The 239,230-nt window shown below is 44.2% G+C and overlaps 3 protein-coding genes across 5 annotated transcripts; 1 reads left to right on the forward strand and 2 right to left on the reverse strand.

Annotated features, from left to right (window-relative positions):
* Nucleotides 1-29,912: 29,912 nt before the first annotated feature.
* On the reverse strand, nucleotides 29,913-152,635 carry RPS6KC1 (ribosomal protein S6 kinase C1). Its single transcript, XM_056852992.1, has 16 exons — nucleotides 152,526-152,635; nucleotides 137,681-137,716; nucleotides 122,675-122,795; nucleotides 114,502-114,617; nucleotides 113,817-113,910; nucleotides 112,745-112,801; nucleotides 110,794-111,156; nucleotides 92,943-93,064; nucleotides 89,431-89,523; nucleotides 74,171-74,218; nucleotides 71,687-71,819; nucleotides 55,002-56,534; nucleotides 54,641-54,730; nucleotides 40,756-40,838; nucleotides 38,611-38,706; nucleotides 29,913-30,047 (listed from the first exon to the last, which is right to left on the reverse strand). The coding sequence occupies exons 1-16, from the start codon at nucleotides 152,631-152,633 to the stop codon at nucleotides 29,937-29,939; spliced, it is 3,204 nt and encodes a 1,067-aa protein (XP_056708970.1). The 5' UTR covers nucleotides 152,634-152,635; the 3' UTR covers nucleotides 29,913-29,936.
* A 4,821-nt stretch (nucleotides 152,636-157,456) lies between these two features.
* Nucleotides 157,457-173,421, forward strand: ANGEL2 (angel homolog 2). 2 transcript variants are annotated; one of them, XM_056852706.1, is made up of 9 exons: nucleotides 157,457-157,487; nucleotides 161,247-161,662; nucleotides 163,572-163,828; nucleotides 164,158-164,227; nucleotides 165,835-166,256; nucleotides 168,165-168,291; nucleotides 169,023-169,086; nucleotides 170,331-170,494; nucleotides 173,269-173,421. In XM_056852706.1, the coding sequence occupies exons 2-9, from the start codon at nucleotides 161,254-161,256 to the stop codon at nucleotides 173,418-173,420; spliced, it is 1,665 nt and encodes a 554-aa protein (XP_056708684.1). In that variant the 5' UTR covers nucleotides 157,457-157,487; nucleotides 161,247-161,253; the 3' UTR covers nucleotide 173,421. The 2 variants fall into 2 exon arrangements, with proteins under 2 accessions (XP_056708684.1, XP_056708686.1); XM_056852708.1 differs by lacking the exon at nucleotides 157,457-157,487 and adding an exon at nucleotides 157,507-157,521.
* Nucleotides 173,422-178,830: 5,409 nt separating this feature from the next.
* VASH2 (vasohibin 2) lies at nucleotides 178,831-230,277 on the reverse strand. Of its 2 annotated transcripts, XM_056852449.1 has the most exons (7): nucleotides 229,959-230,275; nucleotides 219,227-219,315; nucleotides 215,215-215,271; nucleotides 207,809-207,883; nucleotides 202,977-203,358; nucleotides 197,642-197,757; nucleotides 178,831-179,808 (listed from the first exon to the last, which is right to left on the reverse strand). In XM_056852449.1, exons 1-7 carry the CDS (start codon nucleotides 230,232-230,234, stop codon nucleotides 179,736-179,738), a joined length of 1,068 nt encoding a protein of 355 aa, XP_056708427.1. In that variant the 5' UTR covers nucleotides 230,235-230,275; the 3' UTR covers nucleotides 178,831-179,735. The 2 variants fall into 2 exon arrangements, with proteins under 2 accessions (XP_056708427.1, XP_056708428.1); XM_056852450.1 differs by lacking the exon at nucleotides 178,831-179,808 and having other exon boundaries at nucleotides 197,638-197,757; nucleotides 229,959-230,277.
* Nucleotides 230,278-239,230: the final 8,953 nt, after the last annotated feature.

The raw sequence follows: 239,230 nt of genomic DNA on the forward strand, positions 1-239,230 counted from the left end.
CCTAACCAAGTCAGGGTGTGTTTTCTGCTTCTATAGCCTTTCTTGAAGTGATAGCAATACGGAGTGGGGGGAAGCGGTTTCCAATGTTTGTCATTATTATAGGTTATATATACAGAAAGAAAAGTTAATTAAGCTTTAAAAAAATCCATCACACATCAATGGCTGCATTTTAATGAGTACAAAAAGTTGAGGTGTTTACTGCCAATTAAAGTGGCTTTAAATAAGCATTAATTAACACAGAAATTCAGAAGAAAGTTATGCCTTGTCAAAGAAAGGCCAGAGCAGGCTGTGCCCACTACTGCACCCATTCAAATTCAGATAGTAATTACCACCAAACCTGTATTTTCCATAATAATGAGGATGGGCTGTCAAGTCTGTCAAACAAACAAAAAAGTGGTAGGTTCAAAAATACCTCAACCTGAAGCAAACTTTTAAAACATGCCTTTCGAAGAGTTCCGCTCTTAACCATACAAACCACTATTTGGGAAGAACATCCAGTCCTAAGCAGAGTTACACCCCCTTCTTAGTCCACTGAAGCCAATGAGCTCAGAAGGGTGTCGCTCTACTCGGGATGGGACTGTTTGTCACTGAGTCAACTCAGGGTCTACTCACCTCAGTAATGCGGACTCTGACTAGCAAGGTCTTGAGTAGGGGTGTGCACTGATTTTTTGGTATTTTTGGGGTTCAGGTTTATTAAACCTGAAAATTTTCAAAAAAAATCCAGAAAACCCAGATTTGTTAAAAAAAAATCACATGTAATAAACTCGAACCTGAAAAATGCTGGAAAAAATTCAGTGGGGGGCATTCTTAGCACCACTGCCTGTGGGCTTCGACTTCATTAAGTCTGCAGACTGTGGGTCTAGGAATGCTCACGCTTCCCTCTCCAAGCTACATGCCGGATCGGGCTTCCATGTGGAAGCCCAGTCCAGCATGTAGCCTAGAGAACTTTGCAATGTTTTCCTATGGGGAATGGGGTTGACCCCTTTGGGACCCCATAAAATTGGACCCCCTGACCTAATCTTCACCAAACTTTGAGGTTCATGCAAGGACAGACCCTTCAAGCTACGCTGCAAATTTGAGGGCTCTACCTCCAAAACCGCCCCCACAGGAGCTTCGAAAATATCCCCATAGACTACAGTGGCCCTATTTCCCATGAGAATTGCCAGGCCAACTTTCCCATGATTGGTTTCAATTGGCCCATGCAAAGCAATGGGAGGACAGGTCTAAGTTCCAGTGGAAAAACAGAGAGCACAGGCCAATGCCTCTCTCCCCAAGAACTCACACAAGCCCTACACAATCAGACACCAACCAAATCAAGCAGCACAGCAAACCACATGGAGAATTCTAACAGAGCTGACTCTTTACAAGAACCCTGAAACACAACACACCACAACAAAATCAAAAGTGGGGGCACTTTTGCCATCCCATACGAAACCACAATCCGACACTATGCAGACCAGAGAACACAGACACCAAGTTGCCATCAAAAAAACCTGTCTCTTAAGGCAACAATGAGAATGATGACAACAACAACAAAGCAGGTCCTTCTCCCAAACAGTGAATCAAATCACCCCCTCCTTTCAGGTGAAAGCCAGCAAGATCTAAAGCGGAGGAAACCCCAAAATCCAAACAGTGCAACTTTGAAACTGCAGTGGAGAAATGGAAGCAGGGCCTCCCCGCCCCCACCAAAAAAAAATCAAATCACCCCCTCAAAATAGCAACACACACACCCGACCAACAGGCCAAGGCTTCTAGCAAAATTTAGAAGCCTGTTGGCTTCTAGCAAAATTTAGAAAATAAGCCCCAAATACAACAACTTGTTTAAAAGGAAAACAATGATATCTCAAACCCTTTGATGTCTTCTCCTCCAGGCAGCAGGCAGGAAGGAATCCAATCCAAGGAGCAGGTAGTAATCCAGCAGGTCAGGATGAGGCACCAGGATCCAGGAATGCAGAGGGAGAGTTGGGCAGAAGGAGCTTTGCCACCAAACTTTCTCAGACCTCTGAGGAATGGCCTGGTCTGGGAACCAGACCTGCTTTCATAGTCTTTGGCCAAGCACAGAAATGTTTGAAAATAATTCCAGCCAAAAAACACCTGTGATTGGCCAAAGAACGCTGTTCTTCCTTACCTGGGTGCCTATTAGCCACTGAGAATTCCTGCCCCTCCTCCCTGCCCCTCCTCCCTGCCCCTCCTCCCTGCCCCTCCTCCCTGCCCCTCCTCCCTGCCCCTCTCTAGGTTGTCCTCTGTTGCAAAAATCAAGGCAGACTGCACCAGGTGGCTTTGCAGCCATGCAAAATGCATGGCTGCCATTGGCCACGTAGGAAGCTCCAGTGTGCCTTCCTATTGGCCACTCCAAGATGCCTACTCCCTCCCTCTTGCTGCTCTGGAAACCAGCCAGGGGGCAGGAATATGAAGAAAGGATATAGCTCTCCTTTAAATATAACAAGGGCCACAAAAGTCTCTGCAGGAGGCGACTAGCCGAAATCCGAAAAGCTGAATATCTATTTGGCTTTTTTCGGGAAGGGCCTATTCGGCTTCAGGCTGCTTCCCAGGTTTTGGCGTTCGGTAAGCCCAAAACCCGAATGAAGCCAAAATGGCTAATTTCAGGTTTATTTTCTGTTTATCGATATGCACAACCTTAGTGGCAATTGTTGTGCCAGTGTGAATTTAACCCTAGACTGGAAGTTCACATATCATCAGTCCCTGGAAAGGTTGCAAATGACCCAACTGTTAGTGGAGTATACCTCTCAGAAATGGCAAAAAGCAGGAATACCCCGCTCACCTTGCAGGTGTCCCATCCACCACACCTTTCGATTAGCAGAGCAAAGAGAACACTAAACTTTTTAAATGCACAATTAACTGCAACTAAACCTTGATCTCCATGTAAATTTGCCAACATCTAGCCTGGAGATCATCCAGAATTACAACTGATTTCCAGACTACAGAGATCAGTTTCCCTGAAGAAAATGCCTACTTTGGAGGGTGGACTCTATGACATTGTACCCCACAAAGGACCCTCCCCAAATCCCGCCCTCCCCAGGCTCCACCCCCAAATCTCCAGGAATTTTCCCAACATGGAGTTAGCAACTCTATCTTGATGCTATATATTCAGGGATCACCCTGTCCCCTTTTATCATTTCTTTCTGAGCACTGATAAAGAAATCTTCATCAAAGCCAGCGTGGTATAGTGGTTAAGAGCGGTGTTTTGAAGTGGTGGACTCTAATCTGGAAAACCAGGTTTGATTCCCCACTCCTCCACATGAGTGGTGGATGCTAATCTGGTGAACCGAGTTGGTTTCCCCACTCCCCACGAAGCCAGCTGGGTGACCTTGGGCTAGTCACAGTTCTCCTAGAGCTCTCTCAGCCCCACCTACCTCACAGGAGAGGGGAAGGGAAGGTGATTGTAAGCCAGTTTGCTTCTTCCTTAACTGGTAGAGAAAGTCGTCATATAAAAATCAACTCTTCTTCTTTATAAGTGGGGGGCGGGGTGTGCCATCAAGTTGCAATTGAGTTATGGTGACCCAATTCTGGGGTTTACAAGGCAAGAGAGGAGCAGAGGTGGTTAACCATTACCTTCTTCTGCGCAGCCCTCATCTTTGTCAGTGGTCTCCCATCCAAGTACTAACCATGGCTGGCCCTGCTTAGCTTCTGAGCTCTGACGAGTCTGGGCTAGGCTGCATGGGCTGTAGGGGGTAAACCCAATGAAGACACATAAAGTGAAAATATGAATTGGACCTAGGGCTACCAGGCCATGCCTGGCAACTGGTAGGAGTCCAGGGGGAGGCACGGGGGCTCCCAGCGTGTTGTAGAGCAGGGGTGGGGAATCTTTTTTCCGCCAAGGGCCATTTGGATATTTATAACATCATTCACTGGCCATAAAAAATTATCAATTTAAAAATTAGCCAACCAAGCCCCAAGCAGGCAGCTGCCCCAGATGACCCCTCCCCCCCCGCACGGGCAAGCAGGCAGGCATCCAAACAGTGGCACACTCACCCACCTGGTGGCACAGAAGGGACTGTTGCACCAGCTGGGCATAGCCATCCAGCCGCACGCCGGAGTTGCTCCTGCTCTGTATGGTCGGGGCCGGATTCTACAGCCGGCTCCTGCTACATCTGTCTGCAGGGTTGAAATGAGGACACAATGGCTAAGAACTCTCACACACACGTGCATTCTGGCCCTGCCCCCTTTAACCCCTCTATTGACGCCACTTCTGCCCCAATCCCTCTTGTAGTACAGAGGGAATACGTTTCTCCATGGTCTGGGTGGGAAAGGGTTAACACAGTTTCTTGGGCGGTCCTAGCAGCTCCATAGCTAATGACTCTTCTGCAAGGGGGGGAGGTTCCTTTTCTCAGCAAAACAAACTCACATCCGCCTTGAATAGAGGCTATTCTTGTCCGCGGGAGGGGGGCGGATCACCATTTTTAGATCCTTCTGAGCTAGAGATCTGCCAGGACCCACAAAGGGCCAGACCAAATGATTTCGCAGGCCTTAAATGTCCCCTGGGCCTGACATTTCCCACCCCTGTTGTAGAGGTTAATAGCGGTGGTTTGGAGCGGTGGACTCTGATCTAGAGAACCGGGTTTGATTCCCCACTCCTCCACTTGAGCGGTGAATGCTAATCTGGTGAACTGGATTTGTTTCCCTACTCCTCCACATGAAGCCAGCTGGGTGACCTTGGGCCAGTCACGCTCTCTCAGCCCCACCTACCTCACAGGGTGTCTGTTGTGGGGAGGGGAAGGGAAGGTGATTGTAAGCAGGTTTGATTCTGCCTTAAGTGGTAGAGAAAGTTGGCATGTAAAAACCAACTCTTCTTCAAACTATAGAGTTGCTGGTGATTCCTAGATAGGACTGACATAGCTTCCTGGTTGTCCCTGGATGTGCTGTCATGTCCCCACTGGAGTGTTGGCAGGTAACAGCAACTAAAGGTATGGCTCTCCTGCCCCCTGCCTTGGTCTCTAAATTGTGCAGGGTGCTCAGATTATCTTTCTGCAGTGAGATATCTCTTCAAGTCAGCTAGCATATTAGGGTTCTGATCCTGGGTAGATCCAAAAATAAAAATGTTCATCAGCTCCATGTTGAATGTGCCAGATACATCTGTGGGGAGTCACAGCAGCTGTGCCTACAAATCCATGTTTGTGGGCCTAGTATAAATCTGTGTAGTCCTGAGACAAGGGGCTAATTGATATGAGTGTAACTAGTTGCATGTGACTACAACTGGATCAGTTGGCAATGTGGCAGTTTTCCAGTTTTGGGCTTGTGTGCTATAACAGGATTGAAAACTGCAAAAGCAAGAATCTGTGTGTGTGGGAGGAGCCATATCACACCTCATACCGGAGATACTATGTAGCTTTTACTGGGCCCACAGCTGCTGTAGTCTATAGGTGTAGATTTGCAGATGCAGCAGAGGATAAAGCTACAGCTGCATATGGATGGTGGCTCTGGTATACGGCTTTTCACTGAAGCTGCACCAGTCCGTGTAGTGCAGCAGTTAGAATACTGAACTTGGACTTGAGCTGTGACTCCGCTTCACGAAGGTGGCCCTTTTGTGTTCACAAAAACCTCCATTCGCAAAGCATCTGCTGCCTTCTCCAAACTGTATTTTTCCTAATGGCCTGGGTAGCGCCAAGTTCTTCTCTGTAACCACCCTCTCCTCATTTGAGGGACAAAGGTCAGCTCAGATTTTCCAAAACGGAGGCAAATCTTTAATTTTAGATACTACATTTCCAGGGGCTGTGCCAACAATGTGATTGAGCGTGTATGTATCTGTGTGTGTGTGCTGGCACTGTGGCTGACGGTGTTGTGAAATGACAGAGAGGTCAGAAAGCCTTCCCCGGAATTATGGCCACGAGGCAGTCCAGAGATTCCGTGCGCAGTGCCAAAAGACTAAACCAAAAACATACAAAAGGCTCACGTGAGCCCATGCGATGTAATGGGTGGAACTCCTAAAGGGGCCATTCACTACTCCTGTTAGCTTATCTCAAACAGACAGCATGGAGGCTGCCAGATATCAAAGCTGATCTCGGTTTCACAAACAAAAAATAAAGTTGGCTAACTGTTTGATTTACAGACATACACAGAGGAGAATGCAGTCAGAACATCACACAGACAGTGGTAACTAACTGGTTAGGCAAAGGGCTTCTTATAGCTTTACTCATTAACTGAAGGAACTGCATTATACTGCCAGGCCACTGAGGAAAGGGTAAAAAGTTGGGGGAGGGGGTCCCCTCTTTGAAAAAAGGTGGCATAAGACTATACATCATGTTGAAAAAATGTATCGAAACCTTTTTTTCCCTCCTTCTCCCATACTACTAAGGGCACCCAATGAAGCTGATAGATGGAAAAGAAGGATTTCTTCATGCAGCAGATAATCAACTTGTGGAATGCATTACCACAAGATGCTACCTTAGATGGGAATCAGGCAAATTCATGGAGGACAACTCATTGTTTAGCGATTTCAGATGACTAAATGGAATCTCCATGTTCAGATGAAGTATTCCTCTGAATATCAGTTGTTGTTGGTCAACAACTAAAAGAGGCTTTGGCCTCTTAACCCCTATTGTGGGTCTGGGACATCTGATTGACTGCTGTGAGAAACACGATGCTGGGCTTAATGGAACATTGATCTGGTCCAGCAGGGCTCTTCTTATCATCTACAAGCCCTGTACTGTCCATTCTGACTAACAGTGGCTCTCCAAAATCTTAGGCAGAGGTTTCCTGTCCTCCTCCCAGATATCCTTATTCCAAAAATGACAGCTGGTGGCTTCAACTCTACACTTTTTGGTTTTGTTTTGTTTTTTCCTTCAGCTTTATTATGTAGGTCTTAAACAGTGGTGGTTCTCAGTAAAGTAACTTTAAACAGTTGTGCCAGCAAGCTAAGGAAGGGCAGGGATTAGCTCCCCTCAGAGGCACATTGATTTTTGTAAATATATAGACCTAGTCCATCCCCTGTTTTGCATGTAAACAAGCAGACATACATATTGGGCACTTTCACACATGCCAAATAATGCACTTTCAATCCAGTTTCAATGCATTTTGCAGCTAGATTTTACTGTGTGAAATGGCAAAATTTACTTACAAATGATCATTAAAGTGCATTGAAAGTGGATTGAAAGTACATTATTCAGCATGTGTGAAAGCGCCCATTGAGTCCCGTCATATTTGCTCCTAAATCACACTAAAAACTTTGGGGCCATTTATGCTTGGTGAATGAATGAATGAATGAAAAACCTTTAATGGCATAAGTAATATTACAATTGTTACAGAAGGTGCATAAAATATGCAGTCATTAAGATAAAAATATAGGCCAGTAAATTCCAAAAATAGAAATTACAAACTTTGGGCTTTTTGAACTTTCATCACATCCACTAGAAAATTGGCAACATCTACAGTAACCTCCAGATCGGAATCATTTAATAAAAATTGACGTTTTGCTTGGGTAGATAGGTGATATTTGGAAAGAAGCCATTTTTTTAACCATTTCCCACGGGGTGTTTCATATAGAGGGCAGACCAACAGAATATGATCAATTGAGTCCAGGGAATTGGTATCACAGGGACAAGTCATTTCCTGGATTGGTATTTGTTGATACCTTCCATATAGCATCCTTGAAGGAAAGGCATTAACCCTAGCGAGAGAGAAGGCTCTGCGGAGGGGTGGGATGTCCAGAGTCTGAAAATAATGGGGAATACTGTTGGTTAAATTCTTGAGACGCAACATTGCTGGGGAGCAGACCAAGGGTTGAGTGGGGAGTAATGTCTGATGCTCCATATCCAAGAAACGCTGTTTAACAATTTTAAAAATATGGGCCTCAGTAGTTAAAGCCAGGTCTTCCACAGAGACTCCAGATGATCTTATTTTAGACAGAATTAGACAATCCTAGGAGGTATTATGAAGTTCTTTTAGCAGCAGAGACATCAGAGAACCACGCTCTGTTCTAAAAAACAATTTAAGCCAATAACGAATGGTTAGCAGCCATGCCTTGGTTTCACACAAGCTTTGACCAAGTTCAGAGGTAATAGCATAATAAGAGACACAGAGAGGGAGACCAAGAATTTTTCTAAAGAAGTTATCTTGAATGGATTCTAAGTCCCAATTGAACGCATTGGCCCAAATAGGTACACCATACAGTATCTGGGGTAAGATTTTGGAGTTGAATACCTTAACTGCGGCAGGGACATACTGGTTACCGTAATAAAGAAAGAAGGACATCAGTGTCAGGCCTGTATCTCAGTTACTTTGTTTTCCTTTTGTTTCTATGGCTGACCTGACTACTGACTAAGCTCAAGGACAAGCCTGCATACCGAAGCTTGTTTGAAGTCCTGGGAACAGCAGCTATGTTTGTGTTCTGTAATCTCTTGCAAATATCATAGCCTTTATAATGCTGAGTGTTAGACAGCGAGCTCATTGCTGTCAGCTTTTCTTCATGCTCTGTACTCCTATTTAGACCAAGTAAAAACCAGCTTCTTTTGGACCTGGCTGTCTCGATGTGGTTTGTTTTGGTTCTGATTTAGGCCAAGGGCTCACATTCTGACAGCAATCATTCATCACCCTTTTTATCAATCAGGCTGGAGCCCAGGAGGGTTCGCCTGCCACTCGGATGGGAGCTAAGACAGAGCTCTCCGAGTGAGTTTACCGTGGCTGAAGCCCAGTGTGGTTCACCCCCGGTCCCGGTGGATCTGTTCCCCGGGTAGCGGGTTCCTCGCCGGAGCCCTGGAAGGGTCTCATCCCTGATACCTTCCTTTTAGGACGCCCTAGACAACGTTCAACGGGCAGAAGTGGAACGTAGCCACCTGACTGGACTTGTATGGGCGCAGCACGGAGGCCAGCGCCCGCCACGACCTCCTGGCGTCAAATTGTCCAGTGGAGGATGCTCGACTGGCCCGGGTGTGCGGAGCCGGGCCAAAAACACTGGCGTAACGGATGGTTGCACTCTTCCACGGAATGACCTCGACCACCACTTCAATGGCCGGGATTGATAAGCTGTCAACTCCTGCCTCTGGTGTCAGCGCAGCAACCTTAGCGATTCGGATCCACCCGCGACTGGATCTTCCGGATCAAACCGGACCTATTCCGGCATGGGAGCAGGAGGCTCTGCCACTAGTTACCATGGCCCTGACCACCAAACTCGAAGCAGACCAAGTTTTGGCGGATCGTAAGGGGGTCAAAGAGGACTTGCACTATGAGGACACTCTCTGGGCTGCAAACCTCCGAATCAGCCAGCCCCATCGCTTAGGTGATGCGGGCGAGGATATGTTTTTGCTCCAAAAGCACAAGTGGGTACACGTAGACCGAGTGGCCCGCTTGCAGGATCAGATGAACTTTTGGCTTCACGACAACGACTGCTTGCAGCAGATACAAGCCGAACCGGATGACTCGGCCCCAGCTCCACAACCAGGGTCTCCTGATCAGGCTCAACCGCAGCAACCTGCGGCACCTCTGGGCGGAGCGCCCATGTTGCCAGTAATTCCAGCAGTGCCTGTGGCGCCAGGAGACTCCGGAGCTCCCATCCTGTCACCGCCAGGAAGGCCAGGGGCCCCGTTCCTTGGATCTATACCCGTAATACTTCAACGCAGAGGCACCGCGGCCACCCGCAGTACAGCACCGGGACGGCCCACACCCTCTGCACTTCCTACTTCTGCAGACCCCTCTGGGTCCTGGATTACAAGTGCCCCAGTGAGGGACAATTCTCCATCTTCGGACGGAGATCACCTCCGGGATACCCCAGCGCTAAACCTGGACTCGCCTCTTGACCTGTCAAATAACCGGTCACAACCTGCGGTGAATGGAACGTCCCCGCAGACCCCCGCAGTTTCTCCTGTAAAACCTACGAAACTGACGAAGGTGAAAGAAGTAGAAAATACGATGTATGTGGACGCAGTGTTACAATGCTATAAAGGGGGTCCCCAACTGCCTGTCAGGGCACTTATTGACTCCGGCTGCGGTCGCACTTTAATTAGTGAAACCACATTCGCAGCTCTCAAAGTCAAGTCCGAGGTGCTACCAGCTCCCGTCCAATTTGCCCAGATGGATGGAAGCCATTTCAAGGGGGGCCCAGTTGATCATCGCACTAAAGGGGTGGCGATGGGTATTGGCTCTCATTGGGAGCAAATAGACTTTACCATAGCCCCTATCCGATTCGAGGTGGTCCTAGGAATTAATTGGATTAAGGGTCATAATCCCTATATAGATTGGGAGACGGACACTATCTCCTTTACCAGTTCCAAATGTGAACAGCACCGGCAGCACGTCGCGCTGCTGGCTCCACCCGCTCCGGCATTGACCTCTGATATCCCATCGCCACCGTCCCTGCCCGATGTATACCAAGACCTTGCCGATGTCTTTGATATTAAAGAATGCGATGCTTTACCACCCCACCGTGCCACAGACTGTGCAATTGAAGTAGTAAAGGACTGCACACTGACCAAAAGCAAGATTTACCCTATGAGCGCTTCCGAGCGCACTGTGCTTCGGGACTTTTTGGATAAAAATCTTGCTCGAGGGTTCATCCGACCATCGAACGCTCCTAACTCTGCTCCTGCGTTCTTTGTCCGAAAAAAGGAGGGCGACCTGCGTCTATGCATTGACTTTCGAAAGCTCAATGCAGTCACCCAAGCCAACGCCTACCCCATACCATTGATTTCGGATATTTTGGGACAGTTACAAGAGGGATGTATATTCTCCAAATTGGACCTAGTAGAAGCTTACTACCGCGTCCGTATCCGCGAGGGGGACGAACCCCTCACTGCCTTCTCCAGCTGTTTTGGAATGTTTGAATTCCTCATGATGTCCTTCGGGCTAAAAGGGGCCCCGGGGGTCTTCATGCAGCTCATCAACGAAATACTACATGATTTGCTGTACCGCGGGGTGGTGGTTTATTTGGATGACATCCTTATTTATTCGAAAACCATGGAGGAACATGTTGCTCTGGTCAGAGAAGTTTTACAACGACTCCGTAACCACCAGCTCTATGCAAAACTGTCCAAGTGCGAATTTCACCGAAAGCAGATAACTTTCTTGGGATACATAATCTCTCATCATGGCCTTAGCATAGACCCCGCTAAAGTCCAATCGGTACTTGACTGGACTCCGCCCTCCACCCGCAAGCAAGTGCAGCAATTTCTGGGCTTTGCTAATTTCTACCGCGGTTTCATTCCCAACTTCGCTCAAGTGGCGTTGCCAATCACTGACCTCCTGAAAACAAAGGGTAAAGGGGTTTCTGCAATGTTGCCCTCTGCCAAAATACTATGGACTGATCAATGCCAATCCGCCTTTGTAGACCTCAAATGGCTTTTCACTTCTGAACCAGTCCTACAGCACCCAAATCCGAACCAAATGTTTATTGTACAGGTCGATGTGTCTGACGTAGCCATGGGGGGGCCCTACTCCAGAGAGGACCGGACGGTCTCCTTCACCCCTGTGCCTACTTCTCGAAGAAGTTTACACCTTCCCAATTAAACTGGCCCATTTGGGAAAAGGAAGCTTCAGCCGTCCACCGTGCCCTTATGCTGTGGAGGCAATTCCTGGAGGGGTCCGGGATCCCCTTTGAAGTTTGGACCGATCACAAAAATCTAGCTGCCCTCACGGGGACCCATAAATTGTCCGCAAAACAACAGTGTTGGGCGGACTTCTTTGCTCAATTCCGTTTTGTTCTCAAACATGTACCTGGGAAACAGAACGTGCTTGCAGATGCCCTATCCCGGTTGCCTCAATACCCAGTAAAACGGGATCGGCCGACAGACTCGTTGTTTACTCCGGCGCAAAGGGAAGCCCTACCCCTACTGGTCGTGCAAACCCGGGCCCAAACCCGGCTCCAGCAGGGGAACCATACCGTAGCTGACAAGGTATCCAGCCCTAACCAGCAGGCTCCCTCGCCTGTCCCCCTTGCACCAACTGTATCCAGCGCTCCACAGCAACCAGCCTCTCCTCCCCCTCCACCACCATCAACTCCTGCTTCTCCCTCTCCCACAAACGGAGAGGGGGTGATCATCTCCAATACCTTCCTGGACTCCCTTCGGGCTCAGTGCCTAGCCGAACGCACTGCCCAAACCTTGCCCCAAGGTGTACTCGAGCAAGGTGGTTGTTGGTACAAAGACTCAAAATTATACGTGCCTAAAATACTTCGAAGAGAAGTTCTACAGTTAGCCCATGGAGCTAAGACAGCAGGGCACTTTGGGTTCCTGAAAACTCTTCACCTATTGCGTAGACAGTTTTGGTGGGGGGGATGCGTTCTGATGTGGACTCCTTCGTTCGCAGCTGCCCTATCTGTGCCACAGTCAAACGTTCTCAAGGCAAACCCCCAGGACTACTGCAGCCGCTGGAAATCCCCAGTAAACCCTGGGAAGTGATTGCCATGGATTTCATGACGGATCTCCCCCTTAGCGGGGGCAAAACTGTACTATGGGTTGTTACTGACTTATTTTCCAAGCAGGTACATTTGGTTCCCTTAGCGGGTATTCCCTCCGCCCCCAAGTTGGCCCGTCTCTTCCTGTCACATGTCTTCCGGCTACATTCGTTTCTGCGCAAGATAATCTGCGACCGCGGAAGTAGTTTTATTGCTAAATTTTGGAAAGCTTTCCTCAAATTAGTGGGGGTGTTGCAAGGGTTGTCTAGTGCTTACCATCCTCAAACGGATGGGCAAACTGAACGTGTCAATGCTGTACTGGAATGCTATTTGCGTTGTTATGTCAATTATCACCAAGATGACTGGGTAGAACTGTTGCCTTTTGCAGAATATGCTTACAATAATGCTGTGCATCAATCTACTGGCTTCAGCCCTTTCTATGCTGTGTATGGTCAGGACTTCGGTCCTATTGCCCCTGTAGAAGGGTCTGAGGGGGAGGGGGATCCTGATGTCGCCTCATGGGCGCATGCCCTCCGTACTACTTGGCCCTGGCTGATTAGCAACCTGGACCGAGCCAAACGCAAGTACAAAACGCAAGCTGATAAGCATCGCTCTCCCAGTAAGGACTTTCAAGTTGGGGACTTAGTATATCTTTCCACCAGAAATCTGCGCTCCACCCGTCCTTGTCACAAACTCAGTGCCAAGTACATTGGCCCATTTCCTATCGCCCGAATCATTAACCCTGTCGTCGTGGAATTGACTCTCCCCAAAACCTTAAGGCGTATCCACCCCGTCTTCCATGTCAGTCTCCTGAAACCCCATGTCGCCTCCTCGGACTGGCATCCAGAGCCGCCTCCCGAACAACCAGTGATGGTGGGAGGGGAGGAACATTTCGAGGTGTCCAAGATCCTGGATTCACGTATACACCATGGATTTCTGCAATACCTAATTCGCTGGAAACACTTCCCCCCTGCCTATGACGAATGGGTGCGTGCACAAAATGTCTCCGCCCCCCGCTTAGTAAACGCCTTTCACACCACCTACCCGGACAAGCCATCCCCCTTGCCAGGAGGAAGGGGGCCTTAAGGGGGGCAGAATGTCAGGCCTGTATCTCAGTTACTTTGTTTTCCTTTCGTTTCTATCGCTGACCTGACTACTGACTAAGCTCAAGGACAAGCCTGCATACCGAAGCCTGTTTGAAGTCCTGGGAACAGCAGCTATGTTTGTGTTCTGTAATCTCTTGCAAATATCATAGCCTTTATACTGCTGAGTGTTAGACAGCGAGCTCATTGCTGTCAGCTTTTCTTCATGCTCTGTACTCCTATTTAGACCAAGTAAAAACCAGCTTCTTTTGGACCTGGCTGTCTCGATGTGGTTTGTTTTGGTTCTGATTTAGGCCAAGGGCTCACATTAATCAGTTGGTTTGAAGAGATTCTCCCTAGTTTGATAATCCTGGATCTATGAACTGCCCATTTAAGGTTATAAATAAAAGTAATGCCGAGATATTTAAAACTCTTCACCTGTTGGATTTTGGCCTGACCAATACACCAGCTGGTGGGCGACCATTTTTTTGAAAAAACCACAACATTAGTCTTAGAGTAATTAATTTAAAGAAGATTTAGATGACAGTATTCCTCAAACGCACTTAAGTAGTGTTTGAGTCCGATTTTAGAGTAGGATAAAATAGCGGTGTCATCGGCATATAAAAGAATAGGAACGGCTTTGCCTCCCAATTTAGGAGGGTGTCCGTTAATAGGCTCTAATTTATGCTTAATAATTAACAGAGTGTTCCAGGCTGAAGTGCCCCGCATATTTTTTTTAGTTTTTCATGCTGAACCGTCATTCAGAAAGCGACTGTGAAGCCGGCACATACCTGCTTCGCATTTCTTAAGAGCCCCTTTAACGCGACCTGTTTTGTTTGCTCCGCCCCCGCACTGAAGCATTTACTGAAAGAACCATGAAAAATCATAAACACAGCTTAGCTATGCAAACTACCATTACCAATGGCTATGCAAACAAAGGAGTGAAGGAGCAGGTGAGTGGGGGATGGAATTTCTCCTTTTGCATCGGGACCATGAATAGACATTTTAAAGGTTGCATTTTTAAAAAGAGCTTTGAGCGAGCATCAAAATTGACCATGCATAAATGGCCTGGGAGATCACATATCCTCAATAATCAGATCTCTCATGATTTCACATCTTTCTTTATCATAGATCTCTTGTATCTTCTAAATGTGCATATATTTATCATGGGGATAATCCTAAAAAGTTACTCCAGGGGAAGCCCATAGATTTCAGTGGTTTTAAGAGGAAGTAACTCTGCATAGGATTGTACTGTTAAGCCTCTATCTCTGTCCCCCCCCCTTCTGCAAAACAGGTATACTACTGGTGGAGGAGGAAGGCAGAGCCTCTGCCTATATTTCTGCCAACAGTCTGCAGATCTGCCTGCCTTCCAGTTAGCACAAGCAATGCATTTGCCTTTCCCATGAAGGAAAGACACACTCTGAATCACTGGGCCTCCACCTCTATTCACCCTACCCAATGGTCTGGCCCTGCCTGTTTATCCCAGTGTGTGAGAATAGCTCACAGAATTATAAACCCCACCTCCCATCACAAGCCATTGACCTACTAATGTGATTGGTGGAAGCACTGAGCACATGAAAACCTATTGAGATAATCCTGCTTTGTAGAAAGATCTGCAGCGTCCTCTGGTTGTATAATATTTATGCTTGGTACATACCTGCTCAATCACTATTTCTCCTTGCTTCCTCCCTGATGTCCATGGAACTGAAACTAGACAGTGAAATGCTAGAATAATGGTCACATCCAATTATTACTGAATTATTAAGTTTTGAATTATTTTATTATATTCACTAAATTAAAGAATGAAGGCAGATTTTGAATAGTTTTTATTCTACTGCACATGTCCAGATCTGGACATTTTGTCAGCATCTTCTAGCCATCAAGTTAGAAATTACCTGCTTCTCTGACTTTCTCAACCCTCCCTTATCTACTTTTAGCATGTCGTAGTTATTCCACAGAACTTGCCTTGCCTTTAGATGTGGCCTGACAAATCCAACCCCACTGCCCTTTTCTGGATGCCAGTGGTTAAATCTCTGCCAGCTGGCTGGCTCCTACTGGTAGATAAGATAGGAGTGCCTAATTATATGATGCTGTTCTACAAGTCAGACACTTGAGGGGTCCCTAAGGGGGTGTCATCTTGTGCATTAAAATCGAGAAATAGCTCACAAACCAGTATATTGACCGGCTAAATAAGCTCACAGTTGGTGGATTGAGTTCAGTTTGGCAGATGACAAGCTGTGTGGACTTGGAATATTCCACATTAATAAATTTCTGCTGGATATAGTCTGCGATGATAGCTGGGGTCATCTGTCTGTGGGATGACATTCCACACACGGCAGTGTCAAAGCAAGCCCTTGTCTCGTGAATCTTATCAAACAAACTGGTGTTCCATTCACAGTCCTGCAAACAACTATTAAAATATACCTCAGAGGAATCCTTGCTATTTTATTGTTAAGAGAAACTCTTCAGAAATGACTTAAAACAAAATCACTCCCCCCCTCAAAAAACCCAGTCCTGAACGAATAGCATTTCTGATTTGTGTCATGAAAATGGGTGACATTTCTCTACTGTTATATACACACACATACCTTGTATAGATCCAGCTGGGTCACAGAAATTTAAATGCCCGCAGTTCAAGGGAAAAGTTTGTTTCATCCAACAAAGAGGTTGTCTTCATCACAAAAGTCTCGTCTCTATCTGAAGACACGGACGAGCTGCGTTTATAGCTGCATTCTTTTTATTATTATCATTATTCAGCTTTTCAGTAGAAATGTCACCTTTCTAAAGCAAGCTGTTATCATGTGTTTCCCATGCCAAACACATGGCCTCTAAGGAGAGGATTTTATCTCTACATTTTGAGCTATTTGTGTTTCTCTTTCAAGGAGCTCCATGCCTTTAAGGCACCTAAAAACAGTAACTGCACAAGAAGGTGCAGTTAACAAAAGAAGCATCAGGACAGGACATTCAGTGGAGCAAGAACAGGCAGCGCATCCGACAACAGTCACCTTACCTTGTAACTTGCATCTTTAATTCATATAATTCCCACCCACCCCCTTCTTTGTTCCCTCGGTTGGGACCACATTCGCAAAGAATCAGTGCGCCTAACAGCAAAATAAGCCACATGACAGGCTCAAGAGCAGCCAGCACAACTGTCTGCGATGCCTGCCAATGAGCCAGATGCCGCCACATATTGGCATCTGGGGTCTGGAACAGCCACCGCACACTCGCCGTTTTGGCTGGGGATTCTGATCCTGACTGCTGAAGGAGACAATGAAAGGGGAGAAGGGAGGGGAAAGGGAAGACACCTAAAGATAGCTTCACTGGGGAGAAGTTTGCATTCGTACAGCCCCTTTCCTTCTCCCCTCCACATTGTTCTATGTTTGTATGTGTGCATGGAAAAACAGTGCTTTCAAAGAGGGCTTTCTTTGGAGTTCAGAAGCACTCATTCATTGCACATGTACTTCAAAGCACATGTTAGCTTAGAAGGGAGAAGCCTAAGCCACAATGTCCACATTGGGGAGGGGCTGTGGCTCAGTGATAGAGCCTCTGCTTGGCATGCAGAAGGTCCCAGATTCAATCCCCGGCATCTCCAGTTAAAGGCACAAGGCAAGTAGGTGATATGAATGGACCTGAGACCCTGGAGAGCCGCTGCCGGTCTGAGTAGACAATACTGACCTTGATGGACCAAGGGTCTGATTCAGTATAAGGCAGCTTCATTTGTTCATGGAAAGAGGTTGGCATGAAATTCTCTAGTGCAACAGGGTACCTTTAAAAAAAAAATAGGGATCTTCTTCCAGATTTCCACTTTAGTCTTACTATCCTGTTTTATATACACCTTATACACTTAGCCTGAAGATAATTTTATACAATATCTTTAATAATTTTGTGCATGAAACAAAGTTTGTGTACACTGAATCCTCAAAAAGCATAAATGTCACTATCTCAACCACCCATGTGGACGATTTGTGGTTGTTTGGCTTAGAATCAGAGTTGGAAGGGACCACCAGGGTCATCTAGTCCAACCCTCTGCCCAATGCAGGAAATTCACAACTACCTCCTCCCCATACCCCCAGTGACCCCTACTCCATGCCCAGAAGTTGGCCAAGATGCCCTCCCTCTCATGATCTGCTGCATCACCAGCATATCTGAATTTATATGCTACCGATAAGCAATTGTCCCTTGGGGATGCTGAATAAGCTGTCTGTTGTGTGCCTGCGTTTTGACTACAATCCATCACATGATGTCAGGTGGCGTCATGTTGGCACCATGTCGGCACTCAAAAAGTTTCAAATTTTGAATCATTTTGGATTTTGGATTTTCAGATAAGGGATACTCAACCTGTACTGTGTAGTTAGGCCCCAAGAAACAATATGGAATGATTGGAGGTGAGGTGGTATGTTTGAATAGAGAATGCAAGCTACGATGAGGAAATTGGTGTTTTACCTGTTCTGTTTTCACATTGACAAACAATTTACGTGTCACGCATTGTATTGAGATAGGAATTGCTAGTTTTATTTAGATGTCAACTTCCGAATCATCCATGAGGTAGGTTGTGGTTTACCCATGTGGGTATTGGGGGAGGGGGGAGACCTAGATGAATAATCTCTGTCAATCCCTTGTGATGATGCAGGATTTAACCTATTTAAAGCATTTGCTGGGTATTCTTACCCAGCCTCTTAACCTTTCAAAACAAGCAGGTCTGGAGTTTTCAGGTCAGAAGTCTTGTCATCCACTCAGGATGGACTTTCCAGCTCCTTGGATTTAAGGAATCTGTATTCCACAGATTCCTTTTGATTAGATTGCTTGTCACCTTGCCACGCTGTTTCTCTAAAAACGTCCTTTCTACAATGAAAAGAAATCTTTTGTTTTACTTGACAGTAGAAAACAATTTGTATTTGAAAAATGGCTTGCCTTTTCTTCTCCTTATTTTCTTTGTTTTCTGTTCAGTGTTTAGGAGGTCAACAGGCATCACTCAGTTGGGGTGTGATGTGGGTGTCCTTCATGTCTCTCAAGCACCTAAGGCCACATGACACAGGTGCTGCAGGTAGAACCCTGTATGTGAGGTGAATCTATTTGCATGTTCTTTTCCTCTGGAGTGCACACATTGTAAGTTATTTTAGGTGAGTGGTGGAAGAGAGGTGCATTCACATGGTTCCTCCACCATGAAATGTCTATCACTGCCTGAGAAACATGTGAATTGAGACAGGAGGGATAATATAGTTGTCCTTCAAACTTCGCCATCCTCTTTATTATTTTCTTCTACAGTTTGACTGCGGGTTGGATCCCATAGATCCATTCCAGTAGTAGAGGAACTTTCCTCTGGTGGAAGGAGCCTTCCCCTGATGCTTGCAAGACTGTCTCACAACAGGGGAAGACTCCTGCTGGAGGAAAGCACCTCTGCAAGTGAAACAGATCAACACAATCCAATCCTGTGTTTTGCAGAAGATGCCACGAACCAAATTTGGGAAAACATTCCAAACCTAGACCTATTTACTAGGCTATCAGCCAATTTAATAAGGTGACGATCATATTCTTAATTGAACACATTTAAATATATTTGCATATTATCAAAACATCGATAGCTGTACTTCTGAAGTCCTAACTCAACACTTCACAAAGTTTCCACAGATTTTTTAAGTTGAATTTTTTCTCTGATTAATAAACACAACAAGCCAAAAGGGTCTGAAAAGAACCGAGACAAATATGCCCTTATTATGCGGCCTCACCAATTAGATTTTGGACCACATAGATTAATCAACTAAGAGAATTAATCAATGGTTCTTTCTGATTGTATACACTAGTCCACAGAGAGCTGCTTTCCCAAAACGTCTGCCAAATTTAGAGTAGTTTCGTTAGCCTCATTCTGCTAACTGAGAATACGGTGTCATGTAACTCTCAATGTCACCTTTCCTATAAACTAGTTTAGGGCCCGCCGAAGGTGGCATCTTTGTGATCCCCTTCATGAGCACCCATTCCAAATGGTGAAAGTACAAATGGTGAATTATACTTCCCCAGGATTTCTGCGAGAACAAACCCACAAAGATCATAAAGCACTTTGCCAAATAAAAAGTGTTATATAAATGATGAAAAGAACAATCCACATACAGAATGGTTGGTTTCTGCCTTTGCCGTATGAAACCTTGCTGGACAAAATGATAAACTAAACAGCTTCCTGCATATTAGTGCCTATAATTCAATTAATTTGCCTTTCCATCATATTTGGGGGAAGAGAATTGCTCAGAAGTTCACATGGTGCCAAGGCAGGACTATCCAGAAATACGCCACTTATTAACCCCCAGTCAAATTAGAAAGAGGTTTGCTTTGCCGTTTTTTGAAAGAGCCTCTGACCATCACGACATCTGTTGTTTTCTTGGCTGGCCCTCCCCTAATTCAGTTTTAGGCTTCCCTAGCCAGATCATTTGCCAGCTGGCCAGTGTGGTTTACTTCCCCCAGAAGGGCTTTTCCCAGATCAGCCAAACCTAGGATCTTGGGTTTACAGCTGCAGAAGAATAGGGGTGACTGCCCTTCCTTTCTATCTTTGTCATTTCACCAGTGCCCAGTACAAGGCCAGATCAACCCTCCAGCAGAAGAGCTTTGATCGCGTTGGGCACTTTGCTGGGCAAGAAGATGGAGGTAGAACAGCCTTTGGAGGTTTATCGCCCTTGGTCCCAACATCTGGAGCACTGCCTTAAGCCATCACCCATCCACAGAAGCTTTGGAGCATTATCCCTTCTGTTCTCATATTCATCCTTGTTGGCGCAACTGCAAGGACACTCAGAATTTAGTTCATCCTGCTTCCACCATTGAATTATTTTTTCTCATTCTTGGGAAAGTGTGGTTCCTGTCCTCTATGTTATGTGCTTTCAGCTTATTACATCTGCAAAACCTTGTGCTACACGGAACCTTGTTGGGTTGCATCCAAATCAACCAATTGCAGCAGCAGTGTCCCCAAACCAATTCTGTGGTGAAACATACATTGAAGTGGGACATATAAGGACATGTCAGCAAAGGTTTCTTTGCATGCCTCATTCTCACCAAAGATGCACATGTCTAGAACTAAGCATCGGTTGAACTCTTAGTCTATCTGCATTGTAGACAGTGATAATGTTGTAAGGCCACATCCACCAGCCATACAACCATATATATGCCCAAACCGGACATGAAATCTTGTTGATAGTTACTTTTCAAAAGAACTTCGCCTATGTTTTCAATTTGGTACTAAACAAAGAGTGAACAGGGAGAAACATCTTCCCTATAATACATCTTTATATCATAATGCAGATAAGAACATAAGAAGAGCCCTGCTGGATCAGACCAGTGGTCCATCTAGTCCAGCACCTTGTCTCCCACAGCTTCTCACGTACCTTCTTTCATATATATAATCATCCTTGTCAGGCATGTAGAAAGTCCCAGGGTCAACCCATGGGATCGCCAGTCGAGGATCAGATAGTAGGTGATGTGAAAGACCTCTGCCTGAGACCCTGGAGAACCGTTTCCAGTATGAGTAGACAATACTGACATGGATGGACCAAGGGTCTAATTCAGTATAAGGCCATTTCACCATGTATAAACCCCCTCACAATAACTGCAATCATCATCTAACAAGTCGTCTTCTGTACTGTAGTGGCTCTTTATCAAGTTCATAACTTTTCCTACTGATGACTGGCACTTGCTTGCATGCACAGTCTTCTTTTCCATTGGCTTGACTTGTTTTCATTTGTTCCACCTTTGTAATCAGGACTGTAAAGGGCGATGGGAGGGGTGTGGGACAAAAATCTTATGACAGCAATGGGTTTTTCCCCCCTGTATGGCTACAGGGAATTTTGCCTTGTACTTTTATCAAGGCCAAGCCCCAAAAGTTAAAATACATACAAAATATTAAAAATATCAATTAAAACATTGGTTAGGAAGGAGGGAAATCAGTCCAACTGGTTATGACTGCAATCTACTCTCAAGTAAATGTACAAAGCATTTGTGCCAGAATTAAGTTGCCAAAGCACCTTGGGAACAGCTAGCGATAAAGAATGTTTGGGGCAAGTGGCTAGAAGACAAGTAGCTGTGGGATCTGTAAACAACATGCAAGGTATTCATCTTTCAAATCCTTAGAACTCTGAGAAGGTTGAATTTTATCTTGGAGCTCACTTGATTTATTCAGTGTTGGATGTGCTTAGGAATTGTGAGAAAACAAGCATTAAACACTTCTCATTTCGATTAGACGCATTTCCTGATTAAATACTCCTGTGGTAGAGATTACACTCCCCACCACCGTCTTTTAAACAGCAGGATTCGACTGATATTGTAATCTTTTTTTTTCCAAAGTATAGATGGCTACGAAAGCAAATAAACTCTCGTTTTATTACTTAAATCACTATCATAAATCTTGCCAAATAGGAAGTTGCTGTTTCTTCAGCTTCCCATTTGGTGTCCTTGAGAAAACAAATGACACAACCGTCAGGAGACCTCCCCATCCTTTTACCTCCCACTCCCTTGTGGCATGTTTAGTCTGGATCATTGCTGAGGGGAGGAGAGGGAACCTGTAGGCCCTGCTGTCTGCCAGCAGGGGCCTCTCTGAAGGGACATTTGAAAGGATGTTTAATTTTACAAACCAACTGAAGAGTTGTTTAATCAGAGCGACATGAAATTTTTTAATCCAAATTATTGTCCTGATCCAGCTAGGAGCCAAGGCTTGCACACTCATATTTGAGACTGGATGAGGAATCGTTACAGCCAACCAGGTCAAACTGCATCACCGAACATGGCCATTTAAAGAAAGCTGCAGGCCCACCGTTGCCAGTCCATCTCCATTTTGGTTCACGTTTCCCACTTTCCCCTCCCCCATCTAGAGGCCAGGACCAGTTCCTCTCTGTATGTCTCTCCAGGCCAGTAAGCAGGATTTCTGGCACAATTGTGCATGCCCTTTGCAAGGATTCATGGGAAACTGTGTTTTCAAGCAGGTGGCCATTAGACTGTGAAAAGCAAGTAATTTTAAAATTCTCCCGGGGGGGGGGGCATTTTTTGAGGTAGAGTCACCAAATTCGCAGTGTAGCTTCAAGGGACTCTCCTTGCATGAACTCCCAAATAAAGTTTGGGTCAGGGGGTCCAATTTTATGGGGTCCGAAAGCGGTGGACCCCCTCCTTCGTAGTAGAGAAGTATGGTAAAGTTTACAATGCTTCTCTGTGGAGGAGGGGGTGACCCCTTCTGGACCCCCCTGACCCCCAAGACCCAATCTTCACCAAACTTCAGGGTTCATGCAAGGAGAGTCCCTTGAAGCTACCTTGAAAATTTGGGAATTCTACCTCCAAAAATGCCTTCCCCAGAGCTCATTAAAAAATTCCCATAGGGAAAAGCCTGGGGAAAACCAACGCCGAAAAAAGCTGAATACCTATTCAGGTGATTCAGCGATCAGCTATTCAGTTTTAGCTTTATTCCCAGGTTTTGGTATCTGATAAAACTGAAACCCAAATATTGCCAAAACGGCTAATTTTGGGTTTATTTTCAATTCGGGTTTATCAATATGCATAATCCTAGTGCTGAGTTGTTTTCTGTTGCCCCAGAAGGTCGGACCAGAACCAGTGGGTTGAAATTAAATCTAAAGAGTTTCTGGCTAAACATCAGGAAGAAGTTTCTGACAGAGCTGTTCCTCAGTGGAACAGCCTTCCTTGGGAGGTGGTGGGCTCTCCTTCCTTGGAGGTTTTTAAGAAGAGGCTAGATGGCCATCTGTCAGCAATGTTGACTCTGTGAATTTAGGCAGATCATGAGAGGGAGAGCAGAAAGGTTTGCATCAATGTTTGGCTCTCGTGGCCCTTCCTTGCATGCCCAGGGTAGTGCTGATTGCCACTTTGGGGTCAGGAAGCAATTTTCCTCTAGGCCAGATTGACCAGGGATCCTGGAGGGTTGTTTTTTCCCCATCTACTGGGCATGGAGTAGGGGGTCACTGGGGTTGTGGGGGGGGGGTAATTGTGAATTTCCTGCATTGTGCAGGGAGTTGGACTAGATGACCCTGGTGGTCCCTACCAACTCTATGATTCTATTATTCTAGTTGCCACCCATCTAGCTCCTTTTATACAGTCACATGCACAGAGCAGTAGCTATTGCAGTTACACATTGTTGAGTTAGGATTCATTTTAGCCTCATCAATCTGATCTCAGAACTGTTGGGGTTATGACTGGTTTTAGCCTCATCAAGGTGTTTTCAGTGCTGGATATGCTGCTTTTAACTGTACCTTTTAAAGTTGATGGCAGTGGCAAACAAGTGGCAGGCAGTGTTGCTGTGGAAAAAGCACTGTAATCATATGAGAAAGCAGCAGCAAACTAACACATCAAAAATTGTTTGGATACAAACAGTTCACCAGCAACAATCAAGTCCCAGCTCATGAGAGACAAGTAGGATGTGAGCCAAACTGGCTGGTCCTCGAATATTCCTAATTTTGGTGTGATTTGCTGTCACTAAACCACCTTCCAGGATATGTTGCTCCGTGATAGGTCACATGTCTTGCATGCGGAAGGTCTCAAATGCAATATCCATAGTGGGAGACTGAATTTGGCTCCTTTAAGCATGCAAGGCATGGCTAGGAAAAAACCTTGAACGGAGAGCCACTACCAGTCAGAATAGATGGGATGGGTTAATTCAGCCATGGGCTTAGGTATAAGGTGACTTCATAATTTCAGCGTGTGGAGTAAACTGATGGATTGTGGAACTCAACGATGTTCAATATTCTGAGTCCCCAGCCTTTTCGAGCCTAAAGGCACCTTGGGAATTTTGACACAGGGTGGTGGGCGTAACTACAAAATGGCTGCCACAGGAGGCAGAGCCAATTACAAAATGGCTGCCACTGAACGTGGAGTCAACCACAAAATGTCCAGGAGTGAGGTTATGCATAACTCTCATAGTAACTCTTCAACATTTCAGGCAGAAGCTTTGTTTAACAGGATGCCTTTTAAAATGAACATATTGTGTTTTGTTTGTTGTTTAAATTGCAAACACACAGCTTCCCTGCAGGCATACAGTGCAGATCCTTGTACCAGAGTGACAGCTGCAGTTGAAGCAACTTTTTAAAAATCTGCATAGCTAATCATATTTCCAGTGGCCAATCAGAAGCCCCGCGGGGCAAAAGTCCCACCTGGCCCTGCCCACCTTTTAAAAGCATAGTGGCCACATTGGGGACCCTTGTTCCAAATTGATAGTTCCTTAACCAATAGTACCAATTATGTATTTTAAGACTATAAATGACTTGAAAAGAACAACTGCTTCTAACAATCCAGAAACAATAAGCCTTTGCATTGGGCAACATGCTCCTGCGCCAACTTATCAGACACTAAGATTACATTGCATCTTAAAGGTAAAGGTCCCCTGTGCAAGCACTGGGTCATTCCTGACCCATGGGGTGATATCACAACCCGACGTTTACTAGGCAGACTTTGTTTACGGGGTGGTTTGCCAGGGCCTTCCCCAGTCATCTTCCCTTTACCTCAGCAAGCTGGGTACTAATTTGACCGACCTTGGAAGGATGGAAGGCTGAGTCAACCTTGAGTCGGCTACCTGAAACCAGCTTCCGTTGGGATCGAACTCAGGTTGCGAGCAGAGCTTGGACTGCAGTACTGCAGCTTACCACTCTGTGCCACGGGGCTCTTACACTGCATCTTACCTAAAGAAAAAACATCATTCAGAGTCTTCAAGGACAGCAAGCTTTTGTGTTTTACACATCTAATTCTATAGGAACAAATTATTTCAGAAATCTACTTTCAGTTCAAAGTCTTGCTATGCAGAGGTGGTGACCTGCCTGCCCTATCTCTCTGTGACATTTGAGTAGCTCCGCCAATCACTGCCAAAGGCCATTACATAATGATGGGGGGTAGTGCACATACAACCCAGAAAAAACAGCTAAAAACCTCTAACCAGAGATTTGTTTGGTTATTTCCAAGCAATATGTGAACGTCTCTTTTTCCAACTCTTAAGCACGCCTAATGTTTCTCTTCCCAAAGTTCTCTTCACTTTCCTCCCCCCCCCACCTGTCCCCCTCTTCCATCCTATCCAGCCTCCCCTCCCTGTTCCTCCTGCCTTCTCAGGGCCATTTTGTCACCCTCCCTCTCTAGGCTATCTGCTCCCATGGCAGCTCAAACAATGGCAGCAGGAAGCCCTTATGCCTACCCAACCCGCTTCATCCCTTCTACCACCTCCAAAGCGTGGTACATTAAAATATAGATAGCAATTATATCACTAGCTGCAAATGAGAGATGAAGTGTGTCATCAAAATACTCACCATTTACAGTGTTAAGTCCCATCAGAGCCAACAGGAACAGATTAGTACAGTGAAGTCCTTTCATAGAGTAATCTGAATTTACTACCTTGAAAGAGAGGTGCTAGGACTCACAGCTGCCAGGGTTCGTGCCCTTTTACCGTCCTCCTAACCCAAGAGACGTGAGCTGCTTGTGGTTACCTAGGGAGGTGAGCACTCTGCACATACTCAAGGCACTATCTTTTACTACCCTATCATTATAATTAATAATAATTATCTTCATGTATTCCAGAAACAGGTTGCAGGGGTTAAGCACTGGCTCTCATTAGGATCTGAGGTGCAATTCACAAAACCACTTAAATTGGTCTAGCGACAGTTTTGGCAAGTTGTTTATGAATAGGGGGAATGATCACAGTCTAGAATTCCCCAGAGACTGTAACCCAGGATAGTCAAGCTTCAGGCCAATTATTCAACAGTTGCAATGTAGATGGTTACAGCTGAAAGTTTATGGGAACAATCCATGTGAAGTGTTTGCTACGGCAATCACTTATCATGCTGAATGAGGACTGCAGAAGGGTATAACTATATTTTAAATAAGCCGATAGTGATCTTCTATGAAGAGCCAGATTTACAAAACATCAGCAACAGTGAGCTAACATTAACGTCCCCGTGACACGCAACCCCACCCCCATGGATAGAGTTGCTCTTCAAAATGAGATCCTCTTCCACAGCCACAGTAAAGGCATGACTGGAAGGAAGTTCTGCATCTGTCTCAGTTTCAGAGATTTCCTCGCCTCTCAGCACAGGAAGTTGTTGCTGTGGCTCACCTGAGAGAGTTCCTGTTATGTAGCTATTGAACGGCTTTGTTCAAATGCAGTTTTAAAGAATGAGGTAATCTTGGACACCCCTTCACAGTAGTAATTCTACTGGTGACCTGGTAGCACCTTATGGTGTTATTACAGTCCCCTGGTTTGCATTTTTTATCACAAGGATGAGGGGAAAAAGAAAGAGGGGAGTAGAATAATTTCAAAAGGAAGGAAAAAAGCTTCCAGATTTCCTTTGGTTAAATGAAGTCTTTTCCTTTTCCATTTTACGTTAATACACAGTTCTGGTATCTAACAGACGCAGTCTGTTTGGATGCACACAGGAGGGTGGCCCCCCCAAAAAAATATAAGGTTAAAGTATGAACTAGGATGCCTAAAAGCCCAAAGGTTCCCTTACCAAAGGAATTTGGCCTTTTGTCCTCCGGATAAAGCTGGGGAGAAGAAAGACAAAACAAGAGGTGGTGGTGGAAAGTGCCGTCAAGCTGCGGCTGACTTATGGTGCCCCTGGAGGGTTTTGAAGGCAAGAGATGTTCAACTTCAGAGGTGGTTTGCCATTGCCTGTCCCTGTGTATCAATCCTGGACTTCCTTGGTGGTCTCTCATCCAAGAACTAAAAAGGGCTAACTCTGCTTAGCTTCTGAGATCCAATGAGATCAAACTACCCTGGGCCATTCACATCAGGACAAAACAAAACCCCTCAGTGCATTCAGCAGACTGGCTATCTTTGGCATTGGCAACAACAGATTACCAGCCATTTTCTTTTTTAACAGTCAACTGAATTTGTACCAAATATAAATAAGGCAGCATGTACAAAAATGTGTTGTGATAGCTCCTTAGCTCCTGGTCTCCTTTCTTTGGTTTCACTTCAAAACCAGAACGTACGAACATAAGAAAAGCCCTGCTAGATCAGACCAAGGCCCATCAAGTCCAGCAGTCTGTTCACACAGTGGCCAACCAGGTGCCTCTAGGAAGCCCACAAACAAGACGACTGCAGCAGCATTATCCTGCCTGTGATCCACAGCACCTAGCATATTAGGCATGCTCCTTTGATCCTGGAGAGAACAGGTACGCATCATGACTAGTATTCATTTTGACTAGTAGCCAATGATAGCCCTCTCCTCCATGAACATGTCCACTCCTCTCTTAAAGCCTTCCAAGTTGGCAGCCATCACCACATCCTGGGGCAGGGAATTGCACAATTTAACTATGCCTAACATCCCTCAGAAATTATTAGAATATCTGTATTTGGACAGGAATGTAGCAGTCAGGGAAGGAATATATGAAGCTACCTTAAATCAGACCACTGGGTCATCTAGCTCATTATTGTCTACGGTTGCTGGCAGTGGCTCTCCAGATTCTCAGCATAGAAAAGTCTTTCTCCAAACTTGCCACCTGAGATCATTTAACTGGCAACACCAGAGTCTGAATCTGGGACCTCTGCAGGTGGTCTACCACGGTGCCCCAGTGCAGAGATATTTTAGCAGAGGTTTTTATATCTGAATTATTACCTTTAACACATATTCATAGCGAGTTATAAACAAAGCAGAAAACATTTTTAAAGAAAATCTCTTTATTTTAACGTAAATATCAACTTTGGGATCCTGTTTTTTTCAACACCTGGAGCCAGCTGTGCTAAGTTTTCTTTATTTCTCTATCTGGCAAAATTCCCAACACATTAAGAACCAATTCCACAACTACCACTTAGCAGAGTAGGACGCCGGCAGTTGAGGTGGTCTATGTGTGTGGATGGGGGAGGATCCATCTGAAACGCCTCCATGGCGAGCCTCTTTCAAAAGGCATTTTCAAGAAAAGTACATCCATCCTCTTGCAGACATCCCATTCGTTACAGTTGGGACTTGCTCACGAGAAGCACATTGGAATTCAAATAATGTAGCAACTTGTCCTACTTGTCCAAGGTTCCTCTGTGCCTCTCCCCCTAATAAGCCTTACGAAAATATTTATTGGGAGGCCCACTCCTCCTTAGGAGGGATTCACATTATTAATACAGACACACACACACAAACACCATTTCTGAAAGAAGACATAGGCGGCTGTGAAATCTGGGAGCATTCAAACGAACATTTTCAGAACTAAAAATCTGCCTACGCATGCAACCAAGTCCCTGAACCAGTACCATTTCAGACTGCATGTGAAGTATTTCATGGATGAATGTTTCCCCACATTTTAAAAAAAAATGCAGCTCTCAGCAAGTAGAAAACTACGGTAGCAGATAGAAAGTTGGGCTAGAACCTCTGCTTGATTTGTTAGTTTTTCATGAGCGGGGAGGTTTTGACATGGGAAAACTGTCAAACATGCAAGTCTCTCACTTGCAATCTGCAATGGTCCAGGGTTTATCTGCCTGTGTAACCCACGCTAAAATTCCCTACACAGAAATATGGCAACTTTAAAAAAAATGGCATTATTGATATTCATACATTTAACTTTGCATTCTGTTTACATGGTCCATATTAAATTTCTAAAGCAATTATTAATTAGTTGAGGGAAGAGACTTCTTTCCTTGTAGTGGAAAAAAAAATCACTTGAGTTAGTGCTTTAAAACAGACATTGCTAACCAACAAGGGCAAGATAACAGTATCTGGATGCCCTCTTTCATCTTTTGATAGATGATATGCAGCCATTTCAAAGTCACATGACACAATATTATAAGAACGCTTTCATTTTTTTTCCACAAGAATATATATGCATTACATGTCAAGTTTTGCAGAAGCACCATAGTATTTTATTTAGCAATATGTTATTAATAAGTTATTTTTCTTCCCATTCCCCGCCCTATCTCCACTCCCTATTCAGTTTTGTATAGCTTAGGATATAAATGTATTCCCCCACTATAACAAGGGGCTATTTGCAGCTGGAATGTATGGTAGGAACTGGTATGTACAACAAGATGTTACACTTCTGTCATCGCTTTCAAAAAAAGAGCATTGCTGTGCACATATTTCCCAGATCACAGATACAAGGCGATGTTTGCCACCAAAAAGTCATGTTGCATTTTGCTTGGCAGTACATTCCCTCACCCCAAATGGCTGCCAGTAATATGGGACAGGAGTGTGAGGAAATACGACACCATGATGGGTTGTCATGCATTCACTAGAAAGATGACAGGCATTTGACACTAGATTGCTGTTTTTACTGGTAACTCTGTGAACACCACTATGTCTAGTCTGGCCTAGCAAATAATAAAATCAGTGCCCCATAAAGTTCAATCTGGATCACGCTTTAGTTTACACCTAGCAGCCTCTTGCCACAGAAAGTCAACCAGTATCTTGTCTAGTCATCAGTTCTGATCAAAACTGGTTTTTTTCCGATACCGTCTTTCCAGTTTTCATCTTTACGCATCGTTGCCTGAGGACTCGGCCACTGTTTAAAATGGTAGCAAGCCAGGAACGGTGTCTGTCCAAAGGCCCGAACACGGGTAGATGACTTGCCGGGACCACTCACTTTATTAGCTCGGCCCAATCGACGGAGATAAAAAAAGGATGAGATTTTATGTCTTCGACTCCAGCGACTCCAGCACCAAGACGCTCCACTGCATTAAACTGCAAAAGCTTAAGACAAAAACACAGTTAGTAAGGAGGACCGTTTAGGGAACAATGGAATGCACCAAACATGCTAGGCAGCCAGAGGATTGCACTCTCAATAGCTAAGCACCAATGCTGCAGAGAGTAGCAGAACTTGCACATGAGCTTGTAGAACACACAAGTTAGGAAAGGGTTGGAAAATCTTTTGCTTCTGGCCTGATCCTCTTTATATAGGTTGACCATCTCTTCTTGACATGCTCTAAAAATCTTTGAAGACTGCAAGCATATATATCCCAGCTTTAATCCTCTCCCTGCCCCAAAAAAGTTAAATATACTCAGTTCCTTACTTTTTAGGTCTTATTAATTGTCTCCATTTCATTTATTTCCCATTGTTCTTATTTAAACTCTTTTTTCAGCCTGACAACACCACTTTGTGTGTTAAGGGGTTTAGAATGCATTCATACCATACAGACCCCTGAACTTTTCTCTACCTGGTTTTCTACCAGACCTCATTTAGTGGTGTATACTTCTGCTACTTTTTCTAAAGCGTGACATTTTACATATGTCACTGTTGCCGGTATGTGGTCTCGCTCTTCAGTTCACCAAAGGCCATTTCACCCACTCTGTGGTTTGCCATCAAGGGTCTACTCGACCAACAGCCACTGCCAATCCCAGCTCTCCAATGAGTGTGGTGTCTAAGGTTAACACGTTAGCAAAGACATCTGTCACACTCGCACTTTACATCTTTAGGCAAACATTTAAAGCACCTTTGAGGCACACCTAAAAATATAACACAGGACGAGTCCCTGAGAACCTTTAGAAAACCTGGGACTCTCAAAACACTGGAACAGCTGGTTGCCACTTATTAAAACTAAGTAGCTTGTTCACACTGGAAAAAAAATCTACAATCTCTCTTCAAAAAAGAGGGCTGGATACACGCAGAAAGCAAAAGCAGGCTCTTCACATCTGTGGATTCGGATGGAGGATGATTACTTGAAAGGGGGTAACCAGCAAAGAGGTATGAAAATATTTACCAAGGATAAAGAGCCCAAGTTTACATTCTGCCGTCTTATGAGACTGTCACATTCTAAATATACAGTTCAAAAGAATAATTCCATTTCTAGGTTTCCTCTACTGACTACAGCATAATGCTGCTCCCGACATCCAATTGTCATTTAGGAGTACTCTATATTCTCCTTTGGCACATGTGTTCAAATGCCTACACCCAATAATCAAAGTGAGAAATTCCCCATAAAATGTATTCATTTGCACATCTTAAGTTGGCTCCTCCACTTAAAATCTCACTTGGTAACGATAACTCAAATAGCAAAGCAAACTTGTTGTGAATATACATGAGCTGGCAGATAAGCAGTCAGAGAGACTGTCGCTCTGCAGTCCTCTGGAAATATAACAAGTGACAGCAGGTGGGGAAGTTAAGTGCAAAGAAATTTATGTTCTGAAGGTTTCCCCCCCTTTGCAAGAAAAAGAACTTTAATCTCCAAAAGCAAATGCAGAATAAATTGCAGTAGATCTACATTGTTAGAAAACATGCTGGATTATTATGCTAGCTGGGACAACCTTTGAAAAAGAGAGTGTAGACACAATGGCAGTGAAGGAAGCCTTAAGAACTTCATCTAATCCTTCAGCAATCAAAAATAAATAATATAAATCTCTGAATTATGGAAGACTTAGTCAGTTAGGTGTTTCGAGGGGGTGGGGGGGGAGATTTAAAGTGAGGTCACTAGTTTGGAAGCCGTGTCACAAGACACATTTGGCACAAATCTGCACACTGTTCCTCTCCTAAGGCCTTTAGCGATGGGCTGACCCAAGCAACCGAGGTGGAAGAGGAAAACCATAATGACAAATGACTAGCCATGCCAAGAGCCCCCTTTTCCTTTTCCTGTCAAAGCTTCCTCAGCAATGAATGGTAGTTTCCTTGGCCAGAGACACAACAGAAGGTTGATTTACTAGCCGGGGGGGCAGGCCCTTCAACCTGAAAGTGGCCCACGTGCGGCCCAGGAGTGAACGCTTCCTTTTGGGCACGGGTGCCTTTGAACTTGGAACGAGGGAAACAGCGAATGGCTGGCTTTGAGCTCTCAGGGGAGCGAAGAGGGCTCAAGTGTCACTGTACTAAAATTCTCTGAGGTGTCAGTGGTAAAATTCCATTCATTTTCAATCCCTTTGGAAAAAAACACACACACATACCCTGCCTTCCTTCTGTGAGATTAAATACCAGACAAAGTTTGCCTCGTGATCCTGATAGCACATGACTACAAGTTATTATGCTCTGGTACAACAGGCAGGCCTTTGGACTTGCATCACCTGCAATGGGTACCCAGCTTGCTGGGGGTAAAGTGTAGATGACTGGGTAAGGGAATGGCAAACCACCCCATAGTCTGCCCTGTTAACGTCAGGATGTGACATCACCCCATGGGTTAGTAATGACTCGGTGCTTGCAAAGGGAACTACCTTTACCTTTTAACCTGGGGGCTAGGTTGAAGATCTTACTTTGATGCAAAGTAGAACCATTCTTCTATCTGCAAGACCTTTAGATTCCATTCACTACTCTTACTGGTCTGGCAGTTCGATCTAAAGAAGTTTTCTCACATTATGTCCTCAATAACTGGCTCCCTCTTTCCAGGAACAATACAAGGATCTGGTATTTAACTTTTCAAGTCCTAAATGGTCTGTAACCAGGCTATATGAACCAGGCTTCTTCCATATGAACATGCCTGTCAATTGAAGTAATCACAGGAAGCCCTTCTCTAAGGACATAAGCAGTTGAGAAGCTAGGTGCGTAATGGAGTCAGGACCTTTTCTGGGGACATTTGCCAAGCGCTTTGCCATCTTTTAGGTGCCAGGAGATGCCTGTCTTGTTAACCAGCTTTTAGCACCTCAGTTTGTTTGCTTTTCTCTCTCTGGCACTATAGACATTGGTTTTACTGCTGCTTTTAGTGCTGTTCCCTTCTGTGCTGCTTAAAATGTTCCTATCTCTTTTTATAGACTGTAGGCCAACTTTAATGTCCCCATAGTGGCATGCGTGTGTGTATTAAGTGTTGTCAAGTTGCTTCCGACTTATGGCGACCCTATGAATTGATGTCCTCCAAAACAGCCTACCATTAACTGCCTTGCTATGAGCTCCAGGCTGAGAGCGCAGCTGGAGTCAAGGTCGAGTAGCTCAGAGGTTTGTTATGACGGCCTGCGCCCCGGCGCGATAACTGTAATCTATCATGGGAACCAGGCTCAGCCTGGTATCCAACGGTGCCTTTCTGATGTATATGTTTCAACCTGTCCGCTTCCCCCCACTTGAGTTCTCGTACCTTTTCCTATAAGTTGCTGGTATACACCTTATGCTTCCCAAATAAACTGCTTTTTAGACGACTCTGTCTGGATGTTCTGTTGTTTGGGATTTGACAGGTGGACTCAGACCTTACAATAGGACTCAAGTCCTTTTCACTTTCTTTTTTATTTTAGTTTCTTTTTTTTTTATTCCAAGGAATGTGGTTCTTGCCTCATCCCTAAAGTGCATGGCAACAGCACCTGGGTTCACTGGTTCCTCGTCGGGAGAGGACCACCGGGGGGGGGGGTCAACCGAAGGCCTCCACCACTCGAGAAATCCTCCGACAGCTCCTGCAAGAGGAGACTGAGGATAGAATCCGGAGTGCCCAAAGGGAGGTCGACCATGAGGAAAGGAGGAAGGCCACCAGGTCCTACCTTTTAAACCAATTCCGTAACTTGAATAACGGTACCGCTGGGGGTGCGCCGGAGAAGCAGACCCTGCTCACCCAAGAAGGGGCTTCCTTACTAACGCAGTGGGTCACACGCACCGCGGCTCTTGAGGATTTATTGGACAGTCCTTTTTTACGGGCCACTATGGCTGAAGGCTCCGGAGGCAACCGCTTTCTGTTTGAGGCAAGTAACGCCGCCGCCAAAATTGTGTTATGCATCATGGAACTACCACCGTCGGCTTCGGAAGCCCAAATCCAAGAACTGATGTTGTCAGATTTTGGGTCCGCTGCAACAGACGTGGCGCGGCAAATAATGCCGCTGCTCACCAACCTGGAAGAGGTGAAACTGTTTCTAACTCCCCTGTTGGAGCAACTTCTCCGAGACATCGCCGCGGCTCAGGCGGCGGAATTGGGAGCGGCTGTGGCCAAAGCCGAGGCCTGGACGGCGGAGTTGGTCGCGGCCCGGGCATCCGAAACCGCCACAACCACAGCAGAAGCCCTCAGAGCACGATCCAAGGCTACTGGATGGCTGGGCTCGGGACCAGGATCGGGAGAGGAGAACTTCACGCTTTCGCTCTCTTCCGATCGGTTTTTTATGGCTCTCCCAAGACACCTAGCTCGTCGCCAATGACCTACCGTACACTATGCCCTGACCCAGGATATCTGTGAATACCCGGGGGAGGGGGATTCGGACAGAGAGGATGCTGAAGACTGGAATGCTCCTTTCGATGTCTCTCAGGGGTGGTACAGTGGAGAAGCAGCCGAAGATTGGAATGCCCAGTTTGGCGTTTCCCAGAGCCGGTGCGGAGGCGGACCGGCAGATGAAGTTTCTCTTTTGCACTTCCAGAACCGAGAACTACAGCAACAGATGGCCCAAACGCAAAAGCGAATGGATGCTCTATGCCACGAATGGAGATGGAGACAACAATCCCCGGTGAGATTGCCGCTGCTGCTGCTGCAGCCCGCCGTTCCTCCTCAAGTCCCGCCACAAGCGCCGCCACAAGTCCCACCAGGGTGGCCGGGGAGATTCCCTCCGCATTGGCAGTACCCGCCGCCCCGTCCGCATGCATCCTTAAAAGACTAACAAGTTACTTTTAACAGCTCTGCCTTCAGGTCTTGAGCAGCGGGGAGAAATATGGGTCAAAGACTCTAAATTGTACGTGCCTAAAACTTTGCTAGCAGAGGTGTTAGAACTAGCTCATGGAGCAAAAACCTCTGGACGCTTTGGGTTTGTAAAGACACTACATTTGCTCCGTCGTCAATTCTGGTGGGCGGGTATGCGTTCTGATCTGGACTCCTTCATCCACAGCTGTCCAGTATGCGCCACTGCAAAACGTCTGACAAGCAAGCCCACCGGGCTACTAAAACCGTTAGAAGTGCCTCAAGGGCCATGGGAGGTAATTGCCATGGATTTCATGACTGATTTACCATTAAGTTGAGGGGAAACTGTCCTGTGGGTGGTTACGGACCTTTTTTCCAAACAGGTGCATTTAATCCCTTGTGCAGGCATGCCCTCCGCTCAAAGACTGGCTCACTTATTTGTGACACACATATTCAAATATCATTCCTTCCCGCGCAAGATAATCTCAGACCATGGCTCTATATTTATAGCCAAGTTCTGGAAAGCTTTCCTCAAACTGGTAGGAGTTGAACAAGGTCTGTCAAGTGCCTTCCACCCCCAAACAGATGGACAGACGGAAAGAGTGAATGCTGTACTAGAATGTTATCTCCGATGTCATGTGAATTATCATCAAGATGACTGGGTTGATCTATTGCCTTTTGCAGAGTATGCATATAATAATTCTAGTCAAAAAGGGCAAGAGTCCAGTAGCACCTTAGAGACTAACAAAAATATTTTCTGGTAGGGTATGAGCTTTTGTGAGCCACAGCTCACTTCTTCAGATATCTGAAGAAGTGAGCTGTGGCTCACGAAAGCTCATACCCTACCAGAAAATATTTTTGTTAGTCTCTAAGGTGCTACTGGACTCTTGCCCTTTTTGACTACTGCAAACAGACTAACACGGCTACCCACTGTGAATTATATAATAATTCTGTTCATCAATCCACAGGCTTCAGCCCCTTCCGCATTGTGTATGGCAAGGAGTTTGGCCCCGTCGGGCAGGTGGATGTGTCAGGGGAGGGGGGGTGCGGAGATGTCAGACTGGATTCAAACCATCTAGTCTACTTAGCCTTGGTTAACTGAAAACTTAGAATGGGCCAAAAGAAAATATAAAGCTCAAGCAGACAAGCATCAGTCCCCCGGCTGGACGCTCAGGGTGGGTGATCTGGTATATCTCTCCACCAAAAATCTACGGTCTCTGCGACCCTCCAAAAAACTGAGTGAAAAATACATTGGTCCTTTTCCTATCACCCGAGTTATTAATGAAGTCACAGTGGAGCTGCAACTCCCCAAGAAGTTGAAAAGGGTCCATCCAGTTTTTCATGTCAGTTTATTAAAACAGTATGTGCCCGTGTCTCAGTAGCATCCAGAAGAGCCTCCAGAGGTTCCCGAAATGGTGGGGGGGGGAGTACTGTGTTGTTTCCAAGATCCTTGATTCCCACATTCATAGGGGGGGCTTGGAATACCTAGTTCGTTGGAAACATTTCAGTCCCGCCCATGACGAATGGGTTAAACATCGTCACATCTCCGCCCCTCGCCTGCTGCGTCAATTCCATGCTACGTATCCAGATAAACCCGCCCCATCGGCTGAGGTGGGGAGGGGGGAGCCCTAGGGGGGCCAGAATGTGAGCTCCAAGCTGAGAGCGCAGCTGGAGTCAAGGTCGAGTAGCTCAGAGGTTTGTTATGATGGCCTGCGCCCCGGCGCGATAACTGTAATCTATCATGGGAACCAGGCTCAGCCTGGTATCCAACGGTGCCTTTCTGATGTATATGTTTCAACCTGCCCGCTTCCCCCCACTTGAGTTCTCGTACCTTTTCCTGTAAGTTGCTGCTATACACCTTATGCTTCCCAAATAAACTGCTTTTTAGACGACTCTGTCTGGATGTTCTGTTGTTTGGGATTTGACAGGTGGACTCAGACCTTACACTTGCTCAGGTCTTGCAAACTGAGGGCCCCGGCTTCTTTGATTGAGTCAATTCACCTCATGCCAGGTCTTCCTCTTTTCCTGCTGCGTTCAACTTTTCCTAGCATTATTGTCTTTTCCACTGTGTCTTGTCTTCTCATAAAGGTGACCAAAGTACAATAGCCTCAGTCTGGTCATTTTAGCTTCTAGGAAAGTTCAGGCTTGATTTGATCTAGAACCCACTTATTAGTGTTTTTGGTCATCACTGTGGCATATACATGTTTTTGTGAAAATAATAAAAAATAAATAATTCCCCCTTTTCACATTTGGATGAATAATCTTAAAAAATAACAATAAAAAGCGAGTAGTCTCGTGCCTGTCCACTTTTATTTGCTTGCAGAACATATCCCTCAACGAGTTGCAATTACAGGTTTCTCTGGCAGTGAGTTTTGTAGACCACTCCGTTAATCATTCCTAGAAGAGCTTCCTTTAAAGAGTATGTGTAGTTTTAATGCTTTGTTTCCATCTCTTTGTTTGCTGGGATACTAAACAAAGAATGGAGAGTTTTTGTGACGAGAAGACCGGGTCCACTAGTAACCCTGCCAAGACAATCCAGAGTACATTTCCAGGTCTGAATCCAAGACAGCCTCACCAGTACATTTCAAATACTTCAAAGACTGGTCCTAATGATCACTCCAACACACACACACACACACTCCCTCCCTCTACTATAAACCTCACATACTTTTCCCCAAGTTGACACAAAAGAAAAGGACCCCTTAGCATATCCACCACAAAAGAGGCTTTGGCAGAACATTTCCCTGATTATACACCTTAACTGCTCAGCACCATGTATTGTAATGGAGAATTCCTCCAGGTTCCCTGAAGAACTGACCCCAGCCTCTTATGAAGGAACCCAAATTGTTTATTTTATGTATTCGACAACCTAGGCCCTAACTGTAACTACTCCAGCAGCCATCTTACAAACCCTCCTGCTTGTTCTTCCTCCTAGACTGCACCAGGAGGCAGATGACCACCCCGCTCCTCCACACATTTATAAAATCCCTTGTGTTCCTTTACCACAAGCAAAGACACTGGGAAACTGCAGCTCAAGTGCAAAAAATCTGTTCACATTAGGGAGGAAAGCTTCAAGATATCGTCCCAAGTCTTGAGTCATATGGGAGTGAGTCAGGGGATGCACCATCTGTCACCAGCCTTTGTGTGTGTGTGTGTGTGTGTGTGTGTGTGTGTGTTAAGTGCCGTCAAGTCACTTAAGACTTATGGGGACCCTGTGAACTAATAACCTCCAAAATGCCCTATCATTAACAGCCTTGCTTAGGCCTTGCAAGCTGAGGGCCATGGCTTGCTGCCTTTGTAGAGTCAATCCATCTCCTGTTGGGTCTTCCTCTTTTCCTGCTGCCTTCCACTTTTCCTAGCATGACTGTCTTTTCCCGTTACTCTTGTCTTCTTTTATAATGTGACCAAAGCATGATAGCCTCTGTTTAGTAATTTTAGCTTCTAGGGAGAACTCAGGTTTGATTTGATCTAGAACCCACTATTTTGTCAGCACACCACCTGTGGCTCTCCGGAGCACTATCCCCCAATACGGCACCTGCCCAGCATGTCAGGAAAGTAGTCAAGACCCTTGCCTGGTGGGGCCTGTGACTGGCAGATAGCTCCCAGCCAAAAACAGTTCCCACCAGAGGAACAGGTAAGCTGCGAGCCTCCATGAAGTGCAACTGAAAATACAGCTCTCCACAAACTACGCAGTGAGTACCTCTGGTCTAGAGCCAGGCCTGCATGTACAAGTCATAAATACACATTCTCCAGGGACATACCTGCTGAAGGAGTGATCTTGCCTCTTCTGATATGTGATCTGGCACGTTCAAGGTGGTGTGGGTATTGATTCCTGCTGGATGGCACTCCATCAGAGTCTACAGCAACCGGATCAGAAACAGTGTATGTTGTTAAGACATGTAGAGGCATAGAAGAAGGCTGTGCGCATTGCTGTATTCATATGGCACATTTTTCAGGTTAATGGTAACCGTTTACAGTTTGTTTAAGAATACTATGAAATGGTGCACCCTCATTTCTGTCTAGCTAATCTATGCATTTTTACCCTGCCCTTCTTCCAAGGCAATACAACTCTGTTTCTAATACAGCAGCTATTATTACATTATGCTGAATACAAATTGGCACTGTTTGTAGCAATTGGATTGCCCTGATCTCAGGCCCTAAATAGAAATAGCCACGTGTGCAACTTCCTACTAGCCATTCAACCAGCTGTAAAGCTCTAAGGTGCCACAGGCCTCCCTCTTGGGTTTCCTTTTGCACTGGGCGTATTATAGGTATCATCTCACTCTTTTGCACAAGGCGGAGGGGCCTCCCAGAGCCTTCTATGGCTCTTTGTTACAGGTATGGCCTTTGCATGTGCAATTATTTGAAAGACTGTCTCCTTCCTAGGGGCTTCCCAGAGGCACCTGGTTGGCCACTGTGTGAACAGACTGGTGGACTTGATGGGCCTTGGTCTGATCCAGCATGGCTTTTCTTATGTTCCATATATCCCTGTGCACCAACTGTGGTCAACAGGAAGCCATCTGTCAGCTATCCCACCATTTAGGGTGGCCCGTCTGGCATTGACCAGAGCCTGGGCCTTTCCCATTCCAGCTCTGGCTCTATGGAATGGGCTCCCTGAAGGAGTGAGAGCCCCCCCTCTTCAAAATCTTCTGGAGCTGCTGCAAGGCCTGCCTGTTTGCCCCAACTTTCAAGGAGTTTTTAATGGCAGGCATCACTTAACAGGGGTTGGGGGGGGGAGATTTGGGGTTGGTTATTTTCTTTGTGGCTTTAACAGCGAATGTTCTTTACTGTTACTGCAAGCCACCAAACCACGTGGAAAGGCGAGAATATAAATGTTTTAATAAAACGCATAAACCAACAAGAACCAACAGGATATAAACAGGAGATCTGCTGGCTTAGAGGGCTCCAATCTCTTCCCCTCCCTAATGGACAGATCCGTTGCAGCCCTTGCTAATCTACTGCTATGGGGGAGAGGATGCTCTGCTTCAAGCGGCAGACTTACTGTGTCACTGGAAACACACCTCTCTGCCTAGTTATCTTGCTATTCCTCCAAGGATCTCAGGGTAGTGCACATGGTTCCCCACTGTATCCTCACAACAATCCTGTGAGGCAGGCTAGGCTTCAGTAAGTTTCATGGCTGAGTGTGCATTTGGACTCCAGTCTCCCTGACCCAACTCCAACTGCTGTACCCCAATGGCTCCTTCTCAGCAAGCCGGATTTGCAAAGGCCACAGCAGATGTGCCAGCTAGGAAGGACTCCGTTTATAATGAGAAGACAGAACGTCAGCTAGCAGATCTGATGTTCCAAACAGGCCCTCCAAGTGACTTTCAAAATGAATCCATTTTTGCTACTGCATGCTTTGATTTACCTGTTCTCTACTTTCCTGGAATTCCGTTGAACCCAAAAGGAGAAGTTAAGAATGCAAAAAACGAGCAGCCCTTCTGGGCCAGACCAGCCGTTCACCTGGTCCACCATTCTGTCTCCAACCACAGCTAGCCAGAGGCCTTTAGAAATCCCACAAGCAGGACATGAAGGTGAAAGCCTTTTCCCCAAAGTGGCACATAGCAAAGACTTAAATATGTCTTGATGCTATATGTTGCATTTTCAAAGGGAACGGACCTTATCCATTCATTGCCCTGAGCAATACGTTTTGTAGATTGAACCTTAACAATTAACATTGTCTGCATTAACCAAGTCCTGCTTCTTTGCCATATGAGATAACTGGTGAAGGATGCAACACCAGCTGCTCTGAATGCCTTCAACTGCTGAAGAGTTCAGGACGGCACAGAGGTTTGCACCCTGCATCTTGAAATACAACTAATCTAAATAAAAAGTCACTGAGAGTTTCTCCCTATGTTCGGTTCTCTCCCCACCTCTCTCGCTAAAAAACTACCAGCAATACCTACCTTCCCAGTAAGGAGTTCAAAGAGAAGGGCGCCCAGACTCCACCAATCGCAGGCTTCAGATTCTTCAAAGACAGCTCCCACTTCTGAATGAAAGACATTTGCAATTAAAATTCAAAGGTCAGAGACTCCTTCAAACCTGCCTTTGCAAGGAGACTCTTCAGTGCTGATCGAGCATATCTGGAGCTATTATGCCCTTTAGCCCACCCTAGTGCAGGCTGCTTTTTTTCAGTAAAGCCGCACATCGCCACATTCAAAATCTGGAATGACAACAGGCGCTCTCTCAGTGCTTAGTATTTGCTCCCCTCTGCCCCAGTCCTGCCCCGTTCCTGCGCTACACTCCTGCTTTGAAATTTGGGCAGAAACCACTTGCGGAATCTCACTGAGTCAATCATTTTTGCAGAGAAACCATCCCCCCACCCCCGCAAAAAAATTACGATTTCCTCCGCATCTTGGAGGCGGAACCATGCCCGGCGGCCTCGCTCAATGTCTTGGAGATGAAGGGAGAGGAGGAAAAACAAGCAAAATTTGAGTTTGTTGGGTGGTCATGAGGAAGTCCTCTCTCAGGAACAAGGCTGCCAAGCAGGGGTTCTGCTGTAACTGTTAGAAGTTATATAAAAGGGCAATTTGGGGGATGGGGCAGCCCAAGTCAAAAGTGAATTCTGGGGGGAGGGGGCCTTTCTAAGCACGGGGCAAGGCAGTGGCCTAACTGCAAAGGCCGCAACCTGAGTAGCCAGAATCTGTGATTCCCAGCCTGCTGCTGAGAAATCATCCAGAGAGCACAGCAGGCAAGGCTCTGGATGCTTCTGCAGTTCAATGATGCATGCAATACAGAGCACTGGTAGGAGCCCTGTCGGACCCGTGACTATTTTAATGGGGTTTCGGCAATACATCTGACTTTCACTCTGCAAGACAGAGCACTGGAACACCAATACACCTTACCCCTGGTTACTATATTCCCAAGTACAAATGTAAGCCCTATTACTACTTGTGATCTGATTAATCTACTGGCATAGTTAAGAATCCAAAGCTCTATAAGAGTTCAGAAGTACACATTGTGCCCACTTAACCAGGGTGAGCATTTATCCTCATTAAGATCCCAGCCCCCCAGCAAAACCATGGAGTAGCTTGTTCTGCCAAGCCATATGCCCCCCCCCCAAAAAAACTTTTTGTCATCTTCCAGGCAGAGGCAGGGAAACTCTCTTAACCATGGTTTGCTCAGTAGAGACATAGGATATAATCATGGTTAGTAAAACTCATTGCAGTCCATCTTTAACCCTAGTTCAAGCATTAGATGTAGCACTTGACCAAGCTTACATAAGGCCAATATGGGGAACAACACTGTGCCTGCCATGGAGACGCCTAAGCAAACTGGTTTTCAACGTCAAGGCTTTTCATGTGTGAGTTGGACCAGAGCTAATGTCACTTGCAACTTCCTGCTCTTTCCTTCTAAATAGCCACAGGCCTAATGAGGGAAAGCATTGGGAAAAGCCAAGAGTTCTGCACCATTCAGAAGTTTCCTCCCGTGCATTTTAAAGCACAGCTGGTCCCATCAAACAACCACATGGTCCAGTTCATGTTGTGTGGCTCTGTTGTCCTTTGTGAGCAGGGAAAGCTGTATTCCAATGCAAGTTTCTCTGTACAAACAGCTACTTAATTCAGAGCTTCAATTTCTAAAGAGCCAAAAGCCACTGTTCACCAAAACATAAGTTCTGCTAACAGCCTGATCCAATGCTTGTTTACTTAGAAACAAATCCCACTGTTCAACGGGGCTTACTTTCAAACGGGCATGCATAGGATTGCAGCCTAGAAATTGCTTTGGCCAAATGACTTTTCATTTTCCTCTCCCACTCTCCAATATCCCCTCCTCCTCCTGCTTTGCCTTTCAAAGAGGTTTTCCTTAATGAAGGGGAAAGCTGCATGTAAATATTTTGCTGTCTATTCTGCCTTCCCTTGGAACAGGTCTCTCTGCTACCTATTGAGAGAAATAAGGCTCAAGATGTCACATCAATAAGGCTACCTCCATTCTCCACAATACATTCCAGGGGGCAAAACATTTTTTAAGAACTATACATTGTGAAGTGCTTTCAAGTGGCACACAGTCCAGCCAGCTAATGTAATGCCACGTGGTGGAAAAATGCTCTCTTCCCTCCAACCTTCCCTCCAAAGACATTAATATTGCACTCAATCTTAACCCAAATACCTGCTCTCAATAATGAAGCCATTTCATTCGTATCCATCAGCCAAGTCATTTACACAATACAACGGCAGTGACCTCCAAGCCTAAGCAACTAGTTGCTTTTCGATCATGGCGATTCTGCGTTATGTAGTGGGAAATAGTTGGGCTCTGGATCAGTTCTTTGCACTGTGTCTGCTGAGAGCCAGAGTGGTGTAGTGGTTAAGAGTGGTGGTTAGGAGCAGTGGACTCTAATCTGGAGAACCAGGTTTGATTCCCGACTCCTCCACATGAGCAGCGGACACTAATCTGGTGATCCGGGTTGGTTTCCCCACTCCTACACATGACGCCAGCTGGGTGAACTTGGGCTAGTCACAGCTCTCTTAGAACTCTCTCAGCCCCACCTGCCTCACAGGGTGTCTGTTGGGTAGAGGGGAAGGGAAGGTGATTGATTGTAAGCTGGTTTGATTCTTCCTTAAGTGGTAGAGAAAGTCAGCATATAAAAACCAACTTATTCGTGCTGCATCTGGTTGGCATATTTTCAACTAAGTTCTGGTTGGCATATTTTCAAGGTGAAAAATATCACCACTAGTTGCTCATTCACCCTTTGCAAGAGTTCTGCACTGGCAAAAAACCACCCCTGTATGTGTGCATGTGTACACATGCCCACACCCAAGCAGGTATATAAATTCAGATCAATGCTCCATCTAGCCTAGCATTGTCTAATCTGATAGCAGCTCTCTGTGGTGTAAAGTTCAGGCATTCCCCAGCTCTGCTTCTGGGACCAGTCGATGACTGGACTGGTGACCTTTTATTTCTATGACTAGTTGGATCTTTCCCTATTTTTGTGTCACTATCTAATGTATGTATACATGTGTGTTTCTAAATATATATATTTGCTTTGCAGGGAAGTAGTGTTTTTCCAGTGGGGCAAATAGCAGCTTCAAGGGAAGGAGAAAACATGATTGAGATTGTGACTGTTGCATGGGCAGAAAAATTTGCTCATGTATGTTTGACCTGATCCGAATAGCCATTTGCAGTGTAACCAAGAGTGAAAGACCCATTTAAAGATCTTGTTATGACCAGCATTGTCCTAGTCCTTTCTTGTGGCTTCTCTCGGTTATTGAATGAGTTTGGAAGTCCCCTATTAAAGTCTTTCTCATCTCATTCGGTTTCATCTCTCCTCCTGTTTTCAGATCCAGAGCAGTGATGGATCTTTCCTTTCCATTGTCAACGCCTCCGCAAGGCCCCCACCCCCACCCACTGAGACATCAGAAACATTTCCTCGCCTCCAAATAACCACTTTCTCTCCACCCCACCCTCAATTCTGCTCACAAGGCCAAGATGGGCGTAAACCTTCCTCCTCCGTCAGACCTTATTCTCTGCAATTGGCCTTTGCATATCCTCCCACTCTGACCACTTGAACACAAATCTGGTGTTCTGTTCCTTGCTGGCCTTGACCGGTGGACTGCCAACTTGGAGTTCTTCGCTGGCCTTGGGTCTGGACTGAATTTCACTCTGCCCACCCTGACATATCCGTATCCTGGAAGTGAGGCTAGGCCACTGTGCCAGGCATTCTCCTGATCTCAAACCCTCCTTGGACTTTGTCTCCCAACTAGCTGCAGTTTTGCCGAGCTCCTCCTTTATCCTGCGTCAGTCAAACAACGCTGGGCCTTTTCAGTTCACAACAAGGAACTCCTGACAGAATCAATTACAGTCCAAAATACAAGTAACCTATGAAAGTTATTCATAGCCTGATCTGGTCAGATCTCAGAAGCTAAGCAGGGTCAGCCCTGGTTAGTATTTGGATGGGAGACCACCAAGGAATACCAGGGTTGCTGTGCAGAGGAAGGCACTGGCAAACTACTTCTGTTAGTCTCTTGCCATGAAAACCCCAAAAAGGGGTCACCATAAGTCGGCTGCGACTTGACGGCACTTTACACACACATGAAAGTTATATTTAAAGTATCTTATGTTCTGGTTTGTGAAAAAGAAAAATCCCCTCGTCCTTTAAGATAGAGATTATCAGCAAATGGAAGGGATTCTTCTTTTTCTTCCCATCAGCTGCCCTAGGATGGATTTAAAACTTCCTCTAACACCATCTGGCAGTATGAAAGGACAAAGTTGTTTAGTTCTGTGTTATCAAAGATGGCAAACAGTCACTCCCAGCCTGCCCTTTAACTACTTCCAATTATGTTGGAGAGCAAATTATTATTTTTTTTCCACGCATATAGAACTAAGCTCACATCTTGTCACCAATCTAATGCAAATGACTCTGCTGAGAATTATGGCTTCACTGGTCAATTCCGACTGGACTTTGTTCCTGGTAACTTGAGAGAACTCTATGGAGCTGTTGATGGGCGGGTGGGGGGGAGGCACTGTCAACAACACTCAGAAACAAAGTGCTGAGATGCGTTTGCTCTTTCAAGGAAACCACAATATGGAATGGGTACAAAGGACACTCCAAGCCAATCTGCTAGCCAATCAGGGCTTCCCCGTTCATTTCAACTAGTCTGGAACCCATAAAGAGGTGCTGGGGCAGGGGAGAAACTATTGGGAAATCCACTCCCCAGATCTTCTGCTGCAAGATACAGTGAACTGACATGCAACTGACTACAACATTCTGTGCCCCCAATAGGAAAATAAACTTGCTGAGCTTTATTATGTTTTATTTAATTGTTTAAAATAGTTTATACATGTTCACATTTTAAATGCTTTTTAATGTTGGAAGTGTTTTAATGTTTGCAACATTTGGGACCCTGAATTGGGTGGATAGGCAGCACAGAAATGTTTTCACTAAATACATCTATAGGCTTCAGTTAGCTGTTTGGACTACTTTTCCTCATTTACATTGAATAACTAGTATTTTTCTGCATGCTCTGTGGAGTCCATACAGCATGCAGAAATGTTTTCCATTCTGTAGGTGAGCTACCCATTTCAGCAGCAACATTCGTATCAAAAGAAACAGGCAGGCAATTGCAAAATCTCCCCCTACAGCTACTTCTCTGGTTTTAATCAGCATGGTGCAGGGAAGAAAACTGTGGGGGGGGGGGGTCAGGAATGGGTACCACCCTGTGAGGCCTCAACCCCTTATTTCCACCCCTCCCCATTATGTTCCTTTAAGCTGTTAGGAAAGATGCTACCCCCCTCCTTCACAACTTCAATATTGGTTTGGAAGCTATTAATTAGGACAGGAGAAAACAACGCCAGTCTTAGTCCTTCACAAACAAGTATTATACTGCAAAAAAAAAAAAGCAGTTTCTTCCCCCCACCCCAGCATCTTGAAGGAACTTAGTCAAGTAGGATTCACCTGTGATGGCTCTTGGTATTCCCCACCTTCCACCCCTCAATGGGATGTAGATTGGAATTCCCTTCATCCCAACAGCTGCTGAGGACTCAGGCCTGTACACTGCCAGGGTTCCATGGTAGCATGGAAAATTTGTTCTTTCGAGGGGACCCCCCTCCCTTTTACGGTGAATTGGAAATCTTACATTTTTCTGCATAACTGGGGTTTCTCCTAGATCCGCAGAAAACCTCTCTCTTGCTTATAGGCAGCACTATTTCGGTGCTTTAGCAATCACCACAGGCCAACCAGCTTTGCTACTATGGAAGGAAGGTCAATACCCAATGCATAGAAGGCCATATGCACAGAAACCCCCCTCCTTCATTGAAGCTCCATGTGTGCAAGGGGCTCTGCATTCAGGCTCAAACCAAACACGCATTTCTGAAACTCGTGTTGCAAATAATACTCCTTTCTACAATACTCTCCTTCCTCTGAAATGCCAACAGCCAAAATTACCAGCAGAACGTGAGGCACAATGGAGACAGTTAGAGTGGTTTCTCAGTGGAACAGGCTTCCTCGTGAGGTGGTGAGCTCTCCTTCCCTGGAGGTTTTTAAGCAGAGGCTAGATGGCCATCTGTCAGCAATGCTGATTCTATGACCTCATGAGAGGGAGGGCATCTTGGCCACCTTCTGGGCATGGAGTAGGGGGTCACTGGTGGTGTGGGTGGGAGGAAGTTGTGAATTTCCTGCATTGTGCAGGGGGTTGGACTAGATGACCCTGGTGGTACCTTCCAACTCTATGAGTCTATGATTCTATGACTTACTGAGCAGCAAGAGTCCTTAACCAGTTTAGCATACGGCGTCCCTTCCCTGGCTTTCAAAAGGCATCTAAAGGTAAGAACCAAAAAGAGTTAACCTGACCCAATGGGCTGCTTTGTAACACAAGAGATGCCCTCTGATCAGGAAAGCCCGAGCCCATCATTCCAGCTGTAGGGGTACCGCAGTCCTTGTTAATCACATGATGTTAGTTAAATGTGTGGCCAGGTAATGAACAGCAGCAGGATTCTGCCCTGGATCGAATTCATCTCTGCTGGTTCTGATGCTCTTTATTCATCGAATAGTCATTTGGGTACACCCACAGCAAGTGTTTAAAAGTTACAAGATTTAATACAAAAAACTTTAGGGTTTCCTGTGAGCGAGAAGCAGCTCCTTATGCTTTCTCTTATCTTTCCGACAACAGTTCTTTAAAACCCAAGATCATAAAGTTAGCAAAGAAAAAAAAAGTATGTCAATAACAGAAGGTGATCATTTGCATTTCAAAATTTATCTTTCTTGCTTTCCCCTCAATTAGACCAAAACATGTTGATGCAAAAGGTTTGTGTGTGTGTGTTTGTTTCTTTTTCAAACTTATTTATAGAACAAAATAATGGCCCCCCTGCTAGCTTGGCATTTGCTCAAATTTTCTGTCCCTGTAAATCGAATCTGTTACTGGAATTTTTCCCTCTGCTCTCCTTTTCCCTCCCCCCCCCACCGCCCACCTCCCCCCTTTCAAAATACCAAGGCACATTAACCAAGAGATAAAAAGATCCGTTGCTGATACTACAAAGCACAGGGCAGGTGGTTAATGTTTTTTTAGCACAAATATGTGATAAGGATTCCCAGGGGGACAGTGGGAGCAAAGGGATGTTTAAACAGAAGTGAAACGTTCGCATCATGAATTCGGGACAACTTTGTCCTTTTATCCAAATACCACCCACTCAGATATGCTTAAAAAAAATTTTTTTTTAACCCAGAATTTGTGTGTGTGTATGTATGTTTTTAAATGAATGAAAGTCAAGCACTTCAGAGCTACTGATGTACTTTACACTCTCACATTTCAGGCTAATAAACTGCTATTAAAAATGCTATGATGTTATTATTAACCAAGAACGTAGTCCAGGGGGTGTCAAACATAAGGCCCGCTGGCCGGACCTGGCTCCTTGAGAGCTATTATCTGTCCACTGAGCCAGCCGAGGCAGCCACCCCCACCCACCGCTCTCGATATGAACTGGTGAGGCATGGCCCGGCCCAACCAAGTGACATTTATGTCATCTCCAGCCCCCATAACAGTTGAGTTCGACATCCCAGCGTAACCCATCACTTCAGCTTCTCTCCAGTCATTGACACTAATCGGCCTGGAAAGTCCTTTCTGCTTTTTCTTATGATCCTCATTCTCTCTCCTACCTTGTACACTTGAGCACTTAGGGAAGAACTACAAGTGCTAAGAAACACAGGGCTGCTGCTGAAAATGGCAGCCTTATGTCGAGTCCCGTCACCAGCACCCTCTGCTGCATATTACTGGCTGCCACTGAAAGGGCAGAGAAACACTCAGTATAATAATGTCAGGATACTGAAGAAGCTGCACTACATATTACAGAGGAGGAGAGCTTGGCAGAAGGCAGCTTTTTTGCCAGCAGCCTTGTGTTTCTTACAATGTGCACTTCTGTTCTTAGACGATAATTCTGAGAACACGGCCAGATTTTTATTTTATTTTATTGCACGCCACAATTTTTTTTAAAGTATATAATTATTATTATGGGAAGATTTTTTTTTAATCAATCCCTTCTGCTGTGGTTTTATGAAGTCAAAAGTTCCATGTGTGGGAAACAAGCATTTCTGGTTTGGCTAGCACTAAACTTGAGGACCTTCTACAAATTTGTGCCACTGTTGGTTAAAAACTTTAAACTTTATTAAGTAACAAGTCGAAGGAATGAAGGGAACGGCCAGATATGTGATAATACTAGAAAACAGCTCTAGTTTCCTAAACAGCAGATGAACGTGAATAATTACGGCAAAGCCCTTCCACATTTAAAATGGTCCATGTAATAAAGGAAACCAACCTGGTCTGATTAACACAGATCAGTTAATGGTAGGTTGCCACCTACTGGCCAATTTTGAGAAGCAACTGCCCTGGAAAAGTCACCCTTCCAAAAGTTGTTTTAGGGCCACACTCGATGTTACAAATAATTGTACAACCCATGAAACTGCCATTATATACAGCTTCAGGAGACAGATTAACATTTACTTGCCCATCATTTTTCCCTTTCAGATTGCACCCACTCTCAGCTACTGCAATGGTATTATGGGATTCTATTAAACAAGAAGGGAAAATATATTGCTCCACAGAGAGCTTGGGTAACTTTTCAGTTTTAGGACCCCTATCTTGCATAGCCGATGCAAAAGGAAATAATTTCCCCGACTGTAAAAGATGCCCTATATTCTGTAACCCCAGCGTGAACTTTCCTTTGTGACGGGTCACCGATCTACCTATCAACAAGACAAATGCTGAAGTAGTGAGCTGTTCCTTACACCAAGAAGGCACATCAGCCCACTCTGTTGCTCTGTTCCTCATTCACCAATTGGGCTGTCAGCCCTTTTCTAAAACAGCGGCGCATGTTTATTTACGCACGGATCCTTCACCTTACCTCCCATCTCTCTTAGACTACCCTCTTCACCCACGGAACACAGACATACACCATGTTGAGCTACATACAGCTTGATTTCCAGGTGGAAAATCTCTTTGTCCCATTTCTGTCTGAGGAGGAGTTCTCTGAACCTAAAATATTTATGAGTGATTTTTAAATCAGTTGGACTAACAAAGAGGTGGTCCATTTGCTTCCCAGGGGCAAGAAAAGCCATCCCTCTTTCTGAGAAAATTGTGCCTAAGAACAGGCAAATGAACTTCAGAGACATAATCTGTACAGAACATTTAATCTCTGCAGGATACACATGGTGGGGCTTCAACTACAACATTCCTCCAGGGGACAACTGCAGAACCAGTGGGAACTGCGCAATCTGCAAAGCTGTCCCTGCTTGCATCAGGGACACTTTCCCTGGCTTTTTAGATTGTAAGAATAAGTCTTGCTGGACCAGGCCAAAGTCCAACATTTTGTTTCTGACAGTGGAATACCAGATGCCTTTGAATGCTCACAAGAAGGACTAGAAGGTGATAGTTTTTCCCTACTGTTTTTCCCAGGACCTGCTATTTAGAGGAAGACTACTTCTGTACATTGTGCCTCCATTTTTAACTGTCATGTCTACTAGCCATTGGCAGACTAATCCTTTAGGAATGTGTCTAATTCTTTTTTTCAAACAAAGTCAGCTGTCATCACATCTGGTGATATTCAGTAGGACTCTTTCTGCAATTCTGGTTCTGTGCTTTAATATACAATCAGGAACTTGAGCAGCCATCATGAGAATATGCCCTAGCTGCACCCTGCTCTGTAGGGTCAAAATTAAGGAGTCTTACATATCTTAAATAAAATTGTATTCCCAACACACACAAAAGGACAGAATTTGAAGTGATCTTTCATAACATCGTCCTACATAGTACTTCCAGCAAGTGAGAAACTGCCTGTCCCCAATAGGCAGATTGCTTCTCCCTCCCTTGCCGAAACATTTCTGGTTATTTTTGTTGCTTTGTTTGTTGATTGGTCTATTTATATATTACATTCTTTATTGTTGGGGACTGTTTTGGATCCCTTCAGGAAAAAAACTGGGGTGGAGATATTTAAATAAATGTAAGACCCATCATAACACAGCAAATGAAAGGATAATCTGGCCCCAACCACTGAAGAACAAGATATTCAGAGATCATCCAAGAATGAAGGCAAAGGAAGGCCAGCCTGGTTCTACTAGATTTAAACCCCATTACACTTCTTTGTTCCAGCCACTGACTTCTTTCCTCCTCTACCTTGCTCAACCACTCTCTATCCCTTGAATATGTAGATTCTGAGAGTAGGACCTGGGGGTCTATATTTGATTTATATATGTCACCTAGTTAATGCATGTACTCTAGCAATATCCATGAAAACAAAAGTGTTTGGACACAAGGGACTGTCATAATTATATTACAGCTGACTGTTGTCTGTATACCATCTACCTCAAAGCCCTGAAGCAGTTCTCTTTTGGCAATCTGGAACTTTCCCCTCAGAAAACTGTGAAGGATTACCATTGGATTGCACAGACCAATTAAGCACCAATGCAGATCCTTCTCAATATTTCTACCTACTCGTTTCTCATCAGCATCTTTGCTTAACTTGAAGAATCTCCCAAGGATGAAATCAAAGAGTCTTTTAGTAAACAGTCAGCCTACATATCTGCTGAGTCACTGTCTGCTATTGTTCCACACCTTTAGTCATCTTGGTACATATGAATCCACATGGTTAAAAACCAGCCACACTGTCTAAATCATTTTGGCCAGCAATCTGAAGGTGGAACTATCATGCAAAGAACATGAGGCTGCTGCCAAAACATGGTAGCCCCGTGTCAACTTCCTTTTCCTCCTCCCTATTACTCTGCCACAGCACCATATCACTGGCTTCCTTTAGGTGATGCAGGCAAATGAATGACACAACAAGACGTAAGGAACATGAGCTTGTTGGTTTGGGCAGCAGGCCCCTGTTCTCCATTACATCTAGTCCACCTTCAGATGATAAATGTAGTAATCGCAGATTGTCCTCTTCGTTTTACTAAGAACATAAGTACATAATAAAAGCCCTGCTGGATCAGCCCAAGGCCCATCAAGTCCAGCAGTCTGTTCACACAGACTGCTCAAAGCCCATCACCTGGAAAACTAGTGACTTCCAAAGCAATGCCTAAGACAGCAACAAATCACAACTGAAGAACACCCTGCTTCATACATCCTGATTCCACCACAATGTTTAGAGGATCCAAGAATACAGCTTTTTAAAAAATAGTCTGTTCAGTAGTGTAACAGGAGTTGCTGCCAAACCCCAGGTTAAGAAACAGAATTCATGATTTAGAAATGCCCTCTGAAAAGTTCTCTCCTTTCTTCATACACATACACGCACTCCCTCCTCTCTCACCATAGGCAATTTCATCTTGATGAGCCAATAACCTTCAGAAGGATTATGGTGTTCAACTTCCACACAAGGGACCACCTACATTATTAGAAAGCCAGTACAGACACCCAGAGATGGGGAAAGGGTCTACTTTAGCTGAAAACAGCAGGAATGAAACAGTATGACTTTGCAGCTAGAGCTTTAGCAAGCGTCATTCAAATCCAATCATTCAGGGAAAAATTACTCAAAAGCAACATCCGTGTATACAACTTCAAGCACTGAACGTATGTAAACGTCAACTGCGCATTAGCAGTTAGAATGAACGCTACAGAAGTATGCAAGTTAGGACTCGGTGCAGTGACATTTAATTGTGTTACATTTACTACAGAGAAGATGCAGTGAAGGACATTTAACTCTGTACATCAGGTTTGCAGTAGAACCTCATAAACACAAGCTAACTTTTCTGTCATTCCTGAAAATATTTTGACACCTATTTCCAATATTCCAGTGGCCTTGGGCAACATGATACCGCTGCAACATCATACAAGCAAACCTGCGATTCACAGAGCTTTTCGGTTTAGGGTGACCAATGCGCTGCCTGTTTCCTGCTGGTGCAAGACTCTTAACGATGCTAAATACAACCCTCCCTCTGAATTGCAGCTATGCCAGGTAGTTTCAGAGGGCAATCGGGTTGGTCTGCAGTAGAACAACTAGATTAGAGTCCAGTAGCCCCTTAGAGACCAACAAGAGTTTCAGGGTGTAAGCTTTCGAGAGTCACATAAACACACAAAGGTGCCATATACTGAATCAGACCCTTAGTCCATCAAAGTCAGTATTGTCTACTCAGACCGGCAGCGGCTCTCCAGGGTCTCAGGCAGGGGTCTTTCACATCACCTACTTGCCTAGTCTCTTTAACTGGAGATGCCAGGGATTGAACCTGGGACCTTCTGCATGCCAAGCAGATGCTCTACTACTGAGCCACAGCTTCCTCTGTCAGGCACTCTTGTAAGCTTACACACTGAAACACTTCTTGGTCTCTAAGGGGCTACTGGACTTGAATCTAGTTATCCCAGGGAAGTTATTAGGCTTCACTTCATTTAAATATCCCCAGCCAGCTGCTGAGGCACTGTTGCCAGCCTTTAAGAGCAGCTCTGGGTCTGATGTTGAGGAAGGGGCTAGCTAAAACACCCCCACCTTCTAGACACATATTGCCTCACTGCTGGGAACCTGCATATTGCCCAGGTGGGAAATTGTATTTCAAGAGAGACTTGAACCTCACTCCCATGTCACCTGATAAAACATCTGTCTGGGCTGTTCCACGCAATATAACAAGGAAGAGTTAACAGGACTGAATGCTCCTCCATATGGTCAGGGAGAAGAGTTTCAGCCCAGGCTTTTCCCTGACACAAAAGTTTTCTATGGGTAAGGAACTTTTCCATATGGAAGGCTTCGTATCATATGAGCTACCACCCACAAGCTGAAATGCTACAGCTTGGAATACTTGGGGAAATACACAAACTGATCTCTGCAGCAGTTTTTATAGGGATGTAGTGGCCATGCAGAGCTCCAACCCGCATCAGGGCTGCTGAGCAGGGTGGGGGAAGGTTTAACATTCTCTCCACTTGCAGTTTCACAGATAAAATGGTCCTTGTGGGCTGGGCCTAGGTACCCTCTCTTCGCCTGCTGGGACTAGAAACCCAAAGCACTTTCTATTCCTTCCGTAACTGTATCATGCCTGAAAGGGCTAAAAATCATTCTTTAAGCCTTATCCTTCTCAAGCAGTAGAAAAGAGCAAGAGTCCAGCAGCACCTGAAAAGACTAACAAAAGTTCTGGCAGGGTATGAGCTTTCGTGAGCCACAGTTCACTTCTTCAGAAGACGCTGAAGCTGAGTTCACGAAAGCTGATCCCTGCCAGAAATTTTGTTAGTCTTTCAGGTGCTACTGGACTCTTGCTCTTTTCTACTGCTACAGACAGACTGGCGCAGCTACCCATCGTGATTCTTCTCAAGCTTAATTCATACACCCCTGAAAAACTGACATGCAATTTTTCCCCCACGTCCTGCATTCCCGTATTACCTTCAGCACTTCCAAGCTCAGGAAAGCATGCCACTGGTGATTGCTACTACTTCCCGTTCACCCAAAGTTACCTGCCCTGTGGTTTCCACAATACATTAAAAGAGCCACGGACACAACTTACTGTCTACCATCCAAACACACCAGGAAAATCCAGAGATGCCCCAGAAGTTCTCACCACCATTAATTTCAATGGTGTTTACAGATAAGTTGCCAGTGGTCTGTGCTCTCTCTAATGTGTCCAGCTTGCAGTATCCTTTTTTTTTAGTGTTCAATTTTCCTGTTTAACAGCATGATTCACCAGCTACATAATGTTGAGTTGTTAGCATCCTCAGATTCCAAAAGTAATCAATTTTTTTTTTTTACAAAATTTTTAAAAAAGTCTTAGCGGATAGTGAACAGCTTGTATTCCCAAGGGACGGAGGCTAGGATGGGGATGAGAGCTCCACGAGAAAAAATGAAAGCTGCCAATCTGTTTTTCCAAAGTGAAACATTTGAGGCGATTGCTCTAACCTGGGGCACAGTACATTCTCTCTATGGCATCGTTGTCACAGGAATCTTCAACCTCACTCCACCTGCTAAAATACGTTAGCTGAATGTGTCCTAAAAACAAAACGACAGGAGAAATCAAAACATTTTTCCCTTCCATTTTCTGCAGAAGTGAACTGTAATTACTCCTTTTGTAGCTAAAAACAGTATCATTAAGAATAATGGCATCATTAAGTACTAGAAGCTATTACTGGGGGTGAATTTGCTGCACTGATAATGAAGCTCTAGACAGGAAATGAAGATACTAATTACAAGATAAAACGCCTACTCAGTTAATTGGAAGCAACAGCGAATAAAAAGAAATGCATTTGCAGAAGTTCCTGACCTCGATCATTCAATAAGATGTTGTTTGGGTTCAAATCGCGGCACACAATTCCTTCTTGATGCAAAGCATCGAGGGCTACCACCATTTCAGCTGCCCATCTCTGAACACAGCCCTCGGGGAGGTAAAACCGGGAGGTTAGCACTAATCTCTCATCGAGCTCCTGAAAAATTTGGTGGATCTCATTCTCGCCTCTGCCCCTTGGACAGAATTCTTTGCTTTCTGTTCTAGTCAACAAAGCAGGGGCTGTTCCCTCATTGCTCAAGTCTTCGGTTTGATCGGAAAAGAGCAGAGCGGCTTCCTTGTCCACACCGAAGCTCTGCTCCTCAGCACCAGCTTGCTTGTTCGAAATCAATAAACCTTCTCTCGTCCTGCACACATCTAGTGATGAAGATGCTGCTCCGAGCCCTTCAAAAGGCACCCTTTCCCCAGAGCCAACTGGGTTACTCTCAGACATATGGAATGCCCTGATAACTTCCCGAGTATCACTGCACTGTCCTTCTGGGTCTTCTGCCACCAAACAGTTTACCTTTTGCTCAAGTGCTCTGCATGGATCTGTACTATTATGTAATTGCAAGACGTCAGGGGTTTCCAAAAGTTTACTTTCCAAAACATCTCCGTTTGGCTTGGTAAGGTTCACTGGCCCATCAGCTGTTGCTGCTGTCATTTGCTCAGTGATGCCCGGCAAGTTTACCAAAAGGTCAGGCCTTCCTTCATCGACACTACTTACATCATCGAATGCAACGTCCTTAAAAGAGATCACTGGCACAGAGTCATTGGAGCCTCTGCTGACATTGTCCTGAGATACAAGGCCCAGTTTGTTTTCTATGGCATCAAGACTCCTATCCCAACTAGGCATGGGGAAAAACTGTTTCAAAGATTCTGATTTTAAGCTGTAAAGTTTATCTCCAAAGTCAAGGCCCAGAAGGTCACTGGTGCTGTCTTTGCTGTCAATTCGGAACAATTCCATGGGGCTGTTCTTGGATTTACTCAGTGATTCGGAGATCCTAGTAGGACTGGTCATTTCAGGCTCGGCATCATCAGCAAAAACCTTTACTTCCTGAGACGTGAATGGGGATCCCAAGTCCCCACTGGCAACCACATCGTGTTCCTGAAAGCCTCCTTGCTCTTTGGTCAGGAGATCGTCATCTGCTTTCATAGGTTCCTCATTTAACGAACCAGGATCAACCTTTTCTTGACCATACTCGTTGCACAACGTTAGATAACTTGTAGTACATTCTTCGTCTGAACTGGACCCAGAATCAATCCATTTGGGAGAACTTTCCTGGCCATCTTCCAGGTTACCACTACCGTCTTGAGAACTTGGAGTGAGACTGGTCTTCAGCGGCACAACTTGAAGCATATTCCTTCCACTGCTTCCTCTGGAATCAATGCTACTATCATGCTCTTGAGGACTAGGAGTTGCCTGATGCAAATGTATTTTGGTAGAACTGGATCGTCTGGATTTAGCAGTTTCAAAGCTTTCTTCGGAGCTTCTGTTCAAGAACTTACTGATGTAAGACCAGAGTTTTCCACCTACAACACAGAAAGGAAACTAATCAAAATGAATTCTGTTTTGTTTCGAGACCTCTTTCAAATATCCATGCATTCCGGGTTCTAAAAGTTAAGCTCAGAGCATCTTTGAGTTTGTTGTTATCATGCTTAAGGATGGCAAAATGGAATGCCTAACAATGGTGAGGGATGAGGGGATAAACTTGCATGTGAGGGAATTGACCTCAGAGACCCAATCTACATTGTGACTCTCACCCCGGTTGCTTTTTGATGTTAAGGAAAACATCAAAATGTTTTTGATGTTGGGAATTCTGACCATGGACGTCCCATGTAATGTGCAGTCTGGCCCAAAGCCTATTCATCACTTCTTTTCCCTTTCCTTTCTCTCCTCCCTCTGCTTCTTTGCTACTCCCCCATCTTAATTAAAATCCCAGGAGCCATTATTTTGCTCTTCTCTGATGATCTTACATTAATAAATTGTCATCATCCAAAATAAATTTTGATCTCTTGATTTCAGAGGCTTTCCAATGTGGTGCTGCTTAATCACTGCTCTCCCAGTTTGACAAACATTACACAAAAGCTTGCAGAAGTAAACAAGAAGAAGGGAGGAAAATTCTTTGTTTAGTTTTGAAACACACATTTTGATGAAACCAATGGAAAACATTTGATTATGCCCTAATTTATGTATAAATATGTTGAGAATGGCATATAAGGGTAAATATTTCAAGAAATGCTTTTTAATAATTGTGCGCATTTAAAGAGAATCAACAATTTTATGTCTTTTTTTAAAACTATGCCCAAACTAGGGTCATATAGGAGCAATATTTCTTTCTGGGTATATAATTATGTCTTTATGAATGACACACTAATAATCTTTCCCCATCTTGCAGTGTGATGGATAAGATCAAGTAAATGCATTAGCAAATGAAGCAAATACACTATATTGGCCGTCCATAACATGTAAAATTATAGAAAAAAATCAATGGATGTAAGTTTGCCTCCTATTGACTGAAGCAATAACGAACTGTATTAACATTGCATTAAGATAAGTCTGGTACTTTTATGAGAGACTGATCAGTTCATCTAAATTTTAATTCGTTCTGGGACTCTTAATTTTGATGTTTTTCTGTGTATTTAAGACTGAGCTGGGGAAGCTGAAGGGACAGCACGTAGCAAGCATCAACTTGATGACTCATTATGGGTCTGTGGTGGTCAGATGGAACTCCTGACTCTCTTTCCAAGGGCTCCTTTGCCTTACATATTACGGATTTCCACAACTGAAAAGGATTTGGTATGGAATTGTGAAGGTTGCCTGGTTTTGCTTTCCACTAACAGATGCTTCTGCATATCCCAATTTTATCCAGTACTCAGCACAAACTTGTGTTGTGCACCTGCTAAAACTTATTATCGCCTTTTCCAAATGGGATGCCCCATACACATGGGTGCCAAATTCGGCCTAGGGTCAAGGCATGTAAGGGCCCCTTGGGGTTGTGGTGGGGGTGCTGAGTTAGGTAGCATCGGTACAAATCAGGTTGGAGGAGGAGAGATGCTAAGCAGAATGTGGGTGAAGCTTTCTGTGAGCCAGGACATTATTTCATATAACCTAACAGGAATTATATATTTATTATTATATAACCTAAACAGGAAAAAAAATACAGCCATTATCAAAACATTGGTAGCAAGCTGGGCCACATTTTCTAAACATATGCAAAGGAATATATAAATTGAATGTGAAATACAGTGGAATTGAATATGAGGATATATGCAGAAAGAAAAATGATAGTAAAAAATAAACTGGGTTAGATGTTTGTCTATCAAAGGCAGTCCTTCCCCATCAAACTAAGATGCAGCAGAAGACAGCCAGAAAGAGTAGCGGTTAAAGAGCTGGATTAGGATGGGGGAGACCCAGATTAAAATCTCCACTCAACCACAAAGTTCACTGGGTGACCTTAGCTCTCAAACTAACCTCATAAGGTTGTTGTGAAGATAAAACGAAGGCAAACCATGAAATCGATAGGTAAGGAGTCATTGGCTACAACCCACTAGGATTTGAAGTTTACCAGTTGTCGACAGTTAAATGTTAAAGGACGTTTAAAAACATAAAGATAATGGGAATGGGAAGAAATAAAAAAGGGAGTTGCTTTTGTGCCTAATTGTTTAATATTTATATGGGGGGAGTGTTTCAGTGATCCAGGTTTTTCACATACACCATCTCAATTATCCTTACATTAGACCTGTAACGTAGGCCAGTATTATCATCCCAACTTCAGTTTGGGAGCCAAGGCTGAACCTTGGAAAAAGGCACCTACTGAGTGTGCAGCTAAAGTAAAATTGACCCAGGAACCTGTTTTTTCACAGCTCTGGACAACACTATTCAAATGCATCAAATGCCTCAAATGCACTGTTGCGTCATCAAAATATATACTGGCAAAAGAAAACAAATAAAAAGTGATTGGTGTATTAGCATCATTGCCTTGATTGGTTGAAAATATATAGGTAATAGTACAGGTGTACATACTGAAAGCTTCTTCTTTTTAGAAAACTACAATGACCTTCGCAGTTTTAAATGTTTACTACTGATGGGAAAAGTGATGGATGATTCACATTTTAGTTTTTAAAGGATCTACATAGCAATTATTATGCATTTTATTTGATAAAAATGTATTTGCTATGCTGATGGTTTTTATACATACCCGTTAATATTTTACAGTTGCCCCAATGACTATTTTTATCAAAACGCACTAAGCTGTTAATGGCTTTCATTCTGCAAGAATATACCTTATAAATGAGCTTGAGCCACACCTCACCTTTTTGTGGTTTGCAGGTTGTACCACTAATGCCCCACCCCAATATCACACTTCCCTTTATTTTTATTTAGCCACACAATCAACCCGTGAGGAATGCAATTTTTATTACCATTTCGGAGATAGGTAACTGAGGTTTGCACACCCTGGTTACACACATGAAATTGCCTTATACAGAATCAGACCATTGGTTAATCAAGGTCAATATTGTCTACTCAGACTGACAGAGGCTCTCCAGGGTCTCAGGTTGAAGTCTTTCACGTCATCTGCTACCTGATCCTTTTAACTGGAGATGCCAGGTATTGAGCCTGGGACCTTCTGCATGCCAAGCAGATACTTTACCACTGAGCCACGGCTCCCCACCCAAATCAGGTGTCTATAACCCAAGCAAAGATTTGAGCCCAGTGATATCATGACCTGCATTTTAGACATGTGTCATTAGGAACATTCCCGGGCCCTTGCTAAGGTTCACTTCAGACATCTAGAGGCTTCTGGCATGACAAGGGGACACTGATGTCATCACTGAATCACATGTCAGAATCTCTGGAGCACAAACCACATACGGGTTAACATACCTTCACCTCAACAAACCTCCATTTGTAGAACAGGATGGGTTTATGCATGGAACAATGTTTGTATTGGGGTGGGGGCTCTTGGCTTAAATCCCACAGTAAATTTCTAAGAGAAGGAGTTGATTTTCACTGATTCTCTCTTCCATTGCAGACCTCCAATTCTTTCCTCATGCTGTTCCGGGAGGTCCCCTGTCCCTCAAATACATTTTGGAGAGCAGCTGGGTTACAGTGGGAGGGGAGAGGTAAGGAAGGCCCATTCTGACTATGGAAATGCCAGCTTTACCACATGATCCATGCCCTTGTCTTCAATCAGTTCATCTGACTCTAAAGATCTTTGCCTGGAAAGAAATGAAGCTTCTACAGCACTGTCCTGTTACAGCATGAGTCTGTTAACAGGAGACCTATCTTCATTTTGAAGATTCTTGAGCACTTTCCAAATTGATATGAACTCCAGATTGTTTACGCTTAAAAAAGATTTGACACTCTCCAACAGCCACTTAAACTTTGGTAGATGTCAAAGCCCTCCCCTCTCCATTTCCTACCCTGACTGTTTTAGAAGCATCTGTTTCTAAAATTTCTGGCACTGACACGGCTAAGGAGTAGTGAGGCCTCAGACTGGCTTTCCATCATATTACATCTTGCCAAGTGCTTTGTGACAAAGCTAACAGATACTTTATGGATGCTCTTGCTTTTAACAAGACATTTAATATATTGTGACCAAGAGGGAAAGGGCTCTGCTAGATTGATATATGAGGTCCATACATGACTGAGACTTTTCTCAAGGCAACTCAAAATTCTCATTTAAAAGGATGCTTTGAATTCACTTTCCACAATCTAACACAAGATTTAAAAACCTGATTAGATGAATTTTATTATATCCCAAATGTAATATACATGAGGAAGCTAAACAAAATATATACATTACAGTGCTAAACTACAACAAAACAATAGCACCTCAAGGCCACATACAATGTCTAAACCCAAGCCAAAGCAGCCCATCAAAAATCTGCTTGCTCAGTACAAGAGAGACAATTATGATTCGTATCAACAAAGAGACAAATCAGCCTGCAGGCCTGTTCAAAAAATGGATGGCCTTATAGCATCTCCAAAATTGCACTGGAGAAGATGTCCTTTGCACCTCCTCTGGAAAGTTATTCTATAAAGTGGGTGCCATCACCCCAATGCCCATGAATTGTATTGAACTCATATTTACCCTCAAAAAGGAAGGCATGTTTAGTAGAAGGTACTGGGCCAACCCAAGGCAGGATGGTATTGGGTTGGCCTAAGGTGGGGAGTGGGGATCCTTCAAATATGTAGGTCCCAGGTGAATGGAAAGAAAAACAGTATTGCTTACCTGTAACTGTTGTTCATCTAGAGGTCTTCTGTGCAGGCACACATGGGTACTGCGCATGTGCAGGCCAGCCGCGGAGAACTTATGCTGGAAAGCTCTAGAATGTTCAGGCCGCTCGCGCCCCCTCCCCGTCCGAGGCTCTTCGCGCCCAAGCAGTCATGTGATAGGGGAGGGGCGAGTGGCCGTCCCTCCAATTCTCTACTTCGCCGCCGCGGAATTGACATAGAAGAAAGGAGCAACCCACAGCGGGGATGGAGGGAGGGATGTGTGCCTGCACAGAAGACCACTAGATGAACAACAGTTACAGGTAAGCAACACTGTTTTTCATCGGCGTGGCTTCTGTACAGCCCCACATGGGAGAATAGCACGCTAATGAAACACAGGAGGCGGGAGTAAGGTTGCAACTAATAATTTATTAACTCCCTACAGAACTGTATTCAACACTGCCACACCCACGGAGGAGTCACAGCGAACGCCCACATCCATGGAATAATGGCGAACAAAGGTAGCTGGACTAGACCAAGTCGCAGCCTGACATATATCCACCAGGCTAGCAGAACCCAAGAATGCAGCCGAGGCTGCCACTGCCCTGCTGGAGTGCGCTTTCAGATGCAGAAGGCAGTCCTTGCCCGCCACCTGATATACTATGGAGATGGCCTTGGTCACCCACCGGGAGATGGTCTGTGACGAAACTTTACGGCCCTTCTTTGGCCCAAAAAAACACACAAACAGATTATCCTCTTTCCGATACTGCTTGGATCTGTGTAAATAAAATAAAAGTGCCCTCCTTACATCCAGCGTGTGCAAGCGATTTTCCTCATCCGTTTTTAGGGTTTGGAAAGAAAGTAGGCAGCACTATGTCCTGGGAAGTATGGAACGTGGAAACTACCTTGGGAAGGAAATCCACACTAGTACAGAGGACCACCCTATCAGTATACACCTTAAGAAAGGGCGGGTCATGACGCAGGGCAGTCAAGTCACTGACCCTCCTGGCCGACGTAATGGCCACCAGAAATGCTACCTTGTAGCTGAGGTAGTACAACGCACAGGAGGATAGCGGCTCAAACGGCTTGGTCATTAGTTGAGACAGTACCCTGGTAAGGTTCCACTGTGGTAGAGGTGCCCTAACCGGAGGGAAAATGTTATTAAGACCTTTTAGGAACCGTTTACACAAGGGGTGGGAGAACAGAGACCGACCCCCCCACTCCCTCATGTAGCGATGAAATAGCCGCTAAATAAACTTTCTCTGATGAATTCGCCAGCCCCTTTCCCTTCAGGGATAAAAGACACTCGAGCACCCTAGCTAGAGGGCAGGAACTTGGATTAAGACCTTTGTCTACTGCCCACCTCTCAAATCCCTTCCACTTGCTACTATAGGAACGTCTGGTGGAGAGTTTTCTAGCAGCTACCAGTACCTCAGTGACTGCACTGGGGATGTCCCCCACTACCAGATGAGCCACGCCGTGAGGTGGAGCGAAGCAGGATTGTGATGCCACACGTTGCCAATCGATATCATGTCCGGGGCTACCGGGAGTTCCCAAAACCGCCCCTGAGCCAGCTTCCACAGCAGGGGAAACCATGGCCTCTTTGGCCAGAACGGGGCTATCAGGATCACCCGGGCCTTTTCTGTTGCCAGTCTGTGGACGAGAGGGACTGGGGGAAAGGCGTACATCAACTGCCCTGTCCACGGGATCTGAAACGAATCCCCTATCGATCGTGGATCCCGTGCAGTCCTTGAACAGAAGATGGGGCACTTTGTGTTTGCCTCCGTCACAAATAAGTCCACGGAGGGGGCACCCCAACCAGCCACTACCTGATCCTGAATGTGATCGTTTAATGACCACTCGTGTAACCTGTCCGACTCTACTGAGAGCATCGGCCACAACATTTGATTGTCCTGCAATATGAATGGCTGTAAGAGAGGCATGGTGTTGAACCGCCCACTCCCAAATGAAAATGGCCTCTTTGCAGAGCCACCTTGATTCTGTACCACCCTGTTTGTTTATGTAGTACTTTGCGACGACATTGTCTGTCGCGATCAGGATCCATTTTCCTTGCAGCGTCCCTGTGAAAGAAACCAGAGCGTACCTTATAGCCCTGAGCTCCAAAAGGTTAATATGCAGCTGGGCATCCTCCATGGACCACCTCCCCTTGGTTTGTAGGTGGCCACAATGCGCCCCCAATCCATCAGGGAGGCATCTGTGAACAGCTGAACATCGTGGAATGGCACTCCGAATTGCATCCCTGTAAGCAGGTTGCAGTCCCCACCCCACCAATTCAGGGACCGTATTACCACCCTAGGGATAGAGAGCATCTTGACCTGTTTATCCACATTTGGCCGGAAATGCTGCAAAAACCACAATTGCAGAGGCCTCATCATAAGCCTGGCCAGGGGTACCACTGCCATGGTGGAAGCCATAAGTCCCAAAAGCATCTGGACGCGAATAGCTCGCTGAAAGCAATTCCTTTGAAAGGTTTCTACCATAGATTGAATTGCCCTTACTCTCTGAAGGAGTGGAAATAATTTGGCCTGTTGGGAATCCAGTACTGCCCCAATGAATTCAACGGTCTGTGTGGGTTCCAGGTTAGACTTAGTCACATTAACAATTAGCCCCAATTTGTCCATGTGACGTAAGATGATATCGACACTCTGTCTGACCTCGCTGGGGGAAGAGCCAACCACCAACCAGTCGTCCAGATAGGGGAATATAACAACCCCTTGCTGAGCCAGGTAACTGATTACCTCCCCTACACATTTAGTGAACACTTGGGGAGCGGTAGCCAACCCGAAGGGCAAAACATTGTATTGAAACCGGGCACCTTCACAGGAAAAGCGGAGAAATTTCCTGCATGATTCATGAATGGTGATGTGAAGGCATCCTTGAGGTCCATCACCACAAAGAATGCCCCAGGGCTCAACAGGGTCCCAATCTCGTGGACTGACACCATTCGGAAGGGTCTGAGACGAATAAACTTGTTCAATTGTTTGAGATCCAAAATGGGCCTCTTACCACCCCCTTTCTTGTCTATTAGAAAGTAGTGGGAGTAAAATCCTCTGTCACACTGGTCCACTGGCACTTGGCTGATTGCCCCCTTTTGGAGCAACTCTGCTATTTCATCTTTCAACACCTGAGGAGCCTGTGCATCCCTTGGCGGAGGGCGCAAAGAAGGAGGGCAATGAAGCCATTCCAAGAAATAACCTTTCTTTATTATGGGCAACACCCATTGATCGGCCGAAATAAGGCACCATTCTGAATAGTATGCAAACAGTCTATTCAGGAACCGTAAGGAAGGTAACTCCGAAAGTAGGGTGGTTAGTCATTGTGCCCCCTTTTTGGGGTTTGGTCTGCCCTGTGGGGATCTATCACCCCGTTTCCCCCTATTCTTGGAAGGGAACCGCTTTTGATCCGATGTATTAAAGGATTGGCGGTTTTGGCCCGAAAACTGGTAGGGTGTAAATCGGTATCCCCTGTTATAGAAAGAGGGATTTTGTCTGGGCTTGTATCTGGGCCGAAATGCTGGGGCTGAAGATGTGGGTGCTGTGATACCCAAAGACTTCGCGACGGCCAGGTCCTTTTTGTATTTATCCAGGTACTCATCCGAGGCCTGATTAAAAAGAGCCCGTTCGTCAAATGGCATGTCCTCTAACCTGTTCTTGGCTTCTTGTGGTAAGTTAGAGGAGCGAAGCCAAGAGAAGCGTCTGAGTGCCACACCAGACGCTAAAGTTTTGCTGGCAACATCGGCAGCGTGTCTTGCTGCATAAAGTTGATGGCAGCCCAGCCTATAGCCTTCTGACTGCATAGCCTTAGCCACCTTACTCTTTTCCTCGGTAACTTCAGGGAAGAGATCAGTAACATGCTCCCATAGCAACATTTGGTAGCGACCCATCAAGGCGCTATGGTTGGCTACCCTTAGGCCTAAGGAGCCTGCCGAATAAAGTCTCCGACCCATATGATCAAGTTTTCTGCCCTCCTTATCGGAGGGAGAAGAATGGGACCCCGCTTTCCCTCTGGCTGGGAGAGTATCAGCTACTAGAGAGCTACTGGGGGGATGTTGATACAGACACGGGAATTCCCCTTCTTGAACTTTATACAAATTATCCACCTTCCGAGGGATGGGGGGGTAGGAAGCTGGCTTGGCCCAGTTGGTAAGGGTGACACCTCGTATACCCTTCACCATGGGAATGGCGACAGGCTCTGTCTCAGGGGAGTAGAGGACGTCCATTATAGGGTCCTCTTCTCTAGACTGCGTCGGATCAACTTTAAGTCCCAGGGCCTTGGCCATTCTGGCCAATTGCTCATTGTAACCCCTAATGTCCTCTGAAGGAGAAACCGGGAAGGGGTCTCCGACAACATCATCAGGGGAAGGCCAGGAAGAGGTCTCAGAACCCCCCTCCTCAGAGTCCGAAGGATTGGGGGGAAAGACCTGCCTTGACTGACGCCCCGTCTTTCTCGGTACCGAGGCTCTCGACGTCGAAGCTTTCGGTCCCCTGTCTCTTGGAGAAATGGAACGGCTTCTTGACGTCGAAGCGCAATGTCGCGAATGAGACGGACTCATTCGGCGTCGATCCTCTCGGCTCCTTTCGGAGGAATGTGAATACCGGTGCCGCTCGGTACTCCGACGTGGCGATGCTTCTCGGCGCCGTGATGACTCTTTGGGCGAGTCACGGTGTTGCAGCGAGTCTCGACGCCGGTTATCCCTCTGAAGCGGAGGGGGGGAATGGCAGCATGAGCAGTTGCCTCTCCGGTCCCAGTACCGACAGGCTCGGTAGCAATCACTACGGTGAGACTCCGCTGAATGTCAGGAGCGTAACTTGGAGTCGTACTGGAGATCTGGAATCACTATAACATCATGGTCAGAAGGAGAAAAGTACATCAGGTCCTCTCGAGGGGACCATTTTCTCTTAGGGGAGATAGAGAGTCCCCCATACCTGGGATCCTTGCTCCTAGAAGGGGCGCAACTGCGGCGTCCCTTGGACGAAGCGGGCGAAGGGAGACAAGTCTCACCCGAGTTAGAAGAGCGGCAGTGCCGGTCACCTGGGCTCCGTTCCATCGGCAGGAGGGGAGATAGCTGTAAGTCACCCCTTAGCGAGGACGGTTGGGAAAAGGATGTCAAGGGATTCTTTGACACCGATCCTTCCTTAGTTGCTGACCCCTCCTTAGGCAATGACGCGCTCTTCGGCACCGAGTCCTTCTTCGGTGCCGAACCATCCTTCAACGCTGACTTCTTCTTCTTCGACGTCGAGGGTGAAGAGTGAGGCGCATCCCCGTCGTGACGAGGAGGTGTATCAGGCGCTCCCTTACTCTTCGAAGAGGACGTTGCTTGTTTGGAAGAGTTCGATTTTTTTGCCTTCTTTTTTGACTAAGAAGGGGACTTTTTTGAAGGGGCTCCGAGGACCGGAGCGAGGGATTGCTCATATAAATAAGCCTTGAGCTTAAGGGCTCTGTACTGGCGGGAGCGATGAGTGAGCGCCCTGCAATGCCTGCAGGACGCCGCGATATGAGCTTCCCCCAAACAATAAATGAATTCCTCGTGCTCATCTAACTGTGACATCTTGTAGCCAAACGAAGAACACTTTTTAAATAAAGCCATCATATCATCCATATGACGACGCAAAATCAAGAGCTTACCAAAAAATCGTTCTTACTCACGCTGCGGCGAAGAAAGAACTGGAGGGACGGCTGCTCGCCCCTCCCCTATCACATGACCGCTTGGGCGCGAAGAGCCTCGGACGGGGAGGGGGCGCGAGCGGCCCGAACATTCTAGAGCTTTCCAGCATAAGTTCTTTGTGGCTGGCCTGCGCATGTGCAGTACCCATGTGTGGCTGCACAGAAGCCACGCCGATGAACAAGAAACCAGTACAACTATTGTAAGATTGCTGTTATTTATGAGCCAGTACTGGATAAAACACCAGGCTGCTGCGTTCTGCATTAGTTTAAGTTTATGGGTTACCTTCAAAGTCAGCTCCATCTACAGTGTGTTAAAGATATCCAGTCAGGTGGTAACAGAAGCACGGATCAGCGTAGGTGGCTCAGCAGTGTCCAAGAGGGTAAAAAGTTTTTTAATTAAATACAGATGGGCTGAAGGCATTCTTAGCAATGACTTCAAACTTTTTCCTCAAAAAATAAGGATAAGGTCCAGTAGCAATCTGTGCCTCTCAACTTAATCTGATAAGGTCAGTGTGATCCCTTCATTACTGAATGGGTCCAATCTCTCAGTCACTTCAGCTTTCTCATCTAGCATCACTTCCATCTTGTCTGGATTTAATTTCAGCTTCTTTCCTCTCATCCACTCAACCATGGCCTGGTCTATTCCCCACCAATTCCAGAGGAACTGATAATGGTATTAATGCGCTTCACAATGAGTAGAATGACCTTCCTTAGATTGGTATGAGAAACATCAGGTCATTTCCTCTGTTCCAAGCATTTTCCCAGGCAACTCGCAATACAGAACAAAAGCCAAGGTCAAATGAGAAAGGAGTTCCTGCTCTCTGCTACCTTTCCACTCTCCATGACACAAGAAGTCACATAATACAACATCAGGACACATCTGCACAAAGGAACAGGAAGCACACTAATAATATGGTGGACAGCCAGAAATCCTAATCCTATACCCATCTGCATTCACAGGAGGTGCAATCAAGAGCCACCATGAATGGTTATGCTGTCCCATAATCAGAAGAGGACTATCCCACCCTTCCACCGTTTAGGTCTCCAAGGCCATTTAGAAGTATAATCTAACCATGGCATAAGATACTTAAAGACAAAAAATTTAAAAATAAAAACAACCCATCAAATTAAACTATACAGCAAATAAATGACGAAGTGGATGACAGTGAATAGCAAATCTGTATTAACTGCCACTAAAGTGAATGGGGCTGATTTAGTCTGACATCTGAAAGGTAACAACAGCAGTACTAGGTGATTAGGTTTAGGGAAGACACCTCTGGTAGCTTCAAGTGTCTGGCAGTATCATACGAAGAAGATGGCCCTTCAGATACATGGGCCCCAAATTGTTCAGGGAATCATGCCTTGTTCTTATTGACCTGTTGCCTGGCATGACATCTCAGTCAGGCGCTAAGAAAAGGGTACAAAGCAAGTTCTGTAGCGTTCTCACACGCTGAGCTCCACAAGTGCAAATATATTAGAAAAGCCCTGTCATTGATGATCTATATTCTGTTCTAAACAAAAGGGGTAATTAAATGTTGGGCTACTTAAATCCTGACGTTACTGGGGTGGGGGGAAGTCAAAAAGTAATTATTCTTTGGCCACCTGTTCTCTGAACATGCTGGCAATTTCCTAAAGACATTAAGAGGCACAACTCTGCAGTTCCACTTTGAACTCCTGTGTAATGCCACTGGCTATGTTCTTAAAACACCCAGATCAGAACATTGTAATTGTAGAAACTCAGCGAAAACTCTTTTTTAAGCTTTCAAAGAGGTTGTGATTATTCTTGTGGGGATACTGGGCATGCTACACAACAGAAAGCACCTCCCCACCCCCCAAGATTACCTTTCTTCCTCCTTAAAACACACTTTCAATTTCATTATTCTATTTAATCCGCCCCTGTCCTAGTTGGCAAATAAATCTCTTCACAATGGCTGTAGAACACAGAGAATGTAAAATATGTTTTTATTTGTACCAACCATTGTTCCAATGAAAGTATGCAACCTTTTGAGTTACACAGAGCAGTCTCTAGGGCTTGTTAATCAAAAAAGAAAAGGGGGCGAGAGAACAGAGGCAGATTCCATGTTCAAAGATAATGTGCCATTGAGTTCTGGTCGATGCTGGGGACACAACAGAGGGCTCCATAGACTTACTTGTGGGATTTCAGGAGCTCTAACCCAGCAGAGCTCTTCTTACAATTTAACTGACTGCCCAGTATAAAAACCAGCCAAAGGAAGACTCCGAAGCTTTTGTGTACCTTGAACCCTCATCAAATGTGCTCTTTAACACGATTCAAGGCTGGTTCTTATAAGGAATTTGCAGTTAGCATTTCACTGATCAAGATGCCACACAAACCATGACCATTCATAGAGTCAGTGCTCAGAATTCAAGCAGAATTAATTTTCACATCTGGAAGCAATTAGAAACCTTTCAAACTAACAGTTATTCTGGTGCTTCACTGTCTGGTTTCATTTGCCTGGACAGCAGGAGGAACAGGAGAGGGAGCGAGTGAGACATGAACCTGACAGGGACATTGCCTAACCAAAACAGTTAACATTTCTGTGCATTCTGTTGCCAGTCATTGAACTGCCTCGCTGAATTAGCAAGACTTTCTGACACACAGGCCATGCAGTTGTGTGAGCTGTTCGGTTCCCTGGGGATGTCATAAGAACATAAGAAAAGCCCTGCTGGATCAGACCTAGGCCCATCAAGTCCAGCAGTCTGTTCACACAGTGGCCAACCAGGGGCCTCTAGGAAGCCCACAAACAAGGCAAATGCAGCAGCACCATCCTGCCTGTGTTCCACAACACCTAATATATTCGGCATGCTCCTCTGATCCAGGAGCTAGGATTGTCCTTGCTAGGCAGGGTCAAACTTCCTTGACACATGTAAGGAGGCAGGCAAGGCAGACTGGAGGGCTGAGGAAATAGCGGAATGGGCTATGGCTGCCCACCCCCACAACAGGCAGCCCTCCTGCCTTGCAGACTGGAAAGAGGGGGTAGAGGTGGAGGCTTAAAGCTCCCCCCTCCCCCGCACCACCATCAATAGTAAAGAGCAAAAACGCAAATATATTTGTGAGATGCAAAACTGATCAGCTATGCCAAAGGAACAGATCATGGTTCTATGCAAGAGGGAAAATTCAGGGGCTGGGGCCTCCCTGACATTTTTATTGTATTTTAAAATAGTCATGGCGGGACCCAAAGTGTTTGCCTGTTCACAACCTAAGCAGAATTGTTAAACGAAAGGAGTGTTTGACAAAGGGGAGCTTATCCCGTCTCCCTCCCACCTACCTTGCTGAGCTTCACTGTTTGAAACATAATTTTCTCCTGGTCAGGTTACAATGCTGGAAAAAAGCCTGGATAGGAATTCATCCGGGATGAAACGAACAGAATACCGCAGGGCAGTATGGGAAGCAGCAGGATTTAGCTCTCCCTCCAGCACACACACAAACCTACAAAGCAATTTACATCTCCCTGTGTCCACTCGAACAAGAATATTAATCGCCGATACCAGTGGTTCCCAACCTTTATGGTATGGTGACCTACAAGTCCAAATGTCCTTTGTACAATGACCCATCCAGGGCTGGACCAAAGTTTTTTGGTTCCCTAGGTAAACTATGAGAAGCCCCGTGGCGCAGAATGGTAAGCTGCAGTACTGCAGTCCAAGCTCTGCTCACGACCTGAGTTCGAGCCCGACGGAAGTCGGTTTCAGGTGGCCAGCTCCAGGTTGACTCTGGGGAAGGCACTGGCAAAGCACCCCGTAAAACAAAGTCTGCCTAGTAAACGTCAGGATGTGACGTCACCCCATGGGTCAGGAATGACCCGGTGCTTGCTCCTTTACCTTTAGGTAAACTACGACCTTGGAACTAACCTGTTCCAGTATTCCATTTTTATAGTGCCCAACCAGATGTTTTTGAGAAACCAACAAATATCACACAAAGGGTGCAGCTACCCCCACTATGAACCCCAAGCAAGTAGGGGTTCATCTCCTCCTCCTCTGCCAGCTAGGCCACAGCCAGAGTTTAAAGAGGTGCACTTGGAGGGCACTAGGTTGAGGAGATACATGGACAGTGAAATCCTAAGGGAGGAGGAGTAGAGGTGCCCCCCGAGGATGGCACAGCCGTGCCACCTCCTGACTGGTTTGCTGCAAGGCAAAAATGTTATTTTACTGAAAAACCCGTGAAACTGCTCCATACAGTTTCACAAGGCTGCACCTCCCTTTTTGCAGGCACAAGTTCACAGTGGCAAAAGGGGGCTTTCCCGGGGTTAAAGGGTTTAGGGAGCTGCCTCCTGAGGCCATTTGGGGGCCCCCTTTGGGATTGCTCTGCCAGATGGCAAATAGAGGTGAAGAGGTGAACTGCTTGCATGCAGGGTAAAAAGGAGGGGGTGATCCAGTCTTAAGCTTTACTCCAACTTCCTCCCTTCACTGGCAAAAACCATCAGGTTCAGTAAGAGTTTTGTGTAAAACAAAAAATGTTTTAACAGTCCAGCAAAAAGGCACATTATCCCTCGTTCTTGGCCTTTCTTTCTCTGTGGTGTCAACCCCATTAGAAACATTTTAATAACTTTTCAAAATGCAAAGTGGAAACTGTACACAGCAAAGAAAGGATCTGAGACAGGGAAATGCTTCAAAACAGGACCGTGTGTTTATGTGCTTTGCAGTTGTGCTCTAATGAGCTACAATAACACTGGCTTTAAAGACAGTCCATGTAACATCTGGATGTCACTGACTGGGGGGGAAATGACACCCTCCCTTCGCAATGTATCTGAATTCACAGACCAACCTTCTGCATGGTGTAGCACAAGGAATACCGATTCCTCTGAGATGATGTACTTGTGCAGAGCCACCATGTTGGGCACGCAGCGGGGGACGATGGTCTTTCTCTTCCTGCTGCACTCGCTACTTTTCCTTAGACCCTGACAGAGAACAAAAAGGTCAGTTGTACCCTCAGTTGCCTTTGGAGCCTGCTGTGCTCTGTGCTTATCAACCAAACTAATCTATCCCAGTTACTCTAGGCTTCAGAGAAACCACTCATCTGCTGCTCTATGCCCCTCAGTCCCCCGAGGCCCTGCTGATGGCATCTGGCGCATATCCAGAGAACAGAAGATGGCACAAAGCTGCCATTAAAATCAATTACATGGGTCAATGTTTTCATTAGAATCTCTCGCAAACCAAGTCATCAGGATGACACTCCGTTTTGTTTTCCTTGTGACCTTTTTTCTTTTTTTTAAAGAAAAAATCTTTTTCGGGGTGCTATGCGTTAGTTTTAAAGTGAATTGCCATTGTTAAACCCATTCAAATTCCAGAGGCAAACCCAAAATATTCCCATTTTTATGGGGTTGTGTTATGCATACGTTTCCAACCAAATGAAGAGAACGAAGTGGGGAACATGGATCGTTTCTTGAAGAGGTTAGGATTTCTAAAGGTGGGACACACATCAAGTATGAGGGGAGTACTGCTGTGGTAAACACACCAATTAAATGTGTTTCAATTCTTTAAGGCTGTAGATGTTAAGAGTCTCATGGCTGCTGCCAAAATCAGCAGCCCTGCATCTCCTCCTCCCTCCTAATAGCATCTAGTAAAACTAAACACGCAGTACAATGTCTTGGCTCTGCATGTTTCCCTACCCTCCCTCCATATCCATAGTGCAGACAGGGAAATTTACAACATGGTGAATTTGTATTGTGTATTCTGCTTTACTAGATGTTATCAGGAGAGAAAGGAGAAGGAGCAGTGGGGCTGCTGTTTTCAGTGGCAGCTGTGTTTTTCTCTTAATATCTAGCCCCAGCAAAGCGCAATATTAAGGCTACCAATATAAAACACAATTCTGTTAAAAGAGAAGTTTTTATGGGTGGATGAGTTTCAAAAGGGGAAAGGAGACTCATATTGCAAAGTGTCACTACTCTATAGTTATAAATGGTCTCTATCAGGCATAGCAGCAGTATGTGGAAAAAAGGATCTAGGGATCTTAGTAGATCATACACTGAACATGAACACACACCAATGTGATGAAGTAGCTAAAAAGGCAAATGTATCAACATTTTGGGCTGCATCAACAGAACTATAGTGTCCAGATCACATGAAGTGATGCTATCACTTTACTGTGAGCTGGAGTAGAGCAGAGTACTTGGAGTATTGTGTTCAGTTTTGGGCACCACAGTTTAAGAAGGATGTTGACAAACTGGAACGGGTTCAGAGGAAGTCAACAAAGATGGTGAGGAGTCTGGAGACCAAGTCCTATGAGACAAGGTAGAAGGAGCTCAATATGTTTAGCCTGGAGAGGAGATGACTGAGAGATGATATGATAGTCATTTTCAAGTATTTGAAGGACTGTCATATAGAGGATGGAGTAGAACCAGAACCAATTGGCTGAAATTAAATCAAAAGAGTTTTTGGATAAACATTAGGGAGAACATCCTGACAGAGTGGTTCCTCAGTGGAACAGGCTTCCTCGGGAGGTGGTGGGCTCTCCTTCTTTGGAGGTTTTTAAGCAGAATTCTGCACCAACTAAAGTTTCTGGACCATCTTAAAAGGCAGCCCCACGTAGAGCACATGACAATAATCTTACCTAGATGTTACCGAAGCATGCACCACAGAGCCAAGATCTTTCCTGCCAAGGAAGGGCCCCCACCAGCTAAAACTGGTGAAAGGTGCCCTGGCCACTGCTGGTACATATCTATACCATAGGAGACTCAGGTCCAACAGCACTCCCAAGCTACAAACCTGCTCATTTAGGGGTAGTCCAACCCCATCCAGAACAGGAGGCATCCCAGTTCCTGGGTCAGATCTCCCCCCCACCCCCCACACACACACTAGTTAGCACCTCTATTTTGTTGGAACTGGGGATCCCTCCATCAGAAAGATTTCAAAGATGCTGAAAAATGTTGATTGCAATTGACCCCGTTTTCTATCTAATAGTGAAGGGTAGGGGGAAATGTCAGCAATACTACTTCATGGGTAGACACAGAAAAGAGTAAAAAGTGGGAATTGATGGCCAAATGTGCTGATTAAAATTCAGGGTAAGCAACGTTATCACTTACATTTCCATAAACTCTTGCCTGTTAACGCATTGTGGTAGAGTGAAGAGGGTTGAACTATGGAGGACAGTTGATAGTTTTGTTTTAGGGCAATGGATTAGACAGAATGAATGGCTTGCCTCTCCAATGTATGTGCTGCTTCTGCCTTCTTTGGACAAACACAGCAATAACTTAAAATATTACTGCATCAGCATGCCGAGTGATTTGAGGAAAATAATGATTTCACTTACCTTTAGTATAAATGTCTGCTGTGTTCTAGTGTCCATTACTAGCAATACCTAAATGAAACACATTTTTTAAAAAAGGCATCCAATATATATGAAGAGCTTGAACTGATCACCCATTATGACTTCCCCACTACAGACTAGTGTCTCTCAAGAAACCCTGCTAACATACACAAATAGTTTATTACATTTTTATGGAGATACTAGGGCTGCAGCCTTTGGTTGATTAGCCAGACAGTAATATAACTCCAATTAACAAAGAAACAGGAGTCACCTTAGAAGGCACCTTCTAGCCATCAGAGGTAATGCCACTTCTAAGATGTTGTTTGTTCTGACATGTTTATTTCTTAGAACCATTGTTTTATTCATATGCAACTTTATGCAGGCTGCACATTTATCAAACCACATATTATTAATCAACTAATATATTTGGTTAGGTGACCATCTTAAGAGAGATGTTGTGGGTTAAGTGCCATCAAGTCGCTTCTGACTCATGGTGACCCGATGAATCAGTGTCCTCCAAAATGTCCTATCTTTGACAGCCTTGCTCAGATCTTGCAAATTGAAGGCTGTGGCTTCCTTTATTGAGTCAATCCATCTCTTGCTGGGTCTTCCTTTTTTCCTGCTGCCCTCAACTTTTTCTATCACGACTGTTCTCCAGTGACTTAAGAGAGATACCTTAAGAGGGGCAAGAAGGGGGAAGACAATCTGGGCAACAGGATGAGACCCTACACCCCGAGCTGTTGTAGCCCAGGTGTGCGCAATCCCAAGCAGGCAAGGCGCTGCCTGCCGCCACTCTGCAAGCTGGGTTGGTTTGTAGATTGGTAGTAGCAGCAGAGGAGGAGTTGGCGGTCACCTGCCCTTCCCTCCCTCAATCCTTCACAGGGTAGGGTGAAAGCCAGGGTAAGTGTAGTGGTTAAGAGCGGTAGTTTGGGGCGGTGGAGTCTGATCTGGAGAACGGGGTTTGATTCCCCTCTCCTCCACATGAGCAGCGGAGGTTAATCCGGTAACCCAGATTTGTTTCCCCACTCCTACACATGAAGCCAGCTGGGTGACCTTGGGCTAGTCACAACTGTCTCTTAGAGCTCTCTCAGCCCCACCTACCTCACAGGGGGTGACTGTTGTGGGGAGGGGAATGGAAGGTGATTGTAAGCCAGTTTGATTCTTCCTTAAGTGGTAGAGAAAAGTCGGCATATAAAAACTAACTCTTCTTCAGGATGGGGAGCAGGGATGGGGAAGTTAGGCTGGGCAAGCAAACCCTGGAAACCAGCACTACTGCCTCTGCCTATCATATACACAGTGCACTGGTTTGGGGGACTGGAAAAAAATGTACCTGAGGAGAGTGCTGTGGCTCAGTAGTAGAGCCTCTGCTTGGCATGCAGAAGGTCCCAGTTCAATCCTCAGCATCTCCAGTTAAAGGGGCTAGGCAAGTAGGTGATGTGAAAGACCTCTGCCTGAGACCCTGGAGAGCTGCTGCCGGTCTAAGTAGACAATGCTGATTTTGATGAACCAAGGGTCTGATTCAGTAGAAGGCAGCTTCATGTGTTCATGTGTTCAAGTGCTGATTTTATGCTGCTAGGTTGGTGAATTTTCTATCAAAATTTTACCAGACTACAAATCAGGGCTATTTAAAAACAGAGTAGGAACTGATGGGATAAATCATGGCAGGAAAATTGAGTTTTGCTCTCCCTGTATAGCTGGGGAGTGGGACAGACACACCAAATTAAGAGAGATAAAAACAGTTAGAAAGTGATGCATCAATTTTCCAGGGACTTTGTCTTTTCAACCAAGTTTGTTTGCAGTTAGCTAACATTCACATTGAGGCAGTAAATACAAGAACATATGCGACTTTTTTTTAATGTGCCCTTTGACTGTCAATTTCTCCCAAACAGGTGTTGGTTAAATGATTATAAATTGGCCCCTGGATACACCTCTTCAACAGAGCCGTACAGGACTGGAGATAATATAATTAGAGTAAAAACATCAGGCTGGTGAATGCTTTCCATCTGTTTGGCAATAATGTTTAGTTAACAATAGTCTTTAAAAAGAAGCACCTTCAACTTCCCTTCTTCAAGTTATTTATAGGGCCATTCTTAACACTCGAGCACTCTTGCTAACAAGAGCTTTAGCCACTTGGAAATTATTAGCCATACGGCTAATTCAAAAAAAAGAAACGTCTGCCCGCAACATCTGCAGCTCTCCAAATTTACATGCAGCAAACTCATTTTAGAGTCATTTCTTAATGAATGAGCCTACAACTCTATATTAATATTATCATAGCATGCAGGAAGATCATAAGGAGTAAAGCATTTTTTTAAAAAAAAAATACCAACACTAGGGCTAATCGGCAGTGAAGCTCTCAGCATAAAGGACAGAGTAAATAGCTTCTTTAACCCTCATGAGGGCTGGTTCATTTGTAGACAAGAAGACACCAATTTAACAACACTGCTCATGGCTCCGCTCACCTTTCTAAAGACAAAAATCTAATTTGGACTAATTTGGTATGATTGTCTTCCCAATCAAAAGCACCCCAAACAGACTTTCATTTCAGGATAAAACAACTGCTGTAACCAAGCCCCCATGAAATAATTACCTTTGATAGTATATCATTACTGAACGAATACAATTAACAATACCGTTCCTTCGTCTCCTCATATTTGCTTATCTACATCTAGGCAGTGTGCAACTAACATATGCTCACACCGACAAATCAGGAGCAGCTAAAATATTGCCTACAGGTAACCACCAGGCCCCTGTTCCTCAGCTCTACAGATCAACATGAATGACCTTCAGTGCAGGCCACACATCCAATTCTTGTCATCTGCAGGGAACCTTTTTTTTTTTTTTAAGGTTTGACAATTTGTGGCTACAGCCTGTTTCTCTGTGATACCACAGTCACACAAAATGGGATGTCCTGGCCACAAAATAGTGAATAGTAGAATGGTAGAATCACACATGTACCTAACAACCAAGGACATTGCTCATCCTAGCCTTGTTCTATTAGCTTGAGGCTCAGTCAGACAACAAATGAAATAAATAAATGCAATATAATTAATGAGCAAACTGCAAAAAGTCCATACAATTTCCCTAAGAACTCTTTAGTCCAAGATTCTGTTTTCCACAGCGGCCACCCAGATGCCCCTGGGAAACCTGCAACCAGGGCATGAATGCAGCTGCCCTCCTAGCAGCCAGTATTCAATGGCATGTAGCTTCTTAACATGGAAGATCCATTTACCTATCACAGCTAATATATGGCAACAGACCTATCCTCCATGACTATACCTAATCTAATCTAATGGCTATCGTCACTCCAATGAATTCCCCATTCGTTGGGTTAAATACTTTTTTTTGTCCATCTTGAATTTACTGCTGCTCAATTTCACAGGTGACTCTTCATTCTAGTGTTATGATAGGGAGAAACACATAAGAACATAAGAAAAGCCCTGCTGGATCAGACCAAGGCCCATCAAGTCCAGCAATCTGTTCACACAGTGGCCAGCCAGGTGGCATCGGAAGCCCACAATCAAGACAACTGCAGCAGCATCCTGCCTGTGTTCCACAGCACCTAATATAATAGGCATGCTCCTCTGATACTGTAGAGAATAGGCATGCATCATGACTTGCACTCATTTTGACTCACATCCCTCCATTGTGAGAACTTTTTGTTCACTTTCTCTACCCAACTGCATTTTTTTTTCCTAACTCGAAAAGCCCCAAATACTGCAGCCTTTCCTCAAAGGGAAGGCATTCCCTGGATCACTGTAGCTACCTTTTCTGTGCCTTTTCCAGCACCAGACTATGTTTGCAATGGGTGGCCAGACCTGAACGCAGTATTCACTGTGGTCCATAATATACATTTATATAAAGGAACTATGTTGTCGGCCATTTTATTTCAATCTCTTTCCTAACGATTTCTAATGTGGATTTTGCCTAGTCATTGTCCCCAAACTCTAGCCATGCTCATTGAGCTATCCGCAGAACACAGACTTTCCTGCTTAATCAAGGTCATTTAGTCACACTGCCAATATATATATTTAAGTATGGGCTTTTATTGCCCAATTGTGCATCACTTCACAATTTCTTATACTGATCCTCATTCTCCATTTTTGCCCAGTTTTGAGAAATCGTTTTGGAGCATTGCATAGACATTTTGGGATTTTACTATCCTGAATAATCTGGAGTAATCCACAAGTTTGAGCACTTCAGTGTTCGTGCCCGACTTGAGAAAATTTATGAAGATAAACACCTACATATCAGGGGTGCTAAGAGCCCGCCCCCCTCCAAAACCACAATCAACATGTTTAAACAGCCTTTTTTTTAATTCAAACGTGACTTCTGATTTGCTCACAAGCAATACTGTGAAGAGTTCTGCATCTCCATCATGGCAGAATTCTGACTGGCAACCAGGAAACTGCTGATCACAGATGCTTGCATACTATGTCCCAGGTAATTGTAGGACAGCTCTTTCAAACACAACAAAAGCTAACTGAAGATGGGGAAGGTGATGGCAGCAGCGGATGGGGGGAAGCCACAAGAAAGCAGTGGGAGAATGCACACAGGCAACCGAGAATATATGTGAACTGCTCAAATACAGACCAAAAGTACGTCAGACATTCCACTATGTTGATTACAAATTGTGGACAGCTTGTGAACTGATTTGCTTGAAGGATCAACTTTCCCTGCTATCCACAGGCTTGCTGAATTCTCAGAAAAATCCAAAAGGTTGGTTTGACAAAGCCTTTTGTTGTTGTTGCAGAAGTCATGCTGAATCTCCCTTGGCAAGGCTTATTCTTCTATCTTTAATAATGTTTCCCACCAGTATACCTAGAGGCTAATCTCTCTGTAATTTTCTGGCTCCCTTATTAAAAATTGGTGTTACGTTGGTTATTTTCTAACACTCTGATCAGGAGGTCAATTTAAGTGACATGCAAATGTTGTCATGAAATTCGCATATTTTATTAGGAAAGCGGCATCTTCTCGTTATACTATACACACACGTGTAGGTACAGTCAGTTCCACATCTAATACAACCTTTCAACCATTTCAACAGTCCATTTCAGTCCTTCGTGAAAGCACAAGCAAACACAAGTTTTTTTTCCCATTGCTGGATACAGTGGCCAAAAGAAGAAAACCAGTTCCCCTGCTTCAATTCTATTTAGCAGAGGTATTTCTTTTCTTTATGAATTCATTCAGTATGTAAAGTGAATGCAAAATGAACAGCCCAAGGATAAAGCCACTGCACGGAGACCAATCGTATGGATGCTGGGCTACATGACTCCTGTGTGTGGTGAGAGGACAGCTCACCACTTCCTGACGTACGCTATCAAATTTCCAGGTGGTGATGAACCACCGTCTTGGCACAGGCAAGCAGCTGTGATGCGTCGCAGCCTTTCAACAAATGGTTACTCTGCCCAAGCAGCCCACACCATCTCAAATGTTTGCAAGAATCCAGAACTAACAAAATTAGGGTGTGTCTTGACCCAGGGTTACTCACGTTGTGTTAATTCCCACAGCTTTTGAAAGACACGCAGCTTTTCTAAACCAACGCTGAGGCCTTGTATAACTCCAACCACTACCAATATAGATACAGTGTGACTGAAGAAAGTGAGGGGGGACGTGAGGGAGGAGCAAAGAGTAGCCTGAGTTGGGCCAGCTAAGAAACAGCAGTGAACCACACAAATTAGGAAGGTTTCTTACAGAAAATGGAGCATTGGCAAAATATCACCTTATAAAAAGAAATTCAAGGGAAACAACTCTGATTCTGGAAAGGAGAAAACAGGACAATGACCACGAAGGGAGATATCAGGAGACATGAGTCCAATCTAATCACAAGGATATTTTTACCTTGCGAGTGCTTGAAGTAATCATTAAGCCACTGATAGTTAAGGTTGCCAGCCTCCAAGTGGGGGCTGCAGGTCCCCCGGAGAAAATGACAGTTTTGGAGGGTGGCATCAAATCCCTACTGATCTCCCTCCCCTCCCCAAGCTCTACCCGTCCCAGGCTCCGTCCCCAAATCTCCAGGAATCTGGAGTTAACAACCAGACTGATAGTGCTGTAAATCTGAATGTATTGATACTTGTATGTATTGTTATTTGTATGATCACATGATTATGAACCAATTTTTAAAAACAATCCCCTTTTCCAAACGAACATTAGTTAAGATGTTAGGGTTATGTTCTTTAATTATGGCAAACTGATTTAGGGTGATTGTTCAAAGCAACCTGCCAAAATAAACCCTTAAAAAAGCAAGTTATTGGTTATTTATGGGCCTAGTAGTTAGATAATGGAAGAGAAACAACATCACCCATGACTGCCCTGTATGTGGGTGTATGTGTGTGTAGAGAGCCATCAAGTCGCAGCCGACTTATGGCCACCCCAGCAAGCAGCTTTCAAGGTAAGTGAGAAGCAGAGGTGGTTTGCCATTACCTTCCTCTGCAGAGTCTTCCTTGGTGGTCTCCCTTACAAATACTGACCCTGCTTAGCTTCCAAGATCTCATGAGATTGGGCCATATCATGCCCCCTTCCCTCCCCTGCCTTGTATAGCCCACTTTTTTACTTTTACCACCTAAATAATACTTCATATTTTTATGGCTTCAAGGTCTTTTAAATTGTCTGATCAGCTGTTCTCTCACCACAGAACCTCATTTTAAAAGCAAGCTAACCTTGCAGCTTTTCTTAAACAATGTTACGCTACATGCATATCCATGCTAGTCTGCAGCCGAAGTATCAAAGTAACATCTGAGTGAGCCACCTAGGGGGGCAGGGCAGCACACCAGACCCACCACCCAATCCTCCCAAGCAGACTGCGGGCAAGATTTACGGCCTCAAAGACCATCTTATACCTCAACTCTGGTCTCTGTAGTTGGGGCTGGATTTAGCCCCAGGACCTACAGTTGCTGCCCCTTACTCAGCACATCTCCACCAACTTCTTTTCTTCTAGGGGAGGGGCCGTGGCTCAGTGGTAGAGCATCTGCTTGGCATGCAGAAGGTTCCAGGTTTAATCCCCAGCATCTCGAGTTAAAGGGACTAGGCAGGTAGTTGATGTGAAAGACCTCTCCTTAGACCCTGGAGAGCCGCTGCCAGTCTGAGTAGACAATACTGACTTCGATGGACCAAGGGTCTGATTCAGTAGAAGACAGCTTCATGTGTTCTTCAAAAATAAAAAAGACTACTGCAAAGCATTCAAAATGCTTTAAAGTACGCAGATCACATTGAAAAGTACAGCCAGAAAAACCAAGTCAGGGACTTCAAGTGAGCGTGCTTTTGACTATAACTTTACTCACCAAATTGGCAATCTAAAGCGGCCAAATGCATGTTATTCTGCACAAATGATTATAAACTGTACTGCAATAACATGTGAATAATATCTAATACAGTAACATGCTTATTTTGGAGAAAGGCTGCAAAAAAATTACTTTAAAAAATCTAAAGTGCCACTTACATTACCTTACTAAATTTGTGGTACAAAGAAATGCCTGAAAGAAATTAAGAGATGTGTAGCCCTTATGGATGTTTACTACCATGTACAATTATATACAACTGCAGTCTTGGTTCCATATAACAGGTTTAGGTGAGGATGGGTGCTAATGAAGTCAAAACTCCTTCTCTCCCCTGAACCCAACCCAGGGCAAAAAAAATTCTAAGGCATTATTTTAAACAGGCGCCTACAATTCCATTTACCAAAAGAGAAAAGAATGGGCTGGGTTGTACACAGTAAACAAAACTGGTTGGTGGATAACCACAATACAGCCTAAAGAAAAAGAGTTGTTTTCAGAAACCTTTAAAACACACAGAAATTAGCAACCGATTCAGTATGCTAATTTTTTTAATTAAAAGATACTTCTGCGGCAAGAGCTCTTTCATATGCACTGCTGACTCTTCATCAAACGCAAAGTTTCCAACTTAACACCAGAATAGCTGGTGGCAGCCTGAAGGTTTACCATCTGCCGCCACCCCAAGTCACGGTGGCCACCTTCAGAACATATGCATCAAAGCGCCAAGATAAGAGACGGAAGGAATACTGCAGAAGTCAGCAGAAGGGGATTCACAGGCCCAGAGGCGGGCAACAGGCAAGCCACCAGAAAGAGCGAATATGGCGAGCCATTAGTCACCTTATGCAACTCCCTGCCAAGGTCACAAGGGACGCGACTGGATGGAGCTACGAGTGAAGGAAAAATGAACCCATCTCGGATTATTTTTAAAGTAGACAAAGTAGACCTAACAACTTCAATAAACGCTACCCACTGTATTTTAAGGACACTGTTTTTATTTGACCTGCTCTAACAATGTAAGCAGCTCTCTTCTTTATACTCACAACCCCTCCTTTGCTTCAGCAGCAAGTCTCTCTTGCCTGGGTAAAGCAATCATTGCCAGAGCAAGCAAGGAATAGATATTTTAAAGAGATCGTTTTGCTGTGCCATTCTAAGCAGAGCGACACCTTTCTAAATCCATTGGATTCAATGGGCGTAGAAGAAGAAGAGTTGGTTTTTATATGCCGACTTTCTCTACCACTTAAGGCAGAATCAAACCGGCTTACAATCACCCTCCCTTTCTCTCCCCACAAGGGGTGTCACTCTGTTAAGGATGGTCCTGATAGCCACTTAGAACAGACTGGTGTAACAGAATAACTCCTCCTCCTTCCTTGAGATCCCAGGATGAGCAAAGGGTATGGCCGGCCCAGCAGCGCTGACAGATGGTGGGAAGAATCCAGCTCCCTTCCTCAGGGTTCCAAAGTGACAGGGGAGGGCCTCTCATCCCCACATTCACAAGTGACCCACATGCATGTATGAACCAGCCTGCAATGTCAGCTGATAAAGTTACATTTCACGGAGCTTCTTTTCTGCTTAAGGGAGCTTCCCTCGCCCTGTCATTGAAATTCATATTGGCATGATCTAAAACAGAATGTCATTCTCACCTCAGGCAACAATAGTTCCAAGTAACCATTGCCCTTCACATCTCATTTAAAGGGTTGTAGGCCTCTCCCCCCCTTTCTCTGCTCTCTTCTCTTCCTCCCACAAATCTTACTTTTTAATTCACACACACACCCCGCCTTACTCCACAAAGCTCAGGACAGTGTGCACAGTTCACCTCTCTACCATGTTATCTTCACAACAACCCAGCCGAGCTGAGACAAAGCGACCAGCCCAAGGCCAGCCTGTGAGCTTCCTGGAAGAAATAGGCCCTGGTCAGCTATAAATTAATCTGGCAACCCCTGTGGTAAACAGAGATTGTGCAATTCTGATCTGTCTCATTTCAGACTGCTGGAAAAGAGAAGGAAATTTGGGAATATCTGAACAAGACCTGGGCTGAGTACCTGCCCTTTGCTTTCTTGCAGGTTCTTCAAGCCTGGGCCAGACTAGAGGTGCAAGCCAATGGGCCAGAACAAAAGGAATCTGGGCCCTTGGATCTTAACCTGTGGCCCTGTGAGAGCCATGGCATTAGAACCAGCACCAGCCTGGGAAATTCTCTGTGACTCATCACCCGCTGTAGAATTCTGCTAGGGGCATGTTATATATTTTTTGTTCAAGTTGTATTTTTCATATTCTAAGCCGCTTAGACTCCCCAGTGTGGGAGAAAAGGCAGTTTCAGCATAGGTTTTTCCTCCCCTTCCTGCTACCCAAGAACATTTCAAGGCTCTGGAGTACAGATGCCAAACTCATGAGTGTCAACACCAGTGATACATAGAACTAGTTTAAGAAATGTCGTTTTAGTTTAGTTCCTGCATTGGTTTCTTAGCACCACCTTGCTGGAAATGCATCATCATACTGAAAGATTCCACAGAGTACTCAGGAAGCAGGGTAATTAACTTGCAGTTTCGAAAGGTTAAATGTGTTCTTTTTCAAAGGCAGATTAATAGTTGCATTTACCATAATACACAAGAGTATACTATAATTAAATAATAATAGTGCCATCCAGCTCTTGTTAAAGTTAGTGGCAACAATCATACCGATTTTTGACAGAACTAGACAACACCTCTAATTTATTTTAAAAAATGGAAAATGTTGGAGCTAACATAGGAAGAAACTTTGATCTCTAAGAAGTAGAAAAGCATATTTTAAAAGAATTTTTAAAGCAAATACAAAAAATAATACATAGCAAGTATCCAACTGGATCCTTTCTATGTATTATTTTAAACTGGATATCAGTTCTTTTACAAATGGTATTTCAGAATTCTAAAAGCAGGATAATGCAAATTAAGGTCATATATATTATAATCTTTGGAATAACCCTTGTGAATTACAACCCTGCACGTTTTATGCAGGGGTATCAAACTTTTTCACTTTAATTTTACATCTTAAATTGCACTGGAGAGGGAACATAAAGTGATATGGCACATGTTTTGATGTTCACAGATTCAAATCCCAGCATACCCAGCTATAAGATCTCAAGCTATAAGATCCCAGCCCCAGGATGAGGTGATGGCTGCCAACATGGAAGGGTTTAAGAGGGGAGTGGACATGTTCATGGAGGAGAGGGTTATCTATGGCTACTAGTCAAAATGAATACTAGTCATGATGCATACCTATTCTCTCCAGTATCAGAGGAGAGCATATTATATTAGGTGCTTTGGAACACAGGCAGGATGCTGCTGCTGCAGTCGTCTTGTTTGTGGACTTCCTAGAGGCACCTGGTTGGCCACTGTGTGAACAGACTGCTGGACTTGATGGGCCTTGGTCTGATCCAGCATGGCTTTTCTTATGTTCTTAAAAATCAGGACTGGAACAGACCTCCACCTGAAACCTTGGAAAACTACTACTAGCCATAGATGGTGCTGGTCTAAAGGTACCTCAATATGGTTCAGTATAATGCAGTTCTCTGTGTTCATATGCCAGGCTGCACATGGAAGCCTCTTAGCAAGAGACGTCAAGGTTTTAAGAGATACAAAACATAATCCTATGCAGAGTTACTCCAGTCAAAGCCCATTGATTTCAGTGGATTTAGAATGGAGCAATTCTGCACAGGATTGAACTGATAGCTACTTAACACCGGAGGTACTGAGGAGACAAAAGGAGAGTAATTGGAGGGGAAGATCGTACATGGGCTGGCAGCATACCAGTGTGTAAAGGGAAGGTTATTTGCAAGAACAATCAATATTTGAAATGCACAATTAAGTTTACATCAACGAGAGACATTAATAATCCCAGCTCAACAACTTATGCTTCATTCATAGGTTTCCCTTTACCCTCACCCCCGTTTTATCTCTTGAACTCCCAAGTTGCTTTTTATACATAGACCTATTTACCAAGTTTTAAAAAAAAGAATTTGGGAGCTGATGCAGAAAACCCTGGAAACACACAGCTCAACAACTGCCAGGGTCACTAATGAGAAACAGCTCACCAGAACTGCAGTCACTATCTTTTGCTGAGTTATACCCAGTGATGAATGTTAAGAGTTCAACTACATTAAACAGTTGTTCTGTGAGGGAGATGAGGCAGCAGCAGAGAATTTTCAACATCTTCACCAAATTTCAGCTCCTGATAATGATGTTCATAAGCGCACTTTGCCACATAAACCTGTCATCTCATGGACATTATGCCAGGACATTGTATGGCAAATCCAAAGAAAGAGTATTCAATGTGGACTGACTCTCACATACAATTTGGAACTCATTTCCCCTTCCCCTAGCCATCATTTTCACTGCAAATGAAACCATGGTAAACTTTTTACCACTTATTGTTTAAATTTCAGTAGGACCATAATGGACCAAATGAAACAATTACAGACTGTGGCCACCAGTTGCCATCTGCAGCCTAGAGACTACCTGCCTGGTCCCCAGAGGCAAGAATCGCTTCCGGGGCAACAACCAGTGTCCTTCCACACTGGTTGCCTTGTCTTCCTTTGCTCTCTGCTTGCCAACAAGAAAGAGATTGGAAGGAAAAGGGGGAACAGCCTAGAAAACTCCTCTTTGTTTGCCCAACCATGAATTTGCCAATCAGGGAGGGGGTATTTATGGACTAGAAGGCTGTGAATGTTGCCTTTGGTTTGCTAACGGACAGCATCTCAAACTCATCAGCAGATGCAGCCAAGCTCTGTTTTATGCTCCAGCAATGGATGAACCCCAAGACCTAGAGCTGTCTGCTCCACTCCTCCTGGTGACAGATCAGGAGGTTAAGTAGCTCCTGGACCGTCCCATAGTCTTACAGATTTATATAGTATACACAGCTGAAAGCTATCATCAGCCAATCAAGTTGCTCTTTCCATCTAGGCTTTTTCATAAATATACAAAGAAAGAAACACCAGACCAAATGAGAGACCCTTAGTAGCAGATTCTGACAGATGCTGACATACAAGCCTGACCTAGTGCCACTGAAGAAAATGGACCTAAATTGACTCAAATCTAAGTGCTCAGGCTCAAGAAGTTTGTCATTCAGGCAGCCAGATATTACTGAAAGGTCTCTTGGTACTGCAAATTTAGTTCATGCATCATGACAGAAAAAAGAGATTTTACTAGTTATTCTCAAAATCACAAATTCATGGCATGAAAGCTATCATATACGTTAACCCAGATGTGTCCCTATGTTCGCAGGGGAGCCCTGGATATACTTCAGCTTCCTGACAAAGAACACTCCTTCCTAGCATAGAGATTTATTGTGGGGCACTGATCTGACAAGCCTCCAGACTGAGGGGCTACAGTTAGGAGGAACAAACAAGTAGCCACCTGTTCCTTCCATCCTTCTCAGCCTAGCATACACAACCCCTTCCTTGGAACGGCCTATCCCAATAGTAATAAATGTGAACCATCCACAGCAGCCACGAGACTCTCAGTGGCTGAAACTAGAGACGATGCATTAGGAACAGGGAACTCTTCAGAAGGAGAATCATAGAATCACAGAGTTGGAAGGGACCACCAGGGTCATCTAGTCCAGGAGAAAGAGAAGTCTAGTCTACTCTAGTCTAGGAGAATGAGAAGGAGAACGAGAGTTGGTTTTTATACCCCAATTTTCTCTACCTTTAAGGAGTCTCAACCAGCTTACAATCACTTTCTCTTCCTCTCCCCACAACAGACACCTTGTGAGGTAGGTGGAGCTGAGAGAGTTGGGAGAGAACTGTGACTAGCCCAAGGTCACCCGGCAGGTTTCACGTGGAGGAGTGGGGAAGCCAACCCGGTTCACCAGATTAGAGTCTGCAGCTCTTAAACACTATAGTAAAACATGAAAGGATGTTCACTTTTCAAGGGCTTTCTTCTGAACTGGGCTCTCTTACACTGAAGAACCATTAGCACTCTTTGAAAATGGTATACCTTGGAAATGGTGCATTCTCTCATTTTGGGGAGTGGGAGGAGGGCAGGGTCTTAGGCATTTGTTAGCCTTGTTTATGGATTTATGTAAGTGATATTCCCATATATAGTGTAGTATGTTGCAGGATGGGAGCATGTAAATTACATATATTTTATTGCATGTTGCATTTCTTTGGAAGCAACTTTAAACAAGTGAAAGGGAGGATACATTTACTAATGAATAAATCTATCACAAATATTTAAATACTATTTTTCACGCACGGTCAAAGTGCTTAACGTATGCAACATACATAATCTGAACCATTTTTACAACCCTGTAAAGGAAGGCAATATTGTTATTGTAAGAGTAGTTTGCCTGAGGCTGCCCTGTAAGGTAAACCAACATGTGAACCAGGTACATCTCCTTCAGAGCCCCAGTTCCCCATTATGGTCTTAAGGAAGATCAATCCCAGACTTTAAAGCAGATATTAACATGACATCACCTCACCAGGAGAAACACACGGGGTGCTCCAAAAATTTGGGGAATTAAATGCCAAATTAATACATGGGCTTTACAATTTCCACTGCCATTGTCTCATTAGCATGCCTCCCAAATTTTACTTAATGGTTAATAACTAATTGACAATATTAAGTCAGAACACTCACTTTAACGGGTGCATTTCTTTTGGTCTCTCAATTAGGCTTACAAGAGCCACATCTGGTTCATTATTGTTTACTTACAGCAAACAGAAATTATCTTGGGATCTGCAAGCGTTTTATATAAGCTTGCAACAACAAAAAAAGGAGCGGGAGGAGTGGATATCTTGTTCCCTCCCGAGTTCTTAATTTCTTGGGGTGGGGGTTGAAAGGAAAACACTCCTCCCCACCCCCCGTATCTCTTCGTTTCTCAAATATTCTCCTTACCCTACCAACACCACAAAACTTGTATATATGTTTCCCCATTATGTTGCCTTTTTGCTTAGGGTTGAAAGAGCAAAACCACAAGCTGTCCTCAAGCACATGATAAAACTCTATCCATTGCATTTGTCAAGCGTAATGTTTTTTGCAGCCACTGGTACTTACCCGCATAGATGCAAAGTGAATTAGGATACTAAAGGATATGCAGTCACTTGGGACTTCTGTTGGTGTAACACACTCTCCATATGAACCCTTACAGAATTATTTGTTTTGGGATCTCACACATGAAAAATGACATAAGTGGTCATGAATATGAATTGGGGGGAATAAGTGAGAGGTTATCAAACTAATGGTCATACTTTTTTCTTGACTACTCTTAGCCCTTATACCTGAGCACCTACCCACCTGTTTCAATAGTTTGGCATTGACCTGACAGGAAAATTACACTGTAGATGCCCTTGATAAATAGATATAAAATGTCTGCACAGCTCTAATGTAGATACACTGGGGTAAAAGGTGTGTGTGTGAAAGGAATCCATGGTTCAATATTATGAACAATCTCTCAAACCACAGACAAATCCAAGGTCCAAAGATCACGTAACATGTACACTTACAGTGTGATCCGAAGCAAAGTTACACCCTTGTAAACCCAATTACTTCAGAGGACCTAGAAGAGTGTAACTCTGTTCAGGATGGTTCACTGTTAAGAACTTACCATTATTTGCAATAACCCTCGAAAAGGACCCCCTCTTCCTGAGGGACATACTGCATCATTTCCTATCTTGCATTATTTTGAAATGGTCATCCGTCTGAATACCTTGGAAACTTATTGACACACTCTAGCGACAGTGCTGTAATCAGGACATTTCTTTTTAAAAACCAGGCCCTTTCTCACAGAATGGCACCAAACAAGTGCCTTATTTCCTTAGCTCCAATATATTTTGCATGACCTTACTTGAATTGCTTAGATAAAAGCCTTTTTTCCCTTCTACTTTTGTTATTTTAAAGTGCAGATGCATTTGAGTCATTTTCCCCCTTTGTTTCATATCCTTAAGATCCGCAGCTTCAAAGACAGAATGTCAGCATGCAGTCGATTTATGACTGAACTCTTGAAGAGACACTGAAGAATTACCTTGTCAATCACCCCAAGGACTCTAAAGGCCTTCAGTTCCTCGGCAGGGCTCCTTAGGTTCCAAGAGGGCCTTGAACTTAGTGATCCTGGAGGCTAATGGAAGATATCAAAGATTACAACATCAATCAGGGTGGTACTTGAAGGAAGACTGCCTGCTGAAGCAAATGCCAGGCTGAAGGAAACTAAATTTATCATAAATCAGAGAGAGAAGATGAAAGAAGTTTGCTGTTTGTCCTTAATGCAAAAAAATGAAAAATAAAAGAGAAAAAGTTGATAGTAAATAAATCGCAGGGACACTGAAAGCAGAAATATAGCAAAAGAAATATTAATATTTAAGATATATTTAGACAATTTCTCAACTCTTTGTGCAGGAAGAAAACTTGGGACCATTCCCAAACACCCCATCCATACCCAGTGCTCAGGTTTTGAAGGAAGAAAAACAAAAAAATAGAATTACAAAAAGTTTAAGGCTATAGCATGCAGTGTTCTGTGCAATTCCTTGTTACATGTACCATAAATCCTTATGCAATAGGGGAAAAGAACACTGTGATCTTCAGAGTTACCAGGCTTAAAACTATGAATTATAAAAATCAAAAATAAATGGCACTGTAGGTCTCTGACTATAACTACATTTACAAGGAAGTATATTCCATCTTTAAAATGGAACTCGATTCCAAGGGGGTGTGCTTGGGTCACAAGTCACTTTAACAGTGGGCAGAAGAAAACATTAATCCACTCTCCACATATGATAGGCATGCCCATAGGGGGAGGGGGATGATCACTAAATTCAAGAGCAGATATCCATAGCTTATTAGACTCTGTTACTTGTTACCAGTTAAAGATCCATGGAGTATACTTTTAAATTATTTACTGGAACACAACAATGTATGCGGAAGCAGAAAGAAAGCATAGTAGCGCTATGACAAAAACCTTCAATACTAAGTATGGCTTCCACTCCTTGAAAATGCAAAAAAAAATAAACAAATTACCTTGCAACACATGTTATAAAAAGAGATGTGTCCAAAAATAAAAAGCCATCTTGTGGCACCTTAAATACTAACAGCAACAAAAAAAAAATCTGTGCTATTTTAGTCTGCAAGATACCACAAAAGCCCTGCTTATTTTTGCTGTAACAAACCAAAACAGCTAGCCCTCTAGGTTAAAAAATAGCACAGGACGATATGCAAGACTCAAAACATGTTAGGATACAACCTTCTAAGTTAATTTTTTCTCTATCAGTTTTTCTATTGGCAAAAGTAGGAGAGAAGGTCCCGTTTGATCACTGAAAAGGGTATGCTTGGGATTATGGGACCCATGTGAAATAAAAGCTATGTGAGCTGTAGTGAATAAGGGACTTAGGCAAGATCAAGCAGAAAAGCTGGCAAAATGCAGCCCAGCACATGTCACATGATTAGTGGTCTAATGTAAAGGTGAGCTAAATATTTTTACATTTTAATTTGCAAGACAGAAGGGCAGAGCAATCCTGGGGGCAGATAGTAGACGCATGCCTGGGGACGGTGCAGCTGGGCCACCTCCTGATTGGTTTGTTGCCCTGCGACAAGCAAACCTATTTTTGTTAGCATAAATCCCCAGCACTGGCATAAGTCGCCCTGCACCAGCGTAAATACCCATTTAGGCGACATAAGTGATACTTACGCCAGGGCAGGGATCACACCATATCCAGACCCCTTTCACCCCCACCCTTCAGGATTGCACTGGTAGTCAGAAGGGGAGAAAATAATTCAAAAGAAATTATTCAGTTTAGAGAATATTCACATGTTTCAGGCCTGTTTGCCATTGTTTCCTCTAGCTGCTGCACCATTTCTTTTCCTATGCAGGGCTTCTTTCGCCAACCCCAAATGATGCTATGTAGCCAAATTTGATTATATGCTGTCATCACTGACTGTAAAGGAAGCCAACTGAAAGTGAGAACAATGTTTCCAAGAAAAGGTAAACACTCTATGCAATCAGCAAAGAATTATAAAAAAGGTAACAATGTAAAAAAAAATTTTTAATGAAATGGAAACTTTTGACTTCAGATTCTTTAGTGTGTACTTTCACTTTTCTTTTTTGCCATCAAGTCACAGCTGACTAACAGTGACCCCGTAGGGTTTTCAAGGCAAGAGATGTTGACAGGTGATTTGCCATTGCCTCCCTCCGAGTCATAATCCTGGTGTTCCTTGGAGGTCTCCCATCCAAATACTAGCCAGGGTCAGGGCTAAGAGTGTGTGACTGGCCCAAGGTCAGCCACCAAGTTTCCATGGCATGAGGGGATCTGAACCTGGATCTCCCAGGTCCTAGTCTGACATCTTAACCACCACACTGGCTCTCTTTCACTTGGCAACACGTAAAAGCCCCTAACCATGAGCCCCATTCATATAGTATTGAACTCTTTGCTAGACTGTACAATCACCCAAATGCCTTTGCGCTCCTGAAGTCCAAGGAGTTTGCCTAAAACAAATTATCTGAAAGTGTGGGATTCACATAACGTGGGTATTGGAAGGAAAGTTGAGAGGTTCTCCTCTAGAAAGTTCTCCTCTAGAGCCAATGGATCAGATCTGAGCATTCGAAGGGTATTTTACTTCTCCAAAAACTATGGGGGACAATGGGGCAAGCATTTCCCAATCCTATTTTCATACCCTTCCCCCATTCCAAGATAGGGCTGTGCCACCTGCAAAACTTAAGGAGCCGGGGTGGGATTATTAGGATTGCGGTAAATGCTCCCACATAAGTACACTATATTGTCCAGACACAGCAAACAGCCACCTTAGGGAAAATAGTTTCATCTCAAAATCCTATCTGAAGACTATTGGAGAAGACATTTCTTTTTTTTTCTTTTTTTCCCACCTGAAAACTGAGGGGGGGGGAAGTAATTGCTATCCAGTTATGAGGATTAATTTTCCCCTTTCCCAATTCACAGCAACTAGCTGCCTTCAACTATTCTTAGGGTTGTTCAAAGTAAGATGAAAGACTCATTTGCCCTTTTGTGTCCTTCTGTGATACAAATGTAGACAGACAGGAAATTTGGAACTTTTAATGTTTGCTACATGAGAGCAGTCATCGACAATCACACACAGTTTCGTGTGACTGCAGCAAAAGACATCTAAGCTAAGAACAGAAAGGTCCTCAGGGAATTTTTTGTTGGGGAAGGGCAACGGCAAGATTTGTTAAAGGCTATCTTCAGTCTGAATTCCAAACACAAAAAAATCCAGTTTCATAAATGATTAACTATGGGCGAAGCTAGACAGACACAAGGTGGTCTGTGATCTGATATTCATACTTTTTATAGAAAAAGTATCCATGATCCTTTTATCATGCTCGTGTCCATGAGGTTGGGGCATGAGTCCAAATGGAAGTGTAGTGCTCCAGAGACCTTTGATCCATATTTGTACATATTTGCTTAATTTGCAAAATTCATTCTGCTAATCCTCAACTGCTTGAATTTCCTATTGGGGGAACACACAGAGTTACAAAGACAACCCCAGAAAGCTCTAATTATTTTGGGAACCTACCCCACAAATTGATCCATCTTCTGATGAGGGTCTACAATAAAGGCTGGAAATTTTTTCTGCTCTCATCAGATATTCCGAGGTCTTTCTCTTCACCGCTTCACGACGGGTTGGACTTGACTCCCCTAAGTGGCATAAGAGAATATATTGTTAATGAGTAATATTCAACCTTTTCCCTTCTAAGCATACTTTAGTTTAAGTCAGCGGCTTAGAAAACGTGTTCCAGAGAATGCTGGGGTACACTGGAAGCTTATTAGGGATTCCTCAGTGGCAAATGTTCCTTGAGTTTGCCCATCTAGCTATAGATCATCCCTTTCAATATGTACTTATAGGAACTGTGCAGACACACTCACAATTCACATGGCGCGATGATGAGCCCCAACCAGCCTGACAGATGCCCTATGCAAACTAATCCCATACCCCTACACACACTAATCACATATCCCTAGATATGCCCCAGAATACCACAGAATACACAATGGTCCATTGGCAGACAAGACTACAGGGGAAATGTTCCCTCAAACTAGACTGTGTGTAAATAAATGAATGAGTCAAGCCAGTGCTGTCAAAATATTTTCACCCCACTTTTCCTAACCTTCAAGACAATTGACAACAAATTAAACAACCATCACAAACTTTATTATTAACCATTCAATCAAATTCAAACTTTGGCCATTAAAATAGAATGCATCTCAGCAATTTTAATGTTATAGACAAAATATTTTCAGTCTTATATCCCACCCTCCCCAACACAATAGGGTTGCCAACTCTGGCTTGGGGAAATTCCTGGAGATTTGGAGGGGGCACCTTGGGGAGAATTGCATTTGGGGAGGTCAGTAATTAGGCCGGGTGATGTAATTAGGCGTACTATTACTGCTTGCACACTACTGTCTTTTTAGTGCCATCTATGTTATACTGCTTTAAATTTTAGTTTTTAAGTTACGTATTTATTCAGGGTATTTTAATTTGTTGTTGCCTGCCCTGAGTACTGCTGTGCAGGGGAAGGGCGGGTTATGAATATAACTATAGCTAGCCTGATCTCGTCAGATCTCAGAAGCTAAGCAGGGTCAGCCCTGGTTAGTATTTGGATGGGAGACCACTAAGGAAGTCCAGGGTTGCTATACAGAGGAAGGCACTGGCAAACCACCTCTGTTAGTTTCTTGCCTTGAAAACCCCAAAAAGGGTCGCCATAAGTCGGCTGCGACTTGACGGCACTTTACACACACACACACACACACATAAATAAATAAATTTTAAAATACAGTCCATCCTCCAAAGCTGCCATGTCCTCCACGGGAACTTATCACTATAGTCTGGAGATCTGTTGTAACTCTGGGAGAACTCCAGGCCCCACCTTAAGGTTGGTAACCCTAATGAAGTGACCATTTTCAATGGGAAGAAAAACAACATAAAGGAACTAACCAACCCAGAGAACAACACAACGAAGTTGTGATCAGGAAAAAACACAACTACAACTCAAACCAAAACAGAACCAAACAACAGATTCTTCATCTGGTACCCAGCCATTAACCTGGAGGACAAAGAAAACAGAGATCTATTCCCTACATTTTTATGCACCTCAGAAGGCAGAGGCACCTAGAGAATGGCCTCTAGGAAAGATCTTGATGAACAACAACTCAATACCAGAAGACAGTCAAAGGGGTACATCAACATCCACACTTTGAAATGTGGCTACTGCCCAGAGACAAAGTGGCAATCAATATAAGTCATCACCAATGAACCCATTTTTATAAATGGGTTCTCACATTTTTATAAAGCTAATGCCATTTTATCGTAACAGTAAAGTCCTCTCTATGGGTTGGATCCAATCTAAATTTTTCAGTGGTGGAACGGAACCTTCCAGCCTACCTCCTCCCACTGATCTCTGCAAACATGTTGACCCTGGGGGATTGTGGGTCCTGAGGAAAATAGGTATCTATGGCCAACCATTCAGATGTTAATAAGTATCACTCTTCCAGCATTCAAGGCAGTCTTAAGCAAAAGACAGACAGAGAGCCTGGCTACTGATAACTATGGCTTGTAATATCATTGGCACAAAGAAATGTCTCTCATTCTCTAACTACATAAATATCAACCACCACAAAGAGACACAGCCGTTTTTAATTATTCCTAAATTTTGAAATACATATATGAAGGGAGGGGCTGTGGAAGTAGAGCATCTGCTTCGCATGCAGAAGATCTGATCCTTGGCAGCTTCAGTTGAAAAGATCAGGAAGTAGGGAAAGTAGAAGGTGTCTGCCTGAAACCCTGGGAAGCTTCTGCCAGTCAAAATAGCTATCTCAGTATAAGACAGCTTCATGTGTTCATGTATGCTTTTATTTTCAGGCATTCACAAACTTCATCCAGGATTATCAGAATTCATCTCTCACCAAATTTTGGACATTCCCTTTTGACATTTCTATCACTATACATATACACCTCACACTGTAATAGCTTATTTAATAACATTTTCTAATTGTATATTTGAATATTACATAAAATATATATAAAACATTTGCATTAAGAAGCCAAGGTTTATAATTCCTAAATAAATATCCCTTTTCCTATGCTCAAGGCATTCTGAATTGAAAAGGAGGGGAGAAGTATAGATAACTACTGCTTGTAATATAATTGGGACAAAGAAAGTGCTCTATCTCTGCATAAATATCAATCACCACAGACACAGAAATTAACAATTCCCAAATTTTAAAATCCATACATCCAACACATGAGATCTTCAATAGGACATGTAAGTCCTTGCAATATCTCTAAATACACATCTTAAGTTTTTCAAACTTGGAGAATTAAAAAAAAAGAAATAGCTGTGTTAACCACATTAAAGTACTTAAATATTCTTCATAGTTTATAATGCAAGGTCATTCTACTTCAAGAAAAATATTCATTTTCTATTTAGATGTTTTCCTAGATAGCAGAAGATATTTGTGCTTCATTTGATAAAAACCAAAGCTTTGCACCCAAATCAGATTTTTTTTTAAAGAGCAATGTTGTTTTAAATGATTAAAAACTACCCTCCCCTGAAGAAAGATATAAAAAGTGTGGTAATGTTGATGACAGACCTCCAAATAAAAACCCTTCGAGATTCCTCCTCTCTCCCTTTCTCTCTTTCTCTCTCTCCCCATTTGCTATACAGCAGCTGCGCCTCGCACAAATTCACATGAATGAAAATATTTAGGCGAGAATCCACCCCCTTAGCTTGTTTTCCATATGACTTTCCTGTAATTATTTTGTAAACTGTTCGCACAACAATATATAAAAACATCTGCAAAAACAGGTAATTAATGTGTCAAGCTAAACTAATGCATTTTTATGGTGGCCATGCTTCGTCAACTGTAATTATAACTCTTTTTAAGCAAATGATGATGTGTTTGTTGCAATGTGAAAGTGGTTATTTTAGATGCTCTGTTCACCGTTACTGCAAACAGAATATTAAAAAAGGGGGGAGGAACAACAACTCTACAGCTACTACACCATAGGCTTCTATCCACATGGAAGTGTTTGCCTCCTCTGTTGCAAACAAACCTTATTCTATTAAAGAAATAACATTTCTATTTGCGTCACCATCTGAATTGATCAGGATAAAATGAACTCTTCTTGACCACTGAAGAAGGAGCACAGTTAAGCCGATCACTGCAGACCTCTGTTTCCAAAAGCTGCCTCACAATGTTGTGTTTGTTACTGTTGCAGTGGACACACGCCAAGGTCACACAGCCCACCATAGCCTCACAGCGCAGGTCCCGGGAGTGTTAAGGAACCAGCGTGTGTGTCCTTCGTAATCTAGGGGTTACTGCAACGACAAATCCTAGTTGCCCCATAAAGGGTAAAAAGGCTAGAACACAGAACCTTCGTAATCTCCTCAAGGACCTGATAAAAACCGCCAAGATGAACAGTGGCCTGTTTTCTTCTGATGAGAAGACGTGATTTAGTGCAACTCCTTTCTGCCATTTAGACACCCCCCTTTCCCCCATCTTAGGGAAAGATGCACCGTCAATACTGCTCTCACAGTTCAAAGCTCGGGCCTGCAAGCCCACGTGCGTTAACTCATCACTAAATCCCATAACAAATGGTAGGATGATACACAAAATACTTAACCACCCCCACATGGAAACCTAAGAAGGCATTCAGATCTCCATACACCACTACACAGTGTTGTATAGTTCAAAACCTAGTGGTTATTTCTTACACTGATAGTTGACCTTTCAACTGAAGCACTACTAAAAGCTAACTCCAAACTACTAAAAGCTAGCTCCAAACAATCTTATGACCAAAACAAATGTGAGAGATCTGTGATAAGAATCTCTCGTGGTTTTTCGAACAGCTAATTAGCAGCCCTGTGCTGCTGCTCCGAAGATGGGGAAAGGGACTGTACGGGGCTGCTGACTGTTTAAAAAATGGAGAGAACCCACAGAATCTCTCTTGTCCATTTGGTTTGGCCCTTAGGGGTGTTAAACTAATGGGAAATCTATCCATAGATAGGTATAGTCAGTGTGGTGCAGTGGTTAAGAGAGGCGGACTCTAATCTGGTGAACCAGGTTGGTTTCCCCACTCCTCCACATGTAGCCAGCTGGGTGACCTTGGGCTACTTGCAGTTCTCTCAGAACTCCCTCAGCCCCACCTACCTCACAAGGTGTCTGTTGCGGGAAGAGGAAGGGAAGCCAGTTTGAGACTCCTTAAAGGTAGAAAAAAAATCGGGGTATAGAAACCAACTCTTCTTCTATATTTATATTTACAGGGCTCTCGCTCTGGTTTGGATCTTATAACTTAGCTCTGTGCACCCTTCTCTGTGAGTACTGCTGAGGCCTCCCCTGCTGCGGAGCTCCCTTCCTCTCCTCTGGCAGCAGGCATTTCTGCTAGCGCCCTTCCAATGTTTTTCAAAGAGACCCAAAGCATCTAGCATGAGAGGAAGCAAACTCCAGTTCCCACTGCACATGGAGCGAAGGTATAGGCTTCAAGCCTGTGTGTACAAGTAGAGAAACATACACTTCTGAAACTGTGAAATGATCTGTACATATACAGGTTATACACTGAATTCTACAGAGATTTTTGCATATGAGTCATGATGCATATCTATGCTCTCCAGGATCAGATGAGCATGCCTATTATATTAAAGGTAAAGGTCCCCTGTGTAAGCACCGGGTCATTCCTGACCCATGGAGTGATGTCACATCCCGATGTTTTCTAGGCAGACTTTGTATACGGGGTGGTTTGCCAGTGCCTTCCCCAGTCATCTTCCCTTTACCCCCAGCAAGCTGGGTCCTCATTTGACCAACCTCGGAAGGATGGAAGGCTGTGTCAATCTTGAGCCAGCTACCTGAAACCAACTTCCGTTGGGATCAAACTCAGGTCGTAAGCAAAGCTTTGGACTGCATTACTGCAGCTTACCACTCTGCGCCACGGGGCTCCTGCCTATTATATTAGGTGCTGTGAAACACAGGCAGGACAATGCTGCTGTAGTCATCTTGTTTGTGGGCTTCCTAGAGGCACCTGGTTGGCCACTGTGTGAACAGATTGCTGGACTTGATGGACCTTGGTCTGATCCAGAATGGCCTTTCTTATGTTCTTATGAATTTGCAGTTATTGTATGTAAAATGAACACTTATTTTAGGTATTTTATCACACACTCCAACTTGAAGCTGTCAAGGACAGAGCATATGTCCCTGATACACTCCTGCTATGTGTACCTATTTGATCATCTCATTTGTAGTAAGTAGTATGGGATAAGTACAAAATTAAAAGTTGTATGTAAACACTGCCTGAAGATAAAACATTTCCTTATGGTTCCACACACATGCACACATTTTCTTTAACAACGTCTGTAAAAATTAATACTTTGCCACCCCTTAGTCTCTGTGGAAGTATTAATCTATGGGATGGTAATTTTTTTTAAACTGCTCCACAGCTAGCAAAAAGCAATAAAGCACAATAATTGAAACCAAGATGAGAATTGTATTTTAGTACATGTCAACTACTTTCCTTAGTATGCTTCAAAAGCAACTGAAGTAATCAATTTGTTTTATCAATAAAGAGCTCAGCTTGTTAATTGCACAGCAAGGCTTTAGGGCTCGACAATGGCAAAGAACGGGACAGGGCACCCTCAGTGTGGAAATCATTTATGCAGGAGAGGCCATTTGAGGAAAGTGGGATTGCCTGTGAATCAATAAATGCCAATCCTGTAATAAAGGCTGGCCACCTCGACTGTATTATAGGTCCCTCCCCTCAAAATTGCTCCGATCACTTGATATAAATTACAGCTCAGATGCATCTTCGCACTGATGGCAGGTGCCATTTCCCACTTTTCCGTGTTTCCCACAGAGCGTTTCCTTTGTGGTACAGTGAATCAGGCTATAGTTTGGCACGATCTCCCAAAACAGAAAGTTTTGGAATCTAAAATAAAATGGCAGCAGGAAAAAAACACCAGTGGTTAGGTCATATTACCACATATCAACAGCAAATTCCTGCTGGCCACATTCATAACAAAATCAGCCTGGCAAAATCAAACTCTCCTCTAGTAGCTGCTATTAGCTCAGAACACCATCATGATTTTTTAAGGCATAATAAAGTTTGACCAGAGCCTTCTTCAGCGGCTTTAACCGTTAATACTCCATAGCTTCCAGCAGCCTTAACAGTGAATATTCCACACTTTCCACAGTACTCGGAGCAAAGCAAGTATCTAGCTTTCTGGTATCAGGCAAGGACTCCCCATCTATCGAGGCTTAGATAAATGTCCTACTGATTCATCTATATGGTGTTACAAGTACCTTTTAATACCAAAGCATTGTGGTAATAATTAATGTTCTTCCTGAGATGTGAGGTGGACATGGGCCATGGCTCTAGACCAGTGGTTCTCAACCTTTTTTGCTCCATTCCCCCCTTTCACCATTGTTCAGAATATAATTCCCCCCTTCCCAAGATAGTCTAACTAAAAAAAACCTACAATTTTACAGATTGTATATAATCTACAGGACAACACGCTTTGCTGAATAGTGGTCCCAATTCCCCCTCTGGACCCCTAAAATTTCCCCCTGGGGGAAAATTCCCCCCTTGTTGAGAACTCCTGCTCTAGACTATACTCCTGGTAGGAAAGAATCAGTCAACAGTTTGATAGGCATACCTTCAACAGGTTCTGTCTTGTGAAGAGAACGTCCACATCCACATGTGCATATTGTTAAGTTTTTCAAAACGGAAGAGCTGCAAAGATTTCATTTGCTGGCAAGCCCTAGCATAAGAAGTGGGAATATGGCACTACCTTCCCCGTAAATACCTCAGCCACTGACACATCTCCGTTCTCCCTTCCCAAAATAAAACTTCTTTTATTAATGACTAATGTGTTCAGGGCCTTTTTACTGCGGCAGGATTAAAAACCACCATTGCCTTTTTAAAATCTGGGATTTTGATCAACAAAAAGCCTCCCGGTTCCGTCAAGAAATCAAAACAGCGCCAGCAGCACTGTGTCTTCCAGAACAGGCACCACAGAAACAGGAGGGGACTTGCTTTATATCCATGTTCTGAGGTTGTTCAGAGACAACCTCAGAACAGCGGGGGAGAAGGAGTAAGAAATGCATGAGGGATTCTAGTCCTGGCTGCATTCTGTTCTGGAAGAGCTTTCCAGTTAGCTACGACAGAGATGGCAAAGAATCAGAGTAGCACGAGAGGAACTTGTTAGACAACAAAGAAGAACCTAGCAGACGCCTGATCCTGGGAAACCTATGACAACAGCTTGAGTTGCAAACACAAGTTAGATATAGGGGCTGTAGGAAAAATATTTGTATTGCACATCTCCTGGAAGATAACAAAGTGTCTGATCTTTCTATATTTTTGCAAACTGCTTTTAATTACAAAAAAACCCCTAAGAATTAAGAGAACAGAGTGTTTTGCGTCTGACTTCAGACTCAGGGCTTCCTCACATCTTATTAATCTCTATGTGCAAGGTGCTACCATGTAGGAAACAACATGCAATGAGCACAGAAGTTGGCACATGGGACAATCTTGCGCTTGATGTTTTTAGTTTTGTGTATATATACTGGCCCAGGCTAGCCTGATCTCGTCAGATCTCAGAAGCTAAGAAGGGTCAGCCCTGGTTAGTATTTGGATGGGAGACCACCAAGGAATGCCAGGGTTGCTGTGCAGAGGAAGGCACTGGCAAACCACCTGTTAGTCTCTTGCCATGAAGACCCCAAAAGGGGTCGCCATAAGTTGGCTGCGACTTGAAGGCACTTTACACACACACACACACTCACATATATACTGGGAAGTGTGACATTGGCATGTACACCATGTATGCATACATATATATATATATATTTTGCATGTAGATTATGAGTACACATGACAGGAAACAAAGACTGGTGTGGAGTTTAAGTGGGGAAAATACATGCTTTTCACTGCATATGTTAAGTGGCCCTATAAAAGACAGAGAAAGGAATTCACATCCTGGACCTTTGCCCAGAATCACTAAGACCATTCTGATCCCATATAAGTGAGAAGAAAAGAGAAGGGGGGAAAGTCTGTAAGCACAGGGCTAATTCATGTAGCACCAGCCACAATTTGGTGTTATGCATGAACCATGACACAGAGTCACACTCTAAGATAACGAGTAACTGTAGCACTTTGGGCCTTCACTACAATTACTGAAACTTACTTAATGCCATATATTCTTGGATTCAGAGGGGACAGGCCATGGCCCAGTGGTACAGCACCTGGTTTGCATGCAGTTCAGTCTTTGGCCTCTCCAGCGAAAAAAAGTGGGTAGTAGGTAATGCTTACCTCTGCTTGAGTCACTGGAGAGCTGCTGCCAATCCAAGTAGACAATATGGACAATACTTGATAGACAAATGGTCTGACTCAGGATAGGCAGCATTATGTGTTCATGAGAGTCCCACTTAAGTTGAGAAAAGTACATCCTAAGCATGCTCACTTAGAAGTAAGTACTACTGAAATTAATCAAATTGTCCACAGGGCATTCTCAGAACACTTTCAGACACAATGCTGATTCTATGACCTTGGGCAGATCATGAGAGAGAGGGCAGGAAGGTTTGCATCAGCGTTTGGCTCTCGTGGCCCTTTCTTGCATGCCCAGGGTAGTGCTGATCGCCACTTTGGGGTCAGGAAGCACTTTTTCTCCAGGCCAGATTGGCTAGGGATCCTGGAGGGTTGTTGTTGTTGTTTTGTCATCTTCTGGGCATGGAGTAGGGGTCACTGGGGGTGTGGGGTAGGAAGGCAGTTGTGAATTTCCTGCATTGTGCAGGGGGTTGGACTAGATAACACTGGCGGTCCCTTCCAACTCTATGTTTCTATGTCTCTATGAGGAGATTGGTCTCCATCATATAAAAATAATAACCCCAACCAAGAAGAAGAGTTGGTTTTTATACGCTGACTTTCTCTACCACTTAAGGAAGACTCCAACTGGCTTACAATCACCTTCTCTTCCCCTCCCCACAACAGACACCCTGTGAGGTAGGTGGGGCTGAGAGAGTGTGACTCACCCAAGGTCACCCAGCTGGCTTCGTGCGAACTAATGAACAAACATATAAAAATAAATGCTAAACAAACACTAATTCTTTTAGTACAGTGGTTTTAATCTGAATTCCAGGAAACCCTCAAACGTATTAGGCATTCCTTACTCAGAATGGCCTCTAATGGCTTCCATGAAACACAGCTTCCATGCTCGTACTTTTCTTCCCCCACAATGTGTAGCGATAGGAGAGAGAACATTGCATGTATCAGGAATCACCATGCAACTGTTCAACCAGAGCCCTGCGTGAGCCGAGTACCTGCCCTGAAACATCCCCCTGGAATCCTCTGCAAGAAACACATTCTATGGCAGATAAAACAAGGCAGAAAGCTCCCTAAAAGATGGGATATTTGAAAATCACCGATTTAGTTATAAACGAAGGATTCTTAAACCTCTCTCTTGGTTCATTTTCAACTCAACACAGGGAAGAACAATGCATTTGTGTGGGGGACAGTTCATCCAAGGACTGCCATAAGGGTCAATTAAGAAGGAGACTGCTCAGTAAAACAGAGGGCAATCAATGGGCCTGGAGGGGGTGTACTGACCTCAGACTGCTCTGATGGCTGATTAAAGACAGGAGTGACAGGATCAGCTTTGCCCAAAGTTCACAGCATGCCCAACTACTACTGCTGAAAGCACAGCTGAGTCAATCCGGTTCTACAGCATCAAGTGGAAGGAAGTATGAGGTAAGACAGAAGTCAGTGATATACAAGAGCAGGGGCTAAACTGGACTCCATTCATACAACATGCTTACCTACACTACTGTCTTCACAAGTGGCTCCTTTAAAGTATTCAAGAGTTTTAACCTGCTGCTGAGAGCCTGTCCAATAAAGCCCTAAAAGAGGGGCAAGCAGCTAAGAGTATTAAGGAAACCTGTCAAAAACAGAGGTTCAGGCTCTTGATCGGCTAAGACAACTTCTGAGTGACAAAATCACTCAGCCTAATCCAGATCACAAGGACAATGGAGGCAGAAGGCCAACCCATACATTACAATAAGAAGCATTGGTAATATTCTGACTCACATCCCACTGGTCACACACAGCTAATACACTGTCTGGTGTAAGGTGAACAAAATGAGTTTAGCTAGCTTTTTCATTCAATCTCACCTAATTTCCCTCCTTACTACAGCTCCCGTCCACACAGGTTCCATGAATCTCAGCATAGGATTTTTGGTGTTCAAAGGAGACTTCTTCACCTTTTTTTCCTTTATCACCAGTCGAAAAGCTAGCTGGATCCAACCCACTGTGTTAACATTTCCTTACCCCTGCCCCCACTGATTTATTGGCTACGGGGGGGAGGGCAGGAAAGCCAACACAACAACATACCGTAATTTGGATCTAAAGGGCCTCTCTTTAATTTCTTGGAGGACGTGGGATGAAAGCTTCACTAATAAATCAATCAGATGTTGTAAAAAGCCGCTACTTACCTGGTTGCCTTGGATGATTAAAAATCACCTCCACATGACAAAGACAAAACAAGAAATGCTTTATGGAAGTTGGTTGTCCCCCATATCTTTGCAGGTCCCAAATACTTAACCAAAGTATGCATGACCAAGCAAGCGAATAAAAAATTGTAGGCTAGTAACTTTTGCAGCTTTGTCCACAGTGCTGAAGTAACAAGTTTAGCCCCAGAAAAACTGTTCTAATCCTGCTGTGTCTCCTGTACAAGCCGGCAGCGTGGTGTAGTGGTTGAGAGCGGTGGACTCTAATCTGGAGAACCGGGTTTGATTCCCCACTCCTCCACATGAAGCCAGCTGGGTGACCTTGGGCTAGTCACAGCTCTCTTAGAGCTCTCTCAGCCGCACCTACCTCACAAGGTGTCTGTCGTGGGAAGAGGAAGGGAAGGAGATTGTAAACCGGTCTGATTCTCCTTAAAAGGTAAAGAAAATTGACATATAAAAACCAACTCTTCTTCTTCTATCTCAAGATGGTATTGGTGTGGATCCTGCTAACACTTACACTGGATTGTCAAGAAGAGTGGTAGGAGGAAGAGGAGGAAGACGAGGAAGACAAGGAAGACGAGGAAGAGTTGGTTTTTATATGCTGACTTTCTCTTACCACTTAAGGAAGAATCAAACCGGCTTACAATCACCTTCCCTTCCCCTCCCCACAACAGACACCTTTTGAAGTAGGTGGGGCTGAGAGAGTTCGGAGAGAACTGTGACCAGCCCAAGGTCACCCAGCGACCTTCATGCGTAGGACTGGGGAACTAAAGTCAGCAGAACAATCCACATATCTGACATCCTTAAGCAAGGGAAAGGCATCCAAGGGTAACACAAGTTCCTTTTGCACAAGACAAGCACATGGGTCTTCCCAAAGGCATCACTCTGGATACAATGCCACACAGGTCTTGGTCTGAGCAAGTATGTTCTGATACTCTTATGCATGGCTCTGTGGTACAGAACAAGGAGGAGTCCGTCTGTGTAGGTCCTTAGTAAACACTTTTAAGCTATCATGCTTTAGACTTGCATCTTTAAAAGTTATGAAGACCTGTCCTGTGCCTTGGAGTTGGAGCAGGTTTAAAATATTTTTAGCCTTCTACCAGGTCATTTTCACATTGAAGCAGAGTTTCATTTGTCTGGCCCTGCTTTCCACTTACACCACTGGACGCTATTCTTTTACTTGGACTCTACACAAAGAAGACAATCTGGGCCAAGATGTTTCTTGTTCCGATGCCCTGGGCAGCCATCAGACGGCAGATTTTGAGCCTCCAAATCAGAAGCTGGCATATGACCCCTTTCTCCCTGTAGTGACAGGCAGATCAGTTTTCTTGGAAAGACTTGTGAGAAGGAAACATGCTATTCGAAGAGCAACAAGGATCCATCAAAACAAAGTCTTATGAAGGACTTAACATTCTCCAATAACCCTGAGTAATTTTCCGTGAGCCACAAGAGACTGTTCTATGCCTTGGAATATCAAGCAATCTTCAGTAATTTGGCATAAGGATCAATTTTGGCTGGCACCACTAAGTGTTGGACAAAACAGTAAATCAAAAGAAATAGGCATGGTTGTTGTTTTTAAAGTTTGTTTCTTTTGTTTGGAAGTTGTGCAAAAGCTAAAAGATAAAGTTCAACAGAAAGCTCCATCATAAGTTTGTTTTCAATAACAGGCACTGTGTCCGTATGATGAAGACACTTTGACAACAATGGGCTTCTTCCAGTCAGCGCGCATTCATTTTATGGCACACAGACAATGCATTTTTGCCCAGATGGTTCTACTGTTAATGAAGAATACCGCATTTTCCACTCAAAGCAATTTCTACCTGGGAAAAACTGTCACACATCCTGGGCAATGTGTTTTCATGGCCTTCATGAATACCATGAGGATTGTGGCTATGGAGAGCCTTGCTTTGTTCAATGGGGCATTTCCCCCTTTTGTTTTTTTTAATGCTCTTTTTGCCTCCACGGCAGCCAGGAAGCCTCTGAGGCGGCGGCGCGGCTGTGCCACTTCTGGCCGCCGTCGGTCGGCTCCCCCCTTCAGGAATGGGCTGCCCCAATACAAGAAAATCAAGTTTGCCCAGGAAGCTCATCAACAGCCATAATGTTAAAATTACTACAGGCTTCCTTGACAGACATTTTGCTCACCGATGCCAATCTTTTCCTGCAACATGCAGCCATATTAAACTGTTCAGTATATTCCTGGGAGTGCTTGCAGTTCGCACAACACTGAACAGTGAGGCCAACCAAGCCTGGCCAGTGCTTCATTGTAATCTGAGGTTCTGTTGGGAGATGAGTCTCTGTGGGAAAAGACCCCAAAGGCAGAAATTGAAAAACTACAGCCGTGGCATCCTGCACTGAACCAAAGAATTTGCAGTGCAATCCTAAGCAACTACACCTATTAAGCTCTACTCAGGTTTGCAGCATTAGAGGTTGTTGCCTTAGAATTTGGTATTCTACACAGAAGGATAGACATAGTCACATCCTATCAAAGATGTATTCACATTCCAAACATGGGGGGGGGGAGTTCCCACCGCTTCACATGGCAGAATTGTTTTATTTTAAAAATGATAATAGTTATACACAAGAATATGCTTATGCAACACACACAATACTAGCTATATGATGGAAGCTTTGACTCTCAAAAGCTAACACACCGAAAATCTTGTTGTTCTCTAAGGCCTTTTATGCAGGAACGTTTCCCCACGGTCACCCTCACTGACTACTTTGGGGCTTCCTTTTTGATTATGCATGCCTTTTCTACCGGTAAGAGGTCGCCTCGCTCTCCCTGCGCATTTTCCCCATGTTTTCCAGATGCTGTTTTAGCCAGAATCTGGAAAACGTGGGTAAAAAGCGCAAGGAGAGTGAGGCGACCTCTGACTCGCGGAAAAGGCATGCATAATCAAAAGGAAGCCCCAAAGCAGTAGGTGGGGGTGTCCGCAGGGAAACCTCCCTGTATAAAAGGCCTAAGGTGCTACTGGACTCAAATCTAGCTGTTCTATTACAAACCCTCTGAAACTAGTACTACCTATGTTTCTCAAAATTAATTGATAATAAAACACTAATGCTCCTTCAAGTATTTTTTATATCCAATAAATAGATCACTGACACAAGTGCTGACAGGATCCAAAAAAGAACAGGGCTACAAAATGATCTCAAGTTTGTTTCTCTCGTTTTGAATTTTTATTCTTTCAAGATAGAGGAGCTGACAGCACATATCCTGCAACAACTAATGGGGGGGAAGCCGGCTCCCAGCGTGCTCGAACTGTCCTTTCAACAACCTACAACTGCCCTAAGAGTAAGACGCTCTTTGAGCCATCGAGAAATGACCAGATGCTGGGATATATAATTTAAAAACTAAAATTACATAGTGTCAGTATAACAAAAAATATAATACCAAATGAACCACATGTATGCCCTACTGAAAGAGGTGGCTCCAACAGGAGATAGTCACTGAGAATGTGCCCTTTCTAAAGCCACGTCTACCCCCATGCTTCATCGCACACATCACCATCAGGAGGTTCTTCCAAGAGAACACAAAAAATGGCCCTCTTGAGTGACCGGCTTTAAAACCTGTGAGGCGTTTTCCCTGAGGATACTACTACCGGGTCAATCAGCATTCAGAGGTTACGGTAATGAAACAGGAGGATACTAATGGAGGGAAAGGGGAAAGAGTTTTACACGGGAAACCTAGAAAGCAAAGCACATTATGGGGAAGTATCGATACATTTAGAGCAAAGACACAAATCGGGAAATGCTTTTGCTTCTTGCTCCCTAGATCACAACTGCTGTGGAAGCTCCTCAAAAGCTACTTCCTTGGTGCCACCAAGTGGTAATAATTTGTATCAGCACTTTATATTAATCGCAAACTGTTAACACACACTCACCCCTCCCCATTTCAGAGTTATTGATACTTGAACAATTATTCCACTCTTTCTCAAGTCAAAGCTGTAAAGTAGAAGTATAAGGAGAAAGAGGGGATTCTTACCTATTTTTAGAGAGGAAGGGGTGCGGGGGGAACAAGAATATAGAAGAACGCTGGAATACATTTTTCTTCTGAAACAAGCACACTAAAAATGTTATGGATGAATACATTTGAAGACTCATAGGATAGGTCTACAACACAAGGGGGAATCCTAATTATTTTTAATACAAGTTGCAGCTTCATATTATTAATACAAGATGTCCAGTGCAATTTCCCTTGCACCGATATTGCCTTTAATATACTTCAACTCTACTGTTCCAGACTGCTCATTCACAAAGTCTTCAGTCCAGATTTTTACGCACACATGTTGCACCTACTTCCTTCCATGGGACTCCTCAAGTCCCCTAGATTTAGTTATACATAAAACAGGTTTGAGCAGGGTCCCAGCAACTGAGAGGGTAATTGTAAGATTCCGTGAATGTGATGGGAATGGGATTCACCAAACTGTGAAGCCTCCACCTTGAAGAATCTTCCTGTGGGCTTAGAGCAACATCAAGAGGGCGATTACGATGAGAGATGGAAGAGGAAGCTCTCTTAGGCGTGTGGGCAACAAAGCTACTGAAGCAGCATCCAGACAGACATTCTCAGGCAAGCCTGCTGTGGGAAAGCACCCACCCTCTTTTGATCAGCTGTACATACTTCTCCTATGGATTCGAACTCAGGAGGAACCTGCTCTGGCTCTTTGTAGCAAAACCCACGATGCACCGTTTTAATTGGCGGGAACCATGCGAGGGCAGCAATCCAATCTCACCTGCCTCCACCCCAAATCTCCCCAAACCAGTTTTCCAACAGTATAAAAAGAAAAGCACTTAAAAAAAAAAAAGAGGGGGGATGCATATTTATTCCAATAAATATATTACAGAACTGTAGACATTTGTAAAAATAAGAATGCTTGCTTGAAATGCAGAGGAGGGGCAAAACAGGCTGCTGATCGAGCGCTGGATTCACAGGCCAGTATACCTGCCCAATGGAGAGGAAGCCAGGAGGCGCTACAGGAACTCCGGATCTATGTGTATGTCAGTATCCACCCTTGGGGATCACGTTGCCATAGTAACTTCATGACAATGTCAATAATTAGTTCTATCAACAGCTATTGGCTATGGCAGCTAAACAGAACCTCCATGTAGAGAGTCAGGACACCTCTGAACACCTGATGTTCGGGACAAACCCAGCAGGGCATGTCCCATATTTTGTGAACTATTTGTGAGCCCCAGCAGCATCTCACTGGCTACTGCAGGAGACAGAATGAGATGACTCCTTGGTTCAGTCCAGCAAGGCTTCTTTAATGTACTTAAGTGGTGTTTCCTGCCCTGTGTCAAACCAAATCACCTGTGTGTGCTCTTAAGCTATAATTACATTGAAATAGTAGAAACTATAGAAAGAGGCAGAACATGGGTCAACATAAATAAAAATGGAAACAAGGTGTTAACCTGATAAGGCTTATGTATTAATCAAAGAATGAATGAAAAAATGAAAAACCAACAAAAACATAAGTGTTAAATTCACACTAAATGCCTCGCAGGGCTTAAGACAAATTAAACACAGTCAACCGGCTTACAACCAAAAATTCAATTCAACGTAGCCGACAAGGGCTTATATATCATATAATAAAGTCAATAACAAATTAATCATGAAGAATGAACAACGAAAGAGGTCCGTGGCTGGGTCTGACGCAAGGACGCGTTTCGAAATCTTCTTCAGCTTGCCGACCCCAATACGTTAAAGGGACCACCAATAATAACATTCAAAGGTATTCAAAAGTAACGCAGCAAAATTCTATGAAAAATAAACAGAAGCCTAAATGGCTAAATGCTAAAGAATGAGAATATATGTAAGAGCTATGTTATAATTTTGGTGCATAACAACACAAAGTAGCTTACCCACTTTGTGTTGTTATGCACCAAAATTATAACATAGCTCTTACATATATTATAACATAGCTCTTACAATCCGTTGTTCATTCTTCATGATTAATTTGTTATTGACTTTATTATATGATATATAAGCCCTTGTCGGCTACGTTGAATTGAATTTTTGGCTGTAAGCCGGTTGACTGTGTTTAATTTGCCTTAAGCCCTGCGAGGCATTTAGTGTGAATTTAACACTTATGTTTTTGTTGGTTTTTCATTTTTTCATTCATTCTTTGATTAATACATAAGTCTTATCAGGTTAACACCTTGTTTCCATTTTTATTTATGTTGACCCATGTGCTGCCTCTTTCTATAGTTTCTAATAATTACATTGAAGGCATACATAAACTTATGGGAAGCCACTTAAGCAAAATAACTGAGGAGGCTAAGTTGGACTTCATGTGATGGAAAGGACCAAGAAATACATTCTATAATACCTGAATACCTGAAATACCAAGCTCACTTACCACCGCACAGGAGTCGTTATGGGGAATTAGCTATGCAGTCAGAGGTGTCTTAGCAACGGGGGATCCAAGGCAGCTGCCCTAGCATGGGTGAGGGAGCAGGCAGCTGGCACATGCACCCACTCACGCCTCAGAGGCTCGGGTAGCAGCCGGTCGCCTCGGCAGCCACCTCACATATGTGAGGGGGATGGGCAGCGGCGACTTCTTGCATATGCCTGCCCACCCCCCCTTAGGGACTCAGGGAGCAGGTGCCTGTCTGCCCACCCGCTCACTTTGCTTGAGCCTGGGGTGACCCAGGAAGGGAGGAGGCGTGGTAGTGATTCTGGTGCCCTGTCCTGGTCTTCTGCTCAGGGCCGAGGAATCACTAAGGACATCCCTGCATGCAGTACAAAGGGTAATTTCAGTAGAAGAATGGGCACGTATTTGCAAGGGGAGGAATACTGAATGCTCCCCTAAATTGCTTCCAGTTCTCAAAATAAACCTTTGAGATAATTAAGAACAAATTTTGGATTCAACCATAATCAAGCCTACCTTGAACTCCTTCCAAGAGCAGATCAACCCCTTTCCTGTAAAAGCCATAAGCAGCCTCATAATCTTCCTCTTCTTCCTTCTTCAAAGCCAACTTGATCAGCTCCCCAGCTTTCTCCAGGTAGTCCCGCCTGCCAAGTTTGGCCTTTAAGCTCCCAGTAAACAGACCCCGGCTCTCCCTCTCCCCGTCGGGTTTGCTCCACTCATGATCTGAAGCAGCAGAGGCTTGTGCTGAAGATTCAGCGGCAAAGTTGAGAGCAAAAGATCTACTGGGAGAATTCTGATTAGATGCCATTCCATCATCTAAGTCAGCAAGAGAGTCCACATCAACAGTCAAAGAGATCAGGTCGCTGTCGCTGGAGAAACCTGCGGTGCAACAGAAAGACGGCCTCAGAAGGGACCCGGTTGATCAGTGGGTCCAACCTGATCCTCCAAAACAGTGTAAATTATAACTAAAGCATCCCAGCAGCAGTGCTTATGTGACATACAGGCCAATTAAGAAGGCAGCCTTTAATTACGAGAACTAATGTACCATATGGCTAACATGTGAACCACTTCAGATCTTGCCTCTACCATGAACGAATCGCGGGGTCTTAAGCAAGCCACTCTCTTTCCAATCCCACTTCTGAAACACAGGAGTGACTCACTTATGGAATGCCCTCCTTGAGGATGTGAAGGAGGCTCCTTTGTTAGCCTTCTTCCAGAAAAGATACAAAGCAGTTGTTTTTAGACAAGCGTCTGGCAGATAATTCATCTGGTTTATATATGGTGAGCCATGATCTAGATGATCCAGGCTAGCCTGATCTCTCAGATCTCTGAAGTTAAGCAGGGTCAGCCCTGGTTAGCATTATGACGGAAGACCACCAAGGAACTCCAGGGTCACTACGCAGAGGAAGGCAATGACAAACCACCTCCGAACGTCTCTTGCCTAGAAAACCCTACAGTCACCATAAGTCGACTACGACTTGACGCACTTTACACACATGTATATAGTGAAGGTAAGAGGTTCACTGGCTTTAATTGTTCATGTTTTGTTAAGCTACCTTCAAGAAGCATGGTTGGTGGGAAAGGCAGCATGCGTGTGCATTAAGTGCCGTCACGTCACTTCTTATGGCGACTGTATGAATCAACGACCTCCAAAATGGCCTATTGTTAACAGCCTTGCTCAAGTCTTGCACACTGAGGGTTGTGGCTTCCTTTACTGAGTATAAGGCAGCACGGAAATGTTCCAATAAATAAAATAAATACATTTTTAAATGCCCCAATCCCGTGTTTCCATTATTAAAAAAAGGCTTATGCTATTTTTTATTAAATTTTATTCCATTATTATTTTTTATTTTATTCCACTATTTTATTCCATTATTAAAAAAAGGCTTATGCTATTTTTTAATCATAAAATCACCTCAAGATCACTGAGATGATGTGCCTGCTTTGAAAACTCTACATGGATGCCCCATATTATTTTGGTTCAAGAAATGCAAGGGAAAAGACCACTGGTCAGAGTATTCAAACTACAAAGCAACAGCTCAAAAAACTAGCTTTTATGTACCCAACTGCACAGGAGACACCTCACGTTAAAAAAAAAAAGGAATCCTGTATTATTGTTATTAAATTAAGACAACATCAAGATTAGCAACATGCCACACCAGTTTGGTCAAGATCTACAGCCTCACTTTCCTCAAAAGGCTGCTTACTCACACTGACAGCCTAATTGACTAAGATTTCAAGGACTGATGCTTGCCTGCAACTAACACTCCTTCCATTAAAGCTCTTGTCGTTTAAGGGGCTGGCGCTCTATATGTGCTTAAAGCCAATAGAAACTCTTCGGTATGGTGATCTCAAGACTTCAGCTTGCTCTAGACACAGCACATGCAGGAATTGTTGGGCTTGAGATTCGAGTTGGGAGGAAAGAAATATTGAAACATTGGCAAATTAAATGAGAACTCATTCTTACCTCCACATTCTGATTGGCTAAGCGTTATGTCGTCAATGCCACTGACATCTTTGCGAGCTTTATTTTTTAAAAAAAAGAATACATAGAAGGACAGTTGGTGATCTTTTTGAAAGCACAGTACAAATAACTATCAAGTAAAATAAAAACAAGGACAGTTCTATTATATAAGTATTAAATAAATAAATTTTATTTGTGGCTAGTATGCCAGATAAAACAGATGAAACAGAAACTGACCATACAGAGTAGATGTTTACAACCAAGGCCAACAAAATTAGGAATCACCCAATTTTACATTTCCACAGATTAAGGACGTACATTAAGACGACGTAGCTTCATTGCTACTGCACAATATATAAGTATTATATTTTCCTGTATTATCAATTAAATAAATGTCATAGGTAGGACAGGTTCCTATAAGCCTTATAGAAATCAAGGGCTTGAAAAAGGTATTAATTTAAAGGAATGCATGCTTTGTAAGACAACCAAACTTTCAGTTCATACACCAAGCAGTCTCCTCCGTTAGAGTGGATGGGGAAGCCTCAGAAGGCAGAGATCGCCACAAGGTGTATTGGAACACAAGATATTTACTGGATCAGAGCATCACAAAGATAGTCCCCATCCTGCAACATCTAGCTGAACCTCCTCTACCAGTATCATCAAACAGACTTTCCTCTGACTCTAAGCCTTGTTGTGACAGAGAATTTTCAAACCTAGGAGCATCAAGTAAAGCCAATCTTGCACTATAAGCTTAAGAAAAAAACATTTAGCTAAAGAAAGAACATCCATCTTTACAAACAAGTGTGCACTCCTGTGTGTGTCAAACTACAGACTTAAAACAAAGAGCTATAAAATAAGTCGAAAACATTCACATAACAGGTTTTCTCCCATACGCAACGGTAATACCAGATTGGGGGAAAGTTTATGTGCTTGCCATAGACAGCCGAAATGCTAATGCTGCCATCTAGAGGAGATAAAAATACAAACTGTTTGGAATTTCTTAAGCACCCCATACATCATTCAACTACATCCCGCAATGAGGCAAATCACAAAAAGTAACAAGGCAGAAACCAACCTTCAGAACTGCAAACAGACACACTGTCAGTCAAGGAATCCCACAGAGGTTCTGCAGGTCCAATCAATTCAGACCCATCATGCACCTCTCCATCCTTCAGAAAGAGAAATTAATTAGTACATATCTCACATTTACTGTGATGTATTGCAATTTTTTATCTCAGTGACCAAAAAAAAGCCACATAATGTGACCAAGTGACTGAAACTCAGCCAACATGATTTGAGGCTTTATAATATCTCAATTCAAAGCTGAATGAAGTAATACAATGCTGCACTTTTTAATATTAGATGCTTTGCATCTACATATGGTAAATTGTTCAGATTGTGAGCCAAGACCCACCTCTGTAAGTCTGCAGGGTGTCATGATTTTACTCAAGGTGCAGTATGTATAAATAAGGTCCCAAAGGCAGTAGCAAAAGAAACCAAACATCCAGCGGCACCTTAAAGACTAACAAGATTTATTTCAATGTCAGCGTTCACAAGGCATAACTCACTTCTTCAGATATGGATTGATAGCCAAGGGCAAGCCTTAATAGTTCACAGATGAACAGGAAAAATACTTAATTTTCTCAAAGTTTTCGCCAACGGTCTGCACGCTCCTTGAGTAGCGAAATTAAAAACAAGCAAACTCTGCCTGCCGCGTGGGATCATGTAAGAGATGAAGAAATCAGCTCAGAAGTATTAACCTTAAAGAAATCTTCAAGCTGCTTGCTATTATAGAGTGCAGGGATATTGGCAGAAAACTGCAGCAAATCTTCTGCACACTGCCTCCTCTCTTCAATCACACTTTCATCAAATCGCCCTGAAAGAAAAAAAGACAAACGTTTTGAGAAACAAGCCTTTTTTTCTTAAAAATTAAAAAAATACCCTACTGAGGAGAAATCCCTGCATATGTTAATTCAAGCAACTGCTTCAGGAGACAGCAACAAGCTTCACACTTCCCACTCACAACTGTCCCCAGAGTCCCCTCTCTGCAATCATCTCAGACAATGCAATCTGGCAGCTGCAAGAAGAATCCAAGATTCCATCACGTCTTGAAGGACACGAGAGGCGATGCTCCTGATTAGCCAAGGGACACAAGCATATGTCCATCAATGCAAAAAGAAAAATTAAATAAGGCTTGCTGTCACATTCATGATGCCCATGTTGTGTTCAGCTAACCCTGTAGAGAACTGAGCACCAGCCACTCTGTTAACACTAAAGTCAGACTCTCATTTGTGATACAAAAAAGTCCCCCGTGCACACAAGGAGACATTTGCCCAGTCCGTATAACAACCATGCTTCCTGGATGCACTACCATTCATTCAAGGATGAAAAGGGAAGTCTGAGCACCAATTTACGCAATCAGATCAATCCAGTTCCTGTGAGACTGTACCACTTCAGTTGTCCTAGATGACTACATCCTGAATATTTCCTAGCCAAAAAAGAGGGAGAACTCCCTGCACATAGAAAACTACTGCTGATATTATATGTGCCAGTATTTTATTTTAGGAGGGAGAAGTACTCAGAATACAATCACTTCCCTCCAAATAATCTGAAGGGGTGAAGTCCAGCAACATCTATATGTACAGCTCAAGTCCAGCAGCATGGACAGTAGCAATTACCTGAAGAAGTCACAAATGCTTACCATGGTATCCCCCTAAAGTTCTACCAACCAACCGAATTTCAAAGACTCCCTATCTTGTGGGAAATGATGCCTAGCCTGCTAATTACTCGTATACACTTCAGTCATTTAAACAGCCACACAGGGGCCAGGAATCTCCCCACCCCAGCCTCCATGTTATAGAAAGTTCAAGATCAGTTTTCCAATTCCAACATCTTCTGTTCCATGAAAAAGTCTAATCTAAGCCTCTATGCCCAAACTTTGACTTGGGGAACAAACTTAGCAGAAAAGAATCTGAACAAAATGTTTTATCTAGTCTAACAAGAGTCAGATTCTCACATGGCATAAAAGCAACAAGAGCAGAAAACCATAGCAATCGCTATAGGAAATTAACAATATAGTATCTTACCATAGCTAATCCCTCACCCAAGGGGAGCAACTGCTCCTTGACCTGGCAAACAGATTACTAGCCTCACCTCTCATGCCAACTCGTACCACATCAGCTTTCTTTCATACATAGAGTGCTGTGCTCACAGGTTCACAATATGAAGAAAGCCTGTGAATACATACACATGGAAACATTTATTATATTTATATTGGACCCTTCCTCCCAGAGTTCATGACAGCATACATGACTCTATCCTGCATGTGATCCTTTCAAGAACCCTATGAGGTAGGTAATGCTGAGTGAGAGAGAGAGAGAGAGAGAGAGAGAGAGAGAGAGAGAGAGAGAGAGAGAGAGAGAGAGAGAGAGAGAGAGAGAGAGACCGACCATCCCAGGGTCACATAAATGAGTTTCATGACTTAATAGAACAGCTATAACTGAGTCAAAAGCTTATACCCTGAAAATCTTGTTGGTCTCTAAGGTGCTACTGGACTCAATTCTAGCTATTCTACTGCAGACCAACATGGCTATCCTCTGAAAATGACTTAAAAGAATTAGAACCTGGGTCTCCTCAGTCCCCACTCTAACCATTGCATCGCACTGGCTCTCAACTTGTCATCCGTTTTGTGACAGGGAAGACAAACTTCTGATGAGCCATATAATCAAATTGTTGACAAGAGCTGTCTATAGAGGCTATATTACACTGGTGTTGAACCAACTACACTGGCTACCAATGAATTTCCAGTCACAACTGAAGCACTAACACTCATCTTTCATCTTTGAACAGGCTGCTTCCTCACCAACTTTCTCCTCACCCCATTCTCTTTGAAGCTTCAAAGAAGACCTTAGTTTTTGCCCCTATCTGAGGTTCAGTGGGTACCAACAAGATGTAAGGCCTTCTCTGTTGCGATACTGAAACTCTGGAGTTCTGTGCCTTGGGAAGTTCATATGGCTACCTCACCTGCTATTTAGGAAAGCAGCCAAGACGAGGAAATAAATTAATTGTTCTCTAATGCATAAACTAAAATTCTTGGCTGCCATTTTGTATTGACTTGCTGTTTAGGGTTTATTTTATAAATCGGTTTAGGATTATTTTATAATCAAGAGTTTTGCTGGAAAGAGGGATATCATCATAGTATATAAAGTACGTTTTCAGGTGTCTGGCTAGTAAGCAGGACCCAGATCAAAGACATTTCAACAGCTTTGCTCTATTATCTTTGACTTTAAATTCCCATGTTCCATGCCAACATATTATTTTCCAATGGGAAAATCCAAACTAAGTGCAGGAAAGCAGCATGACATTTTCCTGTCAGAGGGCCTCACTTTTTAACGTACGGGTCTCTATTGAAACTGCAGTGAAAGGAGAAAAAAAACAGACTTTCAAATGTTAAACACTGTGGGAACAGAAATATAAAACAGTAACAAAACAAAAGAAGAATTCTTAGCATTCTGTCCATCTGTGTGGAAATCACACAGATCTTTCTAAACCTCATTCAGTGGCTCTAGGTAGTAAAGAGGTGAGCAGAAGGACAAACAGATCTCCTCATTACCCAAATATCCTACGCTTCCCAAACCATAAGAGCAGCCCTCAAAGGTCCTTCTAGTCTGTTTCCTACAGTGACCAGCCAAAAATGTAGAACATGAAGGAAGTGGCAGCACAGCCTCCATCATTGGCCCCGAGCAACTGGTATCCAGGGCCATGCCTCCCTGGAAAAAGGAAACTGCCTTTATCCATAACGGCCAACATTTGTGGGCAGACCTATCTTCCACAGCTGATCTCCTTCTAAAACCATCAATTTACAGGCCATGAATTCCATAAATTAATTATACATTCTGGGATGATGTGCTTTGTTTCACCTCTCACTGGGTGACCCCAAGTTCCAATATAATGGGAGCATTTCCAGGAAGAAGTCCAGCACAGGAAGATCAGCCAACAAGTAAACAAAAGTTTGGGTTCCTATGATGCTAACAGCCCAAGGACAGGATAAATGTTAACAGCAGCATGGAAAAAGTAATAGCCTGACCTCCTCTCCCCCCATTCAGCTTTGGGGTCATTTCGTATGCTTTTCTGACACAGAGACTAATCACCATGTCCAGAAGCCCTATGAACCTCAATGCACAAATGACAGAACAAATGTCCTTGTTGTTCCAAGTACACATATCAGGGCGTTACTGTGTATATGTCGATATGTGAAGCCATGTACAAGGTTCAAAATGTGGCAAGTCTTATAACCCTCATGATGGTCCTTGTCAACAAAAAAAGATCAGATATAACTACTGGAGATACAGAAAAGTTTGGTTCCCCCAATTGACAGTGACAGATCTGCAACACATATGGAAAAGATGTCCTTGGATGGAGAATCCCAGGACGCCAGAGGTTGGGCTAATGTTGATGTGGGCAGTCCCTTGAAGCTAAAAGTGAGTTAATAAAAACAAATACCGCTATCTGCCAAGAAGTACAAATGGTGCAGCAGTAATTGTGAACAGTATGCCCACCCAACCCAGATACTATTTAAAGGGGCCAAGGTTTGTACAACAGGTAAATAAATAGGGCAGGTAGGAAACCACAGTGAAGGAGGTGAAGATGAAATCATGAATATAAACACTACAATTTCAGACCAGGGATAACAAGGCAACGCATTACATGACCACCCACCATTTTTACACTACATAATTTGGTATCTATTCAGTAGTCTCACTATGGACATTTATGCATGGGTAATTGAACTCACGTTCACCATCTGTCTGACTCGATTGTTCTTTGGAGTTCTGCAAGTGTTTTCTGTCCATTAGAAATGACCTCGCTACCAGCACTCGCAATGTCCAGGTCTTTCCATTCCTCTGTTAACCCTCTCCCCTGAGCTCAGCCCGGCTCAAAACTCCGTGCAGAAGGCAAAGCTCGGGACACAGGAAGATTGGAATCTCTCTCAGCCAATCACAAAGCAGCATGTAAAGAGATTCAAATTCTTCCTGCTTCCTCTGGGCTCTTTCTGAGCAAAAGAAAGGCTTTTAAAAACTGAGGCTTGGATTTCTCCCCCCACCTTTCTTTCAGATTGCTCCGTTTTTTGTTCTTAAAATGCTGTTTTATGCGGCAATTGGGTTTTGGGGTGGGGAATCTTATCTCACACTGGGAAGTAAGCCAATTACAAAGCAGCATTTAAAGGGGCAGGACTTGATTTGAGCTTGGTGCAGAGATTCCCAACTGGAAAGTGTGGGTCTAGCCAGCAACGAACCTCAGGTAAAACTCGCATGCATAAATGACCTATATTGCCTAGTGTGAAACACAAAGACATCCTAAAAACATCTGTATTCTGAAAATATCCACTGATGTTATCTCTGTGCAGTGATATTTTTGGAGTACAATACAATAAAGGCATATCTCAGAGATGTTGCATGTTTGGTTCCAGACCACAGCAATAAAGCTAATACTGCAATAAAGCGAGTCACATGAAGTTTTTGTTTTGCAGTGCATATAAAAGTTATGTTTACACTATACTGTAGTCTATTAAGTGTGCAATAGCATTATGTCTAAAAAATGTACATACCTTAATTAAGAAAATACTTTATTGCTAAAAATGCTAACCATCATCTGAGCCTGCAGCGAATCATAATCTTTTTTCTGACAGAGGGTCTTGCTTCGATGTTGATGGCTGCCAACTGCAAAAAAAACCCATATCTGCGAAGCGCAACAAAACAAGGTGTGCCTATACTATGGTTTGGGTGATATTCACAACTGCCGCCAAGGTCCAAGTGAATAGGGCTGACCTACCAGATGCAATTTACTTGAGCTTAGTGCTGAACCAAACTCAGAAAAGACTGAAAACAGCATCCCTGTGTCCAGTTCTCTCCCTCGTCTCCATAACATGCAGCAATATCCTACATCGTATCGTCAACATGTCACGAATGTCTCCGCAGAGGCAAGAGTCTTTTCGCTAGCTACAGTTGCCCAGAAAACCTGGGGTGCCCAATCATGCCATGAACGTGGAAATGACAGCTAGGCTCCAAAGGGCTGAAGCTGCAGCTTCCAAACATGCAGGAAATGTTGGAACCAGGTCCCTATTTCAAATCAAGCCCCTGCTCTTCCCACATGCCACCCAACAAGCCCCTCCTGAAATTCAGGGGATCTTCAAGAGCAGCCTTTGATAACAGTACAAAGAGCTGAAATCAGAACAGGAAATCAGGGAAGCCTGAGCAAAGGGAAATCAGCTTTGCAGAGAGCAATTCGCTAAAACAGCAGAGCTCCTGCACAGCATGTGAGCAATAACAGGATCAATGCCCACGTTTTCCAGAGGATTTAGAAGAGGGCCTGCCGCTCAGTGGTACAGCACCTCCCCTGCATACACAATGTCCCAGGTTCAACCCCTGGCATCTCCAGTAAAAGGATATCAGGTAGCAGAGGATGGGAAAGACTTTTCTGTGTCAGAGATCCTGAAGATCTGCTATCAGTCTGAATAGACCAGGGGTCCCCAAGGTGGTGTCCACCGGCACCATGGCACCTGCTGACACCTTCCTTGGTGCTAACCGAGTGTTTAGAAAGTAGTGTGGGTCAGGCAGGGTTCTTGCCCAGAAAGGCTTCTAATTGGTCACTGTAGATTTGATCAGCTGTGCAGATTAAACTAACATTGTTTCAGCAGCAGCTACCACTGCATTCCTCTTTTCCGATACATTTTTAAATAACTCCCTCCTCTCCTCTGCACTTGGGGTTCTTGTGGGAGCCATATTCAAAAATATCTACACCCACCTTTTCCCATGGTAATTCTAGAATTTCACGTGGTATAAGTGGCTCCTTATGATTTTTAGGTGTAAGACATGCACATACAAAACAGTTTCCAACCACTGTTTCAATATCATTACTCATACCAGGCCAATACATTAACCCTCTTGCCCTAGCCTTAGTTCTCTGCATACCCTGATGCGAGTCATGAAGTTGAGAAAGCATATTTCGCCTTTGGGACAAAGGAATAACTACCCTTTCACCCACATAAAGAATACCATCTTCACAACATAATCCTTCACAGACCAAAATGGCTTTGCTACAGGAGGGACATCTATCAAATACTGGGGCCACCCTTGCTTTATAAGGGCTAGTACCACTTGAAGTTGACAATCTTGACTTGTGGCTTCCTATATAGTAGTTACTCCTTCTAACAAGATATTTAAATATACTTTATTTTACTTATACTCACTAAGCCTTTTGTACACATTGGCCTCAGTTTCTCAAGCTTTTCTTCACAGGAAGGACCCTGAAGCTTTCTTAAGTATTAAATCTACTCATAACTATGACTGCAAATGGTGGGTTGGATTCCATGACCTGCCAGAGCTTATGTGTCTTCTCAGCTCTCCCCACCCCCAGCAGCCATTTCCAACCCTGAAAAGGTTTATTCCCGGGATCACAGGATCCGCACATAGAAACAGTCATGTCAATCAGGAGACTAGAGGGGGAAAGGGTGTAGTCACTCCCGCCTGATTCTTCCATGAGTGGAGCTCTGCTCAATGAAGAGACAGAAGGCAGCTATTTCACCCCTTTTCCTCTCCCCACTGCAGCCTCTATCCTATGGGTTCTCAACAAGGGGGGAATCCCCCCCTGGGGGGGATTTTAGGGTTCCAGGGAGGGAATTGGGACCACTATTCAGCAAAGCGTGATGTCTTGTAGATTATGTACAATCTGTAAAATTGTAGTTTGTTTTTAATTTAATCTGAGACAATAAAGTTTATGACTATCTTGGGAAGGGGGGAATTATATTCTGAACAATGGTGAAAGGGGGGAATGGAGCAAAAAAGGTTAAGAACCACTGCTCTATCCTGACCCACATGACTATTATCCTACACAGGATATATGACCAACATAAACTTTCCCAGGGTCAGGATTGGCTGCTGTGGGGAGGGGAAAGCCAGGAAGATCAGGGATTCTCACACAGACTTCGCAAGGTCCATACACCAGATCCAATCTTGTGATTCTGAGCTAGCCATTGTTAGGGGGAAAAATTCTGCTACAAGTTTTAATATTAACTATGGTTAGCTCTAAAAATTAGGAGGGGATGAACATGCATGTTTGTGAAGTCCCCTTATTTACCGGCCTATGTTTAGGAGATCACAGAACATTAGGTTTGCTACAATCTATGAAAGTGTTAGTGTACATTTACAAACGTTGCAGTTAGATTCGAGTTCAGTAGCACCTTAGAAACCAACAAGATTTTGGGGGGACAGGTTAAGTATTCCATATCCAGACATCCGATATCCAGACTGACCCAAAAACCAGACTTTTTGAGCCGAAATACAGGAGTTACTCACAGGCCCTCAGCAGCATGCCAATTTGCTTTCTGGTGGTTCAATGTACACTAAATTATTAAAAATATTGTTTGAAATTACATTCAGGCTACATGTTTAAAGTTTATATAAAATACATATATATATAACATGAATGAATTTTGTGTTTAGACTTTGGTCCCATCCCCAAGACAAATATGCAAATATTCCAAAATAAGGCAGATCCGAAATACGGACCACTTCTGGTCCCAAGCAGTCCGGATAAGGGATACTCAACCTGTATAAGCTTTTGAGATTCAAAGCTCCCTTTGTCAGATACAAACTTTGAGGGGACTGGTTATGTCCATAAACATCTACAGTAATCACAAAATTTTACCACATATTCTCTGCAGGGGGAAAAAACCTGCCCCATCCACCCCAGAAGCCTGGCTTTAACAATGAACATACACATAAGTTATTCACCAAGATGTTTTTGGCAAAAGCAAAGTCCGGTTAGCACAACATCAAACTCTGAATCTCCACAAATTTGTTCATCAGTAGTTGGCCATTCCCAAAAGATTACAGCAATTTAAAAAAATATATATATACATATATTTATGCTTACCAAATACTATTGCTTTAGCAAAAGGAGGAAACAATTCTGTATGCCTGAATAAGTGTTTATGAATCTGCCAGAGTTCTTTGTGCAATTTCTTAAAGTCACTGTATCTCTTCCAAACGACTATCTGAAGTGAAAACAGAAAACAAAAACACCCATGAGGCAATTAAGTTCTTCCGGCTAAGTGAGTATTTACAAAAGTGTAGCAGAAACCAACACAGTAGGATATTAAAACTGCCCAATGAGACTTTTAAGAAACCCTAAGAATCTTTAGCTATTTTTAAAAAACCTAAATGTTGGTGTTAACCACTTTCTTTTCCAAACTTTGAAGTTCACCCAAAGGATAACCAATGTACTAAGCAAAGTTGTTATCTAATAACAGTCCCCAAACTACTTGAGCCACCAATTCTGCAACTTAGCCAGAATTTTTTCTACGAATTGTTCTGTTTCACGTACAACCTTAGTGTGGTAATTGACACGTGTTTGGTTTCTGTGGAGGTATTGTATTAGCTTTGCGACATCATTTGTGTATTAGATTATTAGACATTTATATTTCATTATTGTGTATGGCCTTTCTGTGTCGTTTTTGGCTCATCTTTGTACACAGAGGGTGCTTTTTTGTATACTGTTTAGCCAATGTAGCCATTGCCCTAGTTTCAAGCACATGAACCAGGATAAATTCTTCATTTCTGGCTCATACATCCAGTATGTACATAAAGGGGCCTGTAGAACAACATTTAACTTACAATTATAAAAGATATAACAAAAGCTAGCTTTCAGCATGGTGTAGTGGTTAAGAGCAGCGGACTCTAATCTGGAGAACCTGGTTCGATTCCCCACTCCTCCACATGAGCAGCAGACTCTAATCTGGTGAACAGGGTTGGTTTCCCCACTCCTACACATGAAGCCAGCTGGGCAACCTTGGGCTAGTCCAGGGGTCTCAAAACTGCGGCTCCAGAACCGCATGCGGCTCTTTGGCCCGCTGAGTGCGGCTCTCCGAACTTGGTTCGGAGCCCCTGCTCTTGCGCCCGCTCGTCCTGGCAGCCGGGCTGCGGAGCTGGTGCGCCCGAGAGCGAGAGAGCGAGAGAGCGGGCGCACTGTTTCTCCCCGCCCCCGCCATGGAGAATGGCCGGGTCCCCCTTTCCCTTGCCCTCAATGGTTGGGAGGCTAAAGCCTCCCCTCCCCTCTAGCCGCGTGATTGCTGGGCGGGCGGCTCGGCGGTTCCTGCCCCACCCCCCGCCTATCAGCTGTTGGGCGGGGCGGGCTTCCTTTGGTAGACCTGGCCTCCGGCTGAGTCCCATTGGGAGGCCATGTCTACCCACTGGCTTTCTTGGCGGTAGACCTGGACTCCGAGGAGGGGAAAAAGTCCCCCTTCAGAGGCCAGGTCTATCCATTGGCTTCTAAGGGCCTCCGGAGGCCAGGTCTACTGCCAAGAAAGCCAATGGGTAGACCTGGCCTCCCAATGGGACTGAGCCGGAGGCCAAATCTACCCATAGGCTTTTATGGCGGTAGACCAGGCCTCCAGACGAAGACTACGGACGGGGAGGGGGAAATGGCAGGGACTTACAATTTAATTTTTATCAATAAATAAGATCACTATTAAGTATGATATCAAGTTTTATTCAGTGTACCTATAGTTTAATTAAGACTTAAAATTTTAATTAAAGTTTATTAAGTTAATAAACAGTGTACCTACCTATATAGTTTAAGTTTAAGAAATTTGGCTCTCAAAAGAAATCTCAATCGTTGTATTGTTGATATTTGGCTCTTTTGACTAATGAGTTTGCCGATCCCTGGGCTAGTCAGTTCTCTTAGAGCTCTCTAAGCCTCACCTACCTCCCAAGGTGTCTGTTGTGGGGAGAGGAAGGGAAGGAGATTGTAAATCGGTTTGATTCTCCTTTAAAAAGATAGAGAAATCTGGCATATAAAAACCAACTCTTCTTTTTTCTTAATTTTCAAAGAATTCCCATTTTTTACAGCCAAGAGAAAAGCGGAATATAGTGAGCACAGCACAGGAAAAAAATCTAAGGGCCACTTCATGCAATTGGCAAGTGGAAATCCTGTACATATAGTATACCATCTTCATCTTAGTTCACATGCGTGAGTAGGACTTACGCAAACATGAGAAGATTTCTGGCTGGCAATTGTGTGAACCAGGCCTATAGCAATATCCACACAAGTCCTCTGTGTCACATTTTACCCTTTTCAACCACTGGCCTGCAAAGAATACTTTCAAGCATTTCACATTTATTTGGATTTCCTCCCCATGGATTTGTAAGCTTCAATTTCTTTCCCAAAAAGAAGCATCACATAATTACACCCAAACACTCCACAATCAATTTAGATACAGCTGCATTTTGTGATTGTTAAGTGATTGGCTTTAACTTTTTTTAAAGTAGATATAATTAACAAACTGCAGCTGTAAAAAGAGTTATACCCTTTTTAAGCCCATTGACTTCAACTCTGATTAAGATTATACAAGTGAAAAAGGTATCCATAAACACAGGTACTGAAGGCTTCTTCTGCTCAGAGGGACGAAGGGCATCTTCAAGATGGGTGTTTCCTTTTCCTCTTAGCTCGGGAGGCAGGATTAAATATTTAAATTTTTCTTGGCTTCTGAGGGTAAACGCCCCCTATAGCCAGGTAAATACTTTCCAAGCCTTATAAGATTAGTAGATAAATGCTGACAGAAAAGTTAAACAACATTCTATTGACCCCAGAATCTCTCTGGTGTGTTACTAACAGTAATTAAAAAACATCTATCTTAATGAACTATCAGTTTGTGTAGCTGAATGTGGAACTGTATTGAACTGTTAGAAAACTGAAAACTCAAACATGAGATGGACGTCTGGGAGGGCAAGATGCCCTTCGTCCCTCTGAGCAGAAGAAGCCTTCACGGTAAGTAGCCAAGGCTCTTTCTCGGCTCAGAGGGACAAAGGGCATCTTCAAGATGGGACATACCAGAGCAGTCCCCGCCCAGGGAGGGTTAGACGTCCTCTAATACACTTTGCAGGACTCGTCTGCCGAAAGCTGCTTCAGCGGACGAGTAAATATTCAATTTGTAGTGTCTTACGAATGTAGACACGGACGACCATGTGGCCGCCTTGCAGATTTCATCTATGGACGCCTGTCTGTCGAAAGCCATCGAGGTGGCCATGCTTCTAACGGAATGAGCAGTTATGCTCCCAGGTATAGGCAGTTTACTTTCCGTGTAAGCCGTTTTAATGCATTGTGAGATAGTGCGGCTGATAGAAGCTCTGGACATTGGTTTACCCTTTTTTGGTTGTGAAATGTTTATAAATAGTGACTCTGAAGATCTAATGGATTCTGTTCTGGATATGTAGACATGTAATGCTCTATGCAGGTCTAATGAATGCCACGACTTCTCTATAGGTGTCTTTGGATCGGGACAAAAAAATGGAAGAACTATGTCCTGCCCTCTATGAAATTTGGTGTTACACTTGGGTATAAAGGAATGGTCATGTCTCAAAATCACCTTGTCCTTGTGGAAATTTATAAGACCCAGACGAGTTGACAGTGCTCCTAACTCCGAGACTCTGCGAGCTGATGTTATGGCTGTGAGAAAGAGAAGTTTCATTCTCAGCCATTTTAAGCTCACCTGTGTCAGAGGCTCAAAGGGTGGCTTTGTGAGTGCTGTTAGCACGGTATGCAGGCTCCATGTGGGAAATCTATGTTTAACCGGTGGAGAGATTTGAGATATCCCTTTAAGGAATGATGCTATGTGAGGATGCTTTGTAACCCTGTAGCCTGCTACTCGTGGTACAATAGTGGCTATTGCTGCCAACTGTCTTTTTAGGGTGGAGACAGCCAAACCCATTTTGTGACCCTCCTGAAGAAATGAAAGGATACCTATTGTGTGAGGTTTGATCGGATTGAATTTCTTGCGCCTACACCATCTAGTGAATGCTTTCCAAGTTGAATTATAGATCCTCTGTGTTGAGGGTCTCCGTGCCGCCAGAATGGTGTTAATAATGTCTTCAGTGTAACCTAGCTTGGACAATCTCCTGCGTTCAATTCCCAAACGGTCATTTTGTACCATCCTGGATCGGGATGGCAAACTGGATCCTGAATGAGAAGGTCTTGTCTTACTGGTAATCTCCAGGTCCTGTTGTTCGAGAGCTGTATCAGTGTAGGGAACCATGGCCGCCTGGGCCAATGTAGCGCTATTAGGAGTACATGCGCCTTCAGTGACTGTATTCTTCTCAGTACTCTCGGAATGAGTGGTAATGGCGGGAATGCATATAACAGGCCCTTGGGCCAGGGTGCCGTCAGTGCATCCGTCTGCTCGGCTCCTACCTGTGTGTATCTGGAGTAGTATCTCGGAATCTGGTGGTTCGCTTAGGTGGCAAACAGATCCACTAATGGTGTCCCAAACCTTAGTGTGATGCTGCGGAAAACATCTGGGTGAAGTGCCCATTCCGCCTCGTGTATTGTCTCCCTGCTGAGCCAATCTGCTTGTGTATTTGTGATTCCCTGTATGTGCTCCGCAGAGAGAGACATTAGATTGACCTCTGCCCACTGTAGAATCGATAGTGCTTCCTTGTGTAGCATTGAGGATCTGGATCCCCCCTGTTTGTTTAAATGTGCCTTTGCGGCCACATTGTCTGTTCTGATTAAGATGTCTTTTCCCTTGACCAGATGTTTGAAACTCTGTAGAGCTTTGAATATTGCTCTGATTTCTAGAGCGTTTATGTGTAATTTTTGTTCCTGGGGGGACCAGGTGCCCTGCGCTATGTGTTTGTGAAAGGTCACCCCCCACCCCGTCGTGCAAGCATCTGTGTATAGTTGCTCTGGAACGGGGAATATGAATCTGAGGCCCTTTGACAGGTTGTGTTGGTTTGACCACCATATCAGGCTGTTTTTGGCCACTCTGGAAAGAAGGACATTTTTGTCTCTTTTCTTTTGTATGTCTCCTTGGTACGGTCTGAGTAGCCACTGTAGAGGCCTCGCATGTAGGCGCGCCCACTGAACAGTTGGTATGCATGCTACCATGTGTCCCTGTAATTTGGCGAGGGACATTAGCTTGCACGACCGGGAAGAGTATGCCTTCCTTGCTAGTGTGGAGATGAGTAGGATTTTTTCTTTTGTGAGAAAGAGTTTGTTTTGTTGCGTATCTATTTCCACCCCTAGGTGTGTCAATCTCTGAGAGGGGTTCAGTTTGCTCTTTTTGTAATTTATTACAAATCCGTGTGTTGTCAGTGTGTCTAAGACCATGTTTGTATGAAGTATGCTTTGTTGGATTGAGTCCGCACAAATCAGTATGTCGTCGAGATAAGGATATATCCTTATCCCTTTTTTGCGCAAGCTTGCCACCAGGGTGATTAGAACTTTGGTAAATACTCTCAGTGCTGATGTTAATCCGAAAGTGAGGGCTCTGAACTGGTAGCGTATGTCCCGGTATAAGAACCTCAGAAAGCGTCGATGATGCGGGTGCATGAGTATATGTAAATATGCCTGTTAGATCTATGGAGGTTAGGAAGTCCATAGGTCGTAGTGCCTCCGCGACTGACTTTAGTGTCTCCATCCTGAATCGCCTCAAGGGGATAAATCTGTTCGGGAACTTTAAGTCTAGGATGGCTCTCCATCCTCCATCTCTCTTGGGAACTGTAAAGAACACTGAATAGACTCCCAATGAGCGTTCCAATAGAGGCACTATCTCTATCGCATTGATGTCTAACAAGTGTTGGATTGCTGTTGAGGTTCTGAGCAGCTTGTCCTTGTTTTTGGATGCTGGCGAGATCATTAATCTGTTTGGAGGTATGCGGGAAAACTATCTTGTAGCCGTGTGTTATTGTGTCCATCACCCACTGGTCCGGTTGGAAGACCATTGTGGATGAAACAGTGTTAGCCTTCCTCCCACAGGCAGCGTGTTGGCGTCACTGTTTTGGTTGTCTGTTGGGTTTATTCCCTTTGTCTCCTTGGAAGGTTGGGAATTTTGACCCTCTGCTGAATCTTCCCCCTCTCCGAAAGGAACCACGGCTCTGAGTCCATTGGTTCCGACGGTGATCTGTTCTATATCTTTGCAATGTATGATAGGATCGAAAGGTGGATGTATTGGAAGAACCTTTGTTATCTTTGTTCAAGTACTTAGGCAAGGCTTTTTTCTTGTCTTTGGTTTCCACTAATATGGAGTCCAGTTTATCACCAAATAGGTGTTTCCCTTGATAGGGATAACCCATTAACACTGATTTACAGCGGTGCTCTACCTGCCAAGGGCGGAGCCAAAGTGCTCTCCTAGCCGCTGTTGTGGTACCTAAGGCTCTAGCCGCATATGTCATTGTGTCTAATGTAGAATCGGCCAGGAAGGATACCGCCCTTAAGAGACGAGAGACCCCTTCACATGCCTGTTTTTCCTCTTGGGGAATGAGTTGTGTTAATTTTCTGGCCCAGATAATTGCTGCTCTGGAAACCCGTGCTGAGGTCACTGAGGCTTTGATTGCCAAGGCGGAGGCCTCGTGAGATTTCTTGCAGGCCAGCTCTGCCTTTCTGTCAGCCTGATCTCTGATCAAGGCCTGCCCCTCTTCTGTAACAATGTCTGATGTGTGTAGTGCAGTGACTGGTGTTTCCACCAGAGGGACTTTGAGTATTTCTGAGGCGGTTTGATCTAGATTATAAAACTTCTTTGAGTGTATAGGCCATTGCTTGGAGGCCATGGGCTTCTCCCATTCTGATTTCATAAGAGACAAAAAATACTCAGGCACTGGAACTACTTTGTCTGGTGTCTCATGCATATGAAAAAACTCTCTTGACCCTTTTTTGGTTTGAGAGTCTGGTGTTTCAGAATTATCTGAGAGATCAAGAGCAGCCAAGGTTTTTGTAAGTAATCGAGGAAATTCCTCTGCATTAAAAACTCTGGATTGTTTAGGCTGCTCCACAATATCTTCCCCATCGGAGCTGAACTCCCCTTCCTCTCTCTCATATTTGTCCCCTGTAGAAGACATAGAATCATCCCCCTCCTCTCCCTGTGCAGTCTGTTGCCCAGAACTGTCCTTTAGTGCCGCCTTGGTTGGCCATCTACCGTCCCCAAAGGTACTGGGCTCATTATTAATAGGCGCCCGGTTGACCTGGTCTCCCATATGGGAATAGGTTTGGGACTGTTGTAATCCTTGCATTTGCTGGGAGTACAAAGGAGGCGGGAGGGGGAGGCTGAACAGCTCTTAAAACCTCTGCAAAGGAGTCCTTTATAATTGAGGAGAGCTCTGCCCTCAAAAGAGCTAGCCCGCCATCCTGCAAGGGGGGGGAGAAGGTCCTACTGGTAGCCGGTGTCTCCGTTGAGGCTTCAGGTCCGTGAAAAAGGGGCGAGACGCCCACGGACGAAGCTCCATGAGGCAAATGCGAGCCGCTAGCCTCTTGTGTTTGTTTTTGTATAAGTTGCACAGGAGGAGCGGACGCCGCCGCTGTAATCCCTGCGTCAGACTCTGGGGTAGTATGGGCTAATGGCGAGCCGCCAGCCTCCTTAGTGCGCCCCAGGAGAATTTTGCCGGAGGGAGCGACCGATGCCTCTGTGTTCCCCGGGCCGCTTGCCGTCGCGAGCATTTGTCCGCCTTGCGACGGCGCGGCTGAAGAGCGAGCGGTGGCGATGAGGCGTTTTACACGCTTGTTACTGGCCGAGACGGCCCTCTTTCGCTTGCCTCCGCTGCTGGAACTCCCTTTTCTTTTAGGTTTAGCCCCCAAGTCAGCAAGTTGACTGGTGGAGGGCATATTAGCCTCGGATGGCTGTGGTAAAGCCGTTAAGAGGCTTGGATCCGAATCTGTTGAGGCGATAAAGTTATCGTCCTGCCGGTCCGCCATTTTGTTTTGGCGGGAAGGATCCTAATAACTATGAATTGATCCCTCCTATTCCCTCACAAAAGGATAGGAGAGAGAATAATAAGAGACAGAATAGTAGAAGAAATAGAGTTTGTTAGGTAAGAAAGTTATTAGTAAAGCTTGGAATTTCTAATCCTAATAGCTGAGAGCTGCAAAGGGCTGCTCTCCCGATCAAGGCAGGAAATAGAACTGGCTATAGGGGGCGTTTACCCTCAGAAGTCAAGAAAAATTTAAATATTTAATCCTGCCTCCCGAGCTAAGAGGAAAAGGAAACACCCATCTTGAAGATGCCCTTTGTCCCTCTGAGCCGAGAAAAATAATAATTCTTAAGCTAAAGGAAGAAAAGCAAGCCAATTACAGCACAGAGTACCAGAGAAAGCCTTCCATCCAAACCAACCATTTTAAAGCTTGTGAAATTTTAAAGTTGGTTTCTTTACCTGTAGTGAAGAATTGCCTCCAGGGCAATCAGACAGGGAAGCTTCCTAGAAGGCGGTTCTTTTAGGCTAACACAGATAAGTGTGGGCAGATAGGCTAGTAAATGCTTTGTAGGCTAGTAACTTTTACAGACCTACTGGTAAGACTGCATTAATAAAAATATCAGCTTTTTGGTGAGGGAAAAAAAGAAATAAATTGGCTAATCTAGCTTAAAAATTGACAGATAGTTTGGGCTGAGCCTGCAATCAGGAGAAGACCGCATAGGACAAACACGGGGGGGGGGGGAGGATGTGAGGAGGAACAAGCAAGACCGCCAGCAGCCACAGTGGGAGGAATTCAGCGGCCTGCCCATCTCCTTGCCTTTCTCTAATGGTTACTACCCCTCCACCCATTTCCGTCTTTCCTTTCTTAAAGTCACAAAAAAGACTGGGTTTCGAAAAATGAAACAAAATATGCCACCTAAGCTAAGATAAACAGAACCCCTCCACTGGCACAATTTATTCCTGTTGCCCAGAGAGTTTGACTGACCTTGGAGCATAATTTGAATTGCTTTCTTAACCTACTACATACTAGCAGGAAAGGCGACTGCAGCACAGGGTACACTGCAGCGCCACATGTTCACTGAACGCATGGGGATGGAGAGCAGAATCAAAAAGGCTGGCCCCACCCACCCACCCTGCCTCTGCACAATCACCTGGTCATCTTCAGTGAATGTGTGAGGCTCTCATGTGCACCAAGCTTGTATGACAAGCCAAATTATTTCAACTCAACTATACTAGTAATGTCTTTCATCTCCACAATTTCAACATCAGATATTCCATACGAGCAAACAGCAGATTCTTTTCTGGCAGCGAACATTCTTCAAATTGCACTTTGCATCTGGCCCAAAAGTGTATTTTTATTTATGCACTTTGTTCACAGTGTGGCCCCTTTTTAAAAACGAATAATATCTAATTTGAGCAACTGTTTGTGAACAAGAAACATGAATAACAATGATGTGATTTTTTTAAAACCAAAACCACAGTGCGTTTGGTTTCTGTTTCCAATTACCTTTGAGGGAAGGAGAATCCCAACGGCATGGTGTAAAATCTTTCTGCTTAAAATTAATCAGATCTGCACAATTTGTGACCCTACCATCCAGCACTCAGCTATTCAGTGGCATTTGGGAAGGAATAACGGAGATGAAGGGGGAAAGATGAAAACACAGAGACAAAATTAATGAGAAAGGCATGCCTAGACTTTCAGCATGTTTATGAGATGAGTGAACAACAACTGTGCCCTTAAGACATGGGTTTAAAATGAAATGTTTTTACCTGTACTAAGATTTAGATTTAGATTTTCAAATAGAAGTATCAACAATTAGAGGTGTCCAGTGTATAGAAGCCTGCAAAATAAATCTGCTTCTGAAAACATTATTCCTAGTTATTTGCAGCCTAGTTCATAAAAAATTATGACAATGATCTTCAGCCACAAAGAAGTAAACTACTTCCAGCTAGTCAACTACAAGACTCCTGCCACTAAGAAGGAAATTCTGTTTCTTGCTTTCTTTTTGCTAGAACTGTGGAAGAACAGAGTCCTAAAATCTTATCAGAAAGAGCATGGGAATGCTCTTATCAGAACATATGAGCATGGGAACACTCTGATCAGAGAAGCATGTGAATGCCCTGATTTCTTCCATTAGTTAATAGAGTGTTATTTTCTGCTTTCAGTGGACTTCTGTGCTATCCTAAACAAAAACATGCCCCAAACAGCGTGTTCAGACACTACTTCACTCTTATAAGTGAATAAAGGAGATCCCACACTATTTGAACATGGGACTCCCTGACTCTGTGAAACAGAACCTACTAGCCAAACCAAACACACATGCACTCTCACTGGCTCTCCCATTGCTTTCTACCTGTGAGAGAAATGGTGGCGGAAGGGGTGTAGAAGCTCAATACCCACTCTTGATCTCCCTGTAATCCTGGAAACAAAGTAAGATTTCAACAACTGACAGCCAGAGTGATGTACTGGTTAGTGGGTCGGACTTAGATGCGGGGAGACCCAGGTTCAAATCCCCACTCTGGCACAGAAGGTCGCTGGATAACCTTGGCCAGTTACTCTCTCAGCCCAACCTGCCTCACAGGGAAGAGGGGAGAATGATGTTGTAAGCCTCTTTGGGATCTCCATTATACCCGGGGTGTAAATATCTAAATAAATAAACAGGCCCAAAGCTTCAGCTCGAGATATTTTAAAATTGCCTTACCAACTAAGGAATTATATGTGAGTGGCTACTTTGCTTATGATGAACAGATAATTCTCAAGAGGGGACAAAAGCAGCCAGTTATGAGTAATATCCATGTTAAGCTACTGCTAAAATACCAGCATCCAAAACAGTGAAGCCGTACAGCTCAGAATTCTGTGTCCCACATGCTCAAACTGAGCCCTGCTTGAGAAGTGTTTGTCTTTTTAGAGAAAAATTTAGAAACCAGCCTGATGTAATAAACCTTTATTTCAGCTATCTTTCCAGCTGCAACAAGGTTTCCTACATGGCACAATTATTTAACAATGCCTTTATGAATTAAAAGTTTCCAAGTTGTCTTCCAAAGTACGGCATTTCGGCATTCAGGAGAGGACAGAATCTTTAGAAAACACCTAAAGGCACAGCGGAAATTCACAGTCCACATAACATTACGCTTTGTTGAATAAATTTTGTTTTGCTATGATGACAACTGTTGAATGGGGGAAGCGGGGGGCTTTCTACTATGAATGAGTATGTTTAACACAGGACCATGCAATACTCTGGCTGAAAACTTATAAAGTTTGCCTTATGAATGAAGCAGCTGTTTCCACAAAATGAAGATTGTAACACCTAAGTTTTTTCATGGATACATACAGGTCAAGATACTGGGGAAAAATGGAACATCAAACTAAAACAAAACACATATAGACAGAGTCCAAAATTAATTTAGTAGCCTAAATGTGTAAGTCCAGCTGTTAATGATAGGACCTTTTTGAGGTCATTAGGTAAAGGAAAAGGTCCCCTGTGCAAGCACCGGGTCATTCCTGACCCATGGGGTGATGTCACATTCCGACATTTTCAAGGCAGATTTTTGTTTTACGGGGTGGTTTGCCAGTGCCTTCCCCAGTCATCTTCCCTTTACCCCCAGCAAGCTGGGTACTCATTTTACCAACCTCGGAAGGATGGAAGGCTGAGTCAACCTTGAGCCGGCTACCTGAAACCAACTTCCGTCGGGATCGAACTCAGGTTGTGAGCAGTTTGAACTGCAGTACTGCAGCTTTACCACTCTGCGCCACGGGGCTCTTTGGAGGTCATCAATTCGCCATAAATCAGATGCAGTTTGACAGCACGTAACACACCCACACACAGAGATGAGTCTAATAGTCTCAAAGTGATGTTGAAAGAGAAGATGTAAAAGATTTTTTAATGGTCCGAATGAATGAGTAGGAGAAAGATTTGATAGCCCAGTTTTCTCCCTGAACACAGGCAGCAGAAACAGATGTTTGCCATTATTAAGATAACGTTTTGATCCTGCTGAATGATACAGATCCAGCAACCATCCAAAAATCCATCGTAATACCCCAAGGTGATTTTTGATTGTTTTCTTAGAGAAAGCTCTACTAGATCTACCATAAATATGTGATTCAGCCAGATCCAAAAAGTACAAAATTCTATCTTGCTGGGGAGATAGGGAGACTGTTGAATGCACAGCGCATTGTTCATTACATTAAAGATGGTATTTCAGTCATTTCTGCAATACAATACAGCACACATTAAATCTTTTTAAAGGCACTCATGTCAGGTCACAAAATAACACTGCAATCTTATGCAAAGTTATTCCTGTCTAAACTCAGTTAAATCAACAGGCTTAGAATGGAGCAACACTGTATAGAACTGCACTACAAGTGACTTTACAATTCATACCTGACCACTTTCCAACATCACCTGCTCCTCATCTTTCCCTTCTGTCCTCTTCAATGTGAAATGCCTCCCATCTCTTGGTAAGCATATCTGCCTTAATCTGTCTCTATACTTGCTGACTGCTCCTCTCTGCATTGACTACAAACTTTCAAACTATTACATGCAATGCTCTCAGCCCCAGCTCTCCCTCCTAGTCACTTATCCACATTTTTATTCCATCCACTGACATCTGTTATTGTGGTGTAGTGGTTAAGAGCGGTGGACTCTGATCTGGAGAACCGGGTTTGATTCCCCACTCTTCCACATAAGCAGCGGAGACTAATCTAGTGAACTGGATTTGCTTCTCCACTCCTACACTTGAAGCCAGCTGGGTGACCTTGGGCTAGTCACGCACTCTCAGCCCCACCTACCTCACAGGGTGTCTGTTGTGGGGAGGGGAAGGGAAAGGTGATTGTAAGCCGCTTTTATTCTTCCTTTAGCGGTAGAGAAAGTCAGCATATAAACTCTTCTGCTTCTTCTTTTGTCTGCTTTTCCTACTCCCACATTCCTTTTCGAGCTTTCTGCTTAATGATCTTGAAGAAGGTAGAGTTTGGGGAAGGGAAGGAGCTCAGCAGGAAAGTGATGCCATATGCCATAGAGTCCACCCTCTGGAGCTGTCATTTGTCCAGGGGAACTAATCTCTGTTGTCTGGAAATCAGTTGTAATTCCAGGAGAATTCCAGGTCCTACTTGGAGATTGGCAACCCTAGCTGTACTGTTTGCTACCAGTTTTCCCTGGTGTACCTCCTCCCCTAAAACAGAAATTAGTTCTCCTTTACCAAACTCTGTTTTGTACCCTTCACTTGATCCCATTCATCCTACTGGGCAGGAGGTGCATCACTTTTAATTCCTATAGTGCCTGGAACACTTCCAGCATTTCATTCCTGTCCCTCAGCTAGCCATGACAGTCCCCCCAGGAATCTCTCTGACCCATCTAGCAAGCCTAAGAAACATAACATAAGAAAAGCCCTGCTGGATCAGACCAAGGTCCATCAAGTCCAGCAGTCTGTTCACACAGTGGCCAACCAGGTGCCTCTAGGAAGCCCACAGACAAGACAACTGCAGTATTATCCTGCCTGTGATCCACTGCACCTAGTATAATAGGCATGCTCCTCTGATCCTGGAGAGAAAAGGCATGCTACACCAACAACAAAAAGGAAAAAAGCTTAACCCTAAAAACAAAAGAATTAAGTACCCAAAGGTCAAGAAAAAATCGAATCCAAGGCCAAAGGTTATACAATATAAACTGTATTCATATAATTGATGTATGTAGGATAACTGTCTAATTAATATTTAATATATTTATTTTTTTCAGAACACAAGTCATAAAGATTTTTAGAAAGTTACGTACATTGGTAGTCTGGAATTTGACCACTGTTTTGACCATTTGGCCAGAGCGCGTTTGGTCAAAGTCTAATTTTGTGATTTTATGTCTATTTGTGTTGCATGTGTACAAACCAAATTGGTTTGGTAGGCTACTGCAGGGCCTTATATGTGTTATTGATTTGAGCCTGTAATAAATATATACATGTTTTGTATTGACATAACGTTAATATTGTATAACCTTTGGCCTTGGATTTTAATTTTTCTTGATCTTTGGGTACTTAATTCTGTTGTTTTTCAAGAATAGGTACCGGTATGTGTCATGACTAGTATCCATTTTTACTACCGTGTTCCCCCGAAAATAAGACACTGTCTTATATTTATTTTTCCTCAAGAAGACACACTATGGCTTATTTTCAGGGGATGTCTTATTCCGAGGGAATCAGAACTGTCCTCCCTCTCGGCTCCCGTTCTCCCCTTACCACCCACTTCCGGTCCCGCCCCCAGAGGCCCAGGCGCACTGGTTGCCGGGCCTTTGAAGTGGCCACGGGAGACTGCATCTGCTCAGCTGGGCTCCTCCTGGTCTTCTCCACACCAGCCCCGGGGTGCCTTATTTTCGGGGTATGGCTTATATTAAGCAAATGCTTAGAAATGCTGCTACGGCTTATTTTATGGGTATGTCTTATTTTCAGGGAAACACGGTAGTAGCCTGTTTTTCTTCTTTGTCTGCTGCTCAGTCCCAGCCACAACTGCCATATTGTTACAACCTTTCATACACATACACAGCATGTGTGTGGGGGGGGGGGGGAGGAAATAGCCATCACACATGAAAACATAGAAACCATCAGTAGAAGCAGGTATATAGGGAGGATGACATTCCCAGTTGTCAAATAGACAAACTGTGGTACCTGCCCTATTATTAGCAGTGGCATTAAGAAAACATTAAGCAAAATGTTCTTTACAAGCTTCCCCACCCCTCAAGCTTTCTGCTTAAGGATACGAAATTACCAATTTATAAGAGAAACTGCGCCCCCCGCCCAACCTCTCCAATTTTCTCTCTTCCTGAAAAACAATTATTACTATTTATTAAGCATGAGGGGGGAAAAGAAAGAAAGAACATCTACAGGAAAGATTTGGTTTGTGATACATTTGGCTTGTGTGAAATTGAGCCATTAGGGATATTAGCCTTCAATAGCCAAACCATTTCCAACAGCACAAAGAGCAAATTTAACAAAAGATAGTTTTGGTCTCTTGAAATTTTGATTAGAGTAATGATTCCTGACTATCCTCTCTTATTATTACAGACCTATTTATTCTCCTTTGCAATATGCAGGTGACACAGGTGAACGTATACTTTTGTGCCATATCTATGTTAAAAATTACTAGATGAAGTTAGTGATGCTACTTCTTTTTAAAAAGTAACAAGAATGTGAAAAAGCATCTGCAAAAATATAATTAAGGTACCTCCTGGACATCCTCCGGATTTCTTCGGGAAACAATCTGAAAAACAAAAGCAGAGAACTTGTCAATGCTTAATGCATTTTTAAAGAGCAAGACTACCTGGTGTTTTAATGCACATAAAATTTATGTGTAGGAATTCAGTCTTGATGGGATCAAGATTGTAGTTGCCAGCCCCCACTCCTAACATTCATGTGGTGGCTCATCACATTTGCATAGGGCCTATGCATTAACATGCCAACCGATCTTAGTTACCCCTTCACAACTGAGGGGCTCTATGCATGAAAATCACTCAGCAACATGCCCTGACCTGGATGCCCAGGGTAGCCCAATCTTATCAGATCTCAGAAACTAAGCAGGGTTGGTCCCAGGAAGTATTTGTATGGGAAACTACTAAGGAAGTCCAGGGTCCCTAGGCAGAAACAGGTAACGGCAAACCACCAGCATGGCGTTGTGGTTAAGAGTGGTGGACTCTCATCTGGAGAACCAGGTTTGATTCCCCACTCTTCCACATGAGCAGTGGATGCTAATCTGGTGAACTGGATTTGTTTCCCCACTCCTACACATGAAGCCAGCTGGATGACCTTGGGTTAGTCACAGCTCTCTCGGAGCTCTTTCGACCCCACCTACCTCACAGGATGTCTGTTGTGGGGAGGGGAAGGGAAGGTGATTGTAAGCCAGTGTGATTCTTCCTTAAGTGGTAGAGAAAGTCAGCATATAAAAACCCAACTCTTCTTCTTCACCTCTGAATGTCTCTTGCCTTGAAAACCTTACAGGGTTGCCATAACTTGGCTGCGACTTGATGGCACTTGCCACCGTCATCATGCAACATAAAATTCCAATGTGTGAGCACTGGGGACCAAGAAGGAACAAGTAATCCCTATCTCCTCATCACAAGCAGTCTCAAATCTCTATAAAACTGTGTGTGCATTACAATTATTCTTTCTTTGGGTTTGGATCTGCTATTTGCAAGAACACAGAAATGATACAGAACTGAAAGGAAAATCAGTAACGGGATTAAGTTGTTCTTTTGGGGGAAGAAGCTTTCTATCTTCTTCAGAAAACTTCCACACAGCCCTGTCTCTGGTGTAAGGCTTGTGTGTGGTAAGAGATTCTGGGGTATATTTTAGGATATGAAGTAGGTTCATGAGATATTTTGACCAGATCAACTGGTCTTCCGCAGGCAAATCTCCCTGTTCCTAAAGCAGGTGCCATGAGGCAGTCCCTGGAGAATGGGTCCTCCTCAGAGGAGGAACTCTACCAGGAGAATTCAGCCCCAATGGAGCTGCCTCTGACCTCGCAGCCTGAAGTGGGGCCTGATTCAGCACAGCCTGGCAAGAAGGCTGACAGCCCTGCAGCTGGTGACTCTCCAGAGCAGGCACAAGACTTACAGTCAGAAGTCATGGCAGAACCAACCCCGTCCTGCTCAGAGCCTGGACCCAGTGGCCCAGCTGTGAGCCCTCAAGCTACTAAGGCAGCAACGGCTGACAGGTGGAGGCAGCAGCAGAGAAAAGCACTGGTGGCTAAAAGACATAGTGCCCGGCTGGAAGCCTACTGGCATGTACTGGAACAGCAGCAGAACAGTGAGTCCTCGTAGGACGAGGACTGACAGAAAAGCCAGATGCCAGAAAAGCCTCAGCTGAACAGCCCAGGGTTGAGGAAGCAATGCAGTGCATACCTGAGTAGCTTGCTGCCTCCCATGCCTGAACAACTTTCTGTGCCTTTAGATCTTGGACTGGCTGTTTGGACCTCTGAGTCTCTGTGACCCTCGACCCTGGACCGGCTACCTGGACTACAAACTGTAACTCTCATTTGGCAAGTACTGGACTCTGATTTCTGGTTTTGACAAACGGACTTGTTCTTTGGACTCTGCTTTACCCTCTCCCTGCTGTTGCCAACTGCCTGGAGAAGTATCTCAGAGACACTGCAAGTGGAAACCTGAGCATTAGCAGCTAGCCAGCACAGCAACCCTCTAGCCACTTCACCACACCTGGTTCTTTTTGATCACCACTAACATTCCATTTCATGGATCAGATGTAGAATTGGCAGCTTCTGGGGGGGAGTTCATCCTCTCCACTGTCTGCCACCAGACAAGAGGAGCAAAGGAGGCAGAAGACTTGGGTAAGCAAAGCTCCACACTCCAGGCCAATGTGGCCTCCTGAGAAAACTGTTTCTTGGCCCCTAACAGACCTGAAAATGAAGAAAAAACCCTTTAGTTATTCTTTCCTCACCAACTGGGATGTAACCCTACTCCTACTCTTTAATGTTTACTTCAATGTCTAACACCGTAGGAATCCAAAATGCTTTGGCAAAAAGTTCTACACTCCCTAAATCAATATATAGTCCATTCGGCTGCAGGAACTAGCTCTATAATCATTCTGTGTACCTCCAATTCTCAATACCCCTTTCTTAGGCAGTATGAATGGAAGGGACGTACTCAGTACATAGTGACAATCAATCATTCTCCATCCCCTTCCTGATAGCTGTGGATCACCTTTACAGTATGAGAGATAATTTAAACAAGACTCTATGCACATGCAGTGCTGCACTGCTTTCTTCTTATACACCAACGTCATGTTTCAATAAGGCCTGACCTGTAACTCCTGAAACAGATTACTGGATGCTCCTTCATTTAAAAAAAAAAAATCAACTCACATAGAAAATTAGCCTGGAAGGAAGAAAGGTAGGCTAGAATTCTTCTCGACATCTAGTTTTCTATATGGATAGATTTTTTTAATGGAGTAACATTCTGACATGTGAGCTCCCACCTGCAGTCCAGACAAGGTTTAGCACCTCAATGGAATGAGGTCTTACTCTGCTTACATATACTGTAAAAAAAAAAAAGCCTCCTCAACTTGTACGATTCACCTAGCTGAACTTAGCCCACTAGTCCCCAAGATGGGTCTTGCAATCTCAGTCAGGAAACAAAATAGATTGAATCAAGCCCTTGGTGGATCGCAAATTGGGCAAACCTATTCTAGAATAAGTACATTGGGAAGGCAGTGCCTAGCAGCTTAATAGAAGCATACTGCAGAGGTGTCCAATTACAGCTTATGAAGCCAAACAAGGACATTTCTTAGTGCACAAAAGACAGGGTAGGCATAGCCTTGCCCCACTACCCACCAGAACCTCCACATGAAACCTTATTTCTCTGGAATTATAGTTCCAAACTCCAAAAATGAAAAGTGGCAGCCACTGGGGGCAGATAGGATCGTGTGGGGAAGAAGCCACTTGGCGGAATAGCAGCGCAAGAACTAGGGGAATTGTGGTTCATGGTTCTTACGTGAAGGAACTCGAGCCCTACTTAGTAACAACTCTGTGTGATTAATCATCTGTAGTCTTCCTGAAGGAGAAGAACTAGTTTCATGGTCATATAGAAGGCTCTAAAGTCATTCGGCAAATCACTATGTGGAGATAACATCAAGTCTCACTCTTCTCTACCTTCCAGGAAAGTTTTAAATAAAGATTTCTAAAACTATATAAAATACTTCAAACTATCTGCATAACTACTAACCAAACATAATGTATAATAATGGTGGTTACCAGACTAGGATCTGGGAGACTGATGTTCGATTCCCCACTTTGCCATGGAAACTTGCAGGGCAACCTTGGACTTTCAGCCTACCCTACCTCATAGGGTTGTTGTGAGGATAAAATGGAAAAGGGGATATTTTTTTAAATAAAAAAAATTAAAGCTGCTTTGGGTCCCCAATGGAGAAAAAGTGGGGTATAAATGAAGAAATAAATAAATTTAGGAGCAAGACAGAAACAAAGCATTTGATTGCCAGACTTTTGGGCAGCTAACAGTGCAATCCTATGCAAAGTTACTCCAGTCTAAGCCTATTCATTTCATTGGGCTTACACTGGAGTAACTGCATAGGACTGCACTGCAAGCAACTCTTTTCTAGACAGTCCATCCACTTATTCACTAAGCCTTCCTGCCAGCCGCAGCAACAGCACGGGGATTTTGCAACACGGGCTGACACACAAGGATTTTAGGAGGTCCTCTCCACAATAAGTCAGGCTGAGAAATCAACATGGCCCCTGGTCACCCCATGGGCTTCATGGCCGAGTGAGGATTTGAATGCTGGTTCTCCTTAGATAGTCTAAGCCAGGGGTGTTGAACTGAATTGTTATGAGGGCTGGATATGACATAAGTGCCACTTAGTCAGGCCGGGCCATGCCTCGCCAGCCCAAATCGAGAGTGGGGGGCGGTGGCTGCCTCAGCTGGCTTGCAGGCCGGATAAGAACTCTCAGGGGGGCGGATCCGGCCCCCGGGCCTTATGCTTGACACCCCTGGACTAAGCACTATACCCCACAGCTTCTCTCATAATACTTCTTACATACTGAGGAGCCATAACAGAGGAGGCCAGCAAACAGTCCCTTTTGGCCAACAGCCTAATTAAATGATGCAATTTTACTGCTGTCGCTTTAGTGGGTTGGGTCCTCTAAGCTGCTTGAGTGGAAGCTAGCACAAAGTTTTAGTGGTTTGCTTTGATTGTGAGAGATCTCCTGGGAACCATACGTAAGATGCTTTGGAATATGAGCAGGTTGTGCGTAATTAATAACGCTGCCACAGCAGGCTTTTATCAGCCAGTTGGTTAAAGGCTGTCTGGCCACAAGAAGGAAGAAGAGGAGCTGGTTTTTATATGCCAACTTTCTCTACCACTTAAGGAAGAATCAAACTGCCTTACAATCACCTTCCCTTCCCCTCCCCCCAACAGACACCCTGTGAGGTAGGTGGGACTGAGAGAGATCTAAGAGAGCTGTGACTAGCCCAAGGTCACCCAGCTGGCTTCATGTGGAAGAGTGAAGAATCAAACCCGGTTCTCCAGATTAAAGTCCACTGCTCCAAACCACTGCTCTTAACCATTACACCACACTGGCTCTCACTGTTTTTACCTCCTGCCGTAAACTGTGCACCAGGCTTTGAAGATGTTGAAGCTGCAGGATGAGAATGACCTCATTTGGGGATTAATTGTACAGTCTTTATTCAGCATGTCATCATCAGTATCTTGCTTAGCAGTATGGAAGAAGAGAAACTTCCTTTAAACCACCACTACGCCAAAGTTCTTGTGATGAACAATACGAGGGACACGCCACGAAGAAGTAATGGATTTTCACAGACTGACCCAAAAGGCAAAACAAGCTGGGTGCTTCATATACATCCAAGAACAAAGGTGTCATTCTACAGCATGTTTTATCAATATTAAAAATCAAAACCCCCAACGATTCACAATCAAAGCTAGAAAAAAAAGTGGAAGCTCCTGGAAGCCCAAGGGATTGCCCAAGAAACATACAAAGGTGGTTTGTAAAGGGAGCGTGGAAACTGCTATTAAACTTTCACATGTCTGCAGGGTGACATCACAAACATAACAAACATTCATGTGAGACGCTGAGAAACTTTTGCTGTGCTGCTGTATTCCATTTAACTGCTGGAATATGACCTGAGGGCAAAGGATGCTACTAGATCAAAACAGGCTGTCTTTCTGACAGGTGGATGGCAGTAAGTTGCCAGCAAACCCCAGGTGAGCCGGTCTGAATTTCCTGAAGCTCAACTAGGGTGGAGAGTCCATGTCTGCTTATTTATTTATCGTGCCTGTTCAAAATTCTGCAATTACACACAGTAGATTACACACATTCATCTTGCAATCTACTGATTCTTCACACCAGAATTTCTTGCTGCTAAGACAAATAAATCCATTGGGCGTTAACATGGATGAAACAGGACAAGTGGGAGGGGATGCAAAACTCACAGAGGGAAATCCCACCCACCCCTGTTGCCAAGCCCAGTGAGGCTCCATGCCCCACTACCCACCTTTGAGCCCGGCTTTGGCAGCGTCTTCTGCCATAGCAGCCCGGCTTCCCAGCGTCTTCTGCCATAGCAGCCAGGCCCAGAGGCTCTCCCAGCATCCACCTCCTCTACACATAAGGGCATTGTCTGCATGTGCAGACAATGCTGTTTTCTTTTGGGTAGACTTCAAACCCCTCTATGTATTTTTTTGTGATTTCAGATTTTTCTGCAAACCTGGGGAGGTCACCCAAATTTGCAAGAAAATCTGTTTAGCGACGGTGTGGCCCCGATCTGCAGATGGGGGGGGAGCACACGTTGCTGTTAGATATATAGATGTATTCCATGGCTGATGACTGTATTCAACTTGGTAGGTAACTACGGTTGTCAGCTACCTGGAGAAAAAATGTCCTGTCCTTTAATACAGGCTTAATAGGATGTTATTTACCTCCATGCCATGAAAAGCTTCATTTGCTCATTTCCACATATTAAGCCTCTATTAAATGGACAGAGCATTTTTCTCCAAGTTTCTTGGCACCCTATAGGTAACAAAAGTATGCAGACATGGCCTAAAGCCAGCTTGGATATTTTGTACTGTAATTTGCATATGGTTCTTTTAAAAAGAAAATGAAATATTTAAGTGAAGGTATAATGGAAAGGTAAGTAGGATGCTAGAATACTCAGTATGGGAAGGGAATGGCAGGCAAAAAAAATTTTTATGGGACTAAAGGGCTTCTGAGGGATGCTTTGGTGGTGGAAAGTGCCAGTGTTTGGGCTGCAGCAGAACTTTTATGGATTATGAATCAACATGTCAATTATCAGTAATGTTAAGCATTATATTTTCATTTATGCAAACAGGCTTTTTTATACTGGCTCAAGTCAAGTCAAGTAGCCTTTATTGGCATAAGATTAAGTGTATAAAAACAAATACATAAAATCCGTACAGTACAAGAAACTCCATAGTTTTTACAGTAAAATCAATTAAGGTGCAGTTTAACAGTACTAGGCCAGCATTATTTGGTGCACAAGCGCTCACGTTCTTGAATCGCGAACTGTAAGAATCTTGCCACCAATTCAATTTTTATGGGGTCCTGGGTGGTCATGAGGAAAGACACCTTAATTTTGGCGGGTAACCATCCCGTCCACAAATAATGGGTCAATAAATTGGGAACGGCCCCTAGAATAAAATGAGGAGTTAAGGAGGACATGGGAAACTGATTCTAATTTGCCCTCCCCGCAAGGACAGGCCCTATCTGTATATGAGACCTTATTGAATCTTCTGTAGAGCAAGGCGGAAGGAAGGGCATTAAATCTAGCAAGCATGTAAGCCCTTCTCTGTTGGGGTTCAGTTAAGCATGAGAGGTAGTATGTTGATTGTATGTAGACTGATTAGACTAATTAGTAGACTAATGTAGACTAATGTAGACTAATAGTAGACTGATTGTATGTCCTGGGCTTCCAGTGTATAGGGGAGCATCTACTGCAGGCCACTCCTCTGAGCTCCTGCAGATCTATATCCAAAAGCCTGTACTTAATCAGCTCAAAAGCTGATTTCTCTGTGATGCAGAGCAAAGAGTCCAAGGGGATTCCAATTGATCTAATTTTGCTTTCAATATAAATTGTCCAACTAGCACGTTCAAATTCTGATAGCATATGATGGGCAAAGCTGTTGAACTCTGGTTTGAAATGCCAGTGTAACCAGAATTTGGTTGTCATGAGCCAGGCTCTGGTTTCCAAACGCATTTGGTTTGTTTCTAGACAGAGCGATGCATAGGGGATGCAGGATGGTAATCCTAGAATTTTCCTTAGGAATTTGGATTGTATTTTTTCTACATCCTGGTTTAGAGCTTGGATCCAGACTGGAGCTCCATATAAGAGCTGAGAAGTTTTTACTGGCTGTTTTGTTGATCTTTTGCTCTGAACCTTGGCGTAGTTTGGCTCTTCCATTTAAAAAAGGCTGCTGACCCCTGTTCTGTGCTTTCCTTCATAGGTGAGAACTATGCTAGAAGTTACTTTCCATGACTGTGACAAGGGTCTTTTATGAATGGAATTTAACCTGGAGCTCGATGCTTTCTTGACCCATACTTTTCTGATCTAATTTCCCAAAATCCTATGGATGGTGGTTGTTTGCCCCCAAAGAAATTCCTGGAGTATCAGTACTGCAGAATCACCAGAGGAAATCCAGAAGCGTCTGAGTCCCTGCCCCTTGAAGACGCTGCTTTGTAATTGGCTGTAGTGTTTATTGTTAGAAAAACATCACCAACATCCTACCAGCTCCCCTCTTCCCCTGGCAAGTGGCCATTTTACAACCCAAGTGCCACCAGAAAAAAAAATAACCAATGCTGCAGCCCAGGGCTCAGCTACCCGTCCCCTGTGATCACGGAGCACGCAGGGGAGATAAAGCTAAGCTAAGCCCTGGACGGCAGCCCGGCAGTTGGCTTCCCCTCCCCTGTGATCGGAGATCGTGGGGAAGTGCCGGGCTCAACTACCTGTCCCTTGCGATGAACATGGACTGGAGAGGTAAACAGCCATGTGGCTGCTTACTTCTCCGGGCACCCTCCGCCATTTCCCCCCCTTTTGATAAGATGATTTATCATTAATTTTATTAAAATATAATTAAAAATGGAGAGAGGCAGCTTCCTCTCCACCCCCACATTTGGGTGATGGGTTACCCAAGGGGGAGGGAGAGCTGAATCTTAGTCTCGGCTGCCTCTCTCTCCATTTTTAATTATATTTTCATTGAATTAATGATAAATCATCATATCAAAAGAAAAAAACAGGTGGAGGGCGCCCGGAAAAGTAAACAGCCACATGGCTGCTTACCTCACTGGTATCAATGGCTTCCTGGGGCTTTGTGGAGGGGATGGCTGAAAGAGGAGGGGGAGGAGAAAACACAAGAACGGGGGCATGGGTAGAGAGAGACCCACACTTTGGCTTATGCACAGTAATGGTGGCAATTTGACCCAGTTTAATCTTGGAGAAGAACTAAGATTCGCATTAAAAGAGCATCGGGAAGACATGGAGAGAGTGCAGGGTAGGTGCGAGGTCGGCTCTGAGGGACAGAAAACTGATGCATAACTCCAAGGAACAACTGAGTCAGTCCGGGGGTGAACCTGAGTCAAAGTACCCACGCATAAAAGACGAAGGGGTTACTAAACCAGGGAAATCCAATGAAAGAGGGTTAAGCCATAAAGAACATCTTGCAAGCTTTGAGATAGCTTTATTGAAAACAAACAGTGCATTGATGTGTGTGATTTTGCCATCAAGTCACAGCTGACTTATGGCAATCCTGTAGGGTTTTCAAGGAAAGAGAAGTTCAGAGGCACTTTGCCATTGCCAGCCTCTGTGTGGGCTGAGAGAGTTCAGAGAGAACTGTGACGGGCCCAAGGTCACCCAACATGCTTCATGTGGAGTGGGGAATCGAACCCAGTTCTCCAGACTAGAGTCCACCACTCTTAACCACTAAACCACGCACAGAACAGGAAGGGAAGAGGACATGTAATTATCTGGTGGGAAAATCCTGTGGTTCTTGAGGAGCCCAGAGAAACCAAATACCTGAAAAAAACATGGACAGTATTTTATCTTCACCATCACCAAACCTTTATGGTTCATGTGTCTGGGGAAAAACTGTGTGCCCTGTAGCCTGAAAGTCTGTGAGAGTCAGATGCCAGTACCTGTGAATTAGAATTTTTAGTTAGCCCAAGTGAATCTTCACCTGTAAAAGAACAGGAAATTTATCTTTTTTAAGTCCCAACTTTAACTTGGAGCCCACAGTTGTTTCTTTAAGAGCAACTGTAGGAATTCATCATTTTCTAAAATAAAGCATAGGAACTGATGCCCTGGTCCAGAAACATATGGAACCGACAGGATGCTACAAGCACCTTGCTGTGTTCGGTGATATGGTGCCTAGCACAGAATGGTGCATACATTCTGCTATGTGGGAATGTGTACCAAACCAGCCATGTATTACCTCATTGCTGGGTAGGAGCTATTGTGCCCCCAGTTAGCAGGTTTGTGTGCACCCAGTATAGATCTACATAAAGAAACCCATTACCGCCTGCAGTAGTCTTTGTACTTATGAAACTGTTTGACAGCGTTTGTGGTAACCGAGAAGAAACGTGCTTATGAGCACCAAGTGTTTGTTTAGTTTGAGCATTTCTCTGCTGCCTTTCCAGAACAAGGCTGCCATCATTAGGAGGCTCTGTCACCACTCTACTGATTTGCACTCAAAATTTTAAAGTCGTCATCTGCGGCAGTAACTTTACACAGTTTAACAGAAGTTCTTATAGAATTTGGAACTCAGATTCCTTCAGCCACCCCTTTGTACCTAACTACATGTCCTATGGCCTCTCAGTGACATCAGAGCATGCAGACCAATTGCAGCCAAAACATTCTCCTGACTACAAAGACCCACGTCACAGGATTAAAAGCTGAATGACACAGCCTATGAGTTGCTGGGAACAAAGTTGATAGGGAAACTGTCTTCCGCTCACTGAATGGAAAGGCAGTGTGTTACTTGTGAAATAAACAAAGGTCCTTGTTAAAAGCTTTAAATTTAATTAGTAAGTGTTGAAACTGGAACTAAAATCAATGCCAGCAGCACCAAGAGATCAATCCATGAGCACCAAGCTCCGTACAACCGTTTAGCTCTGTTCTATGCCAAGAGAAGGAGGGGGAGAGGACTTTTTCCCTGCAGTATTCAAAGCTTAAGATACATGAGCCCTGGTTACTGTGGAGGCAGATAAAACCAAGGGAGCATGATGCAATATGCCTGAGACAGTACAGGTGGAGAAACAAAAAAGAAAGAAAAGCAAGCTCTTTTCAATGCTGGTGTTGTTATTTACTTGTGAGGGAAGAATATATAAAATGCAGCTGGGTCAAACACAAATGTGAGCAGTTTTCTCCATGGTGGAACAATCCTGGCTTTCACTATGTGCAGAACAAGGCCTTGCACAAGTTGTCTGCCAAGTCTGCCCTACATTATCTTTTTTCTTTCCCCCTTCCTCTATTCTCAATTATGCTTAAAGGACTCAACTGACTTCAGAATACATGAGCGTGGGCTTGGTTATCTACCATCCTCTTGGGTCAGCCAGCTTACTTTATTATCTCTTGGGAGGAAGGCACCACAGAGCATTCCCGCAACTGTGGTGACTGCTGGAGGCAAGTTTGCACAACTGCACCAAGGCAAGGAACTGAGAGAAGGATATAATGAATCAGGTTAGAAAAAAAAGGATCAACGGGACTAGGGTCTCACCTTTTTGCCACATGGAACAGACAAGAACAGGCTGGGGGGGAAAGCAGGGAAAATAAAAGGACAATCCTTCCCATCCCACACACTGTAACTGCAATGGTCAAGCTAAAGATTAAGATGCTCTGTCTGTGCCACATTCTGTGTACACTCTTTGTATTGTAGAAAATTACAGAAGAGAGAACTTGCTCTTTTTCAAATTGGTAACAGTCAAATCACTTCATCTCTACACTCCACGTAAACAACAACCAAAACCAATTATATAGCGCCATCCAGTGTCATGCCAGTTAGAGTACTGCGAAGAGCTGCACAAGGCCCTGCCTTTGAAGACTGTTTGGAAACATCAAATCATTCAGAAAAAGGCAACGAAGTTACTGGGACCAGGGAATTTTTATCCCACCCTTCTTCCAGGAATTCAGGGCAACATGGTTCTTCCTTTTCACTTTAGCCTTACAACAACCCTGTGAGTTAGTCTGGGCTGAGAGAGAATGGCAGATCCCAGGTCACCTAGCAAGTTTCATGGCAGAGTGGGGATTTGAACTCATTTATCCTAGATCCTAATCCAACACTTTAAACTCTTTCCCACACTCGTTCTCAACCAGGTATTTGGAACATATGTGGCCCATATTAAAATCTCTCCACAGACTCCTGGTTTTTTTCCAGGCACAATTCATAGTGCTAAATTTGACTATAAAGGTAGAGTTGCCAACTGTCTGGAGAAAAACTGAGCTGTCCATTTAACAGAGGCACAATGGGATGTTATTTTGAAAGTGATATGATTTATCTCTATGCCATGAATACTTTCAGCAGCCCATTTCCACACATTAAAGGACAGGACTTTTTCTCCAGGCCTGTTGGCAACCACACCTAAAGATCCTGAGGCCTGCGCAGTCTTCCGCCCCATAGCAACCAAGACATAAATGGCTCACTTCTTTCTAGCAGAGGATCTTCACTGTTTCACTCTGGGTTTGTAGAAGTAATTGCTTGTGGACTTGTCCCATTCTCCCATCTTCATTTCAAAACAGTGACCACATGGTTCTAACAGTGTTTCCCTATCTCTGATATGAGGAGGGATTACAGAGGTCTTGTTCTAGTTCTCTCTCTAATGCTAATATTGAATAAGTGCCTCAGTCCACAGTTCTTTGCACACAGCAGCAGACTGTATGCACATTACTGCGTGCCAGGATCTCTGCATGCATTGCTGTGGAACAGATGGTTGGTGCTGGGTTAGGGGGGCGAAATAAGCTAAGAAAGAAAGACATGAAGTTTAGAACCATTCTCTTTTGAGAAAGCCATTCTCTCTCAGTCCCAGCCCTCTAACAAACCTCACAAGATTGGTGTAAAAAATAACCAAGAATGCAAGCGAAGCAGCTTGAACATTCCAAAGCTCTGTATAAAATGTCATGTTTTTGCTGTCAGCATTCACAGAGCGATTTCAGGCAGCACATTCATTTAAGCTTTAAGTGTTAAATGTCTTGTTTGAAAAACAGTGCAGCTGTTTCATGTGCAGTTCTTCACAGAGCGCGCACGCATTATGTAAAGGTAGTTCCCCCCCTCCCATGCTCACTCAAGCAGCAACTCCCCAGAGCTCCAGCTAGGCATGACACAGAAAAGCTGGTGACAAAAGACAGCACGGCAGCTTCCGAACCAAATAAGATTACTTTCCCTTCATGGGACATGATGCTCTCCCCTCAATCTCAAATTAAACAGAGAGGATGAGTAGAAACTTGCTATTTTTGACTTGTTTATCCTTTACTTACTAGGGAGAAATCCCAAGCTGATAACAATAAGTGTGTGTGCGTGCGCCACTTCCCCTCACCACATGGAGAAAGTAACATCTGAATGGAGTATCTGCCTGACATTTATTTCCAAAATGGATGGGGGCATCAGTTTGGCCATGGCACATGCTGTAAACGTGGTGGTGCAAAGGCACTACTTTGCTAAGCCTATGAACTTAGGGACAAGACATGGGAGGGATGTTATCAGTGGTTTGTATACAATGCAGATGGTTCCTCCTTTTCAGGGGCTCTTAGTAGAGAACACAGCATTGTGTTCAACGACCAGGTCTACAAAACTATGAGCTATTCAGCCATAACCTCTGTGTGCCCTTTGCAGACAAGATCCACTCATCATTTGGGCAGCGATGCGCATGCTAGGATGGTGGCTGTCCCTTTTGATCTAACCACTGTGCAAAGCAAACACGGGATGGTCTTTCTAAAGGTTTCTAAATGACAGCCCTGATCTTTTGCTTGTTTTCTCAGGGGGGGAATCCCTCCTACTGTGCTCAGTGAAGCAAAGGACTGCAGTGTTACTGCTGTCAGAATTCCTCCCTCTCCTCCCATGACAGCTAAAAATATGCTTCTCTTCCCCCACTCATGCACACAGAAAATCAGGAACTAATAAGAGTGAGAGCACTATTTTCCTCTTTTTCAGAGGGGCAGCTGTGTTGGGGGGGGGTACCACTTTCACTATCTAGAGAAGTAGATCAACAATGGGGTCAGGATGGGAAAAAAGATCCCTCCATCCTACATAATGGGGCAGAGCTGCACTGGAAAGAAGAGGGGAAGTGAGGCAAGAGGATCCTAGCTGTTCGCTGGCTACCCACTATGGGCAGATCTAGAGCAGTATGTGTGTGGGGGGGGGGAGAGAGCAGATTTAAGATTGGGGTGGGGGGTATGCAGGGCCGGATTTAGGTTTGATGAGGCTCTAAGCTATTGAAGGTAATGGGGCCCTTTATTTGTCCAGCTGTCCTTTGTCAACAACAATATTTACGCAGGCTAGCAGGCGGGGCCCATTACTTACATCATAGGAGCCTACACAACACAAAACACTGTTGCTGTATGTAGGTTTTATTTTATTTGTTTTTTAGCTTATATTTTGGAACTGTACATCCAGTTTTTTTTTCCTTTAAATTTTTTTTTGGGGGGGGGGCAAGACAGTGGGGCCCTAAGCTAGAGCTTGTTTAGCTTATACGTAAATAGCACAACACACGTTAGGTCCAACCACAAATAGGGCAGGAGGCACAGACGAAAGGGAGAGCACACGCTTGGCTCCATCCATCTCTGCTTTAAAAGATCTCGGGTCCCAGGATGGGGCCAAACCTCCGCCCCGGAGCACGGCAAGGTGCTGCCAGCCAGACAAGCCAGCGCTGGGCTTAGACGACCGAAGGCCAGCGTCTAAGCGTCGGCGAGCGACCGCCATGCACCGAGACCCGTTCCAGAAGGAGAGGCCATGCCTTCCAGTGCGGGAAATCACCCTCCTCCCCACTGATCGGCGACAAGGATCGGGAAAGTCCTCCTTCACACACACACACACATTTTGGCCGAACATGGGCTGCAAGAGATACTCCCATGTTAACACATTAACACATGAAGCTGCCTTATACTGAATCAGACCCTTTGTCCATCAAAGTCAGTATTGTCTACTCAGACCAGCAGTGGCTCTCCAGGGTCTCAGGCAGGGGTCTTTCACATCACCTACTTGCCTAGTCCCTTTAACTGGAGATGCCAGGGGTTGAACCTGGGACCTTCTGCATGCCAAGCAGATGCTCTACCGCTGAGCCACGGCCCCTCCTCAGGGAAGGATGGCTTTTAATTGTGAACTGATAGCAGAAAGGCATTTACTTAAACCTTGCCCAAGCTAGCCCAATCTTGTCAGAGCTCGGAAGCCCCGGTACGTATTTGGAGGGGAGGCCCCAAGGAAGTCTGCTTTGGGGGGGGGGGTGTCTCCCGTCGGTGTCTGCCTCTCTCCGGGCTTCCCTTCCTTCCGTCTTTCCCCGGGAGGGGCGGGGGAGAAACCCCCTCAACACTCACCCGCGCGGTGACCTTATAGAGGGTGTATCCCCGAGGATGGCGCTTGGGCTCGGTGACCGTGTAGAACCGGGCCACCTGGTCCCCGCCTCGATCCCGCGGGGAGATCATCCTTGTAGTCGCTGGGCCGGTGACCGCGGCGGCAGCGGCGGCGGCTTCCCCGGCGCCGCCAGTCAGCCAGCAGCAGATCCACACCCGGGTCAGGCAGAAGCCGGCGGCGGAAGCAGCTGCGTCGAAGCCGTTCCCGTCCCCTGGCAAGTCGGCGCGCGTCAGCTCCCGGCAAGCAGCCGACCGCCCGCGCGCGCGCGAGGGAACTGCGCTGGAGAGGCACCCCGGTAGCTCAGCAGCAAAGGAAAGGGGCTGGGTTTTCCTCCAGAGTGCCAAGATATATATATTTTTTATATATATAACATTTTTTATTGTTTTTTATATTACAGTAGTTTCCATCATTCATTAAAATAATTACATGATATAAACAATATTTCTCTATTCTATATAACTTGTTAATTCATATATTTACTGGTTCTTGTAGGTTATCCGGGCTGTGTGACTGTGGTCTTGGTATTTTCTTTCCTGACGTTTCGCCAGCAGCTGTGGCAGGCATCTTCAGAGGAGCAACACTGAAGGCGAAACATCAGGAAAGAAAATACCAAGACCACGGTTACACAACCCGGATAACCTACAAGAACCAATGAACTCTGACCGTGAAAGCCTTCGACGATATCATATATTTACGTTGACTTCCCCTCTCTCCTCCTCTATCTTTTTGATAACTTTTATTGTCACCTTTGCATTTAATTTCTAATTCAATACAATACTTGGTATATAAATTGGATTACAATTCTTAAAATCTCAATCGTTAATCTTTAGAGTGCCAAGATCGAGCAAGACGACTGTCGTGAATGTACTGGAAGGGGGTCTTTGCGTGAACTTCTCCAATTCAAGACAGATGTGCCTCCCTACACAGCTTAATTTCTAGAGAAAAGAGCTGCCGGGGCCCAACTCTCTCTGGAAGCACCAACACGTCTCTGAGAAGGAAGCCCTTCCCGCTAATATCTAATAATAATAATTTGCGTTTATATGGTTCAGAGCACTGCACGTGCGTTATCTTCCTGTAACCCTGTAAGGTAGGCCGTCTAATCTCCATACTTCATATGGAGGGTTGCGGCTCACATGAACACACATGAAGCTGCCTTATACTGAATCAGACCCTTGGTCCATCAAAGTCAGTATTGCCTACTCAGACCGGCAGCGGCTCTCCAGGGTCTCTAGGAAGATAATTCACAGTTAGATAATTCACAGTTATATAATTATATAATTCATACCCTACCAGAAAATATTTTTGTTAGTCTTTAAGGTGCTACTGGACTCTTGCCCTTTTCTACTACAGGGTCTCTAGGCTGAGAGAACATGCCTAAGGCAGTTCATGGCAGAGATGAGATTCAAACCAGGTAGTGTATGATCTGTAACTCAACAGTGCCATCCTAAGAACTGCTCAGAATCCTACTCAGGATTTTAATGGACTTATTCCCAGGACAGTGTTTTTAAGATTGTACTGTGAAGCTCTTAACCAGTCTAAAATGGACTTTGCACCCACTCAAGGGACTTTCCTCACACTTCTCATAGCATTGCAAAAATATGCAGACTAAATCACAGCCCAAAATAAAATGGTACCTATCTGTATTTATCTTTTATGCATAGCTACACTACATTTACAAAATTGCATTATTTATTCGTTATAAAATGTCTACATGAAATAAGGTGCTTGGTAACATCATGTAAAAATAAATCAGATGTGAGCTCCACAAAATGCTCAGAATCCACTGTAATGCATAAGGATTCCATAGCGGACCAGTGTGGAAAGTGTCCCCTGAAGATCCCCCATTTGAAAATCGCTGTACTAGTCCAAAAATCATTGTGTCATTTACACTGATTATGCTGAAGCAATAATCACCTAAGTGTGGTTCACATTATAGCTGTTATGATCTAAGTCAGTAGGTCTGGATGCATTAATATCTACATTTTGAATGATATTTTGAACAATAGTTCACTTGACAGAGTTTACTCTGCCACTTCAGTTGGCATTAAACTATCAATTTTCTTCACATCATAAGCACTTGTCAGGTTTGTTTGGGGTTTAATTATTTATTTTACAAAATTGATATGCTGCTTTTCTACTCTCATAAGGGCTCCCAAGGCAGCTAACAAATTAAAACATATATAATCAAACCACATATTAAAAACAATTAAAACCACCAAAAATCATTAAAACAATTAGAGCAGAGCTAAAAACATACAAAAACATAAAAACAACAATTAAAACCATTGGGCACTATCGCACAAAATCATGTACATATGTAGAGCTCCTCTCATTTTGGACTAGGGTTGCCAGCTCCACATTGGGAAACACTTGGAGATTTTGTAGGTGGAGCCGGAGGACGGCAGGGTTTGGGTAGGGGAGGGACTTCAATGCAGTATAATGCCATAGATTCCACCTTCCAAAGCAGCCACTTTCTCCAGATGAACAGATGTATGTTGCCTGGAGATCAGTTGTAATAGTGAGGGATCTCCAGCCACCACCTGGAGGCTGGCAACCCTAATTTGGACTGTGATTTATCCAGTCTTCTGCTTAGTGTGTGTTCAGAACAATGGAACAACAATGGTTTCAGAGTTCTAGGTTTAGCAGCCAGTATTGTCACGACAACCACACTAAACATTTCCATGACAATTCCAAATTCATTTCAAGAGGCCATATTCTGCTTTCATTGTTTATGACGCTTGTTTCATTGATGGTTAGAAGTTCATACAGAGGGTGTCATAGCTATAAGGTAGCTCACGTGTGAGTTTGTTAGCTATCTCATTTAATTGTTGCCTAGCCTGGTTTTATGCATGTTTACACAAAAGTAAGTTCTAGTTCAATAGGATGTACTCCATAGTAAGGGTATAGTAAACGGCAGCCTTCATCACCCCCTCATACTACAGTTTGTATTTATGATGCCCACTTAATTTTGCATTTAATTTCTGAAGTATTATATATGTATGTGTGTATACTTATTTAGTTTGCTAATACCATGACATTGCCATTTTGGGCCTTTGGTACATCTCTGGAGTATTAGCAAGCAGTTGACATGTGGTCATTTTAGATGTTTTCACAACACAAATAGTAATTTATTTAGTGCTGGAAGTTCATGTATTTTACTCATGAACTATGGGGCTCTTCCCAGGATGTTCGCCTGTGCACTTCCAGCTCATTTTAACAAGAATCTCCTAACACACTGGTATTCATGTTAATTAGCAGGAGAGGATCTTCTCCCACAGACACCAAAATGCCCTTGGCCAACCTAAATATTTTTTCTATTTGTGACTATCAGAAGAGAATAGAGATGTATTTACACGAAAAATCTGTGGGTCTATGACCACACTATCACTCAGTCCAGAGTTGGCATTCTGGATTACTGGTGTGACCAGGATAAAGCAACTCAGATGCCCTCTTTCCCAAAGAAAGTCTGTGCTGCTGAAGCAGGAAAAATCTGAACCTATGCAGCAAACGGCATGTCCAGCACACACATGAATGAGTCTTGTCACCAAGTACAATAAAAAGTATGCACATAGGTATTTAGCACTGGATCATCAGAAACTGTGCTCTGGTAGAAAATAAGTGCCCAGACACTTATACAATTTATTCACCTTAACTTGCTGAAAAGCTAAGCAGTCTGAAAAATTAAGAGTAACTAGAAGCAGTTGAGAGCAGGAATTCTGAGAAGTACCTTTTTCTGTCACAATAGCAGAACCTGTCAAAATTCCCACCGCAACTTTTTCGTTGCGTTGGGGGGGTGCGTGCATGCCTTGAACACGTAAGAAGCTGCCTTATATTGGGTGACACTATCCTATCAAGGTCAGTGCTGTCTGCTCTCACTGGCAGTGTTCTCCACAGGTTATTTACATCATCTGCTAGCTCATCCTTTTAGCTGAAGATGCCGGGTAGGCCGCATTGAACCTGGGAGTGGGACCCTTTCTGTACAAAGCAGAAGCTCTGCCCCTGAGCCATGGGACTTCTTCGAGCCTGTTAATCTGCTTCCTGTTGAGGACCAGAAACTTGAGAGATATCAAAGTTGAGAGCAATCAGATTCCAGCAGTGGTTACAGCTTTCAAATCTTTACAAAAATTTCTCAGCCTCGTGGGAAAATATTCACCACAGCTAGGTAGGGTTGCCAACCTCCAGGTAATAACAGAAGATCTGCTGTTACAACTGATCTCCAGCCGACAGAGATCAGTTTCCCTGGAGAAAAATGGCCGCATTGGGCTCTATGGCCTTGAAGTCCCTTCCCAAACCCCGCCCTCCTCAGGCTCCGCCCCCAAAACCTCCCTCCGGCTGCGAAGAGGGACCTGGCAACCCTACAGCTAGACTCTAGAGAGCTGAGGCGGGAAGGACTCTTGTGGCTCCCTTGTTTTTAGGTTTATTGTGGCAGAAGCTTTTCTAGACTACAGCCCGGTTTGTCGGATGCGCGTTAATGCTCAGCGGGCACGTGTGTGAGCGTGCGGACAACAACATTTCAGCAACGGAGCGCGAAGGTTAAGACTTTTCAATTGTGACCCTACAAGAAAATGGCGGCGGCGGCGGCGGCGTGCCTCGTGAAGCGCCCTTAACCAACATGGCTCCCGTTCTAGGCTCTTCCGAAGTCTTCTTTCCTGTAACGGCAAAACGGCGGCGGCCATAACAAAACTACAAGTCCCATCCGCCCACGCGGTAGCCGGGGAGGGAAGTGTGTCTGAGGAAGGGAGGAGCTGTGTCGGGCGGGAGGAGTCGCCGCCTCCGCCGCCGCCTGCGCGGGTCCATGTAGGTATGCGGAGGGAAAGCCGGATCCTGAGCGTATGCGGGGGAGGAACCGGCGACCCTCTGAGATGACCCCGCTTGGGACTCGGTGTGGGGAGCGAAGAACCTGCCGGGAGATCCCGCGCTTGCAGGTAAAAAGCGCGGGAAGGCTCGTTGGCCTAACAGGTGGGGGTGAGGCGAGCGGCTCCTCCAGGTCGAGTAACGGAAAGTGACAGGGACCGTTTCACAGCCTGGTTGCTAGGAGGGGGGCGGCAGGCGCTACGGCCTCTGTGCCCCTGCTTGCGGGTCTCCCAGAAGCATCTAGCTGGCCACTGGTGATTTAATAGAGGTGTGACAGGACCCCAGAGATCTCCCGGTAATAATTGGCTTCCAGACTGCCAGGGAAGGAATTTCTGCCTAGCTCCAAGCCTGCTCTGTGCACTGGGTCACTGGGCTAAGAGTCACGGAGTGTCAGAGTGGACCATAAAACAATGATAGGAGAAATTTGGATGAAACTGCAACTGTCCTGAGTCGCCTTTCTGTCTGGAATACAATCAGATATGCACAACTTGTTGATGTATCGTCCTAACTTGAATTTGGATAAATACCTCTTCCCCAGTGTAATCGGGACTCAGAGATCTCTGCCCATTAGGGCCTCTGAGTCAGCAGCTGCAAATAAACTGTTTTCTTGATCACGATCTTGGGTCTCCCTCTCCCCCACGAACCCCTGTTTTACTGCAACAGAGGACTTCCTGATCTAAACCAGCAGCGCTGTTGTTATGCTTTATTTGTTACCCTCTGAGTTCGGTGGTACTCGCTTCTAAGCGAGGCTGTTTAGAAATTCACCTGTACGGATATTACTTGGATGCAATACTTGAGACAGAAATAAATGCTCTCTTGAAGAAAGGAAGACCAGTGTTTCCCAAACTTGATAGCTGAGGCCTATTTTTCCCCCCGGAGCTAATACAGGAAATGTATTTCCTTCTTGCACTGAGAAGGATTTATGTTTAGCATGTACGTAAATTATACAAGTAGCAGTTTAATCTAGTGCCTGGGGTACCTACCAAATTCTGACCTTGATGTAGTGAAAGGTTTGTCCACAGTTTCACTCATAAGTAAAAGAAGAAGAGTTGGTTTTTAATAATAATTTATTATTATTAGGTCTATGACCGCAGTCTTGGACCAAGGGAGGAAGAAAGGAAGGGAGGGGAAGACGAGGGAGGCTGGGAAGCATAATACATAGTATAATACAATCTTAAGTTAACAATGCTAAAAATTAGGCGTCAGCCCAATAGGTAAAATTACTAACTAAAATAAACTGGGGGCAGAGCAAACTGACTAAAAGTTGCCAGACGTAGGCATTGAGAGTTCTTTCTTCTAAAGAGCAGCCACTCTGGCCAAAAAGTGGGCAACATTCGATGTGGCTGCACCATTAGTAGAGTCGCCAAGCAATAAAGGCAACACCCAGGCATGTAGAGGGAGGTTCAAGATGGTGAGGATCGGAGCAATAAGAGCATCTCTATCTTGAGACCAGCGAAAACAGTGGAGCATCAGATGGTCCAACGTTTCAATTTCGCCCGTGTAACATGGGCAGAGACGGTCCAGAAAAGGTATCCCAGTATATCTGCCCAACATGACCATGGATGGAAAGGCATTTAAACGAGCTAAAAGGAGAGCCCGACGATGTGAGAAGATTGAAACCATAGAGTGGAACTCTGGAAGCTTCTCTGGTGGGGGGAGTCCCAAGACCAGACCCCGGAGCAAGTACGTCTGCCCCTCCCAACCGTACTGGCCCAGTCTAACTCCTTCAATCTCTTCAAGATTGCTGCTAAATGAGATGGAACCAGGTTGTCAGAGGGAGTAGAGATTGGGAGTCCCAGTAGAGTTGGTTTTTATATGGCACCTTTCTCTACCACTTAAGGAAGAATCAAACCATTGTAGAATCACCTTCCCTTCCCCACAACAGACACCCTGTGAGTGTGACTAGCCCAAGGTCACCCAGCTGGCTTCATGTGTAGGAGTGGGGAAACAAATCCAGTTCACCAGATTAACCTCTGCCGCTCTTGTGGAGGAGCGGGGAATCAAACCTGGTTCTCCAGATCAGAGTCCACTTCTCCAAACCACCATTCTTAACCACTACACCACGCTGGTGAAATACTATTCTTTTGGATTTTGTAGTCCTGGATGTGCCTCAGTATGATGGAGCTTGACTGCTTTTGATTAAGATCATAAGGTCAGTTTGCATAGAAAAATATAAACTTTCAAGTTTAAAAGAATATATATAGCGTATTTAGTGTTCAACAGCTAGATTCGAGTTTAGTAGCACCTTCGGGACCAACAAGATTGGGGGGGGGGATGAATGACCTTTCACTCTCAAAAGCTCATACCCACCCACCCCCAAATAAGTCAAAGCTCATTTCCCACAAAAATCTTGTAGATCTCTCAGGTGCTACTGGACTTGAATCTAGCTGTTCTACTGCAGACCAACATGGCTACCGTATGAAACTATCTTCAGTGTTCAAGGCACTGCATGTATGCTGTGCCAATAAATCTTGCACTGGCCCCTCAGGTTGGCTGTTTATCCCCATATTGTAAAAAGTAAAGGACAGTGGCTTACTTAAAGCCACCAAGAGAATTTGTGACAGATATGAGATTTAAATTGGGGACCTCCTAGATCACAGCTCATTCTCTTAACCCCTGTGCTAAATTAGCCTACTGTCAGGAACATAGAGTGCCCACTGAAAGTACAGAAATTGGTGTTGTATCATGTAAACAATGTTAATGCTCTGATTGGGCTACTGTAGTACTCTGATCATTTCTTTTTAAGCATATGCTGCCCAGTGCCCATTCTGAGATGTGGCAGATTTGCCTGATCGCAGAAGAGAGTACCTGCTTATTCTCTGAATGAATTGCTAGTCTGTGCATTACTTGTGCATGAGGCCTAAACAGTGACTCCCGTAGAGTTGTTGAGGGATAATTATCCTCTGCAGGTGGATAATTTTGAACTGATTCATTCTAGTTAACCTGCTCAAAGAACTCCAAGAGGTTGGTGAGACAGGACTTCTCTTTGTAGAAGCCGTGTTGATTTTACCTCAGAAGAATTTGTTCCTTGTCATATTTAATAATTCTCTCTTTAATAACAGTTTCTTCTAATGTACTTGGAGAATATGTTAGGCTAACTGGCCTGTAATTTCCTGCATCCCTTCAAGACCTTTTTTAAAAAATTGGGGTAACATTTGCTATTTTTCAGTCATCTGGCACAGAGGCCAGTTTTGGCAATGTTACATATACTGGTTAGTAGATCAACAGTTTCGTATTTCAGTTCTTTAAGAACCCTTGGTTGTATGCCACCTGGACCTGTGAATGTACAGGTTTTCAGTTTTCCTAGTAGTCAATTTCTCATCACCTCAGTTTAACTCAGTTCTTCGGACACCCTCCCAAATACAGTGGCTGTAGCATGGGTATGTGCCCCACATTTTTCACAGTGAAAATGGATGCAAAGAATTATACAATTTCTGTGCTATCTCCTTGTCATCTTTAAGCAATCCTTTTATTCCTTTGTCATTCAAAGGCCCAATTACTGGTTTCCTGCTCCTTGATATATTTGCTGTGTAGAAATGGTGTGCAGACTGTAGACAAAAAATACAGGATGTGTAAGTTTCTTACACAAAATCTCTTCTCAAGTGTTACAGAGAAGCACTGCCAACTAACTATAAATAAGGCTGTATGGTTAGCTAATGATGATTGTATGTGATGTCCAAAACTGCTCCATTATGGAAGCAATGGGTGGACATGTAAAAACTATATTATATGTTTTCTGACTACTATGAACTATACCTTCAGAGGCTTTGTCCAAAATTCTTATTATATCTCACAAGCAAGAAGTATTACTAATCTTTCTTTGTCTCTAGATATCCCATGCTGTCTCATTCCATACAGAGGCTGGGCAGAGATTGGGTTGCCCGTTGGAATCTGGCTCAAAGACTCTTCCAGAATGGTCAAACATATAAGTGTACAAAGGGGACTGAGTACTGTTCTTGGGTTTGGTACTCACACTTGAACCCTCAGGATTGCCCAGTAAGCTGGAAACATCCTTTGTTCAGGAACGGACAGCTTCACAATCAGATACAAAACTGTTCCATACATCTCTGTCCTGCTAACATGAAATCTGAAGGTGATGAGCCAACTTCAAAGCGAAGGAGATTTAGTGATGATCGGGACATTAGCTGCAGTCCTAATGAACAACTGAGTACCTCTTTTCCAAGTGAAACGTTGCTGCTTCATAATGAACCTCAACAGGAAGAAGAAGGCCTTCCAAAACCAAGAGGTAATGTGACATTTTTACTGTCTCATTAAATTCTTCATAATGTTGAAAGAAGTGTGTGTTATCCACCAGGCTATAAAGAGCCAGTGTGGGGAGTAATGCAGCCAAAGTAGAGTTGTAGGCGCGCAACCTCCCAATGGATGGGTTCTCCCAACCCATGTGATTTGACTAGCGGGGAAATTGCGGGAAACGACATAATCTTTTTCAGCCGAAAACTCTTTTACCTATTTTTTTTACCAGTTTTACCATGGTGTTTTGGGGGAAGTCCAGAGCATCACCTGTCGTGCTGATGTCACTTCTGGGTTTTCAGCCAGTTCATTTCATGGAACTTTTACTTATTTGTTTCCTTTATTTATAGTTTGCCTTTCTCAATGAGGCTTAAGACAGATTACACAAAGAAATGTTGAACCCAGGACTCCTCCATTCAAGTCCCCATGCTAACATGAAGTTCATTCTGTTATCGTACAGCTCTCTTCATCTCTTAGTTTTACCAATCTCACAGGATTGTCGTCAGAATAAAATGGGGGTTAACATGCATCTCAGCTCAAACTACTCTGAGGAAGGTGCAGCACAAATAAGATTCTCATTATTCCCTGATTTTATTACCTGTGGCAGTGATACTCAGTGGTTCAGGAGACACATGTGGCTCTTTGACATGCTGCCTGTGGCTCCTCTGAGCCTCTGAGAACTGTTCTCCATTGTGGTACCTAACCCATTTTTCAGGAAAGTGGGCAAGGCCCTTGCCCAGTGGGGCTTGTGGTTAGCAGGTGGTTTCTGCCTTGAAACAGCTGCCATCAGAAGAAGGGATAAATTGTGCACCTGGCCTCATGCCAGGCATGGAATTAGATGTTGCTCTTTTGGTTGATGGTAATTACAGCCATGTTTTTGAGTGTATACCACTAGTCTACGGTGAATTCAGTTTAGTCAGGCACACACACTGAAATCCATACCAGATGTGATATAGGGAGAAAAGTGAAATGGATCTTCCCAATTTTTTTAATGGAAAATAGGAGCTGAGCAGGACTGTTGTTTGGATTGAGGATGTGGGTGCGGGTACAGGGATGTTAACTTCCACACACATGATTCTGCCCATCAGATAAACTTTCTGCTACAGAGAATCCTGGTCGTTGCATTTGTATGTATAGACACTCCAGTGTTCTTCTATTTTCCTGCTTTATAGGCACCAAGCAGCCCTCCTTTCTGTGGTGAACCAAAAGTACTCTGGGAAATTATGGGACAGGATCTACTCTGGCAACATTCCTAAGAGGCTACCTTAGCTATAAACTTGCTGGGTGGCTTTGGACAAACATTTTCTCTTACTTCCCTCATTTTTAAGAGCAACATTTTGTTGTAGCTCTATGATTTGTAGCTCAGCCCCTGAATTTCCTGGTCTGGTTATCATCTCTGCAATGAATTGCCTATATATTTATAATATTTTATAAAGCATTCTGTCTTTGCATCTTAAATATTCTTGACATCGGCGGTGGTCAACATTTTGAGCAAGTTGGATCCAGGGGTGGTGTTCTGATGGGCATTAACAGTATGCATACAGCCGTGACCCCAGTGCAGTTCTGCCTCAGGTAGAAGGAGCAGATGGTAAAACAATGTGGGAGATAGACAGGAGCATTGCAGAACTCCAGATGCCTATGCCTTTGGTTGGGTACCCATGCTTTGTAAACAAGGCCTTATCCGTATCAAGTTTATTATTATGCACAATGGTAGTTGTTAGAATATGTATGCTATTTCCATATTCATTGTTTGAGGTCCTTTTTTTTTTTCTCAGCGTTTTTATGCAGGCTGTCCATTTTCTTACTGAGCTCTCAGTAAGAGAAAATAATTCTCGGAACCGAACCTAAACTCTCAAGTCAAACACATTGATGCCAAAAATATTTTTCTTATTACTTTCAAACAGGTGTGATCAAAAGATCCTGGGAATATTTTTGTCAGCAGAGTAAAAAAATGAAGATCCTTGAAGAGAGTAAGCAGATCAGCCAGGATGATAAAGACCTGCAGGAAAAGTTTGATTTTACTGTGATGTCATACAACATCCTTTCCCAGGATTTGTTAGAAGACAACTCCCACCTGTATAAACACTGCAGTTACCAAATACTATCTTGGAACTATCGGTTTCCCAACATTCTTTCAGACATCAAACAGCTGGATGCAGATGTAAGTGGAAGCTACCCCACAGCTTTCACTAAGAAAGCCATTTATGCCTAGCAGGTTGTCTCCATTACAGACTATAAGCAGTTACAGCTCTGTTTCACATTTGTTATTTTCAGGTGCATACCATACAGGGCAAACTGTGACTGTGGTAAACACACTTTTGGCAATAGCATGTTGTACCATCACTCTTTCTAATAGCAAAACAGTCCAGTATCTAGTAGTAGGACATGAAAATGGGCCCGTGCTGAGTGTCAGTAGTTCCCTATCACTGAAGTGTCTGTGGGTGTTAGAAGTGCTGCTGTATGGTTGATATGTGTATTTTTCCTCCTTAGGTACTTTGTTTGCAAGAGGTCCAAGAAGACCAGTATGGAACAGAAATTAAGCCCAGTTTGGAAGCCTTAGGTATAACATGTCATTTAAAAACATAAGTTACTCATTATAAGTAAATTGTAGTCAGAGTGTAATAGAAGAAGCATATTTTAAGGCGCCTAAATGAGCTTAAATTCCAAGAGGGGGTAAAAAATCACATCCTGAAGTATTAACAAATCTACTGTGGCACAAGTTTTTTGGTCTTCCTTTACTTCAGTTGTGCATGCAGCCCTCTAAAGGGCCAGTCTGTCTGTGTGCACTAGTACCCAGTCTCACTTAGACTTTGAAAAGTTTTGGAACGAAACTAAAAGCTGCTTACTGCGTTTTGGTGTGTGCTTTGGTGGTATGGTACTCTGACGTCCATACCACCATAAAAAGGGCCTTGTGTCTGAGGTGAATGGGACATGTTTGTTTAAATTAAAAGGGCAGTAGACAGATTCATGGAGGGAACATCTATCAGCGGCTACAGCTGTAATGACTAAATGAAAACTCCACACTTGGAGAGCAGCAGTTGATAAAGGTGGCTGCCCTCATGACCTGTTGAGCTTCCCAGAGTTATTTGTTGGCCACTATGGGAAACAAATTAGTGGATTAGATGGATCTTTGGTCTTATCTAGCAAGGATGTTCTTGGGTTCTTGGCATAGTGTGTTTCTATTTGTTCAGCAGCATAGAATCTTCCTTTTCCTGCCAGACCACCCAAGGTGTGAAATAGCCAGAAGCCTGTTTCTGAGAAAGCAATGGCTCTAGGCACACAAAAGAGCTTGATTTGAAACATTCCTTTGCATTTCTACTTGTAATGATCTGTCTTAATATTGTCCCATTGGCTAAAGGATTAGCTTGCCATCCAATCTTAACTATACAATCTGCTGGGAAGCTCAGGTAGCTTTGGCTCTGTTGTTTGAGAGGGTGTCAGATATTAGAGTGTGTGGCCAAGAGATCCTGTCATGCTGCTTCTGGCTGTCCTTTATCATCTGGAAGATGGGTCTGCTGCCATTTTGAATCATGTCTTGAAGACTGAAAGTTTTTGAAGGGCTCTGTCCCAACATACTAGTTAGACAGTGAAGGAGAACATTTGTCATCTTGTGAATATTTTATACCTTTTAATCTGTCAATGCTGTGTAAATTCTGCTTTTACCTTTTAATAACTTTTTAAAACTTGTGATTATAATTCATTGCCAGGATTTTTTGTGGGGTGGGGGGAGAGGAGGTGCTCTGGTCACCTCAAGAACCAGGTAAAGATATTCTGGATACCTGAAATACCAGATGGTGGCAGTTTTTGGTTTTTATAGGTCTTGGGGTCAGGGAGAGCTGGATTTTATAAGCAAGGTTAGACTGAAATCACACTGCACTTTCCTGAAGTTCAAGTGCAGCACACGTCATATTTGGCAGAAAATAATAGTTTAATATTACTCCTGATTCTGTTGAAAAATTAGTAGAAATCATTGAGAGCTTTCTTATTAAGAAGTTTATCTTTAAAAGAACCATTTAATTCTTCGAGGTATCTGAGAATTGCAAGGGATTTTGTGATTCTTCTTTAGAAGTCACAGCAATCAGTGGCTCATGCAGTCAATGCTGCGGATGTTGAAGCTCAGCAGTTCTTGAAATCAGACAGACTGAATCTTGAAATCCTCTTATACAGGCTACCATTGTGAATACAAGACGAGGACAGGAAGGAAACCTGACGGCTGTGCTATTTGCTTCAAGACCTCCAAGTTTAGCCTGCTCTCCTCAAACCCAGTGGAATTCTTCCGCCGCAATATCCCACTGTTGGACCGAGATAACGTGGGCTTGGTTGTACTCCTGCAGCCTCGGTTTCACTGTAAGGCCACCGCAGCTATATGTGTGGCCAACACTCATCTGCTATACAACCCAAGACGGGGGGACATTAAGCTAACCCAGCTAGCAATGCTGCTGGCCGAAGTTACCAACGTAGCCATTCGAGAAGATGGGCGTTTCTGCCCCCTTGTCCTCTGTGGTGACTTTAACTCTGTCCCTCACTCTCCTCTGTACAATTTCTTAAGGGAAGGAAAACTGAACTATGAAGGACTGCCTATAGGGAAAGTAGGTATCAATTTGTTAAGGAACTGATATTGGTTGACTACATAATAATATTGAATTGGGTGCCCCCCATCCCATTACTTACCCCCATCCCATATTATGAAGCTTCCTTGAGAACTGTGCTTTTCACACTAGTGTGTTGCTTGGTCCAAAGCCAGAGGGGTGCAATTCAGTATCGGGTTCAGGGAACCATGGGCTTCCTTGAAATCTTACTGTCGCTTCCTCAATGAGAAGAACAATAAGGGCAGGCAAGGTTTCTAGAAAGTCAGTTAATTTTGTTAACTGTTAATTTTCTGCTGCAATGTGCAATTAATGCTGGGTGTGTTCTAGGGATGCTTTGTGCATCTTAGAACATGTCGTCGGGACTGTGGCAGATGCTCAAGAGTTCCACAGTAGACAATGGGATATACAAAATATTCCCCCAAAATAGAAAGTTTGGAAAGCCCTGATGTAGTGGATAGATTCTTGAAAGGACCGGTGACACCTGGGTTAAAATCATAGAAACATACAGAGTTGGAAGGGACCTCCAGGATCATCTAGTCCAACCCCTACACAATGCGGGAAATTCACAACTACCTTCCCCCCAACACACACACACACCAGTGACCCTTACTCCATGCCCAGAAGATGGAAAGGGAACCTCCAGGATCCCTGGCCAATCTGGCCTGGAGGAAAATTGCTTCCTGAAATCCCCACCCATATGTGAAGTCTCTGGGTGCCTTTGGTCCAGCCCACTGCCTCTCAGTGTAATCTACTTTGCATGCTGGTTGTGGATATAAAATAGCATAACCCCATGTAGGCAGTTTATTGGAGCAAAAGCATGATAACACGTGTGAAAAGAAATGAATAGAATGTAATTCAAGAAGTAGGAATATACTAAGAGTGTGCTAGTCTGTAGCAGCAAAAAGAAAGAATTGCCATGGTACTCTTAAACTAACTGCTGTTACTGTGACATGGTCTTTCAGAACAATGTCTTATGTTCCTTAAGAATATGGTCAACTGAGAAAAGGGAAACAGACTGGTTCAGGTACATTAGGAGGATCACAATGGATGCATCCATGCTACAGGCTTAAACCAGTTTAACAGGCATTTCTCTTCCTAGGGAAGTGTAAGTCAGTGAGGAACTTAGGAACTGTTAACAAATTCTCACCAACTGCAATTCCCAGTTCTTTAGAAAGCCACCACAGTTAGTGTGTACGAAATTAATATGTGTTTGTAGTACCGGTAGGCTCTAAAGGAAACAGACAAGAAAAAGATTGATTATTTATTTTTGTGATTTATAACCGGACATGATAAATATTAGTATATGCCCTAAAACTATGCTGAAGAAACTGTATCACAAAATGGAGGGTGATACTTTTTAATACTGAAATTCATTATGCATTTACGTTTTCTGAAGAAACTTTTGCTTCTTACCCAAGATTACTAAAGAGTAGTCATGGGATAGTCTGTTTTTCTTTCTCCCCTCTCCCTCTTTTTGTGGATGTAAAACTGATTATACTGGAAGCCAGGGAAAAGGAATAAACATGACAGACTTCAGCATAGTGGAAGTAAACAGTTGGGTTGCTGAATGATCTGTATTGGAACAGGCCAATTTGTATTCACAAGTCATCTGGAACCAAGAATGAGCTGTGAGGTAGCCGAGTGGTAGATTACACCAGTTTATTCAAGATGATGATGTCCCATACTGGCTTGGAAGACCTCTAAAACAGTTTCTCCAAGTTTATTTTTTAATCTATTCATTAAAACATTTATATCCCGCCTTTCCTAGTGGTTCAAGATGACACACAAGAACCTGAGTGACTGGATCTAAGTTGCTTCTAAGTAGCCTGGGTTTAAGATAAGGTGGCAATGAATACTGAACCCGTTCTAGAAACACATGCATTTCTTGGCGGTTGTTGTTTGTTTAAGGTGTCTGGACAGGAACAGTCTCCTAAGGGTAAAAGGATACTCTCTATTCCCATTTGGCCTCAAAGCCTTGGCATCTCTCAGGACTGCATGTATGAGGAACAACAGAAGGAACTAGAAAAAGAAAAAGGTAAATTCCTATACAAATAACCTGTGTCCTTCTCTGAAAATGTTGTTCACCCCCCCAAAAAAAAAACATTTACAATGTAAGTCACTGAGCTCCAGGCATGCTAATACATCGGTGGTCTGAGTTTTCCTCGATACGGGGTCCCTGACCATAAATTTACTGTAGCCAACTGGGGTTCTCATGTCCTTCCATTCAATTGCATATCAGTTCATGGGCATGATTTGGCTGAGTGAGTAAGCCACATCCATAGCACTATATGTGTTCTCTTATGTAGCTGCTACCTATATTCTTCAAAAGGGAAAAATAAGAAATTAATTGGGATATACTCCACCATGTCCCCCTGGGGCATGTCTGCTTAGCTCAAAACTGAGTGCTCCAAATGTCCTTTGGGGAAAAACCATCAGGACTGCCATTTATTGACAGTAGACTATATAGCTCACTCCTTTATAGTCATGCTATCAACACTGTTATATGGGCTAATAGTGACCAGTATTTATTGGAGCCCTAACCTCTAAATTAAAAAAAATGCACAACTGTTCAAATTTAATACTTTATAGGAATTATCTGCAAGAAATAAATGTTCTCAGTACGTTCTCTTCCCGTTTCTCCATTCCAAGAAAAAGGAAAATTACTTATTTAATTTTTATTTTTTTGTATACAGGCTTTCAGTATCACCTTTTTTTTTTCATGGAGTTATTCCCTTTAACATTGGCTCACCTTTCTCCTTTTTCCAGAGAGAGAAGATGCTAAAGAAAACACGTTGGAGGCTTCAGAGGAGATCGTAATAGTATCACAAAGGTACATTTTGGAATTTGGGTGATTGAAGCCCCCAAGCAAGCTGATGGTCAAGCAGCCCTGTGTGTTGTGTTGGACTTGTTTTAATGAGGAACTACATATTCTTCTTATAACTAAACGTCATCTGGTTATGGCTTGTAGCCATCTAGGTAGCGTGCTATAACTCTCACATGAAGAGAGAGAGAATTTGTTAAACTATAGCACAAGGATACATTCTACCTCTCTTGATTTGTGGGAAAGATCTTTCCTGCCTTTGTTTTCTGCAGCCTGCCGCAGAGTCCAAAAGGTGTTCCTGAAGGTCAGGGAATCCCCAGGAGCAGCATGGGATATGACACAGGGGGCTGCAGCCAGCCAAGTGAGAGATCTGTAAAACCCGCCCCCTTTGCACTAGCCAAATGCCTTCTGCTTTCACAAGGGCACCTTCAGGTCAAAAACAGGAAGGACAGGCCTGATAGCTAATTGGCAACTCAATGTTCAGGGGCAGTATACCTCTAAATACCAGTAGCTGAAGGTAAACAGTGGAGAAAGTTGTTGCCTTCACACACGCAACCCACTGACCTAAGTATATTGTGTTCTCACTTTGAACAGAGCATAGGTTAGTTTTGGCCTGAGAGAAATCTCTTGGACATCCTACATCTGATTTAAGGAGGCCCACTGTGAGTGTCTTGTTTGAGTGTCCCCAGAACCTGGAAGTGGTAATGTCAGTCCAACTGGATCCCCAAGTCATGGAAGAAACTCCTCTCCCGTAGTCATCAGCTAAAAGCAAATGAGTTGTTTTCTACTAGCATCGATGAATTCTTCATCACAGCGGGGTTCTGAGTGCAGAAACTATGTTTTCTGGCAGGGACTTTGGATCCAAGGTAACCTTGGTCACGATGGTTCAAGTGGGCTTTGGAGCTTTCCACTATAACTATTTTCAAATTGCCTCTATTGGCTTAATAACTTTAACAATTCGTATATGTTTTGATAATTATGTCATACAAAAGTTGTTAGACTACATTCTTTTCCTCATATTCTGGTATTTCTATTTTGGGTTCAGATTTGGGTCACAGAATCTGTTTTCTGAGATGAATGTGTGGGAAAGAAAAGCTGAAGGAGTAGCCAAGGAATACTACTCTAAGAATCCTTTGCGGGGGGTGGTCTCAAGTAACCCATTACTTTTTCTGTTTTGGAGGGACGTATGAACCTTCACCAGCCTACAAAACTGCCCAGTGAAAACATGACTTCTGCTGTAATTCCCTCCTTAGGTTACCTACAGATTTACATCACAGTTTTCAGTTGTCTTCAGCCTACTCTCATTATTTGCCTGATAGTGGAGACCCAGAAGTAACGACTTGCCACTCAAGAGGCGCAGTCACTGTGGATTACATTTTCTATTCTGAAGCAAAGGACAACATATCTGAGCAACCAGGTTAGGAGATTTAGTGCAACAGTCTGTCTGAGAACTATATCCTCGCCACATCTACCAAATAAACACCAATATCCAGTATGCTACAATCCCTCCAAAGCACCCAAGCATAAAGCATGCCGCGGTTGGTGGCATCCAGATTGTTTTATTCCATCGTGGGGCACAATGGGAAAAGGACAGGTTGGTTCGGACATTAGCCCTTCCCTATCCTTTGATGCTGACTGAATAAAAAGCTACATCCACACCCAAGCCACTAGTTTTAATAAGGCGACATTCCTACCACATCAAGCAACAGCTTTGTAACAGTAATTTTACATTTGCCTCATTCTCTGACAAGTGGCGTCAGATCCATTGTCCTTGATATGATGACTCCCTTCCTTGCACGGTTTTGTTTTAGGGTTGCCAACTGGCTACAGTGAAAACAGCCTGGTGCGTTCACATTCCATTAACATTAGCTTGATCTGGCATGGAGATAAACATCAGCCCATTAGTCTTATAAGAAGAGCCCTGCTTGACCAGACCTGTGGTCCATCTAGCCCAGCATTTTCACACAGTGGCTGACAAGGTGCCCTGAAAGTCTAAGAAACAAAGCATAGATGCCAAGGCCTCCTAGCAGTGGTATTCAGAGTCTTACTGCCTCTGAATATGGTGGTTTCTTTTATTCACCTGTTTAGTAGTCTTTGATGGACCTATCCTCCATGAATCTGCCTAATCTCCTTTTAAAATCATCTGTGCTCATGGCCATCACTGTGTGCACTGGCAGAGAATTCCATATATATATTAATTTTTAAACTCACTGGGTAAAGAAGTATTTACTTCTGTCTGACATAAATATGTTACTCATCAACTTCATTGGACTCCCCCAAGTTCTAATACTATAGGAGAGGAAGAAAAGGTCCCTCTATCCATTTTCTCAACCCCGTGCATAATTTTACAAACCTCCATTGTGTACTTCCTTAGTCATCTCTCTTCTGAATTGAGAAGTCCCAGACACTTCAGCTTTTCCTCATAGAAAAGATGCTTCAACCCCTTAATCATCTAAATGGCCCTCTGCTGCACTTTTTTCAGTTCTGCAGTATGCTTTTCGAGATATGACAACCATAAATGTACACAGTATTTCAAATGAAGCCACACTGTAGCTCTGTACAGGGGCATCACAGAATTGATCATTTTATCTTCAGTCCCTCTCCTAAAAATCCACAGCATGGAGTTTCACTTTAGTGTTGCCACTCACTGAGTCAACATTCCAATAGAGCTTTGTATTACAACCCTTCCCTCTCAATCTCACTACAGTCTTTCCCTCTCAGTCTTAGCCAGTTCAGACCCCATTAGCATATATTTGAAGCTTCTTTCTTTTCTTGTCTTGTTCCTATATGCATCATCTTTTACAAGTCAAGCTGCTGTTAAGGTCAAAAAAGCAATGGCCAGTAATAAAGAGTTGGCAACCCAATTCTATTTTGTGTGAATACAGTTTGCCCTGAAAAATGTTTTTAGGAAGCTTGAACGTTCCCTTTTTTTATTTGCACTTCATGTGTTCCAAATAAAAGATGATCAAGTTAAACTCATTTTTTTAAAAAAATTGTAGCCTAGTGATAGCAGTTCCAGCCAGACTCGCTAGATGGTGCCAGCATATTATCCTCTTCCTTCAAGCAGACGTGCATCTTGGGGTGTGAGTGCTGAAGCAAGATTAGCTTGGACTAATTTTCTGATCTTGCTGTGTGGATGACCTGTTCCACACAGGTTATTTACCTTGGGTTCAGTGCTATTGGGAAGCAGGCTCCCCCCCACACACACACACACAGCACTGCGGTGCATTCGTATGCCTCAGGGGTTTTCCCTGATGGGTTTTCTCCCATGTTTCCCTAACTTGCTTTACTACAAAGTTTTCCAAAGGTTTGCATCAAAGCTTGGATAGCTATTGTGTGGGCAGAAAACTTCTGATTTTCCTGGTCCCACCCACACGACAGCCATTTTCACTGACTCTGCAGCATCCTCCACCCCCCTTCACCTTTTTGGGGCGTTCTGATTTTGGGTGTAGAACAATATGCAATCATTACAACATTATAACAATCTATGTATCAAGTTCCCTCAATTGTCTGTCGTCTTTAAGCCCTTTTTGGTACATAGAGCTATTTATGCCTGACCCCTTATATCCTTGCAACCAAAGGGGCTAGTGAGTACTTTTTAAAGTGAAAACTGAGAATCAGGTTCTCTGAACCTGACAGACAGATTTTTATAATGGTGGAACAATATTAAATTACTGATTGGGAAAAAAACCCTGGAAAATCCCCATTGGTGTGGTGGGGATTGGACTGGAGCATGGAAAATATGGGAAATCAGACCTGTTGGATAATGAGCTTCAGCACTATGCAGCTCAGTAGGCAGTATGTTAAATCAGTTACTGTTTAAACTAGGAAGGTATAAGTTGCTGCTCAGCACACTAAGGGAGGAAGTCCTTGGTTCATTTCTCACTTTGACAGTCGACTCTGAAGTGGACTTAGGCATGCCCCCTCTCTTTCTCTTGGAAGGCGTGCACATGCCCGAAATTCATTCCAAGCTGAGACTAGTCTCCCAGAATGCAATGCTTGAACAGACCAGAAACTGTGATTGGCTGCTAATGGTTTTAGAATAGCACCATAATATTGTACATTCAGGCCCCAGTGGCAGGTGCTTTGTTCCAGTTGTGATGTATTTGCATTTATGTAACACTTGCTCTGTTCACAATAACCCATGTATTTTTAATAGCAAGTTAAGGTGTTTCTTTTTTTCCCCCACAGGAACTGAACGTATTTTTGATGGAGGCCTGAAACTTTTAGGTAGATTATCGCTCGTAACAGAAAAAGATCTGTGGATGGTTAATGGATTGCCTAATGAAACCAACTCCTCTGACCATCTCCCTCTCCTGGCTAAGTTCAGGCTGGAAGAATAACACTGAAATAATTGACTGACCTGTGTTCCCCCCCCCCTCGTTTTTTGTTTGATTCTGCAGTGGCAGAAAAAAAACTGCAAACAGCATGTCTCCCTCATAGGTTTGTGTTTTGTATTTTTTTAAAAGGCTTTTGTAAATTGTTGAAGTGGTTCAGGTAAACAAATGGCAGTTTTACCTTTTTAATAATGGGAAAATATTGTGCTGTATTTTTTTAAAATGTCACTGCTTTTCACAGAGGTGGTATAAAGTGCTTTTTTAAAATGTAAGTGATGACAAGTTTGTGGTGGAATGGTAACCTTCTTTGTCCTTCCTGTAGGCTATCCTTTTTGTAAGTTTTGTATTGGGCACAAGATACCTTTCCTTGTATCCATTTTCCCACAGTCTTCCAAAAGACTTGTTGGGTGGGTTGTACTATGTCTGCCTCATTTCATCCTCTCTGTAGCCCTGTGAGGCTGGTTAAACTATAAGCACTTTGCCAAGGTGATGAGACAGAGCCAATGTGTTACAGTGGTTAATATGTCTGACTGACAGTGGGGAAAGACCTAGGTTCAGATCCACACTCTGCCATGAAGCTCACTGGGTAACCTTGGTGCACTTGCTTTCTCTTATCCCAACTTTCTTTACAGAGTTACTGTGAGGATAAAATGAGAGAGGGAAGTATATATGCTGGCCTAGGTTTTTTGGAGAAATAATAAAGTGTTACAAGTCACAGCTGACTTGTGGTGACCCCTCATGGGGTTTTCAAGGCGAAATGAGCAGAAGTGATTTGCCATTGGCTTCTTCTGCATAGCAACCCGGTCTTCTTTGGTGGTCTCCCATCCAATTACTAACCATGGCCAATCCTGCAAAATTGGACTGAGGCATTTTGTAGGCATCAGGTTTTGTGCTGGGACTTGAGTCTCAATTTCCACAATGTAAACCCTGTACTGTCTGGTCCTGGCCTCGTTATTCACTCTGCCTTTACTGTGTTTCCCCCAAATGTCTGGCCCAGTCTTGTCGTAGGGTTGCTCCTCGTTTTCCTGAGAGAAGTTATGTATCTTGCAGGTAGAAACGTAAAAGATGCAGCTTTACATGGCATGAAGATTAATCAGAAAAAAAAACACTTTTTGAAAAATATGCCCATGAGCACCATGTTGGGACCCCTTGGTGCCGATTATGCTAAGAGTCCTGCAGGTTTTATTATTTATTATTATTATTATCTTTGTACAGTGATACAGGTTAAAAACACTAAAATGGATTCTTAGAGTCCTGCAAGTTTTATTGACATTCAAATAGGGTGTTTCTTTAAGGGAAGCTAAGGCCAGCTAATCATTTTTGAGCACAAAGGTAATAAGATATACCTGAAGTCATAGAAGCATCATAGAAACGTAGAGTTGGAAGGGACCTCCAGGGTTATCTAGTCCAACCCCCTGCACAATGCAGGAAATTCACAACTACCTCCCCCCACACCCCAGTGACACCTGCTTTTCTGGGCATGGAGCAGGGGTCAATGGGGGTGTGGGAGGGGAAATTGTGAATTTCCTGCATTGAGCAGGAGGTTGAACTAGATGACCCTGGAAGTCTCTTCCAACTCTTAATGTTTCTATGATTCTATGAAATCACCCTTATATGTAGAAGTTGATTTAAAAAATCATACCCCACACACTGCTTTATATTTTCAAATTTGGTATCTCAAATACTTTTAGCCCATCCAAGTAATACAAATGTTTGATTGGTTGGAAAGGATTGTTCGTCTGTAAAAGTAAAGATGAAAGGTGGAGAAGCTATTTCAGATCCTGTATACCAATGTTTTGGAATAGCTTCCTCAGATTAATCAGTATCTATCTTCTAAGGTAAATGGCATGACAAAAATAAACAGTCACAAAGCTGCAAACAAAGCATGATTGTAGGCTGGTCTCATTTGACTAATAACCATTTAGACATGGTGGTTGGGGTGGGAGAAGGCACATAGCTATTGGGCATCCTATCTGGCCATACTGATTACAATGATTTTTATCCCACATAGCATAGGGGTATGTTCAGCAACTGATTTTTTCTTGAAGAACTAGCTGAACATGGCAGCCCAGCCACTCTCCAAAACAGATTGCTGGTGAGTCCTATCAGTAGTGACTTCTCAGACTGGTTGAAGAACTTAGGTGTACAAAAAAGATAGTTGTATGGCTTAGTATGTTTGAAGGTCTCAGATTCAAGCATGGCATGTCCAGACTACAAGGTAGGTTTATGTTAACTGGTCAATCTATTCTCAGTCTAACTAGAGGAAATGGCTGTTGTGTTACCCTCTTGCCATACTGTTTTCTTCTACACTACATTCTGTGTGTGGAAGAAACTGTGAGGCTTCCTAGCTTCATCAGGCCATCTGCTGTCAGCCTGTCAGTCTTCAGCACTTTCCTCCCACCACCACCCCTTTCCCTGATTCTTGTTTTTTTAATGATGTAAAACGCCAGCATGAACCAAGTAATAATACAAAGGGATGCATGGCATGTGAACAGACCCCTCCTTGATTGGTAGCTGAGCCTGGTTCTGGCTAGGAAAGAGCGGGTTATAAACCTAATGAAATAAAATAGCTGGTGGTTATCAATGTGCCTCAGAAAACATCCTAATTTGTATGTGTGCCATTTGAAGCACAGCTCTGTATTTCTACGATTCACTTGAACTATGTGTTATTCTGTGAGCTTCAAAGTAGTTTCCATAGTATATCTAGTTAAGCACAATGGGAGGTGCAAGTCTGATGCTAAAACCCAACAGCCTTCTGTCTCTTTCCTCTCTGTCCCACACCAAGTAGCATTAAGTACAACACAATGCAGGTGTGAAGTCAGTGACCATATTGCAAGTTCCATTAATACGGCTTGCTGGGGTGAGGGAACTCACCAGCTAGTGATGCTGATGTGTTGCATTTTGTATTACTAGATATTAGCAGGGTAGGAGGAGACACAAGGCTGCAGTTTTCAGCAGCAGCCATGCACTTCCTGTCATGTCTGGTTGCAAATTCATCCCAATTGAGCAGCTTACAAAATATTGTGATAATCAGAGGTATACGTGAATGGATTTCATAGAACTAAGGATAGTACAGTGGTGTTTTAAGACAGTGTTTAAAGGGCTTTTTGCAGAACAAGGGTATGGACAAGTGCCCCAATACAGGGAGCAACAACATGGGCATGAAAACGGGCTTCTGCATATGTATCCTTAGCTGAATGAGGGACCGTGTTTGCAGACGGGTGCTATGACTGCAGTTCCTTTCTTTTTCATATGGCTGAGGACAGCAACGGCTAGATGGAATGGTTGGCCTCCCTCTTCTCTTTTTTCCCCTCCCTTTTTTGTTCTTCCCTCCCTTTCCCCCCCTTCTTTTCCTGGCCTTAGTCTTACTTTCCGATCTTCCTTCTCCCGTGTGTTTCCCCCCCTTCCCTAGGTTTTTCTCTTCTAGTTTGTGGGCCTGTAAGCGCTCCGTGACTGGCTGTCTCCTCCTACGATGGGATTGTATTTTTTGCTGAGAGACATGTGATACAGGGGCGCTATCTGTTACGTTAGATTGAGAATCTGGTTTTAAATTCTGAATATGTTGTTTTGTATGATGTGTTTTAAATTGTTAGAAGCCACCCTGAGCTCTGCTTGATGGGAAAAGGTGTGGGGTAGAAGTTGAATAAAATAATATAGGCCAGCTCTTGGACTTGTATGCCCAGAGCCTGGTTTAAAAAGAAGTAATCATGCTGAACAGCTGTTGGGAGGGCTGGATTAATTCCCCCTTCTTGTGTAAAACAGCACATGACTGCTGTTTAAAGAGAGTTCTGCAATTCTGTATAATGTGTATGTCTGCCACTGGATTGGGGCCAGTTAGCTTTCTATAACAAACATTAATCACAGCACTTAAAAAAACTGCAAATGGATATTAAAAAAAGACTTCCAAGATATTTTATTAAAGTTCCATGCTGCACATGAACATACATACAAATGAGGAGAAAAGTAAAAGCATGCATGTTTCTTACCTAGAACAGAACAGTACTTTGACAAAGTGTTAACAAAATAGAAACCTGGTAATTGAAATCACAGTTGTTTTTTAAAGGTTTAAAAAATTGCAGGTCTGTGTTGCAACAGAACAGGATTTGCTTATACGTAAGGAAAACGCAATGCCGGGAAGTAAAATAAACCACCCATCTTTAAAAAGTTTTATTAGGCTATGTAAGGAATTTCAGAAAAGGACAAAATGCGGTGTTACATTTTCCTGCGCAACTCCTGTTCCTTTCAAAAATAACTAGTGCAAGAGAAGTTCATGATGGGTTGTGCTCAAAATGTTTCTGATATACTAGACATACATTATGGGTAATTTTTAACAATCCAACTGTTACTTGGATTTCACCACAGGTTAACCAACTGTGACAGGGAGGAACATGTATGTCAGCCTTGAGTGGTTGCAGAACACTTATTTTTTCTTTTTTAAAAACCTTAATCCTCATTTTTCAGGTTTCCAATAAGAAATTGTATTTTGATAGAACACACCTACGCATCCTAAAAAAGGGCATGGATCAGCATCTCCTCTTCACCAGAAGTCACCTGAGCCCTCCTTCCCTGTTCTCCCTTCTGCTGGCCCTCAGGAGACAGCAACAGACCCAACTATTACTCAAAGCAAGAGGTCCAGTGTAGATATAATGCTGCTTTGTTAACCATAGCTCAGAGTCCCTTGTGTTACATCAGCATTGAGCTACAGGAATCCAGTGGCCTGCTGTCCCCCAAACTATTGAGCAGACTACTGTTATAAAGTTGACTTCCTTTGTCCAAAAGTGAGGTTTTACTGTTTCCTTGGGCTAAGGAATAATCCTTTCAGTTATTCTTCTTTGACCATAATCCATACAAGGGCTACTTCTGCAAGCACATTAGCCATCATTTCATGCAGGATGTCTGATCTTAATATAAGATAACAAGACATCATCGCTTTGGAGTATCGATCATTTTGAACACATTCCCAAAAAATACAGGCATACAAATAGAGGAAGAAAAGTACATTCTTAAGGGAAGCCCATAGATTCTGACATTATTTGCAAGAACGTTCAATGCACACGATTTGACTATTACAGTATTCATCTGTACAAAACAATGGTCTCTGTTTCTTCGGTATGATCCAGAGCGTTACCATGCACATCATATTCAAATGTACATGTAGAGGTCCCCATTTTTTCTACATTGGAGAATGTCCCACTGCCACAATGGGAAATTCCCATTGCTCGTGCAGAGCACTCCCCAACTTCGAAAAGATAACAGGGCAGCATTTGAATGCGCAGAGCTCCATACGAACATGAGAACTCACATACGCACATTGGAGCTGCTGGATTGTTCCACTTGTGCTTAAAAACTGTAACCTGTGAAGCTTAAAAGTCTGTGACAAATTATTTTAAAACCAGTGATAAAAACAAAAAGCATAGTCAATTAATTACATTTTTTTTAGGTGGACAGTTTGCTGTATCCCTAACATGAAGATGTCAGTGCTTTTAAGAAAACACTTGCATATAATACACCTTCAGTTTCTTCATACACATGCACATAAGAATAAGGCGGAATGGGTGGGTCAGAGAGGGTGCAGTAAAGCCTCTGCTATCAGAAAAGCTGGGAACACAGTACAAATCTGTTACAAAATTAAAATACTGTCAGTTTTGCATATCTATTGTAAAGATTCTTGAGGTAATACTGATGCTTTGAAGAAAAAAAACACAACCTCGACTGCTTTTTTATTGCTGAATGTCACATTAATATGGGACTCGAGATACAGTCTGCTAGCTACATATCTCATGTTGCATGCCCTTGAAATGAACAGGACTTTTGCAAATCCCATTAATTTCTAATGGGATTTTCACAAGGGAAGTTCCCTTCATACTGTGCCATTGACTTGCAACTTGCTGCCCCTCAGCACCTTTTGAACAATACCGAGGCAAATACTTTCATTGTCGCCATTCCTAAATCCTACAGACGTCGCACAATGCTCTAAGCCAATGAAAAATAGCCATTATAGAAACAATGATTTCACCCCAAACAAAACAAAACCACGCCACATTACCACCCCTTTTAACTAGATAGAGATTAATAACATTATCAGAGGTGAAGAGAATTTTTAATTTCCCTTTGTCTTGATTCCACTTCATGGATTAAAAAAATAATAATACCACCATCAACTTCTAGGATTTCTAGTTTCTAGGCAAAAACTTAAATAAAATCGTTATGTCCATCATAAATAGTTGCAATCCCGTCCCTTTCCCATTCATGTCCACAGATCACAGGGTAAAGTGCGGTAAGAAGCACCCTGGAAGCCATCTTGTTTGGCCTCTGTTTCTGTCAGATGCGTAGCTGATAGCCTACTTCATTCAGTGTAGAGAAGTCACCCACCTTCTTGTCCATTACAGCTGGCCTAGAATCAGGAAAAGAACGTGGAAGTTAAATCATGCTCCGAATTAAGCTACTGCCAACAACAAGCTAAAGTTGTTCATCTCTGGTTTCTTGCCAAGTTGGCAAGTGAACTGTGATGCCGCCACTAATGCATAAACTGTCTCAAGGGGCTGCAATCAAGTGCCAAGGTGTATGAACAGCACAGTAATTCGAGTGATTGTGGTCTTGAGGTCTGCATGGCTGTATTAGTAGAGGTCGGCGATCGTGTGTCATCATGTCGTTCCCACTAAATGAATAAGGGTACATTGGTCATGTGAAAGCAGACCAAGAACTAATCTAAAGATGACCTGTGGCTGGTGAGACAGACTACATAGAATCCTAGATCTAGAAAAGTCCTTTTTCACTTTTAGGTTCCAATTGGCATTTGAGAATAACAATTGGCCAGCCATTCCCTATTAGCCTGAGGAACAAAGGTTTCATGCACAAGTATGTTTTTCTGCCCTTTATCATTACTCAGCCTAAAAATTCATCATAAAATCAAGAAAGCATCTCAGAAGTATAAACTTTGGCTTGTAACAAACTGAGACCAGCTGGCAAAACAACTTTGAAAATAACCAGGCAGTATCCTCCAGCAACTCTGACTTCTTGTGAGGATTTTTTGGGAAGCCTATTCAAGAGACAACTTTTCTACCAAATATCATCCATCAATGGACACAGAAAACCCCTGTATTTTTCATTTGACTGCCATATAATGATCATATATACAAAGAATAGCTTTGAAGACACAACTGAAAAGCACAAGGAACTAGAATACCATAAGCTGAATAATATATATCTTGGATCCTTCCAAAAATCTGCACTGACAGGATTTCTCCCAGCAGTGCATGACTTCTCCACCTTCCCTCTCCTGCTGCAGCCCAAAATGTCCCTCAAACACTGCTCCTGGGGGGCAGAGGGCTCACAGGAACATCATGAGGAAGGAGTCAATGGTTGCTGTGGGAGGGGACTGAGGAAAACCACTCTCCCTTGCCTGCAAACCTCAACTAAGCCAACAAACCACAATCTCCCACCCACAGGTGCTGCCGTTTTTAATACCTTTGCTGCTTGAGGAACCCAAGGCTGACCAGCCCTACCTTACCAAGAAGTCTTTTATTCCACAACAGGTCTGTCAGCCTTTTGGCTGAGGTACCTCATAATTCCTCCTCCGGAGTCATTTCCACACAAACTGAAAAGTGCACTTTGGCTGCTTTGGAGAGTGGACTGTATGGAATTATACCCCAGGCTCCACCCCCAAATCTCCAGGAATTTCCCAATCCTGAGTTGGCAACCCTAACACAGTTAAAGAACAACAACTTTCAGCTCCCCCCTGTCCTATTCATTTTTCTCTGCTACCGTAATTAATTACTTCGTACCACTCAGTTACATTTCAATTATCTACCAAACAGAGACCAACATAAGACTCGAATTTAGTTATGGCGGTACAGAGCTCCAGGGTGCAGGGGAGTAGCTATGACAGCATGGAAAGTAACCAGGTGACTCACTCTACCACTATTACAAGGGTATAAGAGGCAACCATGGGGAATCAGTAACCCCACCACTCACACTGTGTATCTATGTGCGTGCAAACATGCTGGCCATTATCAACCACCTTCTAAAACCTGGATCTTGTGAATGTTCCCCTTTCATGCAGCTATTAAATGCGAAGGAGTCTCCCATCAGGAAAGGAGCTGACAATCCTAAGTGAAAGCTCTGTGACTCCTTTTTTCTATAGAGGCATTTGACATCAAAATTTACCTCTTTGTCTCTTGGTGAACATCTAAAGCATCAATAGGGTCACCAAGTCCCCTGAGATTCAGACCGAGACACCTGCTGCCTGAACATGAAATGGGCTCTAAGGGTACCTTGTAGAGTTGTGCAGTTTACAGCAAGTCAGGGATGGAAAAATGAAATGGAGCATGCAGAAAAAGCTCCATCTGCGTGCTTTGCTGGCAGCTTAAGAATGGCAAACACCTACCTGTTATGATTATACATAGAAGCCTGTGAATTGCCAATTTTCTGTTAACACCTGCACCTGTTCTATAATATATACAGGCAAATCCACTGGTTGCAATCTCCTTGGTGAGAGTGAATATGAATGCAACATACATGAGGCAAAGAAGAGCCTTCAGCAGCGTATGATGAGGTGATGGTGAAGGGCTCATCCACAGGCCTTGATTTTTGAGGGGACAACAGGGGGTGTTACCAGCACATATTTTTCATCTGTGAAGTGCTGGAGAGGAGCTAACATTAGAGGCTGCCAGCCAAATTACAATCAAAGATAAAAATCCCAAACATACTTTCCTTGTTAGATCTGAAGAAAACCATCATCAGCTGGAGCACAATTTATTACTGCACCCACAACACATGATTTGCAAAACTTCAGATACTACCAAATTTTGTTAAATGACATTTTCCAAGTAGTTGCAGCTTAGGGTTGCCAACTGCCAGGTAGTAGCAGGAGATCTCCTGCTAATTCAATTGATCTCCAGCCGATGGAGATCAGATCACCTGGAGAAAAATGGCCACTTTGGCCATTGAACTCTATGGCATTGCAGTCCCTCCCCAAACCCTGCCCTCCTCAGGCTCCGCCCCAAAAATCTCCCACCAGTGGAGAAGAGGGACCTAGCAATCCTATTGCAGCTGCAGGCTGTTGTTACTTCCAGGTCTCAAGACTAATGGCAGAAAAATGTTGGTGAGTCTCATAACCATGAAATCAGGAAGTCAAACTTCAGTGTGAGCCAAAAACTGAAAGAAACCATTAAATTCCTGTAAACCATAGTCTGAAAGTCTCCGTTGACCATGATTCACACAGAAACACACACAAACACCCCAACTCAGATTACACATTTAAAACAAAGGCTCTACTCTACAAAAAGGATGTTGTGATACCAGTATTGGAGATAGGTTTTATACATGTTTATATTTCTCCAGTATTCTGTGTTTGATCACAGACGCATACGAAGCTGCCTTATACTAACATAGCAGACAGACCATATGTTGGAAACTGATTGACACTTCCAATTTCCCACTGAACAGAGCCACATGCAGGGGGCTCCCTCGTTCTTTATAATGCTCCCTTTACCAAACAAAAGTATTAGACCAAAGACAAAAAACAACAACTGAAAACAGGTGCATTCATATATCTGTAAAGGTCATGCTCTACTGGGAACCCCCCGTGCAACATTGCTTGGGGAGACTGGGTGGAGAGAGATGGGCTTGTTACTGGCTCCAGCCAAACAGTCCTGCCCACCGCCGGCATCTGTTGCCAGTTTCCCAACAGTCTTCACGGTTCTAAATCCTTTGCCTGTCATCACCCAAGAGGCAGACCGTCTCTATAGGCCTATCATAGAATCATAGAGTTGGAAGGGACAACCAGGGTCATCTAGTCCAACCCCCTGCACAATGCAGGTCATTCACAACTACCTTCCCCCACACACACACCCAGTGACCAGAAGATGGCCAAGATGCCTTCCCTCACATCATCCGCCTAAGGTCACAGAATCAGCATTGCTGACAAATGGCCATCTAACCTCTTCTTAAAAACCTCCAGGGAAGGAGAGTTTACCACCTCCCAAGGAAGCCTGTTTCACTGAGGAACTGCTCTGTTAGAAAATTCTTCCTAATGTCAAGACGGAAACTGTTTTGATTTAATTTCAACCCGTTGGTTCTGGTCCGACCTCCTGGGGCAACAGAAAACAACTTGGCACCATCCTCTCTATGACAGCCTTTCAAGTACTTGAAGATGGTTATCATTTCCCCTCTCAGTCTTCTCTTCAGGCTAAACATACCCAGCTCCTTCAACCTTTCCTCATAGGACTTGGTCTCCAGACCCCTCACCATCCTTGTTGCCCTCCTCTGGACACGTTCTAGCTTGTCTACATCTTTCTTAAATTGTGGTGCCCAAAACTATAGGAGAGCCAGCGTGATATAGTGGTTAAGAGCGGTGGTTTGGAGCAGTGGACTCTGATCTGGAGAACCAGGTTTGAGTCCCCACTCCTCCACATGAGCAACGGAGGCTAATCTAGTGAACTGGATTTGTTTCCCCACTCCTACACTTGAAGCCAGCTGGATGACCTTGGGCCAGTCACTCTCAGCCCCACCTACCTCACAGGGTGTCTGTTGTGGGGAGGGGAAGGTGATTGTAAGCCAGTTTGAGTCTCCCTTAAATGGTAGAGAAAGTCGGCATATAAAAACCAAAGTAACTCTTCTTCTATAAGCAGAGCTGTAGTCTTCTTGGGTCCATGATCTCAGACAAGAGACAAGTTGTTCTGCCATACTTTGCTAATCTTTTGCATATCTTCTAGCATGTCACAGGTGAAAACAGGAACTCTGTTATGTACTTTTAGCAACCTCTGGCCTTAAAAGAACCCCACATGTTGCCAAGGGTTCTTATCTTCCTGCTGTTAACACCCTGATGTGCTCCACAGCAGCCTATTCTGTTCTAATTTAAAAGCAAACAGAATGATTTGGGGGTGGGGGGTTAAAGATATATCAGAGACATATAATTGACTTACAGCAAGTTAACAACAGTTCGCTACAAACCTGGTATGAAAATGGCAGTCTATGCTCAATGTTAGCATTTACACTCATGGTGCGTTAGCATTTACACTCATGGGTTTATTTTCATGTGCACCAAAAACAAGCTATAGTTGCTCTCATTCAGATAGCAGAGAAACCTAAGGAATGGAACTCTAGCAACGGACACATTTTTAAAGGCATCCCCCAAGTCACACTCCCAAAACAGGAACAGTGATTCAACTGACAAGTATCAGAAAATAAATGCAGTCTGCAGTAAATATGAAAAGATGAGTAGATCTTGTTGGATACCAGTCAATATTATTAACTCCACATTGCAAGGGAGTGTTGAGGTATGGCAGCTTGCTTAAGGTTATCAAGCTATTAAGATTTGAATTCAGGACTTCCTCATCCACCACTATGCTACAATAGCTCAGCTACTGATGATCTGTACAGTTTTGCTCCACACTAATTGACACAACTTTCCAGACAGGATAATCACTGTGCTGAATTTTTAAAAGCGTAAATTGCCCTTGTTCCACCTCTCCTGACACCATTTCAGACACGTCATATAATGAAGAACATTTCAGGATATATCTGTAATTTGGGATATTTTGGGGTGTTAGCGTTCTAGTCTTTTCATTGTGGCATTTGGTTTGTATTTTAATGAAGAATGCCATAAGCAGAAGCCAGTACATTAGGACATTTGTACTGGAAATAAAGGAACAGCCATCAACATTGTGTAAAACTGAAGCACAAGAAAGGGTTAGGAATACAATTCAAAAACAATTCCCAACTAATTTGTCAACAGGAGGACTGAGGTAATCCAATCTTCAGCTTTCTCTGCTTTTAGCTGACAGGTTTAAAGGCACCAAACCTCAAGGAACCCAAGCTGCTATATTAAAAAAACAAGGCGAATGCTTGGGTTGGAATCTCATAATGTTATCATGCTATGGGGATGGATACTGTGGAAAAGAAGTGCAGGCCAGGAAAGGCATTGGCAGGTGACACCAGGGGGGTGACTGTGCTTGTAAAAACTGGATATGTTCTGCATTGCAAAGCTCTGAGAAATGTTGCTGGGATAATTCATACGTAACAGCCTTCAGTAGGAGAACCAGTTCTCAAGGCCCCAGTCAGCTTTGGCTAGAGGTTTACAGTTACATAAAGAAGTAAAACATCTGGAAAATTTGAAGATTTAAAACAAAATCTACCCTCTCTTTTTCAGAAAATAATTGAAATTTTGAGAAAAAACGAAATAAATGCAATACCTATTTTCTATCCAGCCTAAACTCACTTTAATGCTTTAAGAGCATGAAATGCATTAAGCATGACCTCATTAGCATATCAAAGAGTACTGTTGGGTATATTTCTGAAATACAAATAATGCTTCAAATTAATAACACAATACCATGTTAGTGGTGGAACTGCAAGCGGCTGTACCCTAAGACAAATGAGAAAAAAACTAAGATGAAAACAGAAATTATCAGATTTTGTTACCTGTGCTTATGAAATGTTTATATGGGTGCTAGAAGGTTAAACCCCCTCTCCTCTCCCCGCACAGCCTCAGTCCAAATCAGGGCCATGAGCACCCACAATTTACCTTTTAAAGATGAACAGAACTCCAAGGTCTTCATCATGCCTGTTGTGGCATTAACCACTGACAAAAAGCATTAGCTAATCAGAGCTTGCCAGTAAGAAGGTAAAGCTTCCCCCACTGTGAGCGCCAAGTCTCCAATCGAGACCTTGCTAAATAAATTATACAGCCCAGGCAAGGGTGGGGGAGGCACTGTATAGGGTTGCCAACTCTGGGTTGGGAAAGGCCTGGAGATTTGGGGGGGAGCCTAAGGAGGGCAGGGACCTCCATGGGTTATAGTGCAACAGAGCCCATCCCCCTTTTCTCATCATCTAGAGATCAGCAGTAATTCCAGGAGATCTCTAGCGTCCATTGGCTATAATTATTACTCCCAATAAAAAAATTATAAACCATAAGACAAGTACCCTTTATATATGTTAATTATTTTAACTGAAAAATCACAAGAGCTGAAGGCTGCAGCCTCTCTAATGAATTTTGCTAAAGTAATCCCATTGAAATTAAAGGAGTTATTAGTAAATTGGACAGCAACTTTAAAATTATTGCTGTTTGATCATTTGAAGCCATTTTCTGCCCGTCCTATCCTCAAATAGAAACTGCATTACATGATGTCTCATTAAAAATAATGAGTGTTAAGAGTAAATTGAGTTCCTTTGCTTTGGGCATAACTTCCTCATGGATTAAAAAAAAAAAACCTTCTCAGGCTTCATTTATTTTTATTGTTTGTTTAGAAGATGTATAGGCTGCCTCTCTAAAGACCTGCCTGATGTAGCTCACAACGTAAAATATAATAAAATCATTAAAGACATAAAAATCATTAAAATGAACAAACCATAAAACCCATCCATTAAAAATCCATGATCATGAAAACATAGTCCTGGAGAGACAGCGTGGTATAGTGGTTAAGAGCAGTGGACTCTGATCTGGAGAACTGGGCTTGATTCCCCACTCCTCCACATGAGCGGCTGAGGCTAATCTGGTGAACTGGATTTGTTTCCCCACTCCTAACCATGATGCCAGCTGGGTGACCTTGGGCTAGTCACACTCTCTCAGCCTCACCTACTTCACAGGGTGTCTGTTGTGGGGAGGAGAAGGAAAGGTGATCGTAAGCCGGTTTGATTCTTCCTTAAGTGATAGAGAAAGTCAGCATATAAAAACCAACTCTTCTTCTTAACAAGCAATATGGGCAGTTCTGTTTGCTACCATTTTACATCTTCAAGCAGGGCAGACTGGCCATTTAATTTACACGGGCTACTGGTAGGCAACTGTCCTGGAGGGCTGCTGGTGGCAAGGAACCAACAGAGCCAAGCCACAGTAGCTCTGCCAGCAATGTAAGGGCCACTCAGTTCACACCTGGCCAGCGATGCCAGAACTGGATGTTGGCTCACCTGCTGCTTTCTCCTGGCTGCAATTGTGGGCACTGCTGGCTGGATCTCAGCTGAGTGTGGCTCCTGAAACACTGCCTAGTAGTGCCACAGGAGCCACTCGTCCCAACTTGCTTCTAGGCCAGTTTAATATCCTAGTCTGCCCCTGCCATTAGGGCAAAATCAGAAGTATGTGGAAAGTCCGCTGTTCTTGGGAACACCCATTTTCCCTAGCATTATCCATTAACCCAAGATGAAATTGTGAAAGTGTCACCTCACAGAAAACAGTATCTCTGGTAGGTGAGGTACACAGTTCAATAGACAAAGTGACCTACCAACAGGGGTGCCAACTCTGGGTTGTGAACCAACTGGAGATTTTTGGGGGGGTGCAGCCTGGTGGGGTTTGGGGAGGGGCAGGACCTCGGTGGGGTAAAAACCCATAGAACCAACTCTCCAAATCAGCCATTTTCTCCAGGGGAGCTGATCTCTGTTGCGTGGAGATAAGTTAAATAGTAGGAGATCTCCAGACCCCACCTGGAGATGGAAAGCCTACCTACTAATGACCCCAAATTGCCAGAATGCTGAGGTGAAGAACTCCCTTTTTGGAGACAATAGCTATTTAGAAATTAGGAATAGCTCTTATATTGCTATGAGGGCAGAGTGATGAGTCACCTTCTAGGAAATAGCCAATGTGTCCCCGGGAGTAGTCTCACCCCCATTTCCTCTTCAGTCACTAAAACTTTCCTACCACTCTGATGAGGCAATAAAGATACCTCCAGCTAAATTGATGTTGTTAAGGAACATCCTTCCCTTGATAGGTAATGATTTTCTTTGCTGCTCCATTTGTTTTCAGATAGCTTCTTCATTACCTTGTCCACATTACCAACTGTTATTAAACCTCAGCTCCAAGCCTGGATTGACCAACAATCCCAAAGCAACTTTCTGCTTATATCTGAAAGCACTGAGGTTGTGGAACCTATTCCCTAGACATGTCTGTTTAGCATCATACCTGTCAAATGTCAAATCAAAAACAGCTTTATTTCAGAGGGTGTTTGGGATTAATTGGATTTATTTATTTACTTTAATTAATTAAGCAGATTGGAATGATTAAATTGATTCTAACCGGTCTAGTTAAGCAGATTGAAATGATTAAACTGATTCTAATCAGCTTTTTTCCATTTTTTCTGCAGGTGGTTTTTATTTGATGTCTCCTTTTGGATGGGCTGTTTATTGTTTTGGACTATGGGCGCAAGTTCTCTGTCTGGACATTGTACTGAATACGAAGCAGCAAAGGATGTTGAAGTCACTTGCCACATTCTTAGCTGCACCACTTTTATGTCAAGTCCTATTATATTAGGTGCAGTGGAACACAGGCAGGATGTTGCTGCAGTTGTCTTGTTTGTGGGCTTCCTAGAGGCACCTGGTTGGCCATTGTGTGAGCAGACTGCAGGACTTGATGGGCCTTGGTTTGATCCAGCATGGCTTTTCTTGTGTTCAAGTGTGTTTTGGCAGGAATGTGGACCAACAGTTTAAGACAAAGCTTTCACAGAAGAGACTGTTTTTGAGAAGGAAGCTTAACTTCCATCATAGCCCGAGTCTATCTAAGGGTATGTGTGTGTGTGTTAAGCGCTGTCAAGTCGCTTCTGACTCATGGTGACCTTGTGAATCAATGTCCTCCAAAACATCCTATCATTAACAGCCTTGCTCAGGTCTTTCAAATTGAGGGCTGTGGCTTCCTTTATTGAGTCAATCCATCTCTTGGTGGGTCTTCCTCTTTTCCTGCTGCCTTCAGCTTTTCCGAGCATGATTGTCTTTTCCAGTGACTCTTGTCTTCTCATAATGTAAGCAAATTACAATAGCCTCAATTTAGTTATTTTAGCTTCTAGGGTAAGTTCAGGCTTGATTTGATCTATAAACCATTTAGTTTGTTGTTGTTGTTGTTTTTGGCAGTCCAGGGTAGCCGTAGCACTCTCCTCCAACACCACATTTCAAAGGAATCTACTTTCTTCCTATCAGCTTTCTTCATTGTCCAGCTTTCAAAACGATACATAGTAATAGGGAGTACGATGGCATGAATTGACTTGATCTTGGTTGCCAGTGACACATCCTTACACTTAAGAATCTTTTCTAGCTCCTTCATGGCTGCCCTTCCCAACCTCAGTTTCCTTCTGATTTCTTGGCTGCAGTCTCCCTTTTGGTTGATGATGGAGCCAAGGAATAGAAAGTCTTGAACAATATCAATTTAATCTAAGGGCACAGATTTAGGGAAAACAATATATACGGATATTATCCAAACACTTTTACTTTCCATTCCAGACTGCTCAGCAGTTTGAAGTTGTTCATCCCTGATATGACAGCTGCAGACTGCAATAGGAGTCTCCCAGGTTTCAGATCAGATATTCTGAATAACGAGACAGATAAGACACACTCTAAAACCATCTTGAGTTGACAGCTGCAATGCTAAAGCCGAGTTGTAGTAAGTTTGTTGGAATCTGCTGGCAATGTTATTCTGCATCTTTAGGGAAAAGAGCACTTCTGAGCATGTAAAGAAAAGTGCATTCTTTATCACCATAGATCAGGTCGCCCTTTATTTCAGCCATGTGAAAACGGCTAAGAATTGTTTCACCATAGTGGTGGCTCCATGCGGAGGTGAATGACGATGTGTCATGTACAGAAGAGCATTTCATATTATTCCTACAAATCATATTGCCACTGTCAGAAACAGAATGTAGGAGACAACAGACCTTCCGCCAGGCAATTTTTGAAGCTCATGCAGCAAAAAAGTGTTAATATTTTAGGGGTCTTAGGACTAATTTTTTAGGCAAAGAACTAATAACTAATGTTCTGGAGCACTCACCATAAGTAGCCTCCTAAAATCCCACTGACTTCAATGGGATTTAAGAAGTTTACCTGCGCACAGGGCTGCAGCCCCTGAGATCCCCATGGGATGAATTATAATTCACTTGCCTCTATCTAATTAGGGATTTAAAAGAAATAGGGAAAACGCCGGGGACTGGGCAGCCGGTGTTTGCTCAGCAGCTGGCGCTGAAGGGCCTGCTCAGCTGACACTTCTTTGTCAAACAGAGACCTCCCCCCTTGAACACTTGAGCCACCCTAGCAACGGTGGAAACAGCCACAGAAACATGGAGATTAAAATACCCCTCGAAGAAGGCAAGCTGAGGCAGAAAAGAGCATCTGTGGAGGATTGCAGCCTCTGACAACTATAATTATCCAGACACTACATGAAGTCAGGAACTCCCACTAAGGGGCCCCAAAGTATGTTGTGATGCAGCTATAGGATGGATTCCTGTGTAAAACAGAACCCTGTTCTTAATTCAGCTGCTGCTATAAGCACAGAAGTATATTTAGCAAGGGAGGGCTGGTGACACACTCAGCTTCTAAGAGACAACTAATGAACCCCTTGTGTGCGGGGGAGGGGGAGGGAGGGGGGGAAGGGGGGAGCCCTTCTGAAGAGACAGATTTACAGAGCGATTGCCATACATACTGTGGACATTTGTGCTTTTTTACATAGTATGTTAGGGCTGGTTTCTTGTTTTCGTTTTTTAAAACATATGTGAACTTGCTGCTTGTATGTTCAGAAGTATGTGTAGATATACAGCAGGGGTGGGGAACCTCAGGTCCTGGGGCCGTATGCGGCCCCCGAGGACATTTTTTGTGGCCCTCGAGAGCTCCGGGGCCCTGCTGCAGAGGCGGGGCACAGGGTGGCCCTCCCAGAGTGTTCCTGGCGCCATGGCTTACAGCGGTGCTGCGGCGCCCTTTTTTTGGGGGGGGGACCTCCTCTCGCCGACTGTCGGCTGTTGAGCAGCGAGAGGGAGGGGGAAAGAGGCTGGTGGATCCCGGCGGCAGAGCATGCATGCAGGAGCCGATTGGGCTTCAGGGGGGCCCTTTTGTGGACTCTGGGGAGGAGAGGGCATGGAGACTGGGCCCGGTCACGCGGGGCTCTGTGCGCCGCCGTGTGTGTGTGTGTGTGTGTGTGTGTGTGTGTGTGTGTGTGTGTGTGTGTGGGCAGGGGAGGCTGGGGCCCGGTCGCACGGGGCCAGCGTGCATGGGTGTATGTGTGTGGGGGGAAGGCTTTTCTCTTTTCTTCCTCTTTTTCTGTCACTCTTTCTCCTTTCTCTCTCTCTCTTTCTCCCTCTTTTTCTGTCTCTTTTTTTGTCTCCCTCCGTCCTTTTCTTTGTCTCCCTTCGTCCTTTTCTTTCTTTCTCCCTCTCTCTCCATTTCTTTCTCCCTTTCTCCCTCCCTCCTCCTCTTTCTCTGTTTTCATTCCTCCCATGCAGATCGACTGTGGGCTGCGCCTCCCTGGCACCTCGTTTGCTCGGGCCCACTGCTGGCTGCCCTTCCGCCTGGGAGGGGGAGTGGGGGCGCCCTGCAGGCCTTCTCTGTGTGGCCTCCCCTGGGGTTGCCAACCTCCAGGTGGTGGCTGGAGACCTGGCAACCCTAGCCTCTTCCCCCCCACACCGGGAGATCTACACCTGGTATGGCCCCTGAATGATGTCATAAATGTGCAAATGGCCCTTGGCAGGAAAAAGGTTCCCCACCCCTGATATACAGCTACCAACGGGCATCCACAAGGATTTGTGAGGTGCATCTCATTTCCCTCTCCCCCACTATTTCCTCTTTTTCTTTCCTGAAAGCTCCCATAGTCTCTCCTGCCTCTTTCTCTCCTTGAACAGTTGCAAGAAGCCAGACATAGGTAAGTTGCAGTCAGGTAGTATCAAGTGTCCCAGTGGTTGCTGTGGAGGTTGCTGCCAGGCCTGGCCACAATGAGTCCTCCCTCAAAGGCCAAAACAGCCTTGGAAAGGGCCCTGCCACCTCCCTCTGACTTTCACTGAGAGAAATCAATCCTAGAATGCTGTGGTTGCCTAGCAATGGCCACTGAAGGAATCTGTTTTTTAAAGCTACAAGCACTCTTTTTATCATTTTGGGCTTTTTAAAAAACCCTCCCCAAATGTTTGTTAGATTTCACATGTTTCTGCAAATGTGGGGCATTTTTCAGGTTTGTAGAAAGATCAGTCTTGCCCATTCACTGCTACAGTCTGTGGATTTAAGTATCCTCAGATTTGGCTGACCACTATTAGTATACAGATGATGATAATGATTGTACACATGCAAGGACTTGCAAAGTAAGTCTTATTTCCCTATCCCCCACTAAATCCAATTTCCCCTCCTTGAAAGCCCCTATAGCCTCTCCCCCTTTCCTGTCTCCTTCTCTCCTTCCCATCCACCAACCAATCTAGCTTTATCACATCCTTGTTTTCTGCCCTTCCCTACTCTGGCACCCTCTACCCAGGAAAACTATGGCTCTTGTATGGGTCTTGGCCAGGCTGGGCACTACAGTCTCCCTCACCTTCTGTGGGGCTCAGCCATGCAGGGTGACATTTCCCTTGCCTCACATAGGCCTTGGCTGGGCCAGGTGCCCCTATCTACCTTATGCAGGGCTTGGCCGGGTGCCACCATCTGTCTTCCCTTGTTCAGGCGCTGGCTACCTTGCCTCATGCAGGGATCATCTGTGTGCCTCCCTCTGCCTCACTTTGTGTGGGGCTCAGCCACACTCCCCACTGTACCTTGCCTCGTGTAGGGCTAGGCTGGGCATTGCCCTGTCTTGTCTTGCCTTGTGCTGGGCTCAGCCAGACTGGGCTCACCACTATCTGCCTATGTCACATGGGGCTCAGCCAGGTCACGCAGAGCGCCGCCCTTTGCTTCATACAGGTCTCAGGTGGGCTGGTGTCGTGGTGCAGGCAAGGAGCGAGAGCTGGAAGCGTAGTCTGGGGAATAGTCCAAGGTCATTCACAGTTCAGGCAAAGTCCAAGATCTCAATACAGGCAAGGGAATTCCGAGGCATTAGTCAAAGTCAGTCCAAGAAGTCAGGATACCAGGAATCCAAAGGATAGCAGGGAAACAAGGCCGGTACATGAGGTTGGTGACAAGTTGCTTGCACAACAGCCAAGCCGAACTGATGGCTTAAATCCCTTCCCCTGCTGCTGTAGCAGAGCCAACTGATGCTGGTTAGGCTGAGTTCACAGGTGGTGCTTCAGCCCTGATCTTCCTCATCACTGCTACTGAGGAGGTTCCTCTGTAAAGCCTTCAGTCTAGCACTCTGCCGGCTGCATTGCCAGATGGACCTGTTTTCTTCTCTGCTCCAGTGGCCTTGGCGAGGCCTCTGTCTGGAGACACTGCATGTTGCAAGGGGTCAGGTCCAACCGGAGTCCTTGAGCTGGCAGGCTGCAGGCATGGTGAGTCATCTCCTGACTTTGGCTGATCCTCTATTCTGGCAGGCTGTAGGCCCTGTGGTTGCTCCTGTGGGACTTCTGCCTGAGGATGTCCCTCTGTTCTGGCTTCTATTTCCTCTTCGTCAGAGGAGGTCTCTGCAGGCTGACTCATGACAGCTGGGCAACATCCTCTGCCTCACTTCATGTGGGACTGGGCCACCACCCTTCTGCTTTGCCATGTGAGGGGCTCAGCAGGGCCAAGTGCCACCCTCACCTTGTCTCCCACAGGGCTTGGCCAGGCTGGGCACCAGTGTCTGCCTCACATCGCACGGGAGTTGGCCAGGTGACGGTGTCTGCCTTGCCTTAGGCAGACTGAGCCAAGCGTCGTCAACGCCACCGTCTGGCCTCTCATATGGGGTCCGACAGGCTGGCATCTGTCTCCCCTGCCTCACCTCAGACTAGCCGGGTGCCACCTCTCCCACCCTGAGCAGGGCTTGGGTGGGTCGGGCTCAGCCCTTCTGTTAGAGGGCAGGGTTGCCAGGTGGGGAGGGGGCAGGCTATTAGTCATCAGGAGACATCCAGGTGCTCTCAATGGCCTTTCCCCTTGCCTGTGAGGTAAATTAGGCAGAGAATGTGGAACTTGCCCAAGATCACCCAGTTGTTTACCACAGCAGAATGGCAATTTGAGGTCCTAGTATGAATCTCTAACCACTATACCACACTGGCATTTGTGCAGGTAAGTCATGCAAGTTGGTTGGTAACATGTCACCCGGTGGTTGCCATGGGGCCTGGCTCCAATGAGTCCCAAAGGCCAAAACAGTCCTGAAAAGGCCCCGTCCACTCTTCCTGCCTTTTACTGACAGAAAGCAAGCCTCTTGTGGTTGTTTAGCAACAGCCACTGAGGCCATCCTTCTTTTTAAGCCACAGGTATGGTTCCAGTCTCCAGATTTAAGTATCTTCAGATTTGGCCAACTTCATTATTAGAATATGCAAGGTGGGGGATCCACAAAGATTTGCTGGAGGCAGAATCTCATTTCCCCCTGCTTCCTTCCCTCCTTTACATCCACCAAATAAACTAACTTTTATCTGTCCTCCCATCTCCAACTATATTTATTATTTATTTACTTCATTAACTCTGCCTTTCTCCACAATGAGCTTACACAATGACCCAAAGCAGCTTACATCATTTTATCCTCACAACAACCCTGTGAAGTAGATTAGGCTGAGTGTGTGTGAGTGGCTCAAAGTCACCCAGTGAGTTTACACAGAAGACTGAGGATTCAAACCTGGGTCTCCCACATCTAACCACTACAACACATGGTATTTTCTGAGGTGGCTGCTGTTGAACAGTTGCAAGCAGCCTGGCCTGGGTGAGTCATGCAAGTTGGGTGGTATCAAATCCAGAGGTTGCTCCTGGGCCTTGCCCCAGTGAGTCCTCTCTCAAAGTGCAAAACAGTCCCAGAAAGGACCCTGCCCCTGCCTTTTACTGACAGAAACCAAGACCAGAATGCTAGCAAAACTGTTTTGGTTGCCTTGCAATGGCCACGGAGGGCATCTGGTTCTTAAAGCTACAGGCATTCTTTTTATTATTTGGGGGGTTTTAAAGCCCCACAATTTTTTTTTTTTTAAGATTTCAGATTTTTCTGTACTCCTGAGACATTTTTCAGGTTTGTAAAAGGATCAGTCTTACACAGCTCCACTGTCTGGATTTATGAATCCTCAGATATGGCCAGGTTGAGAATTAGAATTGATGATGATGATGATGATGATGATGATGATGATGATTGTACACACACAAGAAAACATGCAAGCAGGTGTGCACATGTTCTAAATCATTTTTAGAAAAAATATCTACTTTTTTTTCTTTTTGCTGCCAAAAAGTATGGAGGTTGAGAGAACAAAGTATCTTGCAGATCACAATGCATGGCTGGTGCAAACTGTTTGGCTTGGTGAATCATTCCTTATGCAGGCCTGGCTTCTGAGAAGGGGCCTAGGCCCTAGAAACTCTTTTTAGTATACAGACGTAGCCCTGGAATGTAACATATGATGATCAATTGCCTTTGAATATGCACAAATGTGTAGCTCTAGCCAGTTCCCAAACATCTGGGACTATGGTAATAAAGGCTTGCAAGTCAAAGAGGTAATGTGCCTGACATTTCCCAGTTTAGACAGATAATAAGTATTTCTAATTCACTATTTCCAAACCTCTGAATATTCTCACTAAGAAAAGTTATGCTGTCACTTGATACCTGAAGTTTTCAGTCAGTTCAATAGGATCCTGGTGTCTCCTAAAAAGACCAAGAAAGCAAAATCTACTGTGGGATGTATTACTTTACTTCATACCCATATGCGCTACCTTTAATGCAATGCTCGATAGTTAAGCCACTTCAGGTGTATGTATAGACTGAATCAAAGAACTCAAGCATCTTTAAATGTAAGGTCACATTTCCACTTAAATATGTAGATAAGTAAAGCTACAGTTTAGTACATCATGGTTTTCAGTCACTCTGTCTTCAGGAAACACTGTCAACGTTGACCTATTTGCTAAGGAAGTCTTCAACCATCTGTCAGGGCATTATTGCATACTGCAAAGAATTCTGTGGAATGTTCTGTGGTACACACTCAATTCATACTGGGACCTGGGCAGTTGGTTAGGCCTCACCTAGGGCTGTCGATTCGGTTCCATCCAAACTGAAAAACAGCCGAATTTTTCCCGATTCGGCGGTTTTCAGTTTGAATGGAACCGAATTTTTAAAAAGGTGGGAAAACAATGAGACGAATTCGGCGAGTTCGGGCGATCGCCGAATAAATAAGGCAAATTCGGGGGGCTCTGAATTAGCAGCATAACCATCAGTTAGTAAGCAACTAGCAGCATTCTCCCGTGGCCAATGGTGGCCAAGCTGGGTCTTCTCCTGGCCAATCAGAACAGGGATTCTCACTTTTGAAATGGCCAGGAGAAGAGTATAAAAACTCCTGTCCACCCGTCCCGTCCTGAGTCTGGAACTCATTTCCTTCCATTTTGGTGGTGCTGCTGCTCCTGTCTCTGAGAGATCCCGATTCCTGCTTACTGGAATAGGACTGGATTGGATTTACTTCTCCTCCCTGCTCCTGCTGGAAGACATCCACACAGTTTGATTTTGGGTTTTTTCCTCTATACCTTTTCTCCTGTGTGTGTGTGTGTGGGGGGGGAAGCAGATTCTCTCTGTGTGGGGGGGGGAGCAGTTTTTGTGGGGGGGGGAGCCAAAGGGGGGTTTGCTTGTTCTGCCGTGTGTTTGTGCCCGCTCGCCTCTGCGGGAGTTTACGTTCTGCTTTTTTTCTTCCCATGTTTGTAATGGCTTTATTGCAATGGGCAGATGGGGGGCCCTTCCGGGCCCCATAACTCGGGACCCACTGACCCAATCTTCACAAAACTTGGGGGTTCTTGCAAGAAGGGTCCCCTCAAGCTACACTGAAGGTTTGGGACCTCTACCTCCAAACATCCCCCCCCCGGAGCCGCAGAAAGGCGCGAATGTGTGTTTAATGACTTTAAATGGCCGAATTTATTCGCGAACTCCAAACTTAGTCCCAAATTCCACTGATCCAAATCGGGGGAGTTCAGACTTTGGCATTCCCCGAATAAAAATGGGCCGAATTTTGCCAAATCCGAATTTTACAGAATTTTTTTTCAACAGCCCTAGTCTCATCACTTTGCGTAAACCAAGATTATGCCTTAGAAGAACACAATCCCCAGCGGTTCTGGATAACAGAGAAAGGTTCATAATGGAGAGTGGGCACACTGTCTGTCAGGGAAAGCTTTTTCCTCCCTTATTGATCTTATCTGTGAGAGACCGTGGTAAGCTTCCAGAGAACCCCCAGGCATACTCAAATATGGTTTGAAAACTTTGGAGGCCATCATAGAGTTTCTGGTGATTCCTAAAGAAACATGATGACATTTCTGGGTTTTCACAACTGTAATAGTAAATATGCCATTAAAGGTTTTTGAATTGAATTGGATTTTTATTGTCACCCAAAGGAATGGTAGTGGGAACCCACAGGTTACCAGCGGGAGGTCTTCTGCCATAGCGCAAGACCTGGCAACCCTAATTCTGATCCAAATCTGAGCACGATAATACTCACGATTTGTCTCTTCTGCACGCTCGTCTCTGAGGGCTGGCTTGTCTCCTTCGAGGTGACAGGGACTTCCCTCGTGATCTCTGCTTGACTGGAGAATGGGCACTTGCGGGTTTCAAAATCTGGAAGGAAAAGAAATAAGTTAGCTAAGAAAAAATTCCTTTATGATATTGCTTTGTCCCTTCAGATGATAAATATTTCTCTTAGTCTAATTATAATTAATTCTGAAATTCTTTTATTTCAGAAACCACATATTGATTTAATACAATTAAAGGCTTGCTTATCTGCTTGTTATTGATTTTCCTGATTTGTGACACTTTGACTATATGTTGGTTGCTTTTTTAAAAAATTAATCAAATACTAGAGCATAAAACCATAGAGTTTTACTCTAATATTAGAGTGTCCCCATGTCACTAGCGCAGTGCTGACATCACTTCTGGAGATACAGGGAGTGAAGTCGGTGCGTCAAGATGCTGCTGGCACCCCTCCCCCAATTTTCATGCCATTTCTCCTCTGCCAGCAAGCTGATCAGTGGCAAGGGGGTGAAAGCTGGAGACAGTACATCCCCTGCCCCCAGCAGGGGTCTGGCAGCCCTTATTCATGTCTTTGGGTCTAGCTCTTCCTGAGTCCTTGATATATAAGAACAGCTGTCTGCACTTACTGGAAAGCAGCATCTTGCTATATCATAGTGCTGTAAAGCTGTCATAAAGCATATCGCTGGACAATGCAATAAGAGGAAACAAGCATCAACTGGTCTCTGCATCTATACAGTTTGTAATCTCTTCATTTTCATTAAGCACCCTCGGATTTCAAGGGGCTAGGGTTCAGAGGGTTTATATTACTACATTTCCCCCTCTTCCCTGACCAGCAATGTTCTAAGAACGGTGCTGTTCCAAGAACAGTATGTCTTATGTAGAATTGTCAGCTCCAGCTGCCAACCAGCCAGGAGGGTTTTGGGGGTGGGGAGGAGGACACTGATGTCATGCCAATGTGCAATGTCACTTCCAGCAAAACCCAGAAGTGATGTCAAACATTGTAGGGGATACTCTAGGAATTGCCCAAAACTCTATGGGGAAATCACCACCTGCCTAGTCTTATGGCATTTTTGCAATATTTTGTATATTTACAAATAGTGCACAAGTGAAGGCGAAGAAGCTTGCCTATAAGATATCAGATCCACTACCTTATTGCAGATGCAGAGAGAGAGAGAGATCCTGCACCTTCAAGGGGGCTTGAGCCTATTCATAGCTCGGTCACCTGTTCTGTTCCAGGCTCCTACCTGTAGTTTCTTCTTGCATGTACATGCAAGCACACCAGTCCCCCTCCTCCCAGCTGGAAGGGGTAACCTTCCTTAAACTCCGCTGAGCCACTGGGGAACCACCTCCTAACAATTAGCCTCTAGTCATTAAAGAATGTTACTTCGTTGCCATAGGCCCATGTCCCTTTAGAGCAAACCCATTCTAAAAGATCAGACAGCAGCAGCAGCCTCCTCACACCATATACTTAAAAGGATACAGTTCCCAAGGCATAGTCCCAGCAGACTGCACACAGTAATTCCCAGGGACAATGAAGTTCTAATAGCCTGATCCCTAAGCATATGTGCTTGGAAATAAATCCCACTGAGTTCAATAGCGGGGCTTGCTTTCTAGCAAATGTGTCTAGCGTTGGAGCATGAAGGACAGACGGAAAGAGACTCCCACCCTGACCCGCTCCCACCATGATTGCAATAAGCACCAGTATTTCTATTCAGGAGGGTGGAGGCAGATGAATGCTTACAGTTTCATCGTCATTTAAAAACTCTCCCATTTCAGCTCTGAAAGCCTTATAAGGAGTAGGCAGGGTTGCCAGCTACAGGTTTGGAAATACCTGGAGATGTCTGGGGCGGAGCCTGAAGTGGGAGGGGTTTGGGGAGGGGAGGGACTTCAATACCATAGAGTCCAATCTCTGTTGCCTGGAGATCAGTTGTAATAGCAGGAGATCTCCAGCTAGTACCTGGAGGTTGGCAACCCTAGGAGTAAGTAGGCCAATATTATTATCCCCATATTGCAGATGAGAAACTGAGTCTGAGAGAGAGTGGCTTGCCTAAGGCCACCTAGTGACTTTGTGGCTGACATAAAAGTTGAATCAGCAACCTGATTCAATCGGCTGATGCTCTTAGCCTCTATGCTATAGCAGCTCCCAATGATGCCAACCACCACAGTGCCTAGATAGGGCCACACAAACAAAGGCAATCCTAGAGATACTGTGTTCTCAAACTGTTAGGAGAGCCAGCGTGGTGTAGTGGTTAAGAGCGGTGGTTTGGAATGGTGGAGTCTGATCTGGACAGCCAGGTTTGATTCCCTACTCCTCACATGGCAGCGGAGGCTAATCTGGTGAACTGGATTTGTTTCCCCACTCCTACACACGAAGCCAGCTGGGTGACCTTGGTCTAGTCACAGTTCTATTAAGAGCTCTCTCAGCCCCACCTACCTCAGAGGGTGTCTGTTGTGGGGAGGGGAAGGGAAGGAGATGGTAAGCCAGCTTGATTCTCCCTTAAGTGGTAGAGAAAGTCAGCATATAAAAACCAACTCTTCTTCTTCTTTAAAACACAGAACCAGCACTTAGAACTGGGCCTGGAAACCAATAGAGTTGCTAACCTCTAGGTGGGGCCTGGAGTTCTCTGGGAATTACAATGATCTCCAGGCCACATTAATCAGTTTCCCTGGAGGTAGGGTTGCCAGGTCCCTCTTTGCCACTGACGGGAGGTTTTTGGGGCGGAGCCTGAGGAGGGTGGGGTTTGGGGAGAGGAGGGACTTCAATGCCATAGAGTCCAATTGCCCAAAGCCATTTTTTCCAGGTGTACGGATCTCTATCGGCTGGAGATCAGTTGTAATAGCAGGAGATCTCCAGCTGCTACCTGGAGGTTGGCAACCCTACCTGGAGGAAAGGGTAGTTTTGGGGGGTGGACTCTAGGCCATTATTTCCCTGCTGAGTTACCCCATCCCCAACTCCACTCTCCCCCCAAATCTCCAGAAATGTCCCAAGCTGGACCTGGCAACCAAAGCAAATGAAACAAAGCGGGAGTAACGTGTTCCTGGGAGCCTGGCCCTGCCAGCAAACTGAAAGCTGCCTTCTGAACAGCTGCAGGTTCCAAACACTTTTCAAAGACAAATCTATGCATACCACATTATAATAGCCAAGCCTGGTTGAGGGTAAGAGTATAATCCTAAACATACCCATTACATTACAGCTGGAATCTCTGGACAGCCTCTCCAAGTTTCATGCAGATGTTAGATAGCACTGCAAACGCAATACAGGGATCAAAACAACCCACCAGACTCTGGTCATTTATGCATGGGTACTTTCACTCACGTTTGCCCCCCCACCCCCGTCTGTCTCGGTTGTTCCTTGGAGTTATGTTCCTTGGAGTTATGTTCCTTGGAGTTTTCTGTCCATTAGAGATGACCTCGCTGCCAGCTCTCACAAATCCTGGGAAGTTCCCGTTCCTCTGTTAACCTGATTCTTCCCTCTCCCCTGAGCTCAGCCCGGGTGAAATCGCCGTGCATAAGGCAAAGCGCGGGACACAGAAGCTTGGTTTCTCTTACAGCCAATTACAACATGTAAAGAGGCAGGGATTCAAATGCTTCCTGCTCCCTCAGAGCTCTTTTCGAGCAGAATAAAGGCTTTTTAAAACCGAGGGTTGAATTTCTCTTTCCTGCCCCCCTTCAGATTGCCCCATTTTATTTATTTATTTATTTTGTTCTTAAAATGCTTTTCTATGCAGCAATTGGGTTTTTTGGGGGGGATTTCTCTCATAGTAAGCTCTACAAGGTAAGCCAATTACAAAGCAGCATTTAAACGGGCAGGGTCTTGATTTGAGCTTGGAGACTGCTGGTACATAGATTCTTAAAAGGAAAGTGTGGGTCCAGTGAGCAATGAACTTCAGGTAAAACTCCTATGCATAAACGACAACTGTGAACTTCTCCAGCACCAGCCCCACTAAAATAGGGAGGAGGGAGGCACAAGAGCACAGATCTCCTGGTGGATTGTGCCCAATATGTGAATAAATGCAATCGCTAACCCATTCACCAGAGATTCATTATGCTTTCTCGGATATTTTTCTTGCAGCTCAGCATATCTGACAGTAGCAGGCTGGGAAATTAAGCCGTCCTCAGCTAAGAGAGCCCAGGGGGAAATGGTTGAAAATTAGGAAGACCGATATTTAAAACACAGAGTATGCATTCTTGATAAGTCTGATGCTCCAAGGATCAGAGAGCTGATAAATATAGATCAAAAGCAGAACCAAGGCCACATGTGTGGGGAATGCGCTATACCAGATGCTCAGTGTTGGATGCCGAGTACATGTGGAAGCCACGCATAGAGAACTTCAGTGTATATGAGATAGAATTATGAGATAACTATGCCTGCAAATGGAGCTGAATTTCAACACAGCCAACTGTACACAGTCATATAATTATCAAGAGCCGGCCACAGGGTCTAGCTACCACAGTTTACCTGAAAGTTTTTTTTTCCCACGTGCACCATCAAGGAAAAGAGGGAACAGTCTTAAATTCATACACAAGTTACAGTTCTGTACAGTAATAAAAACCTTTTGTATGTAACCTTCTTTTAGGGGGATTGTCATACATTTACTGACATTTTCATTTAGGGTAAATATGTAAGGCAACAGATAAATTATCCCCCAGAAATTTGGTGCTGTGGCCTCCAAGACTTAATAAAATTCCTAGGAACAGGGATAACTTTCTCAGTGCTTCATTTCTTTTTTCATGGATCACTCCGGTCTTCATTGGCTCCCAGGCAATTCTTTAGAATGGCTACAAATCACATCAGCCTCAGGAGTGAACATTCTATCAAGCCAGGACTACTTGCATCTTCCAGATGTTCAATCCAGCTCTAGTACGTACAGCTTTTATTTATTTGGATCCTGCATCTCCAGATAACTGTGTGAGATAGCTGAAACCCCTCAACTAATGCCAAGGATTAATCTCATGTATTCAGTGCATCCTCAAGACTATGTGTTATCTGCTCTTTGGCCAGAGCCAAATTTTCTTGCTTCTGCTAGTGGAAATAAATATGGCAATAGGAGAAGGCAAAATTAACAACCACAGTTTCAAGCCTACTTTTAAAAAACTGATTAATGACCCTTGAGGAAACTGTGAATCCTTGGATGATATCAGCCAAACCATATGGGAAGCTGTTTCACACAACTGTCTTCCCAAGAAATGGAGCAACTATGCAGCTGCATAAGTGGCCCCCGGTACTGAACAGTGCATGTGTGAATTGAGCCTGTTTCCCTCCCTTACACCCCCTCATCTTCAACTATTACAGAAATTACACGTACCTTCATTCGCATATCCCTGGCATATTTCTCCAACTCCTTCCTGATCTCTGACCGCATCATCTTTGATACATTGAGCACCAACTGCTTCCACTCGATGGGCTGAAAGCTGTGCGGCTCATGAGGGACATACAATCCAATTTTCACTTTTTTAACTGAGTGCAAGTGCTTTTTATAGGAGTCTTCAAATTCAAAGATGAGGTCACTCAGAGTTCGGTAGATCAAAGGCTTGTCCATCAGTTCAGACCTTCGGCTCATGCCCAGTGATCCATATCGGCCGTTGCAATAAATTCCAAGCACCACATGATGAAAATTGTTCCCTGAGAAATGGGATTTAAAGCTGATGGGGAATCGTTCCATGGAAGGCTGCCCATTGGTTAAGTATCTTGAGTGGCTGATGTCAAGGTAACAACAACAGAAAGTGTCAAGCAAGGGAAACAGGCTGTGGCCATTTGGATCCCTGGAATGTCAAAACTTATTAGGCCAGCCTTGACCTTCCCCTGAAAAAAAATCAAGACAACTCAATACATATTAATCTGTCCTTCACTCTGCCTCCATTTTTAGTCAATACTATTGTCATTTTTTATATATATTTTTTCAGAATTAAAGAATGAAGCAGGTAAAGATCATAGAATCATAGAGTTGGAAGGGACCACCAGGGTCATCTAGTCTAACTCCCTGCACAATGCAGGAAATTCACAACTACCTCCCCCCACACCCTAGTTTCTATGTAGCAAGAGTAGGTTTATTTGCATCTGAATTTCTTTTTCAGAATCCAAAACGATCACGATGACTTAAACTGTTTAGAGAATCTCTTCCCACCCACGCCATTTGGCTAATTAATTCACAGCTGAAGGTCCAGAGGCCATAATGAAATACAGTTCTCAGTCTCACTCAGAACCCAAATTACTCTAGGAGTTCAGACATTTCCGTCTCTCCAGCCTCAAACTCCTTCACAGAGGCAAAGCAATAGGCCACATATAATTGAAACTGCGTGGACCCCTACTTTATTCTGTTCTCACACAGGTATGAGTAGCTATTCTTTCTGCTTTCCTCAAGTGCCAGAGAGCTGCTGAGACACTAAAGGACTTTTCATCAGACCTTTGCTCAGAACAATATTTTTGTGAGCACTAATGGTTTTATATATTCCAGTTTGGTGTATCAAAATACCACTTCAGCATTGTGTGCATGTGTGTGCCATCAAGTCACAGCTGACTTATAGGGACCCCATAGGGTTTTCAAGACAAGAGATGTTTGGAGGTGGTTTACCATTGCCTGCCTCTGTGTGGACGGAGAGAGTTCTGAGAACTGTGACTGGCCCAAGGTCACCCAGCAGGCTTCATGTGGAGGAGTGGGGAATCGAGCCCAGTTCTCCAGATTAGAGTCCACCACTCTTTACCACTGCACCGCGCAGAATCCCAGTTTCAGCATTGTGTGTGTGTGTAAAGTGCCGTCAAGTCGCAGCCAACTTATGGCGGCCCCTTTTGGGGTTTTTTTTTTGGCAGTCCCTCCCCAAACTCTGAAGAGGGACGGGTTAAGGGAGGGGAGGGACGTCAATGTCATAGAGTCCAATTGGCAAAGCAGCCCTTTTCTCCAGGGGAACTGATCTCTATCAGCTGGAGATCAGATGTAACAGCAGGAGATCTCCAGCTAGTACCTGGAGGATGGCAACCCTACTATGAAGACAGGCACTGGCAAACCACCTCTGTTCATCTCTTGCCTTGAAAACCCTGCAGGAGACATCACAAGTCAGCTGCAATTTGACAGCACTTTACACACACACACAAAGGACCAGTTCACCTAACTGCCTGACTATCCTGTTCCATGTTCAGTTTACTTTAAAATGCATTCATTCTCTAGTGCCTGTGGGAACGGTGGCAAGGAAAGTGCGGGGGAAACTGCTGCATGGATGCTCTGTTGACACTCCCAATGTGTCATTCTGCATCCGCAAGTGCAATGAAATGAAAGCAAATCATCCCCATGTGGAAGAAGCCTAGTTCAGTCGCAAGACCTCTGAAGCCAGGATAAATCCCTCTTGCCAGGCTACTGTATACCTGTATTGTATTGAACAAACAAAAAATGTATCATTTGAGTTCCAAAAGCCATTTGCAACACAGATACCCTCCATAGGCAATGGGCTGCAGCTCAGTGAGTAATTCTGAACAGGAAAACAGACATTCCCAGCATAATGTATTATGCAAGTTTAAAGACCCTTTGAGGATGTGAAGTTAAGTTATGAAGGTGGCCTACACAATAGCTTCTCTTTTTTTCCTTCTCCGTACTCATTATTAGCGAGCTGAGAGCCAACTGGCAACCACAAGAGAAAGTTTAGTGCCAGAGAAATCTGGAGGAGCACAAAAGGGCCAAAGATTCAACAATAGCAAACAGAACAAAGCGCCTGGAGTTAGTGTCCTTGTTGACTCTTACTTTGGTTCCATTTTGGCAGTTAGTGACATTTCATTTCTTCCAAGGATAGCTATTTTGCATCAAGTTTCTTGTCCTGGTTTTAGGAAAGTTCTTCTCTGTTAAATTAGAATGTTCTTATCAGGAAAGTATTAGTTTCAAAGCCAGAGCTGGTAGAAGTATGAAGGGAATAAGGTACAAGGAATCCAGATATAAGGGCAGGACTGTGCAACTTTTGATCTTTTAGATTAAACACCCACCTGTGCCCCCTGCATTAGTCATTATCTCAATCTGTCACATGTTGGATGATTCCCCCAGTTTTCCCCATCTCAGGCAGGCTGGCTCATGGGATGTTCCTTTCTTCATAGCTCCCAAGTTATGGAGACTCATGATAGGGCCTTTCCCATGGCTGGACTTTGGAGTGGAATTTCAGGGCCCAGTTCACAGTGAGGAGTCCCCAAAAGCAGGCTGTAGCTTTGCACTTGAACTACACACTCAAGAGGGCTCCCATAAAACCATTAAGCCCGGAGTACAAAATAACCTAACTTCACCATTGTCCTGAGGATTAGATTTTAGATCAACAAATGAGCAGTCATCACCATTATGAAGATAGTTTCCCTCCACACTGCACTTCTGTTGTAGGGTTACCGTACGTGTTATGGTTTAGAGAACTGATTACTCCATTGCTATTGCTATTGCCATGTAGCATGGCATTTCACAAGTGTCACTGGCACTCGTATGCATTCTCAGATATAACAATAATGCAATTCATGCCATGCCCTATGATCTTTTGGGGAGGGGGAGTACATTCAAACATTCGTCTTAAATTTGCCTACAAAATGCAATTTCCTGCTTTGCAAAGCCAACTCTAGAATACTTGCCTGGGCAAACAGGAGCAAAGTAATTTCTTCTTCCATGTGGAGCTGCCCATGAAAGCCTTAAGGAAGCTCCAGTTGGTACAAAATATGTATTTTGAGAAGTGCTATGCAGAAAGCTTGTAACGACAATTCCTGTTCATTGTCAGTGGCTTATCAGTTTATTTCCAGAAATGATTCAAGGCAGTGGTGGGGATTCTGAAGTATGGATGCCAGCCGGTCACTGGCAACCAGCTGGAGAGACCAGTTAGGTGATGAGGTGGAAATGGCACTGTGCAACACCATGGCATTGTTCCCTGCCAAAAATCCAGAACTGACATCACTGTGTCACAGTAACACTCTAGGAATCCCCTGTATCTCTATGATAGAAACCATAGAGATTTATGAGATTCTTAGAGTGCCACTGCAACACAGTGTTCCATTTCTTTGTGTGTACTGCACAGCACTATTTCTACCTTACCTTTCCGCAGGGAGGATCTGAGAGAGCCCTCCCACTGGAAGTGAGCAAGCAGCATCCTGACAATGAAGTCCAAAGTATCTGAGGGAATACCTTTAGGCTTGTCTCTTTCCTGCTTGGGGTGAGGGTCCTGGCTCCCATTCCCCACCAATGTTCATATGGCCAGTGGGAGAAAAATAATGTAAAAAGATCACCACTGGGAAACAGCGTGACATTACTTCTGAAAAAATCCAGATGTGACATCAGTCTGCTCTAGGAATTGCCAGGGTTTTGACATAGAGTTTCCAGTGATTCCTAGAGAGGTGTGACATCACTTCACTACACGACAGTGCTCTTATGTCCCCACCCCCTGGACTCTCACCAGTTGCCAGGCAACCCTAAGCATCTTCCACTCATTTGGACCTCTCCAGAGGTGAAATTCAGAGCTGGCCTGGTCTACTTAATTATTTTAAAGAGTGAGTCCAGCCTACCTAGTTTTATTGCCTTGGGGTCTCGTTTCACCTTTTACTTCTGTGAGGTTCTCAGCATTTAACCTTTTACTTGCATTTGGTTAACTGAAATATCAAGAAAATTACATTCCCGTTTGTTTTTTATTTTATTTTAATCAAAAGATTACACATACACAATACACATACACACCCCATTACATCGACTACAGAGTTACTGGCTCTGCATATATTTCTAGTCCTTGTCTTGTGTTTGTGACAGATTATATTAACCTGGATTATGGTAGATTCATTGCGGTTGCCTTTTAGCCTACCTTCTTGATGAGTTAAAATCCCCTTTGAGATAATGAAGAGAAGGCACTGTTCTGTATTTTCTCCCTCACAAGGAGAGATCAGAGGAGTCAATCCATCTCATGTTGGGCCTTCCTCTTTCCCACCCTACACCTACAAAAAACCCACTGACATACTGAGTTCCTTGGGTTTTTTAATAAAGTATATGGAAAAGGAATCAAGCTTTCAACGATCAACAACTCTGTGAACTCACCGTTAGCTGGTGTTATCACACCTCATCCAAGAAGTGTAAGTCATTCAGTTAGCATTTGTTAAAAAATAGATTCGGCTGTCTGCATCGAGAACTTGTTGACAAAAGGATACATCCCCAAGATAACTGCTTCAAGGCATTTGATAGGTAAAGATTCCCTGATCATTTCTCTTGCTGTTTCCATCAACCTAAGACAGGAGAGGAAACAAATAAAATCATTTATAAAACATTTTGGGTCACATAAGAGCAGCTGTGCTAGATCAGACCAGGGGTCCATCTAGTCCAACATCCTTTTTTACATACTGTCCAACAAGATGCTGCCAAAAGGCCTACAAGACCTACAAAAGGCCAAGGCCTCCCCTGTTGATGCCCCCCAGCACTAATACTCTGAAGAACACTGCTTCTGAACTTGGAGGTTCCATTCAACCATCAACCACTGATGGACTGATCCTCCATAAAGAAGGTTTCTGTCCTGTCTAGTCACTTGGGAAAACAAACTCATCTTGCCTACTTACATGAGGAAGCCACATACAGAATTATTTGGGGAACAACAGGAAGCAATTGGGCATTATTGTTCCCATATCCACTTATTAGTGGCTTGATTACTATATAAGTTTACTGGGAGTAGAGTAAGGAGCCTTGCTGTGCAGTGGGGAATTTATTCACACTGCTTTGCCTAATTCTTCAATGCAGCCGTACAGTGAAACAACTGAATGGAATTATGACATGGATTATAACAGTAGAAAAGGGCAAGAGTCCAGTAGCACCTTAAAGACTAACAAAAATATTTTCTGGTAGGGTATGAGCTTTCGTGAGCCACAGCTCACTTCTTCAGATACAGCTAGAATGTGAATCCATCTGTCTTTAAGTAGAGGAGAGTGAATTCAGACAAGCATTAGTATGTAAATGTTAACAGTATGTAAATGTGAATAGCAGGCATGATGGGATTAGGTGTGGTATGCAGAAGAGTCTGTGATGTCCAGGGGAGAGATGGGTGTGGAGAAATCAGCATTGGTAATGAGCCATGAATGCAAGGTCTTTATTCAGCCCAGGTAAATGCATTGACTTTAGTTTGAATATCAACTGTAATTCAGCAGGAGTTTTAATCATGCCTTAAATCACCAAAGAGGGGGGGACCTTGATTTAAATCAAAACTTTCTATTTAGTATTTAGATACTGAATAAATAAAAGTGTATACCAATTGGTTGTTGTAACTGTGAAACACGTGGATTTAAAACTGCATAGAATCATTATACAGTCTCAGAGGGTGCCCTGTAAGTTTCTTAAATATTTCTTAAATATTAAACTTTTTTGCTACATGATATATTTAGATAACTTGCAGTGCAATCCTAAGCAGTTATATCCTTCCAAGCCCACTGACTTCAAGGGCTCATGTTAGCCCTCACCTGGATAGCCCAGGCTAGCTGGATCTGGCAAACCATTTCTGTTCACCTCTTGCCTTGAAAACCCTGCAGGGTTGCCATAAGTTAGGTTGCCTACCTCCCAGCGATGGCTGAAGATCTCCCACTAATACAACTGATCTCCTGGCGATAGAAATCAGTTCCCTTGGAAAAAATGGCCACTTTGGCAATTGGACTCTATCAGTGCATTCCTGAGCTTAAAGGGCGAAAGCAGATTACATCATTCTCCTCTCCTCCATTTCATCCTTACAACAAACCAATGAGGTACATTAGGCTGAAAGTGTATATCTAGTCTAAGATCACCCAGTGAGGTTCCACAGCAAAGTGATTATTCAAATCTGGGTCTCCCAGAACCTAGTCTGAAACTCTAACCACTATACCACATTAACTTTGGTGGGGGGCAGTTGTTGAACAGTAACAAGCAACCATTTCTGGGTGAGTCATGTAAGTAGCGTGGCAGCATGTTGCCCAGTAGTTGCTGATGGACCTTGCCCTGATCTCCCTCAAAGGCCAAAACAACCCTGGAAAGGGCCTTCCCCTGACTTTTTCTGACAGAAATCAAGGACTGAAGGCTGGCAATACTGTTGCGGTTGCCTAGTAATGCCCATAGAGGGCATTAATTTCTTAACACTACAGGTGCTGCTTCTAGTATTTAGGTGGTTAACTCCCCGGTGTATTTTTTCTGTAAACCTAGGGTGATCTTTAGGTTTGTAGAAATATCCGTATTAACATACCACACCCTCATCAGCACATTATCTTTATACTTAAAGGACAATGGTTAGCACATTACCTTTGTTACTTTTTGCAGGACAATGATTCAGCTCAAACCCAACCCCTTTCTGACTATATATTACTCTTCCTACACACTTGACACTGAGAGACACTGTCCTTCAGTGTTACTCCTCTGAAGATGCCGGCCACAGCTGCTGGCGAAACGTCAGGAAAGAAAATACCAAGACCACGGTTACACAGCCCGGATAACCTACGAGAACCATCTGTATTATCTGTTCATGGCTCCAGTCTCTAGATTTAAGTAGCCACAGATTTGGCCACATTGAGAATTAGATATATTAATACATGTGGAATAGAACATCTCATATTTTGCACTGATTGGGAGGTGAATTGTCAGGCTCTTGAGCCAATCAAGACAAACACTGGATCAGATGAGTAGGATGACCCTTTTGCATATCTACAGGGGGTCCCAAGTCCTGACACCAAGCTCCCAAGCAAGCAAGGCACCTGCTCAGTCACACTTAGCAGCGTCCTCATTTGCTGCAGAAAAGAACTTCTCTTGGCAGCTTCTTGATACTGAGCTTTACAGGATAATGATAATTATTATCCCAGATTCCAGAACTCATCAAGCTGGGTAGAATATTAATGGCTCCATTGCCTGACAGTCTTTACAAGCTCAGCAGTGCAAATGAGCAGTAATTTATCCTTATCTGCTAGAGTACCCTCTCCTATCGTGAAAATACCAAGTCGTGCTTAATGCACGCTCTGTTTACAGTGCATGAATTCCCTTGTCTTGATCCTTCTCTCCCCTACATACTGAAGGGCTATTATGGCAGATTTGAATTCAATCTGCAAGGCATTTTGCATGTTAAAGCAAGCAGTCACATCCTGTCTCCTGGGTCACAATACTCCACAAATTATCTGGCTGGCTCCTGTTAATGAAGCTAGTGGCAGAAATCATTTACACTCTTTACTGAAGTAACAATAGCCTTTAAGATTGTGGAATAATTGTTCTTCCCCCACAATGGAGATTAGAGTTGTTTTCTACAGCCAAAATCCATAACTTCCATTTCTTCTAGAGACATCTAGAACTACTAAATAAGTCACAGATTGCTGTCTCAGGGTTTCTTCACACAACTAGTTATTTCACAGTGAGTTATTATGAAGCTGCTATGAGATGACTTTTTAGACTGGAAACTGGTTTTGTCAATGCTTAGGTGCGAGTGGACATTGTGACTCCTTACTTCTTGGTTCCATTTCACATGTCAACGGTAATGTCACAGTCTCAGCCCCCCAGGACCACATTCAGACTAACATTTTCCTCATCCACACTTCCATAAAACATTAATTTTTGCAGCTGCCAAGAGATAGGAACCAAACAAAACCAGGTTGGTGGAGACGACTTAATGAGTCATGGATTCTGCAGCCATCCCATTCTTCCACATCGAAGGACTGATACCTGAAGGACCATCACTTGTTGATCTCTTAAGTCATCTAGCTTCACTTGATTCTCTTCACTTGGCAACAGCAAAAGTCAGGATTGGGGCTGGGGAGCTAGACTGGTTGTCTGAATATATCCCAAGGCTAGTCACCATGCCCCCCTCCAAAATATTCACTCATGTAAGCTATGAAAGGATGAATGGGGTAAATTTCCCTGGACAACTGACAGCTCTTCAGTCACTACTGTGCCTATTAAAATCCGCATCTGCTCACAGTCACAGAAATTTGTAAACAGATAGTTAATAAATATCAGTGACTTATCTGAAATGTCATAGCAAAATCACAAGGGAGATGGTAGTAGCTAGGAAGATTGAACTTAAAACCAGTACTGTGCAAAGCCCACTAAAGACCATTTTTCTAGGTCCAAGATATGCCCCTGACATGCCACTGCAATTAAACTGGCATTCCTGCAACCTCATATCCAAAAGATGTCATAATATGCAGAAGGAGGAAGCAGGCCGGTAAAGATATCATCACATGCCTGTTCCTGGCTCAGCTAACAGACTCCTCATTACCACAGCAGCCAAATAAGGCTAACTTCCCTATGACCAAACCCAGGAGGTGGAAGAAGAGATAGACATGAAGACACCATCATACACTTGCTTCTGGGTCTCCTCAGAGTGGCACCTTCTGCTTTGGTCTCCCATGTTCAGAGGAACTAAATGTTTCATATATGTCAAAGGATGTTTATTTTTTACTTCTGTTGCTTTTGTTGTTGAGTTCAGTATCTTAAATTTCAGCCTCTTTCTCTTCCCTCCTCCATATGGGTTCATTTTTAATGGGTTTTTTATTTTAAAAAGGTTAGTTTTTGCAATGGAAAGGTGGCATTTTATGGAATGTTGTGTTAGCTGCTTTGGGCATGCAGGTTGGAAAGCAGGATCTCATTAATGGATAAACAGCCATTAGCAATTCCTATCCAAACAGAACATCTGTTTATTTTGCACTCACAACTGGGGGGCATATACAAGCACTTCCTACTGAGAACTTAAATAATGGAACAGGAGCCAGGTGCAGCTATCATTATGTAGGTTTTCCCATTGGAATTAAAAATATGTTGAATAAGCTCTTCCTTGAACAGACTATGGACCAAAACAGAAGTTATGCTGGGAGTTCTATGTTTGGCTCTTCTCAGCATTTTTAAGAGATTAAGCTATCATATGGTGCAGGGTGGTAGTCTGTGGCACAGGGGGAGACGGGGTTCTAACCCTTCCACCCCTACGTGGTTTTTACTGCTCCACACAGTTGTTATCCCCGAAAAGAAAAAGAAGACAGGCACCCTCTCTTAAGTCCATCTTTCCCCCCCCCCCAGGCAAACAGAAGCACAAGGGGAGGGATTGGTTTTCATCACCAAAACTATGTGTGGGAGACAGAAAGATTAGCCCTCTGGTCTCCCCGCATCATAATCAAGAGCCTATGCAGAAGATATAAGCCTTAAAAAAAATTAAAGCCTGGGAAGATCCAGTCAGGAATCTTCCAGTGTCTGGGCTGGGTTATGCAACATAGCTGAATTTATTAAAAATTTAGAGACCTTGCCTAAGAATGGCAGAAAGTTTTTTTTAAAGGCTTGCCAGCCAGTTACCAAATACATTAGACCAGACCAGCTGACTTTTGTCGGAGTCGCTTTCAGCCTCCGATAGAAAAAGAAACGTGCAGAATCTGAAGATAGATGTCAGCCCAGATGGTGAATATTCAGCCCAAATGGGCCTACTTTTGATGAAGGGTCTGGAAAATATTGTTCATTTAAAAAAAAACTCTCTGCTGGATTTAAAGCTACAGGGACTCTCCACCCACCAACATATTGATCATCTTTAGATAAAGTCCCAAAAAAGTTCCAGCCAAGCACAGATAAATGTTATATTTTATAAACTGGATCTCACGCAACAAGGGCGTAAAAACAGTACAAGCTGAATGGAACCTCTGTCTATAGAGGCAGAATCTCTCTAAATATCAGGCCCTGGAGAAGGGGACAATCATTACCTTTGTGCTCAGTCTGGCAGGCTTCTTTGGGAAACAGAACAGTAGAGTAGACAGACGTGGTCTGATCCAGCAAAGCAATTCTTACAATATTTTATTAAAGAAAATGTTTTAATCTATGGTTTTCAAGATTTCTTACAAATCAATAATTAAACATAGCAAAATATAACCAGAACTTATCAGAAACTGATGTCACAGATAAAAATCCCTATAACTGTACTGATTGCCTGTTGTTATACCACAATCCTGTTGTTACGTGGAAGCCTACATTCAAGCTAGGAAAGCGGCAGGGAAAAACACAAGGGGTTTTTCATAACTACAACACTAGAAGGATCTTCTGGAAATACCCAGAGATTCTGGCTGCAGCAAACACAGCAGAGCAACAAAGAACAGCATAGTTTGGCTACGACAAGATACCCTGTGCATTTCAATCTCGCTGGCCTACAGGGTGACACAACTTTCTGTCATAAAGCAGAATACTACTTCCCTTGCACCACCAAGGGGTGTGGTGTTTTACAGTGTGACATAAAAGACGGGTCCCTGCCCTATGGACTGTACAGTCTATATTTCAACCTACAGGGAGAAAATAGAGGGGGCAAAACAGAAGAAGACAGAGGCAAGGGAAAGAATGTACACAGATTCTGCAGCTCCCAGCATTTTTCTAACTTTATTATCAGACTCATAAGGTTCCAATTTGGATCAGTGTTGGGGGGGGGGGTTAAGCGTTTTCCCTACACTGTTTTTCTAACCTGAAACAGCCCCAGGAGTCACCATTGGCCTTGTTGGGGAAACTTAAATGTAAATTTCCCCTGTGGGGAAAATAGTGGTTCCTCCAGGGCCTTTCACAGCAGGAAAACAGTGTGGGGCTTAAGCTCCCCCTCATACTCAGGTCCCAGTCCAAATCTGAATCCCATATGCCTGATGAGAAGGTTTGAATAAAACAATGGGAACTGTACACATGCACATATCTGGCTGGACCTTGAGTAAGGGTTCAGAGCTCAGCCACTGGTTCATGCAAGTGATGGGTTAGGAGGAGAGAGGTGGCATCACATGGGTGATCTAGGAGGAAGTTCTCAGCACAATCGGCAGCAAGACAAAATTACGGAGATGCTTAAGAAGCAGGCTGAGAATGGTAGAGCTGAAGGAGCAATGATCACAGACAAAGCTTTATCAAAATATATGGACATAGATAAGGGGGATAAGGCAAGGACAAGTAGTTTGTGCTGGATTCAGGAGATACGGGGGGGGGGAGGAAAAGGATTTAGGGAGATCAGAATCTCTGGTATGAATGACAACAGATGTAATGAGTTTGGCAGAAGGGTTTCAAAGAGGCGGGAATTCTGACACATGACAATGGAAGACCAGAGAGGGAAAGTTTGCAGTAGGCAAGGCAAGAGATGATCAGAGAATGCCAAGGATACACAGCTGAAGGGCTAGATTTTCACTGTTCACTGTTTAACTTTTCCAAGAAAAAGCAGTGTGTCTTGGCAATGAATTAAATATGGAAAACAAAGAAGAGGGATGAGGCAAAGATAAAGTCAAGCATGCTTAATCAGCATGCTGGATAGGGACATCATCAACTGATATAACGAAGTAGAAAAGAGCAAGAGTCCAGTAGCACCTTAAAGACTAACAAAATTTCTGGCAAGGTACGAGCTTTTGTGAGTCACAGCTCACTTCTTCAGATACCTTCTTCAGATATCTTCTTCAGATATATCTTCAGAGATATAAAGAAGTTCAGCCTTGAGCATAACATTAGTAATGGTAACATCCAAGCAGATCTTCAGTTGCAGCAGCCCAATTTTTTCTAACCCCACAAACCCCTGCAAAAATATTGCCCGGAGCCTCAGCGATCTCCAATGTGACCAAGCAACAGATTTTACATTACTTACCCACTTAAAGGTCTTGATTTTCTAATTTCGAAGAACTGAGTTCCTGTGTGATTATATCTGGGTTTTATTAAGTGAAGGAAAAAATTACTGCAGGGGTGGGGAGGAATCAGATAAGACTGGAACAGGTGAGTCTAACATGATCTCATCTGGCAGTACAAATCAGATACAAAAAGCTATTAATTCTAATCACAAAGTCTCATATTCAAGAAAACGTAATTTAATCTTACTTTATAATTACCCATGCCTGAAGAATTTAACCGTCCTAAGCTTAGAATGAACTTTACAAACGAACTATTGGGATCCAATAGACCCAAATTTAATCATGACTTACAATTTAACTGAGATGCATTTAATAACTTCAATGTAAAAATGAATTTTCAGTAAGGATTATTGTTTGCAGTACGATATTACAAATATGAAAGCATCTGGGGTCTGCAATGACTTCACCTGTTAATTGCTTGGGAATCACACGCACTTTTCCTTCAGCTCAAAACCTCTGGGAAGTATAAGCATTTTAAAATCGTGAATGGTTGGCACATCCTTCTCTTAACTGTCACATCAACATAAAATAGTTATTGGGTTTTTAAATGAGTTTTCACTGTTTTGGGGGCCCTTATGCCCCTCCCCACCAGTTTTTACAACATGTGGTGTTGTAGTTTACGTTCATTCTAACAGGTGTAACCGATTGCAACATCATTTTCAGGAGACTCTCAAAAATACTAAAGGAGAGGAGGTAGAACAATCAGCCTTTTTACTGCTGGAGAATAATATGGGTTATGGGGAAACATTTTGGATCTTTTTGTTCCCCCTTTGGGGACCCCAAAAGCACAGGAGAATTACATTTACATTATTTGGAGAGAACCAGGTATTTCAATCTGACTGAAACAGTAACATCGCTACTTAGAGGGAGCAATCTAAAAACATGTACTCAGAAGTAAGTCTTATTCAATGGGGGTTTTCCCCAGGAAAGTGCTTTTAGGATTATAGCCACAGTTGTTATATTCCCAGCCACCAAAATGGCATAACTAAGGGGATAACATTTGAGGAGCCCTGGCCATCCTCTAGGCCTACAAAGCCAGACAATTCCCGTGATTTGCTTTTACGTGATATTTGAGGTGGATCTGGATGATCGGGGGGGGGGGGATTTTGCCTGGGGCTTCTGTTGCATCTTGACAATTCTGGTTGAATTGTTGAATTTCTGCAGAGTGATTATTAATTTCCTATCCATCAGAATTGCCTCATTCACTTTTTTGTTCTGCCAAGATGTACTGGCGGAGGGGGGAGCTTACAGATCTACTGGAAATTCTTCATATGATTTATTGTCCATGACAATGTCTAACAGCCCCAACATGTGGCTAGAAAGATGCTACTACCCATGCTGGGCTCCCCCATATTCAACATGTGTCCAACTCAGCGGTTTATATTTGGTAGCTTTTAAATCATTCTCCATAGGAGGACAGCAGACTTAATAACCAGACTGGTGCAAAAATGAGAGCAGCTGTTCCTAGCATGGAGACAGGGATCAGTAAGGTAGTCCATACATCACAACGGAAGTGAAGCATCAGGTTCATTGGCTGCTGTACAAATGCAGCTCACAGCAGAACTCCTGGTACACAGAACTCTTTTTGACTGCCAAGAGGCCCCCTGCAGTTTAGAGGCCTGAGTGGCTGGATGAAGCAATGGTCTGACTCAGGGTGTTCACGTAAGTGGGTTGTTCCTTCCTCTTGACAGGATTTGGAAAGAGCTTTTCCTGACATCTGCTTGGGAAGAGAAAATGTAACTATGGCATCCAGCCAGGCATCCTTTCACAAAGGTAGAGGCCCTTTACAGCAAAACCCAGGCCATTTATGCAGGGCTGTTTACCTCGCGGTCACCCCGCTGACTGCTCCGGTGCTTCGTTTTGATTATGCTGAATCAGACATGTTAGATGCGAAAATCACAGAGTAGGATAATAGATAGCACATACTATACACAGCAGCACTGTCCATAGTCCTTTCCTTTTTTTACCAAAGCATCTTTCTGAACCATTCAATTATAGTATAGCCCATACCTGCTCCTCATGCTAGCACAGTCAGCGTTACCAGAGGCCGCACACAAAAAGATTCTGCTTCTCGCCACCTTTGCTCCTCTACCAACCCCAATTAGTTAATGGAACCACCCGGCTCTGGAGCAGAAGTTAACTGAATCTGAGCAAGGGAGGGAGGGTAACATCCAAGAAGGCCGCTTTTGTTTTGGCTTTTCCCTCCCACAAAAAATAATTTCTATAACTATTCCATGAAAAGTCTGTTCAAAACACTGGCTTGGATCCTCAGGTCTAAGTTGTTTCATCAATCAGCCCTCTCCCAATCCGGTTTCTCTTTGGGGAGGGGGGTGGAGTCCCCTTGAGCCTGATCCTGGGCACAAGTCTTTATCTACACTTCAATGGCATGCTTCCCTAGCTGACTCAATGCTACATTGATGTATGACCGTACACAATCTAAATTTTAAGTGTGCAACTTTGTTACCATATAATGATAGAAAAGACAATGGTGCCCTGCCCCAGCTAAACAAGTGAGTCACAGCTGATTGAAGTCCCAGGCAGTGGCGGACCTACATTTTTTGGGCCCTGAAGCTTGAACTGTTATGGGGGCCCCATCGCAACCAGCAACAATAGGGCAACATCCAACAAGGTCCAAAGGGCCTTGCTGCCCTTGCAAGGACCTCGAGGCTCAAATGGTGAAGAACAGGGTGGTGGGGTGGAGTCCTTGAAAATGGGCAATCCAGTGATTAACTACAGAACTATTAAGCCATGCACCAACAAAGGATCTGACAATCCAGCTGCCCAAATGTAGGCTGTGAAGAGATCCTGGCGAGCTCAGTGAGCCCTTACAGCTGGGGGTTCGAGCCCTTGCAAGCCCCAGAGAAAATTTTGAAATTTGACCAATTACAGGGACATTTTGAGGCCATATGAAATGGGTACTAGAGCACATTCTAATGTCAATATTAAGTACTTCAACCCATTGGCTTATGATTCTATCACTTAAAAAACTCCATCGATTTTGTTGAGAAATTCACTCATTTAAAAAAGTTGCTTCAGGGGCCCCCTCTGAGATTAGGGGCCCTGAAGCTTCAGCTTCATTAGTTTCACAGTAGATCCGCCTCTGGTCCCAGGGCTTTCAATGGAAATTAATTACACTATCAGCTTCAGCCAGATTCAGGTTTTTCAAAAGCACAAGGAAAGAAGTCAGAACCCAAGACAGGGAGAAAGAAGAGGCACAACTTTTCTGTAGAGGACCATTCACAGATAATTGTTGTTTCTTACAACTCTCCGAGTGTTCTTAACCATTTGGACTCTGGTGGGCTTCAACCCACAACAGGCACCTGTGGTTTGCCAAGGACTCAGCCAAAAAGGTTGGCTCACTGAGTGAGCACTGGACCATGGATAGGGTTGCCAACTTCCAGATGCCACATGGAGATCTCCTACTATTACAACTGACCTCCAGCCGATCAAGATCAGTTCACCTGGAGAAAATGGCTGCTTTGGAGGGTGGACCCTATGGCATTATAACCTGCTGAGGTCCCTCCCCAAACCCTGCCCTTCCCAGGCTCCACCCCCAAAATCTCCAGGTAATTCCCAACCCAGAGCTGGTAACCCTAACCATGGAGATTACACAGCTGCAATTTATCACCACAGAGGCCTGCAAAACCTCATCCCAATGACTTTGCAAGCCAAGGTCACTACTGTTGACAGATGTGAACTATCTCTTTTCAATTAGATCCTCTTCAGTGTCAGTTAACACTAATTATGGGGCCCTAAAGACCAAGAGGAGCGCTCCCTGCATAGGTAGCTTTACGAATCTTCCCCGGCTCTACAAAAGACAGCAAAGAGCACTTTTCTCCTCATTAATTTCCCACCCTCTTGTCAGGTTTATTTCTTCAGTACATTATGCCCCCCTCCCAATTCATTAACTACTCGATAGATAAGCTTAATGCATCAGCTTTGTGTCTCCAGTCCACCTTCCAGAAAGGATACTGCAGCATCTTCATGTAATTCTGTATTGCCTGAAGCCATTCTGGGATAGTCATGGAAGTCTTGTAGTTTGGCACAGCTGGCACTGAAGGCTGAACACAAAGAAAGAGAAATGTTTAGATCAGGGGTATCGAACTCATTTGTTACGAGGGCCGGATATGACATAAAGGTCATTTGGTGCAGCCGGACCATGTGTACCATAAAATTTAATGCCAGATACCAAATAATTACATTATTTTTTACAAACATTCTTAAAACAATAATATTCTTACAGTGTTTCTTTTATTAAACAGTCTTGGATAATTGACACCTTGGGACGGGGAAGGTGGTTACCTCGGCTGGCAAGCCTGCAGCGGACTCGCCAACCCAGATCAGGACTGGGGGGGAGGGTGGCTGCCTCGGCTGGCTCGCGGGCTGGATAAGAGACCTCAAGGGGCCGGATCTGGGCCCCGGGCCTTATGTTTGATACCTATGGTTTAGATGGGTTGGAGTCAACCCACATATTTGCTTTTGTGCAAAAAAAAAAAAAAAAAAAGTCAATCACAAAAAGCCAAATTTTGCAGCCTCCCTGAAAACAGAATAACAGAAATCACCCAAAGGGTGCAGTTGTCATGTGATTCATCCATCAGATGCATTCAATACCAACAAAATGTGAAATAATTTATTGAGGGCTTTGATCACTATTTAGAGACACATGCAGATGTATCTACAGGGCTCCCTTTTGGTGAGGGCTGGAAAAGAGCCTTCCCCTCTCCCTCTATTTTGAAGCATAGCAAGAGTTTCAGATGTATACAGTGCTGGCTATTATTATTAGCGGTGGGAGAGACAGAAGAAAGCCATTTTGCAAGGCCACAGGCACTGACACACACAGAAAGGGATCCAATGCATTGTTGCAAAGGCTAATGGTCCAACTTAGATGGCTGCCTCTGCTTACACTAGGGAAAGCTCATCAGGGTTCATAGAGGACAGGTCCATCAATGGCTACTACCTATGGTGACTAAAGGGAACCACAATATTCAGATGCAGTAAACCTCTGAATACCAGTGCTATCCCTGGAGTCGGCACTCCATGAAGGCCTTGGCCTCTATGCCCTGTTTCCTCCTGCGCGAAACAGGTCCTCCTTCAGCAGGAATACATCAATACAATAAAATACATTAAAAGAACCTCAAACAGGAAAACAACCCTATCCCTGGTGTAAGAGAGTGCACAATCTCTCCATCAACCACAATACTGTGGCCAGAGAACCCCTCAAGAACTCTCTATGCACTGACCATGAATGACTACTGAGTGCAGCATTGCACCAGTGCAAGCAGGGTTCCCTAATCATGGATCACAGGGGAATCAATGCTGCTGCTTGATACCTCTTCAGTGTTCCTTGCGCATCCATTCTCAGCTCACTTCCAAATAGAAGAGGTCATGTCACACAGTTATCTCAGCACAACGACAGCATCATAACAACATCCTCAAAATCGTTTGTCCGGGGGCAGTATTAGGTCTGCTGAGCCAGTGATTTGTGATCTTGTATTGTATCAAGGGTGCTTGGAGTCAAACTCACCCAGTTCACACGTTCCTTCAGTGAGGATGCTATTTGGCAATTATTACGTTTGTATCCCAACCCCAGAGAGCCAGCGAGGCATAGTGGTTACGGTGTCAGACTAGGACCTGGGAAACCCAGGCTGAAATCCCCACTCATGCTATGGAAGCTCGCTGGGTGGCCTTTGGCCAGTTACACACTCTCAGCCCTGACCCTGGCTAGTATTTGGATGGGAAACCTCCGAGGAATACCAGGGTCGTAATGCAGAGGCAGGCAATGGCAAACCACCTCTCAACATCTCTTGCCTTGAAAACCCTACGGGATCGCTGTAAGTCAGCTGACACTTGACAGCAAAAAAAACACACCAAAAAACCCAACCCTAAATCCAAGGTTCATGTAAGGATATCCAGTTTTACATTCACAAGAGTCTTGTGAGAAAGGGTAAATTGAGGAGGGAGTAATTGTACCAAGGTGAACAGGGAGTTAAACCTATGCCTCCCTGCCCTATATATTTACATAAACAATGTTGTTCCACCCACAAACAGGAAGTGCATGCAGACCAATCTTACATTTGTTCAGAAATAAGTCCCACTGGGCTCTGTAGGGCTCCCTCCCAGGTACGTGCATCCAGGATTGCAGTCTTATCAATAATCACACGCAGTGCATGCTGGGACCAGCTTGGTCCAACTTAGTTCCCTCTTCATTCTAACTGCAAGCCTATATTACCAATTCAAGTAACGTTTTATAGTCTGGCATCACGGCGCATCGGAGAGACGTTTCCATCTCTCAGCACCACTCCCAGCCTGGTACATCAGCAGCATATTTACTGCAGCTGTTAGTGCATCCATAGAAGAGAGCTCATTATGATATCACATGTCCGGGTGCTGCGCCGGCAATTGACAAACTAACACAGACACATGCAAGAGATGTGTTAAACAGCTGAAGCTTTGGCATACGTGGCAGGAGACAGTGGCCAACTGCTGGGTGTCTGAGCAACAGGATTGCCTGGTTTCTTTGGTATGAAGAGCTGGAGTAAGAGAAGAGTGGCTTGTTCAGAAACATTTTTTTAAAAACTGATTATCAGGGCTGCAGCCACTTGCTTGCACAGGGGCTGAAGGATTTGATATTTTCCCACTACGTTTTAATTATTTTTACAGCTCTGCACACTTAAACCTGGGATGCTGGTTTCCAAAAATCACTTTGGTAATATTTCCCCCCCTGATAAAATCTCTCTGAAAAGTTGGGTTCAGGCAGTTCCTGGGCCAGAGGCAGCAGAAGCATTCATTTGTCAATTGTGTAGAGATATTTTCAGTTTGGTCTCCTGACTGATGGCCCTTGGGGTTGTGAAGGCTGCTGTTTGGAAAACAAGCCCTTGCCCTTCCTGGTATGTTAAATCTTGACAAGAGCAGAGCTCCTTTGAGGACTACGATTATAAATGCTTCTTGCATTTAAGGGAATTTCCCCAAATATCTCAAAGGCAATATTAAGACCTTTGTTTGAGAAAATCCTTTCTCACATCACTTACCGGCCAGCCTCAAGTTTGCTGTGTGACGTGGGTCAAGGTGACTGAGCAGATGGTGGCAGAGCAACTCCATGAATACCCAAATGCTGCTTCTACTCTTTATTCACTTGGACTTCAGGCCAGATTTTGAGGCTGAGAAAAAATCTATCTTCAGTTGGATAAGTGCATATTTTCCCATGCTGCTTTTGCTGGACTAACCATCAGCTTTTGATACTGTGCACTGTGCCATTCTACTACATCAGATGGAAAATAAAGTAAGGGCATAACACTCCAATGGTTTTGATCTTTTCTGTCAGGTACGGCACATCAGAGATGCAAAATCAAATTCCTCAACTGTTGAGTCCCTCAGAGCTGTGTACTCATGCCTATCCATATTAGGCCGCTGCATGAGATCATCCAGAGCTTTGGCACTGGGGGTCATCAGTGTGTTGGCAACACCCAGCTCTATATTCCATTGGCTATGCCCCAGAGGCAGCTGGCCAATGCTGTGGTCAGGTGGGTGTGGGAAGAACTGTAATGGATGCATGCTGATCGGGTGGGTTTTGACTTCACTATGACTGATGCCTAATGAACTTTGGATTTCATAGTTTTCACCCTTGTGAATATAATGACTTTTGAGTTATTTTATTTTTTGTTCCTCCATGTTACCAAGAAGCCTCTTTAAAAAAAAAAAAAAAAAAAGACAGTGAATGTTTTGTTGAGAATCAAAGCTAGAAGTGTCTGGTGGTTATGGGATGTCACTGAACAAAACTAAGATATGTTTCGTAAGTGCAGGCTGTATATCAAGTGATGACCTGGAGGGAGAAAGAACAGAGGAGGGAGAGAGATGCCAATGCTCAAAGCTGTACTTGTGTGCTCACATTTTTGTAAATACATGATTTAAACTATGGCCTTTTATGCATGGGTAGTTCGTGTCGTGATCACTACCAGACTACTTTGGCACTTCATTGGAATTATGCATGATTTTCCAGACCTTTAGTAGTCACTTCGCTTTCCCCCCCCCCGTTTCCCCCTTGTTTTCAAGATGCTGTTTTGCCACAAATTTAAAGTCTGCCTTGACCCCAAATCGAAAGCCAGTCCTGCACATAGTTTTGCTTCGAGTTTGTCTCCCAATGCCCATTCTCTGATTTACCGCCCTCCCCTCATATGCCTCCTCTGATCAGTGAGTGTTTTCAGACCTCTGCGATCAAACAGAGCTGAGCTGATTTCCCCCCTCCTCTTGGTCAGTTTCACAGCAAGTGTTCTCAGACCTCAGGGATCGAACAGAGCCAGGCTGAACTCGAGCCCTCCCCTTATACGCATCCTCTTATAGGCATGAAAGCCTTTTTTTTCCATTTTCCAGTGCAAGGTTACCGATGGAACAATGAAATGGAAATGACCATCCAAGTGTTTTTATGTTCTTATGGCCCCTGCATTGAGATAGCCAGAAACAAATAGGTTGGGAGGGGGTGTTTGTCCAAACCCTTCTCTGCTTTGGCTGTAAAATGACCATTTGGTTCATTTAAAATGAAAGAATCCTGCTGAGGGGCTGGTGGGGGCTGGTGATGTATTTCCAAAAAATACACTACAGCCAATTACAAAACAGCATTTTCAGGGGGGAGGGACTCAGAAGCTCCACATTTTCACTAGGGATGAATAATTGTTCACAAGGTAATCCTGGAATTTCTTCAGGGGAGGAAGCCCCTGTGCATAGTATTTTGAGAATTCGACTGCAAATACTGTGCAGTTAAGAAAGCAGCAGATCCAGTAGAAACAGACCATGCATAAAAGGCCTATAACTATCTTGAATCCCAACTTTTTAATTCTGGAGCAGGCATTCAAAATGGGTAAGGTTGTTCCTTCTGGACTCAGATGACCTTGACTTGCTGATCCAACCTACTGCAATGTTAAGTCTGGATAACTGTCACGCGCTCTGTCTGAGGACAGCCTTGAGGATGCAGAAATTTCAAATGGTCCACGATTCAGCTGCATGTCAATTGATGGGTGAAAGCCAGTACGAGCACATGGCATCCACGCTGGAGCAACTTCATCTGATAACTATTTGCTTCTGGGCACAATTCAAGGAGCATTTCATGGCTCGGAGCCCACAAATCTCAAGGACTGCTTCTCCCAGCATAAGCTGATTCTGTGACCTTAGGCAGATGATGAGAGGGCCATCTTGGCCATTTTCTGGTCACTAGGTGGGGGGGGGAGGTAGTTGTGAATTTCCTGCATTGTGCAGGGGGTTGGACTTGATGACCCTGGTGGTCCCTTCCAACTCTATGATTCTAAGTCTTTAGTCTGCCCAAAACTCGCCCTTGGTAGCTCTTTCTGTTCTTCTTTCCATTCTGGCCTCTGTGAGAGGCTGGGCTTTGGTTTGTATTGCACCAGTCCAGTGGAACATCTTGCATGAGACCACAGGGAGAGGTTGCCAAGCCCAGAGAGAGACATAAGAAAGTCTATGTGAGAGGACATGTCTGTGTGATGCACCTGTCCGGGAGGTGGTGTCAGTCAATTAGCTTATAGGGAGCAACCTGAAGTTCCCTTTCCCCCTCCTGTTCCATTCAATACCCTTTGGGTTTTCTTTTGTTTTTTTGCTCAAGACCAAAGGAGAAAACAAGCACCAGGAAACGATTTGGTGGGCACCGAGACCCCCATGGGCCCCACACTGGGGACAATTTCTCTGGAAGAACACAAAGCTCCAAGGGTTCCCCTGGGTTCACAGATGAGAAAAACTCTGAAATAGGGGAATAAAAGTTCAGCCAGCCCCAGCAGACAACTGCCTTGCCGCAATGTTAAAATGCAAGGGTGATTGACTATAAAAACCCTCCTGCCTTTTATTATCACCTTTTTCTGGTGTTGTTTAAGCTGCCTCTGGAATGAACGTAATTGAGAGATTACTGCTGGGAAGGAAGGAAGGAAGGAAGGAAGGAAGGAAGGAAGGAAGGAAGGAAGGAAGGAAGGAAGGAAGGAAGGAAGGAAGGAAGGAAGGAAGGAAGGAAGGAAGGAAGGAAGGAAGGAAGGAAGGAAGGAAGGAAGGAAGGAAGGAAGAAAGAAAGAAAGAAAGAAAGAAAGAAAGAAAGAAAGAAAGAAAGAAAGAAAGAAAGAAAGAAAGAAAGAAAGAAAGAAAGAGTCTTGCCTTTGAGTCTTGCAGGCATAACAGGTGGCTGGAAGGGCCGATATCTTGTTTCCATCCCAAGTGCCTCTTGCATCAACTGTTCCATCAATCAGCACAGACATTTCAACCAATGCTCACACGATGGCTAATTAGAATTCAGAATGGAAACTTGGAGGGGGGAGTACAAAAGGCAGCATCTGTTGAGGCTGGCTTGAAGTAGCAAGTGTTGGAACCTCATTGAAACTCAAACCCTTCTTCCTTTCTGGCCAAGAGGAACTCTGTTGTGTTCCTTGGCTCCGATTCTCTAATAAGAAAATTATCCCTAATCACAGATTCCATTCTTATTATATACGCCAGAGTTCTATGCTTTACAATTTAGAAATTATTTCAATAGTACCATTCCTAAAGAATCAGTTCCATCCAGCTGCAAATAAATTAAAATGGATGGACTGATGCTAGAGTTGCAACATTTTCAAAAAGTAGTCTGTGCTTCTTTGCCTTCAACTGCCATCTTCTCAGCAGACCTTACCAAGCAGTAAGGTTTTTCTCTGGTCAACGAAGAACTTTACCTGCACGTCAAACTGCTGTTAAAAACACAGGAGGAAACGTTCCCACTTTCCCAATCAGTTGGCAAGCTTGAAAGAGAAATATCACTAGTCTAATTTTTTCAGATCAAACATAAATAGACTGTGCAGCAGACAACGCTAAAAGAAACACAGGAGAATCAGAACAAAGGGAAACTGGCCTTTGTGAAGTCCAAAACTAAACAAGAACCTTATCAAACACACAAAAGACAGGATAACCCAAACCAAAATACACTCACTGCCTCATGATAGTAGATCCCATTGCCAAGATAATTTCTAACCAACAAGAGCAGAGCTTCACCAGGCTTAAATAAAATAATTTATCATTTGTGACTTGAATATATGAAATTGTGATTCACCAACTGCAAAATACAATTGATCCGTACCAGAAGAAGAGATTCATGGGTTCAACTGCACATATACCAGCACGTCCTCTGGTCTAAGCCATATTTGAACTGGGTACACCTTAATGCACAAAAGGTGTACCTCCAGATCCTGGGCTATCAGCTGTTAAAGCGAACAGCGGCCTGTAACAATGATTGGAGGGCTACCATAGAGATGAACCCCTGTGGTAACAGTATATGAAAAGAGGAGGAGGACCCATCAAGGAGAGCCCCCCTCTCTCTCTCCTAGTGACTTGGTGCTGCATTCTTCAGGACTCTTACAGGGGAGAAATTACACCCTTTTAACTCCACTGGGCTTTAGAGCAGAGTTCATATGAACACATTAAGCTGCCTTCTACTGAATCAGACCCTTGGTCCATCAAAGTCAGTATTGTCTACTCAGACAGGCAGCGGCTCTCCAGGGTCTCAGGCAGAGGTCTTCCACATCACCTACCTGCCTAGTCCCTTTAACTGGAGAAGCCAGAGATTGAACCTGGGACCTTCTGCATGCCAAGCAGATGCTCTACCACTGAGCCCCTTACACCTTTCTATGGCACTGTCAATACCTATGTTACCTGGAGATGATTGATGTTAGCATCTCCTTTCCCCCCCACTAGTCTTCTCAATGCTGTAAACAAAAACCCAGTCCATTTGAGAGGGGAAAATGTGGCCTGATCCCTGAGTGTGTACCATATTTTGCCACACAAATATGGAATTAATCACAAATACCAAATCTGAGAGACAATCTCAGATTTCCTTCTTTATAAACAATATTCTAGCCTTTATGGCTGGCTGTTTGGAATTGTGTAGACAATTCAATCTCAGGAGCCAGGGAAAGGCAAAGAATGGGACTTCAGCACATTGCTTCCCATGACCAGAGTCAAACTAAATGTGATGCTGAGAGATCACTGATCAGACCTCCCATGACTTTGGAGGGGGTTCCTTTAGCAGGGATAGAAATGCCTCTATCAGACCTGGACAAGGGGGAGGTTAATCCATGCAGTTGGCCCAATCTAAATCGCCCTCAGCTGCTATTTGGTTTACAGAGGGAAACACGCTGGCACAACACACCTACGTCTCTGTAGGTCCACCCCCCATGGGGCAAACAGCAGCAGAGAGGGGGATGATTTAGACTGGGGAAATAGCAAGCCGCACCCTGTGTCATGGTCCTATTCTAATTCTTCACACTCCAACACCCTGTTGAGCTTTGAACTTTTTTTTTTTTAAGTTAGATATCTAATCATAGATTTTTTAGCATCTTGTCTTGTTTGGCCAATAAAGGTGCATATATTTGAATGGTTTGTAAAGTCTGTGTTCCTTGAATGGACTGCAAAATTCAGGGTCTTTAGTGCAGGATATTCACAGACCTGTCTGTACGACATGCAAGGAAGTGTCCTTTACCAGTGTTGATTCAGATAGAATCATAAGAGTTGGAAGGGGCCATACAGTACAGGCCATCTAGTCCAACCCCCTGCTCAATGCAGGATCAGCCTTGAGCATCCCTGACAAGTGTTTGTCCAGCCTCTGCTTAAAGACTGTCAGTGAGGGGGAGGCTTACCACCTCCCTAGCCAATTCCACTGTTGAACAACTCTTTCTGTAAAAAACAAAAACAAATTCCTAATATCCAGCTGGTACCTTTCCACCCACAGTTTAAACCTATTATTGCAAGTCCTATCCTCTGCTGCTAACAGGAACAGCTCCCTGCCCTCCTCTACGTGACAGCCCTTTGAATACTTAAAGAGAGCAACCATGTCCCCCCTCAACCTCCTCTTCTCCAGACTGAATATTCCCAAGTCCCTCAGCCTTTCTTCATAGGGCTTGGTCTCCAGCTGGTCTTGATGACACCAAATAGCGGTTCTACATTCCATCAGCTCCAAGAAGGACTCTGCCTCTTGTTTTGAACTTTTCAACCTTATTGAAACAGGGTTTCAAGAGACTTGTTCTCTGACACATGACTGTGGAACCTGGATGTTTCCCTGGACTTCCCAGGCCTTCCTGAAGGTATCTCCATGTGCCTTTCCAGATTGCCATCCTCTGTCTCCTCCTCTGATTAAACAGAAACTTCACATTTCTTTCTCACTAAACATGTTAACTCCTTCATTTGCAGTTGCAAGGCAGGTGGCAGTAATAAGTGAAGAGAAAAAGAGCTTTGTATCGTGGCTTCTGAGAAGTGCAGCCCACTAGATCTGCTTAGCGGGTTAGTGAAGAGATTCCCTTCATCAGTAATCAATAGAATTTTACAATACTGATAAGATTATTTTCCCGTTCAACCACATAAGGCCACCTTGTCTGTTCAGTCACTTAGGTGGCAATCCTGCACATATTTGTTTGGGATCCAGCCACTTGGGAGAGCTTGGTGAACTTTGGCATGTTCCCTAGTTCAGCTGCTTTTTCCCAGGCATTACACAGAGCTATTTACTCACGATGAACTAAGCCAGGGGTAAACCCTTCCTATCACTAGGTATTTGTGAGTGGCTTCTCAAGTGCTTGGGCCCCAAAGTCCATGAACCTTGAGCAGCCCTTCATTCAGAATCAGTATTGTTTGGGGTGTTGATGATTAACTATATTTGTCCATGGTCCCATTCCACAAGAGGCAATCTGCTGGCTATACTAAGTCCACTCAGTGCAGTCCTAAGGACAGTTAAGCCCTTCTATGGCCACTGAAGTCAATGGGCCTTGCTGAGTATTGCACTGTATGTTTGTTCCTCTTCTAATCTGATCATCAATGAGGGCACAACAGTGCTGGGGTGTGGGAGGTTTCTGTGAGCTCTAAGGACACGAGACAGCTAGCAGGCCTAAGGCAACAGTCCTCGGTGCAAAAGGCTGAGGCTACAAACTCAGTGGCAGCTTCCACCAAACCAAAATCCAAGATGCTTTTGGAAAGTGCTGTTTTTCTGACAAACTGCAGCTGCAATTTCAGCACAACAGCCACTAACAGAGAACTCCAAACTTCCCCCCAACTGTTCCTGGAGACAAACAACACCCCTCAGCAGATGGGTGGAAAGTGATTAGTTGTTCAAAATAAGTGCTTAGAATGGAAATGCCCAGACGACTGCATCCCTGGTACCACCCTCAGCCTCGACTGTAATATGCAACTACAAATATTTCTCCCGGGGATAAGAGGAGCAGCTGTTGGACTACATTTATAGACGATCTCAAGGGCCTGCTAAGGAAAGGGCTGAGAATACTCCACACTTGAAGTGCAGAATTTCTAGCACAAAATCTGGTATCCTAATTTTAAAAAAAATTAGTGTTGCTAGTCCTCATGGTTGCAGAGAAAGGGCCCAGCACTATATCAGCAGCTAGGCAAAGCCACAGAAACCAAAGGGACTGGAGCAGACCACAGGGCAAGTCTTCAGTGCCCTGCTCAGATCCTGTGATATTTGTGATATTTTCTCTCTTGCTATGGCCTTCTACTGAATGCCCTTCCTCACAAAAGGGGTTTAAAAATCTCCTTTAGGAAATCTACATTTTGGAAGCTGAAACAACCATATAAATAAGGAAATATCCGCAAGTGTTTGGATTAGCATACTTTGCATTCCGGCTGCCACCACCGAATTTGGGACTATTTTAGAAGAGCGTAAAGATATTGGAGGATACCAGATAGAACTTACTTTTGGAAGGCAGTCGGCATTCCTTATGGTGGCTACCATCTCTCTGCCTGCAGGGTGCACTTTCGCCACGTGCCCCCACATCCTTTCCCAGGTTTGCCCATCAAGAGGAAAGCCACTCTTGTTGACAAGGAAAAGCACCCCTCCATCTTTGTCTTCCTCTTCCGAGCCCCCGTTGTTGGCATTACTGACGGAACGAGCATGCGTGCTCCTCGAGCGGCCGCCCTTCTCTCCTTTGGGGTGTGGGCTGCGGGAAGCATTGGAGCCGGATCCTGTCATTGTGAGTTCCACAGGAGCAAGCAGTTCAGACACGGCAAGGCGGGGGACACACAGGTTGTTCAACACCCCAGCCTGGCCATCTTCTCCATCCCGTCTCCTGCCCAAGAAATCAGGCCAACCCAAAGTTGTTTGCTAACAGCAGCCAAGAAGATCACTGGCGGGTCCTTCCTCTTGCAAACAGAATCTGAAAACACAGTAGAGGGTGGAAAGCAAACACACATGAGCAGAAGACAGGGTTGCCGAAAGGCTTAAGCAAAACAGTCCAGTTCCCATCAGCGGCTGATTCTGGGAGATGCTGAAAAGAGCTTTCGATTGGCAGCTGCAACTCAGGAACAATAGGGGTGGGTGCGATCAAGGCTATACTGCTGATACTGTTCACCTGGGTCTGCAAACAAAAGAGGAGGCCCCTAAGAGCCCCTCTTCGGCTCAACACCCCAAGAGCTCTCTTTCCCCCGGGGGCAAATATAGCAGGCAGGAGAGATCCTTTGTTACACAATGTTACACAAAAGGGAAGGGAGCCTGCTGTCAAGAAACATCCTTCATTTTCCATATTGTCCCAGATTATAATAAATCTATCACACAGAGAGGCTGGGGAAAGGGGGAAACAGCTACTATGGCGCTTCCAGGCTCCCTGGAAGAAGAACGTGATACTAACGTACTAGGCAGATTCTTTGGTACATCCCTGCCTATTTCAGGGACCAGATCTCACACGTCCCCTGCTAAGGGACGGAGAGGAGATCCGACCTGGCATCGCTATGCACCTCTCCCGGTTCATCCTCCTTCAGGTCCCCTCCGTGCCGAGGCTGCCAGCTCTAGAAAGCTGGCATGCGACAGACATTGGCCATTTATACATGGGATGTTTTGCCTTGGATTTGCTTCTCTCCAGATGCACATTTTCCCCATCCACATCCTCAAAACTCTGCAAGGGGGCTTATTTTTGAGGTCTGAGAATGGGGGGAAATGTGCATCTACAGAGTGGCGAACCCAAGGCAAAACCTCCCATGCATAAGTGGCCATTCCGTTCCGCAGCAGGACGAAAGGAATCGGGCATCCCTTCGAGGCATCGATCCCAGCAACAGAGCATGGGAATGCGCTTGGGAGGCGGGGGCGTCTCTGCCCGCTGCCAACACCGCAAGCCATTCTTCAAGGGAGGCAGCCCCCCACCCCCTTGCTTTGCTACGGAGGACCCCACCCATCCCCCCGATCTGGCTCCGCCGCCTGCGCCGCCCTCACCTGGCCGCGGCGGGGTTCATTGCACCGGGCGGTTGCGGCTGGTGCTGCTGCAGCGGGTTCGGTCGCCTTCGCCACATTCCATGTTCCATGATCGAGCGTTCCTCGCTGACATGTAACCATGTTACCCGGCAGCCGCCGACGTTCGGAGCGGCCCCATTGGGCGCCGCAACAAAGAAGGGCGGGGCGGAAGGGGCCGCCGAGCCGCTCGCCGCGGCGTCGCGGGGCTCTGATTGGCTGCGGATCCGCCAGCCGAGCAAGGCCGGCCCGGGAAATCTGATCGCTCCGCCGCCGACAGCTTCTCCCGCGGACGAAGGGGTCCTCCCGAGCCTTGGGGGCGGCGGATCCGAAATAATGCAAGGGCGAGTAGATCACCGCCTATAAAAGAGACCGTGGTTTGCATTTTTCTCCGGCACTATCAGTATTCTACAAATAACGATGAAGTTTGTTTAGTTGTGTGTGTGTTCAGTGCCGTCAAGTCGCTTCCGACTCAGGGCGACCGTATGAATGAAAGTCCTCCAAAATGTCCTGTCTTTGACAGCCTTGCTCGGATCTTGCAAACTGAGGGCCGTGGCTACCTTTATTGGGTCATTCCATCTCTTGTTGGGTCTTCCTCTTTTCCTGCTGCCCTCAAATTTTCTCAGCATGATTGTCTTTTCTAGTGACTCTTGCCTTCTCATGTGTGTGTGTGTGTATAAAGTGCCTTCAAGTCGCAGCCGACTTATGGCGACCCCTTTTGGGGTTTTCATGGCAAGAGACTAACAGAGGTGGTGTGCCAGTGCCTTCCTCTGTGTAGCAATCCTGGACTTCCTCGGTGGTCTCCCATCCAAATAGTAACCTGGGCCGACCCTGCTTAGCTTCTGAGATCTGACGAGATCAGGCTAGCCTGGGCCATCCAGGTCAGGTAGTGTGACCAAATTACGATAGCCTCCATTTAGTCACTTTAGCTTCTAGGCTCAGTTTAGTTACCCGAGATAATTATGGCTTGATCTCGTTGCCCGATGTTTCACAGACACATAAATAGAGCGCTTTCACACACACACAGTAATGCACTTTAGTGGTTGCTTGCAAGTGGATTTTGCTCTTTCACTCAGTAAAATCCAGTTGCAAAATGTACTGAAAGTGGATTGAAAGTGTGTGAAACTACCCATAACTGCGTAAATACACCTGTAAGTCCTGGCTGGGTCCCCAAATTCGCTGTATCCATACGTTTCTTGCCAAACAGCCCTGACTAGTAAGTAAAATTGTGCTACTTTTTTAAAACATTGATTTAAGTGTACAAAAAAATTCACCCTTAATTTTGGCTCAGGCCCGGGGCCTTTTTTCTCACTGGTAGGACCTTGCCTTGCAATGTGTGCGGGAGTACAAGAGGGCTTCTGTGTATGTGAAGAAGACAGTAAACACTGCAAAATGAAACAGGAGTCTAGACACAGCTTTAAAACTAACAAAATGTATTCGGGTAGAAGCTTTGATGGAAAGAGCTGTGACTCAGGGAATCCTGTGCTGGAATACATTTTGATAAATCACAATGGGTAGCCATGTTAGTCTGTAGCAGTAGAAAAGAGCAAGAGTCCAGTAGACTAACAGTGCATTCCTGAGTGGAATGCCTGCACCGGGCTTAGGGGGCAACGCAGTGGCACTGCCTCCTAAGGAGGTTTTGGCCCAGCCGAAAGCTCCGTCTGGCGCCAAAAATCCATTCCCAAACCATAACAGTGGCCCTGCTCCCTGGTCGGTGCCGTGACGCCCCGGGAATGCCTCCCAGGATCCCCGGCAACGCATCCCGGGACGACAATGCCGCCTTTGCCCTACATGCCGGCGCTGCATGCCAGCGCTGGGGCCACAAACACCAGCGTGCGCCACCCAGATGCCATTACTGTGGGCCCTCGCACCAGCAGAGGCCTTCGCCGGCCTCCTGAAGACTTTTGTCCTGGCCGCCAGTGTGGCTCAGGAATGCGAGGTAACAACATTTCTGGCTGGGTATGAGCTTTTGTGAGCCACAAAGTGAGCTGAAGAAGTGAGCTGTGACTCCCGAAAGCTCATACCCTACCATACATTTGGTTAGGCTTTAAAGTGCTGCTGGGCTCCTGCTTCATTTGGCCGGAACAGACCAACGTGGCCACCCATACTAACTCTTTCAGGCTCTGCAAGGCCTCCTCTCCTCTTAATCTGCCCAACCACTAATTAAGACCTGCTTAACAAGCCCTGCTGATGGTGCCTGGGCAGCCTGCCAGGTTTGCCCAGTGCAGGCGAGGGCATGAGCACGTTGGCCTCCTGGGGCCAGAGTTGCCTGAGAAGGTGTCCAAGTCCTCCTCCTTATGCCACAGGGTTTGTACGGTGAAGCTGTTTTGCGAGGCTTTGGAAGAAGTAGCCCAGTTGTATTATTTCAGCCGGACATCTGAGACATTGGATGCTGGGCTTTCTCAGCTCTTGTTGTGGTTTTAGTTTAAATTGAATATACTGTTATTCTGATAGGCTGTAGGTTCCCATGGAAGGGTAGAGTGCATATTTTTAAATAAATACAGTAGACAGAACTGAATAATAACAGCCTGTGTTTGCACAGGTGATTCTGCACAGGCTTCCTGTTTGACAATAACACGTATTTACCCATGTGTACATGTAGCCAACTTTTTCCAGGAAGCCATGGCTAATGGTAGCTTCCCAGTGGATGTACCAGTATATGCAGAAAAATGTACACCTGTATGTCAAGCAAAGGTAGGCATCTAGACATACATATTTGTGCATTGCTTCCTATAAACAAATGTACAGGATCACTGAACCAACCCCAAGGAGGTTGTAGTGATCATGGCTATCAAGCAGCAGAATTGGATGAATGTGGAATTTGTCACATTCACAGAACAGATGTTCGACCACTACCCCCCCAAGTTGTGCTTTTGTCAACAGTAACATGAAAAATTATATTTTAAAAAATGTTGATAAAAGCAAAGCATTTATCTTTTCCCAGGTCTACTAGTTTCCTGTGTGTAAGTCCAACTTCATTGCTTAATTTCTAAAATGTAGTGCTGAGACTCAAATATGCCAGGAAACTGAATCTGTCTCTCTCATCGTCAGTTTGTGGGAGATTTTTTTTTTAAAAATTGCTTCTGGCTATAATCTTAAAATGTGACTGCTAAGATTTAAAATCCCTGTGAAGTAGCCGAGTTGTGTTAGCGTTCCTTTCTGTCTGATGGGCAGTGGCATAATCTGGGGTTTACAAAAGGCCCATTATAGGGATGAGTGCATTTGATCTTTTAGACCTTGGATTCCCTTTTTAATCTATCCCAGATGGCTGATGGGGATGATGCAAGATGAAAGAAAATGCTGGACTCTGGAAGCTGCAAGCACTTCAAGAAGCCAGGATATTTTAATGCAGACATTTCACCTTTTCAGAGTTATTTTGTACACCTCTCAGTAGCCTTTTACAAAACTGATCACGGTTTACACCGTCACTATTATGGGCAAGCGGTTAGTTTATCACAGCAAAATCTTCTGGAATGCAACTGGTATTGCAAATAATTCTGATGTGGAAACTTTAGAAAAAGATTAGCCAGCAGTGGGTAAGATCTCTCCAGATTCTGAAACACAGAGGAGGAAAAAACCACGTACGCAGCCCTGAGCTAACTGGAGGAAATGCAAGCTAAAAATGCACTGAAGGCATAAATAATACAAATCTGACCCATCATATGGAATTCCCCAAATGAGTCAACTCATACATTCACCAAATATGAAATGTGTACTGCTTCCATTCAGTTTGAGTACTCATTGACTGAAGAACTATTTCCTTGGCTAATACTATAAGAACTGGGAGCTGGTCTCCAGGTAAGAGCACAAGAGGACCAACAAAGGGCCTCACTAGATCAAAACTGAAGGTCAACCAAGTTTAGTATCCCATTTCCTAAAATGGCTTGTCAGTTGCCTCCAGGAAGGTCACAAGCTGAACATGAAGGTTACAGCACCCCCTGTTGTTTAGCTCCAGCAACTAATATTCAGAGCTCTAATATTTATGGAGATTAATCCATTGCAAGAATGTATATTCTAGCCTACTATTTGAATCTGCTGCTATGTGAAATCCTACTGAGCTGGTATAAAATCCTGTTACTCTCCTGCTATACCTTTGCCCAACAGTAGCACTTTAATGACATTAAATATATAGTACTTCAATGAAATCGGTCCAGAAAAGGCTGGAAGAGGATATCTCAGGCAAATGTAATTAGGAGAAGAAGGTGTCATTCTGTGTCAAAGTTCATTATCCACATAACAAATCAAACTTGGAGCAGAGAGCCCTGAGTACAAAACCTTCTCAGCCTTGGATCTCACTAGCTGGACTTGGATCTCTCTTTCTGTCTCTCTCAATGAGGCATATTATGTATTCAGTCTGCAGAAAGTATGTTTCCTTTTTTATTATACTGAATCATTTAATGAGATGGCTGGCTGTTTTGCAGCTTTCAGAGACTTGAAGGGTAGCGAGTACAGATCACTGACTTGACAAAGAAAACGTCATATGTTTGTATAGTTTGGTCTCGGTGAAGCAACTGGTACCTGATGGCTGCCTGATGCAGCTCTGGGCCTTCCCAGACTGGCAGAGATATGGGAGACACCTGGGAAGCCAACTGATAGGCCCACAAGGAAGCTGCCTGGGGTTGTCAGCTCCAGGTTGGGAATTACCTGGAGATGTTTAGGGCGGAGCCTGAGGAGGACAGGGTTTGAGGAGGGGAGGGACTTCAATGCCATAGAGTCCAATTGCCAAAGGGGCCATTTTCTCCAGAGGAACTGATCTCTGTCAGCTGGAGATCGGTTGTAACAGCAGGAGATCTCCAGCTAGTACCTGGAGGTTGGCAACCCTACAGCTGCCAGCCAAGCAGTGGCTCCTTAAAGGGCAGTAGCCCATGCCTTCGTTTAAGTGTGGGCATTTCCAGTTGTTGACAGAGATGGGGGGGGGCAATGGGTTCCAATATGCCCCACTCAAACATCTCACAAGCAGCAGTTCTCCTTGTGAGTAGGTAAGCAGCCCTGATGGGGCCAATGAACACTTGGAGGTCTCTGGCTGAGGCTAGCCCAATGCCACCTGAGGGCTCGGAGCAAATGGACCCAGTTGGGAAGGCATGGCTGCACTACGGCATACTGGCTGGCAGATAAAGCTCAGCCAGCAGCTGGCCCAACACAGAGTTGGGGGGCATGGCCATCTTTAGGGTTGCCAACCTCCAGGTGCTAGCTGGAGATCTCTTGCTATTACAACTGATCTCCAGCTGATAGAGATTAGTTCACCTGGAGAAAATGGTCGCTTTGGCAATTGGGCGCTATGGCATTGAAGTTCCAAACCTGCCTTCCTAGTGTTGCCAGGTCCCTCTTTGCCATCGGCGGGAGGTTTTGGGGGCAGACATTGAGGAGGCCAGGGTTTGGGGAGGGGAGACTTCAATACCATAGAGTCCAATTGCTACAGCGGCCATTTTCTCCAGGTGAACTTATCTCTATCTGCTGGAGATCAGTTGTAATAGCAGGAACTCTTCAGCTAATACCGGGAGGTTGGCAATCCTATGGGAACCACTGATATAAGTTGGGGTTGCAGATCATTCCAGGCCCCAGCCTAGGGTTGCCAACCTCCAGGTGGCGGCTGGCAATCTCCTGCTATTACAACGGATCTCCAGGCAATCGAGATCAGTTCCCCTGGAGAAAATGACCGCTTTGGCGATTGGACTCTATGGCATTGAAGTCCCTCCCCTCTCCAAACCCCACCCTCCTCAGCCTGCACCCCAAAAATCTCCAGGTATTTCCCAACCCAGAGCTTGCAACTCTACCCCAGCCTCAGAGTATGAGATTCTAGGCTTACCCACTTGCGTGATGAAACTAGCTGCATGAGGGTTTTTGCTTCTGGATCAAAGGTCAGAAACTACTTGTGTTGGACTTTGAGATTGCACTGGTGTAAAAATTCTGATATAGAACTCTAGGCCTTGCCTTGTTTTATGTAAAAAAGCAAACCTCTAATCAAGCTTTCTCCTCCTTTCTGCATCATTAACACATTCATTTTATGGTAATGGAGGAAGATAGCACAAAGCAATACCCTGAGGAGCCGCCTCTCCTCCTGCCTCTCATCAGTAATCATCTCTGTTAATTCCGGTTAGTATGGAATTACTGAAGCCCATCATTAGAGCCAGTGCAAGCACCAGGGAGCCCATGGAGGGACTGTCTGAGCAGCTACAGTAAACTAGCTGTGTGAGTTAGTAAGGGCCGCACAGTGTTTGGTTATGGGCAGAAAGCAGCATTCAGGAAGGGCACCGCTAACAATGCTTCTCTTTGCTGTGAATGTGCTGCGTGTCAAAGATTTCCAGGCCTATGGACTCCTGGCTTCTGTCTGTGCTGACAACAGATGAAACAGATATTTTCTGACTGAATTTCCCCACCCTGCTTGCCAGCGTCCTCCTTCCTTCCTCTGAAAAGGGCACTGGCAGGCAAAATGTAGTTTAATCCAGCTTCAGTGGCACCTAATCTGTGCATGTACACAAGGGGCGTTAAAGAATCTTAATGTTTGAAGCCTCCTCCAAAGCCCCATTGCTCTGGCTAAAGTATGGTTGCCAGGTCCCTCTTCGCCACCAGTGAGAGGTTTTTGGGGTGGAGCCTGAGGAGGGAAGGGTTTGGGGAGGAGAGGGACTTCAATGCCATAGAGTCCAATTGCCAAAGTGGCCATTTTCTCCAGGTGAACTGATCTCTATCGGCTGGAGATTGGTTGTAATAGCAGGAGATCTCCAGCTAGTACCTGGAGGTTGACAACCCTAGGCTAAAGTGGTCAGCATGCAGGCCCTGAAGGTCTTTTTCCTCAGCCCAAAGATCACATGACTTGGCTAGGTCCTTTTAGACTTACTTCACAGGGCTGTTGTAAATAAAAGATAATGACGGCGAAAAACTTTGCATGTTCTAGATAGAATAATGTATAATGGCTTAGGAAGGGGATACAAGCGACCAGTCAGGCTGTCTGCATGAAGTAAAGGAGCACTATGTGAGCATACTGGTTGCTGGATGAACTTTTCTCAATGTTGCAGCATTTTATGCTCCCATAGAACCAAGCTGTATATCTTAATAAATGAATTAATTCAAATAAGGATATGCCGCCTTTCCTGCCAGCCACAGTGGTTCAAACATCTGACCAGCAGGCAGCAAATTGTTAAGGAAGAACAGCTACACAAATTGCCCTCCAGAGAATCCCTCCTTATCTCTTTGCTGCCAAATGCCTTTCTGAGAAGACCGCTCCTGTAGAAAACAGACATTGTAGGCTTTTTCTGCACATCTTCAGGGAGGGCAATCCATAGTGTTAAAGGCGCTACAAAAAAAACAGGCCTTTGCTGTGGCTGACCAGATACTTTTCAGGGAGGATTCAACAAGGAGGTAGGCATGGGAGAATCTGAGGTGCTGAACAGACTCAAGCAAGCTGGCCCCAGATGGTTTTAAAGGCAAAAAGCAGCACCCTGAATTGGACCCAGAAGCAATACCAGGAGCCAATGTTGATTGCTGTTTCTAACCAATAAGTGAGCTGCCCTGTTTTTCACCAATTGTAGCTTCCAAGAGCAGCCCCTCATACATCACATTGCAATAGTCTAGCCTCAAGGTTACAAAAACATGGATCGGTGTGGCCAGATACAAAGCATATGCGCTGCATGCAAACAGCACTGGCAGGTTGCCACAAGCTTTCAAAGGAATATGCTGCCACCTACTGAATAAATGGCTAACATCGTTCCCATTTCATTGCCTGAACATCTCACCTGGGAACAAGGTTGTGG

This window comes from Euleptes europaea, chromosome 7 (assembly GCF_029931775.1).
Source record: "Euleptes europaea isolate rEulEur1 chromosome 7, rEulEur1.hap1, whole genome shotgun sequence".
Lineage (NCBI taxonomy): Eukaryota > Metazoa > Chordata > Lepidosauria > Squamata > Sphaerodactylidae > Euleptes > Euleptes europaea.

What these genes read in the sequence shown, in the direction of transcription:
- VASH2 (XM_056852449.1), bottom strand. Translation starts at nt 230,234, where the DNA reads ATGACAGGATCCGGCTCCAATGCTTCCCGCAGCCCACACCCCAAAGGA. An exon ending in ATGCCGACTGCCTTCCAAAA is followed by an intron (nt 219,316 to 229,958) that starts GTAAGTTCTATC and finishes CTTTGTGTTCAG; the next exon opens with CCTTCAGTGCCAGCTGTGCC. An exon ending in CCAGGGATATGCGAATGAAG is followed by an intron (nt 197,758 to 202,976) that starts GTACGTGTAATT and finishes TTTTCCTTCCAG; the next exon opens with ATTTTGAAACCCGCAAGTGC.
- RPS6KC1 (XM_056852992.1), bottom strand. Translation starts at nt 152,633, where the DNA reads ATGATCTCCCCGCGGGATCGAGGCGGGGACCAGGTGGCCCGGTTCTAC. An exon ending in TCTATAAGGTCACCGCGCGG is followed by an intron (nt 137,717 to 152,525) that starts GTGAGTGTTGAG and finishes TTTGTTTTTCAG; the next exon opens with ATTGTTTCCCGAAGAAATCC. An exon ending in ATCCGGAGGATGTCCAGGAG is followed by an intron (nt 122,796 to 137,680) that starts GTACCTTAATTA and finishes TTTTCACTTCAG; the next exon opens with ATAGTCGTTTGGAAGAGATA.
- ANGEL2 (XM_056852706.1), top strand. Translation starts at nt 161,254, where the DNA reads ATGCTGTCTCATTCCATACAGAGGCTGGGCAGAGATTGGGTTGCCCGT. An exon ending in GCCCAGTTTGGAAGCCTTAG is followed by an intron (nt 164,228 to 165,834) that starts GTATAACATGTC and finishes CCTCTTATACAG; the next exon opens with GCTACCATTGTGAATACAAG. An exon ending in AAGGACTGCCTATAGGGAAA is followed by an intron (nt 166,257 to 168,164) that starts GTAGGTATCAAT and finishes TGTTTGTTTAAG; the next exon opens with GTGTCTGGACAGGAACAGTC.